At 42.2% G+C, this 255,560-nt stretch overlaps 4 protein-coding genes and 1 long non-coding RNA gene across 12 annotated transcripts; 4 read left to right on the top strand and 1 right to left on the bottom strand.

Moving 5' to 3' along the window:
- The first annotated feature begins 79,419 nt into the window (after positions 1–79,419).
- LOC119863204 (G-protein coupled receptor 183-like) lies at positions 79,420–86,803 on the top strand. 2 transcript variants are annotated; one of them, XM_038421115.2, is made up of 2 exons: positions 79,420–79,881; positions 83,190–86,803. In XM_038421115.2, the coding sequence occupies exon 2, from the start codon at positions 83,204–83,206 to the stop codon at positions 84,260–84,262; it is 1,059 nt and encodes a 352-aa protein (XP_038277043.1). In that variant the 5' UTR covers positions 79,420–79,881; positions 83,190–83,203; the 3' UTR covers positions 84,263–86,803. The 2 variants fall into 2 exon arrangements, with proteins under 2 accessions (XP_038277043.1, XP_043360657.1); XM_043504722.1 differs by having other exon boundaries at positions 79,469–79,881; positions 83,193–86,803.
- A 17,494-nt stretch (positions 86,804–104,297) lies between these two features.
- UBAC2 (UBA domain containing 2) lies at positions 104,298–244,940 on the bottom strand. Of its 4 annotated transcripts, none has more exons than XM_038371330.2 (9): positions 244,679–244,940; positions 218,566–218,693; positions 216,155–216,274; positions 215,424–215,530; positions 151,065–151,188; positions 148,087–148,134; positions 134,096–134,341; positions 117,505–117,627; positions 104,298–105,023 (listed from the first exon to the last, which is right to left on the bottom strand). In XM_038371330.2, exons 1-9 carry the CDS (start codon positions 244,938–244,940, stop codon positions 104,916–104,918), a joined length of 1,266 nt encoding a protein of 421 aa, XP_038227258.2. In that variant the 3' UTR covers positions 104,298–104,915. The 4 variants fall into 4 exon arrangements, with proteins under 4 accessions (XP_038227258.2, XP_043360655.1, XP_043360656.1 ...); XM_043504720.1 differs by lacking the exon at positions 244,679–244,940 and adding an exon at positions 236,541–236,568; XM_043504721.1 differs by lacking the exon at positions 244,679–244,940 and adding an exon at positions 225,227–225,245.
- Positions 170,176–185,079, top strand: LOC119842768 (G-protein coupled receptor 183-like). Its single transcript, XM_038371314.2, has 2 exons — positions 170,176–170,416; positions 181,729–185,079. The coding sequence occupies exon 2, from the start codon at positions 181,733–181,735 to the stop codon at positions 182,885–182,887; it is 1,155 nt and encodes a 384-aa protein (XP_038227242.1). The 5' UTR covers positions 170,176–170,416; positions 181,729–181,732; the 3' UTR covers positions 182,888–185,079.
- GPR18 (G protein-coupled receptor 18) lies at positions 208,653–214,070 on the top strand. The gene is made up of 2 exons (XM_038371359.2): positions 208,653–208,873; positions 212,679–214,070. Exon 2 carries the CDS (start codon positions 212,735–212,737, stop codon positions 213,695–213,697), a length of 963 nt encoding a protein of 320 aa, XP_038227287.1. The 5' UTR covers positions 208,653–208,873; positions 212,679–212,734; the 3' UTR covers positions 213,698–214,070.
- A 56-nt stretch (positions 244,941–244,996) lies between the features above and the next one.
- LOC122457987 lies at positions 244,997–255,134 on the top strand. Of its 4 annotated transcripts, none has more exons than XR_006277793.1 (3): positions 244,997–246,320; positions 247,447–247,556; positions 254,649–255,134. It is a non-coding gene; the product is annotated as an uncharacterized LOC122457987 (long non-coding RNA). The 4 variants fall into 4 exon arrangements; XR_006277796.1 differs by lacking the exon at positions 254,649–255,134 and adding an exon at positions 251,922–252,518; XR_006277795.1 differs by lacking the exon at positions 254,649–255,134 and adding an exon at positions 248,640–249,038.
- The last annotated feature ends 426 nt before the right edge of the window (positions 255,135–255,560 follow it).

The raw sequence follows: 255,560 nt of genomic DNA, 5'->3' as shown, positions 1-255,560 counted from the left end.
TTTATTTATTAGAGCATAAGCTTTCGTGAGCTACAGCTCACTTCATCGGATGCATTTGGTGGAAAAAACAGAGGAGAGATTTATATACACACACACAGAGAACATGAAACAATGGGTTTATCATACACACTGTAAGGAGAGTGATCACTTAAGATAAGCCATCACCAACAGCAGGGGGGGGAAGGAGGAAAACCTTTCATGGTGACAAGCAGGTAGGCTAATTCCAGCAGTTAACAAGAATATCAGAGGAACAGTGGGGGGTGGGGTGGGGTGGGAGGGAGAAATACCATGGGGAAATAGTTTTACTTTGTGTAATGACTCATCCATTCCCAGTCTCTATTCAAGCCTAAGTTAATTGTATCCAGTTTGCAAATTAATTCCAATTCAGCAGTCTCTCGTTGGAGTCTGTTTTTGAAGCTTTTTTGTTGAAGTATAGCCACTCTTAGGTCTGTGATCGAGTGACCAGAGAGATTGAAGTGTTCTCCAACTGGTTTTTGAATGTTATAATTCTTGACTTCCGATTTGTGTCCATTCATTCTTTTACGTAGAGACTGTCCAGTTTGGCCAATGTACATGGCAGAGGGGCATTGCTGGCACATGATGGCATATATCACATTGGTAGATGCGCAGGTGAACGAGCCTCTGATAGTGTGGCTGATGTGATTAGGCCCTATGATGGTATCCCCCGAATAGATATGTGGACAGAGTTGGCAACGGGCTTTGTTGCAAGGATAGGTTCCTGGGTTAGTGGTTCTGTTGTGTGGTGTGTGGTTGCTGGTGAGTATTTGCTTCAGATTGGGGGGCTGTCTGTAAGCAAGGACTGGTCTGTCTCCCAAGATCTGAGAGAGCGAGTATCCCCGATACTGTCACGGCTAACCTGGTGGCAGAACTTTGTGACTTTGTCCTGACCCATAACTATTTCACATTTGGTGACAATGTATACCTTCAAATCAGCGGCACTGTGATGGGTACCCGCATGGCCCCACAGTATGCCAACATTTTTATGGCTGACTTAGAACAACGCTTCCTCAGCTCTCGTTCCCCAATGCCCCTACTCTACTTGTGCTACATTGATGACATCTTCATCATCTGGACCCATGGAAAAGAAGCTCTTGAGGAATTCCACCATGATTTCAACAATTTCCATCCCACCATCAACCTCAGCCTGGACCAGTCCACACAAGAGATCCACTTCCTGGACACTACGGTGCTAATAAGCGATGGTCACATAACCACCACCCTATATCGGAAACCTACTGACCGCTATTCCTACCTACATGCCTCTAGCTTTCATCCAGATCATACCACTCGATCCATTGTCTACAGCCAAGCGCTACGATATAACCGCATTTGCTCCAACCCCTCAGACAGAGACAAACACCTACAAGATCTCTATCATGCATTCCTACAACTACAGTACCCACCTGCTGAAGTGAAGAAACAGATTGACAGAGCCAGAAGAGTACCCAGAAGTCACCTACTACAGGACAGGCCCAACAAAGAAAACAACAGAACGCCACTAGCCATCACCTTCAGCCCCCAACTAAAACCCCTCCAACGCATCATCAAGGATCTACAACCTATCCTGAAGGACAAGCCATCGCTCTCTCAGATCTTGGGAGACAGACCAGTCCTTGCTTACAGACAGCCCCCCAATCTGAAGCAAATACTCACCAGCAACCACACACCACACAACAGAACCACTAACCCAGGAACCTATCCTTGCAACAAAGCCCGTTGCCAACTCTGTCCACATATCTATTCAGGGGATACCATCATAGGGCCTAATCACATCAGCCACACTATCAGAGGCTCGTTCAGAGGCTCGTTCACCTGCGCATCTACCAATGTGATATATGCCATCATGTGCCAGCAATGCCCCTCTGCCATGTACATTGGCCAAACTGGACAGTCTCTACGTAAAAGAATGAATGGACACAAATCAGACGTCAAGAATTATAACCTTCAAAAACCAGTTGGAGAACACTTCAATCTCTCTGGTCACTCGATCACAGACCTAAGAGTGGCTATCCTTCAACAAAAAAGCTTCAAAAACAGACTCCAACGAGAGACTGCTGAATTGGAATTAATTTGCAAACTGGATACAATTAACTTAGGCTTGAATAGAGACTGGGAATGGATGAGTCATTACACAAAGTAAAACTATTTCCCCATGGTATTTCTCCCTCCCACTCCACCCCCCACTGTTCCTCTGATATTCTTGTTAACTGCTGGAATTAGCCTACCTTGCTTGTCACCATGAAAGGTTTTCCTCCTTCCCCCCCCCTGCTGTTGGTGATGGCTTATCTTAAGTGATCACTCTCCTTACAGTGTGTATGATAAACCCATTGTTTCATGTTCTCTGTGTGTGTGTGTATATAAATCTCTCCTCTGTTTTTTCCACCAAATGCATCCGATGAAGTGAGCTGTAGCTCACGAAAGCTTATGCTCTAATAAATTTGTTAGTCTCTAAGGTGCCACAAGTACTCCTTTTCTTTTTGCGAATACAGACTAACACGGCTGCTACTCTGAAACCTAAGAAATAATCTGTAACTGTGCCTCAGTGGGTCACAACTCAGGATGCCAAATTCATGACAAACTGCTAAGAAATAGGGCAGATAGCCACCAGTCCTGGGGTGTAATCTCTCTGCTCGGCTGGGACCAGTCTTCCCAGCATTCTTGTCACCTTCAGAGTAGATGGGGAGGAGAGAATCCCTGGGCTGATGTCAGACTCCAGTTTATTACATCCCCCCTTCTCGCCAAATCCATGTGCATGGAAATTACTGTCCAGGGCCATCCCTACCCATATGCAAAGTACATAGCTGCATAGGGCACCAGGAAGTTTGGGGCACCAAATTTCTTGGTGCCCTGCACAGCTGTGTGCTGCTCCAGCCCCTGCCCTACCCCTTCTCACCCATGCTGTGCCCCAGTCCTGCCCTCATTCCCCTGAGGAGTGCAGCAAGGCCAGGCCTGCATGAATCGGCAGTGGGAAATGCAGCAACCCGGCCCCAGCAGCACCGTTGGTGAGCGGTTCCCCCCTTCCCATGGAGGCCTGCCCCCCCCCCCCCCCCCCCACACACACACACAAGCTAGGGATGGCCCTGGTACTGTCTCAAACATCGAGAACGCACCTTTACTGCTCCTTTTCCTGGGGTGGAATGTGGCAGGACCACAAGACCTTTAGGAGGGAGTCTCAAAGGGCCTGGTACATCACATCATAATACTTCCCCCAACAGAAAGGATTGGGGGTGGGGATTTGTAGCAAAGCATGACTCACTGGTGCAGCATCTCCTGATAGTCATCTGGGAATTAGCCCTTTTTCAGCCTCAGAGTGCCCTCTGCTGGCCAGTGTCTCGCCTGCCTCCAGTCCTGTGTCCCTCCCAGACCCCGGTGCCTCTTTACCTCAGGGTTCTGCCCCCAGCAGTACCCCCTTTCTCTGGGGTTTCCCCTCCAAGGGAACCCCCAGCCCTCTATACCCACCTTGCCTCAGTGGCTACTGCCAGTCATCTAGGCCCCCCCCCCCATTCCCCTGGGGCAGACTGCAGTGTAATGGCCACTCGTCATTGGCAAGGGGGGTTTGGACCAGCTGCCTCTGCCTAACCCCAGGCTGCACCTCTGCAACCCCAGTACCTGCTTTGGCCTCTCTCAAGGCCTGCAGCCTGGGGGGTTACCAGGCTGGAGCTCCCTAGCTCCTCTTGCCTTTCCCAGCACTGCTCTGTTCCCTGTACCCTGAGCTCCCAGGCAGCCAGATCCTTCTCCCTCCAAGGCTGGAAAGAGACTTGACCCAGCTCCACCCTCAGCCCTTTTATCAGGGCCCTCTGTGGTCTGATTGGCAAAGTGGCCACAGCTGCAGCCACATCCAGTCAGCCTACCTTTTTCAGGAGCAGGGCAACTGCCCCACTACCCCCCCCCCCCAAAATCCCCACCCTTGGGACTCTTGACCTGGGATCTCTGAAGCTGCCCGCTTTATTGCCAATGCCTCCCAGCCTCTGGCCATCTCCCAGTTGTAGGCCTCTGCCTTCCGGCAGGCCTGCTCCACTGCCTCCAGCCTCGGCCGCACCCCCCAGACCCTCCACCCTCATGGTCTGGGTCTATTTTGTGGCCTGCTCCCTGACCACCTGGGTCCCAGCTTCTTGCTAGGCCCACTCTGTTTCAGCACCTTTGTCCAAGACCTGACCAGCAACGGTCAGAGTCCCGACCTCCTGCTGGGTCCCTACCGTCTCCGTTGCTGCCCCCGCCACCTCCCGTAGGTGGCCAAATGGTCAGGCAGCCATTATTCCTGCAGTCTCCATCCTGTCCAGTTTTGCCCCTTTCGGGCCCCCAGGCACCTCCATCTGCAGCCCCTCGTTTCCCTTGAGGGGGCAGTGCCTTCTAATGTGGCCTGGTTTCTGTCAGCCCCCCAGGTTCCCTACGTCTTTGCTGCCTTAGGCCTTTCCTGGTCTCTCTCGGGTCCAGCCCTTTCACCTGGGCAGACCCGGACCCTCCACCTTGGACCAGGGCATGCCCACTGCATGTGTCCGTGTCGCCCACAGGCCCAACATGTCTGCAGCTGCCTGGGTTCCCTCACCTGGCGGGCTGTCTTAGGGACTTCCTTCCTTCCCTTCTCTGGGAGAGTTGCCCTGCCCCCACCCCAGAAGGGAAAAATCCCTTTTTAAATGTCCATACTTCTTGCAGGCATAGCAAGCGTTCCGCTCCTCCACAGGCCTCCTGGCCCTCGCACTCGGCTTTTCCCGCCATTCTCTACAAGTCCTCCAAGACTCACTTCTAAGGAGCTTTACCAGGACCCACTGTTTTTCTGCCAGCCACCCCAGCTGTTCCTGCAGGGCCCACTGCACCTTACAGTGCCTCTGTTGGGTCTCCTCAACCTCATGCACCAATCTCTCAGTCAGCCCCTTTCCTCAGGAAACCTGACCCTGGAGCCCAGCCTGGAATGGCACAAGAACCCTCTGCAAAGAGCACTTCTGCGTAACCCAGATCCATCATCTCCTTTTTCCTCTGTTCGGCAATAGTCCTTGCCTTCCCCTTGTATCAGGGGTGACAGTCTATGCCCACATTCTCCACTACGTGTAGCAAAGCAAAACTCACCAGTGCAGTGCCTCCTGCTAGTCATCTGGGAATTAGCTCTCTTCCAGCCTCAGAGCACCCTCTGCTGGCTAGTGTCTCCCTGCCTCTGGCCCCATGTCCCTCCCAGACCCCAGTGCCCCTTTACCTCAGGGTTCTACCCCCAGCAGTACCCCCTTTCTCTGGGTTTTCCCTCCTAGGGGAACCTCAACCCTCTACACACACACACACACACACACACACCTTACCTCAGTAGTTACTGCCAGTCATCATCTAGCCCCCTGTTCCCTGGGGCAGACTGCAGTGTAATGGCCACTCATCATTAGCGGGGGGGGGGGGGGGGTTTGGACCAGCTGCCTCTGCCTAACCCCAGGCTGCACCTCTGCAACCCCAGTAGCTGCTTTGGTCTCTCTCAAGGCCTGCAGCCTGGGGGTTTACCAGGCTGGAGCTTCCCCAGCTTCTCTTGTCTTGTCTTTCCCCAGCACTGCTCTGTTCCCTGAGCTCCCAAGCAGCTAAATCCTTCTCCCTCCAAAGCTAAGAAGAGACTTCACTCAGCTCCACCTTCAGCCCTTTTATCAGGGCCTCCTGTGGCCTGATTGGCAAAGTGGCCACAGCTGCAGCCACACCCAATCAGCCTACTTTTTTCAGGAGCGGGGCTAGTGCCACACTACTGGATTCTGTTGAGGATTATATCCTCTCCTATCAAGTGTTTTGCCCTTCTTAGTTAGGGTCTTCTCTTCCAGGCCTCTCTGCCTGGTGAGCTATTCAGTCTCTATCCTGGTTAGTCAAGATCTCTCTTCTAGACCCCTCTTGCCTGGAGGCCTTTTCCAGTTTCTGTCCTGGTTTGACCAGGGTCTTCTCGCTCAGGCCTCTCTTGCCTGGAGAGCTTTTAACAATCTCTTCACCTCATCTCAGTCTCCTGGACTTTGAGGTCTCTGCATGCCCAAGTTTGTCCATCCCTGCATACAGAGCCTCTACTTCAGTCGCAAGTTCTTAAACTATAAGGAGTAAGCATTATTTTTCCTGCTCAGTGAACTGGAAATCTGTGGCCAGCTATCCTTTCTGTAACTTCAGTTCACTTTCTGCTGACTCCAGTGACTCTGTCAGCTTGTCAATCCCTAGGAGGGGGCCATAAAAATAAGCCTGCACTACCTCTTTCCCCATCCTGGGGTCCTGTTGCCTGCCTCAGCCCCCTTCTTGGGCCTCTCTCTATTGGAGAGGTCTTGTCTGCTAGCTTGTTCAATGGTAGTCCAGCTTGGGTTCCCACAGTAGCCTGGGGTTCTGTCTGGGTCCTTGCTGAGTTTTCCCTCTCTGGATCTTGGCCAATTCCTCTTGGGTCAACTCTTGTTCCACCCGGATAAGTTGGCTGATGATTTTCCGCAGTGAGATTCTTACATCGTTCAATTCCTGTTGGCATTTCCCAAGCTGGTCCCTCAAGCCTGGGGGAAAAATCATATTCTCCCTCTTGGTCCCCCTTTTCCATCCTTACTCTGGCATCCTTACATCCTTCCCAGTTGTCCTGGGCTGCTGTCCTAGTCCCTCCTGCATGAGGACTGAGAAACTCACTCAGTCTCTCCCCAGAACTATGGGCAAAAGCAGGCCCTTGACCATCCCAACATGCAGTCATGCTGCCTGGCCCTGCACATCTCCACTGTCCCTCCTTTGTCTATCCTAGGCTTGCCTGATCCTGTGGTCTCCCTCTTGTTGCCACTGATTTCTCTAAGTGGTCAATGTTGTTTTAAATGCCCTGTCACCCCACAAGTAAAACATAATAATGCTGCCATTGGTTTTACAATGGGGAGAGTATCTCTCAGGGCCCATGCAATACCTCTCGTGCCCTGTGTCACTCTTATCATGGTTTACATAAGGACAGGTCTTTCTAATATGTCCAAATTGCCCACAAGCATAGCATATCATCAACTGGGCCTCCTACCTCTTCGGCCCTGGAGGAGTTTGTGGCTTTTCCTGTAGTTTGCCCCAGCAACTCTGTCTTTTCCCCTGGTTCACCCAGGAGGCAAGCCCTACTTAAGTGTCCCATCTATTCACAATCATAACATCTCTTTGGCCGGGCCTCAGTCCTTCAGCCCACTGAAACTCTCTTATCTATTCATTACCTGTAATCATTGCTGCTGCCGCTTTCCTGCAGGATCTGTAACAGGCACTGCTGCTGTTCCTTTAGCCTGGCAAGCCACTGTTGCAGTTCCAGCCTCACCAGCAAGCTGCAACCCCTTGGCGGGCCTGTCCCACCCTTCCCTTTTGATGTCTATGATGGTCATGCTTAGAGTGCTGTAGTGGTTGCTGGGCTCCCTGCCAGGCCTGAGGTGGGTGTTTCTAGAGCTGTTGCTGCTGCAGCAGAAGAACCTCCTGCTGTTGTTGGGAAGTCAGCTGGGCCTCTTGTTGCCTTTCTGCTAGTACCCTCTAGGTTTCAGCATAGCTGGGCTGGGCTGGGCTGGGCTAGGCTAGCAGTCTTCTTAACTCCTCCATTGTCCTCCAACAAAGAAACTGTTGATCATGTTCCATGGCATTGTGGGCAATATGCTAAGGAAAAGAAAGTTTATTTTTGAAAAATTGAGTTGGCTTGGAATCAAAGATTTTTCCCTAAAAGGACTTGTGAGAATGTCAGGAAATGGAATGGTGCAAAAAGATCCTTGCTAATTTCCTCAAGGATACTAGACTAAGTGAAAGGATATTAAACAATAAATCATCATAATCTTGGCTAAAATGAACGAAGAAAGTGTTGGTCGTAACCTTGTATGATGAGGCTACCGTGTGAAAAAAACAAAGAAAAAAGAGGAAGCTGCAGAGAAGGGGTCTGCAATGACTCTCTAGAGAGAAAGGGAGGTGGTCAGGGACAAGGAGGAAGTTCAGGGGAAGAGCAAGCCCTGAGATCCGGTCCTATATTAAGGAGCCTGACAAGAGACTGAGAGGGGCTAAAATAGGCATGGGGAGCAAAGGAAGCTCCAGAGGTAAATGGAGAGAGAGAGAGAGAGAGAGAGAGAGAGGGGTTGGGTAGGAAGGAGTCCAGGGAAACAGCAACAGAGAGTGAGCTGAGCTAGATTGCTAGTCATAGGGCCCCTGGGCTGGAACCCGGAATTGTGAATAGGGCTGGGTTTCCCTACTAGCCACTGGGAAGTGGCACAGGAGCTAGAGGCAGAATGCAAGATCGTCTGAGGTGGCATCTGGACAGCTTCTCTGGTGGAACTTTGATACTCTGAATGAGGGGACTGTATAGTGACCTGGCTGGACAACTGAGTCACCAAGAGGGAGCACTTAGACTTGTGAAGAGAGAGAGGGACCACAGCATGAGCAACCAACAAGAGGGGGTACCATATGGGATGAAAGTTAATTCCCAAACCTCACCACAAGAAGGCACACTTGTAGTGAATGGAGCTCTTTACATTCAGATTCACCTATATGTTTCAGCTGCTTTGCCTTTCGAAGACAGATGTACAGCATCTGCTGACGGTCACATGGCAAACTAGTTGCCGAGTTGAAAGTAGAATCCAGGTTTCCTGACTTCTAACCAGACAAGGCTGCCTCTGCTTAATAATTATTCTCTCTTTGATTTCTCCCCTCTAAGATTTTTGCTAAGGATAACAGGGTTGTTTAGAAACAGAGTACAATTCAAGAGTCATTTGTGATGGTCACAAGTTAAACTAAGCCAATGGTAGGCTAGGTAGTTAAATACCCAGTCTAGCCGTGGATGTCTATTTAATACTTAATATTCAGAGCAACTAGGACAACTCATTTCTAGTTACTGTCTATTACTCTCTGGTAAAAGAATGGGTTCTTTTTGACATAATCTGGTCAAAGACCTGGAATCCTAAGGATATTACTGTGAGGAAAGATTTGATAAAGATTACTTAACAGGAAGCTGTAAAGGAGGAGAGAGGATTTTATTGACTTCCTGTTGAGTATAATGTGTCTTTCTGAATGGGTGTGCTTCCCACACAGTCCATCCAGAAAGATTCTTATTGAAAAAGCTCATCTATTTTCTGGGCTTTCCTTATATTTTGTAGCTTTAGGAAAAAAAAAAAAAGTAACCACTCTAAGGGAGAGCCATACGTACAAACAGGGCAACACAGAACCTCTTCTGTTCCCTTCCTCGAGCTCTTTCTCCTACTTCATAAAGCCAATCAGTCTGTTATCTTGGTGAAATGGCTGCTGTTAATAGATGTAAATAGCAGGATAACTTTGTGCCAAAACAGAAGGTCCTAAAGCCTGAGATGCTATGACACAGAGACTCATACATAAGTCTTATGAGCACCTACAGAAAAATATTCCGAGAAAAATGTACAGGAAAGATCATACTTGTATGATATTTTCACAGAAGCTTTTTTTTTTTAAATGTGAATTTAGTGCTTTTGAAAGGAACTCGCTTGACAGCCCTGGTGATTAAAGACTTCTTTTTCCATCAAATAAATGTTGTACCAACAACAGCCATGCAAGCCTCCACACGTTATCCCACTAATGAATCTCACTATTTCTTGGTATGAAAGAATATTTCAAACTCTATGCCCATTTAATCCTTGGCCTCTCCACTGACTGCCAACAGGTGTGCCTATTAATGGCTACTGTGGTGTGTTTCATGATTTAATTATGGCCAAATCCTACCACTTCCTTTACAACCACAAAAGGCCCTGACCCAAGAAGAACCTGTAAATTTCTGCTGTGAAAGAAGGGTCAGGATGTGGAGACCCAGTAAAAAGGTGTCATGTTTTCCATGAATGTTATGATGAACATCATAACTCACCTCCTCTGGTTCTGTGAAATTGAGGCAGAATTCATGGGTTATATTATATTTTTCAGTACAGCCACTCTCCCCTGGGAAGCCACACCATGGAAATCCCTAGTATTGTAACTCCAATAGATGACCATGGTCTTCAGAATCTGCAGGTTGCCTGGGTGGCTCTGTCTCCAGCTTGTTCTGTTAAGGGTCAAACCAGTCTTCCTGCATGGAACAATTAGTGAGGATCTGCACAGAGAATCCTCTTGATGATTTTTCCCTCAGAGTTGTGGGTTTCACAGCAGAGGTTATGATGTTGTCCAAAATCTGTTTGAGTTTTTATAGAACAAACAGAACAAGCCTCACAAGCTTTATCAAGAGAGACTTTAAAGTTATATAAAACAGCATGAAATAAAAATACAGAAAATGTTACTGTTTCAAAATGGAAGAAATCAGCAGAAGCTAATATAAAAGAATGACCTGAGATTTATTCATGAGAACACCTTGTAATAAGATGCATAAAACAAGAACATATAGTGGCCAAAAAAACCCTGAAGAATTCAACTAATTGAAAATGTTTTAAATATTTACCCTTTTGTTATTATAAAAACTCTTCTGATCGACTTTTACTATTCCTTTTTTGTAAGCCATTTCAATTACCTCCTGATTTATTGGTTTATACCTACCTTGGGAATCACTAGGCTTATCTCCAATCTCTCCATGGGGAAACTAATTTTAATTTAGTTAATATGGCAATAAAAGACATATAAAGAACTAAAAAACCTCAACAATATTAGAAGTTGTACCCCATTAGTAATGGGCAAGTCATAAGAATTTTTTTTTGTATGACCTATTGGTTTTATTTGCTGCTTACAAAAGATGTCAGCTGTCTAGCTGCAGTACAAACAGTACAGGTGCAGGTTCTAAGAATGAAGTTTATATAAGTATATTGAGAACAATAAAGAAAACAATGCAAAATAAAGCTCAGAGTCAAAGTACTTTTACAAACTATAACATTTCCTCATTTCTTCCATTTAGTTCATGGGCGGTGCTAACATTTTGCTGCATAATAGCTTGAAATCTTTGACTGTCCTGATGGTTTTAGAAGAGAATTCCTGCCAAACTTATGTATTCTATCAAGCAAATTCACCATTCCCTAAAAAAGGAGCACAGCCAAACCTTCTGTTCCATTAGCAGCTCGTTGAACAACTGACTTAACATACTGCAGAGCATCTGGCTACAGTATCTTGCAAGCTTGAGAGGTTTTTGAGATCTAGACAGAGCATTGGGTTTATCTTCATATTCAGTTCTTGTTTTTCCTTTATAGTTGAGAATACCCATCTACTACAGATGGGGATTACACAAATTTTATGCATTAGGTCATCTTCCGAATACCCCTTCATCTCAGCTGTTTCAGAAGGGCCCATAACAGGTTTATCCCCTTTGGTTATTATTTCAGGAGTCAAACATCTGTGTAAAAATCTACAGTTGTTTGGTTGTATTTTGAGTTGTCAGGTTAGATGGATTTTAGGGCTTCATCGGTTTGCATCTGCAGGAATCTGTACACTAACATATATACTTGATTTAGGGATATATCCAAAGCCTACTGAAATCAACAGCAAGACTCCTATTGACTTCACTAGGCTTTGGAACAGGCTCTTAATTAGGTGGTGGTAAGATTAGGTTAGGTATAAATTTCCCTGGAAATTCTTATCATACAAACATAGGGCCACATTGAGAGCTAGTGCAATTGGGTGCACCTTCTGGCATATGTTCATGTAGGTGGGGCCAAGGTATAAAACAGGAGTCAGAACTGATATGAGTGGGATAAGCCCATATAACAGGTAGCGTGTAAGTGGTGGGAATGGAAATGGAGTAATTAGAGGTAGTGCATGATAGCAGAAAAGTGTCTTAATAGTTGGCATAAAATAAAACCGCTCCCAGCTGATTTAACTTTGGCAGAGACTACTCCAACCATCTCTCTTATTCTCAGCAAATACTGCAGAGGTACCACATATTTATATATGACTATACCCTACACAGGATGGAAAGAGAATGATAATCCCTAAACTCCAACAGAAAGAAAATGAGGAGAGCAGAAGAATATAAGAGATTCAATTAATGTTAACTTGTAACCTTGCTCATCTCTTTGAAAAGTATACAGTACTACCAGCCCCAAGCATTCCAAAATCCATCCTGTTCCTCTAACTTTGAAACTTTGAAGGTTTAGATCAAATGGAACCCACATTTAAACCATCCTTGCTGTTGATTTTGATAACTAAAAGTAAACCAATCAAATTTTGCAAAATGCACACCACCCCAATTTTGATTATCTCTGTTCCTTCAGCAGGGACACATAGGTGTAACTTGCCCTTCATCTGGCATCCAAAAGACAATTACTTAAGTAACTGGAGTCAAATATGCAGATGTATCTAATTTGGGGGTTTTTCGTTTCTGGATGCCAAACTTTGGGAAGTCAATGGGAACTGCGGATCCTTGACATCTCGGAAAATCACACACACATTTTCGCAAGTTTGGCACCAAAAAACTGAGGACTTCAAAATTAGTGAATGCTTCTGAAAATGTTGGCTGTAGAAAAATAGTAAAAAGGAATTTCTTATCTGGTAATTCCATCAGAGGCAAAGACATTGTTGTCCCTACTTGGCTGAAAGTGGAGGAAACTGTACTCCCTCTTCTAATTATGATCATGTCTTCATATCTTAATTTGAACATAAAATGCATTTTGGTAGTCCACTGAAACTTCATAGAATCATAGAATCATAGAATATCAGGGTTGGAAGGGACCCCAGAAGGTCATCTAGTCCAACCCCCTGCTCAAAGCAGGACCAAGTCCCAGTTAAATCATCCCAGCCAGGGCTTTGTCGAGCCTGACCTTAAAAACCTCTAAGGAAGGAGATTCTACCACCTCCCTAGGTAACGCATTCCAGTGTTTCACCACCCTCTTAGTGAAAAAGTTTTTCCTAATATCCAATCTAAACCTCCCCCATTGCAACTTGAGACCATTACTCCTCGTTCTGTCATCTGCTACCATTGAGAACAGTCTAGAGCCATCCTCTTTGAAACCCCCTTTCAGGTAGTTGAAAGCAGCTATCAAATCCCCCCTCATTCTTCTCTTCTGCAGACTAAACAATCCCAGCTCCCTCAGCCTCTCCTCATAAGTCATGTGCTCTAGACCCCTAATCATTTTTGTTGCCCTTCGTTGTACTCTTTCCAATTTATCCACATCCTTCCTGTAGTGTGGGGCCCAAAACTGGACACAGTACTCCAGATGAGGCCTCACCAGTGTCGAATAGAGGGGAACGATCACGTCCCTCGATCTGCTCGCTATGCCCCTACTTATACATCCCAAAATGCCATTGGCCTTCTTGGCAACAAGGGCACACTGCTGACTCATATCCAGCTTCTCGTCCACTGTCACCCCTAGGTCCTTTTCCGCAGAACTGCTGCCGAGCCATTCGGTCCCTAGTCTGTAGCGGTGCATTGGATTCTTCCATCCTAAGTGCAGGACCCTGCACTTATCCTTATTGAACCTCATTAGATTTCTTTTGGCCCAATCCTCCAATTTGTCTAGGTCCTTCTGTATCCTATCCCTCCCCTCCAGCGTATCTACCACTCCTCCCAGTTTAGTATCATCCGCAAATTTGCTGAGAGTGCAATCCACACCATCCTCCAGATCATTTATGAAGATATTGAACAAAACGGGCCCCAGGACCGACCCCTGGGGCACTCCACTTGACACCGGCTGCCAACTAGACATGGAGCCATTGATCACTACCCGTTGAGCCCGACAATCTAGCCAGCTTTCTACCCACCTTATAGTGCATTCATCCAGCCCATACTTCCTTAACTTGCTGACAAGAATGCTGTGGGAGACCGTGTCAAAAGCTTTGCTAAAGTCAAGAAACAATACATCCACTGCTTTCCCTTCATCCACAGAACCAGTAATCTCATCATAAAAGGCGATTAGATTAGTCAGGCATGACCTTCCCTTGGTGAATCCATGCTGACTGTTCCTGATCACTTTCCTCTCCTCTAAGTGCTTCAGGATTGATTCTTTGAGGACCTGCTCCATGATTTTTCCAGGGACTGAGGTGAGGCTGATCGGCCTGTAGTTCCCAGGATCCTCCTTCTTCCCTTTTTTAAAGATGGGCACTACATTAGCCTTTTTCCAGTCATCCGGGACTTCCCCCGTTCGCCACGAGTTTTCAAAGATAATGGCCAAGGGCTCTGCAATCACAGCCGCCAATTCCTTCAGCACTCTCGGATGCAATTCGTCCGGCCCCATGGACTTGTGCACGTCCAGCTTTTCTAAATAGTCCCTAACCACCTCTATCTCTACAGAGGGCTGGCCATCTCTTCCCCATTTTGTGTTGCCCAACACAGCAGTCTGGGAGCTGACCTTGTTAGTGAAAACAGAGGCAAAAAAAGCATTGAGTACATTAGCTTTTTCCACATCCTCTGTCACTAGCTTGCCTCCCTCATTCAGTAAGGGGCCCACACTTTCCTTGGCTTTCTTCTTGTTGCCAACATACCTGAAGAAACCCTTCTTGTTACTCTTGACATCTCTTGCTAGCTGTCTGAAACTTAATTCTAGGTGTAGAATTCCACCAATGAAAGGGAGATGTATGTTTTGGATTAGACATATAACAGGTACTGTATGGGCACTGGACGAGCAACTTTACTGTTTACTGTCCTAACAATGTGCCTCAACTAAGTTGTGAAGCTTGCATCCTCCACTCTGTAGGAGCAGTCACTGTAGCTTTTTTATGCCATTTCAACTTCCCCTTTGACATCTGACTTTGTGCTTTGGGGGCTTTGAATCATCATCTCCATGACAGGAAGCCAGCACAGACCCTGGGGTGAATTTAGCCCTAAATATACAACAATGGCAGTGTAATCTCTTTATTACCTTTATTATCTTCTTGGATGTAATTTAGCATCAGGCTTCACCCAACACAGCAGCACCTACTTTGATTTATCTGTTTTATTTAGATAGTCATTTCTGTTTTCTTCTCTTCTACATTTGGCATGTCAGATGGTCAGATGTATTACAGAATTCCAGAAGTGCATGAAGTAATATAACATAGGAAATATCCCTCGGCTTTCGTCGACTCACATCCAAAACTAAATATAAGTAATGAGGTTAAATATTCATTTGAAGTCAGTCATAAACTTACAGAGATTCTGAATCATCCAACTGAACAAGGATTCATAAACCAATAACAATAAACCAATGGTGAATGCCATAAAACTACGCTAAGAAAAGTGACATTACCAGTTTGGTATATGTATTCTGCCTGACTCATCCAACTGGGCACAACTAATATTTACCTATTGAGTGAATGCAAAGTGCTTCTCTTCAAACGGACATGCTTCCCCTAAGTGGGTTTGAATACTATAGCAATGACAACAGTACACTTAAAAGCAAAAAAAGACATTTAGCCTTTTAGCTGCCACGTCTTTATTTTGTAATATTGCTTTCCACTGCTTGGGGATTCTTTTTTGAGCCTTTGAAACTTTATCCTGTGAGGGTGCCTTGCAACCTCAACTCCAAATGAAGTTCTCATAGACTACATGGGAAACTGGAGTTTCATGTGTGCAGAATGTATGAATTGTTGCTTTAATTTTCAATGTTAAAATTATCCTGCAAAATAAATGCAACATATTTTTGCACTCTGACAGTGTTAAATTCCAGTCCTCCATTAAGGTATAATATTGTATCAGAGACGGATGCCTGGCATCAGTTAGAGCAATATATAAGGAGAAGGAATACTTACCCTCTATCAAAACCAGCAGAGAGGATGTGGAGTTGCAATGTGGAGGCTGCAATAGCCTAACACTTGTCCCTTTGATTGTTGTGTCCTGAAATCAGAGTAATATAGGGTGGAATTTTCAAATACACTCAGTGTTGGCCTAACTCTGCTTCCATTGAATTCAATGTATGCCATGTCAATGGTAAATTGAATTAAATGGGAGAGTTAGGTCAAGCTGAACACTTTTGAGAATTCCACTCATAATGTTTGTAAAGAATTATTGCTTCAGTATATTAACTATCTCTGGGATCTGTCTGAAATTTTATACATTAAGAGACAACTGCCTGTACTGAAGTTAGGGCTTGAGCCATTAAAGGAACTGGGTATAGAAGATTTATGTTTGTAAAATCTAACAGATAAATGCTATTCTTCTTTTAAACATTTGAAATAGTATCTTAAAGCTCTTACCTGACAAAAATGGATAAGTTTGTAGGACTCTTATGTGTTGTGTGCTGAGGATTTTATTTGCTAGGTGGTGAATCTTAAACATCTGTTATTATCTGGGTCACACTCCAGAGCACCAAAAGCTCTAGAGGTTAATCAGGTCCTCAAGGAAAATGGTGAGTTTGCCATGTGCAGATACATGTGCTCAGAATGTCAGGAAATTATCTTCCAAGTTAGCCATGATAACAGTGCAGCCCAAAGCAGGAACAGCTCACCAACCTGTGCTGGATCCATACCTTGACACTGGTTGGAATTGACGGAAGTGGGGAACATGCAGAGCTGGAAGCACCTCAGTTGAATATGTTGGTGAACTAGGAACACTTCTGCACAGGTACTTGGAAGGACAGACAAGTTCTTTCACAACTCACTATGAAACAATTCTTAGGACGGCTCAGGTAAGTGATATTAAGAACTCCAAGATATGCCTCCAGAAATCCTAGTGCCAAACCTAGGTAACTGCAGCACCAGTGTGGACACCACTATGCAGTAATTAGTCATGTTTGGCTCTACAGACGGGCCTGGAAAGCCTGGGTGCCAGTGTCTGGGAACCCAGACTCAGGTACACTCTGCAGTGAAGACATACCCTATAGGACTAGAAGTGAGACTAGAGCTGCCAGCTATTACCAGGAGCCATCTACACCAGAGGAAGTAGGAGTTGACAATGAGACCAAAGCCACCAGTGAGAGAGCAATGTCAAGGGAAGTGGGTAGTAGGGAACTAGGCAGCTGAGGGGCTGAACAACGTGTTCATGGGGAGAAAACCAGAGGAATGTGGTAGGGAATTATGGGCAGGAATAATGTAGAAAAAGAGACCAGGAAACAGACAAGCATGTGGAAGGGACAGAGGAGAGAGAAACAGAACATATGGGCAAGGGAAGATGAAACGAAGAGCAAAAAGGAGATAGTGTGATTTTTTTTCCCAAAAGAGCAAAACACTTATTATAGTTAACAATAAATATAGCGGTATTTGCCTAATGTTTATGTGAAACAATAACAATTGTGTGACTGTGAATGGGAGTTTGGGAAGGAAGCAATTAAATGTGGATGTGGCCTTGTTACTGTGCCCCAGTGGGTCACAACTGAGAATATCAAATTCAGGACTAGCTGCTGAGAAATAGGGAAGACACACCCCAGAACTTGTGGTTATTCTTCCATAAGTTATACCAAACCAGCAACAAAAGTAAACTTCTGTCTCACTACATTGACTAACAAGAAGTCAGAAATGCAGCCTCTTTAGATATTCCAGTCCTAGATCCAACACACAGACACTAAACTCAATGATGAGTGGTTATTTAAAACCAATTTAATCAAACAAAGGGTTTTTCTGATCATAAAGGATCAGCCATATAACTCAGATCTTAGCCAATAATCACACTGTTGCCAATCTTTTAGTATCTAATATCTAAAGGTTTATTTATAAAAAGTAAGAAAGGGGTGAGAGTCAAAATTGGTTAAAGGGATCAAATACATACAATAATTGAAGAGTTCTTGGATCAGGTTTAAAGCAGTGATGGCATAAACTGCTGGCTTAAGTTAAGTCTCTGGTTGCTCCCAATGATTGGAAGGTCCTCAGTCCCTTGGTTAGAATGCTCCCAATAGTACAAATGCATAGTCCAGAGCACTGTTCCCTCTAAGCTGTGCGCACGTGCATGCAGACACAGATCCTAAACCCCGCGCACACAATGAAACACCGCTCGCACATTTATCTCGCGTCCTGACTGCACATCAGTCAGGATGCCCTTTGTCCTGATATCGCGGACCGCTCATCATCACCGCCAAAGTCCCAGGGCTGGCGTGGTGGCACTTCCTGGGGCAGCTCCCGGCGGCACACCCGCCTGCCCGCTGGCAGAAGCCTACAGTACGGGTGGCCGCTGGGCACAGAGACGGAGTGGATCTCAGTGTGCTGCACCGGCTCCCTCCTGCCCAATCAGAGCTGCAGGGGCGGGGCTTGCAGGCACCAGCAGCAGGCAGAGAGCTCTCAGCCCCTTCCCTCCAACCCAATCCGACCTGACCCTAGGAGACTGAGGAACCTGCTGGCTCTTAGGGTCTCTGTGCGCTGCCGGCACCTGCAAGCCTGCTCCGCAGCTCCGGCAGCTCTCATTGGCGCTTTTCCCGGACAATGGGAACCATGGAGCTCTCACTTGTGGCGGGCACAGCACATGGAGAATCTGGAGACACGTACCCCCACCCTCGTTGCTCTGACCCTAGGAGCTAGAGACCTCCCAGCAGGGCTGGTGAGTGCAGCCAGGGAAGGGGGCAGGGCGAGATGGAGTGAGTGTCAGGGAAGTCTGTGGTGGGATGTTGGGCTGTGAGGGTGTGGAGGGTGCTGGGCAGTGGGGGAGGTTTGTGTGTTTTGGGGTGCTGGGCAGTGGGGGAGATCTGTGTGGGTCAAGGCACTGGACAGTGGGGGTCTGTGTGGGGCATTGTGTAGTTGTGGTGGGGGGGCTGTGGGGAAGGGCACTGGGAGGGAGGGAGGAGAAATCTGTGTGTATTGGGAAACTAGCGAGTGGGGGGTTCTGTGTGGGGTGCTGGGCAGCTGTGGTGGAGCTGTGGGCAGGGGGCACTGGGCAGGGGTGGTGATGTGCACAGCACTGTGCATTTGTGGTGAAAATGTGGGGGGAGGGTTAGGGGGGCTCTGGGTATAGTGGGTTCAGGGGGTGTAGGGCAGGGGAGCTGTGTGGCTCTCTTCCTCCCCCGCCCTCCCCCGTGACTTCATTTAAATCTGAAAGGCTGGATGAGACTATAGAGATGGTTACACCAACGTCACATAGTGTAATGCTTGTTAAACTTCCTGAAATATTCAAATATGATGAGGACAACAGAGTGGTTTGTGTATATTGTTGAGATGCCAGAGCTGCGGGAAAGAATTTTCAATTCAGGAAGAATGTGGAACGATGTGTGGAAGTTGGATTTCTTAAAGCGTCATCTGTCAAGTAAGTCTCATATAGATGGTGTAACAAGACTTAGAAACAAAAACCCTTCCTCATGGAGCGGGTTGCTGAGCATGATTCTTGAAAGTCCAGCTGAAAAGTAGAGGAGGCAAATTAATCTTGAATGCAAGCGCTCAAACCCAGAAGAAATGAAGGTACTTGTTGACAGTGCGTTGTTGACTGAGTGCTTTCTCTGATATTAAAGACCAAATGGAAAAGTATGTGCGCAGACCAGTGAGCTGGAGAAGTAAAAATTACGCTCTTGAATTTCTTGAAATTATCAGCTGCATTGTCCAAAATGACCTCATGCATGAAATAGCATCGGCCATGTTTCATACTCTAGCTGTTGATGAAAGGACTGATATATCCATTAACAGTTACTTGATACTCTACTTTAAATATATATCCATAAATTCTGCAGACTATAAAACTTCGTTTGGTGGACTATTACGATTGCAAGAATGTGATGCTGTTTCAATAGTGTCAGCAATCAAAGAGTTTTATAAAAAAGACAAACTTGATCTAATGAAAATGGTGATGTCACTCTGATGGTGCCTCTGTGGGGCAAACTCAGTGGTGTGGCAGCTCAGCTGAAACGTGATATTCCAGACTTAGTCCAGCAACATTGCATTGCACACCGGGAAGACTTGGGGATTTCCGATGCATGGAAAGAGGTCAAGCTGATAAGAGACATTGAAACCTTAATGAGACCTGTCTACACAATGTTCTGCCAGTCATTCAGGAGAAAATGCAAATTTCAGGAAATAGTGGATGCTTCTGAATGTGAGTCAGTGGCTTTCAGGCCACTCAATGAAGTGCGCTAGTTATCTAGGCACTCTGCACTTCAAGCAATTATTCGCAACTATAATCCTCTTCTGGAATATTTTGAGCAAGACAAAGATACTGATCCAGTTTATAAATACTGCCACAAAAAGCTGAATACCATGGAATACCGAATAACATTAGAAGTTTTGAATGATGTTTTGTGAGAGCTGGCTTCAGTAGCCATGCTGCTCCAGAAATGGGGCCTTACGCCTCTTGAAGCATTTCACCTTGCCCGAGGTAAACTGAGCAAGATCAGAAGACAGTACCTTGGAGATTCAGTCTTATGGAGTGACAAATTTAAGGCTCTCTTAGATATGAGCTCTCAAGAAAATAATGAAATTGATACCAGTTCAATAATAACTTTCATAAACATCTTGTGTGCACGTTTGGCAGGCAGGTTTCCAGAGGATGAAGTCCAAAAGTGGTCCGCTTTTGATTGTACAGCAATATTTAAGTGTGACTTCAATTTTGGAATTCATCAGGTCAAATCCCTATGTTCAAAATACAAAGACTTTCTTGCTGAAGAGATTGTTATAGTCAGTCATACAATGACTTCAAGTTTGCAGTAGCTGAAAGAATCAAAAGTCGATTGGTTTTAAGTTTCCTGGATATGGTGACATTTGCTCACCAGAACAAACAGTTTCAGGATCTTGCAAAGTTGATGGATATTGGAGGAACATTCCTAGCATCAAGTGCAGACTGTGAGCGTGGCTTTAGCTTAATGAACACTCTAAAAAACAAAGTACGGAATCGTTTACAAGTAGATCATTTGGTCATGCTGATGTGTATTAAGAGTTACCAGCTGGATGGAGGACTGATAGATCTGGACAGAGTTTATATTGAATGGGCAAATGAAAAAGATTGCAGGGAAAAACAGTAAGGTTAGTTTAGCAGCCTTTGACATTTCAACCAATAAGGAAATTAAAATGCATTTGTAATTACATATCTTATTCTTGGCTGATAATCATTTATTGATTTTTTTAGAAAAACTTTAAATTTAAAACACAAACTCTTGTTTTTCTTTTTTTACTTATGATGTCTCTATCTGAAAAACCATATAAATTGACACTAATTGCAAATTTAAAATTTTTAAATGTATAAGCATTTTACTCGCTTGGGCACTTGCCTCATGGTGCACAAATTTGAACTCTTCTTCAAAAATTTGCACAGAAGAAATTTTTTGCACACACGGCCTGTCAAAAATTAGAGGGAACATTGGTCCAGAGATTAGAGCAGGAAAGAGGCAAAATGGAGATGCTTCCAGGTCCTTTTATAGCTTCTACCATGTGGAGGGAAACTCATTGTTCCAAAGAAAGCTCTTAGCCCAGTTGTGGAAAAGTACAGGTACAACATGGAGTTTAGGGTCACATGATCTAGTCACATGCCCTTGCATGCTTCGATAAGTCATAGCAGAGGCCATTACCCATATTCTAGCTAGAATGTCCACAAAAAGGTCCATCAGGTAGGGATGCATCTCTTCTATGATCCACTGTGAGTTAAGTGTTCTTTGATGGGCCAATGAACTTGAATAGTCCCTTCACAATGTGCTGGCCAGACGAGAAGTAAGCTGCTTTCTGGGTGTAACCACAGGAGTGAACTCGGTTGAAATAAAGATATACAGTCAATATTCATAATTTTAGATATAAAATGATACATGCATACAAATAGAATAATCACATTAAGCAATGATAACTTTTCCATTGACACCTTACATGGCACAGTTTGTATAAGATTTGTTGTGATTATATAACAGTTGTAGCAACAATGATCTATATGGTCATATTTTAATCATATAACATCACAGGCCTACACTAAGGAAAAGGTTGAAAAACTTTGCACTAGGTTCTTTGTTCACCAAAACAAGTGAGGAAACCAAGTAGAATAACAGAAAACTGTACCAATAATGAGGATCTCTCTGTCTTTAATGATAGTATTAAAATCTACAAGTTAGATCTCTAAGCAACAAAACAAATCGTTAAATTAAAGAGGTACTGTACTCGTAAAATGGATGTACTCTATGGCTTTTACAGTTGATGGTTATGTCTGTTCCAACAATGCTATTAAAAATTGTTTAGATCAGATTAGTGTGTCCTCTTGCAAACCACTAAACCTCTTTGCTGGATATGAACATTGACTCCACCAAAGTACTGTATTAGCACCAGTTAGACAATTGGAGGCAGAAATACACCTGAAGCAGATTTTTGGATTTTTGTGTGTAAGACCTGGTCTGAGACATTGTTCCGGCCATTACTTTACAGGCTTGAGAAATCTTGTGCCAATTTGTCCCAAACATTAATGTGGTAGGATTGATTTCATTCTTAATCCAAACAGCCCATAGAATTTGAATGTCATGATTTTATATAAAATAGTAATTAGAAAACTAAAGCAATTATTATTCATTTTAAGTAAAGAAATTCTTTGCAAACCAAAGTGATCTTGGAAACCTTTGCAGGCTTTTAATATATAGGACTAAATTGTGTGCTGATTTACACCAGGTGTAACCCCACAAAGTCAGATTGTGCAGGTTATAAACAAACAGAATTTGACCGTTTGGAGAGGATTTGTTGGGGGGAGGGTAATTGGGTGAGAGGGAATGAGTGTGGGGTATTTAAATAAGACAGGGAAGGGAGGCACGCACCACAAAATGCTGCAAACCCGATGGAAAACCTTTGGGAAAGTTGTGGTGAGGGGATATTGAAACATGATAATGGCTTTTATAATGGAGATAACTCTGATTTTGAAAAACAAAGTAAATCTGGGGCTTCTGCTTACATATGACACATGATGATGGGTAGAAGAAGCAGAAAATAGAGGCTGTAGTTTAAAAGTATTTCACATGATCCTTTAATTTGTTTGTATACTACTAGCCAGGCAAACCTCAAGACATGTAAAAGGATAATCTTGTGGTTTAAAAACTCTCTCATATAAGGTTTAGATCTGAAAAAGTTACCCTGAACAGACCAGAAAGAGAAAACTGTATTTGCCAGTTTTACTGTCACATGAAAAGAAATGTCATGCAGTACAATGAGATAAGGAAAGAACAAACTGAAGGCTATCTGTTCCATAATTTTTGCAAGTTAGCAATATTTCTCAGGCTAGACTGCCTATTCCGGGTGTAACTTTGTAATGTGCAAATCATTCTTGTATTTTTGCTCCATTTTTGTCTGGTATTTAAAAAACTGTGAAGTATAATTACTGTTGATGAAAGGTGATGGACTGACAATTCTGAATACTAAAAGCAGATTGTAGCCACAGCAGCGTGAGAGGCTAGCCACCCCAAGTACCTGCCTGGGATCTTGGATGGGTAGATACTCAGAGTGGCTAACCCATCCCACCACTTGTGCTGTCATTGCTAACTTTATTTTTAGCACACTAGCAAGATGAGAGCTAGCTCAATCTGTCTCCTTAAGCTGGGAGATTCCCAGTTCCAGATGTAGATATGCACATATGCAAGAGGAGCTGAAAGAGGAGCTTGGGTTGATTTCCATGGTCATTCAACTTGGTCTCTCATCTGCATTGTCAATTAAAGCTACCATTTTGCTCCTTATGGACACAACTCAAAGAAATAGGCCATGTCTACACTATGGGGATTATAAGGGCATAGTTACAGCATCATAACTATGCTGGCATAACCCCATAGCATAGATACAGAACACAGTGGTAGAAGGGATTTTTCTGTTGGTGTAGAAACACCACCTCCGTAAGTGGCAGCAGCTAGTTTGATGGAAACTACGTCTACACTTAGAGTTAGGTCAGCATAGCTACAGCAGTGGATTTTTCACACCCTGACTGATGTAGCTATGTTGACCTAAACTTTACCCATTGTTTCATGTTCTCTGTGTGTGTGTATATAAATCTCTCCTCTGTTTTTTCCACCAAATGCATCCGATGAAGTGAGCTGTAGCTCACGAAAGCTTATGCTCTAATAAATTTGTTAGTCTCTAAGGTGCCACAAGTACTCCTTTTAAATTTTAACTGTAGACCAAGCCCTAGACTCCAAACTCATTTCTCAGAGAGTGCCACCCTGCCAGTAAATAATAGTGACTTTCAGGCCTCTTTGTTGGTTGGGGGTGTGAAAAATCCATATTCCTGTCCGACATAGATGTGTCTACGCTGGGGGTTAGGTTGGCTTAGCTATGTTGATGGAATAATGTTCTCGCAGACTTAACTTGTGTTGTTTGAGTAGATGATATGCCTACACCGAAGGGAAAACCCCTTCTGTCAGTGTAGGTGGCATCTACACCATGGGGTTATGCTAGAATAGCTACAGCATCACCTCCATAGTGTAGACCTAACCTCAAGTCTGGTCTATGCTTAAAACATAGGTCGACATAGCTATAGTGCTCAGCAGTGTGTGTGATATTCCCGAGTACCCGTATCTATGTTGACCTAACCTCTGGTGTGGAATGCTTCTGTTGACCTAGCTGGTCACTTGAGATAAAAAAAAACCCTTTCAGCACTGCAGGCAATAACTATGCTATCAGCTTACAGCAACATAATGACAGCACTGTAGCTAAACCACTATAGCACCTGTAGTGTAGACATAGCCTCAGACACCAACAGTCTGGGCCATGTTTAAACCAGTTACTTAATAAATAAAAGTAATACAGGATAGCTCTTTACACATATTAACAAAACTTCACAACTCCGCATAGGCCAGCAGGCATTAGTGTCTTTGTTTACACTTGCCTAAGGCCACACAGCAAGCAGTGAGAAAGCCAGGATTTGGGCTCAGTTCCTTAGAATGTGCTGCTTCTCAGATCTGAAAGGGATTTGTTAGTGAGGTAGGGCATCTGAACCAGCTAGCATGCCACTTACGTCATTTGTTAATGTAAAAATTATAGTTAATTAAAAAAAAAAACGGGGTTGGACCTTGAAACTTATAGAGTTAATTTAGGGCCTGTTCTTGGAAATCCCTCCTACTGAAGTCAGAAGAGCTATTTGTATGACTCACGTGAATAAGGACTTCAGGAATGAGTCCTTATTTTAAAAGAAGCCAGAAGGTCCATAGACACTTGAAAACTCAGTGGTAAAATATCAAAAGCATCATTACAAGTGTTTGTTTTGCGGTCTTGATGCTTTATTTTGGTGCAAACTTATTCCCGTTTTAAACGGCTCTGAAAAATAATATTCAGGTGTCAGATTCATTATCCTGATCTCATGCCAGCGTAAATCAGTAGTAACTCTGCAGAAGTCAATGGGCCTGCGCATTGGCTTCATTAAGGTATTGGCATAAGGCAGCCAAAGCATCCATAGGGGAATCCCTGGGTGGTATAGGACTAGCAGCTCCTGTGTTACCCGTCCTAGCTGTCCCTAGTGGACACAGGCAAAGTATCCTTGAGCTCCAGCTACCCTACGTGTAGGAGTTATCCTTGGGAACACTGGTAGCTCATAAACTTGTACAACTCCTAGCGCAACAAAGTTGCTCATGAGGACTGGATCAGCAGCTGGGGGGTTTGGAGTCGAAGGGGAAAGAGGGCAGCTTTCTCTCCTCCCACCCTCCCCTGAGCTGAGATAGATTCTAAATCACTGGTCCTGAGTTGATATTGTGTGAGATTAGAATCAGGGTCTTAATACTGCTGCAGAGAAAGAAGTTCAGCATTTAATCCCAGAACAGATGTTTCCAGAAAGGACAATTTTCTCACCATTAGAAATTCTAGATGAAAATTCTAGATTAAAAACAAAATCTTGTTTGGTTTGATAACTAAGAAACATTAGACTCAACAAAGATTTTAAAGTTTTTAAATAGTTCTTTTTCATCTAGCCAAGAACATGGAATGAACATGAGCAAGTTATGAAGACCCAATTTATGCTGGTAGAAAAACCAAGTGAGAACATATCCAAGCACCTATTCTGGGTTCCTTATTGTGAAGAATAATCTTTAAAAATCTGATGTGTACTATGTTTTCAATTTATAAATTAAATGTATTTAAAATTTATGGACTTTGACTGCATGAGCAACTACTTCCCTAGACTTTAAGGCCAAATGTTTCCTTGTTTTTTTTCCCTCTGGGTAAAGTCAACCACATTGCTAATAAACATGGAAAGATTTCAGAGTAGCAGCCGTGTTAGTCTGTATTCGCAAAAAGAAAAGGAGTACTTGTGGCACCTTAGAGACTAACAAATTTATTAGAGCATAAGCTTTCGTGAGCTACAGCTCACTTCATCGGATGCATTTGGTGGAAAAAACAGAGGAGAGATTTATATACACACACACAGAGAACATGTTTCATGTTCTCTGTGTGTGTGTATATAAATCTCTCCTCTGTTTTTTCCACCAAATGCATCCGATGAAGTGAGCTGTAGCTCACGAAAGCTTATGCTCTAATAAATTTGTTAGTCTCTAAGGTGCCACAAGTACTCCTTTTCTTTTTGCAAACATGGAAAGAGCGTTCCAGATAAAGTCACTATTTTTATGTAAACTACCCTCCAGACTCATTATAAAAAAGTTTAAAACCAAAAGTGTGCAAGTATTTTGTAATTGTTAAACTTATATAACCTGTCCAATGAAAAAAAATCAACCTATTCTAACATGTATACCCTCGACATCAATGAGCAACATACAGTAAGAGTTAAACTATAAAGGAAATGAGCACATAAAACTATGTGTTTCAGTTAAGTTGAGCTTCTAACATGAATCAAAGAAGCAAGAGAACACAGGGTTTCACTCTGCCATTAACTCTCCCCCCGTATATATATTCAGATACCTAGAGGAAAGATCTAATCTATTTCAGGGTGTTTCTGTTCACCACTGCAGCTTCTTGGTGGCAGCACAGGAGCTTTTGGGGAAATCAGTGGTATTAAAAGTTACAGTGAGGTCCAGCAGTATGGATGTTTTAGTACACAAAATTGAGTACACAAATTTAGAGATTGTTTTGAAAAATGTGGTCCTTATGGCAGTAGTATTTACCCTAGGAGCAGGCATGAAATCTAGGGGTTTTATTTCAGATATTTGTATTCACATTGTTTCATAGACTTTTAATGCTTCAAGTGGTCAGTTATGGAACTGAAATAATACAAGATCTAGTCTTACCACAATATTTAAATTCCTGGAGTAAAAATTCTATAGGAAGTCCATATCTAGGGTTATTTTAACTTTGTAATTTGCCCATCAAACCATCAGTAAGCCTTTGAAAAATGCAGACACAAACGCAAGAATATTCAGCTTTATTTGGGTCTACTCAAATACAGGTAATTTGGGGGGGTCACTTGTGGTTCTATGTAACTTAGATACTCAATCAATTACATGGAATGCTTACAAACACTGTGAAAGACAATAGGAAGACAAACACATATGTTATAATTACTGGGATTGATCTTTATGTGAAGCATTTGTTAGTTTAATCTCTAGATGGTGCCAAATATGTATTTATATCTTCTCAGGTGATAGAATTTCTCTTCACATGGATCCGAGCTTCACCTTTGTCAGAAAAACCTCTTTCCTCAGTTTTTGCCCCTGTGGCCTCACAAATTCACCTCCAATTTCCCTTGGCCAAGGTTCACTGGGTGAGTCTTTTTGACCTCTTCAAAATCACTCCATGTTGGGCCATAGGAATTGCTCAGAATTAGGCATTAAATCAGATTTCCTGTGGTTCTTACGTGATACTAAGCAGCACTAACCACTGAACAAAGCATGAAAAACTGCAGCAATCCTGTATTTGCAAGGGATAGGCTGTGAACTAACAGCTCTTTTCCATCTCTAACTTCTACGAGTCAATGACCACATGGGCCACAAGGCTGGTTCTCACTCTCTGAAGCTTGTGGCACCTTAGAGACTAACAAATTTATTAGAGCATAAGCTTTCGTGAGCTACAGCTCACTTCATCGGATGCATTTGCATGCATCCGATGAAGTGAGCTGTAGCTCACGAAAGCTTATGCTCTAATAAATTTGTTAGTCTCTAAGGTGCCACAAGTACTCCTTTTCTTTTTTCTCTGAAGCTGTATCTTTTAGGTATATATTAAACGTTCCTCTTAAAAAAAAAAAAAGCAAGCTCCCTAAATGAAACAAGTAGGTAAAGTCATGCTGCATATGGTACTAGTAAAAATGTCATGGTAAGAGTTGACTCCAGCCAAGCAGCCTTTGTATTACTTCTCTGGAGCTTCAAATATAGCCTCATGTAATTACTTGCTCTACTTTTTAACATTTTATAAGAAAAGTGCATCTTAAAAAGTTATATTTCCAGAGAAAACATAAACCAGCCAGATCTGGAGTAGACAAAGGGCCTGATTCTGTTCCCATTGAAGTCAATGGCAAAACTTCCATTGACATAAATGAGAGCAAACCCATGAAATAAAAGCGAATTTATCAGTGTTCTTTTTTAATTTGGTGACCAAAGAATCAGGTTTTACTAATAAAGTTTCTCTATGTTTTTCTCCTACCCACAACCCCCAGACAACTCACTTTTTTCTTTTGTGATCCCAAACCACCCTATGTTTTCTTCTGTAACCCAATATGCCAGATCCTTGGATGTCTCTATCCCAGAATCTTTAGCACTGTTTCAGTCAAAAAAATTAAAATATAAATACATTTAAAATTGTCAATTTTTAAAAGAGCATTTTGACATGGATTGCCAAAGGAGGAATTTACATTCATACATTCTTATTGAAAATGTCATGAACTGCACATTCCCTAGTACAATAGATTCAATAACTCTAATTACTGAAGTGCTTTTCATTTGGAAAAGTATCTCTGCAAGCCAAAGGGGTGGAATGCTTTTCTTTTTCTTTCTTTCTTTCTTTCTTTCTTTCTTTGTGTAATAAATGGAAGTTTATATTTTTATAGAGATGTTGGTGATCCCTAAAAATAGTCTTCTGACCTGCACTGAGGTCATCATTCCAAAGGTTGAGAACAATGGCTCACACTGAATTGTTTGTTTCTCTTAGCATGGGTCATGCAAGGCAGGAACTTCTCCTGCCAGCTGCCTCAACTCATTAGTGACATGTTCCCAGCACATGGCTCTTTCTAGATGATGATGGTATTTCTAGCATTTTTATTACATACATTTGCTTTGGCCAGTTTGTAATTTCAAAGTTTTTTTGAAACTGTTTTGCATTACACCTAGACTAAAGGCTTCCAGGTTTCACTTTAAAGTCTTGAAAGGTAGAAAACATACTAATATTTGCTCTCACCTGCCCTTTCTTTAATCTTGCCACACTGCTTGTCAATGTCACAGCCAGGAGTGAAACAAAGCTGAAAAGTGGGAAGCATGCAGAGCCTGGCTCTATATGAACACTTGCTGTAAAATACTCCCCCAAATCATGCCTTGTTATACTTCAGCTAGTGTGTGAAAGAGACCTGATGTATCCATTTTGTGCCAGAAGAAATCTTATGTCAGTAACAATTCATCCTCTCAAACTATTTCTATGTGAAATACATTTTCCACACATTGTTCTGTCCTCTTGTTTATTTTCAGGTGTTTACAGTCTCTAATAAATACCTACCTTTACCTTACTGGAGTAGGTCCCCTAGTTGGGCTTGGTTTTTCATTTCTAGTTCTTCTAGCCTGCTTTTCATCTACTTAGTCACATGTCTTTAGAAGGAGATTAAAAACAGATCTTTTTGAATTGACATACAGTGGAATAAAGCTGCATTAAGTTGTTTATTCCTATCAAACGCAATGTTTATTATCAAAGTTTGCTTATTGCGTCTCTGCAGGAAACTTACTTTTAAGTATGGAAGGGGGGATAAAATGTGGTCTGCTGCTCACAACAGGTGGCTGGAGTTCAAGACTTCTGGGTTCTATTCACACTTCTGACACTGAATCTGCGTGACCTTAATCAAGTCACTTACAGCCAGATTCTGCCACCATTATTCACTTTAGGTAGCACCCACTCCATGAGCAGTCCCATTGAAACCAACAGGACTAAAGCCCCAATTCAGCAAAGCATTTAAGCACATATTTAAATGCTTGGATGAATACAGATGGACTTCTGAATTGGGACCTAATTGCTGAATAAAATATTGAGAAGGGAAGATTCTAGGTTTTAATTTCTCCATGCATTAAATTTCCTATCTGTCAAATGGACATAATTAGTACTTCATGATGATTGCAAAATGTCTTGAGCGCCTAGAATGAATGGTACTATTTATTGTAACTGTAAACTTTTATTTTTAAGATTACATGAATTCTGAAAATGGATGAGTATTCATGTAACACGCTGACATACTGAAAGCATCTGGCTTGTCAATAGGACTATATTTTTTTCAACTTACAGCCTACGCTACTGCTTTCATCTTTGCAACACTGAAAACCTCTAATAATACTTAATAGAAAGTGCATCAACAGCTTTTTGTTTACCCCAGAAGTAGCAAATAAAACCTTCCCACAATAACAACCAAGATAATATCTGGGCAAATACTACAAAAAAGTAAAGTATGAATAAAAACCATTAATTCATTTCAGAGATATTCACAACACATTTTTTGGTTTCCCAAACCAGTTGTGCAAGTGATTGTTTGTTTGATAGAATGTGTCCAGAAAGCAAAAGGCTCAAGAATACATGTGCAAATACTTTTGAAAATTAATGCTGGAAGCAGTTGCAGAGTCCAGGGGATGCTGTGTTGTTTCGTAGTTAGAGTTTGGATCCAAGACATAGGATAAAAGCCAGCTGTGATTTTTTAAGTGTCTGTTCTGATAATGTTTATCAGCTTAAGCTTAAGTAGAAACAACTGTGCATATGTAAGAAATTGCAGAGTAATCATGTCTGTGAGGAAAACAAAAAGATCAAGTAATCATAAAGCTAAATTTGTTTTGAAAGAGCACAAAACTTACCTATTGACAGGTGGAGAAGTGATATGAAAATGAGAAACTAATCTATATGAATGAGAAAAGATAACAAAGTTATAAATAGCTCAGCATAAACTAAGGAAAGCTGAAGCAGTGTGTTGTCCGCTGCTGGAGGCGACTATGTGGTGACCATTCTGATAAGCATCTTACTTCTGAGTAACTGATCACTACTTGCTGAGAATTATGCCTTAAGAAAGATTTGTTAGACCAATCTGCTAAGCAGTGAATTTCAGTCCAACAGTTAGTGCCAAGGGAGCGAGGACTGCCGTACACTGGGCTCTTCTAATCCAGGTTGATGCACTCTCCCAGTGTGGGAACTGTATGACCTTGGCCAGACAGTTGAACTTATCCTACTCTGATTAAGTCAACTCAGCTGAGAAACTAGGTGAAAAACAAAGATGTCAATGACAACCGAACGCTGCATCTGAATTAAGCTTTTCTGGATAAACAAATATTTGCTAAATTAAAAAACTCACATTCTTTAAATGCTCTGATGTGATGCAAGCAGTGCAACTTCTTAATGGGCCACATAACAGGGAAAATGATTTATGCATCCCAAACCTAGGGTCTTGCTTGCCAGCACTGCAGATATTAGCATTTACTTATAGAACTCAGCCAAGTTTCTGTAGCAATTTTGTATGCAGAATTAGGAAAGGACCCTCATGAGAGACTTCTTACAGGCAGAGAACTCCTTACCTGCACGCTGATTTAGTCAGCTCACTGCTGGCTTCCCACTGTTCATATCATATGGACTAGTTCTTGCTCATTTGTCCCCAACCCTCCTTGTTCTTTGACTTTCTGGAGTGCTCCCTGGTTTCTCAGCAGTCCTGGTTATACCCTCAGCTCTCTCTGACACTGCCCAAACCAGTCCACCCTTTTCTGCTCCCATTGTTCTTCAAGCACCTACCAGCCTCCCAGATATTTCTTGCAGACGATCTTTAATTCTACACTTTCATAAAGAAGTTCTTGTGTGAGAAAGAGACCGCTCAATAGTACCAAGCAGAAAACCAGCTCCTGCACTATTACAGTTTAAGGGCAAGAGAGAAAGAGAATGAATATATAGAAAATGAGTATGTGGTTTAAGCGTGAAGATCAAATTTTGTTTACATTTCCACCGCAGTAAATGTGGAGTAAGTCCCCTGAAAACAAATTCTGATCTCAGTTCTATCACTGAAGTTAATGGAGTTACTCCAGATTTACACTGACAGCAGGATGACGCCCTCACCCTTTACGTGTTAGATTAATTTTGTTCTAGTACTTAGCAGAGCTGTGTGAAAGTCCGAGGTTTAAGTTCACAGGGGTTAGTCCACACTTTTTTCTCAGTTTCATTTTGAGTTCATTTGACCCAACCCTGATATTCAAAGTAGAAACTTACCTGAAACTATCACGGTCACTTAAATTTTTTTTTTATTTGTACACTACCCAAAAAATGTGAGGCATTTTACAGAATAAGGAAATCTCAGGTCCCTGCCCCAAAGAGATTACAACCTAAATTTTAGGCACAAATGAGAGTAATAAACAAACAAAGGTAAGGGGGGAAGTGATAAGGTAAAACAAAACTAACAACATGATCACACACTTACCCTCTTTAAGTAGGTGCATATCTTAATAATTGTATTGCTTTCATTTATTTTAACTCACTCCTTGTATAGTAAGGGGCAGGGTGCTTGAGTGAAGTGGCCAGATTTCCATAAGTGCTCAGTGCCCACTGTTGCCAATTAGAACTGATGAACACTGAGCAATTTTGTGCTGGTAACTCCATAGTGCTCAGCGTTTTTGAAAAGCTGATGAGGCTAGGTGCTGTGGCAGAAGAAGAGGAGTTTTTTGGCTTTCCTCCACAAACCACAAAATGGCCTAGCTTCATTCTTAAATTGGCCCAGGCTTGAGAAGTTCAGAGAATCTGGTTTGTGTTTTGAATCTGTAACAAAATCTCCACCCAGGGGAGTGGAATTAGGTTTTGTTTGTTTGTGCAGCTCTATTAATGACTGTTAATTGTTGAGCACCAATCATACTAGGCTCTGTAAAGAACAATGAGGAGATAAGGTCCCTGGTCTCAAATAATTTACAATATAAAGGCTCAGTTCTGCCTCCCTTAACCATACTGAGTAATAACTTACTCCCCATGTTTATTTAAACAGCCCAGTCACAGAGTAAGTATTTGTAAAGATTGGGGATATGCCCGTACTTGTTAAAAGTCCTGCACTTAAACATAGAAGAGATTTTATATTTTAGAGATTTTATTTATTTCCTGCTGTTATAGATTTTTTTTCTTTGTATTTCTGTATTTCTGCCTTAGTCCTGTAAAAAGGGTGGAACCAATAGCATAATTTCACTCACAATCATTTGTTTAAATGCTGAGCTCTGGTGGCATTAGGGAAGAGCTTTATTTTTACTTTTGCTGCCCAAAAGTTGAGAAACGATATATTATGCTGAAATGGTCACACAGTTTACTGAACAATTTGTTGTATTTATAGACACAAAACAGTGTAAGATAATGATAAAATACAGATGAGAAGTGAATGTTTTTTGTTATCTGCTACAGTAAAGAAAACATGTCATGGGGGACCAGTTGACCAAGAACTGGGTCTATAGTCTCCTGGCTCAGGATAGAAGTACAGTAATGGAAGTTACTGGTATTCCGTGGTAGGCGAAATCAGGCCCCTGGATGGTTTACACATGAATCAAACGTTACACTTCCAGTAGCTGGAGGTTAACAACATTCAGACATATGCAATCAAAAGAGTCCAAGGGTCAGATTCCTTTGAATACATGTTTATGGAAAATTAATTTTTTTCAAAAACATGTACAATAAGCGTGTCATCTACTGTTAGGAATTTTACATATTTAAATGTGAATTTAAAAGTAACATCTGGTGTTTAATTAATACTTGTTTGTTGTCTATATCAGTTGCAACCAATGGTGCTGGAACAATTTTTATAGTAGGGGTTCTGAGAGCCATTGAACCAAACTGTAAATCCTGTATATGATGGAAATCACTTCAAGCTAGGGGGTGTTGCAGCACCCCTAGTTCCTGTTCCTGTGATTGCCACAGATTTTTATAGCAGCACTGGATGTACCACAACAGCGAAGATTGTTAATACTACACTATAAAGCCTTTGTGGGTGGGTGGGGGTGGATGGTCTCAAGCCTGTGTAAATGAAAAAAACCCACTGGAAAGCAGCACTGTAAGTGCTGTGCTACATCAGTCCCGTTGCTGTCTGGTACCACTCTGGATGTACCACACACTCAGAGGCAAGCAGTGTAGGTGCTTCAAGCACTAGGCCTTGCAGGCTGTAGCCCTTGGTGGGCTCCCCTAAACACTCCTTGCACCGGAATAACAAGGATTGCTTTACTAGCCCTGTCAGAAAGAAACATTCCAATTACCCAAGGCAAGATGACTTTAAATGATGAACCGACAGTTCCTAACTCAGCCGTAGGGCCAGTTCAGGACAGGAGTATAAAGACAGAGGTCCTTAGGCCTAGCGCCAGTGATACGCATTTCAAGCCACCCCTCTCCCACAGGCAATTATACACTGCCCTGCAGATCCCCAGCCAGAGTCAAGTTCCCATGTCTTGGCACCTGTAGTCTCATTCAGCCCCCCATTTGCGGCTACTCCTGACAGTCCAGCAGCCATGGCTGCCAGTGGCTCCCTTGCAAGCAACAGGCTGCTTCCCATCTCTCAGCTCTTCAGTCCACACTCCTAAACTGCTCAGCCTTTTTTCCCTCCAGTCAACTCCCAGGCTGCTATCTCTGGCCTGTTGCTCCTGCTCACCAGCAGCCTACCATGCACAACCCCTGTTATGTGCTTCAAAGGTGAGGCAGTCCTGCCATCTGCTTCTCTTGCTTTCCTCAAGCAGGTCTTCTGGGAGGGTGCTCCCTGCCCACCCCTAACCCTGTCCCTTTAGGGCTCCTCATTGGGCCCCTGCCTCACAAACCTCCCTGGCTGCCCCTGACACACCGCGTGAGCTGGCTGCATGACATCCAGTGGTTCCACCTCTGAACCATGCCCAGGCAACATCTGTACATGCTTGTTCTGCATACCAGCCATTTCCTCACCCTCCTGTCCTGTGCTGACACCAAGTGGTGGGACCTGCTGCCACCTGAAGAGGGCAAGGACCACCAGTAGGTCAGCCAGCATTCCTCTCTGGTGTCACAGCCCACAGGGGATATTAGGTGGCAGCTCCTCCATGTAGCCGTGAGTACAGGCGTGTAGCTGGCACGGTTCATGAACTCCCCCGACACCTGTCCCTTTTGCAACAAGGAGACTCTGGCACACATCTACATAGGGTGTGTCAAGTTGCATCCACTCTTCCAGCTCCCCCAGAACTTCTCAATGAGCATCTGTCTGTGCTTTTCCCTATACTTCCTGATCCTAAAGCACCCCAGTCATGGCCCCACAAAGTCTGGGGACCTCCTCGTCAACCTCCTCCTGGCTTTGGCCAAGAGGGGCCAGCCATCATACCAAGAGGAGGAAGCTGGATCAGGGGTGGGGTGTTCTGCGACTATGGGGTCTATCCCCAGTCCCTGGTTCAGTCACATCTCAAGGCAGCATTCTTCTGGGCGTTATCCACCAACTCCTTTGATGAACAGTGGGCGCTGTCTAGGGTTCTCTGCTTGGTGCCCCCCTCTGGCTCCCTCATTTTTAACCTCGACTTCACTCCAGCCCCTATTTTTTCATGTGTTGTCCCAAGAACTTAATTGTAATCTGGGCTTTGTGTTTCTCCCCCCCAGCTGAAGGGGCAGGGCCTTTAGTTATGGGGGGGATAGACCACCTGTCCCAGTACTACAGATGGTACCAGCAGCCTCGAGCTCCCTCCTGAGTGGGGTCCCCTCTCACCTCTGGCAGTACTTCCCTTTCTTATGCTGGAGAGAGATTACAGAGCTCTCTGATGGCTAGGTTTTGTACTGGGGGGGTGTAACACAGTACCCGGTAAAAAGCCACCAGGATCATTTACACCTGGTTCAAGTCCTCAGCTAACATGGGATACTTCTTTTCCACAAAACTGGTTTGGTTCATTTAATTTTGGTCCGTTGGCTTCCCCTCCCCCTACATTTATAAAGTGCCGGTCTTGTGCTGCGCTACAGAATTATACAACTGGCCTGCAGAGGATCATTGACAGAACAAAGCAACCACTTCCTCTCCCCACTGTCAACATGAATCTGCAAAAAGGAATGTTGACAGCTGCTTGTCATAACAACCAAACAGAAACAAGTCGAGCAAAAGTAACGGTCATAAGAAACATGGATTTGTTTCAAAAAACTACTTAAGCATATGCTTAAGTTTGGGCATGTCAATAGTCCCATTGACTTTAATGCGACCACTCACATGCTCAGAGTTAAGCAGGTGAGTAAGCTTTTCACTGGATCAGGGCTTGAAGCTGTTAGTTATCATACAATCAGCACAAAGTTGTAAAAGTCGACGAAGGAACCAACTTTTCATTGTCTAGTGGGTACTCAGGTACAATATACACAAGAAGGCCAGGTGCCACAAGGATGGCACAGTATTGCCATCTCTTGAAAAGCACGTGATTTTGCCCCCTACTGCAAGAGCTCTCTTGATGATGCACCTGCACTCACATGATTTGGGAGGAGGTAGCTGCATGCTCCTCTCACTCACTTCCAGCAACCACCCGATTCCCCTTTGCCTGTTTACAGAAGCCATCTGCTCTCCTCCTCCTCTCTGTCCCATTGAGTAGCTGCTTCCTTGCCCCCAGCTCACCCTACTCATGGCTCCCTTGAGCTCCTTCTCCCCCTAGTCCTCTTGCTGCACTACAGCCCCAGCTGGTACTGGCTACATGGTCTCTTCCCTCCAGCTCCCAAGCACTCCTGCTTCTCTCTTCTCCCTTCCATCTCAATGACCCAGCCCAGGAAGATGCCTGAAACCTGGCCCATAAATTCCATCCTGTCTCTCCCACAGCTCTAAGACCTCCCTGCTTGCAACTTCCAGCCCTGACCCCTCCCTCCACTCCAAGCCATACCAGCTCCCGATTTTCAGTTTCTGCTCTCCAGAGCTCTCTGCCCTTACCACTCCCCACGAGGCCTGACAGGTCCCTACTACCCAGATCCTTCCCTCCCCACTCTGGGTTCCAGGAAGGTACTGGCTGCCCTGAGCCCTCCCCACCTCCTGCAGCCACTTGCTCCTCTAACCCCTCAGAGCATCTGTCAAGGTTCCTTCCTCACTCTGAACTCTAGGGTACAGATGTGGGGACCTGCATGAAAAACCCCCTAAGCTTATTTTTACCAGCTTAGGTTAAAACTTCCCCGAGGTACAAACTATTTTACCTTTTGCCTTTGGACTTTATTGCTGCTACCACCTAAGCGTCTAACAAACAGGGAAAGAGCCCGCTTGGAAATGTCTTTCCCTCCCCCAAATCCTCCCAAACCCTACACCCTCTTTTCTGGGGAAGGCTTGAGAAAAATCCTCACCAATTTGCATAGGTAAACACAGACCCAAACCCTTGGATCTTAAGAACAATGAAAAAGCAATCAGGTTCTTAAAAGAAGAATTTTAATTGAAGAAAAAGTAAAACAATCACCTCTGTAAAATCAGGATGGTAAATACCTTACAGGGTAATCAGATTCAAAACATAGAGAATCCCTCTAGGCAAAACCTTAAGTTACAAAAAGACACAAAACCAGGAATATACATTCCATTCAGCATAGCCTTTTTTTATCAGCCATTTAAACAAAACAGAATCTAACGCATATCTAGCTAGATTACTTACTAAGTTCTAAGACTCCATTCCTGTTCTGTCCCTGGCAAAAGCCTCACACAGACAGAAAGAGCTTTTGTTTCTCCCTCCCCTCCAGCTTTGACAGTATCTTGTCTCCTTATTGGTCATTGTGGTGCCAGCGAGGTTATCCTAGTTCTTAACCCTTTACAGGTGAAAGGGATTTTCCTCTGGCCAGGAGGGATTTAAAGATGTTTACCCTTCCCTCTATATTTATGACAGCATCTGTCCCACGCCATTTCCACCAGCTTCCCCCCTGCCCCACCCCCAAACTGCTCCTGCCATCCACTGGAGCCTTCTTGGAGGGGGCCTGTTGATACTGACATGCTCCCCTCCTCTCTGTATGCTTCTGGGAGTGAATAGCTGGCCTATGCCCATCTTTCTGTGGGGGGACACTTGTAGGGCTATAACCAGGATGGGGCAAGCAGTGCAGTGGGGGTTGATCAGACCAGCTTCACATGGCAGGGTGCCGGTGCTTGGTGGGGCCAGGCAGCCCCGCTTGGCAGGGCTTGGGGAGGGAGCACTACCATCACCCCCTGGTTCACCTCAGTGGGCCACCCAACCTGTCTGGCTTGGGGGAGGTAAAACCAAAAACTCCAGGGGGCACTTGTGCTCCTGCCCCACACATTGCCTCGAGTAGGAGGTGCAAATATGCTTGCTCACCCCAGGCAACCAAAATGCCTAGTTATGGCTCTGCATCAAGAGGAACCACTGACCCCCCAATCTGATATACAGTAGAACCTCAGAGTTACAAACACCAGAGTTACAAACTGACGAGTCAACCGCACCCCTCGTTTGGAACCAGAATTGTGCAGTCAGGCAGCACAGACACAAAACCAGAACCAAAAAGCAAATAGTGTACAGAACAGTACTGCGTTAAACAAACTACTAAAAAATGAAGGGAACAGTTAAAAATAAAGATTTGACAAGATAAGGAAACTGTTTCTGTGCTTCTTTCATTTAAATCAAGCTGGTTAAAAGAAGCATTTTTCTTCTGCATAGTGAAGTTTCAAAGCTGTATGAAGTCACTGTTCAGTTGTAAACTTTTGAAAGAACACCCATAGGTTTTGTTCAGTGTTACAAACAACCTCCATTCCTGAGGTGTTCGTAACTCTGAGGTTCTACTGTAGTAGCTTTGTTATTGGGGAAGGGCCCTTCCGCACTTGCTGGGCCAGCACAACCAGCCCCCACTCTGACCCAACTGAGCTCTAGACCGCAGCTTGCTAAAGACAAAACCAGGAAAGCCCAGTCTTAGCAGGGTGGGGATTCCCTCCAGGGGTAACCCATGGTGCTGAGGGAATCCCCTGACACTGACTTTCCTAGCTGACTGCCAAGGGCTTCTTGCAGGAGACCAGTGGGCTCAGGGACAGAAGCAGAGCCCACAGAAAATAGGGGGACACTAATTGTTTTTTTGGAGGGACAGGGGTACCAGTAGCCATTGACATTTGGGAGGAGTGAAGTTTTGTGCAGCTCCTTGTGTGATGTGTTCCTCAGCTTTAAGGGCTTGTGTACACAGGAAGTTCCTGGGGAAGGTAAAACAAAATAGCTAGGCTGTGAATTTAAAGTACAATAGCTATTGTGCACTAGCTCCCTGTTTGGATGCTCTTATTCTTCACTAAGCGTGCCCATGTGCGGTTTAGTATAATCCACTGCCAAAATGGATTAACCTAATCTACACAAGGGCATGGGCGGCGGCTATCAGAGGCTGGGGCAAGCTGTGCCTTCCCAAGCAGCCAGACGTGGCCCCTGCCCACACTCTGCCCCAGATCCCCTCCTGCTTCCCACTCTGGCCCTCTCTTCCCAGGTCTACTGTGCAGTGGCCCCGGCTCAGGCTGGTACTGGGGTTGTGCGTACCAGCCACCCACCTGCCTGGCACTCTCGGGCTGCAGCCATGCCACCCGCCTTCCCAGCACTCCAGGGCTGGAGCCACTCCAGGGCTGGGGTCGCTAGCCTGGGGCAGGGGCTGGCAGCTGCAGTGGGGGGCTCTGGGCTGCGGTGGCGGGATGGAAGGGCGGGGCCCCGGCCAGAAGCGGCGGAGCTAGTTAGTGCAGAATAAGAGTCCTCATGGAGAGCTAGTATGGAATAGCTATTCTGCATTAGCTATTCCAGGCTTTATCCCCATGTAGCCAAGCCCTAACTGTCACACATACACACTGGGATGGGCAGGGGGAGTACAAAAGTAAAAAAAAAACCAGACTAAAAACCACAATATAATATTTTTGTAAACAAAATTCTCATGATTTTGAAGGGATCTCACTAATGATTATTAATCTTTTGAGGTTGGCAATATTGGTGGCAAGAGGGAGGAAATATGGCTTTCCCCTTATAAGCTAATGTGCCTCTTACTATATGGTGAGACAGTGTAAATCAGGAATAACTCTGTTGCAATCCCTGGAGGTGATACTGTGTAATATTCAGTGATCACTTGGTGCATTGCTTAAGGAGCTTGCAAGATAGCTGGTTTATTCTGTGTACGGTTTCAACCAGCTGTGCGTAACAACACCACGAGCTTCATAGCACCCTGCCATGACTCTGGCTGGGAAACTTAGCCCTGAAAGGCACAATCCCCACTATCACATACTCCTATAAAACTAGTGTGACAGGAGAATGAGAACTCTACATTTTAAATGCCTGATGGCACTGACTGTTTTAATATTTGTCATGGTTACAGGCTACTTGCATTTCTGTCTCCTTTCTGATCTCCCTTGAGTGCACGTGCTAGGGGTAGGTATTTTCTATCTTGAGGTGGTTTTTCTATTCTCCCGCTCTCAGACCAGGATCTGGGTACAATATCCCCTCTATACCAACCACTTGGTATTGTGCAGAGCCAACTTGACACCACATTTCTTCCCTTCAGGAGCCTGTGACCAGAGCTATATAGTGATGAACAGCCTTCTAACAACAAGTATGTTTATTAGTAAAGGGAACAGAGCATTAGAGAAAATGATTTAAATACCAAACAGCCTACATGCATGTTTAGACTAATCTAATCTTATGTTTTACCATGTGCTAAGTTAGAGTTGGAGATGAGAAAGTGCTGCTAGATCCCTGGGTCCATCTCCCTTCATATGCAAGATATACATAGAGAGGCTGATATCAAACTGATAGTATTGGAAAAGAAAGCAGAAAGGGATTTAGTGGTTGGGGAGTCTTGTTCCCTGTTTTCTATTCCTGGCTCTGCAATTAACCGGCTGTTTGACTTTTGACAAGTCACTTAACTTCTTTGTGCCTCTCGATTAGTGTATAGAGCCTAGGCAATGGGGCTCTAGGTATGCTCTGGCTGTCCCAGGACAAGCTTATAGGTTATATCAGCAGGGTGGGCAGAGAAGAGGAGAAAATTAAATAAAGAGTTTCAGGTAGGCCTTATTCTGATTGCAAATATTCAGCTGCAAAGTCAAAGAAGGGGATATAATAAGCATCTCTTTCTAGCCCCTCCATATAGCAGCAAAAACTAGCTATCAAACCATTGAAATCTACAGTTGTCTCCATTCGAGTAAACACTATTTTTACTGACTTGCAGTTGGTATTTAAGTCAGATCTGTTGAGGATAATGAATCTATAGTTACAGTTAACTCAGTTGAATGGTTTCTTTTAAATCTAAAAAGATCATGACAATTGGGTCATCTCTAGTGAAACTGAGTAAATAAATGATTTTTTAAGGTCAGTTCAAGTAGTCAGATGACTAATGCACTGGAGAGATGGGAAATTTCTGGGGCTTTTGCGTTTACCTCAACCTGTGAAAGCATTACCCGTTGCTTCTTGTCTTTTTGTATGTCCGTTTTCTATGAGATAATATATGACTCATTCCAACACTGACTAATAAGGACATCTGGATACTCCAGAGTGAATACAACTTTTTTAAATGGTGGTAACAAGTTTGGACAGTAATAATACACACTTTTAATAAAGGTTTCTAAATATAATATGGGAGTTACTAGTCAAATATTAATTATTGAAATGTATTTGAGGTTGATCAACAATGTAAGTTACTATACCAAATGCAGAAGTGTTACATCACATTAAATATGATTGTAGTAAGGAATTGTTTTTATAGAGAAAATACGAGAAAGATAGAAACAGAACTAGATGTGAAGGGGTGGGTCTGTATGTCCAAGAGTATTTACAATGTCAGCAAGCTAAATTCTGATACTGGAGAGTCTGGTGGTGAAATTCTTTGAATAAAATACGTGTGAAAAATAAAGTGGAAACAACCATCTGATTGAATATTTCTTAGTCATGTATCACTATAGTAGCCAAGCAACCATGGACATCTGCTACAGAATATGAATGTTGGCAGACCGCAAGAACACAAAAATCCTGAACTAATTTCCATGGTGATCTAAACAACAGGACTTGGGGCTAATAGGAGAGTTTAACGGACCATGATATCTGTTGAATAACAAATACATAGAAAAATATCTCTTCAAAAAAGTTTCTGAATAGCAGCTGTGTTAGTCTGTATTCGCAAAAAGAAAAGGAGGACTTGTGGCACCTTAGAGACTAACAAATTTATTTGAGCATAAGCTTTTGTGAGCTACAGCTCACTTCATCAGATGCATCCTGTAGCTCACGAAAGCTTATGCTCAAATAAATTTGTTAGTCTCTAAGGTGCCACAAGTCCTCCTTTTCTTTTTTTGAAAAAAGTTTCTAAAACACTCAATAGGACCAATTCTTTGTTCTCTCTATTATTACTTGAAACCACTTAAATCCTACTTTTTATACTTAATAAAATCACTTTTGTTTATTAGTAAACCCAGAGTAAGTGATTAATATTGTGCATATCTCTCTATCAGTGTTATAGAGGGTGGAAAATTTATGAGTTTACCCCGTATAAGCTTTATACAGAGTAAAACGGATTTATTTGGGGTTTGGATCCCATTGGGGGGCTGAGTGTCTGGGTGTTGGAGTCAAGTAACCTGCTGAGCAGTTTTTAGTTAAAAGTCTGCAGCTTTGGGGGCGTGGCCCAGACCTGGGTCTGTGTTGCAGCAGGCTAGCGTGTCTGGCTCAACAAGGCAGGGTTCTGGAGTCCCAAGCTGGCAGGGAAAATGAGCTTAGAAGTAATCTCAGCATGTCAGGTGACAGTGCCAAGGGGGTCTCTGTGACTGAACCCATCACAGATATGATGCTGATGAATGCCATATAAATACTTAGGCAGGTTGATGTCAATATTCTTTACCCATGTGAGTAATGTCATTGAAGTCATTTGCAATTCTCACATAATAAGGAGTACTCATGTAAGTACAGACTTGCTAGAACAAGGTCAGTGTCAGTATTCTGCGCTGAGTTTTTTAGAGCGACAAGGTTGGTGGGCCAGGGGGGGTGATATATTTTATTGGACCAACTTCTGTTTCTATGCTTGAAAGCTTGCCTCTTTCACCAGCATAATTTGATCCAATAATAGATATTACCTTCCTCACCTTGTCTCCTTAATGTCCTTGGACTAAGGTGACCATATTTCCCAAAGGGAAAACGAGACACCCCCAGCTGCTTGCCTGAATGCTCCCTCTCCCCCATGAGGCTGTTGCCAGTCCCTTGAACCCTGCCGGCCCCCTGCATGCTGAAATGCTGCTTCCCCACCAAGTCCTGTTTCTGCCCCCCCCGGCCCCGCCCGGGGCTGGCATCTCCACTCACCTCCACCCCCCGCACATTCCTCCACACCGCACTCCACTTTTTTTTGACAAAAGTGGGCATTTGTCTTGTTTGCTGTCACCAACTGATCAAGTCAGCCAGAGCAAAGGGGACAAATGCCCACTTTTGAAAAAAAAAAAAAAAAGTTGGGACGGGCGTAAAAGAAAGGGACCATCCCAGCTAAAATGGGATGTGTGGTCACCCTACCTGGGACGAACACAACACTGAGTGTTTTAAACATTGAACCTGCTATCTTACAGGGACAAGTGAGTGGGCAGCATATTGCCAAATGGTTGCTGGCTCTACAGGCAGAAAACATTGAAGCAGAAGTGTTAAAGGAACCCACAGTCTGGGTAGCTGGATTACATCTGGCTGGCACCTCACACCAATGTGAAGCCTGCCCAGGTAAAACCCAACATCAGGTGTTTCAGGCGGCTAACCCCATTTAGGTAAAGGAGGGGACACTGGTATGGTTTTTGGATGGAAGTTGTAGGTATCAAGGGGATGGAAAACTGCAGGCTTAGCTGTTGTGGGAATCAGAGGAAATGAGACAGTCAGCACCATTGGTTTCTCACTAGAAGCAAGGTCAGCTCAGGAGGCAGAACTGGCAGCGTTGCTAACAGCTTTAAATGAAGTAGATCCCAAATTTGAGCCAGAATGTTGGGTGGTGGTAGATTCAGATTACGTATTTCGTGGTGCCACATTAATGCTGAGATCATAGAATCATAGACTCATAGAATATCAAAGTTGGAAGGGACCTCAGGAGGTCATCTAGTCCAACCCCCTGCTCAAAGCAGGACCAATCCCCAACTAAGATGGTTGGCAATTAATCATTTCAGGGCAACTGACGGCTCCACAATCAATGCTACCTGGTGGAAGCGAGTGGAGGAGCTCAGTCACTGCTTTACACGGATCAATGTGGTAAAGGTAAAGGCACACAAGAAAACAGGTCCTAAATGAAAGGGCCCCTATCTTGTCCTTGACCAATGAGGGCCCAGTACCTCTCTGGGTACAGAGAATGGAGAATGGGAGTGGGTTCACTGCACCCAAATAAAAAGGTACAAACAGGGGATTGGGAAAGGGGACGGGTAAATTTTGTTATGTGTGTATTACAGGTTAATTCGAAAAGGATGAAAATTCCCTGGTCCTGGATGGAACAATTACTAGTGCTAATCACAATTGTCACATTTACAAATTCTATTCAGATTCCACGATGTGAAGTGTCAAAAGGATGAAACACATGGACGGCTATACATGCAACCTGTGGTAATAAAGCTAATGAAGACTATGAGAATCTCCCCATAGAAAGATGTACCACTAATACTCCAACAGGAATTTGGCAGTGCCGGTTTATGGATTAGATGGGGGAATCCCAACCAGGTGGAGAATATCAAATTTATCAGGAAATATTGCATGGTACTCCCTGGGTGCTGCCATGATTAATGATAGTGGAAAACACAGTTACCCAGCTACGTGGTTTGTTACAGAGGGTCCAAAGAATATAACCCTCTGGTCTCCTGAAGCAAATGAACCCTCTTGGGAAAATAGGGCCCCACATTTAGGGTGTGATGTTACCATATGTAACCACAATGGTACTTCCATGGAAGATAATCCCTGAAGGTGTGATTGTTATATACATATTACATTAGGCGTAAAATCCCCTTTGGGACACTGGGTGTATGATGAGTTAACCATTTTACAGAATGTAACTCGACAGGTGATATGGATGCCAAGCTGGAAGAATGCAAATTTAAAGTGGCCACAGCCTGGAGCCGAGAATATTTCCTGACGTGCAAATGTATGGGAGCCATTGTGGGAGCAGGTGCAGCCAGCACTTTTTAACGTGTCCTTTCACTCTATTACATGGGTGGTATGCCCCAAGGAATGGTGGGTGGACCCCAAATTCATCCTAATTGTAGTAGGTACATAAAAGGATTGAAACAACAATTCAATGGGTGGGTAAGGGGACACACCTGGAATAGTCAGCGGAAAAGGGGATTGTGGGTAGCGGGGAACACTATGCTAGGTACATGGAATCTGGGGGACGAGTGGGTAACCAAACAATTAGTAAGCCAAAATGTGAAATTTCAACAACAACATTAATGAATTAATGGCACAGCAACTAACGGCAGTTGCCACAGGGTGGAGGACAGCAGTAGAGGTAAACTTGCAATTAACTCATTGGGCAGGGGACCTGGTGACATGGGTTGGGGATGGCTTCAGAAATCTAACTGGGGAGAAGCGTGCATAGGTATTCAAAATGCTCAGTTAATAATGTTAATGGATATTATGAGAGATGCTTGGTCAGAACAATGGCCTTCAGTATTAAATCAGGAGGGTAGCCCATATTTATCCCCAGTTGCAAAAACATACCAATCTATCTGGAAAATAACATCCCCGACCTGTGGGAACAGTTCTTGTGTAATTGTTACTATGATACCATGGGAAGGAAATGCAAATAAGGTGGTTCCCTTGAACCCTATGGGAGTAACTAGGGAAGGCGGAGCGCACTGGGAGCCACTAGCAAATAGGTGGGGAGGGGGTGGAATGGGGTAAATTGGATTGTCATCACATTAAGCAGTTGTATATCCAGAGGAGGAATATGGATGTGCCCTTCTCCTATGACTATGGAGGAGCAGGATCAATTGCCTATTGTAAAGGGGGGACATTTAGGGGTAATGCATATGGGGTACAGTGTATTCTGTTGGGAATATATGCAATCCTGCAATATAACTCTAGGAGGCAAAATCCTTCCAGTGTATGACCAAATTATGAACTTCTATACACTGCCACCTGGACTATGGTGCACCAATGGATCAGTGGACTTAATCATTGTAAACAATTGAACCAGCACCTACTACCCCATGCCATACCAAGTAGTTGAATTGGTTTGGACAATACCAAATTTCACTGTGGATATTCAATGGACACACAATATGGACAAAAGTACACAAAGATTACAAGACCAACTTGCTGCAAGCGCCAACAGTTGGACACACTTGTAATAAAACACGACAGGATGGCACTGACAAAATTTTAACCTTATCAAAGGAGGAAAAAAAATGTTTTTGGTGGTGGCCAGGATGTTGGACCATACTGAAGTGGTCAGGACTCTCGGTGTTGCTGTGTGTATTGTTAACTATATTTGTGTTACATTGCATATGGAAACGATCAAGGGGACACAACCCCCTAGAAAACAGCCACTAATTATAACCTATAAGTAATGTAGTAAGCCCTCCCCCCGAGTGTACTAGACAACCAACCATCTCGGGCCCACTATAATGGGAAGACGGGAACACTAATTGGAATAGGTGTAGTATGCCCGTACGAGAGAAGGTGCAGAGCATGGTACTACAGAAGGGGCAGTGGGACAGATGGAGCATCGACATCTTCCACCTTGATGCCTGGCCCTATCAGGAAGTGTGTCGCCATATGTCCTATGCTTTTCCAGGGATACCTGGGCAGGAGGATCCCAAAAGAAAAAAGAAAAAAAAAAGGGGGGGTGGAGTGTTAGGATATAGCTCAGGGGTCGGCAACCTATGGCACGTGTGCCAAAGATGGCATGTGAGCCAATTTTTAATGGCACTCCACTGCCTGTCAGGTCCCAGCCGCCGGCCCCACTCAGCCCGCTGCTGAACCCAAGCCAGGACCCCAGCAGGCAGCAGCGTGCCATTATAAATTCTGCCCGCCCCAACCTGCTCTTCTCCGCTGTCTCCCCTCCCCCCGGCAGGGTGAAGAAGCTTGGTCCTGCTGGCTGCTGCTGCAGGGCAGGCAAGCTCCCCCCGCCCCGCCTCTTCCCCTAGCGCTGGGTTCCTGCCCCTCCTCCTCTCCCTGCCGCCGATCAGCTGATGGCCCTTGCGTGGGAGTGGGAGAAGCGGAGCCGCAGCACACTTGCTGCTCCAGGGAGGACGCGGAGAAGAGGTGGGGACGGGGCCTTGGGGAAGGGAGTTGGAACCAGGGCATATCCCTCCAGCCCCCTGCTGTGAGCCGCTCTGGGCAGGGGGCTGGGAGCACCCCACGACCCCAGCCCACACCCAGCCCTCTGTCCTGACCCCTGCACCCCCCACACACCCCAGCCTCCTGCCCTGATCCCTGCACCCCCCTACACAACCCCAGCCCTGACTCCAGTACCCCCCCATATATCCAGCCCCCTCACACCCCATGTCCTGACTCTTCCCACCCCCACCCTGAGCACCAAACAAACAGGAGCTCCTGCACCCTCCTCCACCCCCCCACATTCTCACCTGCACCCCTCACACCAAATGGGAGCTGTCCAGGTGAGCACTCCACACCCAAACCTCTTGCCCCAACCCTGAGCCCCCTCCCTCATTCTAGCTCCTGGCCAGACCCCGCATCCCAACCCCCAGCCTGCTCCTTCACCCCCAGACCTGTGCACTCCCACCCTCAGCTCAGTGCAGAAAGAGAGGAAGAGAATGGGTTAGAACCAGGGAGAAGGTAGGTACCCACTGTATGAGGGCAGGGCCGGGATCCCAGACCGACAGCGGGCTGAGCAGGGCCAGCAGCCGGGACCCTGGCTGGTAGGAGCCGGCAGAATGAACCCCAGACCGGCAGAGGGTTGAGTGGCAGCAGGCTGAGCTGCTCAGCCCATTGCCAGTCTGGGGTCCCGGCCACCTGCCCCGCTCAGCCGCTGCCAGTCTGGGGTTCTGGATGCCGGCCCATTGCCAGCCAGGGTCCCGGCCACAGGCCCCGCTCAGCCCGCTGCTGGCCTAGGTGAACGGAACCCCAGTTAAAGTTAAAGCTTAAGCTTCTTAAACGTTTTGAAAATCTTGTTTACTTTACATACAACAATAGTTTAGTTATATAATATATAGACTTATAGAGAAAGACCTTCCAGAAAATGTTAAAATGTAGTACTGGCACGCAAAACCTTAAAGTGAATAAATGAAGACTCAGCACACCACTTCTGAAAGGTTGCAGACCCCTGATATAGATATTCAGGCCTGCCTGTAAAGGCCTATACTTTAAGAATGTAGGTATATGTTTATCATTTAGCTAGTAACAGAGGTCTACAAGAAAGAATCTGTGTAAGGTCCTTCTCTCACTGTGACAGTCGGAGGCCCTGTTCTTAGGCCAAGACCTTTGGCTAAGCAGCAGAGGCAGCCATAAGCTGGGAAGCGACCGGTCACATCCTCACATTCCAACCTAGTCAATATGGGGCTGTTAGGAAGGTGATCCGATCTATCACCTCCAGAGAAAGGGAAGAGCCTAGAAGATGTAAAAGGAAATTTAGTTTGATAGTTTTCTGTCTGGTAAGAACTCACTTATCAATAGACACAGCTGGGAAACCCTTATGTCTTTATAGATGTAGTTGTGAAATCCTCACTTCTGTATTGTTTTGTCATTATAGTTCCCACTTTGCTATTGTTTATTTGCACGGTCTCCGTCTAGTTCTGTGATTGTTTCTGTCTGCTGTATAATTAATTTTGCTGGGTGTAAACTAATTAAGGTGGTGGGATATAATTGGTTAGCTAATCATGTTACAAGATGTTAGGATTGGTTAGGTAAATTTCAGTAGAATGATTGATTAAGGTATAGCTAAGAATATTACTATATAAATTAGGGGCAAACAGAAAGTAAATTGGGATTCGAAAATAAGGAAAAAGGAACTTGGAATTATGCTTGCTGGAAGTTCATCCCAATAAACATCGAATTGTTTGCACCTTTGGACTTCAGGTATTGTTGCTCTCTGTTCATGCGAGAAGGACCAGGGAAGTGGGAGAGTGAAGGAATAACCTCTCTAACACTGACTCTGCAACTGCTCTGTGCTGATAGTTCCCACTGAAGTTAATGGATGTTCAGCTTGCATAGCCACTGCAGAGTCAGGCTTGCAGCTTTTCATTGTTGCTGAATGGGATATGGGTTCCTTGTTTTATTATATTGTGGGGTTTTGATTTTTGAGTGCAGCTCCACTTCTCTGAACATAGGCTCATGCAACCAAGAAAAGCTGAATTTTGCATTCTGCTTTAGAACCATCTCTCTCAACTGTCACATGCTCGGAAAATGTCAATGCAGGGGCTCTTACAATTTTCTTCTATAGTTTTGATAGGGCGTCCAGAAGTTTCTTTGCTTGGGATTACAGTAATATGAGAGGTTTCAGAGTAGCAGCCGTGTTAGTCTGTATGCGCAAAAAGAAAAGGAGTACTTGTGGCATCTTAGAGACTAACAAATTTATTTGAGCATAAGCTTTCGTGAGCTACAGCTCACTTATGCTCAAATAAATTTGTTAGTCTCTAAGGTGCCACAAGTACTTCTTTTCTTTTTAGTAATATGAGAGTTCCGTTTTGGTGCAGTCCTGTTTATTGACAAAGAAAGTACAAAGTCTAGCTTCCTTAAACACAAGAGGAACCAGAACAACAAGAGAGAGTTACTTTGCTTACAGCCCCAAGCCCCTTTAGCCAGCACCAGATTCAGAAGCCCCTTCACCAGGTTTCTCTCACGTCACACACCATGCTTGTCCGCATTGCATCTGTATCTATCTCAGTCTGTCTTGCTTCTGTCCACACTTTCAGTCACTTCTTTACAGTCAGCTCAGTAAAAGGTCTGGTTTAGCCCACCCCACAATAACAAGGTTTAACCCAACCCACAACAATAATAATATGGGGCTAAGATTTGCCCATCCTATATGAGTGCACTAGAAGTGACGACAGGCTTAGGAAACTACTTTCCCCCATGGAACCTAGGCGGAAACAGCCATAATTTGGCTGCTAAAGCTCTGGAGTATCAGGAGGGAGACCAAAAAACACTCCAGGCCCCAGAACATAAGAGAGGGGGAGTAAAGACACATCTTAACATAATATTTAGCCAAATTACCATAACATCCCTGAATATTTAAGATAGTTAAAATCCCACTGAAGCCATCTTTTTGAATGAGCCCTAAAAGGCATAGTTTGTTATAATGTTTGCTAATACAGTACAATACAGTAATTTAAAGCATCACTTTTTAATGGTTTGTATTCAGTAAATCATATCCCAGTCCTTGGCCTTGTGTATACAAGAAAGTTGCACCAGTTTAAACTGATTTTAGGCACAAGCTTTCTATGAAGGTGCTCTGAAATCATTTAACTCTTACTTAAGCTGGTTTATCTTGTGTTGGTAAAATATGGAATTAAAGTACATCGAGTATAAGCCAGGGTCAAACCAGTTGCACTGGTTTAACTAGATTAAGTTGAAATGAATTTACTTAAATTGATGCAATGTGTTTCATGTTGATAAGACCCTAGTGTTAGCTACCAGAAGATAGAGAAGATGGCTATAGTACATAAACATTTACGGGGGAGGGGGGGAGTAATAATGATGACCTTAAGGAACCAGTTGATTTTTAAAATGATGTTAAAAAAATCTATCTAATTTATAGATATAGGTAATTCATTCAAAGCTCAGAGAAAGTGCAGTTAGGTCAGTGCAGGAAGGGGGTTGGTAAGTCAGAAGTGTATATGTCTGTATGCTCCATGTGCTTGAAATAGCTGGTGGGGAGCGGGAGGGTTGTTGACTGCAATGGAACAAGGAACTAGACTCCAGCAACAACTTAGAGGAGGAGAGAGAGATTATGTGGAACAAAACTGGAAGGAGAGTGAGATGAGGTGGCAGCTGGGAAACAGAGAGGAAGGGGTGGATGGGATGGGAAGTGAAATTCAAGTGGGAAGGTGGGGAGAGTTGGATGGGGAACAGGCAACCTGGAGAAAGGGTCAAATGTGATTGCTGTTTGGCAGTGGGGAAAGTGGAGAATTCAGAGGGAGCTGCAAAACATGGGAAGTTGTGGGGAAAGTTCAGTGGCGAATGATGCTAGGGTAAAAGGAGGAAGGTGCAGACCACTGGGACCTAAAGCAAGAGATAGGAGGAAACACCAGAACAAAGGTTCTGCCAGAAGTAAAAGGACAGGACTGGCTCAGAGAGGAGTGGAGGATGTGGAAGAACATGAAGAAGAGACAACAACTAATTAGGGCATCTGTTAAAAAGGCTTTGGTACCATCAGGAATGCTAAACATTTTGATCTCAGTCGCTCACTGCAGTAGTGAATAGGAATAAGGAGAGGTAAGAATGTAACTTTTCCTAGACACAAAGGAATACCAACCTATTTAGAGTTTATTGGAAAAAATATTAAACAAAATAAAACCAATATTCCCAGAAAAGTCAGACTGCAGAACTGCCACGTAGTTTCTTTGCAGTCTTGAAGTAATTTTTTGTTGTATGAACTGCAAAGCAAAAATGAAAAGTGAGAGATTTCTGAGCTGTAGTTTCTTAGCCATTTAGCACAGAAAAATATTTTAATGCCGGTTTTTCCATGCAAAATCCTTTTGGTACCTAGAGAACTTTGTGTCTAACTGGATTTTCAGTTTCCTTCAGTTCACTTTTAAAATGGTGGATTCTGTTTCATTTCCAACATATGCTTAGTGCTCGTCTAGACTAGGGAAATTTGTCCCCATGTAGATATAGCAGTATAAATCCCTATTGTAGATCCACTGCTCCTGGACAAAATGGGGTTTGCTCCAGGTAAGTCATGTTTGTGAATGCCCCATTTTACTCTGGTGAGCATTATAGGTGACACTAATAGAACCACCTATTGTTAAGGTTGCACAACACTGTCCATTAGAAGAACCTGTTTTCAGTTGTGTCTAACTTTGCCAGACTTTGACTGCATGTGCTGAAATTTTCTGTGCTGGGTGTGTGCCTGAGGGTGAATGTTTTTGAAAAGTTTCACTAAAATTATTTAGCCATTTCTGAGACCAAGATTAGGGGGGGAAATGCAATGTTTTATCCAGGTTAAAAAATTGTCCATTTTTTGAGAAAATATTGCACTTCCATGCTTTGATGCGGGGACTTGACGTTTGGCAGGGGTACCCCTGCTATGAGCGCAAACATGGCCAATAAGGCTCACAAAAATTGCTTGGTACAGTTTGTTGAAGTTTGGCAGTTTAACTCCCCAAAGATTCCACCTGTAAAGTCAAGCTCCATCCCAGAGTTTCAGAGGTTGAGCAAGACTTTCAGCATGATTGCAAGGGCAGGAGGGGGCAGCTGTGGTTTGATGCCAGGCACAGGAACTGAGAGCAAGGACAGTGTCTCTCTTGTGCTTCTCCTGCTGCTGCTCAGGCAGCATGGAGGCAATGGAGAAAACAGCCTGGTTGAAATGCAGACACATGAGAAATGAGGATGGGTCAGAAATGATTTGGGGAATGGGGATGGGCGGCGGTGCAGGAACCAGTGGGAGGGTAGCAGCCAGTAAGCAAAGGTCAGGGGATGAAAGAGCCAGTGGAGGGACGGGGCTGGACAAGAATAGCGGGAAGGGGAGGGGGCAGGAGCCAGGGGATGGGAATTTGGATAGGAGAAGAGAAGAAGAGAGGGAGCCTGGTGCCGGGAAATGGATGGTTGGAGAAGAACTGAGCAGGGAAGGAGGTAGTAGGTAGACTAGGGACACACAAAAGCAAAGTAGGGACCGAAGCATAGGGAGAGGGGTCAGGAGCTGGGATGGGTCAGATAGATAGGAGAAGAATAGAACAGATAGGGGCCACAGGGGCAAAAAGGTCTATAACCACTGGAGCACATTCCCCAAATCTGAGTGCGTGGCATAGCAACCTGGTACATAGCATCACAGCATCACTACTCAGGTTTGGCCCGGCTGCCCCTCTGTCATGGAGAGCAGTGCCCTGAACAGCTGAAAGGTGAGCAGCCAGTCGTGTTGAATTCACACCAAGGCCAGTCCCAGCGCAGAGAGTTACTGTATGACTGTTTATTGTTATTCGTAAGAAGGTAGGGGCCCAGACATGTATGTTTGCCCGTGAAGGGTTAATCCAGCCCTGCTGAGCACTCACATTGCAACTGAAATCAATTGGAGTTATGCATATAAAGTGCTATAAAAATGCTAAGTACTCTGGAATATCCTACTATAGGGGTCTCAAACTGGGCAATCAAAATTAGTGGACACATTTGCAGTGTTTATCTTCATCTTTCTGTGCTTCTGTTCCTCAGATGTAAAATGGGTATAATCCCACCTAATCTCACAGGGATGACCTTAATACTGGCATTTTGAATTCTTGCCTTTGCATCCTGGTATTGCTTTTAAAGTAGTTTTTTGGATGTAATATATACACATATGGGGCACACAGCACTGGTGGGAAAAAAATCCTCTAGTATAGGCAAGGCCTCAATCCTCCACCGTTGATAAACATTTAACTGTCTTTGTAAAGTGGGTTCAACTATTTTTTAAACCACAGGAATCAGATAATGAGAAACTTTCATCTTATTTCTACAGAATCAAAACCGAGTGTCTAAGTATTATTGCAGTGCAGGAATGACTAACTTTCATGCTCACAGGAAGAAGTTATTTCATAACATGAATGTCTTTGGTATTTCTACAACTGGGGTACCCAAACTTTACTGAACTAAGGGCTGTCACTAATTTGCATAACATGGAGCCAACTGCAGCCACTTTTATCTAATACAAAGGCAAGGAGATCACAAGTCCCAGTATGCAATATGGCCTATCTGCTAATGCTCAGGTAGAACACAGATCTGTATTCTGCCCACACAGCTGTACTAAAGGTGAGAGAGGCTAAGGGCCACATTGTAAAACTGTTTGAGTTGCACTGCAGCAACCTTTAGTTTTCAAGAGACAAGGTGGGTGAAGTAATTTCTTTTATTGGACCAACTTCTGTTGATGAAAGAGACTTTCCTTCAAGCTTACACAGAGCTCTTCCTGAGATCTGGGAAACATACTCAATTTTCAAGATCTTGTGCAGGAACATTTTGGAATGTAAATAAAATCAGCTACATCACTACCTTGCAGCATTGCCAGCTCTTGCAATGTCTTCGTGATTGTCTGGCTAGGTCGAAAGAATGACAGGAGACATTAGATATGGGTTTAATCAGGCCGCAACTTTATTATTAGACAGATGTCTGGGACTAACCCGGCGGATAAAATGCGTACAGTGCAGGTGCAAAATTTATGTCCCTCCAGCAGATTCACAGCCGGGACCTTACCAATTCCAGCCAATTGTGTGTGTGTTGGGGGGGGGGGGTGGAGGCTTCCACAGCTCCTCACCATTTATCTAGGTCCCTCCAGCAATTCCCTTGCCATGACTTTATCAATTACAGCCAATTCCAGGGGGGCTTTCACCAGCTCCCCCCACCCCTTTTCATCCAGGTCTTTCCAGCAATTTTCTTGCAGGAGGAGTTAAGGTAGATTATAATGATGAGGAGGTTGGCTCCCTGCTGTACCAATCATAGGAGTCCACAACTGCCCCCGGCTTGCTCAGTTACCAAGCACCTCTCCTTAATTCCTTTTCCAAGCCATTTTTCCGTTCTTTTGTGCCTTAATATAGAGTACCTGCACTGAACATCCGCCACAAGGAGGTGTTAGCCATTAGCTTGGAAGCCTCCTCCGCATACCCAGCTGGGTTCCCAGACATCTCTAAATGGCCTTTTGCCTAGCAGCCCTACTGGGGAGAAAGAACCCATTGTCTCATGTGTGGTCATTGAGGGGCACCAGCAGCTGCATTGTCCTTGACCCGGGACTGGAACAACCTCCCTCCAAGGAGGGCTGCATAGGCGACTCACTCTCAAGTTCCTTGAACTGGCAAGACTCCTTAAAAGAAAATGAAATAAACAACTTGTAAGCTGGAGCTGAAAATCTCCATTCCGCCTACCACATCACATTCCAAGGTTCCAGAGAGCCCAAGGCATGTGCTCAGGTTCACTGCTAGCCCCCTGTTGCAAGCTCACAAAATCTGTCCAACTGGAAATGAGACAAGGCGTCTGCTATGCCATTATCCATGCCTGGCATGTGCTTGGAAGAAAAACAGATGTTGAAGGTTAAACATTGTAGAACATTCTTACCAACTTCAGAACCCTGTGCAATCTGGAAGTTTGGCGATTGATAACCTGAACCACTGCCATGTTGTCGCACCAGAAGTGCACCCTTATATTAGCCAGTTCTGATCCCCAGATGACCACCGCAACTAAAATGGGGGAAAATTCCAAGGAGGTCATGTCACTCACAACTCCTTTTTGTGTCCAGGTGGTGGGCCATTTTGTGCACACCATTTGCCTTGATAAAACACCACAAAACCTGCACTCCCTGCCGCATATGAGTGTATTTTTAATGTCCTTTGTAATAACCATCACCACTTCCACAATGATACTCCATTAAATTGACTCAGAAAACTTTTCCACCCCCTCACGTGTGCCTTCAGATGTCTAGTGACTGGTATGTAATGGTGTGGCCTGGCTATGCCAGTCATTGCCGCTGCCCACTGGGCACAAAATGGGGCAAAACCCTGCAAGCAAAGTTCAGGGTGTCCCAGGCAAACAAAAAAAAAATTATCCAAATAATGCACTCCTTGGTTTAGACTGCACCACTGCCCAGTGCAACATTGTACTGAATTTCTGAAAAGCTGCCCAGGATACTGAACAGCCCATGGGCGTAACCTTGTTGAAATAGAATTGCCGGCAGGCGTCGTCTCGCAAACATGCCTGTATCTACAGGAGTTGCGAAAACAACCACCATCATTAAATGCCCAGCAAATACTATTACGTGCCTGGGGCCCCTCCCAAGCTTGTTGCAGTATGAACAAACCCCTGGTGCCCTTGGTGTCATGCACTGCAACCACAGCGTGTGATGCCACCTTATCCCAGTTTGTGTTGCTGCCCTTAATAAAACTGCTAATTATAATTAAACCAGGACATGCCCCCAAACATATTGTGTGGCCACCTAATTATATCCATATACTTAACCAAGGCAGACCTCCTCTGTGGGGAGGCCTGTACTATAACACCACATAGATGAGGAAGGCAGGCTCCCAATTTTCTCATGTTCTAGGCACCCTTTGTCTCTTGGGCAGTTTGCTCTTTTGCTTGCCTTGCCCATGTTTACTGTCTGTCAACACCTTCCTGTGCACTCGGGATAATATATCCACGTATTCGCCTCTCAGGATTTTATATTTAGTTGTACTGAGTAGGTGAACTCCCATTGGGTTAGCCACCCCAGCATAACCGTACTAGGACTGCACGGAGGGAGTTCCGCTGAGTTTTGCTCCCCCATCAGCCCCCCGGGAGTCTCTACTCTGTCCCATGAGGTTACATGCCCTGATGGCCAATGAGTCCCCATGCACCCAGGGGCTTCATTTCCAATACAGACTTAGCTACCCTTGCCACGGGCCTGTCCCTGTCCTGCTGCCCAAACTGCTCTGTGACCCTGTGCAGACCCTGTACACCTAGCTCCCTGAAGCTGCTGCAGTAAATGCAAATTAGCTTGCAGCAGCTGTGTAATACCATGTGTGTCCCCACGGAAGGTGCCACCCCTAGGTGGGTCTGCCCAGGCTTCTGGACCTCCCACTCCTGGGCCCTGAGTATTTACTACCCCAATAAGCTGACTCCTGTCCCACTCAGGTGAAGTCACTGAGTGACTGGTTGAGCACAGTCCCTGCACCTGGCAGTGGCCCCTGCAACTGTCACCCCTTGCCAGGCTGGAAGGCCGGATACCACTTGTGCCACCTATGCCCCCAATCTCTGTGTGGTTCAGATCACACTCCTGGGATCAGCATTACCACCATCCCCTGTGTTCGGTGGAAGAGAACATCCTGGTTCTAGGTGACCTTGTGCCCTTTGGAAGTGCTGTAATGCTGTGGAGAAAACCTCAGAAACAACTTCACTGACCATTTGCTGTGCAGTTCTGCTGACTACCAGTTAATGCAAACAGCCTGCCCCCCTGCATGCGTGGATGCTTCCCCTCGGTTGTTTGCCTCCCTCAGTCCATGGGGCTGCCCTGCGTTATGCTTTGGCTTATTAAACCCACCGCCCTGGGCAGTAGCAGCCTCTGGACTTGTGAGCCCCCCTTTGCCCCGTGGCAATACTGTCTGCCTTGGGTTCTCTTCCAGCCCTTGGGCTGCATTGGGACTGCCCTGCGCTGCAGCTGCTGTCTCTGCTTGTCCCCTTTCCAGGTAAGGTACAGGCACTTGAGCAGCAACCTGAGCCCGAAAGAACTGCAGCCTCATGCATCCACTTGCAGCATGGCTGGTACAGGAAACAGTTATCAGAGTAGCAGCCGTGTTAGTCTGTATCCGCAAAAAGAAAAGGAGGACTTGTGGCACCTTAGAGACTAACGCATGTATTTGAGCATAAACTGTTGTGAGCTACAGCTCACTTCATCCCTTGCCTCATCTCCCCTCCCCCAGCACGATGGTTGGATCAGACGCTGACTAACATCGCTTGCAAATTCATCCTCCCCGATCGCAGCTTCCAGCCTGCCTGTGGGTGGAAGTACCTGGGGCGGGGGTGGGGGGCTGGTAGTTCCCCTTCTTTCCACTGTCCCCTTTCTGTGTAATTTGCCTCTGCCTGTCCTTCCCTGCCTCTGGGTAACAGCGCCCTGTTTTCCCGAGCTCACCCTTCTCCCTGCCCCTGGGGGAGCCATGCTGCTTTACAATCCTGGCGGCTGCTTTTCTGGAGCCAGGCTGCTTCACATATCGGCTTCCACATGCTCCTGCAGCAAGCCGGGCAAGGGAGGGGTCAGGGCCAGGCCCAGACTGACCTTTTTAAACCCCTCATTCCTAGGTGGTGGGTCACCCTACTGACTGCTCTTCCAGTAGTTTTACATCTCCCCTCCCCCTGTAAACCAGAAAGCATGGCCTTCTTCTCCCGGCCAGCCAGACAAACCCCTCCCTGCTTAAAGTGCAGGGTGGTGAATCTTATGATTTTGATCAGAATTTTCAGAGTTTTGCTGCAAACACAAAGAAAGGATGGATAGAAACAACTTTAAAAACTTTATTTTAGATGTTTTATTCCTAGATGGTCTAAGGCTGCAATGTTTGGATTTGGATCCAGATTAGGTTTCAATGGTGCCAAAATCCCAGGAGCTGATTGAGTGGGATTTTTGTCAGCAAATGGCAATGAGAGCTGCTGTTCTTGGGAAATTTGCGCTATCTTGAGCCAAAATCTCTCAGATACTGTCCTCCCAATATTTCTGCAATGTCCCAACTAGATCTGAAAAACAGCTGCCTTCAAGTTTTGGTTTTGTCACAGATCCAAATTTCAAATCTGATAAACCTTTGTCCTTTCCCTTTGAAATTTAAATTATTTGGATTTGAGATTCTGATTCTGGCCAGTCTCCAGCTTTACTGCAAAAGTTTTTTGTTAGAAGTAAAAAGGTGAAAGAGGAAGAGAAAGAAGAGACGAGGCTAAGGGTTTAGCTACACTTGCAAGTTAGAGCATATTAAGTCAGCCCCGGGCACCCTAACTCCTGAGGTGTCTACACTGGCAAGGCACATAGAGCGCCTGGACTTGGCGGCTGGAGCGCTCCTGGTACTCCACCTCCACAAGAAGCATAACACTTGCTGCGCCCCGTCTGGAGTGCCGCAGTGCCAGTGTGGACACCCTGGTCTTTTAGTGTGCTCTGATCGGCCTCCAGAAGTGTCCCACAACCTGTTCTAGCCATTCTGGTCATCACTTTGAACTCTACTGCCCTGCCCTCAGGTGACCAACTGTCAGACCTGCCCTTTACATTCTCTGGGAATTTTGAAAATCCCCTTCCTGTTTGCTCAGCAAGGCATGGAGTGCTCTCAGCGAATCTTTCCAGGTGACCATGCCTCCACCCGCCAGGCAATCCCCAGTATGGAGCAATGGCGAGGTGCTGGACCTTATCAGTGTTTGGGGGGAGGAAGCTGTCCAATCCCAGCTGCGCTCCAGCCATAGGAATTACGATACCTATGGGCAGATATCAAGGGCCATGATGGAAAGGGGCCATGACCTGGACACACTGCAGTGAAGGGTTAAAGCGTGGAAGCAAACCACTGCTCCAGTGCTGCCCCCACAACCTGCCGTTTCTACAAAGAGCTAGATGCGATACTTGGGGGTGACCCCACCTCCACTCCAAGTACCACCATGGACACTTCAGAGGCCGTAGCAGCAGAGAGTTCAACAAGGCAGGAGAAGGAAAGCGGGAGCAAGGTGCTGAGGAGGAGGGGGACAGCCCGGCATCCCTAGATGCATGCAGCCAGGAGCTGTTTTCAAGCCAGGAGGAAGGTAGCCAGTCGCAGCAGATGATGCTTGGGGAAGAACAAACAGCAGAGGAGGTGCCCAGTAAGTGGCTTTTATTTTGGGAAGGTAGTTGTTTGGTGTGGGCTCTTGGGGCAAGGAGAGTTGCAGAAAGAAGGGTTAGGGCTGCATGCATGCCTAGATGCAGAATAGGGCGTTGATGTGCTCTCTCACATCGTGGTAATGGGCCTGAAGGCTGAGTATGATAACAGGACATATGCAAATCTGTGATTGTCCTGTTCCTCACCCTGCTCCCTTCTTCTTCCCACACAGCACAGATGTGTCATGCCCTTTCTATTTTCCAAGCAGTTGTGTTTCTTTTCAATAAATTAATTTTTTGGCTTTGAAAACATACTTTATTGCACTAAGTAAAAGATGCTGTAGCCCAGGAAAGCAACAAGCACTGCAAATCAGTGCATCACACGTAGCAAACACAAATGCCTACTAGCATTGGAATCACTGCACTTCACTCCCATGCAGGGCACCAAACATTATGGCTTTCAGCATTGAATTGCTCCCTCAAGGCATCCTAATCCATGCAGTGCTGCGCTGGGCCCCTCTAGTAGCCCTGGTCTCTGGCTGTTCAAATTCAGCCTCCAGGTGTTGAACCTCCGTGGTCCATGCCTGAGTGAAGCTTTCACCCTTCCCTTCACATGATATGGAGGGTACAGCACACGGTGATAACCGTGGGGATGTTGTCATCGGCCAGATCCAGCTTCCCATACAGACAGCATACATTTGGCTCTTTAAATGGCCAAAAGCACACTCAACAGTCATTCTGCATCGACTCAGCCTGTTGTTGAACCGCTCCTTGCTGCTGTCAAGGCTCCCTGTGTAGAGTTTCATGAGCCACGGCATTAAAGGGTAAGTGGGGTCTCCAAGGATCACAATGGGCATTTTGACTTCCCCTTTGGTGATCTTCTGGTCTGGGAAGGAAGTTCCAGCTTGTAGCTTCCTGAACAGGCCAGTGTTCCGAAAGATGCGCGTGTCATGCACCTTTCTGGACCAGCCTCCATTAATGTCCATGAAATGCCAAAAGTGATTCAAAAGCACCTGGAGAACCATAGAGAAATACCCCTTCCGATCTATATACTTGGAGGCTCGGTGGTCTGGTGCCAGAATTGGAATATGCGTCCCATCTATCACCCCTCTGCAGTTAGCGAAACCCATTTCTGCAAAGCCAGCCACAATGTCACGCATGTTGCCCAGAGTCACGATTCTTCTGAGTAGGATGCGATTAATGGCCCTGCAAACTTACATCAACACGATTCCAATGGTCCAGACTGGTTAGTGACCAATCGGTAGCTGTCTGGAGTTGCCAGTTTCCAGATTGCAATAGCCACCACCACTTCTCCTCTGGCAGGGCAGTTCTCAATCTCATGTCCTTGTGCCACAGGTCTGGGGGCAAGCTCAGCACACAGTCCCATGAAAGCGGCTTTTCTCATCCAAAAGTTCTGCAGCCACTGCTCCTCATCCCAGACTTGCATGACGATGTGATCCCACCACTCAGTGCTTGTTTCCCGAGCCCAAAAGCGGTGTTCCACTGTGGTGAGCACGTCGGTGAATGCCACAAGCAATCTTGTGTCATATGAGTTACGCGAGTTGACATTATCATTGGACTCGTCACTGTCACTTTGGAGCTTAAGGAGTAACTCGACTGCAATTTGTGACGTGCTGGAGAGACCCATCAGCATATTCCTCACAAGTTCAGTCTCCAATCCTGCAGGCCGAAAGGGAAGACAGAGTGCGCAGTACAAAAAACGTTGAAAGATGGCGCCAAATGTGGACGGAAGCACAGGGATTGCTGGGATGCCAAGCGATGCATCACGGGGCACTGGGACAGGACCCAGAATGCCCCACATCCCCATCCCACAAGCCACAGCATCAGAATGGGAAGAGGTGCTCTGTGGGATAGCTGCCCATAATGCACCGCTCCCAATGCCACTGCAAGTGCTGCAAATGTGGCCATGCCACTGCGCTTACAGCTGACAGTGTGAACACATGGGAGTGATTTCCCTGCTGCGGTCTCCGAGGTTTAGCTCACAGTATTCTACATCTGCAAGTGTAGCCATGCCCCAAAATGGAAAATATCTTGTACGTACTTCCAGTTGTCTCTTGTACACAGTATTACCATAGTATTTGACAAGTTAGCTAGAGATGAGTATGAGCCAATTCCCCCAGATCCAAAATACCCCTGAGTTTTGGGGAATCCTGTTTGAACTTCATGATTGTCCACTACAATGCTCTGAACTAATTCACTGTGGTCTGAATCAAAATCCTGGGTCAAAATACATCCAAATGTAGGGGAAGTCTTTATCTGTTTCTCAACATGATACCTTGGACCAACTCTGATATTAACAGTTACAGCCTGGAACCATTTCTACAATAAAGCTAATCTTATATTTACATATAGTCTTCAGTACACATGGATCTCAAAGCACTTTATATATTTTTCTAGCTGATTATACAAACTCTCTTCATCCACCAATAAAGCACAGCCACTGGCGATGAACAATAGCAATAGTTAATATTGCATTATGTTACGTTCACAGCATACACATAGAGAAAATAGAACAAAGTACTCTTCTGGAAGGTTGCAACATAGCATTACTTTATTTCTTAGAATCCTGGACTTAACCCACAACAACCACAACAGAGAGACAGACGTAGCTGGCGGCTGCCTAAAGTAGATGGGCACAACGCAATTCACCTTGCTCCAGCCTGCCCAAGCCCCAGACAGATACAGATCACATGGCTTTCCCAGAATTCCATAGTCTGCAAACAGGACTCTTACAAATTAAAGTTATATAGCTTTTACTTCTAACACAGTGTTCAATACACCACACACTAAATTGAAACAACAAAAAATGGAGGTAGCAGAATGTGTTATGCAAGTTCAGAGAAGGGCTAAAAAATCAGATCAGAGTAATTGGAACATGGATAAAACTAGTTGGAGGCAAAAGGTTCAGATCACTAACAGTCAGACCATTGCATAATACCCAAGTACATGGCCATCATCTTGTGCCATATCCCATCATCTCCACTGAAGTTCTTTTAATGATAAATTGGTATTGAATTGGTTGGAAACTGACTTACAGTGTCCTTCATAGGACTTCTCACAGTCTAATAAATGGTATCACTTTTCAGTGAGTGACCCACCACAAGCAGGAGGGTCAGATGTGCAAATAGCTGTTCCAAAAATCAGACAGTGTTAATGAACCTTTTTACACCAGCTCTGAATTTGGCCCTTTTGTAATATATCTCAAAGTTTATTGATGATGAGACATGCTCCTTACTTTATGAACTTTGGCAAGGCTGCCACAAATAGGTGGAGCTTACTTTCACTATTATAACAAAGTACCTGTTGATCGGCACATAGGACCATGTTTTGTTCAAAAGAAGAAGCCACTTCCTTTAACTTGCTTTATTTTTTTAATAAAGCAGAACACTTTTTTTTTTTTTAAGTCCTCTTTTACTTCAGTGCCTGGCAACATTGTATGAGTACGTGCTCGTGAACAGTTCCTTCTGCTCATCATTTAGTTCTTTATTCTACTTTCTAGGTTGAGTGTTCCCAAACATATGAGCCGTAGGGCCTTGCTTACCCTTGACAAAGATGCCTCCCATACCATCTGAAACATGGATAACTTGTTTTGCTCCTGCACCTGTTGAAAGGAAAGCATTTCATAAACACAGGCTAAAACCACAATTTCATCTCTGCTATCTTATCTTCATCTGATTTCTGATCTGAGGCACACCGCTCCATAAGAGAGGTACTACAGAGCATAATGTTCACAGTGGCGTTCAGCAAGCACAAAGGGGCATTTTCAGTAATCAATGATTGTGGGACTAAAGAATACCACTAGCAGCATAGATCAAAGATGCATAGATTCCAGCGCTAGAAGGGACCATTGTGATAATCTAGTCTTACCTCCAGCCATAGAACTTCCACAAAATAATGCCTAGAGCATAGCTATTAGAAAAATATCCAATATTGATTTAAAAATTGTCAGTGATGGAGAATCCATTACAACTCTTGGTAAACTGTTCCAATGGCCATTTGCATTCACTGTCAAAAATTTACCCTTATTTCTAATCTGAATTTATGTAGCTTCAACTTCTGACCATTGAATCATGTTACATCTTTGCACTAGATTGAAGAGCCCATTATTAAATATTTGTTCCCACGCAGAAATTTATAGACTGTAATCAAGTCACCCCTTATTCTTTTTTTCATTAAGCTAAATAGATTGAGCTCTTTGAATCTATCAATGTAAGGCATGTTTTCTAATCCTTTAATCATTCTCATAGCTCTTCTCTGAACCCTCTAAAATTTATCAACCTCCTTCTTCAATTGTGGATACCAGAACAGTATTCCAGCAGTGCCAAATACAAAGGTAAAATAACCTCTCTACTCCTACTCAAGATTCCCCTGTTTATGCATCCTAGGGTCTCTCATTGGCTCTTTTCACCACAGCACTTTGTTGGGAGATCATGTTCAGCTGATTATCCACTACAACCCACAAATCTTGTTCAGAGTCACTACTTTTCAGGGTAGAGTCCTCCATCCTGTAAGAATGGCCTACATTCTTTATGTAGATATTTATGTATTTATGTATTCTAGATGTATACATTTACATTTAGCCCTATTAAAAATCATATTGTTTGCTTGCGCCGTTTACCAAATGATCCAGATCACTCTGAGTCAGTGACCTGTGCTCTTCATTATTTACAAACTTTTGTATCAACTGAAAATTTGCCAGTGATGATTTTATGTTTTTTTCTAGCTCATTGATAAAAATGTTAAATAATGTAGGACCAAGAACCAATCCCTACAGGACCCCACTGGAAACACACCCACTCATTGATGGTTCCCCATTTACAGTTACATTTAGCCAGTTTTTAATCCATTTAATGTGTGCCATGTTAATTTTATATCATTCTATTTTTGTAATCAAAATGTTATGTGGCACCTTCTCAAACACTTTACAGAAGTCTAAATATATTACTTCAACACTATTACTTTTATCAACCAAACTTGTAGTCTCATAAAAAAAAAAGATATCTAGTTAGTTTTACATGATCTATTTTCAATATACTCATGTTGATTTGCATTAATTTCATTACCCTCCTCTACTTCTTTATTAATTGAGTTTTGTATCAGTCGCTCCACTATTTTACCCAGGATTGATGGCAGACTGAAAGGCCTATAATTACCCAGATCATCCGTTTACTCTTTTTTAAAATTAGCACAACAATAGTTTTTTTCCAGTCTTCTGGAACTGCCCCAGTGTACCAAGACTTATTGAAAATCAACATTAACGGTCCAGTAATCTCCTCAATCAGCTTTTTTAAAACTCTTGGATGCAAGTTATCTGGACCTGCTAATTTAAAAATGTCTAACTTTACGAGCTTTTGTTTAACATCCTGTTTAACATCAATATCATTACAATTTCAGGAGGTCTTCCTCGTCATAGGTTTGTAGCAATCTTTTATAAAAACATATTTTCTTATATTAATTGTGCACAGAATAACTGAATTATAACAGGAAGGTTTCATATGTCAAGAAAGTTCTTACTATGAATTACCCACTGCACAGTATCACAAAATGAAAGTTATATATTCTACAGAGAGCAAGAGAAATCATGCTGTCATTACTCAAAGTTCAATCTTGCAAAGTACTGAGTAACCTTTGTAAGCTGCTGAGACTCCTTGTCTCCCATTGACTTATGGAACCAAACCTTCTCTTTACTCCATCAATGTTAACTGCCTGAGTAAGGAAAGCACAATTTATGCTGTGAAATGTGAGTGAAATCCTGGCTGTGTCAAAGTCAATGGCAAAACCCACATTGACTTCAGTGGCGCCAGAATTTCAACCTTTTGAAAACACATTATGTGAATAAAACATTAAGGCTGCACAATTAATCACTTGATAATTAGTAAGTGCCAAAGTTATGGTTTCAAATGCACCCATAGTTCTGTTTCCTGGTGGGTGTGTACAGTATAAAATATACTTTAGTTATAATATCACAGATTTCTTCTGAAATATAATCTAATAGATAATTTATTGTACACCATTATTGTAATTGTTTATCATTCTATTCTTACAGTATTGTCATTGCCGTGTAAAGTATCTCTCACATATTACAGCACTGTACAAATAAAAACAATAATATATTTATTGATAGAATTTGTATATGATAAGTTTCCTTCTCACTAAGATAGGGGTTTTTCAGAATTTAGTCAGCAGTTAATCAACCACTAGCAGATTCTTTCTTAGATTCAATACCATGATGTGGCATTTAACTACAAAAACATCTTAGTTAGGAAGATGAAGTAGATGAAATATACACTGCAGCAAATTTTCGATATTACTCTGAGTGGTAACAGATAACCTGCATTGTATTAATTTGTGTCGAATACCATTAACTGTTCAGTTTTTATATAAATGACTCATGGATCCTGGCATAGACAGAGTAGTACTTGGTAGTAAAAGATGTTACATATAGGCATCTAAGTTTGTACATAAAATGACATATTGCATTTCAGAAACCCTATGTGGAGCATGTAATTAACAACTGTATCATGCTGTATGTGCACAAAGGAGCAGAATTAAAGTTGCATTTGTAATCTTCACTTTGACATTTCATGACTCGAGTATTTACCATGCAATCATAATGTTCTCTCCATGTAATTTTTTGTCTAGAATTTCCTACTTTGCAGGGAGGATTTTAAAGACAAAGGACAGAAATAAGACAAACATAAAGAGAAGGCATTTTACTCGTTTGAATTTCAAAGTTCTTCTGACCTACCAAGGATTCTAGAAGCGCAGCATTTTGCTAGCTATCACATGAATGCCCGGTTCGCATGCACCTTAGCATAGCCATGGGGGAGATTTCTTCTCCTGCAAACTTTCAGAGGTAGGCAACTGTGGAAAGTGCTCTCCTCAGCTGGAAAGGTTCCTAAGATGTCTCCCTTCAGCCTGCCTTATAAATGGTACAGAAATCCTCTCCCTTGCCCCTTAAAAGATATGCAGTTCCTAAAGATAGCATTATTGAAGTGCCCTCAGAGCTCACACTTCAGCTTCCACCCACCTTATACAGTGTGCAGCAGCCCCTCCAACCCCTCATTCTTTTAATTTTCACTACATTGATAAATTAGCCACAACTCTGGGCGCAATGAGACAATGATTAGTAAAGCAACAAGCTCTGCTCCAAATTATTTTTTTTTTTTTGTATTATGGCAGCACCTAGAGATACAGGCCCTGTTGTGCTAGGTCCTGTACAAAAAACCACAGACACAAATTACAGAAAGCTTGCCTCAGAAAGCTTACAATCTAAATAGGCAAGTCAGACTAAGTGTGGGAAGGACAAATAGACAGAGATGCAGTGATTTACCCAAGCTCAAACAGCAGTTCAGTAGAACACCCAGGAATACCTCCCAAATCTCCTGACTTCCAGTCTAATGTATTAGCCAGTAGACCATGCTGTCACTCATGCATGCAAATGTTCTGCTCCTATGCAGAATAGAATTGTCAAATCAAAGTCAATTTTCCCTTGGAACACAAAAGCATGTCCTATCTCTGAAGAATTACCACTCATCATAGTGATTTATTCTGTGTGAACAGGCCAGTGCGGTGCCCACTTAGTGCTGTGTGAAGTTTCCTCTTCATTTGCACGGCCTCTTTTAGCTGCTTCTTTCTCTTTTCTCTAACATATTTTGCTGTCTGTCATTCTGAACGTGCCGGTTGCTTTGGTCTGTTGATGACACACGCTTCCTAAAATAATAAAATTAATAATACCCAGCATGTATCTAGCACTTTTCATCAGTAGTTTTCAAAGCGCTTTGCAAAGGGGTCAGGATTATTATCCCCAGTTTACAGATGGGGAAACTGAAGCACTAATTAGCTTCACTATAATTAGGAGTAAGCACAATTGGACTAGAATAACTGAAGAAAGTAGCCTAGTGTCAAGGCTTACTTAGCAGATAAATCCCACTGAAACCCTATTTTGAAGACTTAAATGGGACTTAGGTAGTACACAAGTCTTGTGCTAACTATTTGCATGGGTATACATTTCACCGTAAGAATGGGAAGAGATGTTATGATCCCCTAATACTCGACAGTTGGTCGGTATTTCCATTACAAGTCCTCTTTCAGGAGTTTGCAATTTGCTCAAAATATTCTCCAGGGTGAAACTTGGCATGCAAAAATTCTCAGCCATTCATTTATGTTTATTACATTTTTCAAAAATATTTTGACTGGGTTTTAACACATTTTCATTGTTCAATCCCCAGACATGTACTCAAAAGGGGCAGATCCTCCAGGGAGCTTTGTGAGTTTATATCAGCTGAGAGTTTACTCAAAACTGTCTTCCTTTTTAACTTAAATATTGTAGTTGAATAGGCTGTAAAAAACTGTTATTAACTTTCCATAACCGTTGTTCTTCGAAATGTGTTGCTCATTTCCATTCCCATGTAGGTGTGGGCATGCCATATGTACTGCTGCCAGAAAGTTTTCCCTCAGTGTCATCTGACGGGTTGGCTCTGGTGCCCCCTGGAGTCGTGCCCTCATAGCACCGGTATATAGGGCCCTGCCGACCCGCCTCCCCCTCAGTTCCTTTTTGCTGGCTAACTCCAACGGGGAGAGGGTGTGATTGGAATGGACATGAGCTACAATCTCGAAGAACAACATTAATGGAAGGTTATTAACTGTTTTTTCTTCTTCAAGTGCTTGCTCATGTCCATGCAAATGTAGATGACTCTCACGCAGATCTAGGAGTAGAGTTCGGAGTTCATTAATGAGCAGACTGTAGCACTGCTTTGCCAAATCCAGCATCATCTCTGGCCTGCTGAGCGATGGCATAGTGCAATGCAAAAGTGTGGACTGACGACCATGTAGCCACCAAACAGATGCCCTGGATTGGGATCTGTGCCAGGAATGCAGCTGAAGATGCTTGTGGCCTTGTGGAATGTCCCGTTAGGGTTGGGGCAGGGACCTTTGTTAGGTCGTAGCATGTGCAGATACAAGAAGTGATCCACAATGAGATTCTCTGGGATGAGATTGGAAGACCTCTTATCCTGTCTGCCACAAAAAGTTGAGTAGTTTTCCAAGATGATTTAGTCCTTTCTACGTAGAAGTCAAGCACCCATTTGACATCTAGTGAGTGAAGTCTCTGTTCTTGGCTATAGGCATTGGTTTCAGATAGAAGACTGGCATAAAAATATCCTGGTTACAATGGAATTGTGAAACCACCTTCAGAAGGAAGGCTGGGTGAGGACGCAGCTGGACCTTGTCCTTGAATACCATCATGCAAGGAGGTTCTGAAGTAAGGGCCTTAATCTCCGAGACCCTTCTAGCCAAAGTAATGGCCACCAGAAAGGCCACCATCCAGACAAGTAGAGGAGAGAGCACATTGCCAAGGCTTTGAATGGGGGACCCTTGAGCCTGGATAATACTAGATTGAGATCCCAATGTGGGATTGGTTGTTGTACTTGGGGATACAGCCTGTCCCGGCCTGTGAGGAAACGACTACAGATTGAACACCGACAACCCTTGCTGCTCCCTAAAAGGACCCTTCAAACCATGGACTGTCCAGGCCATGAGATAAAGGGACTTATGACAGAGGAGGTTCAGGTGACTTAGGCAGCCGTGGTCCTGGGAGATCAGATCTGGAAATGGAGGTAAGCTGATTGGTGTTTCCACCGAGAGATCCAGGAGGGTGGTGAACCAATGCTGACCTGGTCAGGCCAGGGCTATCATGATCAGGCTCGTTCCTTCCATTCTGACCTTCAGCAGGACCTTGTGTGAAAGCGGAATGGGAGGGAATGCATAAAAGAGATGGTCCTTCCAAGAGAGAAGAGATGCATCTCTGAGCAACCCCGGGTTGTGATTCAGGAAGGAGCAGAACTGCAGATACTTCCTGTTGTGCCTCGTCATGAACAAGTCTATCTGGGGAGCTCCCCACCTCTAGAAAATGTCCTTCATGATGACTGGGCACATGGACCACTTGTGATTGGAGAAGAATCTGCTGAGACGATCCACTAATTCATTCTGTGCTCCCAGAAAATCGGAGGCTTCAAAGTAGATTGAGTGAGTTATGCAGAATTCCCACTGGCGAAGGGCTTCATGGCACAGGTGAGAGGAGCACACTCCACCCTGTTTATATAGAATATCGCTGCCATGTTGTCAGTAAGCGCCGACACACACTTGCCTTCTGGGGCGGGGCTGGAACTCTTGGCAGGCAAGGCACACTGCTCTGAGTTTCCTCACATTGATGTGTAGCGAGAGCTCTGCCTGGGATCAGAGGCCCTGGGTTTTGAGTACCCCTAGATGAGCCCCTCCAACCCAGAACAGATGTGTCGGTGACTAGAGATATTGATGGATGTGGTCTTGAGAATGGGACACTTGCACCTACTGTCCTCAGGTCCAACCACCAAAGGAGTGTGGTGATCATGAAGGGGGAAATGTGACAACCATGTCCAAGCGATCCCAGTCCGGCTGATACACTGATGCTAGCCAAGTCTGGAGAGGTCTGAGTCATAATCTTGGATGCTGCACCACGTAAGTGCACAAGGACATGTGCCCCAGGAATTTTAGGTGGTTTCCAGCCGTGGTAGTGGGGTGGTTTCTGAGACTCTCTATGAACATGCCTAGGGTCTGGAACTGAGTCTCCAGAAAGAAGGCTCGGGCCTGGACCAAGTTGAGGACCTCCTCTATAAATTCAATTCTTTGAACTGGTGAGAGTATCGATTTCTACATGTTTATCAACAGGCCTAGCTTCTTGAAGGTTGACAGTATTAAACTTACATATTCCTCCACTTGGGTCTTGGTCTGACCATAGGCACCAACTCCATGGGTGCTCTGGGGCTGGAGCACCCATGGGGAAAAAATAGTGGGTGCTGAGCAGTGTTCCTCATGTGCAGAATTAATTTTATGTGCACCAATATGGAGGTGGTGTGTGACACATCATCTTTATATTGGTGCACATAACAAAATTAATGTGGTGGGGGTAGGGCCGAAGGGTTCGGAGTGTGGGAGGGGGCTCAGCACTGGGGAGAGGGTTGGGGTGCAGGGGTGTGAGGGCTCTGGCTGGGGGTGTGGACTCTGGGGTGGGGCCGGGGATGAGGGATTAAGGGGTGGGCCAGAGTGTTGGGGTTCCACACCTGCGCTGGGGGAGGTAGGAGCACCTCTTCCCGCCGTGGGAGATCTGGGGCTGCAGGATAGGCACCCCTCCCCCAGTCCCAGCAGGTCTGGGCTTGGGGAGGGCTGCCCCGACCACACCTGGGGCCGGGCCGGGTTGCTCCAGGGTTGAGCCAGGACACGCTGCCCCGACTGCCAATCTGGCCACGGCTGGGCCTGGTCCTGCTGCTCTGGCTGCGCTGCCCTGGCCACGGCAGGTCTGGGCCACAGGCTGTGCTGGGGCCAGGGGAGGAACGCCCTTCCTGCATCAGGTTGGGCGCTGGTCCCGGGCAGGTTCCCTGAGAGCCTGCGCAGCGCTAAATAGGCTGCTTCATGGCTGCCAAGCTTACAGGGAACTTAGGTGCTGAGCACCCACCAGCAGCCCCCCACATCAGCATCTCCCCCTCCCCCCAGTATCTCCTGCCCATCAGTGGGCCCAGACGATCAGTGACTCCCCCTCCCTCCCAGCGCCTCCCACCCGTCTCAATCAGCTGTTTCGTTGCATGCAGGAGGCTGGGGAGGGAGGGGCAGGAGCAAGAATGCGGTGTGCTCGGGGGAGGGGGCACAATGGGGCGGGAAGAGGCGGGACAGGTATGGTGGGGGTGCGGCATTGAGGGAAGGGATGGAGTGGGGGTGGGGCTTGGGGCAGAGCCATGGGACGATTACCTCCCAGCACAATGAAAAGTCAGCGCCTGTGAGTCTTGATCAGCCAGTTGTTGAGATAAGGATAAACCTGAACCTTTTGCTTCCTAAAGATGGCTGCGACAACTGCAGGCCAAATGGGAGCTGGATAAACTGGTAGTGTACCTGGTTCACAATGAATTGGAGGAATTTCCAGTGACCTTGGAAAACTAAGATATGAAAGTAAGCGTCCTTCAAGTTGAGGGTAGCATACCAGTCCCCTGGATCCAGGGAAAGGATAATGGAGGTCAAGTAGACCATGTAGAAAATCAGATTCTTCATGAATCTGTTGAGGTTTTGCAGGTCCAGGATGGATCCGAGACCACCATGGGCCTTCAGAATTAGGAAATAGTGGGAGTAGAATCCTCTGCCCTCTTAGTTCCAGAGGAACTTTCTCTACCACTCCCTTTTGCAGGAATGTTTGCACCTCCTGGATTAAAAGTTGCTTGTGAGAAGGGTCCCTGAAGAGGGATGGGGAGAGAGGGTGGGAAAGAGGAGAACAACTGAACGGCAGTGTGTATCCCAGTCCTATCTTGCGTGTGATATGGGCCCACACCCAATAGAAGTGTGATAACTGGTCCACAAAAATTGGGGAAGGTGGATCCAGACACTGTCCTGGTATGCTGTCCTCGAGCATACCCTCAAAAGTTTCGTTTAGACCCCAATGATTGTCTGGCGGGGTCAGACCCATGGGTCTATGAGAACTGGGGAAGATCCTCCTTATAACTCCTGCCCTGCCTCTTACTGTAGTCTTGCTTTGACTGAGGCTGGTAGAAATGGGGCAATGGTTGGGGCTTAAAGTGCTTCCTTATAGGAGCCGGTGCGTGCAACCCTAGGGATTTTAGGGTAGTTCTAGAGTCATGTAAGCTATGGAGCTTTGAATCTGTTTGCTCTGAAAAGAGTGATGTGCCCTTGAAAGGGAGGTCCTGGGCAGTTTGCTGGACCTCATAGGGGAGGCCCGAGGCCTGCAGCCATGAGCTTCTTTTCATGACCACAGCGGAAGTCATGGTTTGAACCTCAGAATCCGCTATGTCCAAGGCTGCTTGAAGGGATGCTTTTGTCACCGCTCTTCCTTCCTCTACTAGAGCAGAGAATTTGGCTCTGGACTCCTGTGGTAACAACTCTTTGAACTTGGACATCACGCCCCAAAAGTTGAAGCAGTAGTAGCTCAGGAGCACCTGTTGGTTGGCAATCTGGAGTTGGAGCCCTCGTAGTAGAGTATACATTCCTGTCAAAGAGATCCAATTTTTTAGCATCTTTGGCCTTGGGGGAAGGTCCTTGCTGCCCTTATCTCTCCCGTTTGTTGGCCACTGACACCACTAGCAACCCCAATGGAGGACAGATATATAAAAATTTGAACCCTTTTGTAGAGACAAAGTACTTTTTCTCCATCCTCTTTGCTGTGGGTTGCAGCAAGGCTGGGGTCTTCCAGAGGGCCTCAATAAGTTCTAGAATGGCATCATTCGGGGCAATGCCACTCCTGACAGACTGAAAGAGGCCATGATGTCCATCAAGGCATGGGAGGATTCAGAGATATTCTCTGCCTGGACCCCCAGGCTTTGAGCAACTATTCTGAGGAGCTCCTGGTGAGCCCTGTAATCATCCTAAAAGGGCTCAATCGAGTCCCTGCTACCGTCTCATCAGGTGAGGAAGATGAAGATGCCTGCATGGGTACAGGGCCTTGTTCTTCCTTGGTCCTGGAAGGATCCTGCGGTACCGGGTCCTGGGGTTCCTTGCTGGGCCTGGTACCGACTTGAGATTTTCGCACCAAGGATAGTGGTGAGGGGAGCTCTACGTGCCAAAACAATAGAGTATGATTTCCTCCAATGTGACCCCTCAGCTGGTTGAAATGCTTAGGGGTTCAAGAAGGGCCACATTGCACCAGCATTTGCCACTGTGCTGGCCAGGCCATTGGCGGGATCCCTTGGCTCATGTCAGCCATCAGATAATGGCAGTCGGATCAATGCTGGCTCCTGTGGGAAGTATAAGACTCCGCCTCAGAGTCTGACTGAGAGGAGTTGTTTATTGGAGACTATGGTGGACAGTACTGGCCGGTGCCGGAAAGCAGGGGGAGGCAACCAGCTCTCTGCCATCATTGCTGGTTTCCCTTTCGACGGCACCTGAAGCCTCGGTGCTGCAGGAGTTTTGCCTCTTGTGCCAGTTCATGCCTGGGGGATGGCGGTACCGGGTGTAATAGTAGCTCCCTTGCTGCCTTGATTGCCTTTGGCATAGATGGTAGTGCCAGGGCTGTATCCTGATGGCTCGGTCTCTTCCTAGGGCCAGAGTCAACGGTACTATGCTGGCAGCTGTTGAGTCTGAGTGGCCTGGCATGGCTTGCACTCAGCTGACTTCTCTGTGAGCAGCAGACCTTGGAATTGGTGAGCACCCCCGGTCCATCTTCTGCTGCTTCCTCCTCTGCACCGATGATTGGGAGCAGGCTGAGAGTCCCGTTGCGGTGTGGACCTCCTCTGCACCGGAAATGCCTGATGGCGCTGAGAGTCCCAGGACATGGGAGAAGAGTCCTTCCTCGGTGCCAGATTGGCAGAGCTGCACTGTCTGTCCCTCAGCGAAACCAGAGAGCTCCTCACCAAGGTGGAGGCGCTCAGTGGTGAGTCAGCATGGCTCGGCTCTGAGGGGGGATGGAGAGCTGCCTCCATAAGAAAGAATTTGAGTCTTTGATCCCTGTCCTTGGTATGGGGCTTGAACTCCTTACAGATCCTGCAGCGTGCTGGTCAATGGGACTCAAAGGCAGCTAGAATGGGGATCAGCAATGGGCCTGGGCTTGTGGCAAGCCGCACACAGTTTAAACTCCAAGGACCAAGGCGAACCCTGATGCTGGGTAAGGGGGAACCCCAGTAAGCAGGGTTCCAATCTACTAAACAAACTAAATTCTAATCTCCACCCCTATAGTTAACTATATAGAGGTAGAGAAAACTAAAGTCCACTGAGAGAAATACTTGCGTGAACACAAGGACAAGCTGAAGTTCCAGCAACTATCATGGACAGTAAAAAGGAACTGAGGGGGAGGTGGGTCTGCAGGGCCCTATATACCAGTGCCATGAGGGCATGACTCCACAGGGCACCAAAACCAACCCAACCGATACCAATGAGGGAAAACTTTCTAACTTGCGCATACTGGAATGGACATGAGCAAGCAGTCAAAGAACAATGTTGACATCCTTTGGTATTTTCAAAATAAATAATGGCTAAGATGTACAGATTTTAAAAGCCACAACAGGGCAAGCACAGTTATTTCCCAAAAAGTTATTCACGTCAAGAACGCTACACCATTTGCAGCTAAATGCCTGTCACACTGTGTAGTAAGTTAATACAGACTGCACACTTTTATTAGTACAAAGAATGGACCCTGTAGTGGTCTTGTGCTGTGAACGAATAGTCAGGAAAATTACTAACATACTTGAATCCCTTGAAAGAACCTCAAACCCAATTGCATCTGAAGGATATGCACATGTGTGCGCTTACACATACCTTGCTTCTTCCATTTTTTCAGATTAAACCAGAGCTACTGATCCCAATTCTCTCTTCACACAGGTGTTGCATTGGTGTAACACTAGAGTTTTCGACTGACTCACAGTCCTAATGGCATCTCACAGCAGTGTCAGGGGAATCAGGGAATTCTAGGGGCAATCACATTTAAGGGTGTGATTTCAAAACACAACTATCAGAAAATTCAGCATAAAGGCACAAGTTACACCTTTAACTCACTTCATTGATCTTCTAAGTACAGCACATGTCTCCAACCATAGAATCATAGAATCATAGAATCATAGAATATCAGGGTTGGAAGGGACCCCAGAAGGTCATCTAGTCCAACCCCCTGCTCAAAGCAGGACCAAGTCCCAGTTAAATCATCCTAGCCAGGGCTTTGTCAAGCCTGACCTTAAAAACCTCTAAGGAAGGAGATTCTACCACCTCCCTAGGTAACGCATTCCAGTGTTTCACCACCCTCTTAGTGAAAAAGTTTTTCCTAATATCCAATCTAAACCTCCCCCATTGCAACTTGAGACCATTACTCCTCGTTCTGTCATCTGCTACCATTGAGAACAGTCTAGAGCCATCCTCTTTGAAATCCCCTTTCAGGTAGTTGAAAGCAGCTATCAAATCCCCCCTCATTCTTCTCTTCTGCAGACTAAACAATCCCAGCTCCCTCAGCCTCTCCTCGTAAGTCATGTGCTCTAGACCCCTAATCATTTTTGTTGCCCTTCGCTGTACTCTTTCCAATTTATCCACATCCTTCTTGTAGTGTGGGGCCCAAAACTGGACACAGTACTCCAGATGAGGCCTCACCAGTGTCGAATAGAGGGGAACGATCACGTCCCTCGATCTGCTCGCTATGCCCCTACTTATACATCCCAAAATGCCATTGGCCTTCTTGGCAACAAGGGCACACTGCTTACTCATATCCAGCTTCTCGTCCACTGTCACCCCTAGGTCCTTTTCCGCAGAACTGCTGCCGAGCCATTCGGTCCCTAGTCTGTAGCGGTGCATTGGATTCTTCCATCCTAAGTGCAGGACCCTGCACTTATCCTTATTGAACCTCATTAGATTTCTTTTGGCCCAATCTTCCAATTTGTCTAGGTCCTTCTGTATCCTATCCCTCCCCTCCAGCGTATCTACCACTCCTCCCAGTTTAGTATCATCCGCAAATTTGCTGAGAGTGCAATCCACACCATCCTCCAGATCATTTATGAAGATATTGAACAAAACGGGCCCCAGGACCGACCCCTGGGGCACTCCACTTGACACCGGCTGCCAACTAGACATGGAGCCATTGATCACTACCCGTTGAGCCCGACAATCTAGCCAGCTTTCTACCCACCTTATAGTGCATTCATCCAGCCCATACTTCCTTAACTTGCTGACAAGAATGCTGTGGGAGACCGTGTCAAAAGCTTTGCTAAAGTCAAGAAACAATACATCCACTGCTTTCCCTTCATCCACAGAACCAGTAATCTCATCATAAAAGGCGATTAGATTAGTCAGGCATGACCTTCCCTTGGTGAATCCATGCTGACTGTTCCTGATCACTTTCCTCTCCTCTAAGTGCTTCAGGATTGATTCTTTGAGGACCTGCTCCATGATTTTTCCAGGGACTGAGGTGAGGCTGACCGGCCTGTAGTTCCCAGGATCCTCCTTCTTCCCTTTTTTAAAGATGGGCACTACATTAGCCTTTTTCCAGTCATCCGGGACTTCCCCCGTTCGCCACGAGTTTTCAAAGATAATGGCCAAGGGCTCTGCAATCACAGCCGCCAATTCCCTCAGCACTCTCGGATGCAATTCGTCCGGCCCCATGGACTTGTGCACGTCCAGCTTTTCTAAATAGTCCCTAACCACCTCTATCTCTACAGAGGGCTGGCCATCTCTTCCCCATTTTGTGATGCCCAGCACAGCAGTCTGGGAGCTGACCTTGTTAGTGAAAACAGAGGCAAAAAAAGCATTGAGTACATTAGCTTTTTCCACATCCTCTGTCACTAGCTTGCCTCCCTCATTCAGTAAGGGGCCCACACTTTCCTTGGCTTTCTTCTTGTTGCCAACATACCTGAAGAAACCCTTCTTGTTACTCTTGACATCTCTTGCTAGCTGCAGCTCCAGGTGCGATTTGGCCCTCCTGATATCTTTCCTACATGCCCGAGCAATATTTTTATACTCTTCCCTGGTCATATGTCCAACCTTCCACTTCTTGTAAGCTTCTTTTTTATGTTTAAGATCCGCTAGGATTTCACCATTAAGCCAAGCTGGTCGCCTGCCATATTTACTATTCTTTCGACTCATCGGGATGGTTTGTCCCTGTAACCTCAACAGGGATTCCTTGAAATACAGCCAGCTCTCCTGGACTCCCTTCCCTTTCATGTTAGTCCCCCAGGGGATCCTGGCCATCTGTTCCCTGAGGGAGTCAAAGTCTGCTTTCCTGAAGTCCAGGGTCCGTATCCTGCTGCTTACCTTTCTTCCCTGCGTCAGGATCCTGAACTCAACCAACTCATGGTCACTGCCTCCCAGATTCCCATCCACTTTTGCTTCCCCCACTAATTCTACCCGGTTTGTGAGCAGCAGGTCAAGAAAAGCGCTCCCCCTAGTTGGCTCCTCTAGCACTTGCACCAGGAAATTGTCCCCTACGCTTTCCAAAAACTTCCTGGATTGTCTATGCACCGCTGTATTGCTCTCCCAGCAGATATCAGGAAAATTAAAGTCACCCATGAGAATCAGGGCATGCGATCTAGTAGCTTCCGTGAGTTGCCGGAAGAAAGCCTCATCCACCTCATCCCCCTGGTCCGGTGGTCTATAGCAGACTCCCACCATGACATCACTCTTGTTGCACACACTTCTAAACTTAATCCAGAGACACTCAGGTTTTTCCACAGTTTCGTACCGGAGCTCTGAGCAGTCATACTGCTCCCTTACATACAGTGCTACTCCCCCACCTTTTCTGCCCTGCCTGTCCTTCCTGAACAGTTTATAACCATCCATGACTGTACTCCAGTCATGTGAGTTATCCCACCAAGTCTCTGTTATTCCAATCACGTCATAATTCCTTGACATCACCAGGACCTCCAGTTCTCCCTGCTTGTTTCCAAGGCTTTGTGCATTTGTATATAAGCACTTGAGATAACCTGTTGATCGCCCCTCATTCCCAGTATGAGGCAGGAGCCCTCCCCTCACAGACATTCCTGCCTGTGCTTCCTCCCGGTATCCCGCTTTCCCACTTACCTCAGGGCTTTGGTCTCCTTCCCCCGGTGAACCTAGTTTAAAGCCCTCCTCACTAGGTTAGCCAGCCTGCTGGCAAAGATGTTCTTCCCTCTCTTCGTAAGATGGAGCCCGTCTCTGCCCAGCACTCCTCCTTCATGGAACACCATCCCATGGTCAAAGAATCCAAAGCCTTCTCTCCGACACCACCTGCGTAGCCATTCGTTGACCTCCACGATTCGACGGTCCCTACCCAGGCCTTTTCCTTCCACGGGGAGGATGGACGAGAACACCACTTGTGCCTCCAACTCCTTTATCCTTCTTCCCAGAGCCACGTAGTCCGCAGTGATCTGCTCAAGGTCATTCTTGGCAGTATCATTGGTGCCCACGTGGAGAAGCAGGAAGGGGTAGCGATCCGAGGGCTTGATGAGTCTCGGCAGTCTCTCCGTCACATCACGAATCTTAGCCCCTGGCAAGCAGCAGACTTCTCGGTTTTCCCGGTCAGGGCGGCAGATAGATGACTCAGTCCCCCGGAGGAGAGAGTCCCCGACCACCACCACCCGCCTTCTCCTCTTGGGAGTGGTGGTCGTGGAACCCCCAACCTCAGGACATCGCATCTCATGCCTCCCAACCAGCGGAGTCTCCTTCTGCTTTCTCCCCCCAGACATATCATCTGGTCCACTCTCTGCATTGGTACCTGTGGAGAGAACATGAAAGCGGTTAGTTACCTGTGTCTGTGTTACTGGAACCCGGACATTCCGCTTACCTCTTCTGGAGGTCACATGTTGCCAAGCTTCTTCACTGGCCTCTTGGCTCCTCTGTGCAACCTGCTCTATATCTTTAGAGCTTTGTGCCCCTAGAAGGCTATCCTGAGTTTGGTCCAGAAAATCCTCAGTCTCTCGTATACAACGCAGGGTCGTTACCTGTTGCTCCAGACCTTCAATCTTCTCTTCCAATATGGAGACCAGCTTGCACTTTGTACAGACAAAGTCGCTTCTGTCCTGTGGAAGAAAGACAAACATGGCACATCCAGTGCAGGTCACAACAGCTGAACCCCCCCCTTCCATATCACCTACCTACTATGAGCTTCCTCAGAGACGTTGGCAAGATGTAAGCCTCACTGGGCTCACTCCAGGCGAACTCCCAGGCAAACTCCTGCTGTGAGCTGCTCTGCTGTCCCCGCTGCTCAGCTGGTTCGCGAGGCTCTGGCTATTTTTAAACAGCCAGGCTTCCCTGACGCAAACACACAGACACCCTAATGCCCGCCCCCTGCAGGCTAGCAGCCAATCAGACACTCACTCAGGCTCTCTCCCTGCCCTCCCAGCAAACACACGCTCGGATACTTCCTCAGCAAGCAAACACACACACTCGGATACTTACCAGTCCCAGGCAAACTCCTGCTGTGAGCTGCTCTGCTGTCCCCGCTGCTCCGCTGGTTGTCTTACCATTGTCTTACAAAACCATTGTCTTACACAGCACACATGCAAGCAAAACCCAAGCAGTGTTATAGATAATATGTAGTATTTTAGTCTTTTCTCACTTTGATGAGTTTAAAGCCTTTAACAACACTAGGGTGACCAGAAGTCCCAATTTATAGGGACAGTCCTGATCTTTGCGTCTTTTTCTTATATAGGCTCCTATTACCCCCCACCCCTTGTCCTGATTTTTCACATTTGCTGTCTGGTCACCCTAAACAATATATACTTGTGGTTTAGTGTTCTGGTATAAATCACTTCCTTAATTAGTGAGCAAGAATGAAATCTATTTCTTGTAATATATGAAAAAGGAGGTGGGGGGGGAAATGGTGAAATCTTGAAAGTATTCAGCTTGGGGAATTTGCTGGGGTTTTTCATTCCTTTCTCAAATTGCAAACAAAGAATGGTATAAATGTTATTGTGCTACAAAGAGAAGCCAGATGAAAGAGCACCACCTTGTCTCATAAGGCTCAGCCCTCTGTACAGCATGAAGCGGAAGAGGAGGACAAAGAAGAACCTACCTTTTGCTGGAGGAAGCAGGTATCTCACGGCTGACAATTGATACATGGATCTCATTCAGTCACCACCCATACGATGCTGACTAGATTAGGAAAGGCAGAGCAGTCTTCGTTTTTGGTCTTCTCTCTCTCTCTGTTTCTGCTCGCCGCAAGGCACAGAAGGGTTTTTACTGAAGCATTAGAAGGGGATTTTTTCAGGGACTATTAGAAGAATATTACATTTAATAAATGTACCACTAATATAGCACAGGAGAAAGAGCTGAGACAAGAACTTCTCAACAGCCACTGCCACCTCTTGGCCACCACCTCATCAGCCCCTGGTAAGCCAGCTCTTCGTGTCTTATTTTCTTACAGGTATTGTGCTTTCAGAGACTGACTTTGGCAGTGCAAGGAAAAAAATGACTAAGTGGTTGTTTAAATAGGACCTTGTCTGAAAAGCATCTCTAATTAACTAATTGTATTATAGCTTTTTTTGGGAACAGACAGAGATCTAGTTTTATTTTGACAGTACAGTGTCGATTTTTGGCAGAATGAACGTCTTTAAACAAGTTTTCTACTAGGCTGTACTGTAACCATTGTGATTAAGAGGTAAATTTACCTTCAAATGATTTATGTAACACTGCTGGAAAGTTTAATCTGCTCAATTTGGACAGGGTAGAATACATGGGATTTTGCTAGAGCATTTCTCCCAGTTTGATCTTTGCTTGGAGGGGTATGTGTGTGTGTGTGTGTGCATGCACGCTCTGTCTTTTCTGAGTGACTTTTTCTTCATATGGATTGAAAGAAGTTTGAGTACTATTCCACAATGCTAGTGAATTACTGTACAACACTGCTCCTCCCAAGTAACCAGGAAAGAGTCAACTCTGATCTGCCGTGTTTTCAAAATGTTTCAGGGAATTTTTAGTTGGCTTTGGAGGCCTGTACGGGGCTCCATCTCAGGATGGTCTGAACATTTGTCCACACCTCACAACCATCGAGTTCGATAGCCTTCAGCACGATTCACTAGCTTTGCTCTGGAGAGGCTGTTGCTTTGGCAGAGCAGTGTGGTTAACTTGCACCATGCCTACCTTTGCTATGCTTAGCCACTATTACATACACACCTACTCACTATTGATTGAATTGAGGCATCTACATGTGGAGTCAGGCTAGGAGCAGGGGGGCAGAGGAGGGATGCACTATGTGAGTAGCAGTGGCAGCAGCAGGCATCCTGGCTGCAGAGGTACTCCCCAGCAGCCCCATGCAGCACCATTAGCAAGTGGTAAGACCAGAAAACCAAACCACAAGTTTGACCTGATAAAAGGATCTAATTTAATCCCACCAAAGTCAGGAAATGGTCACATTCTGTGTATCGTGTACCACACTGAGCTCATGTTTTGCTGTACAGACCCTCTGTGACAAGACAGTTTCTAAAGACACGTGCTATTGTAAAACCATTGTGCTTTGGCACAATGAGGGAGGTGAAGGGTGGAATTCAAGTTTAAAGATGCATTTCTCTGACATGGACTTCTTGTTTGGCATTGGGCAAGTTTGTGTACCTCAGTTTCCCCATGTGGAAACTGGAAATAATACTTGCCTTCCCTGAAGGGGTGCTACGAGCATTAATATTATGTAACATGCCAGATAAGTACTGAGGAGATAACATTTAAATATATAAAAAGGCAGAAGAGAGAGAATAAAATGAAGGGTAAATACAAACAAAATAGTGGTGCCTAAGAGTTCCCTGTTGAAAAGGAGAAAGAAAAGGAAACAGAGCTAAAGAGAAGGAACCAAAGAAACAACCCTTCTCCCACCCACAGAGGCACTCAGAAAGATTATTTATTTTTCGTATTTATTTGTGTAGTACTTAGAGATCCAACTGAGATCCATTGTGCTAGGTACTGCACAGACAAGTAGTGAGAGACAGTCTCTGGCCCGAAGACACTGTGGTCATGACAACAGACGGGCCAAACCAATGCTGGGAGGAGATACAGACGTGTAGGGTGGTGAAGTGACCCACTTCCCTAAGATCTGGGAACAGGTCAGTGGAAGAGCCAAGAAAAGAACTCGGGTAGCAAGACTCCCCATCCTGTGTCCAATACACTTGATCATGCTGCCTCCTGTTGCAATAACAACAGTAAACAAAACAATATTAATGCCTCACATTTGCTCCCATAAAATTAAAGATGGGCGGAACTTACAAAACTGGGATATGGATTTACAACCTTCAGAGTTTGGGGTGCACAGATCTGGAGTTTTGAGCTAGCACGCTACTAAGATAAAAGAGGTGTGAAAAATCTGGGTTCAGATTCTGAACACTGCTGGCCCAAAATTCGGGGGGGCGGGAGGGAAGGGGTTAGCTGTAGGTTTTCAGTTCAATCCCCTCTCTGCCTACTGAGAACACAAGGCGAAAGCACATGCAATATAAGATATTTTGTTCAATGACTAGTTTGTGATGTAGATCTTTCTAGTGGGCTTGGGACCCAATCAATTGTTAAGGACCAAAAAAATACATATCCCTGCAGTATGGCAATTACAGTAATTATGTTTTAGCAGCAATACGCAAAGAATAATAGCAGTTTGGAGACATGACTTCCCATTACAGAGACCCACACAATAAAAGTTAGAAGGCAAGTTTCTCAGTGTGCTGGTTAAAAGGCAGGTAAGGACCCATCCTATTTCAGCAGTATCTATTGTGAGAGGAAACAACAGCAAAAAAGAGGGAGTGCAAGGTTCATTTTATAATGTGTGCAAGTAAACAGCCTTAATTTTGAGTGCAAATAAAGGAGACTGGGTGTAACCAACATTTGAATTTGTCTCCTAACCTTTATGTGTTGGAAAAATGATACCAACTAGTTTTATTTGACACCTAAAAGTATAGGTAGGAGCTACTGATTCCCAAGCCAACCTGGAGCCCTGGTGTATTAGAGCAGCAAATGGGGGACTTTACTAAAGACAGAACAGTGTTATTGTCTTGGGGTGCTTGGGTGAGTATGGACCACATTCAAACTGAGTGGAGAACTCAGGATTTGGCATATACACTTACCTGAGGAATAGTGTTGATATAATCTATAGGTATTACAGTTTGTAATTGTAAAAGGTTTTTAAACAACCACAAATAAATATAGAGATATGGTTCTTCAAATGGATACTTTTCTCCTTGCTCCCTTTTCTGGCACAGGCTGTCAAAACAAAAGACAGTTATATTTTATTGACCTTCCCCTTCTAAATTTCCCCTCCTCTTTCATGTAATTTTCTATTTGAAATTCCACATCTCCCTCTCTATAATGATACCATGTCTCATTCACCAAACATGTTTAACAGGCAGCAACAATTTCTGACACACTGTGACACAAAACCCCCTGCTATTGGTTTCCAAGCTAAAGGGTTCTGAAGAAAAAAATAAGTCACAGTCTTTGTTCAGAATGTTACACTAAGATCACTAGGAACTGAGTTTTCCAAATGACTAAACCTGCTCATCATGGCTCAGAACGTACTCAGTGTGTGGAAATTCGCTGTTCAAATGAGAACTCTCACTTCTTTTGTACGAGAGTCTACTAAAGTACAAAGCCTAAGTAGTTTTGTTATTTGTCAAAATAGATAGTGCACATTATTAGTAAGCTGCTAATGTCATGTCTTTTCTTCTGCCAAGGAGAAGTCCACAGAATGGCTACCACTGCTGCATCTCAGCTAACTGTCTTCACTTACAGCAATGAAAGCAGCTGCGATGTGTATAACCACCACTTTGCAGCGAAAGTGATTTTTTCATTCTTTTACACTGTCCTGCTGGTCTTTGGCTCTTGTGGAAATGTCCTTGCCCTTTATGTCACCTTTCACCGAGGGAAGAAAATCAACTCAACTGATCTCTACTTAATCAATCTTGCTGTGTCAGATGCCCTTTTCACACTTGCTCTGCCTGGAAGAATTGCTTATTACATCTTAGAGTTCAATTGGCCTTTTGGAGACTGGTTCTGCAGGGTGACGGCATTCATCTTTTACATGAACACCTATGTGGGCATCTACTTTATGACATGTGTGAGTGTCGACCGCTACATCGCTGTGGTCCACACTCGGCGGCTTGGCAGATTTAGGAAAGTGAGCAGAGTGAAGTATATCTGCATGCTGATATGGTTCATTGTGTTCCTGCAGACAATATCATTACTCTTCAGGCCCATGACCAAGAAGATAGGAGATAAGCTGACCTGCATGGAATATTTCAACTTTGAAGAAATTCCTAAATTGCCATTTATCCTTCTGGGCGCTTGCATGACTGGATTTTGCCTACCAGTGGGGATTATATTAGTTTGTTATGTGCAGATCAACCTAAAATTGTGCAGAGCAGCCAAAGAAAACCCTCTGACAGATAAGAATGGGCACCACAGAAAGGCTTTCACAATCATACTGGTTGTGCTGCTTGCAGTTGTGATCTGCTTTAGTCCTTACCATTTAAATATCGTTCAGTTCATGATCAGAAAGATACTATACCAGCCATCTTGTTCAGCACAGAAAGCCTTCAAGATGTCTCTTCAAATCACAGTGGCTTTTATGAACATGAACTGTTGCATTGATCCAATAATTTACTTCTTTGCATTTAGAGGGTATAAGAGAAGACTCCTAAGACTATTTAGAACCAGTGGCTCCATTCCATCCTCCTCCACTGGAAAGTCATATTCAGAAAGCAATAGCAACAGCCACAACCAAGGAGTTTGCTCATCCTCAGCTTAGCTATAACATTTTCAATTTGTCCATGTCTACTCAGAGCTCTTATCTTAAAATTACCCATTGTTGCACTGGAGAAATTCCATAGGTGGCAGCAAAGGTGGGAGCATAAGTATAGACAAGTTGCTGGTGTCTTTGCCACTGTATCATCTAACACTCACCAGAACAAGATGGCATGGTAGTAAAACCACCAGCACCTCTTCCACACTTATACTCCCACCATTCAATGGAGTTGACCCTGTGGCAGGAGAAGGGTAGAAATATTAAGAAAAGAGATGGGTATCGACAAAGTCTTAGACCAAGATATATATTTTTACAAACACACACACACAATATCAGAAGTCTGAGCAGTCACCATTTTATGATTTCTGAAACTTTGTTATAACAGCATGGTATTAGAAATTCATTACACTTTGAACATGCATTTCTTATAGAAGTTTATGGCCTGGAATTCAGTAGGTGTACAAACTGTACAAACAAATGGACAAAGTGAGATCCTCATCTTCTCAATAGTCATTAAAATAAACAATTAAAACATATTCATAGTCCTTTGGAAATGGCATGCACAAAACTGTGCTTTATACAGAGCACAGCTTCTTGAAAATGGTAAAAACTCTGTATGTTTGTTAAATCTGGAATGATGCTCTGAAATAGTAAATATTCAGGTATTAATCCAGTTCAATAAAAGTCATGAAGCAGCACTATGAAACAACTAATCACACTCAGTGTTCTACAGCTATTTGACATGAAGCCAGTCTTCAATTTTCCTGTCTTGTGATTGAAATTGTACTTATTAGCATCTATTGGACCCTGGGAGATGGTTGAAATCAGTAGCAGGAATGTCCCTCTTTCAAAAGTCTGACCTCATCTGTATAATCCCAGAGTATCTACAGTATATTTTAAAACTGAAACTGACTCAAAATTTCTCAGATTATCTTGTGGCTTGATATGTCTGTACTGTGGAAAAAGACAAAACAGAACCGCAACTGGCCACAATAATTCCTGTAACAAGTGAATGTAATCTAATAATTAGCAGTGGTGAACTGCTCAAGAAAGAAGTTTGGACATGAGGGGGGCTAAATGTTTTCATTCTATTTTCAAATTTAAGATTGTAAATTTATTTTGAATATTAGGGGCTAAGCATACGTTGGATTGTCAAGTGTGGAATATTTTAACACAATTTAAAGGTTTTCAGAAAAAAACAACAGATCCCTATTTCTATCCCATTCAAAATGGTCAAAAAATGGTCAAAATTGTCTCAAGTTATTCTAGACAAACCATATGTAATAGGAGGTAACATAGTGCAATATTCTGAAGAATGTAGATTTTATAAATTATTTGGAGTCACGGATTCATCAAAGATAGGAGCTCACCTTACAGAATAGCTTTCCATTCTGTTTAGTGTAAAACTGGCCAGCTAATTTTGTTGGAAGGTATTTTAAACTATAAATGTCTTTGCAAATGAGAGTCATGACAAAGAAATAGAGACAAAGAGTTTATGGGTTATATATGGTTCTAGACGTATATAATCATTAACAGAAGAAGAATAAAAATGTAAGTCTGGAAGGGACTTAGTGAGGCCAGCCCACACTGAGGTAGGACTAAGTATACCTAGACCATCCCTGATGGTAGTTTGTTTAACCTGTTCTTAAAAAACTCCAATGATGGAGATTCCACAACCTCCCTAGGTAACCTATTCCAATGCTTAACTATCCTTATAGTTGAAAGTTTTTCCTAATGTCTAACCTCAATCTCCCTCACGGCAGATTAAACAGATTACTTCTTGTCCAATCTTCAGTGAACATGGAGGACAATTGATCACTGTACTCTTTATGACAGCCTTTTAACATATCTGAAGACTGTTATCAGGTCTCCACTCAGTCTTTTTTCCAAGTCTAAACTAATCCAGTTAAAATGCCCATTACGAGGATAAGCCCCCTAGAAAGATTTTGGCCCAATCTCAGAATCTGAACAGAGGAGGATAGATAGTAGTTTATGCTTTGCACATTGTCCGTCTTTAACCTTTTTAAGGAGGAGGGTGATTGAGATCTTTGAAGTTCCTCCATAGAGTTAGTTTATGACCATTCTCCTGAAGAGGTGGAAGAGTAACATTACAATTTTTATCAAACAATCTTTTAAAAATGTATATGTCTAGCTGCTTTTCCAGACTTTACATTAGAAATGTCAGATTCGGTATAAGATCTGGTGACTAAATTACTTTGGAAATCCATTCAAATAGTTGGGTACAACAGAGAGCACAAACCAATGCAGCCATTTTCTCTCATACCACACTGTAAGAAGGCTGAGGGAATAAAGAGTCTTTTAAAAATTCTTGGAAAACCTCACACACACTTTCCTTTGTCAAACAAGACTTTTGCCCCATGATTCTTTGTGATGAGTAGGATAATATTTTTTTTCCCCAAAAGAAGCCTTGCCTTTCAGACTGGTTCTGTTCTTCATTGCATTTTCTTCTTCAAATAAAAACTTTGTCTTGTGAATTGCAAACTTGATTTTTGCATGTAATAAAGTTTCCAGGTGTTCTTAAAATGACCTCAGTTGTTGGAACAGTAGTTAAATCTAGTGTCCATGTACTGCTCTTGCACAAAACCCCTCCTTAAAATGCACTTCTTCCACCAAACCTACTAAATTTAATCCCCTTAAATTAGAAGCACTATTACACACTTATTTTTTTTTAATTGCGATCAGCACCTAAGAGGATCATTATCTAAATGACAAACCAAACCAAACCGAGGTGATGATTACCCTGTGCAAGGGGCACTCTCTATTCTCACTGAAGTCAATGGGAAGTAAAGCTAACAGCACCTTGCAAGACTGAGCCTCAGCTCATAAAATCAGTGAGGTAAGGACAGCACTTTCCTCTATGTTTTGTAGCTTGCTGATGGAGTCATTGGAGTTTTGTTACAACTGAATGTCCTGTTTTGGAGCAAACACTTGAGATTACAACACACCTGTGACATGTTGGATCACAGAAACCCCCTTGGGACTGCCACCTGATTTGCTGAAACTACCTCTGAGCCTGTTTTCCCTGGCACCTTGGGACTTCAGTACCCTGTCTTGTTAAGCCAGACACACTAGCCTGCTGCAAACACAGACCGAGGTCTGGATCACGTCCCCCAACAAGCTGCAGGTTTAACTGAAAACAGTTTAAGAAGTGCTCCTGTCTCCAGCACCCAGACACCCAGTTCCCAATGGGGTCCAAACCCCAAATAAATCAGTGTTACTCTGTGTAAAGCTCATACAGGGTAAACTCATAAATTGTTCACCCTCTATAACACTGATAGAGAGATATGCACAGCTGTTTGCTCCCCGAGGTATTAATACTTGCTCTGGGTTAATTAATAAGCAAAATTTCTCAGATTATCTAGTGGCTTGATATGTCTGTACTGTGGAAAAAGACAAAACAGAACTGCAACTGGCCACAATAATTCTTGTAACAAATGAATGTAATCTAATAATTAGCTGTGGTGAACTGCTAAAAAAGAAGTTTAGACATGAGGGGAGCTAAATGTTTTCATTCTACTTTCAAATTTAAGATTGTAAATTTATTTTGAATATTAGGGGCTAAGCATACATTGGACTGTCAAGTGTGGAATATTTTAACACAATTTAAAGGTTTTCAGAAAAAAACAGGCCCCTATTTCTGCCCCATTCAAAATGGTCAAAAGCAGTTTCATTGTCTCAAGTTATTCTTGAGACATACACCAAAGAGCATGCAGCACAACCTTAACCCAGGTCATTCAATTCTGCATGCCTCCTGCACACTTCCATTTACCAAACTATGCCCTTCCAGCACTAATAGTTGTAGATATTTTGTATCTTGGAATAGGGTAGTTTGGTAGAGGACATGATGAAAAGCTGTCATCACTAGAGGTGTGTATTAATTTCCTATGGTGTCTACAAATGCTTTGTGAGGGAATCGACAAAAAAAAGATTTTATTAAATATAAAAAAGTAGGATTTAAGTGGTTCCTAGTAATAACAGACAGAACAAAGTAAATTACCAAGCAAAATAAAACAAAAACACACAAGTCTAAGCCTAATACAGTAGGAAACTAAATGCAGGGTAAACCCTCAGAGATGTTCCAATAAGCTTCTCACACAGACTAGACTCCTTCCTCATCTGGGTCCAGCAATCACTCACACCCCTGTAGTTACTATCCTTTGTTCCAGTTTCTTTCAGGCATCTCTTTGGGGTGGAGAGGCTATCTTTTGAGCCAGGTGAAAACAAAATTGAAGGGTTTCCCTGGCCTTTTATATTCTCTCTCTTGTGGGCGGAAACCCCTTTTTTTCCTCTGCAGAATCACAGCTACAAGATGGAGTTTTGAGTCACATGGGCAAGTCACATGTCCATGCATGACTCAGTTCTTTACAGGCCGACGCCATTGTTTACATGTTCGTTTGAACTTCCCAGGAAAGCTCAGATGTGGATTGATATTTCCCAAAGTTCATTGTCAGTTAAGTGTTTCTTGATTGGGCACTTACTGTAATAGTCCTTTCTGAAGAAGCTGACCAAATGCTTCACTGAGGCTACTTAAAACTCAAAACACACTGAGATGCAAGTATATAGCCAATATTCATAACTTCAACTACAAAAATGATACACACATACAGATAGCATAATCATAACCAGCAAATGATAACCTTTCCATAGACACCTCACATGACAACCTTTGTACAATATTTGCTGCAAATATATAACAGTGGTTGCAACAATGATCTATACAGTCACAGTTTATGTCAATAACATCACAACACCTATTTATTATTTATTTCTGCCCCAAAGAGCTCAGATTCAAACAGACAAAAGGAAAGGGATAGGAATACTACATATACTACATGTCAAGTGTTCAAGGTATTAAATTGGCCACAATAAGTAACATAATGGTGTGATAACACAATGAATTGTCCCGTCATATTGTAAATATAAAGATTATCCCATAGTAATCACAATGTAATCCTAGGGCTTGATTCAAAGCTCACTAAAATCTATGGAAAGATTGGCTTTGGATCAGTTCCATAAATCATTACATTCAACAGCCAGTTCTGTTTAGATGGTATGAGCTTTGGGATGCATGCTGTGTCTTCCTTTTTCATTTGTAAAAATGTAACATAGCACTGCCAGCCTGGTCTGCTCTCAACAAATAACTAATAAATAACTAAAGTACAAAAACACTTTGCTGAGAAGCAGTCAAGGTGGCTACATGCATAACATACCTGACACAAACCCACAAACCCAAGAAATGTTACACCAACTGTACATATCCTCTACTCCACCCACAGACATACAATACTTCTTACCATTACCACAACGACCATACACCGAAGAGCATGCAGCACAACCTTAACCCAGTAATTCTGCATGCCTCCTGCACACTTCCGTTTACCAAACTACGCCCTTCCAGCAGTAATAGTTGTAGATCTTTTGTATCTTGGAATAGGGTAGTTTGGTAGAAGACATGATGAAAAGCTGTCATCACGAGAGGTGTGTATTAATTTCCTATGGTGTCTACAAATGCCTTGTAGGGGACTCGACAAAGGACCCTGGGGCCCTGGAGATTGGTTCTGAAGCTGTGCCACAGAAGTATAGCATCATAGAAATGTAGGGCTGGAAAAGACCTTGAGAAGCCATCAAGTCCAGCCTCCTGTGCTGAGGCAGGAGCAAGTAAACCTAGAACACCCCTGGCAGGTGTTTATCCAGCCTCTTCTTAAAAACCTCCCTTGAAATTCCATAACCTCCCTTAGAAGCCTATTCCAGAGCTTAACTACCCTTATACTTAGACAGGGTTCCTAAACCTAAATCTCTCTTGCTGCCAATTAAGACCATTACTTCTTGTCCTACCCTCAGAAGACATGAACAACAATCATTAACTGTTCTCTTTATAAGAGCCTTTTACATATTTGAAGACTATTACTGGGTTCCCACTCAGTCTTCTTTTCTCAAGACTAAACAAAATCAGGTTTTTTTAACCTTTTCTCATAGGCCAGGTTTTTTAAACCTTTGATCATTTTTGTTGCTCTCCTCTAGCTATTCTATTTTATCTGACTCAAGTTCTTTTATTGCTCTCATCATTGGGGTATCTGAACACCTTCAGAAAAGACAATCAATGTAGCTAACTTCTGTTATTTGTGGTTTGTCCTTTCTCCCATCCCCTAGCTAGGAGGAAAAGTGTGTGAGCTGATGGAAAAAAATACATTATCCATCAGCAGCTGCACTTCTTTGACAACTAAAATCTCTTTTGTCAGAAGTTGAACATAAAACTTCTTGTTGTAGAATAAAATTCGACAGAAGAATGCAGCTTTTATGATGTTATGCACTGTGTACTCATGGTGCATAAGTTTTTAGTGGTTGAATAACAGCAAAAAAAGGCATTTAATTTCCAATAATTTCTACTCAAAGACTATTGAGCGTACCAGATCTACTCAAGGTTCTTTTGTATGTCCATTTTTGTTCAGAGAGGCAAAGTTTTTTTTAGAATATATCAGTTGATAAAAAAGTGGGGGGGAAGGATCAACCTGACGTGGACAAATTTCAACAGCAGACCAAATTCAAACAGATCTTATTAAAAATTTGTGAAAAGAAATCAGACAAACAATACTTGGAAAATCAAAAGGGCATAAACCCTGACACTAGGTGAAATTTCACACTGAAGGGCTACCTCCATCTAAAGAAAAACAGGCATTTAAAATTATGACCCATATTAAGCCCATCTCAGAACACAACCCTAACTAAGGAGCCACAGTAAATTCCTCTATAATAATGAACTAATAAATATGTTAAATGCCTCCCTGAGTGAGGAGGGATCAATTTCCTATACCACACAATAGTTATTAATGTGATCAGAGCAGTTCAGTGTCAGTTAAGCAAAAGACTGGGAGGTTTACATTTTGATACTTGTATGGTAAACTTTTTGCATTCTAGTCATGTCCAGAAATTATAGATTTCACACAGGAAAGCAGAAAATATCTAATGAGGTATTTATCTGGTCTCCAGCTGAATGGCAACTAAGCTCCTCCCAATATTGAAATGCATAAATGAGAAATCACCATCTCTCTCTCTCTCTTTCCCCTCCACTTTTTAGAAGAGAGATATTGATTAGCGTATGGATTTTGTGAATGAATTGGTATGTTGTGTGCCTGTGTGTGTGTGTATACATAAAGAACTTAGTGGAGGAAAGCTAAGTTAAAGAAATGTGTTTTCTATTGAATTCTGATAGAGGTAGTTGCTCTTCCATATATTTTGTAGGAATGAGTCCCATGGTCCTTGATGTGAAAGTTCTGTGTTTTGCTCCCTTGCAGCTGATCTTTATGGAGAAAGAGAACAAAAACTCCTTGTAGTGAGTGGTGCTAAATCCTGCTGTGGACTTCAGGTAGTCCAGGAAGAGATTCAACCACCCCAAATAGCTGTATGGAACATGTTTTGGTGGATAAGAGGATCTCTTGTCTATAATAAAGCCCCAACATAAACGTGTATAAAACCTTTGCATTTCAATTGGTCTGCTTCAGTCCAAGTGTTTTTTTTTAATTAAAAATGATCCTGTTGCAAATTAATTTAAAACAACATAGTAAAGAGTATACACAATTTTAGGCACAATAAACTTTTTCTGTATTTCATTCATTTGCCTCATATGTCATAATTCACTCATAAAATGTGTAATCAGTTAACACATTAGCACAACAGTTATTCTGTGGAAATCTATTTCCTGCTATTCAGTTTGTATGCTAAGTATATTTACTAAGAATTGATTTAATCCTTATTCTTATCAGCCACTATATGTAACTAAATCTCTTCTGCTTTTGCTCTGAGCCTGACATTTTTCAGTGCAAACATACCTTAAATTACCAATGAGATTCTGAGATTAGATATAGGATACCTGCACAGGGACACATACAAAAAGCACTCATACTAAAGCAGCACAGAGATAACATCTGAAGAACAATGTTCGAAATTTGTAAACCACAGGGTTATATGTATAGTATACATATATAAATCCCCACACTTGCAAGGAAAAAAATTGAGCTGTTTTAAAACAAGATACATACCATACTTATAAAGTCTAAATACCTGTGCCCAGCCACCATACTCACTATCTGACTTTATAAGCTGCCAGTCTAACCTTCCACCAATCATTTTTACATTCCTATGCTGTGGTTTGATGGAGGTAGAGAGAAATTTCTTCTCTATAAACATCCTTTTGCAAAATCTGTACGAATGGAGCATTTTATTATCTTATTTCATAGAATCATAGAATTATAGAATATCAGGGTTGGAAGGGACCTCAGGAGATCATCTAGTCCAATCCCCTGCTCAAAGCAGGACCAATCCCCAACTAAATCATCCCAGACAGGGCTTTGTCAAGCCTGACCTGAAAAACTTCTAAGGAAGGAGATTCCACCACCTCCAGAGGTAACACATTCCAGTGTTTCACCACCCTCCTAGTGAAAATTTTTTTCCTAATATCCAACCCAAACCTCCCCCAATGCAACTTGAGACCATTAGTCCTCGTTCTGTCATCTGCTACCACTGAGAACAGTCTAGATCCATCCTCTTTGGAACCCCCTTTCAGGGAGTTGAAAGCAGCTATCAAATCTCCCCTCATTCTTCTCTTCCGCAGACTAAACAATCCCAGTTCCCTCAGCCTCTCCTCATAAGTCATGTGTTCCAGTCCCCTAATCATTTTTGTTGCCCTCCGCTGGACACTTTTCAATTTTTTCACATCCTTCTTGTAGTGTGGGGCCCAAAACTGGACACAGTACTCCAGATGAGGCCTCACCAATGTCGAATAGAGGGGAACAATCTCGTCCCTCGATCTGCTGGCAATGCCCCTACTTATACATCCCAAAATGCCATTGGCCTTCTTTGCAACAAGGGAACACTGTTGACTTATATCCAGCTTCTCGTCCACTGTAACTCCTAGGTCCTTTTCTGCAGAACTGCTGCCTAGCCATTGGGTCCCTAGTCTGTAGCAGTGCATGGGATTCTTCCGTCCTAAGTGCAGGACTCTGCACTTGTCCTTGTTGAACCTCATCAGATTTCTTTTGGCCCAATCCTCTAATTTGTCTAGGGCCCACTGTATTCTATCCCTACCCTCCAGCATATCTACCTCGCCTCCCAGTTTAGTGTCATCTGCAAACTTGCTAACGGTGCAATCCACTCCATACTCCAGATCATTAATGAAGATATTGAACAAAACCGGCCCCAGGACCGACCCTTGGGGCACTCCGCTTGATACTGGCTGCCTACTAGACATGGAGACATTAATTACTATCCGTTGAGCCTGACAATATAGTCAGTTTTCCATCCACCTTATCGTCCATTCATCCAGCCCATACTTTTTTAACTTACTGGCAAGAATACTGTGGGAGACCATGTCAAAAGCTTTGCTAAAGTCAAGGAATAACTGTCCACTGCTTTCCCCTCATCCACAGAGCCAGTTATCTAGTCATAGAAGGCAATTAGATTAGTCAGGCATGACTTGCCCTTGGTGAATCCATGCTGACTGTTCCTGATCACTTTCCTCTCCTCTAAGTGCTTCAGAATTGATTCCTTGAGGACCAGTTCCATGATTTTTCCAGGGACTGAGGTGAGGCTGACTGGCCTGTAGTTCCCAGGATCCTCCTTCTTCCCTTTTTTAAAGATGGGCACATTAGCCTTTTTCCAGTCGTCCAGGACCTCCCCAGATCACCATGGGTTTTCAAAGATAACGGCCAATGGCTCTGCAATCACATCCGCCAACTCCTTGAGCACTCTCGGATGCAGTGCATCCGGCCCCAGGGACTTGTGCTCGTCCAGCTTTTCTAAATAGTCCAGAACCACTTCTTTCTTCACAGAGGGCTGGTCACCTCCTCCCCATGCTGTGCTGCCCAGTGCAGCAGTCTGGAAGCTGACCTTGTTCATGAAGACAGAGGCAAAAAAAGCATTGAGTACATTAGCTTTTTCCACATCCTCTGTCACTAGGTTGCCTCCATCATTCAGTAAGGGGCCCACACTCTCCTTGACTTTCTTATTGTTACTAACATACCTGAAGAAATCCTTCTTGTTACTCTTAACATCTCTTGTTAGCTGCAACTCCAGGTGTGATTTGGCCTTCCTGATTTCACTCGTGCATGCCAGAGCAATATTTTTATATTCTTCCCTGGTCATTTGTCCAATCTTCCACTTCTTGTAAGCTTTGCAAGGGTTTGAAGCAATGTGTAAAGGCGAATGGGGAGTGGAATGCTGAAATAGCTAATTGAAACCTAATATAGATATCAGTTTACCTTTAAAACCTTGTTTCTTCTAAGTAGTGAACCTGAAACAGAGGTACTACTATTATTTGTATAAAGAAAAGGAGTACTTGTGGCACCTTAGAGACTAACAAATTTATTAGAGCATAAGCTTTCGTGAGTTACAGCTCACTTCATCAGATGCATGCTCTAATAAATTTGTTAGTCTCTAAGGTGCCACAAGCACTCCTTTTCTTTTTGCGAATACAGACTAACACGGCTACTACTCTGAAAACTATTATCTGTAGGTTTCAATGCCTCCAGAACTAAACCCTAAAACAGTATTGCCACCTAGTGGTCATGCTTGAATCTTTTAAGTAACAGCACAGTACAGTAGAATTCTTTAACTGGAGAATGCAGAGTACATTTTAACATTTTTAAAATTGCTAACTTACAGTTAATCATAGCAATCTGACAGAAAAATAGGTTCTTACCAAAACCATGATTGCTACTCAGTATGAATTCAAAATATCTTAAACATGATTTTCATGGAGCAGACTGCAAAATTTACTTGTAAAGATCCCCTGGTCTCACATCAAGAAAATATTCCAATTATATCAACTTTAATTCTTATCCAGACAAGAATATGAACAAAAAAAGTAAGAGTTTTACAAGGCATACCATCAACATGAAATCTAGTCAATGAAATAAAAAAAAAAGAGAGAAAAAGTAGATTCAGATATTAGACCTTTCACCTGCTAAATTTGTGATTTTACAACCGCTTTCCCTTTTTTGGGGTTATAAATATTCCCCTATTGAAAATCTTCCTACAAAATGTGATTTTTAAAGTTGAAGTATCCCTTTAATTTTAAAATTTACTAGTCTGTATTCAAAAAGTGTTAATTATTAATGATATTTGATGACTTTCATATTTAGATTAATTTACAATTTTAATTTATAAAGTCATATTGTAGTTGCAGTTGGACATTTCTGAATTAACTTGTTAGGATCTAACCTATTGTAATACTAAATTGTGTTTTAATAGAAAGAAGGAAAAAATTGTAGTTTTTCAAATTAGGTTAGAGCATAGGCTTTTTTGGGTGTGTGTATAGACATATATAATTATATATATTTTATATGCACACATTGTGCAAATTGATATTTCCTTTAGCAAATTTGTGCAGCGAGAGTCCAAGTGCATGACTCTTATGCACCAACAACTTCAAACACAAAATAAATCTAACTGTTTCCTGTTTTTTTCCCCTGCATTTGATGCAACCATGACAGCAAAGCCGGTAAGAAGCTGTCAACTGGTAAGCTGCTTGGAGGCAGATCCAGTTTGGGTTTCTCACTGGCCTTTTTAGATACCAATCCAGAACAGACTTTAAGGCAGGGAGATGTAGCATTTGTGCTGTTTTTGACCAAGACTCTCAGTATTCATAGGATGAAATTGAAAAAGATGAGGAGTGAAATGTAATGGAGGAATTCATGCTCTAAGAGGCATTTCAGCGTTACATGCTTTGATACAGTTAAAATTAAAGATGACTTAAGGAATTCATGCACAGTAGACTAGCAGATGAATAGATGAAGCAAAAGGAGTTTCTTAAAAGAGGAAAAAGAAGTTGGGAGCCTCCAAAATCTTTGTGGTCATGGAGGGAAATATAAAAGTGAGGGCTATCTAAGGAGAAATTACAATGACAAGAAGTAATTTGCAGTACCACAGGGCCTCCAAGAGGGTGTTATAGATGTTTAGGCAGACGGCTGAAGAAAGAGAGTATCTTTTTTGTCATCTGATCAAATTAATTTAGAGCTGGGATGTTTCACTAGTGACTGACAGAAAGGTAGTTGATTTTTATACAATATACCTGAGAGTTATCCGGTTTAGGTGAGGAAGCAAAGGTGACTAGTTAATGAAGATGGGTAGGGTTCAACTAGGCCGTTATGCAGTGATGTAGCATATTGACTCCTCTCCCATGCTGCAATTTTGTGCTTCAGAATCTCAGCAGTGTAATAATAATAATATATAATAGTTTTAATAGTAAATCTTTAGCTGTTATGATTGCAAAGAAAAACTTGAAAAAGTGAACCAAGTGTAACTAATGAAACAATATCTTCCTGAGTCTGGAAAAATAGTTCAGTGATGAGAACTGCACTGTGAGATGTGAGTTAATAACGCTGACATTTAAATCATTGTCAATAATCATTTGAATTATTTTATTGCTCATGAAAGGAAGTAAGGAAGGAGAGGATCATAGATCTGCACCAGAATATCTTATTGGCACCATGAGTAGGTGATATTTTGGAGATAATACCAACTTCCCTGCACTCAAAGCCCAAGTGACTTAGCAAGACTCACCAAGGGGGAGCCAAGCCCGCCCTGGAACCCAGTGGAGCAATGACAGTGTGCACAATCATATCTGAACATCTGTACAACATCTGAACCATTCCTCACTCTGGCAGCTTGCATGGGTGAAACTCAGAGAAGTACGACCACCTTTCAACCTTGGTCCCTTCCAATTTGAGTCTTGGAGGTGATGGTTCATGCTATTAAGCTATCAGCTGAGAGCACAGGTTGAGCAGGGAGGTCTGGGGATGAGATAACATTATCCTCTGGAAAAATAACTTCTGTACAACACACATTTATCCCACCATTTCAGATGTTTTGAATTAAAAATGTTTAATTTAGAGCAGGGGTTCTCAAATTTCATTGCACCAGGACTCCCTTCTGACAACAAAAATTACTACACGATGCCATAAGGGGGGACCAAAGACTGAGCCCACCCAAGCCCCGCTGCCCAGAGTGCGGGCCAAAGCCAAAGGGCTTCATCCCCAGGCAGGGTGCCTATAACCTGAAGCCTAAGCTGGAACCCCAGGTGGTGGGGCTCAGGCTTCAGCTTTGGCCCTGGATCGCAGCCAGTCTAAAGCCAGCCCTGGAGACCTCTGGAGACAGGTTCATGACCCTCTTTGGGGTCCTGACCCACAGTTGGAGAACCGCTGATTTAGAGACCACATTTCTTGTGAGATGACAATAAAATGCTGCCATCCGAAAATACATCTACACACAATGTATGTTCCTTGTCCCCAAGTAATGAGCCCCTATACTACTATTCTGGACAGTGAATGGGGGCAACTGAAGGAAATATTTCCAGTTTTTCTGAGGTGCATATGCAAGTGGAAAGGTGGCAGCTTCTCAACCTACACTCCTAACAAATCCTCAAAAACAGCAAGGGACAAAAGAGCAGGTCTTCTGTGTCCTTTGTATAGGAAATTTGATCCCAAACAAAGGTAGTACTGTAGTTCCCTCTGATGGCATATGGACTGAGAAGTCTCCCATATTTCTGCAGGAAGAACATTGGCTTGCTGGGCATGGGGGAGTGGCCTTGGGCCATCTATGTAACAGGCCTCTCTCCATTCAGTCTGGGAGAGAGTGCCATAAAAGTACCCACGCGGGTAGGGGTAACAACACTGTAGAAAACCTAAGATTTGTTTTTTACTTTCTTTTTGCTACTGAACCCTGTGATGGGTCTAGTCTTTGTTTTATTGTGGAACAGTGTAAGTTGTGATTTCAGTGCTCACTGTCTTTTTACCATCCCATATACAAAGGAATGGAATGAAACTGAATTATTCCTCTGTAAAACAAGAGAGGGCTCCTCTTGAACACTGAACTAGCCACAGTGTTACATCTCACCAATTTTCAATAGATGTGACAAACAAGATTTAGCTTTGAACTTCTGTAATTTAACAGCTCATATCTGAATAAGGGGCTGTACTTTGAGAGTCTTTAGCTGTTTGATTTTGCAACCACAATCAAAGCAGTTTTCAAAATGAGAATTATTTGGCTGCAACTCTTTAGACCAGGGATCTCAAACTCCTGGCCCGCGGGCCATGAACCTCCCCAATGTGGCCCATGGGGCTCCCTCAGTTTTGGGGACTGATCTCTCCCTTGGCCCCACCTGCTGCCCTAGGGTGGGCAGACAGCAAATGTGAAAAATCGGGACGGGGGTGGAGGTAATAGGAGCCTATATAAGAAAAAGACCCAAAAATCAGGACTGTCCCTGTAAAATCGGGACATCTATTCACCCTATGTCACCCCCGGGCACTCCTCCCCCCGCCCAGGGGCCCCAGCAGCGCAGGGGAGTAGAGTGCCTGCTTGCTCCAGTGGCTGCTGGCCCCTCCCTGAGGCCCTGGGGTAGGATGGAACTGTGCCTCCACACGCTGCCCCCGCGGCCAATGGGAAGCTACAGGAATGGTGCCTGGGGGCAGCAGCACGCAGAGGCCCTCCGGCCTGTCCCGCCTTGGAGTCCCAGGTAAGCGCCGCACTCCCAACCCCCTCCCAGAGCCTATACCCCCTCCCACCCCTAAACTCCTTCCCAGAGCCTGCACCTCCTCCCCACACCCCCCAAACTTCCTCCCAGAGCCTGCATCCCTCTCCCTTCCCACACACCCTAGCCCCCAAACTCCCTCCCAAAGCCTGCACCCCAATCCCCTTCCCCAGATCTCCTCCCACACCCAAACTCCCTCCCAGAGCCTCAGAGAGGTGGGGGGCGGAGTTTTGGGAGAGGCGGAGTTGGGGGGGGCGGGTTCTGGTTGGTATGAGTGACATTATTGGCCCGCTGGGAGGATTTGAGGACTGGCACTGGCCCTAAGGTAAATTCAATTTGAGACCCCTGCCTTAAACCAACAGTAGAAATCCATTTTCTAAAGCTAAAATACATTTTAAAATTTAATCCTTACAAAAAGTAAACTTGAAGTGCTAATGTATACAATAAACACTAATATACTACTACCAGATAATTGAGGATGTATAAAATAAAGAGCTTGAGGGGAAATTGTTTTCTCATTGTGGAAAAATTTTGAGATTTAAAAGCTTTTTGTCCCAATTGGAATGAGAAAAAGTCAAAATCTTAAAAATGTTCAGAAACTAGAACAAATAAATTTGGGGCCAACAAATGTTTCATTTCTACCAATTTGAAATGTAATGTTTCAATTTTGACCTTTTCATATTTTTTAAATTTTTTTTAATACAAATCACTTAAATTTCAAAACAAAATGTGATCTTGAACAAAAAATTGAACTTTTCATTTGGAAAATTTTGAAACGGGGCATTCTGACACTTTTGAAACTTTCCTTTACAAACGAATTTTTAAACGGGAAATGTGTTAAACTGACCCTTCCCTGCAAAAAGTTTTGGTTTTGACAAATCAACTTTGATGGAAAAATGTTTTGTTGAAAAATTCTTGATCAGCTTTAATAAAATATTAGTCCAAGTGTAAGCGGGGGAATGGTCCCGCTATTGTGGGGAACTTTCATGGCTTATACACTACCCCAGTGAAGTGGGCTAGCGAAAGGATCTGAGTCCTTGGCTCCCATTTCCTTTACCCAAAGTCCTGCCTGACCTCAAGAGCTCCCCTTCCACTCTCCTGTGTGGCACAGTCCTCGTAACCCCAACAAGGCTGGGCCCAGGATTCCTGGGGCGCTCGACTCCCAACCTTGTTTTGGTCACTTAAGACAGGGAAGAGGGTGTCCCCTTTCTGGGGTGCTCTCTCCACACTGGATGCTTCCCTGATCATTACATACAGTTCAAAGCAAATACAATTTATTACACAGCAATCAATTAAAAAAAAAAAAAGGAAAAAATGGGAAAGGTTAAAGGAAAACACAGAACCCCGCTCTGTGGCAGGGGAACATCAAAGCTAGCGTCTCTGGAATGTACGGGAAGTTCAGTCTGTTCCTCACAAGTCCCAGGCCACTTCTGAGGCCCTGGCTGTGCTGCCGGGATGCTGTGGGTCAGACACTTGCTCTGGTGGTGCCCACACACCCTCAGGCACTAGGTGGCAGGGGCCCTTCTTCCCAGAGTCGCCCCCCCTCCGTCAGTGTTTCGATCTCCCTCCAAGTCTGGCCTGCAAGGCGTCTTGGCTGGGGGTGTCTCCCTGCGTTGGCCTGCTGCCCAGGGTCCCCCTCACTCTCCCCAGCTACTCACCGCACCCAGCTCCAGACTGCTCCAGCCCTAGCTCCACTCTGCCTCAGCACAGCTGCTGCTGCTGCTCTGCCTTCAGCAACCTGGGCTGCTTCTCTGGCCCCTCTAGCTGTGGTTGCTACAGCTCTGCTCCCAGGACAGGACTGCTCTGTGACACTGCTTCCAGCACTGACCTGCTTCCTGGGATGCTTTTCTGGCCCCTCTTGCTGGCACAGCTTTGCTCCCCAGCTCAGCTTTGGCCCCTGCTCTCTTGTTAGCTCGGCCCCACTCTGTCTGACCCAGGCAATTTCAGCTCACACAGAGGACAGGACCCCCCCTGGCCTCCTGACTCCCTCATTAGCCTGTCCACCCTGTCAATCAGGCTGACCTGGAGCATCGGCCTCTCCTCATTGTTCCTGAGGACTATCAGTCTCAGGGTCCTGATTTCCCATTGATCTCTTCCCCTTTCTTTTGGTACTGGGAGCTAACCAACCAAACCCCCACCCCCGCCCCGAGTTTTAGTGTCCCCTTACACAACGGCCATCTCTCCCTGAAATTATATGGTAAAATCAAGCTAATCAATGCCAGGTTTTTCTCCCTAGTGAATTGACAATTGATTTCTATTCATTTATCAGGGTAGGTACAAATACAAAAAAAATTGTGCATATTCATAGACAAACTAGATTGCAAAGTGCCAAGCGAGGTTCCTACTGCTGTAAAGTTTGGGCACCTCTGATATACAGTTAAACACAGGTACAATAAATGCAAACATACAGTAAAAGAGAGAGGATTCCTGGAATGCATCTTTTTAATTTTCTTTTAACAAACCCATATTATAGCCACAGTGAAACTTTTCAGAGTTATATACAGCATCATAACCACATATGTAAGATGGCTGAGTATTTTGCCAAGTGTCTCGGACTCCTAGGATGTGTTTTGCTTGGCTTTGTACAAAAATATCTGCACATAATCTTTTGCTTAAATAATTAGTTCCTTAAGGCATCAATAGGCACTACATACCACAGCTACGTATATAAGAAGCTAAATGTTACTGTAAATTTAATCATTTGAGAGGTAGTAATCTCTGTCCCCTATGCTGTGAGAAGAGGACATTTCTGACAAGTACAATGTCTTCGGGAGAGAGCTCCACCATATTGCACCTTAAAACAAAGGAAAGACCCTGGGAACCTGCCGTACCCACTGTAGAGTTCTGCTGTCATCCCATGGAAAGCTCTGTGTATTTCCCAAATACCATAAAACAGGTAAAGATCTCTCTCTGATAAATTATTCTGATCAACAGAAGCTTCATCATTAAAGAATGTTCTTAGCCTTCGTGAAATCTGTAATAGCGACCACTACTTGAGACTCTTAGGCTATACGTCTATACTGCAGCTGGGAGAAAGCCTTCCAGCACAGGTGGACTTGTGCTAGCAGGACTCGAGTTGGTGCACTAACAGCAGCAGCATGGACATTGCGGCTTGGGCGGCACTCAGGTTCCTTGCCCACCCAACACACTAGGTCTGAGCTCGGGTAGCTAGAGCCACGTCCACCCTGGTATTTTTAGCATGCTTGCTCAAGTGAATCTAGTGCAAGTCTGTCTAGCTAGGCTGGGAGGCTCCCAGCTGCAGTGTAGACATACCCTCCGGATGAGACTATGGTTTTAATAAAGACAATGACAATTTTGCCACAGACTTCAACAGGGCCTGGATTTCGTCTTTGCAGCCTTTTCCTATAGAAAATCGATTTGTTTTCTGCTAAAGGGAAAGGGCAGACACTTTCTTTTGCCTCTTCAAAAAATGTCTGGAGTGCACTCAACATGGAAACTCAGACATTTAAAATTAGACTAGACAAAACGCTTGTAAATATGCTCTAAGGAACTATTTTGCACATACATGGAGACAGTCTACAGCAGGTGACCCAAGAGACCTTTTCCAGCTCTAATTTCTACAAGTCCCACTTTGTTGAATGAATCACCTTGAAAATTTCTTCAGTAGAGTCTGGGATCGAAAAGAAAAAAAAGTTTTTGTATGAAGACTATAGAAGACTGCAAGCATTTTAAGACAGGGACCATGGGTGAAATCCTGGCCCCTTTGAAGTCAAATGGGAGTTTTGCCGTTGACTTCAGCAAGGCTAGGATTTCACCCAATATGTTTGTACATTCACAGAGTGCCTACCACAATGGACCTAGGTCTGAATTGGGACACCAGGATACCTGCAATATAAAACAAAAATAAAATATTTAGACATACAGAATATTAATCTGCAAATACTCTAGTAATGTCCTGAACTGCACTCTAATTACATACTTGCAAATATTGAGTGTAAAATCTGTATAGAATCTGGATGCAGCTCTATTGGCCCTTGTTTCTATAGTAAGACAGTATCTGGAAGGGTATCTGTTGTATTTAATTTTTTACTTTTAAACTGGGTAAGATATAAACAAATAATTCTGTCCATGGGTAACTGATTCTATCTGCAATTATTTATCACCGTTTATGGCCACCTATTATACAATTATTCTGATAGTGATGGGGAGACTTTACACGTGTTTTAAAATAAAAAAAGTATGACCTCTTAGACATATACTCCAAAAGTTTTAAGTGAGCTGCAAATCAGCATACTATTTTTGAACAGATTCTTTTTAAGGTTCCGGGGCTTCTCTTTATGATCCAGGCAGTTTTCAGACTTAGCAGACTCCAGACATCTCCTTAACCCATGCAGGAAAAATGCCAGTCATTTTTATGTGAACAAAATAATCTTTCACTTAAAAATGCAGAAAGAGTATACAAAAAGACTGTAGCTGCATGCAAATACCTCACGTTACAACGTTCACAAGATAAAATAATGGTCTCTCATTTCAAATCTCTTAATCAGTCCAATGGAAATTAAGACATGAGCACAGTAATCTGTATTATTATAAGTACATTATGTACCTAAATGTGAACAAAATCTAATGTTATTTTCTGTTCATGTTGCAGAATACTGTAAAGTTGCCATTTTCAGAAATCTCAATTATCCCCTCATTTTGATTTCTAAAATATAGTTCTCTCTCCTCTCTCTCTACCCCCTCTGTTCTCTTCTTCCCTTCCAACTTTTTACTCCTCCCACTTCATTCTCCACGACATCTTCAGTCCTGTTCTCAATCATATATGTATAATACATATAACATGCACATATATAAAATACATGTTACACATGTATATATTATACATTTAAGTGCCAAACTCAACTTAACTTTAATTATGGAGCTAGAACTGGCACCTCCATAATAACTGGCTTGATTTGCAGAAGTGCTGAGTACCCAGTAACTCCCAAGCTGGGGAGGCACAGCTCAACTGAAAAAGAGGTGAAATATGTATATTTATAATTTTAAACTCTAAAACCCATTCCTTGTGCCCCTGCCATTAGGCTCCTGTTGGCTTGAGTCAATCCTTCCAAAGGCTAGGCTTTCAGTCAGTGACTGACAGTAAGTGCAGCCTCCAACAGTACAGCAAGGGTGGTCTGCATCTATAACAGTGGAAAACTAAGACCAGACAGAACCAGAAGAATAGTCTTTTCCTTTGTCTGGTTTGTATTTTTTTTTAAAGAAATTTATAGGCTGCTCAAAAAAACAAAACAAACACACAGCATCACTAAACTAAACACATCCATCATGTTACCATGGAAATCTGCCCAAATCAAATTAATGATGTCAGGCCTGATTTTATTGTAATCAGCTAATTCCCTTTTACCGCTTCCATTCAAATATTTTCATGCTGTCTGATCTGTATAGTCATCTACACAATTTGTATAGTTTAAATTTATACCGGTCACTTAATGTAACCTGCAATACGCACATAACTATTCTGGTATTCTACATGAATTATGGTACTGAATGACAACTTTTATTTAAAAAGTATTGAGAGAGAAAATATTACAAATATTAATAAAACTTCTTGATGAATGACATGTTAGTTCCATAATTCTTTATGGAAATAACATTACCCACCACATCTGAACATTTTCTCATTACTGTGATCAAAAATCAAAATACTGTAAAATATTAAATAATAGTTACAGTTTTAGAGCAAAGAAATTGAAAAAAAGAATAGAATTGTAATTTTTCCTGATATGTAAATTTAGCTGTTTGCAGCAGTTTGAGTTGCTTCTGTATTTCCTAGTTATTAATAATGATAATATCTCTAATACTGATTTAAAAGAGAAATACACCAATTTTTTTTAAATAAATTTTGATGATATCATGTAACATATAGAGATAAAAGTTACTTTTAAAGAATAACCAGAACAATAACCACCACTTTATTTGGGGGGTTTAGGAACAGTCAGTGTCATCCGTTAACACTACTTTGAAACGTTGCGTATAGTAGACATTTTTTCTTCTTGGCTTTTGCTCTTTATGAGTCTATCCAGCAGGTAGCTTTGATCCTCTTTCTGATGGTAGATAAACATATCAACTAAAGTTTTTCATCAGAAGCAATAATCAGTGCTGCAGTAGGAAGTTGGTAGCTACATTAAGGTCATTATTTGAAGCTCTCAGAGCTTCCAAAGCATCTACCCTGGAAAATCCCATTTCCATAAGTCGAGCAACCTGTAAGAGAAATAGAAAAAAACACCTTTAATCACAGTTTTATTCATTTTTCCTTTTAAAGTTATCATATAGCAACAAAACTGTATGGGGTTTATTACTGAACAGTCTGTGCAATGACAGGTCTTTTTTTTAAAATATCAAACATTTACCTGATATGGCGTGGTTGGATGAGCCAGAAAACATTACTGCAGTTGATAAAATACAGTTTGCAATAAAACTTCCAGTGGTCAGTAGGTACTTGAGTAGCATCTTTCACATGCTACAATATAATTTTGATGGCTAACTTTTTGCATGCCAGCTTTCTTTTATACATGCTGACTCAAACAGCAGTGCATTTAAATCCAATTTTGTTTTATGTGATAACACAGTGTGACAGATTCAATACCTACATGGATAAATCATAACAATTTCAAGCTGGAGTAATTGTAAAATCTACATTTTTATTGGGTTTAGTTATAAGTGAAAATCTGACTGATTTCTTTTGAAATAGTTTTATTTTTATTCTAATCACAGCTGACAGTAAATTAAAATTTTTGGCAAAACTCACCAAATGGTCATGGCAGCAGAAGCACTCACTATTATGCCCTTACTGGGGGATAAGGCCTGAAACCAGACAGCATAGCCCCAGAAGTGGGAAGCCACGAGCAGGCTGGGAGATACTTTGATTCCTCCTCCACTGGCAGGTCCCTATGGATCCTGCATTGAAGATTAAAACTGCCCTTCCCCAAAAGGAAACATTGAGAGATGGGTAGGTACAAGTGCAACTGCCTGTTCCCTCTAGGGCACAGCAGTAAATATGCATTTTCCTGCATCACAAGACTAATAGTTTTCCAAGGGACATTGTGGTCCCTAGTCTGACCTCATGTATAACACAGGCCACAGAACTTCCCCAAAATAATTTCTTTTTAACTAGAGCATATCTTAACAAAAAAAATCCAATATTGATTTTAAAATGCCAGTGATAAAGAATCCATCATGACTCTTGGTAAGTTTTTCCAATAGTTAATTACTCTCATTTTAAATATTTATGTCTTATTTCTAATCTGAATTTGTCTTTCTTCAACTTCCAGCCATTGGAGTTTGTTATACAGTTCTGTTGGACTGAAGAGGTCTTTATCAAATATTTGTATTTAGTCACTTAACTTTCTCTTTGCTAAACTAAATAGATGGAGCTCCTAGAATCACCAACTAATCTTTTAACCATTCTTACGGCTCTTCTCTGAATTCCTCCAATTTATCAACCTCCTTCTTGAATTATGGGCACAAGAACTGCACACTGTATTTCAACAGCAGTCACCACAGTGCCAAATACAGAGGTAAAATAACCTCTTTCCTCCTACTTGAGATTCCTCTGCTTATGCATTCAACAATCACATTAAGCCCTTCTGGCCACAACGTTGCACTGGGAGCTCATGTTCAGCTGCTTATCCACCATGACTCCCCAATTTTTTCAAAGTTACTGCTTTCCAGAATAAAGACCCACCATCATGGTAGTTTGGCTTACATTCTTTGTTCCTAGATGTGTATTTTTTACATTTAGCCATATTAAAAGGCAAATTATTTGCTTGTGCCCAGTTTACCAAGTTATCCAGACCTGTCCTCTTCATTATTTATCACTTCCCCAACCTTTATGCTGTCTGAAAACTTTGTCAGTGGTGATTTTATGTTTTCTTCCAGGTCATTGATAAAAACGTTAAATGGTGTAAATAGAGTGAATCTAGCATTTGTATCTGGAAATGTAGACTATGCAAGAAAGCTGCGTTTTGTTTTTTTGGCAGTACTTTCAGTATTGTAACATTTATCCTGGATTTCAAAAATATTCTTCTCTGATTTAATCTATGCATATATTACTAAAGGTTTTGAAAACTCATAAATTGTCAGGTTGTCAAATAGGTCACTGATAATTTTTGTGTGGGTGTCCCTTTTAAATGCAACATTTATGTCACATCTTTACGGGAAGAATGAATTACGCTACTTTTGACATCTTTGCAACAATAGTCTCACATCAAACTAGATTTCATAACCAGCAGCATCTAAAAGTCCTTGTGTGGGGAAAGGTGACCAGATAGCAAGTGTGAAAAATCAGGATACGTTTTTTCCTCCCAGGTGAGGGAGACAGCTGCCTATATAAGAAAAAACCTGTAATATCGATCAGGACGGGATAATATCAGGACATCTGGACAGGGCCAGCCCACAACATTTTGGCACCTGAAGCGGGGAGCTCAAATGATACCCCCATGCCCCCTCTCTTGGGCCAACACTTTAAAAGGTCCCAATTCTGACTTCTTCCTGTTCTACTCCTCTCATGGTACTGCTCTGCTACCTACCCCAATAAAGGAGAACTAGCAATTTAAAATGCCTTGTTCAAAAATGTTAAGTAACACTTAACTTTCAAAAGCCTGAACAGCAAATGTAACTTTTCTTGTCTGCATAGTAAACACTGGCATTTTTATCTATTTGAATAATCAAAGTGGTGCTTTCCGTGCCTTCTTAGTTGCAAAGATTTGAACTGCTTCCTGAAGGTCATGCTCTACTGAGATGGTTGCAAGGCTGACCAGCCTCCCCTGTGTCATTGTGGAGCGTAGATGTGTTTTTATTAACTTCAGCTTGGAGAAGCTGCATTCTCCACTGGCAACTGTTACAGGAAGTGTTAGAAGTATGCGCAGAGCAACAAAAGCATTTGGAAAGAGGGTGGTCATCTTATTTGTGCACATATATTCAAGAACAGCCTTTGGAGTTGATCCCGTCTAAATGTATCTTGAAAGGGCTTTCAGTTCATCACCTAAATCACTTGCATCAATATTGCGCATGTCATCATGTGTCAACACTGTCGCTAGTCCCTGCATTGCTGGTGTAGGCCTTTTTCAGGTATAATGAGGAGTTCTGGAATATCATACAACATCCCAAATATACTGCTGTGTTCCTTGAGCTGCATGAAATGTTTTTCAACTGAATGTATTGCACTATCTAGCACCTGGTTAAAGAATTCAACTTTGAATTGTTGTTTGGGGTCTCTTATGGAATTATCCCATGCCTCGTAATCAAAATGTCTTCTTCTTCGGTGACTCTTGTATTCTTGAATGGGTGGGAAAATAGCTTCAGTGTGAAGTTCCTCTGCCAACCTCTGTGCACTCTTCAGAACGTTTTGAAATCCCTCATCTGACTGGTAAGACTGTAGGTATGACTTTGCTTTGTACAGTTGTTCCATTGCCACAGATATATCAAGGTCAACACCATGGAGTCTCTTGCTTACAACATTTATTTCGAACAGTATGTCATGCCACAACACTAAGCCACACAGAAATTTGAAGTTATGTATGTTTCTGGTGATTCCATTTCCCTCTGCCATTGTTCTCCCACGAACAGTTCCTGTCATAGTATTATCCTTCATAATGGCAACTATGGTATCATCTATCTTCCCAATTTGGTGTTTGATAGGCTTTATTGCCTCCACTCGACTTTCCCATTGTGTGGCCCTCAGCGATTTCAGTGTCTGAGAGGATGTTCCCAGATGTTGCTTCAAAATTTGCCATTGATGAGTTGATGCAGAGAAAAATACACAGATGCTTTGAATTACATTAAAAAATTCAGTAGCCTCACTAGAAGCTGATGCTGCATCACTGACAATCAGGTTCAATGAATGAGAACTGTATGGGACAAAAAAAAGCTTGAGGGTTTAACTCTCGGATCAGTGTCTGCTCTCCTCTGTTCTTTCCTCTCATGTTGGCACCATTATTGTAGCCCTGACCTCTTATGTCAGCTATCGCAATTTCCATATCTTCCAGCTTTTTAAGAAGCACATTTGTCATACCAGCTCCTGTAGTCAATAAATTCTAGAAAATGCTCTCTGACAGTTACCACTGCAGGGACATTTTCACTAGGTTCTGTTATTGTTACAAAACGCACCATTAAAATCATTTGTTCCGTATGGCTGATGTCAGGAGTGCAGTCCAGAATAACAGAGTAATATCTTGCTGACTTCAGATCTACCACAATCTTCTGTTTAACTTTTGTTGCTAGTAACTGTATGATCTCATTTTGAACTGTTTTTCTAAGGTAGTGGTGTGTGTTCATTTCTTGGGTGGTGACTCTTCTTAGATGCTCCTGGAGTATAGCATCAAACACAGCCATCAGCTCCACAATTTTAAGGAAGTTTCCATTGTTTGGCACATACAGCTGATCTGAAGTGCCGCACAGTGCTAGGTTTTGGGTAGCAAGCATTCTCACAATGGCAATGAGCCTTTTCAGAACATTTTGCCAGTAAAGAGAGTGATGCAATAGTCTCTTGATTCTGATCATCTATGGTGGCCTTTAACCTTAGTCTCCTCTCAAGCTCTTTCCACCTATGGAATGCTCTCTGGTGATTTGCTGCCTTCTCATGGCATGCCAGATTTCTAGCCAGATTTTTCTAGTCCTTTGTTCCTATAAAACCCAATATGGCTGGAATATTAGACTGGAAAAGTTTGCCACAAAAACAGTATGCAGCATTCTGAGTTTTTGAGTACATAAGCCATGGCCTCTCACTTTGTCACCATTGGGGATTTCATGCCAGTAATGTATTGGATGGAAACTTCTATTTTCATTGTCTTTGGGTAACATGAAGTTTTTCACTGCTGTAGCCATGCAGTACAAGGCAGTCCTTCAGGCTACTGCTCAAGTGGGTCCACAGTCCTGGATCATCTAGACTTACAGAACTAAACTCAGCAGCAGCAGCTGTTTCTTGCACCTCCACCACACTCTTCTGGGATCTACACTTTTCTTCAGGAATGTGCATGGTTACATCCATTTGAGATGGAGATATGGATGCTGCAGTAGCTGCCAGGTCACCTGCACTCTAACTGGAAGATCAGGCATCTCCTCACCACTCACATCCTCACTGGGGCCGGAAGGCTCACCGTGAACATTTGTGTCTATGTATCTCAGGAGAGCTCCTTCCTGCTTAGATAGAAAAGCTTCCTTTGCTTTCTTTCTTTGTCTGAATGCTGCCCCAGAGGGTCATTTTTTTCTTTCACTCATGACTGCCGTTCTGTGCCAGCTATAGTGGCTCTCAACACTCAATTGAAGGGGACAAATAAGCAGGCTGGTAGCAGGGCCTGAGTGAGGGAAAATATCAGCGTCTTAAGGGCCTAAAAAAAAGGAGTACTTGTGGCACCTTAGAGATTAACAAATTTATTTGAGCATAAGCTTTCGTGAGCTACAGCTCACTTCATCGGATGAAGTGAGCTGTAGCTCACGAAAGCTTATGCTCAAATAAATTTGTTAGTCTCTAAGGTGCCACAAGTACTCCTTTTCTTTTTGCGAATACAGACTAACACTGCTGCTACTCTGAAACCTGTCATTAAGGGCCTAACTGGCTCCTACTACTTCAGTTGACTGCCTGTTCTCCTCAAGAGGGTTCAGGGAAGAGCAGGAACAGGAAACTCCAAGAGAAGCTAGTGTTAATCAGTCCAGGCTCCTGGGGATGCTAGAGAGGTACATAAAAGGCTCCTCCTCCTCTCTCTCTCTCCCCGCAGCTCCTGCTGCTTTCTGTTATTCCCTCTCACCTTTTCTCCTGCCTGCCTATTACATCTCTTGTGCCCTCCTTCCTCCAGTACAGCACTTCACCATCTCTATGCATCTAGAGCAGAGAGAATACATTTGCACCAACAGCAGACACAATTTTCTACACTCTGGGTCCTAGTAGTGCCCCCCACACAGTCTGACACCTGAGGAGGCAGCAGCCACCTCATTTCACCTCATGGTAAGGCCAGCCCTGCATCTGGTCACCCTAGATGGGGTTTACCAGGTCTTCGTGATCCCCTGCTGGAGGACCCATTGCTCTACTACATCCCGCCCCAGGAAAAAGCTCTCTGATAGGAAAAGGGAAATGATTATTAGATCTCTGGGCATAGGCACCAACTTTTACTTTTCCCAGGAAGTGCTCCATCCCCGCTCTGCCCTGAGGCCCTGCCCCTTGCTCCTATCTTGCTCCTTCCCCCAGTGCCTTGCCTTCTCTCTGTCTCTTCCCACCCCACTCTCCTGAGTCCCCACCCTCACTCTGGCTCCCACCCCCAAGGCCCTGCCCTTGCTCCACTGATGTCCATTCCAATTAGGTGTTCGTGCATTGTGTGCACAGATGTTGGAAACTTTTTCCCTTGTCAGGAGGGCAGGGGAACCCCCTAGAGAGGCGCCCTTATGGCGGTGTGTATATTGTACCCTGCTGGCCCAACCCTCCTTCGGTTCCTTCTTGTCGTTGACTCCAACAGAGGGGGAGGGGTGTGGGTATTGTAGTGGACGTGAACAACACATCTCAAAGAACAACAGTTACGAGAGGTAAGTAACCATCTTTTCTTCGAGTGCTTAGTCATGTCCATTGCAATTAGGTGACTTCCAGGCTTACCATCAGAGGTGGGTAGGAGTCATGGAATGATTGATTGGAGGACAGCCCTGCCAACCGCTGCATCATCTCTGGCCTGCTGGTTGATAGCATAAGGGGCTGTGAATGTATGCACTGAAGACCAGGTAGCTGCCTTGCAGATCTCATGGATGGGGCCTGCACCAGAAAGGCAGTCGAAGATGCTTGCGCTCTGGTCAAATGGGCCATGATTGCTGGGGCTGGGACCTTGGTCAACTAATAGCACATGCGAATGCAATCTGTGATGCAGGGCGATATGCGTTGCACAGAAATTGGAAGGCCCATCATTCTACTGGCTATGGCCACGAACAATTGGGTTGATCTGCGGAAAGACCTCATGCACTCTATGTAGAACGCGAAGGCTCTTCGAACATCCAGCATGTGTAAGCTGTGGTCCTATGGGCTCGTATGGGGCTTTGGAAAGAATACTGGCAGACATATATTGTGTCCCATGTGGAACTGGGAGACCAGTTTGGGGAGGAACTTAGGGTGTGGTCTAAGCTGTACCTTGTCCTTATGAAACACCATGTAAGGGAGTTCAGAGGTGAGAGTTCTCAGCTCAGAGACCCTCCTTGCTGATGTAATGGCCACCAGGAACGCTACCTTCCATGAAAGGTAAAGGAGGTAACAAGTGGCCAGTGGCTCGAATGGTGGGTTCATGAGTTTGGAGAGGACCAGGTTCAGATTCCAGGTTGGGACTGGAAGACGAGAATATGGGTACACCCTCCAGTCCCTTAAGGAAGTGCACCACCATGGGATTTGAGAACATCGAATGCCCAGATTCCCCTGGATGGAAAGCTGAGATAGCTGCCAGGTGCACTCTGATGGACAAAAGAGACAGGCCTTGTTGCTTGAGGTGTAGCAGGTAGTCCAGAACAATCGGGATAGAAACCTGGAGCGGTGGAAGATGTTTGGGTTCACACCAGCAGGAGAACTTTTTCCACTTTTCCAGATAAATTGCCCTGGTAGAAGGTTTCCTATTACCAAGGAGAATCTGTTTCACTGGCTGAGAGCACTGGCTCTCCATGGGATTTAGCCATGGAGTTTCCAAGCCATGAGGAGCAGAGACTGTAGGTTCGGGTGGAGAAGGCACCCGTGATCCTGTGTGATCAGATCTGGATAGAGGGGCAGGGCTATCGGGGCGTCTTCAGACAGCTCTAGGAGAGTCATGCACCAATGCTGCCACAGCCAAGACGGGGCAATCATGATTACCATCGCCCTCTCCCTTTGAATTTTGAGCAGGACCCGGTGGACCAGCGGGATTGTAGGGAAGGCATACTTCAGCCCCTCGTCCCACAGTATTAAGAACACATCGGAAATCGAACCCAGGCTTGTGGTTTTGAAATGAGCAGAACTGAGGGCACTGTCTATTGTCTTCGGTGGCAAAGAGATCTACTTGGGGATAACACCATCTTTGGAAAACTGACTGTATGAGGTCTGATCTGATCGACCACTCGTGAACCTCAGAGGACCTGCTGAGGAGATCTGCCAGCTCTTTCTGTACCCCGGGGTGGTAGGATGCTTCCAGCTGAATGGACCGGGATATACAGAAGTCCCAGAGGAAAAGGGTCTTGTGGCAGAGGGATGAGGAGCGAGCTCCGCCCTTTTAGTTTACATAGAACTTGGCAGTGGTGTTGTCTGTCAGGACTCTCATGCTTGCAAAGTAGTGTGAAAGGTTTGACAGGCCAGACGAACCGCTCCAAGCTCCTTTAGGTTGATACAGACGGGTATCTCGTCTTGTGACCACAGACCCTGTGTTCTCAGATCCCCTAAGTGTGCATCCCAGCCCAGATCTGACGTGTCCGATATTAGCGTCAGAGAAGGATGGGGCGCAGCGAAGGGGACTCCTGCACAGACTACTGGTCAGTCCAGCCACCAACACAGGGACTCTCGGACCTGCCAGGGTATTGTTATTATCAGGTCCAGGGGGAGGTCTCAGGACGGGCAGTAACATGCTGCGAGCCATGCCCATATGGGCCTGAGCCTCAGTCTGGCATGCTTGACCATGGATGTACAGGCTGCCATATGTGCTATTAGCTAATTCCTGACTGTCGTGGTGGGGTATTGTAACCTTGTCCTGACAATTTGCTCTATGGCTTGAAATCTGGTCTCTGGAAGGCTTGCTTTCGCCTGTACTGAGAGTCTAGGACTGCCCCTCTGAACACTATCCTTTGGGTAGGTATGCTGAGGAGGAGCCCCAGGCTGTGAAAGGTGTCCCTGACAATTGTCACTTGGGACTGTACCTGGTCCATGGATCGTCCTGTCAGGAGCCAATTGTCGACGTACAGGTACACTCAAATTTGCCTTTTTTGCAGAAGGCCACCACTACCGCCATGCACTTACTCACGAAAGCTTATGCTCAAATAAATTTGTTAGTCTCTAAGATGCCACAAGTACTCCTTTTCTTAATGTGGAAATAGGCATCCTTCATGTTGAGGTCAGTGTACCAATCTCCTGGATTCAATGACGGGATGATAGTGCTTAGGGAGACCATGTGGAACCGGAGCTCGACCATAAATTTGTTGAGTCTGCGAAGCTCAAGAATGGGTCAGAGACTCCCCCTTTGCCTTAGGAATTAGGAAGTAACGGGAGTAAAATCCCTTTCCCCTTAGCTCCTGGGGAACCTTCTCCACCACCCCATCTCGAGGAGCGAATGGACCTCCTGCATAAGTAAGTTGCTTGTGAGAGAGGTCCCTGAAGAGGGACGGGGAAGGAGGGGGGAAAGGAGGAGAACTGGAGGGAGTATCCTACCTGTACCGTGCGTAGGACTGAGCGGTCCAATGTTATACAGGACCATGCACAGTAGAAGTGGGATAGCCGGTTTAAAAACCAGGGGGATGGATCCTGGAACTGGGTTGGTAGGCTGTCCTCGAGTGTGCCTTCAAAACCCTTGCTTGTTCCCTGGCTGGGGTTTATTCTGGTCTTGGTTAGGCATGTTATTTGGCGGCCTATGCCTATTATTTCTGCCCTGTCTGTGATATGGGTTGTGCCTGGGGTGAGGTTGTTACTGCCTCTGCTGCAGAGGCTGGGGCCTGAAGGGACCTTCCTCTTGGTTGCTGGTGTATGCATCCCTAGAGATTTCAGCATGGCCCTAGAATTCTTAAGGCTGTGTAGTCTGGAGTCAGTTTGCTCCGAAAAGAGGCCCAAGCCCTCCAAGAATAGGTCTTGCAGGGTGTTTTGGATCTTGGGGGGGAGGCCAGACACCGGTAGCCATGCTGAACACCGCATGACCACTCCTGAGGCTATGGTACTGACCGTAAAGTCAGAGTAGGGGTAGGAGTAGTGTGGCAGAACAAGAACTCGTAGCCCTTGGATGGGACGAAGTATTTTCTTTCCACCCCCGTGGCTGTCGGTGTGATGGAGTCCAGGGTTTGCCAGATTGTACTGTAGTTGCTCTGTATGGTCTTTATCAGAGGGAGTGCAACTCTGGGGGGACCTTCAGGAGCCAGGATGTCCACCATCGGATCCTTCTGCTTGACAGTTTCCTCCACCTGGAGGCCCATGTTGAGGGCAATCCTGTGGAGAAGCTCTTGATGGGCCCTATGGTTGATCAGTGGCAGTCCTGAAACTGATGTACCCGCCACCGCTTCGTCTGGGGAAGAGGAGGACGTGAGCTGCTGTTGGTTGCCCTCGTCCTGACCTTCCTGTAAATCCCCATGGTCCTGGGCTGCGTCAGGGCCTGACGAGGCTGCCACCTCCTGAGACATTGTCTGTCTTGGTAACAGCGCGAGCACTGGACCTGTCACCATCAGCTGCTCTTGGGAATCTGAGGGTGGTCTAGAGAGTGTTGCCTCTCTCATCTGCAAGGTGTGCCTATAAGGTGACCTAGAGCGGCTTTGTGTAGAGTGCCCAGACATAGACGCTCTAGAAAGAGTGCCCTGTTGTTGATGGTAGGCCCATGGGGTCCAAAAGGCCATCGTCCTGGAGGTGGCCACTGTGGCTGCCACGCTGTGTGGGACTCTTTGCTGCTCACGGTCCGGTGCCTGCTGTAATTAGAGCGACCGGAGTTGGCTTCAGAGCCGGAGGATGCTGACGGAGAGGACAAAGGCAGTGCCGAACCTTGAGCGGCCATAGGGTGCCATGAAGTGCGGGTCGGGGACTAGAGCCAAGATAATCAGGACCGCGAACAGTACAAGGTGTCCCAGGACCGGGGTCTCTCATGTGGTGCTGGGGAGGTAGTTGGCACTGTGCTCTGGTGCTGGGCGACTGTTGGCATCATGGAACGGTGCCTAGTCGCTGACGAGGGTGCTGTGGGTACGTCTGCCTCCAGTGCCGTAACATTGCGTTGGGTCGTGGGTGCCAGGGAGTGGTGTTGCACCGAGCTTGAACGGGAACGGTGCCGTGAGCAGTGCTGTATCGGTGACCTTAAGTGGCACACCGTTGCTGGTTTCCCTCTGGACGGCACCTGCCTGTGCGGTGCTGGAGGCTTCTCCCTGCATGGGAGGGGATTTGGCGCTGACAGCTCGATGAGGTTCTTCGCTGCCTCAAATGTATCAGGCATGGAGGGGTGTTCCAGGACTTCCTCCAGACACTCATTGGCACTGAAGTCGCTGGGCACCGGATTCAACAGGGCTTGTGGTGCCAGAGTCGATGGTGCCCGTTCCTGGCGGGGGCCTGCATCCTGTTTTTGAATGCCAGGAGCCTCTCTAAGCATCTTGGTTGCTCTTTGAGGGGAGCGCCCTCTTTCCCCCTTCTTATGACACTTAGCCGGTGCTGGAGAGGTTGAGCGGTTGGTTGGCCTGCCTTGGTGCCGGTGATTTACAGTACCTGGGCAGTGCCAGATCACGCACCAATGCCAGGACATTTCTGACCGAGGAACCCGGGCCTGGTACCAGGCGGTCTGGGCCCACTGGTTGCAGCGCGGCCTCCATGAGCAGCTGCTTAAGACGAAAGTCTCTTAGTGTGCAGCTTGAAGGCCTTGCAGATTTTGCAGTGCTCAGCCTGATGCGTCTCTCCCAGACACCAGAGACAGGAGTTATGGGGGTCACTGTTGGCATAGATGTGTGGCAAGTGGCGCAAGCTTTGAAATCCTGGACTTGTGGTATTCCCCGCCGCCCAAGGCAGGTGCTGGAACTAACTCCCAGACACCTAAAACTACAAACTGTATCTAACTAACTCGATAACTATCTAAGAACAACTCTAATTAGAAAAATCAAATTAGCTAAGGGATAACTCGCAAGTGAGAGAGAGAACATTCCAGCACCGTCAGGTACAGTAAGAAGGAACTGAAGGGAGTTGGACCAGCAGGGTACTACATACACCGCTATAAGGGCACCACTCTAGGGGACTCCCACCGTCCCGATGGGAGCAGCTAAGGGAAAAAGTTTCCAAAGTCCATGCATGTGACACACGCACACCTAATTGGAATGGACGTGAATAAGCACTTCAAGAACATAGCAATTCCTGTCTTAGTTTAATGAAACAGAACTGTATTTACTGAGTTTTATACTGCATGTGTGTAGCCATTCACAGCTGGCATAAAATTTTTATTTGTGTTATGTGACTTGATGTGTATACATGATGGAGTGTGGAAATTTTAGAGGGCAAGCTCAATGAAGGAGAATCGAAACTTACCTAATAACAGCTCTGCCCATATTCAACATGAATAATGCAAACTAATTGCCATTCTCCATTTGTTTACCATATTTGAATAAAGAAAAGGAGTACCTGTGGCACCTTAGAGACTAACAAATTTATTTGAGCATAAGCTTTCGTGAGCTACAGCTCACTTCATCGGATGCATTGTTGGTCTCTAAGGTGCCACAAGTACTCCTTTTCTTTTTGCGAATACAGACTAACATGGCTGCATATTTGAATAGTAAAACTAGCTGGTTGTTTTTTAATAAAAAGCTATATACAAAGCCAGAAATTCTAAAATAAATTTGCAGCTCTAATCCCATAAATGCAATTGCATTAGTTCAATTTGTCTTTATGTTGTAACTGTCATTTAGTATTCTCGTTTGAGCTACCAACATATTAACTGTATAGAGGGTTACCACAGGTATAATGTTACAGATTATGATAAATAGTACATGTAGCCGACCCCTCATCCGTTTAAATTATGTTTTAAAATACAAAAATATTTACCTGTTCCTCAGAAACCTCAGCAGGTGGAGCTGCCTCTTGCTCAGACTGGCGATTATCTTGATAATTTGCATGATGTCTACGACGTAAAGGAGGAAAGAGTCGATTCCAGTTAATCACCCTGCCCTGAAACCAGATATTTATTATTTTTAGTCCTTTAACCCAAAAAGGATAGCAAAAACTGACAGTTTTGTATCAAATGTATTGAATAAAATGTTTATTTCAAACAATAACTTCTATAATATCATAGTCTTTAATAATTACAGTACTGAAAAGAGTATATTTTCTTGCTTTACTAATTAATCAAAATGTTTCTGCTACATTAAGGAAACATATACGTATAAATAGGAGCTATCTGTTGTATTTATTTCCTGTTTAAGCCTCATGTTAGTGTTCCATATGTGTTGAAGGAGCTGCAGCCCACTACCATGAAGGAGAGCAACTCTGAATTCTTGTTCCCAAGTAAACAGGTTTGACTGCTTCTGTTGCAACAGACATAAAACCTGATCTTTCACTTGCTCTGTGTAGCTGACAGGAGTTCCATGCACTGACTGCAGGATCAAGCCCATAACGTCAAGATGTGTGAGCACTTTGTCTTAACAGCAGCTCTGCTCACCGATTAAAAGGTTGGAATCGATAACTCTGAAGTCTAGTTCTCCCTGGGCAGAAGGATAGTGGCTGAAACATAGATCATCACTGACGGGAAAGGCAAAAAATGCAGGAGATTAAGAAGGAGACAATGAGTGGATTTCTCAGGGCACCAACAAAATCACAGAGATAAGCTCAGGATAAAGCCTACTGAGAATGTCTATGATACATTTGCCATGTAAAAGTTTTCTACAGCCATCACTGTACTACCTAAGTGCCTGTATGAATCTAACACAGTTGAAATGACTTTGAAAACATTCTCCTCCTTGCCTAGATTTACTCTATTAAATATCATGTTTCACATTTTGGCATTGTTCCAAAGTAAATGCATTTTGTACAAAGTGTGTTACAAAAACAGAAATTTAATTTAAAATGTAAATGTAACCAAACCACAGAAAAAGAATCGTAAGGTGCTTACTTTTTACAGTATAACGAATACATACAGTAACGTCAAGTGTTATTTACATAATTGCCCAGAGGTAACAGTGATGTATCAGCAAAGTTTTTTTTTGAAAGATTATGGGTAATATTAGAACCACTGCCCATGAAAAAAAATCTGTTCCTTTACAATCTCTCTGTTTTGTGTGTTTTTTCCTGATGCTTGTGTGTCTATAAGGCAGCTTGTTCACCCTCACTCCCCGTGTCTCCCTCTCTCACTATTGTGGAAAGGATTCCTTCTTCCTTTCATTTTGTATGGAATCTGGGCTTCCTTCCTGCAGCTGCTCTATTTTGGGCCTAGAACTCTTTCTCAGAAGACCTTCCTCTTAAAAAAAAGAGTTATTTTTTTTCTCAGCTCTGCTTTTCCCTTTAAACTTCGTTGGGCTAGGGCAATTAACTTAAAATCTAACCAGAATGTTGCATTAATGCAGTTTTATTTGTATTTATTTCCTTTAAATGATCAAGGGACAAAAAGACATTGGTGTATTTAACAATTATTCCAAGAAATATTGATGTATTGAAGAAGGTTGTCTGTGTTATGACATTTTTCTTCTATGCACTGGAAATCATAAGGCCTGAGACAGTCAAAAAATGTGCTAATTTGTAAATGTACTGGTCTATCTGACGATTGAAATAAGTGTAGCTGCCTTTCCAGCTGTACATATAGCATTGTTAATAATTTATTTATTCTATTTGGTCTACGAAATCTTCACAAGTACATGTTATTTGTCAACTGACACTGCAAAGGGACACCCTCTCTCTCAGAAATGAGCCTTCTATTTGGCACCCGCAACACACAAAAACAAAGTGTTTTCAATCTTTAAAAAAGCAGTTTCTATACTAACTATTTAGACCATCACTTTAGCAACAGACATCTTACTAAACTACGGATGCAGATAATGTAGTAAGTATAGATTCAAGCAGATACCACAGTGACACATTTCCTAGAAATACCTACATCAGATCAGACAGACAGATCAGATAAGTAATTTTTCACAGCTTTAAATTGCCTTTACATCATTTCACTGGCCTTTGGATCTAGGTGCCATTACCCAATATTCTTTATTTATTAATTATAGGGAATATCATAAATGCAGCAATAATACGATCAGGCAAATCTGGAAAGTGTTTAAGGTTTAGCACTATATAAAAAGCTGAGAATTTAACTAAATCCAGCCCCAGAGCAGGTAGGATGGAGAAATCATCATGAAGTCAAGTAATTCCATATATGCCAGTTTTTAAAAATAGACAAAAAGGGGAGGAAAAAAAAAGATACTGCCAAGCCTTGCCTTACAGGAAATCATTTTCAGATCCTCCCCCCACATTCACACACAGTTTTATGGCAAATGTTAAATTGCAGTGTATTTTATGCCCCCTTAACATATTTAATATGCAAATGTCCAGGTACACTTCAGAGAAATAGCCGCACTATGGTCGACTGACCTGACTGAATGGAGCGTTTCATCTTTTAAAGGGTCATCTATTATTAGCACACAATTTCTATGCAAAAGGAGCATATTTCATTCTAAATTTGCAATTGGCCTCTCCGCCACTTTCACTGACGGTGACATCTGTACCAAGCTGTCTGGTGATACCCAAGCAGAGCTTGTGAATTGGCTGTTTATTATGTGAACTAAATTCAAATGTAATGATAAATAAGGGAGAACGTAAGAGGTTTCAGACCAGGCAATTCTAACCGTGCCACACCGCTCACACCCAGAGTCAATCCCAACAACTTTTTGAGATGTCCCAGGTATCTTGGACAATGGTGATCTCAAGACTGTCCCTAGGAAGATGTATGTGAAATCTCCCCCTGCCTTTCCCTATTCATGGTTCTCGAAAGTGGCTGCTGCTCCTGTTTTCTACAGGGGAGATGGGACTACCAGCTTGTGCCTCTTTTCTTAGCTCTGGTTTTAGTACTCTACTTTATCAATGAATGGAAGTCATGAAAGAATTACTGGAAGGAAGGAAACTTTCTCTTTGACCTCCCTACTTGTGCAACCTATTCCTCCGAGAGTCATGGGATGGTGTTTTTTTTCCAATCTGGGTCTCAAAGCAGCAGAAAGTTTGTCACAGTGAGTAGGCAGGAAGTCGCCATCAGCTTTCAAACATTGGTCCCTAGAATTGGATGCTATGAAGAGAGGAGCTATAGAAGGTCTATTCCCCATGTCAGGAGCCACCTCCTCTCTCTTACGGTTGACCTGCATTATTTAGAAACTGTTTTAAAGTAAGGGCTTGCTTTTTAGGCCACAGCAGAGAAGACAATTAAGTTGTATTACCATTAAAAATCAATGTTAGGGCAGAAATGATCAAGTTGCTGAGAATGCCTTCCCCGCCACAGTCTCATAGCTGGGAGAGGTTTTGTCTAGGCCAGGAGGGGAAAGTAAAGGCTTGGACACTTTAAGGAATGCACACACCCTGCTCATGGCACTCAGCCTCCTCACAGGTTTGAGGAGGGGAGCTCCTTGGTTGATTGGTTGGATAGAGAGATGCAGCAAAAGTCTAACGGCTCCACAAACAAGGGGAGGTCTTATGAACCCTTCCTCATGCCCAGGGCACCATTCCTCACTGGGAATGAAAGCTCCTCCTCCTGCCCACTGGGATTAGAATAGGGGAGGGTTTGGGGGCCTTGCTATGAGCATCGTGCTAGTTGCCCTTTGGGGGCTGGGAAGGAATTTTTTTCCCACTGCCAGATTGACCTGGGCAGTGTGGGTTGGTTTTTTCCTTTCTCTCAGCACCCCAGGGACCCAATGGGTATATCAGGTTGTGAAATGTATTTTATCACAACTTGGCAGGTGCCCAGTGCAGGTATTCTTTCAATCGGGGGTCCTGTTCCCTGATAAACCGGAATTGAAAGCAGATTAGGAAAAGGCATCTCCTAGAGAAGGTGTGGAATGGGTTTGGGGCTCCAAATGGCTGGAACGGCAAGGAGACAACCCTCTCGATTGTCACAGCAGAGTGATGAGCTACAGCTCACTTCATCGAATGCAGTGAGCTGTAGCTCACGAAAGCTTATGCTCTAATAAATTTGTTAGTCTCTAAGGTGCCACAAGTCCTCCTTTTCTTTTTGCGAATACAGACTAACACGGCTGCTACTCTGAAAGCAGAGTGATGGGGTCCCAGCAACAGCTCTGGGAGCATATTAATGGGATGAGGGGCTCACAGCATCCCTCCGCAAAGTGGTACAGGTTATAAATGAAGGATGGTCTGCACAGGACAAGTCATTGCTGGATAGTTCCCAGATATGTTACTTAATTAAGTTGTGAACTAGTTAAACCACTTTCCTGGTATCTCATCTTTCTGCGGTATACAAGACAATGCATGTTGCATATAAAAGACGTACACTCCTTTTTGTATAGACTCAGGTAGAGTCATTTATAGTAATGAACCTAGTTACTCAGATCATACACACAACAAAAGCATAAAAGTGCATTTTACTCAGTGTTTGCAAAATAAAAAAAGTTATATTTTGGGCAGCTACTAATTGTCAACTAAAGTAACTAACTAGCAAGTAAACATCTGTCAATTCTATTCACTTAGATAGAGAAAGAAAATGTGTTTTAGAAGTTTTCTTGAAAGCTCTGTAAGCACTCAGATATTTTGATAATGCTACTGCATGTGTCTGAATTAATGCCAACTTGCCATCTGTTTGCACAAACAGGAAACACCTCCTAATATCTGACCTCTACACCTTTTCTAAAAAACGTAACCACACAGTGAGAGATGGAAAAAAGGAAACAGCTTTTGCATTTCATTTTTTAAACAACATACAATCTGCCCCGTACTCATAATCTACACAATAGGAGATATTTTGTGCAGGGCCAGATATTCTGACTGTCCCACCGGTTTTATGTAAGTTTTTTTAAAAAAAATTAAGGCATCTAATGTGCTAAAAGTAATGTCTCAAATATTTCCTTTCTAATAAAACTTCATACAAATTTTGAATTTTACTACTACCTCATTCAAGGAGAGGGTAATAATCTAGAGTGGGGGAAAAAAGAGACTATAGGCTTTGCTATAGAGAGTGAAAGTTTTAATATTTCTTGTTTTAAGACAGGTGTAAAAATAGTGGCATTAACTCTAGCTAAGAATTTTATACTGCCACCCACCATGGTATCTGAGTACCTTCCATGAATATCAATAGCAAAAAGTTTCTGGTGAACTTCATGGAGTCTCTGGCACTTCTCCCATTTCAGGGTCAAAACTTTGCTTGGGGTAGGATCTTGGTTTTGATTTTTTTGTATCCTAAGCCTGTAGAGGTTTATAGAGTACAAGGAAGTGTCAGTGTTGTGATTGTCATTCTTATGTTATAAATACTTTTTGAAACAGGAAAGTTTTGCAGTGATTCCTAAAAATGGTCAGACTGAATTTGCCTGATCTCCTCTGGAAGTTCATTACATAGCCATATCCCTTTGAATAAGAATGCTTTGTCTCTAGTGCTCACATGCTTCATCCTGGGTTTTGTGATTGGTGTTGCATCAGACGAATGCAACTATCACATAGATTCATAGGTTGACATTCGGTCTTTGATGTAGCTAGGGTTTGATCCATTGATTACTTTGAAAATTAGGACCAAGGCCTTTAAATTGGCTGGGAGCCAATGAAGGGATTTGAATACAGACCTGATATGCTCACAGTGGCCTAAGCCATGGAGAAGGTAGGCAGCCACATTCTGCAGTACCTTTGGAGTCTGTCCGTCATTTTCACACTCAAATGGTGAGTTACAGAAATCCAGATCAGAGGTGACAAATGCATGGACCACTGTGGCCAGGTCCTTGTCCAGGAAGAAGGGATGACTTTTCCTAGCAAGTTGGAGGCGAAAGAAGGCATTTTGGGGAACTGCTGCTTCCCAGTCATCCAAGCTCAGTGTACAATCAAACAGGACTTTGAGGCACTGCACCACTTTGACAAATGGGGGAGACAATATCTTGGCTATTGCTTAAAAGCATTTCTCTTTACAACCAGCATCATTTGGGTTTTGCCAAGGTCAGTTGGAGCCAGCTCTTCTGTGTCAAAGAGCTGATTTCCTGTATGCATTCTGACATTGTAGCAGTGGCAATGGTTGCATCAGTTGAGAATGAGACATAGTTGAGTGCCATTGGCATGCTGTTGGCAGCTGAGACCACAGCATTTCATTCTCTGCCCCAGTGGCCTCATGTATATTGAAGAGAAGAGGTGATAGTATGGATCCTTGGCGGACCCTGCAGGTAAGGGCCTTTAAAGAGGAGGAGGAGGAGGAATTGCCTACCACCACTCTCTGAATTCTGCTGGAGACAAATGATTGGACTAACTGTAGTGCTGAGCCATCTACTTCTGCTACGTAAGCTAGATGCATCAGCAGCATCTTGTGGACTAGTATTTCAAAGGCTGCAGATAGATGCAGCAGTATGTACAGGGAGATTTTACCTGTGTCTACGGTCATAAGGAGGTCATCTTTTAAAGCTGTTAGATGTGTCTCTGGTCTGTGCCCAGGTCTGAATCCTGAAATGTGAGGCAGTCAGGATGTTGACTGATGTTACAGGTTGTTGAAGGTTGGTGATTAAATACTTAACTCACCTCTACTCCCTTCCTGTACACAAAACCTGTTCTTTTAATAGAAATAAAGACCAAGAAGAATGGAAAAAAGTAGATTCTACAATTGTGCTTTGAGGAGTACATTTTGTAAGACACTACCAATGAAAATGTAAAAACAAAGTACAAAATACATTGCAATAAATGTGTACAACTGCTGTGTGCATTCACAGGGCCTGTAAATGATTCAGTGAATGGGTGCATCAGCCTTTCAGCTTTGGAAACCTGGATTCAAATTCTGTCTTAAGCTACAGAGGGAAATAAACTTTGCAGTCTCATCCTGGTTGCTCAGTTGGTTATCTCAAAAAGCCACCGAAAAATCTGACATGAATTGCAGTCTCTTCTCAAGAGAGGAACACAAGCAGAATAGCCAGGGGGTTGCAGGCCAGATTTAAGAGAGCTGTCTGGGGAAGCGTGCATAACACTTGCCTACACTGTGCTGCTTAAGCCAGTGCTATTACTGAATTTTATATATCAAATCTGACACATTTTCCAGAAAAATATAAACTAAATAAATTACAGGAAATAGAAAAATACAGATAATATCCATATTCTGTATAAAAAGCTTATTAACTGCAAACATAATTGTAGGGGTAACAGTTTTAGAAAGATAGTTACAGCATGATTTGATGCTGAATTTCTTGCTTCCTCTAACTATATTTCTATAAAAAGGAAAAGGCAAACTTAACTATTCTATCCAATCTAAATTCCAGATATTAACTTATTAAGCACTGGGAACCTATACATATCTACTAAAACAAATGAGCAGCAAACACTGTACAAGGCAGAAAATACTCATTCCTAAATAAATCCGATGATGGAAAGGTTTAAACACTTAGCAAAAGAATGATCATAAAAACCTAGCCATAAATTAAATCCAATTATCACCCATCAACATTGTGAGGCAAAGCCCTGCAGTTTGTTGAAAGTAAGAACTGATTGGTATGGCAGATGAGGAGCTGCTATATAATAATTTTATGAATATTGTATGTGATCTAGTTATTGAGATAGACTGTATAGCTGTATTAGGGTTAGTATAATGTTTATTATATGCCTATATTGCTTTAATTCAATGGGGGCTGTCACCTGGAATGGAAGACAGTGGCTCCCAGATAGGAACATCCCACAACACACTTGAAAGGCAAAGGGGAAAACTGTTAGATTTGCATCCGATGAAGTGAGCTGTAGCTCACGAAAGCTTATGCTCTAATAAATTTGTTAGTCTCTAAGGTGCCACAAGTACTCCTTTTCTTTTTGCGAATACAGACTAACACGGCTGCTACTCTGAAACCTGTTAGATTTGAGGATTCTACGTTCTATCTCCAGCAAAGTTGCAAGACTTGTTTAGCCAATGCTGGAAGCTAACAGATCAAAGGGTTATAAACAGCTAAAAAGCTATTTGGGTCCTGCAAGAGCATATCAAAGACTGAGCAAAATTTGAAGACACTCTCCCCAAAGCAGTGAGAGAAAACTGGTTTGGGAGTTAAGGGATCAGATTGTGCCATCCAGACCACAGAGGTTTTGGGGTGTCTAGTGGAATTTTACCCCTACCAGGAACCCCATGTGGTAAATGGATAGCCACCTGGTAAGCTAGACATATGTAGAGAAACCAGAAGAGGTAGAGGTGCAGTAATCCTGGTAATTGTGACAACTGGCTACTAATTTAGAATATTTTCTATGTACTATAGTAGCACCCACTAGTGCTTCTATACTTATTGGTTTGTCAGTTTCCATGAATAAGGTTTAGAATAAAGAGTGAAGTCAGGAAAAGAAAGTGCAGCAGGCTCATTACCTGCATCAGTACCCAGAAAATTTAATATTAATTAAATTATTAAATTTTTAAATCTATGGAAACGTGTCAGTAAATTGCAATCAGAAAAGTGGGGGCACACTTCTGTAAAAATCACCATCTACAGACTTGGACACATTTGAACAAACAGGTAAGAATACCTGAGTAAAACTGAGTTATCTATTGTTGGGAACATTTTTATTTAAAATGGTGCATTTTAGAAGCAAGCACAAAAGAAGCCAACCTCAGTAGCATTCAAAGAGTTTTTATACTAGGCAAGCTTTGAGTAGCAAGCCCCTTTTTGGAAAAAACTTTTGCTAAAAAGAGAGGTCAGAGAATAAATTTTTATCCAGCTGGATAAGTAAGGAGGCAGCACCACTGGCCACACAAATTGATATTAACTACAGTTATTAGAATTCTTTACAGTTTGCTCCTAAAGCCCTATATGTTACAGTACTCCATGCAATGATAGCATATGAAAAGGGTTAAAAGAATGAGTGCATGCCCCCGACCCAGGGTAGTTGTGAGCTACAGTATTTAAGATTTTATTTCACACTCAGGTATTATTTGCACAAAATAGAATAAAGTCCTTCACGTGCTCTAGATTCCCCTGGAGGTAGCTGGTGCATGCATTTGACTATCATCTTTTCAGATATTGTTGCTGTAGGAAAGGCAGGCCTAAGTAGTGAGTTTTGCATTTATCTCTGAAAGTAGACAGAAATGCAGTCACTCTTCCCCTCTGGGAGATAGTTCAATAGTCTTGGCCCTGTAGCTGAGAAAGACTTGTCTCCTGCGCTCATGAACTTCATTCTTGAGGATGACAGATTTGCAGTTCCCGCTGCTACTGAGGGAAAGATACCAAAAAGGCCAAGAGGCTGGGTGAGTGAAGAGCACATCGGGAAGTGATCAAATCAATGAAATGAGGCGTGGAGTGTTACTGTGCAGGGAGAGAATGAGAAAGTTTAAATTTAATACAGGAGGCAAAGTGAGAATCAGTAGAAGAATTTGAAGAGGAAATCACATGCAAGCAAGACAATCTTTGCATCAGGCTTTTGGAATGACTGAATTAAAGCAAGATGGGTATCAGAGAGGATGAGATTACAATAACCAAGAAGGATTATAGATGAGATGTGAAGAAGTTATTAGCTGCTGGGATCAGACTTCAGAAAATTTGTAGAGAAGAAAGCACAAGATCTGTTAACATATGAATGTGCTAGAAGGAGAGACAGAAGACATGCTAAGGCATGCAGGTCTGAATGGTAGGAAGGATGGCGGTCTTGTCCACAGTAATGTGAAAAAGTGAAGACAGAAAAGGGTTAAGGAGGGGAAATAATAAACCTGGTTTCGACCAAGTTGCGCTTGAACCTCAACATGCTGCACTGTGTGCTGAAAAACCAGTCTCCAGCTGCTCCCTGCAAGTTTTGGGCCTCCACTTTGCAGTTTTCTACCTCTTTGGTACATTTTATGTGCCTATTTCTGTGTTCAGAAACAGTGTCACCAGTGGCTGGTTGCAAGCCAGAAGCTCCTCATCCAGCTATTTGTAGCTCAGCCACCTGTCTGCCTGCAAGTTTTTCAGTGGGAAATGAAAGTCGCATCCAGTCTCTGTTCAGAGGCTGATGTACAGATACGGTAGCTTCCCCCCTCTTCCAACCAATGCTTTCACTTGAGCCTGGTACCCAGCAAGAGGAACCTCAAGGGGCTGGAAAATGGAAGATATGAGGGTGGAGGAGACCTGGCAAAGGGAGGGAAAACAAAGCAAGAAGATGGAGTAGCCATAGGAAGGGCCCTTAAAATCCCAGAACCCTACCTTGAAGGAGGAGAGAGGCTGAAGAGTTAGAGAAGTAGAAGCAGCCACCCCTTCAATCCTAGAGCTCCAGAAGGCATCAGCCAATGGACCTAAAAGAACTTCCCCTGCTTGCTGGTTCTGCAGAGTGACTTTGTGGCAGGAGGAGGACACTCAGGGAAAGGAGGTAAAGGAAAAGAGAATGTGAGCCAGAGAGTAGCTGGGGAGAAGAAAGCTCCAAAGAAGAAAGACTGGGGATGGGGACAAAGAGACACTCAGATAAGGGAAAAGAACACATGGGATTGGGGGGAGAGCTGTGATGGGGAGTACAAGGCCCAGACTGTCCAGGAGAGGACTGTCCCAACAAGCCCCACTCTGATACACCTGTAGCATGTGTCAATAAAAGAACTTGTAGGCTAGTAAATTTTATTTATTTTCAAGAGAGTGTGACTATATACAACATAAAATTTATATTAATCTTTCAGAATTTTGGAGAGGATGGAAGCTAAAGAATTCTTCATCTATGGAGCAAGTTCACCAACAGCCAGCATTATGGGCGTGAAAAAACAAACAGAAAATGCTGTGGAATTGTATAGAAAAGAAATAGCTAGCAATTGACATAACTTAAACATAAGTTGTTTAAGCACAGTAGCCATAGTAACCAGCAACCAAGACAAGACCAATCATTTAACTACCATAACAACTACAATTTTTAAACAAATGCAGCTCAAGTCTCCAAACTATTATATGCAGATACCAGTATCAATCTATCAGTAACAATTTATACCACAATTCAAAAGGAGGTACATCAGGTAGCAATCTGGATGATCCGAGCTCAAACCCTACTGTGGATTCATTCTACTCCTCCAAATGTTTGAGTGTCCAAGAGTACAGAAGTTCTATGAGTTATTCCACTGCACTCCATGTTACCCTGGGTTTGGGGCATAACAGCTAGAGAGAATGGGAAAGGAAATGGAAATTTTTCAAAGAATAAATGCCAGTGAACCTAACTGTTTCCATAGAAAGTGCTCCAAGAAAATCCTGCTTTAACAAACCATTGAACAACACAGAAGGAAAGAATAAGGAGTTACGAAAATCTTTTACACTTCTAATTTTTGGGGTAGTAGAGAGTAATCAAACGTATTTGCCAGCAGCTGAATACTTTTTTTTTCCAGTCTCTTCCACTGTGATGTTCTCTTTTTTTCAGTTCTTCCACTCTATTTTTCAATTTCTCTCTCTCTTCTCTTATTTTTTCTTCAGAATTATTTTATTTTAGCCCCTTTGGGACTTACTCTTCAGGCTACTGCATTATCCTGTTGTTTGCTAATTTTGCTTTGGTCAAGCCTCTCTTTCCCTTTTCCCTTCAGTTTATTGTTCTTTGAGGTATTCAAACTTAAAGAAGAAAGGTGAATTAAAACTCCCCCTTAAATGTCCTCCTAAATTTTGGGATTTAAAGTTGAACCTCTTCTCCCACCTAAATTGCAGTCTTATTGTGTTGGATTGTCTCAACTTGCTCATTAAAATAGTTTCTGTATTCCTTCTATAGAGCTGAAATATAGATTTGCTATGAAAAGTGATTATAAAAATGGTACCTTCTTAGGGATAGATCATAGCTTGTCCTGTTTGCTGGGGTAAGGGAAAGAGCATAAGGCAACTCCTTACTCCCTTGAGCTGGTGCACCATATCTTCCTGCATGCAGAGGAAAATCGGCTACTTCTATGTTCCCCACCTTCGACAAATAGGTGGGAATGGGCAGGTAGGGTCAAGAAGTGCATGGAACCTTGACTCCACTTCCCCAATGCACCTGGTGATGTAGCTATACTGGTATGTAAGGGTGTATATGCTGCAACAGGTCACACCTGTCACAGTTTACTCACTCCTGATGCAATAGGGTAACAGGAGGGGGATTGAGAGTCCCGAAGTTAATCTTCCTCTTGGGCTGGTTTGGGGGAAGCATAACAATGTGCTTGCTCTAGACTACCTCACAAATTGGCATTCTCACAACGTGTATTCAGAGCCATATTTGCTGACTTTAATTTTTTTTTAATGTATTTGCTACCTTTTACTGCTGTCAAACTTACAGAGCCAATACAGCTCTGGAAGAGTGAACCAGATTCTCTTATAGTTTGTACATCACCAGTAAATTATTATCTCGATTCTAACTGTAAGGCCACCTGTGCAACCCCACTGTCTTCAGATTACACACCCAGTTACACCTGTGCAACCTCACAGTCTTCAGATTACACACTCAGTTACACCTGTGCAACCCCAGTCTTCAGATTACACACTCAGTTACACCTGTGCAATTTTACTGTCTTCAGATTACACATTCAGTTACACCTGTGCAACCTCACTGAAGGCAATGGGTTTGCATAACAGTAACAACATAATCTGAGGACAATGTTAGATCTCAATCTTCTATTTATTTAGGAAGTTTTAACAAATTTATAAATCACTGCTATGTAAATATCAGAAACAACAATCATTACAGCAATTAGCTTTTTTTCCAAAGAGACATTATACAGGAATATAGCCATCAGATCTTTCTATTAAATGTTACTATATTACACAGTAAGAATCATTACAACATCCAAGATATGTTGTTTCTAGCTATTTTATTAAATTGAGTGAAATTGCTATATATATATATTTAGCAGATCAGGCATATCTATCAAATGTTAACTGTCAAAAATATTGGACAGATGTGCTTTTTTTGTTGCAGATGAATGTAGTTTGGTTCAACATAAATTTTAAAACTTTCAGGTATTCAATCATGAATTGGACCATTTTTCATTTTTGCTTCAACACATACTGGAATGTCTGAGCCCTGCTTTTGGTGATTTGACAGGCATCCAGTAAATTCTATGAGTCAAGAAAAATTGGTTACTAGCTTTACATACCAGACCTTTCTAAAGTTTTGATAGGATTACTCCATCGCCTTCCCTTCGTTGACTTTGCTGGGCATTCACTAATATAGCAATAAGGGACTCAAGGACTGGGGTGAAAGTAAGTTAGAGGATTTACCGGTACGCCAGAGTCCTGAGCAGGGGGAGTGGCCTCAACCAGAAGAAGCGGAGCCTTAAATCCCTGGGCCCTTTAAATCTTGATTTAAAGGGCCAGGGTTCCAGCTGAGGTAGTGGCGGCTGGGAGCCCGGGACCCTTTAAATCACCCCCGAGCTACCAGCTGCAGAGACGGCTGGGAACCCTGGGGCTCGGGGGGCAATTTAAAGGGCCCAGGGCTCCAGCTGCCTCTACCACAGCAGAGCCCCGGGCCCTTTAAATCACTGAGGAGCCCTGGGGGCTCCCGGCTGCCATCGCTACCCCAGAGCTCTGGGCTCTGGCAGAGCTTTAAAGGGCCTGGAGCTCTGCTGTGATTGCGAATGCCAGAGCCCCGAGCCCTTTAAATCCCCGCCTGAGCCTTGCCATCCGAGCCCTGGGGTAGCGGCGGCCGGGCTCAGTTGGGGATTTAAAGGGCCCCGGGCCTCCAGCTGCTGCTACTGCCCCGGCCCTTTAAATCCACTCCAGAGCCCCACCTCCACTACGCCAGGGCTTGAGCAGGACTTAGGCGGGGATTTAAAGGGCCCGGGGGGGGGGTAGCGGCAGCTGGAGCTCTGGGGCCCTTTAAATCCCCACCTGAGCCCTGCTGCCTGAGCCCTGGGGTAGCGGCAAAGGGGATTTAAAGGGCCAGGGCAGTAGTGGGGGCTGGAGCTCCGGGACCCTTTAAATCCCCGCCAGAGCCCTGCCACCGCTACCCCAGGACTTTGGCAGCAGGGCTCAAGTGGAGATTTAAAGGGCCGGGGCAGCAGCAGCAGCTAAAGCTCCAGGGCCCTTTAAATCCCCGCCACAGCTATCCCTAGGGCTTTAAATTACCCTCTGGGAAAGCAGGTCCCAGTATGACGCACCGCCTCTTACTGGTACGCTGTACTGGCTTACTTTCACCTCTGCTCAAGGATAGGGTATCGGTGAACATGTCATGTGCATTATGAAGTGGTAAGCTAAAGGCTAACTGCCTTCTTATTTGACTGAAGTGCACCAATAACCTGGTAATGTGAACAGTGGTTGTAGTGGAAGTGTAGGGCAAAGAAAAATTAAGATATGCTATTAAAATATGGTTCATTTTTGTTTTTTTAAAAACTTTTTCAAGAAGTACAATAGAAAACAGTTCTTAGGAGAAGGACAGGACAAAACAATAAAGACACAGTTTTTCATCTACTATTTTGAATGTATTTACTATTTCTTTTTAATTTTTTAAAATCCTTTTTAAGTTTCTCTTGATTATTTGGGTCCTTTCTGCCTCCTTTTATTTCCCAGAAGTTTAGCTACCCCTGTTTGTGGCCAAACAGCCACTTTCAGTTTAGTTTCTATTACAACGACTTTGGAGCATTGAACAGTTCCTAGTTTAGTTTTTACAATAAACATTAGGTTAAAAGCGATTGCTAGAAGGGCAGAGAAAACTGTTTGCAACTGTTGGGGTTGTACAACAAGACGATTTAATAAAATTAAAGTGAAGCTAATTATGAAGAACAGAATTATGTTACCAGGAAGGTAAATGAGGGACTTGACACTAGAGCTGTTCTAAATTGCCTTAGGTAAAATTCACATAGTGTTAACACACAGTACAGGACAATCCCGCATTACATTTCTGCAAAGGGAAAGATTAGCTTATCCAGGAGTCCTTTTCAACCCAAGCTGTGATTTTATCTAGCATTTTATTTAGTATATTCCCTTAGCTTAGTTGTTATTTTCCTTTTTAAATACTAAGATCTCTCTCATATAAACTATCTTCCCTTGAAAATGATACCCAGAAATGCCAGGATGTCCAAACCCCTCATGTTTTCCCCACATCTTCGGACAGATGTCATCCTATTGACTCTTTTAGGCTAAATTAAATTCAGTAGTAGATAGAAGAGAAGTCTATCAGTGTTTTCAACCCTAATGCAAACCACACTTTTAAAGCAACTAGTTTTAACCTTTTACATTAGTACATCTTGTTCATTCAGGTCAGATCTTTCCCCTCCTTTCCTTTCCATACTAGCACCACCCAGCACATAACATAGCAGCTGAATGTACTAAAATTCAGAGGGATAAAATGAAATTCAGATCTCACACAGACGATTATTCATTCTCATGTAGCTTGTAGTTAAGTTACAGAAACCAGAGGTTCATGTGGATCCTATATGTTCACCTGGCTTTATTACTAGACTGCCAATATGTACCCCTTAGGAGAAATGCAAATCGAGGCATCAGCTGCTTTATTTTACTGTTTTACATGGACAAGTAGGTGAGCATCTGCCCTTGTCCATGCCATCAAAACTGAGAAAAATAAAGAGACTAACAATCTAATTAATAGGCAAATAAAATGTAAGCACTAAAAGCAGCAACAGGAAAGCACTGTGGTTGACGCCTATAGGAAAATTAGAGATTGAGAATTTTTTGTGCTTTTATAAAGAAACAAGCCTTGTGCAATATGGGTGATATAATCCCTCCTATTTACCCATGCAAAACACCTAACTACAGAGCAGATTTTCAAACTCTCTGAAGAGGATGGTAACTTTTCTGACTGCCAGCATGGTCTAGAACATCAGGACATGCTGAGTTTTAATTGTGGCTCTGTCACACACCCTTGTCAGCCAGGCCTACTGGTCCAAGTAGTAGCGGTCAGAGGCCAGGAAGAGCACCAAAGGTCAGAGCTGTAGTCAGGAACCAGGAATCAGAGCCAAGGGTCACAGCCAGGGCCAGGAGTCTGAGAGTGAGCCGAGAGGCTGGTCCATTGCTATGGCTGGCAGGGAAGTCCACTTTTTGCATGGACATTTCCTGGAACTCCTTCTGGTTCTTAAATACGGTGCCTGGACCAATCCGGAGCCATGAAAGAAGCTGTCAGTACAGCCTCCTGAGGTACTACTTCCTGTAGTCTTTATCTCTGCAGGATCATCTATGTGACAATTTACAGAGGTCCAACATAGCTGCTGCATAGCAGCATAGAGGTAATGGCTATCAAGCAACCTGCAGTCCTGGGTTCTAGTCCCCGCATAACCTCACAACTGTGGGCTTTGATAAATCACTTCACATCTCAGGCTCATTTTGCTACTGGTAAAACAGTGCAATGCCACCTACCTACCCCTAAGTTGTTTTGTGAAAATTATTTCACATCTTGTAATGAATTTTAATAATATAAAACCTACATAAATGTTCACTAACATTACAGAAGTCTATGAAATAGTAATTACATAATTCCAATTTTTTAAAAAACAAGACTATACTTGTTCCTAAACTAGATCCACAAATTATGATTAATCAAAACCCCCTTCCCTCCATATTTCCATTACTCAGCATAATCATACACCTTACAAATAATTTATCTATACCTGCTGTTGTCTTTGCCGTCTCATCTGTGCAAACTGAGACATCATGATTTGACGATCCAGTAATTCCATTCTCTGCTGTCTCTGGATGTCCACTGTTGCTCCCATTCCCACTCGAATCTCGTTGGATGGTTCTGCAGATGAGAATACTGGTTCAAGAGTCCAAGAAAATATCTTTGCCAGCCAGCTGGGAACACAAATCACCTGATGAACTTTTAGCACACTACTGCTGTAGCACATCCCAGAAATCTGAAAGCAAAAGCAAAATGAATTTTTTTTTATAACACAAAGACTTAACTGGCTGACAGAGGTATGTTGTTTTTCCACTTTTTCAAGTCAAATTTCATTTGGTGTATTTAGCCAGAGTCTTTAGTGGAGAATCCATGTCTCAGAGAATACGGATATAGCACTGTGGGATTTCTTCACCCTACACTTCCACTACAACCACCAACTATTATTTTTAAAAGTCTGCAGATTGCATTACTTGTGACTCATGTGTATTTCTTATTTCTTTGTTTTAGGGGTAAAGACAAATACCAGCTCAGTGACTTGCTATAGGCGAAATTCAAATAGCTAAAGCTTTTGATCTCTGGTAAAGCAAATGATCCTGGCTGGCCCTAAAGTGGATGTGGGGAGATAGGACCTTTATAACACAGTATTGTGAAGATTTTGGGCACTTGCTTTAAAAAACACCCAACACTACCCTATGGCCTATGCTTCATGTTAAATCCCTGGAGCTGGGAATGTGAGCCCATCAGCATTCCTCCTTCCCCCTGCTGACCAATGAGTGCCAGAGTCTCCAAAAGGGGGAGGGAAAGAGGAACTACTTGGTGCCTCCCAGAGTCTCTCTCCCTCCCTTTCGCCGCTGGCTCCATCAAGTTCCCCAACCTGTTGAGACAATTAAGTGGCATTTCTGCTTAACTCCATGCCCCTCACCCCCACATAGAAAAGAACAGATATAGTCAAGTTTAAGCTTTAATAGTGGGAATTTCATAGGTCACATAACTAAATTGTTACCTTTTTCAGAGTACACAGACTGTTACTTTAAAATAATTAAATCTAGCAATTTTTCTAACAATTTTTTTTTAAAGTTCATCAAAACCCTATTAACTTTTTAAATGGCAGCACTAGAGAGGTTAATGAGTCTAACAAGAAACTTCCTCTTCCTATGAGATTCCTTCTGTAATACCCTGTTAATGGGCCAAGTCCCTATTCCACTTTCAACAAAGTGCACAGCCTACAGGGTCCACATTTACCTCCTCTCTGGAATTTTGCTTTATTGCTATCCCAAAACCAACATGAACTTCAGCCTATGTTTCATCTACAAGAATGGCTGTTTTTACGGTTTTCTCCAAGGCTACCTCTCTGTCCTAGCTCCTTACATCCCACTTGGGCACTAACTGGACCCACCCACAGCATAAGTCATCATAATTGCCACCTTGAATTCCATTACAGAGCTTTAGCCCCTGCAGCTAAGATGACTCAACAGAAGGGGCCACATTCCTTCAGAGAATCTTAGTGTCTGCATGACCCAAGAACCTCTGGATGCCAACTGGCAGAGGGCACTGGGGTGTAGAGGAGTACAGAGATTCCGAGGGTTCACCAAAAGAAAGTCATGTAAGGTCTCTAATGAAAGTCACTGGTCATCATAATCATTGTGAGATGTATGTATGGAGAATATATGAAGAATTATGTATATATATTAAAGTTTATGTTTTCTAGGTCACAGTTAAAAACAGGTCACTCAAAAGTAGTCTGTCTTGAGACAAATTCTTCTAGGCAGGTTATGGGAGACACTTATCTCCAGGGGGGACCACTGTGCAGTGTATCCTACAAAAGGAGTCTGTTAGCATTCTAAGATAAATGCTAATGAAGAGATGGTGGAGACTTCAGAAAAAATCTAACAGGAAGAAATAAACAGTTAATCTTGAGGTTAACATCAAAGGTCTGTTCTGGTATATTTGGAGGAGCAAAGAGACATCCTGGTATTCTTCATCTAGGAAGTAAATGCACAGTTTGCTTTATGAAAAAATGATCTCTACCCAAGCTTGGTGGAGAATACTGGAGAGAAGTTTGGGGGAGATAAACTTTCTGAGACTGGAGCATAACTTCTTAGTTAAATTTAGGCTTTAGAATATTCATTGTGGTATGTTGTTTTACATATAACCTTTTGTTCCCATCTCTCTCACTGCTTTTTATTTGAATCTCTATTTTTTCTTCAATATATTTCCTTTTGTTTTATATCTGAACTCAAGTGCTGTGCGTATGACTTGAGTGGTGGTCTAAGGTAAACCTTGTAAACTGTGGTACAGTGTTCAAGGACCACCCTTCCCCTGAGAAGAACACCTCCCTTTTCTCCATCTTTTGTCTCTTTTTCTAGTACTTTCTCAATGAAATTCTCATTCTCAATGGATGAAGAATAGACATTTAGTAATCAGAAAAATGCAACAAAGTTGATTCACATGTACTTTTTCCTTTACTTTCAGCAATAAATTCTACATTCCATACAGATGTTAGTAGTGTCCAAGCAAGTAAATATTGAATGAGTGTGTGGTGGTTATAATCTTTGCACATCCTTGTTGTGATGATCATGTTTACAGTTCTCTTCTGCCATCACTGGTCTCTTTCTGTCTATGTCACACAGCGCTATCACAGTTTATTGCTTGTGGCATAACAGATCAGAAAGGCATGTCACAAACACTGACATCTGTGATGTCACAAATGCTGAAATGACTGTAATGCTTCTCAGGGCACCAAGGGCAGGTTAAGGGCAGTGTGTCATCTTGTTACCATCTGCCTGCAGAGCGAGGGAGTCTTACCTGTACCTGCTAGCTCCTTAACAAAACCAGCCTGATCACCACTTACGCAGTCTAAGTGTATCTAGCTCCTGTTCACTGGATACCCATAGAAATCCCATATTCTGTGTTCCCCAAGGAATCATAGAACTGGACGGGACCACGCAAGGTCATCTAGTCCAGTCCTCTGCACTCAAGGTAGGACTAAGTATTATCTAGACCATCCCTGACAGGTGTTTGTCCAACCAGCTCTTAAAAATCCCAAATGATGGATATTCCACAACCTCACTAGGCAATTTATTCCAGTGCTTAAGCACTCTGACAGGAAGTTTTTCCTAATGTCCAGCCTAAACTGCCCTTGCAGCAATTTAAGCCCATTGCTTCTTGTCCTATCCTCAGAGGTTAAGAAGAACAATTTTTCTCCCTCCTCCTTGTAACAATCTTTTATGTACTTGAAAACTGTTATGTCCCCTCTCAGTCTTCTCTTCTCCAGATTAAACAAACCCAATTTTTTCAATCTTCCCTCACAGATCATGTTTTCTAGATCTTTAATCATTTTTGTTGCTCTTCTCTGGACTTTCTCCAATTTGTCCACATCTTTCCTGAAATGTGGCACCCAGAACTGGACACAATACTCCAGTTGAAGCTTAATCTGCACAGAGAAAAGCGGAAGAATTACTTCCCGTGTCTTGCTTACAATACTCCTGCTAATACATCCCAGAATGATGTTTGCTTTTTTTGCAACAGCATTACACTGTGGACTTATATCTAGGCTGAACTGAAATGAAGTTCCCTGTATTCAAAGAAAGGTTTTGATTGGCTTCCAAACCTAGATCAAGATTGGGCATGGGAATGGGAACTTTTTTATTTCCTCTCAACTATGTCCCACATCTCTACTAAAAATCTATTATAAGGGAACTAAACCTACACCACAAACTTGCCAATGTCAGTCAGAAACTAGTCTATGGCTATCAGCACCATAATATGAGTACCTGCTCAACATTTTTCTTTACTATCCAGAACAACTAGTAGAAACTACTGAGCACTCGTGTCCATTTTTTAAAAAGCATTGATTTTCAAAACAAGCTATAACTTAAATGAGCTCAGTAGGTAACAGCATAATGTTACTATCCGCAACAAGAACAAAAAACAAAGCAAGTGATGACAGTTAAAGGAAAATCTATATCAGGCGTGACAAATCCTGCAGTATGACTAATGGTGTTTTAACCACAAACAATCTCCATGCCAATTTCAGATACAATCATAGCTCTGAGTCACTAACAGCACACAACCAACGGGCAGCATGTAGATGTTAAATGTTTTTGTCCCAGAAGGGCTAAAATACACAGAAGAGGGTTAGAAATAACTATCCTGACAATATTTTATATAAATGTATATAATTTTTATAGTAAATGGTTATTACCATAATGTAAGATCTATACTAAACTATAGAACAAAAAGCACAGTGTGAGAGAGACGACTAGTAGGTAAGGGACCTAGTGGAAAAAGAGTGGTATATACCGCTTGTGTGTCCAAAATATATGTGTGTAACCTGTGACTAGCTTGGTCATTGGGTGTCATTTTCATGATGTTTAAACAGGTGGTTTTTATCCTGGCAGTTCCCATCTTCCTCCCTCCCCCCAGTTTGCAGATGTGGTACTGAGGCACAGAGAAGCTAAGTGACTTGCCCAAAGTCATACAGAAAGTCTACGCCTCAGGATAGTGCCCCCACAACTTCCTCCAGTGTCCAAAGTATACTTCCTGGCAACTATAAAATTTGAAGGAAGAATTCTCTGCAGCACAGTGAGCCTGCATAGTTGGTCTGCAGGACATTAAAATGTCTCAAAAAGATAAATGCATGGACAAATCCATTCAATTGTGAAAAACACTGTTTAAATGTACACAGTTTTAACTCATCCTACCACTTCCATATTTGTTAATTTTTTTCTTCAGTGTCACTTCAGATCCTTCATGATTTACTACTGCAGTTATAAAGCTATTAGCTGGATGTGTGCACACCTTTTAACACATCACTCATTTCATTCTAAAATATTTTCATGAAATCTTATCTTTTGAGGAAGAGATTATTTGCATATTTCCAACAAACTCTTCAAGCGTGGAATTATATACAGTGAATACATCTTGTGATGCAGCTTGGTTTAATGTCAGGCGCACATTTTAATGTCACATATTTCCAAAGAACTTCCTCTTCAGCTAATTTACACGCACAGCTTGGTTTGTATCATGTTAATAACAAGACTTGAAAAAGTATAGGTATAAAAATTTTGAGTTACTTTTCTTTTTTGTAAAACAAGATTTTATTTTTGTTACTGACTTTTTGAGAATCTCTAGTGGTTAAGGTCTACTAATTTACCAGTAAATTATGTTAATTACAGATCATTCAGTGATCAAACTGTATGTATCTGACCTTAAACAATAGATGTCTCATTGTTGAAAGGCTATTGCCCACATAGCAACAAGTATTCAGAAATTTAAAAACTTTTAAAAGCAAAATCACTGTGAAAGTACTTGTTGGCAGTGGCTAAAACAAAACAAAAAACAGTAGGAGCATAAAACATTTGGGATTTTGATCTGCCAAAGTAAAATTTATCTGGGTTGATATTTTTCTGGTAGCTTGAACATCATAACTTACAATGTTTTCCAACACAATTTTAGGACCCACTTCTACAGCATGCTGACAGAACACTCACCATTTTGCAAAATATTTGGCACATTGAAGATGTGGGGCCTTTGCTCTGAAAGGATCTTTTATTATTTATTATCTTTTACAATTTCTTAACTTTATGTCTTTCTGCTAGTCCTTAACATAAATTCTAAATCCACCCCCCCCCACATACACACAAAGTTAGCTACCTCCTAATGCCCCCGCCCTCCCAAAACATTAGGCCCTTAAGAAAAAGGAAGTAGATGTAGTATGGTTTTTTTTACATTTGGTAAAACAAACAGAAGCTCTAAGATGACACTCTACTTGACAGACACATTTCTGTATTATTTTACTAAGTGAAATGTTTATAATTTAATTAGCTTTATCTGAAATCCATTAAAAAAGCAAAACAAAGGGAAATAAGCAATGGATAGACCAGTGTGGGAAGTTCTGCTCATGGAGAGTTTTTCTGTTTAATGGACCCGCATTCACATAGATTCAAAGATTTTAAGGCCAGAAGGGAATATTTAATTATGTATTATGACTTCCTTTATAACACATACCAGAATTACAACAGTACCTTGTGTGTGACTAAAGCATATCTTTCAAAAAGGCATCCAGTCTCGATTTGAAGACGTCAAGAGATAAATAATCTACCACTTTGCTTGGTATTTTGTTCCAGTGATTAATCACACTCAGTGTTAAAAATGTGTGCTTTATTACTAATCTGAATTTGTCTAGATTTGACCTCCAGCCATTAGATTAAAGAGCCCTTTATCTTCATGGGGAAAAAATACCAGGTCCTACTTATACATCATAATCAAGTCACTTCTCGGTCTTCTTTTTGATAAACTAAACTAATTGAGCTTTTTAAATCTGTGATTATATGGCAGCCCTCAAATCATTTTTGTGTCTCTTGTGTTCAAAATTCTTATAAAAATGTGGACACCAGAACTAGTTACAGTATTCCAGTATCTGTCTCGTCAATGTTGTATACAGAGGTAAAAATCACCCTCTACTACTCACTACTCCTGCTTTTATAGATCCAAGTATTGCGTTAACCCTTTTTGCTACAGCATCATGTCATGTTTTTCCACTCTGACCCCCTAAATCCTTTTCAGAGTCACTGCTTTCCAGGATATAGTCCCCAATTCTCTAAGTATGACCTGCATTCCTTGTTCCTAGATGTATGACTTCGCATTTAGCTATATTAAGAGGCATTTTGTTTGAATGGGCTGAGATTACCAAGCAATCCAAACCACTCCATGTGACTGCCTGTCTCATCATTATTTGCCACTCTGCCAATCTTTGTGTCATCCGCTAAATTTATCAGCAGTGATTTTATATTTATTGATGAAAACGTTGAATAGCATCAAGCCTAATACCAATCCGTGGATCCCCATAAAGAAACCCTCAGATTTGATGATTCCCCATTGACAACTACTTTCTGATATCTATCAGTTAGCCAGTCCTTAATTCACTTAACATGTGCTTTATTAATATTGTATAATGATAACATTTTAAGCTAAATGTTGTGTGGTACTAAGTCAAAGGCCTGACAAAAGTGAAAGTATATTACATCTATGCAAGTTGCCTTTATCAAATTTGTAATCTCAAAGAAAGAAATCAGGTTTGTTTGACATGACCAGTTTTCTATGAAATCAAGCTGACTAGCATTAATTATATTCCTATCCTTTAATTTTTATCAAATGAATTGTGTATCATCTTTTCCATTATTTTTCCTGGAATTCATGTCAAGATAATTGACCTATAGTTACACCTTAATCATCCTTTTGCCCTTTTTGAATATCAGCACAACATTAGCACTTTTCCAGGTATTCAAAGATTTATTAAAAATTAACATCAGCAGGCCAGAGGTCCCCTCAGCCAACTCTTTCAGTACCTTGGGTTCAAGTTATCTTGGGCCTGCTGATTTAAAAATGTATATCCCTTGCAAATGTTGTTTAACATCCTCCCTAGTCTAATGGAATGGAAAGTATTTCTTCATCCTCATGTGGTATGAGTATATCATCCTGCTACATCCCAAACACAGAACAGAAATATTGACTGAATGCACTTGCCTTTTCTGCATTATCATTAACAATTTTACATTCTCCATCTAATAACTGGCCTGTATCACAGCTAGGATTTATTTTGTTCCTAATACATGTCCCTTCCTTTCACCCCACCCTTATTGCAGCCACTAACTTCTCAGATACGTGAGCTTGTTCTCTTCTGGAGACCAGCCCATTAATATAACTCCTTTAGTGTCTGGTGGGGTCACTATTGAAAGACCTAATGCAATCCCTGAGCTGAATGTACTGCCTCCACAGCACAGTTATCCATTCGTAACCTGAATTTGAGACCAAAAGTGGTAGTTTAATTTGGATTTCCTCTATGGCAGCACAGCACACTATCCACATACCACTTGGCCAAGCCTTCCTTACATAAAATCTTGTTGTCTATTCAACACAGGTGTTCCTAAATTCACATTTCTGTGGGCTCCTCATTTTTGTTTTGATGTAATTACAACAGCTATTTGATGACTAGAAGGTGTTTCCTTGGGACGTGAGACTGTATGTGTTGTCATCTGCCTTGTTTTTCTTTTATCCTTTAGTCTTCCAATGCCGACTTCCAACTCTAACACTCTCACTCTCTTTGTTGACTTTCCTCTCTCAAGTAGATAGACATCTTTCATATATAAAATGTTAATAAAGTATAAAACAGAAAAAACAACAAGATGCTGGTACTGTAACAAAGCATGTGTGTCTTTTTTAAGGTTGTGATGCCTTTCCTTCCCTGACTCCCTAACCTGACTCCCTCAACTTTTTCCATGACTTATTATTCTATACATTTCTCCCCGATGTACTTCCCATTTGGTTATTCCACTTCCCCCAACAGTCCCCTCATTTATTTTTTCATTTCCCTGACCTTTGAGTTGCTTCCTCCTCTCACACCCAATTATTTCATACATTGTTTTCACCCATCCCTTCCACTCCTCTGTTTGTGTTCAAAATGCTAAGTGACAAGTTCACTGCTCTAAATCTCTCGCAGGCAATACCTTCAGAGGCTGAAGATCACATAAATCACTCTTTAAATCACATAAATCACTGCTTAAAAATAGACATTCCCATTTAGAAAAATACATAAGCATGTACATAACTTTAAACAAGTGAGAGTAGATCTTCTGACTTCAGTAGAACTACTCTCATGCTTAAAGTAACATATACAGTACTGCCAACCTCAGGCATTCAAAAATCATGAGACTGGCTAAAAATAGTAAATTTGGGGTTCTTTTCTGATTTCTGAAGTTTTCAGATACACATTGCTTCACATTTCCAAGCTTTTGGCCACAAGTGTAAGGGCTAAAAACTTACTTAAAAAACCCCCCAACAACTGGGGCTTTAAGAACTACATAAAATATCATAGACTTGCGATAAAATTGCAAGAGTTGGCAACATTGCCTATGTGCTTAACTACTCTCCTGAATAAAAGCCAGAATAATATACACAAACAAAAAAAAGGGCTAGTGCACATTGTTGCATACTGGCCTACTTTAAACTTTAACAGAATGAAAGAATTGTGTGAAAATGAATCTAAATGTCAGAGCCCTAAATATGAATCTCCCATATATATACCTTTTCGTGCCCGTACTATACATAAATGAAATCTGCTGCCTCAGTTTTCAGTGCATTATCCACAGCGATATACAATACCATTTAACTTTGGAAAATAGTGTCAATATTGTGCCTTCTGTTACATCAGTGTAACTCTAAAGTACTGAAGACAAATGTTTGACAAATAGTTTCTAGAACATACCCTCATCCTGAGCTGCACCATTAAAGCCAATTCTGACTCCAAATCAAATTTTGTTTAATGTATACTTTACTGTACATTTCGATAACCTAGGCCTATTGTTATTCAGCTGATGCTTCTGTAAATGACCTAAGCCTAAAAGGTTTTATAGAATACCTACCTAAAGGCAAGTAGAATTATCTTAAGCACAAGTCCTAGAGCGCTCCAGGAAAATTCATAGCTAGATGTGTTCTGATTTTGCACCAAGATACACATATATAACTAACTTTGGAATATTTTGATTTCAGGATGGGGAAGGATTTGGGGCAAGACTTACTTGTGGGGGTAGATTCATTATTTTAAACACACATTAAATAGCACAAACAGCCTAAGGTATCATTTTGTACTATAACCAGGCCTCCATTTCAATTCTGCAAGAGTATAACAATGAGAAATTTAAACTGACCACCAATCAGAAATGTACTTCTTTAGATAGAAGCTGATTTTTGCATGTTTAATGCACCATGTAAGTAGACAGGCCATTTTAAGAAACTGTGCTTGTTTATGAAAAAAAACCAAGAAACCTTTTTGTTTCCAGGCTTAACTAGGTTGGGCAATGAGATTGGATAAACCTGTTGAGAAGACTGTTGGTTGAAAGTAAACGTAACAAAGACAAAAGTCCATGTTACAACGTTAAAAGTTAGTGTATGGTGTATCACCTGTATAGCTTGCAGCTGCCTGTTTTGATTATATAAATTGCTACCAGAAATATGTCTATCCATATAAAGCAGTTTGAACTTACACAAACCTGGAGGCTCAAAAGGGGCTTTCTTCAGTTCTGTGGAAAACATTATTACTCCCACAACATCTAAAGCTTTGTCTACACTGCCACTTTACAGCACTGAAACTTTCTCGCTCAGGGGTGTGAAAAAACACCCCCCTGAGCAATGCAGGTTTCAGTGCTGTAAAGTGGCAGTATAAAGTGGCTGCCTTCATGGAGGGTGTTTTTTTAAAAGCGCTGGGAGAACTCTGCGACTACACAGCTACGTGCTGCAACTACACAGCCACATTAAAGTGCTGCCACAGCAGCACTTTAACGTTGGTAGTGAAGATATACCCTAAGTATTTCTTTTTTGGATGCATCAAACGTTTCCCACCCCTGACAAAGCCCATTACAAGAAACTAAGTTAAAAAGAGGTCTCTAAGTTCTTGAAAGATTAGCATTATATATTAATTTTTAGGTCAACACTGAATAAGTGTTTACAATATTTTTTTTCTATATCATACTGTTTGCAGAGGATCTTCCATGAAACTTGTTAGTGACATTCTTTGCACAGCATTCTGGCCACTCAATAGCTGAAATGACCAGGCACATACTGGTATACAAAAGATGTGAGCAGGATTCTGTATTTTAATAGTAATTACAAGCAATGGTACTGAGAAATACTTATTTTGATCTTGTAGAGTAAAAAAGTAGCCTCTAATGTGTATTCTACACTGAAACAAATTCAACAATCCAGAAAGATGTACCTGAAGCCAAGCTAGAAACAGGATTTTTTCCCCTTTGATTCTGATGATAAAATGTATACCCAACTCACAAGGAGATACTACATCAAATCTGTGATTCCATTATTAATGATGTTGGGAGCAATCCAACTTCATACTACAAACTTTCCAAAATTTTCCAATAACCTATACATGCCATATCAATAGATATATTTGTAGATATGTGTATTTTTGTCACTACTGGGTCCCCTTCAAACTATTCAGTAGTCACTGAGAAGGGACACAGGAGGAGGAACAACTCAAAGTTGTATTACTTCCAGTCTGGTTTTTTTGCGCAGAAACCTAAGAGTTTTGCAGGCAATGGTGGTGCAGAGAGGAATATCCTCCCCCTGCTCCATCTCAAGTATGAAGAGCTCCAATCAAATAATAACCAGATAGAGCAAGAAGAGGAAGAAACAGAGTTGCATAGGTAGCACTACTCTCATTTCCACATGGAAAGAGGGAAATCTGTGTGTGAAGTGCACCTGTGCTTGTAGTTCTTTGGGGGCTGACCTGACCCAGAGTGAGCAGTTTCCCTTAGAAGGGACCCAGCTCATCCGTTTTGCTTGGTAACTTGCACATGTATATCATTAGTCATCATTTATTTGAATGGACTCATTTAGCTTTGTACTTGATCTTTAACTTGTAAAAGAGAACTTAATTGGCCTAAACAAAATATATGAGAACTTGACGACTATTCAGAAATGAAGCAGAGTACATTTTGATGCTTGATAAGAGCAGAATTTCAACAAGAGCCAGATTTCAAAATCACACTATGTTCAGACATTTGGGTGCCTAATTTGTCTTTTTAATTAACACAATGGGCACTCAAGTGCAGTAACTGTGTGCAAATGATCAGTTACACATCTAACTGGCTGCAATTAATACATACTCAAATACATGACATTTTGCATGTGCAAGTCTGCATGCACAGTCCTGAAATCTGGCCCAAATTAGCTAGTTAATTATACAAAATCAAGAGTAGTACAATTGTGACAAAAACATAAAGATATAGTTTGCCAAATCAAAATATTAAATACCTTGCAGAAATATACACACAGATGTTATAAAAGGTTTTTGCAGTGTTAAATGGTGAAATATGAACCACTGTAAATGCAGACTTTACATTTAACGTAATAAAATTTTACTCTCAACTGTTTTCTGAGCTGCAAAATTACCACTTTCTCTCTCTCTCTCTCTCTCTTTTTTTTTTTTTTTTTTGAGAAAAAAGGAAGCAACTGCCTATATTTTTTTAGAGGAGTGATGGTTATGTTATGCAAGAGACATCTGGAATACAAAAGATGTATTTGTTTTCTGAATTACAACACTGATCTTATGATCAGTCCTTCGCCGACGACACAGGCAAAGCATGTCTCCATCAGTATTAGGGACTGAAAAATATCAATTTGTACTAATGACTTGTTTCATAGCTATAAACCAGGTATTGACTTAAAATGATGTGAAAAGTTAAATGATATTTTGAAGCATTTATTCTAACAGTGAAAGTTCAGTTCAGTCCTATCAACTCGCTACCAATGAAAATCAGACTTGATCAACTTACATTTTTTAAAAGCATTTTGTTTCTGAAAAAGAATTGAAGCCAAACCCACAAGTACATTTTATTACAGATGTCTCAGGTTAGAGAAACTGTATAATTTTTGAAAATGGATATTCTGGTAAGTGTTACAGCACGTATTCTAAAAAACCCCAAAACCTATCAGGCAGTTCCTTCAAGATATGTATGACAGGGTGCAAACACATTGCCCTACTGTCCAGTACATAAGGTGTCAAATTCAGCTTCCCTTTCCTCCCCCTGAACACCTGTGCAAAAGGAAGGGCTATAAAAAGAGCCTCTGGAGTAACAGGAAGAAACAGCTTAAGTCACAGCTCCTTTCTCAGGCACTCAGGGTGGAACTGGTCTCCAGAATGCAGAAGCTTTGGTTTATTAGTTGCTCTTTTTGCTTATGTTATCTTGTTTTTAGTTACATTTATAAAAATATTGAACTGCTGCCTGTAGCTGTATTTTGTTTCTGCTCAGTCATCCTACCAACTCACAGTATAATTTAGGCTTTGGAAATGGTTACATGATTACTGGACTGTCGAAATGATACCTGTCTCACCTTATATATTTAAGCCTGTGCTTACCTATCTCCTAAAAGTTCTAGTTGATAGGACCTACCTGTGAGCATAAGTCATTGCCAACCAAGGGCGTAACTCAGGATGTTCATGCTGAGAACCTGAGCATGCTATTCATGTTCAAAATTAGATGGTCTAATGCTAAGATGCTCTGAGTGAGGTGCCAACTTTCACTGAGTCATACGAGCCATTTCACAGAGCCAGCATTTTGACACCAGAAAGCTGTGTCATGCCTAACAAAATTTTGAGGACAGACAAAGTTTAAAAGAAGAATCTCAGTGTCTCACTTCTGGGAGCACAGGATGATCATAAAAACATTTTAAGAAGCACCTTGATTGCAATGTAAACTGTATCATCATTTAAAAGTGTTGCAATGTTAACAACTAAGGTGAAGAGGATAGCAGAGGGGCAGACTTCACACCTCACTGAGCTAGGGTGAGGAAAGTTATTTCACACCTTTCTTACTGCTACTATATGGTGACAAAGGTTGTTTTATACACATTCTACAAGGGTGGCAAAGCATGAAATTACATCATCACAATGAAAAGGCTAGAGAACTGAATGTTAAAATGAAAGCCTACAGTCTGTTAAAAACAGATAATACAATACTTGGGTGAATAAAGTATATAAACAATACTTTATTAGAATTAACATTTCTACTGTATTGTGAATATTAATCATGATGTGTCTAATGCTACACACACTGCACTAAAATGATACTCTGAGAAAATGATGCCAACCTGCAAATTTTAGCCAAGATAATCTGGTTACTCTTTATGAAGAAGACACTTCTATTGTCAATCTGCCTTTAGAATCAGTCTAGCTAGTGTCCTGGTACTTCTGAATTTAATACTATAATTTTAATTTCCATTATTGTTCATAATTTGCTTCTACTCAGAAACTGGATAATTTGCATGAATATGTTTAGTACAAATAAAAAACCTCCACACTTTTACAATAAGATACAAGGTTATTTTTAGAGCATCAGTAGGTTGGAACATTAATTTATCAAAGTGCTCTAAAACATCACACACCATTTTTGAAATAGTAATACTTACCAGTCCACTTACGGCTACAATCCAGATGTAGGAATCAGAGGTTACGAGCTGGAAGATACAAGAGTAATGATTTTAATATGGGTATTAATATTTACACAGATGTTGTTGTCTGATTTACTATCCCTTAGTATTATGGTAGGACTTGTGTCTATCTCCTCAAAAAGAAAAGGAGTACTTGTGGCACCTTAGAGACTAACAAATTTATTTGAGCATAAGCTTTTGTGAGCAGGATGCATCTGATGAAGTGAGCTGTAGCTCACGAAAGCTTATGCTCAAATAAATTTGTTAGTCTCTAAGGTGCCACAAGTACTCCTTTTCTTTTTGTGGATACAGACTAACATGGCTGCTACTCTCAAACCTATCTCCTCAAAGTAAACAGTCAGACTCATCCATTTTTGCATAAATTCAGTTCCATAATAGCAGTGGCACGCTCCAGAACTAAAAGAGATGGAAAAAGCAGGAGGGATCTGTCAGCTGTTCTTTTCCCACAATACTATGCATTTTATTTTCATTTAGCATCATTAAGTTCAACATAATGCTTTGCAGGAAGTCCATTTATAAGCTACGGAGAAAAACAAGTTTGAAAGACATATTTAAACAAAGGAAGTGACTCAGCAGCTCAGAGGGACTGGGAAAGGAGTCCCAAATAGAGGAGACTGCATAAGTTAAAGGAGCAACTCTTAATTGTGTAGTCATGGAGTTGGCCCAGAGTGGAGGTCAAGTTTTAAGAAATGAAGTTACTCTACCCCAGTGGGAAGTTTGTGGATATGAAAATATAATATTAGGTTCAAGTGAGTCCATAAGAGAATTGCATAGGACAAGAGAGGGGATCCATTATTTGAATTAAGGTATAGGTATTTAGTCACCTGGAGAAGGTCAGCCTCAGTGCAAGGAAAGGGCTGAAAACCAGACTGAAATTGGTAAAGGAGGTTCTCTCTTCTGCCTTCATCAAAACCATATGAAAAAGGCATCTCCTCACTGAGTCTTTTCCCATCTTAATCACTGGCTTTTGCTTTCTTACCTGAGCTTCCTAACAAATAGGTCACTGCTGCTGCCAACCGCTCTGACTTCATTCTAACTTTCCCTGTTGCATTCACAACTACTATTGCCACACAAAGAGTGTAGAGCACTCATTTGCCCTTTCTTCATTTGTGAACTATGATCTCATCTCAAGTCACTCTTTTTGCGGACAGATTCTGGAGAAAGTGGCCTCATTCTGGATACCTCTCACAGAACAGACAGATAAGGTTTCAGAGGGATCAAGGCAGAATGAGGTGCTTGAGCAGAATGCAGAAAAACCCTCCAAGTGCTCAAGGACATACAGGACGGAGGAAGGGTTGTTAGAGAAGTGGACATGAGTCAGTATTCTGAAACTGGCCTATTCATCCCAAAACACATTTAACTGTGTTTTACACATTTACTGGTACTTTCCATTGGTAGTTTGAGATATTTTTGAGTCTTTGAGAATGTGTATAAATAGGCATAGTTTCTTATAAATGTGCAAGTCTCCTGTTACATAAATCACCCATTCATTTTTAGAACTTTTTGTGGCTACTATGTTCATCTACCGAATACCTAATATTTTCTCATTAATTTTCCTCTTCATGCTTTTGATATTATGATCCACATAAGTTTAATGTCAGATTCTTATTGACAAGTTACCAATTTTATTTGTCAGATGGTAATGCTGTGTATGAAAATAAAATATAGCTATCAAAATCGTTAATCAACCAGATTCTTGCTGTCGTCAAACACTCGCAGAATCTCACTGCGAAGTTACATTAAAGTTTTATATATATATATATTCTTTCCTGCTTTACATGGCAGGAAACAAGGAAATAAGAAAAATCAGTTAATGTCACATCAATACAGTGGTTGAGCTATCAGTATTTTTGTTAAAGTAAAAAAGATTAATCAAAATAAGAGATTTCATAACTTGGACTTTACACCTTTTTGTGGGGAACGACAGAAATAGAAGTTTATGAAATAGCAGTAATCTTGCATACTGGCTCATCTCATCCTACTACAGTAGGACACTGGCATTAAGAAATGCCTACTGTACATATTTGTCCTCCTTGTTTTAGGTGGTTTTGTAAGGCCTGAGGGCCCAGATTATTTGAGGTATTTAGGCATTGATATGTTCAGTTTTGCAATGCCTAACTGATTTAGGAGACAATCTCATTGTCTGGCCATGCTGGAAGAAACACAGGAGCCAATGGATGTAGTTCAATTAGGCAGCAAATTTATTTATGTAATATATCTGGGAATAGCCAGCAATAAATTGTAGTGTGTAAGTCATCATTATTTCTTTAATCATTTCCATGTGTTTGAGAGGGCTGCTGTCAGACCTCCTTTTCAACCTGGGCCCGGCTGTCCTCCCCTTGTATGAGGATTAAGAGGGCAGGAAAAAGAGGGGGACTGGCCACTCTGATTCTATGGTTAGGAGGGTAGGTGTTGCCAACTCAATCCCAGTCAGAGAAGTCTTCTCTGGAACTCCCTGGAGTAAAAAGCCCTCTCTGGTCACCTGGAAGGGCAGTGCCCACCTCCCCACCTGGTAGAGCCACTTCCTGATCTCTCCAGGTAAACTGTTCCCTTCCTCCATCTCTGCCACTAGTTGCAGAGGGGAGCCCTTCAAAAGACAACCACCTCTTTTCTTCTAGCCAACTGAACAAAGGACACACCACATACAGTTGCAGTGGACACATTTTCAAAAGTTATTTAGGCATTTAGGAACCTAAATCCCATTGACTGTCAAAGGGATTTTGGCTCCTAAGAGCCTAAAACCCTTTTTAAAATGAGATTTAAGTTCCTAAATTAGTTAGGCTTTGCAATGCTGAGAGCAGCAATACCTAAATACCTTTAAAATGTGGGCCTAAGATGAAATGTATAGGTGGAAATATTACAGAATTAGCTAGAGGGCATGCAAAATTATAAACTGCTAATTAAATGAAAGGTGAATAAGGAAGTACATACTGTACCTGTAAACCCAGTATATAGACCAACGTCTTGTTTGTGATGGGAAATTGGCCTAATATTTGTGTCACTTGCATCCTTGGAATGGAGCAAAAAAATGGTACAAACAGAGCAAATACAGGACCCAAGCTGCGAAAGAAAAAAAAATATATATATATAACATAGACAGTAATTAGAAATGATTTCAAAAGGTCTCAATTAACAAATTAATTCCAAATAACTTAATACATATCTTAATTTCTTAAATACAAAAATGTCAATTGCATAATGTATGTTATTTTCCCCAACATTTAGTTGAGCTTTTCATACTGACATTCTTTTTTTTCCCCCCCATTATTTGTCAAACTAGCAACAAGGACATTTTATTTGGAAAAATACACACTTTGCCGTAAAGATATTATATACATTTTGAGGACTGATCCCGCTCATATAGCCATTATTCCTGTAGCACCCAAAGTGTAATGCATGCTTTACAGACAAAGATACAGACAAGGTCCTGCCCTAAAAAAAGACAGTCAAAATAGATAAATGATAAGTGACGGAGTGACGGAGGCATCAGCAAATAATTGAACATCTTCCACAGCATGGGAGAGGCAGAAGGCACACGCCTTCCCATGTGTAGGGTGGGGAGGGGGAAAGATACACAAAATTTTCACTCCGTTCACCCACAAGGGGCACGGGCAGAACTTTTATATAGATCACTAACAGGAAGGAAAGTAACAAAACCTTACTCCAGGACAAAGATGCTTTTTTGCTCCAAACAGAGGACTGGCAAGTAAAGAGTTATATGGCACAAGAGAGAGAGGAGAGCAGTGCATTTTCCAGGGCTGCCCTGTTATCGATAACTCAAAGTGCCTACAGAGTCTGTAAACCCTAAAAGGCAAATCGCAGGGAAATACTCCTGACTATCCAGCTTTGCTGCTTCATGTTTTCAAGCACTCTGTGGAGCGTAGGGGCTCTTAAAGATAACCTGATCCCCACTTCCCAAAACTTAGTAAACATTTCAAATACAGAAAGAAAATCTACACAAATTACCCGACTAAAACTTCATTATGCTGAAGTTAAGGTTGAAAATACAGATCTGTAACTTAAGAGTAAAAAGAAACTTTAAAAAAATGTAGTTAAATAACCAGCAGCAACTAGAAACTCAGGATTTGTAGAGTTAAGGTGCATCTTGTAGGAAACAAGCTTTGGAACTGTAGAATTTAGATACACAGATAATAGCAGTTCTTTACAAATCATTCTATTGTCTATACTTTTAAAATTAATTAATAAAATAATAAATACAACTGTGTTAAATAAGTAGACAGGAATACCCACAGGCTTGCTGAATTATAATCAAAACTCCTATTTCCACAGACCCTCCCAAAGAGAACTCTCATGGAACACAATAGGAATTATATAAGCAGAGCAACAGCATGGTCAGGACCCAAATAATTTGCTGACATGCTCACTCCACTTTCATTTCACTGATTGGGTTAATAATGGTGGAAATGTATTTATGAGTTAAATTACTATGAACAACCAACACAGAAGATTCAATATATATGGTCGAAATACAATTTTCATGCTGCTCAAAGAATTGTGGCTATGAATATTTCCTTTGATTTATGCTCTACCCGCTAAAGACCTCCCTTTCATCCTCTCCGGAGGTTTCAGTTCTTTAGTTTCGTTATGGGGGATAAAAGAATAAGGCAATTTTTAACATCTTCTATTTTATGCATATGACAAAAATACATTACATAAAATTCTAACTAAAGGAGAGATGCTGAGCAAAATACAGTGATCAGTTTTAAACATTTTCCCTGACATATAAAGAAAAGATATCCTTATAAACATAATATACAACATCCTAACAGAAATCTGAATTGTTTAAGTTGTAAGAATTCAAAAGCAGGGCTAAAGGTATAATATGTATAAAGACTCATTCTACATGACTGCTTGCATAACTTCCATTGGATCCAATGTACCCTGCAGCATATCAGGTATAAGAAAGAAGAAGAGTCCTTCCCTTTCTCTCTCTCAAGACTACTCCCTGCCAATAGTGCATGAAAATTGTTTTGTCTTATCACTGTCAGAGAAAAGAGTAGTTTGGATACCTAATTTAGGACTATAGGCTCAAGAATGGAAGCAACAGTTCCCTTCTCCAAAATGTCTTCAGTCAAAAATATCATATGGAAATAAATTGTGTAGCTTCACCCACACTGAGAATAAGCATATCCTGTACCCTTGAAAAATTACTTCTCTGCTTCACCCTAAGAATAACAAAATACCTTTGTAAGGCAGTAATTAAAATGAACAATCCAAATGGACATATCCTGCAAATCAGAATCTACGCATCCTCAAACCTTTATTAACATGAGTGATAAGATTTTTAACGATACTTCATAAATCAGTGTCTACTTTAAGCTTCTGAAAAGAACTTCTGCAGAAACATTATGTATATAAAGATGTGGGAAAGACATTTTCCAGTTCTGGATAGAAGGTCTAGAAACTTCATTTATTTATTAGCTTTCAATTCAACTATGTAAAGTTTTATTTTTAAAATATACAGATTTTTATTATTCTTTGTTGTATTTTAACACTGTTTCTGGAGTATCAGCCTTAATTAACTCTGCTACCTTGCACTTCTGCAGTAAAATTTATTTTCTTTATATCCTTATAATAAACTATATCAAATCACACAATACATAATAGAAACTAGAATGTGTTATACAAACTTACTTTAAAAATTACAGTACAGTCTTGATTTAAGTTTCAATAGTATCTACAAAATAAGACAACCTGGAAGAAAATCAGTTTACTCATTTTAAAGTTATGAATGCATAAAGTTGGCAGTCTGCAAACTTGAGGCTGTTCAACAATTCTAAGATGCTGTAATTTAGAATAATCAGAACGACGTAAGACTGGTCATACTGGGGCTAATGGTCCATCTAGCTTAGTATCCTTTCTTCTGACAGTGGCCAATGCCAGGTGCTTCAAAGGTAATGAACAGAACAGGGCAATTAACCAAGCAATCTATCCCTTTGTCATCTAGTACCAGCATCTGGCATTCAGAAGCTTAGGGACACCCAGAGCCATGGGGTTACATCCCTGATCATCCTAATAGTCATTGATGGACCTATGATCATATCTATTTCTTTTTTGAACCCAGTTATAGTTTGGGCCTTCATAGCGTCTTTTGACAATGAGTTCCACAAGGTTGACTGTGTATGGTATAAAGAAGTACTTCCTTAGGTTTGTTTCAAACCTGATGCCTATTAATTTCATTGGGTGACCCCTGGTTTCATGGAGGGGTAAATAACACTCCCTTATTCATTTTCTCCACACCATTCATGATTTTATAGGCCTTTATCATATTCTCCCTTAGTCGTCTCTTTTCCAAACTGAATAGTCAGAGACTTTTTAATCTCTCCTCAGATTAAATCTGTTCCATATCCTTAATCATTTTTTGTTACCCTTCTCTTTTCTATCTCTAATATAGCTTTTTTGAAATGGGGCAACCAGAACAGCACACAATACTCAAGGTGTGGGCATACCATGGATTTATATAGTGGAATTATTTTCTGTGTTATCTATTCTTTCCTCATCATTCCTAACATTCTGTTAGCTTCTTTGACTGTCACTCCAGATTGAGCTGAGTTTTCAGAGAATTATCCATAACTCCAAGATTTCTTTCTTGAGTGTTAACACCTAAATTAGACTCCATAGTTTTGTATGTATTGTTAGGATTATGTTTTCCAATATGCATTATTTTTTCATTTATCATCTGCCATTTTGTTGCTCACTCATGCAGTTTTGTGAGATCCCTTTGTAATTCTTCTGAGTCTGCTTTGGCCTTAACTATCTTGAATTAAGTGACAGAGTAAGGCCAGATGGCTATAGAAAAGTAGTCTTATTGGGATCCGGGAAGTGGGCGGGTGAAGCCCGTCCACCGCTAAAGGATCCCCCCCAGCCTAAAAGGGGGATCCACAGGACCTAGATACCCAAAAAATTCCAGGGGACAACTAATGAAATAACAGGGACAGGAGTGCGGTCAAAGGGTCAAACAAAGGGAACCGGACGGGGACACCAAGCAGAGAACCCCGGACAGCACCCACTGCTCCTCAAAGGCGTCAAGGGAGTCAGAGGACGCCGCCCAGAGGAACTCTGCCCGGATACGTGAACGGACCGAGGATAGGAAATAGGCCTCACAGTCACAGGAGACTCCATCGGCCAACCTCCTCACTCTAGTTTTATAGATGGCCATTTTAGCTAGGGCCAGGAGGAGGTTGACCAGGAGATCCCATGACTTTGTGGGGCCAGGGATAGGGAGTGCATAAATGAGAAGGTGAGGGGAGAAGTGTAACCAAAAAAGTAATAAAATATTGGTGAGGAGCCGGAATAGGGGCTGCAGCCTGACACACTTCAAGTATATATGTGCCAGGGTATCCCTCACGCCGCAAAAGGGGCAGGTGTCTGGGATTGAAATGAACCGTGCCAAGTTCACGCCCGTGCTCACGGCTCCGTGAAGGAGCCGCCAACTGACATCCCCGGCGGGCCTTGGGACTAAGGTGGAATATAGGCTGGCCCACCGGGGCTCCTCACCCTCCAAAGGTGGCAGGAGGTCCCGCCATTTTGGATCGGGGTGGGACACGAGGGTGAGGGCGTGAAGGGTGCGGAGCACAAGTGTGTAGAGATGTTTTCTTGGCGCGGTTTGAAAGCAGACTGGCTGCATCTCGTCCAGCCGGCTTCTAGTGAAGGGGTGAAGGGGTCAGTTGGGTCCACGGGGCAGGGGTCCAATTAAAAGGTCCGATGGGCCTGGGGTAGCGGGTGGGCGGGACGTGCCCTCGTGCAGGACCCGGTCGAGATGAACCCGAGCAGCGGGCGGCAAAGCGGCCTCCACCTCCTGAAGTATGCGCCGGGGAGTACAAGGTCTGGAAAGCCCCATGCACTGAGTGAGCGTCAGGGGATCCAGCCAGTCTCCCCGGTCATAGTCCAGGAGGTCTCCGACTCTTGTGACCTCTGCCAGGACCAACCTCGGGTGAACCGAGTGGGACTCTGCCACCTGCACACAGAGCTGGGGGTTGTGTAGCAGGGGCTCCGCGAGGAGATCTGCCCCCTTGGTGGCCACCATGGACTCGGTCGTTGTAAAGAGTTTCCAGGTTCGGAGGAGGTCCTGGTAGAAGACCGGCAGACCGGAGAGGTCTCGCGGAAGACCTCTCGGATGGAGATAAAGGAGCTGCCGGTCGTATCGGAGCCCTCGGAAGCGGCGCAGGAAGGCGTGCGCCAGTATGCTCCACGCCGGACTACCTGCACCATAAAGGAGCCTCTGCAGGGTCTGGAAGCGGAAGACATCGACGTGAGTGAGCAGACATTTTAGACCCTGTCCTCCCTCCTCCAGAGGTAGATAGAGAACCCCTGCAGGGACCCAGTGCAGTCCTGACCAAAAGAACTCCAGAATCGATGTCCGGAGGTTGGCCAGGAAACCCGGGGCCGGGACCAGAGTGTTGAGCCGGTACCAGAGCATGGACAGGACTAGTTGATTAAGCACCAGCGCTCTCCCTCAAAGGGAGAAGCACCGGAGTAGTCCTGTCCATTTCCAGAGCCGCTCTATCACCCCACCCTCTAAATTCTGCCAGTTCTCTGGCGGAGAGGGATGCATGGCAGAAAGGTAAACGCCCAGATAGAGCGGCGGACCCGTGCTCCACCGGATGGCCTGAAGTGCGGGTAGGAGGGAGCTCGCCTGCTGCCAGTCCCCTACCACCAAGCCAGAGCTCTTGACCCAGTTGACCCGCGCAGGGGAGGCTGCCGAATAGATGGCCTGGCAAGCCTCCACCCGCGCCAAGTCGCCCGGGTCCTGGACCACGAGGAGCACATCATCAGCGTACGCCGACAGGACCAGCCGCAGCTCCGGCTCCCGCAGCACCAACCCTGTCAACCTCCTTCTGAGGAGACAGAGGAAGGGCCCGATTGCCAGAGCGTACAGCTGGCCTGAGAGGGGGCACCCCGCCATACTCCTTGTCCGAAGCTGACCGGTTTGGTCAGGGTCCAGTTGAGCCTGACCAAACACTCTGCGGAGGCGTACAGCACCCGGAGAAAATTCACAAACCTGGGTCCGAAGCCAAACGCTTGCAGAGTGCTCAGGAGATACCTGTGATCTTCCATATCGAACGCCTTCTCCTGATCTAAGGACAGGAGGGCGAACGACAGACCATCCCTACACCCAAGTTCCAATAGGTCCCGGACCAGATATAGATTGTCGAACATGCTGTGGCCTGGGACGGTGTAGGTCTGGTCTGGGTGGACCACGTCCGCCAGCACGGACCCTAGCCGCAGCGAGATGGCTTTTGCCACGCCTTTGTAGTCCGTGCTGAGGAGCGAGACGGGACGCCAATTTCATAAATCGCGGAGGTCCCCCTTCTTCGGCAATAAGGCCAGCATGGCTCGCCTGCACAAAAGAGGAAGGACCCCGCTCTGCAAAGACTCGGCCCAGACGGTGACTAGGTCTGGGCCCAGGACGTCCCAGAACACGCGGTAGAACTCCACGGTCAGCCCGTCCATGCCCGGAGATTTATTGGTGGGCATGCGACGGAAGGCTTCCGAGAACTTGGCCATAGTGAGAGGCAGCTCTAGCCAGTCTCGGTTGCCCGCGCTGACTGTCAAGAGCTCCTCCCACAGCACTCTGCAAGCGTTAGGATTGGTCGGATCCGGGGAGAAAAGGCTTGCATAGAAGGCTCTCGCCCTCCTGCACATCTCCACCGGATCCGTGAGGGGGGTGCCATCTTCTGCCAGTAGGCAGATGACATGTTTTTTAGCCCCTCTCTTTTTCTCCAGGGTGTAGAAGAAGCGGGAGCCGCGATCCATCTCCCGAAGGAAACAGATGCGGGATCGAACAAAGGCACCCCGGGCCCGATGGTCCTTGAGGGTCCGGAGCTCCTCCCGCTTCTCCCGGCACGCTCCGCAGAGGGGTGGATCCTCAGGGCTGGCGGCCAGACGCCTCTCCAGCTCTAAGACCTCCCGTTCCAACTGCTCTATCGCCGTATCCCTCTGTCAGCTCGCGCCCCAGGTGTAGTCACGTTAGAAGAGCTTGGTGCACACCTTCCCTAGGTCCCACCACTGCCGCGCCGAGGGAAAGGCACGCCGCTGCCCTCGCCAGGCCAGCCAGAATTCCCGGAAGGACGCCACAAAGCCCGCATCCTCCAGCAAGCTATTGTTAAAATGCCAATAGGCCAGCCCCGGCCTCTCCGCGCAGAGGGAGGCTGTCATGGTGGCTATATTATGGTCAGAAAATGTGGCCGGCCGGATGCTGGAGGAGTGGGCTCGTGAAAGATGAAAGTGTGATAAATAAATGCGGTCCAACCGGGAGTGGCGCGACCGATGGGCCTCCACCCGGACAAAGGTGAACGTGGAAGTGTCATCCGGGTGGTGGTCGCGCCAGACGTCCACCAGGGAGTGGTGTTCAACTATCTCCTGGAGGACGGCGATGGCGGCCGGGCTGTGCTCGGTCCCTCTCCTCGAGGATGATGTTAAAGTCCCCTCCCAGGACCAGGCACTCATGAGGATCCAAGGTGCCGAGGAAGGCGGATGCCTGCTGATAGAATTGCAGCTGCTCCAGGCTCACTGCTGGGGCATAGATGTTGACGAGGTTGACTACCAGCCCCTCCATGCGGACCCAGAGGTGCAGCAGGTGGCCCGGCACAGCCTCGGCGACCCCCTCACCTCGAGCCTTAGGTTGGGGGAGAACAGGGTCGCCACTCCACCCGTATGAACTGTGAGGTGGCTAAAGTAGACCCTGTCCCCCCAATCCAGCTGCCAGCTGTCTTCGGCGGTCGGATCCGTATGGGTCTCCTGCAGGAAAACCACAGAGTACCTCCCCTCCCGAAGGAAGGAGAGCACCTGGGACCTGCGGAGACCCATCCTACAGCTGTGGGTGTTCAATGTTGCGATGGTAAAGGGTGCCATGAGGAGGGCTGGGGGGGATCCTCGCCGGCAGGGATGCTCGTGGCTCCCGGCGGGCCGCGCAGCAGTCCGTGACCCACCCCGTAGGTGAGTAAGGAGTCACGGAAGAGGCGGACCTGCTGGTAGGCCGCGGCGCCCTGCCTCCTGGTCCTTTTACCCTCCCCCATGAGGGCCCTTGCGGCCCGGAGGATTTGATTAAAGTCCCCTCATCGCTGGAGGGCAAGCTGGACTTTGTTGCGGGAGCCACGGACGTCTTCTAGAAACTCCCGCAACTCCTCTCGCAGCGCATGGGGGGCTGGGGTTACGGTCTCCTGATTAGTCCCCGACGGGGCCCTTGGTACAGCGCCGTGGCCCCACCGAGACAGGCAGACAGGGTGCAGACCCCCGACGGGGCTCTTCATGGGTTGACCTGAATGCTGGGGCGATAGGGGGCGGCGGAGGGAAGATAGCAGCCCGATAGGTCGGGACGGGGAAACACAAAGGCCGCTCCCTGGGGGTCATCTGTTGGCAAGGGGAAGGAGACAGCCCCAGGGGCAGCAATAACATCTCGGGATGTGGACGGGATAGGGACAGGGGCAGGAGCAAGGTTAGAGGTGAGATTCTGGGAGGGTAGAGGGCTCTCAGTGATGTCAGGCGCAGGCTCTATGGTGGATTTGGCAGCCACAGCATCAGGGGGTGGACTCTCTCCTGTAAGGCCCTCTCCCGGGAAGGAGGTCGAATGCTCCTCACCAACGACGGGTGCCCCTGGTGGCTCAGGTCCCGGCCGCGTGGCACTGGCCGTCGCCTCAACAAGTTTGGAGGCCCTCAGTGGGGTGCCATTTGCAGCCGGGTTGATGGAGGAGTCCAGGGGCCCCTCGGAGGTGGGAGCGGAAGCAATGGTTAGGGGGAGGGAGCATGGGGAAAGGGGGACTGGAGTGAAGTTGCCTATATCGAGGCCCGCTGGCATAGGGTCGTCCTCCCCCTGGGTGACCGGGGTCAGACCCAGGGCCTCGATCTCCTCGTATATTGATGGGAGATCAGTTTCTGCCACCCCAGGATTCTCCCCGCTGCCACCTGACACGACTGTTGCCTCGGGGCACCCTGAGGTTTCAGATGGAGCCTCGGGGGCCTCAGGGGACACCTGAAGCCAATCAGGGGCTGGCTGAAACTAGTTAAAAGCCTCCCAGCCAGTCAGGTGGGTGGGCATGTCAGAAGCTGTGGGAAGAAGTTGTGCTGTTGGAGAGGCTGAGTAGTACACACCATATCAGGCACAAGGAAGTAGGCCCTGAGGTAAGGGTGAAGTGGAGCTTGAGGAAGTGAGGGCTGCTGTGGGGGAAGTAGCCCAGGGAATTGTACATGTCATGTTTCTAAAAGGTCAGCTACCATAGCTGATACTATTAGGTTCCTGGGCTGGAGCCTGGAGTAGAGGGTAGGCACGGGCTCCCCATGCCCCCACCTTTGCCCCATGTTTAATCACTGAGACTGGGAGACAACAGAAACTGTGCAAGGAAGGATAACTTGTCCTCACCTCCCTCGCTGGCTTATGATGAAAATGGCTCAGTAGACTGTTACCCTTGTCTCTAGAGAGAAAAGGGTTATGTGGAGGGTCACAGTGAGCCTCTGAGGCTAGTGAAATCCACCAGGAAACGCGGGACCCACGGAGGTAAGGACAGAGCTTTGTCACAATTATTTTGTGTCATCTGCAGACTTTGACACCTAACTGTTTACCCCTTTTTCCAGATCATTTATGAATATTGTGAACAGTACTGGTCCCAGTACAAATCTTTATGGGACACTATTTACCACTCTACATTCTGAAAACTGACCATTTATTCCTACCATTTGATTCCAGTCTTTCAACCTGCTACTGGTCAATGAGAGGACCTTCCGTCTTGTCCCATGATTACTTACTTTGCTTAAGAGTTTTTGGTGAGCGACCTTGTCAAAAGACTTCGAAAGTCCAAGTACACCATGTCCATTAGATCACCCTTGTCCACTTATTTGTTAACCCCCTCAAAGAATTCTAATAGATTGGTACAGCATGAGTTCCCTTACAAAAGCTGTGTTGACTCTTCCACAACAAATTGTGTTCATCTGTGTGTCTAATAATTCTGTTCTTTACTATAGTTTCAACCAATTTGCCTAGTACTGAAATTAGGCTTACCGGCCTGTAATTGCCAGGATCAACTCTAGAGCTTTTTTTAAACATCATCATCTCATTTGTTATCCTCCAGTCATCTGGTACAGAGACTGATTTAAGTGATAGGTTACATTCCACAGTCAGAAGTTCTGCAATTTCATATTTGAGTTCCTTCAGAACTCTTGGGTGAATACCATCTGCTCCTGGTGATGTATTACTATTCAATTTATCAGTTTGTTCCAAAACCTCCTCTTCTGACACCTCAATCTGGGACAGTTCCTTAGATTTGTCACCTAAATAGAATGACTCAGGTGTGGGAATCTCCCTCACATCCTCTGCAGTGAAGATTGATGCAAAGAATTCATGTAGCTTCTTTGCAATAGCCTCATCTTCCTTGAGTGCTCCTTTAGAAACTTAATTGTTCAGGGGTCCCACTGATTGTTTGGCAAGCTCCCTGTTTCTGATCTACTTAAAAAAAATTGCTGTTAGTTTTTGAGTCTTTTGCTCATTGCTCTTCAAATTCTTTTCTGGCTTGCCTAATTATATTTTACAGTTGACTTGCCAGAGTTAATGCTCTTTTCTATTTTTCTTAGTAGGATCTGACTTCCAATTTTTAAAGCATGCCTTTGTGCCTCTAACCACCTATTTTACTCTGTTAGGTATGGTGGCATTTTTTTGGTCTCCTATGTTTTTTTAATTTGGGGTACACATTTAATTTAAGCCACTAATATAGTGTTTTTAAAGTTTCCATGCAGCTTGCAGGCACTTCATTCTTGCGACTGTTCCTTTTAATTTCCATTTAACTAGCCTCATTCTCTGCAGTTCCCCTTTCTGAAATTAACTGCTGCTATGGTGGGCTTCTTTGGTATTTTCCCCCCAACAAGGATGTTAAATTTAATCATAATATGGTAACTATTACAAAGCAGTTCAGCTACATTCACCTCTTGGACAGATCCTGTGTTCTATTTAGGATTAAATAAAGAATTGCCTCTCCCCTTGTGGGTTCCAGGATTAATGGTGTCTAGAAACTTTATCTCTGCATCCTGTTTTGAGGGGACATGTACCCAGTCAATATGTGGATAGCTGAAATCCCTTTTATTTATTAATTATTATTATTATTATTATTGAGTTTTTTATTTTTAAAGCCTCTCTAATCTCCCTGAGCATTTTGCAGTCACCGTCACCATCCTGGTCAGGTGGTCGGTAGTATATCCTTACTGCTATATTCTTATTATGAGAGCATGGAATTACTATCCATAGAGATTCTATGGTACACATTGATTTATTTAAGATTTTTATTATATTTGACTCTGTTTTCTTTCACATATTATGCCATTCCCACACAAGCATAACTTACTTTCTCATTCCTATACATTTTGTACCCCACTGATTGTCATCATTACACCAAGCTTCTGTGATGCCTATTATATCAATATCCTCATTTAATACTAGTCTCTGAAATTCACCCATTTTAGTATTTAGACTTCTAGCATTTGTAAGCAAGCATTATAAAATGTGTCACTTTTTAATTGACTGCTTTCATGTGGTGTAATTGAATGGGAATCTTTTTCATTTGACTATTTTTCTTCAGTTCCTATATGTACTTTATCAACTTCTATCCTCTCTTCTTTACTAGGATATAGAAAATCCCCGTTAAGAGGTCCTCCCCTATAGGAGTGTCTGGCCAAACCCAGTGCTCCTCTGTACCTGTCAGCTTTTTAAAAAAAAACAAAAAACAAAAAAAACAAAAAACAACAAAACAAAACAAAAAAACAAAACACCACATACCTTTCAATTTGCCAACTTTTTCTTTAAATTTCACATCTTATTATCTAAGGAATCCATAATCACAACAAGGTAATGGAGTATACATGCATACATCCATCATATAATTGCATGCAAAAGTAGTATTATCAGAACAGTGATCATATATAACATCCAAATGTTCCCTGACCTGTGAAATTATAATTCCCTGTATTTTGAGCAAATAACTTCTCAGTTTGCCAAAACTGTAGTGTACTTTTCAGGTTTTATTCCTTCTGTACTAAATAATGACTCAAACCACACACACGCTTTACAATTAAGACTGCACTTAAGAAGGGAATTTACAGAAAGGAATTTCCCATGACCAATACTGCATTTTAACGCAGATAACAAAACATTACATGTTTCCTTAAATGTTAATATCCACTGCAAATTGCAACAAAGAAACAGAATGTCATCTCAAGATCAGGCCAGTGACACATCTAATCCAATATCCTGTGTCTGACCATGGCCAGATTCCAGATAACTGAGAGGATGATGCAAGAAACGTGAAAGCAGACAATCAATTATTGGTAACAGCAATCAATCAGTTAGCAAATAGTTTATACCCTGAAAGATTTGGGGTGATGCCCCTTAAAAATCATAATTAACTTAACTGCAGATGAGATGCTCTCCTTGTCCGTATGTCTCTTTATTTTTTTAATATTACTAAAATGTTGGTCTGAATATCTTGAGGCACTGAGTTCCACAGGCTAATTATCCATTGTGTAAAAATATTTCCTCATCAGTTTTAAACTTGCTTCTTTCCAATCTCATTTGCCATGCTCATGTTTTTATACTAGAGCTTCTGATTTACTTTCTTAACACCATCATTATGTTCTGTACTTTTATCATGCTCAGTTTTATTCATTTCTAACTCCACTCTGTAACACTAGTTTTATGTCAGATTAATTCCATTGAAATTCAGTGGAGTTACCTCAACCTAATCCAGTGCAACAGAGAGTAGAATCAACCCTCCCGCACTCGACTGTTCAATTCCTTTTAACAGACACAATAGCTAATATCAATCCATTAGAAGATCTACAGCAAACTCGGTTGGTTTTTTTAAAACTTTTGCCCCAACAGCAAAAGTAGTTTCACACAATACCATAACTGACTAGTCATTTTATCTCAATATTTCTTCACTCTAGCCGCAATTGGTGTTTAGCAAACAACTATTGCATTGTCTGTTTTTTCGCTTAAGTAATACATATTTACATTAAATAGAGAGGATGATCTTCACAGCAATGTGAGATTGAAAAGGCTTATTCACTCATCTAATTAACAACGATGGATTGGTTCCGACATTTTTGACTGCCTTGGCCAGTTCCATTTCAAATGTTCAAAACACAGTTGTTACAGAATTTCACTGGGAGACTACTCCCTATTGTTATAACTTCTGATATTTACTCAGAAACTTTATTTTATTTAGTTTCAATACATACCTCCTATTTATACCCATTTGGACTTTACATGGGTTCTGAATAATTTCAGTTTCTCATAGGAGCAAAATCCTGACATTGTGAACAGCTCAGTACAGATATAGACCAATACAGAAATAGTTTAAACTCACTCTGAATCAGGGGTATCAAACTCATTTTGTGCAAAGGGACATGTTCTGCACTTTTAATTATGTTATATGGCTGGGGCATACATTTAGGACTATACACTCCCATTGATCTACAACTGTTCTTCCAAAGATGTCAATGGGAGTTGAGCACATGAATCAAAGGTTGAATATGGTATTTATATCTGACTAAGGCCTAGATCCTGAAATTGGTAACACACAAGTAGATGCCTGTGTCCACTTCAATTCTTACAGGCACAACAATCTACCCACACCTTGTAAATTACAGGACTGAATCTAAAACTCTGAATTAATGTAATTGTTCAATAAGTCAATTATCCCAGTCAATATCACTCAGTGGGAAAACATGCTCTCCTTTAGGACCACTGCTGTTTTTGGCCTTTCCTTCTCCTCCTTCACCATCTTCATTTTCTTTCACTCCTCTCTGTCTTTGCGTCTCTTCTTTCTTCCCTCTACATTTCCTTTCCTGCAGTAATTCCTAAACCCCTCCCAAGAGGATTCACTCTCAGCCCTTTCCCCATTCTATCCACAAAATGATCAGCTACAAAATAATTTATGCTGACCTTTCAGGTGTAAACATTAGGATTTAGAGTCAATACCACAATCAGATAAATTGGGAGTTTAGGGGAAGGGTGGGAGAGTGGTTGTGACAATTTCTCAGAGCCAAAATTTCAGACTATCTACAAACTGAGTTTATATTCTATTCAGATTTGGAACATTACCTTTGCAGCCACGAGGGTTAGAAACTTACATTTTAAAAAAAGTGAAAGCTTAGAATATGAATATGAACAGAATAAACTTCGAACATGCCACACGGATAACATATCCAGCCCACAGACCTACAATGCTGTACATTTACATGGTCATTACAATGCTGTACATTTACACGGTCATCACTTAGACAAGTACATTCAATTTTGGTACCCTCATTGCAAAACAAACATAGCAAAGGTTTAGAGAAAAGCAATATGTTATACATGTTATGTTGTTTGTGTTATATATGTAAAAAATGGAAAGGAGGGTTTTCATAGCCTAAAAGTTTAAAGTGACTCTACCTATTTTGTATGGAACACAGGGAAACAAACTGAGGATATTCTGTAATGCAGAGGTGTATAAACTATGGGCTGATATAGAAAAGATCAGTCAGGCACTCCTACTTATCCTTTTCTTCAAGAGAAAAAGACAATACTCAAAATTTAAAAAAAAATTTAAAACAGTTGAAAATTACATACTTTTAAAATTAGCAAACGTCAGTGCAAAGTTTGGGAAAAGAGAGATCTTGTTTTACAACCAATAAAGTAAAGATTAGGGAGCTGATCCTGCAGAGGTAATCTGCAAAAATCTCTACTATAATTAACGGAAGTTTTGTGGGAGTAAAGTTTGCAGAAATAACCCTTAAGTGATTTCACTTGGAATAACCCATTATACTACTGCTATTACTAACTAATACATGTTTTTTTTAGTACATACCGTCTACAGAGTGCCATGCAGAAACATAAGGTAAAACAACATTCATGCCAATTAAATTTATTTGGGCTTGAGAGCAAGAGCCCTGACAAAACTGCATTTAATGCAAAATGCAACACTACGCCTCCAAAGTAACACAAGTTACCAAGAGCAAATCACCTCAATGCTCCACTGTCTGCTGGCTACCCACAGAGCACCAGGTTAAGCTTAAGGGGTCAGTCCTTACTCTGAAAATGCTAAATAGAATCCAGAAAACCTAAAGACTAGCTCACCCACTGGGATCCTCAGGCTAATGGAACTGTTCCTAGAAGAGTGAAGCTCACCTATACACAAGAGAGGAATCACTTGAGAGCTGGCCCCAGACTATATAACTTCCTCAAAGGAGAGGACCTGATCTTGGCAGGAAGGATTGCCTTAAAGTTATGGCCCTCGACTAGGACTCAGGAGACCTAGGTTCTATTCATGTCTCTGCCACAAACTCCCTTGGGCAAATCACTTCATAGCTCTGTGCCTCAGTTCTTTCTGCAAAAGGGTGATAATGATACTTGCCTACCTTGCAGAGGCACTGTGAGGATAAATACACTAATACCTGTGAGGTGCTCAAATATTAAAATGATGAGGCCTTTATAAGTCAGTAGATAGACAGAAGTAGCAAAACCGCTCAAAATACAAAGTATATTTCTTAGATCTTGCACTCCCTAAGAACACATAAGCACATTAGCTTACATGCAACCCTCCTACATACAAAACCCCCCCAAACAAACAAGTAACCTACAATGATGATTTGGGAATTCTGTCTGTACAGCTTATGAAATCCCTCTGAGCATTCTGTATGCGTCTTTATCAGACTGCAAACTGGGAGCTGGATGCCTTCACCATTGTCTCTATACCTCCATGTTGGACAGAAATGCCAAAGGGTAGTGGTACAGGGCTATCAATACAGAAGGTCATTAAATTGGGGCCATCTTCTGAATGCTCTAGAGTGGTGAGGAAGCTGAGACAGGGAACGTTGTAGGGTTTATTTTTGTATAGATCTGTGTTTTTCTCGTGCTATTAAAGAGCAATGGTGGTCTGTGTGCTATGTATTACAACCATCACCTGCCCCTTTCAAGACTTAACCTGTGGATTCAGAACATCCACATAGCTAGAGTTCTGGGAGAGGATGTCTGAGCTCAGGGAGAGCCTCATGGTCAGCACTAGCGACAGGAGCTAGGCAATTGGACTGCAAGGTTTCAGTTTTCAGGAGGATCTGCACCCTAAGAGTGTGCCTAGAGTCCCCAAGACAGGGGGAGTGACCAGACTTGGTTCAGACTCCAGAGGCTTAAAGCACACTGGATCCAGCGGTTGAATTCTCTCACAGCAGCTTAGTGAGTAGCCACAAAAGGGTGCTTGACCAGGTCTATGATACTTATACGTACAAATGAAGATGAAACCCTATTTGACAGAAATTCACTTTCTTAAAAAGAAAAGGAGTACTTGTGGCACCTTAGAATGTCCTAACTCTGGAACTGGCAGTGAGATACTGCAGTGACAGGAGTGGCATAATAACAGAAACCAAATAGTGAAGAACTTCAGCAGTGTCCCTCCACTCCAACAATTACCATACTGTCCCATCATGCTAGCTGGGGACCCTGGATAAGCTTTCTGTGCGACCCAAGAAAGTGCATTCTAGTAATCCAATTTATCAAAGATATGCATGACGGTATCAGATCAGGTGTGAGAAAGGGGAGGGGACATTTTGGTGACATTTTCAATGGCAAAAGCAACCTTGAAAAGGACGACAGTTAATATTCCAATTCTTTTGACATTATTATTTATCCTGCACTGGCACCCACTGTGCTAAGAAGCTGTACAAACACAGGACAAAAAGACAGTCAGCCCTTGCTCAAGTATCACACCCAGACTTCATATTTATACATTTCTGGTGGCATACTAAGTATTTTTACTGCTGGGCACAGATAGAGTGTCAGTACTGCTCTGTCTAGTCACATGTAATTTGTGTAATTTAAACATTAGTTTCTCTCTCAATTCCTCATAGAAATGAATTCTATTCTATGGTAAAGCATGTAAAGATGCAGCTTAACTCCTCCATCCCCGCCCTTCCCCCACCCCCATAAATTAAAAAAAAAGATGCATTACTCCAAAGCTCTTATGAATCTGGTGCTGGAACAGAAATACACCACAAGGGCCTTATCTGATGAGGTGCTGAAAGGCCAACCAACTACTCAGCTCCATGGATCTGAGGGTGCTCAGCATCACTGAGGAGGCATTCAGTATCTTAAAGGATCAGAGCTTTTAATCTACTTCCTAACTATGCCTACTCATTCAGATTTTGAAAACAGGTCACTAAACCAGACCACTAAACACAGCCCAGTTTTTGCAGAACTGATCAGTAGGAGTTTCTGGGGGAAATCCCAGGTAATTCTAGATCACAGTCGTAAAAGCAAGTGACAGGATTTTCCATCTGTCATTAATCTCAATAACCTTGTTAGCAAGTAGACGATTTAACTATTTGAAAAAAAAAATTGTTTACCCAGAAACAAAGATGACAATAGCTTATCTTAAAAGTCTGAAACACCTTTCCTTTCATGCCTCCTAATGCGTTCCAATAAAGCCAATTTTTTGGGATCAGTTTTAATTTTTTACAATTATTTAATTATTTGTGGCACTTTTGACATGTGTATCTTATACCTGTGTTATTTATTATTTGTATTACCGTAGTGATCAAAGTACAATAAGCGCTCTGCAAACTTAACGAGAAGGCACAGTCCCTAGGACGACTAGAATGTTTACTCTACTACAGTGGTTTTCAAACTGCAGGTCGTGACCCAGTACTGGGTCACAGAATGTAAGGCACTGGGTCGCGGCGGCTCTGGTCAGCACCGCCGACCGGGCCATCAAACGTCCCATCGACGGTGCTGCCCGGCTAAGGCAGGCTAGTCCCTACCTGTTCCGACGCCACGCTGCGCCCCGGAAGCGGCCAGCAGCAAGTCCAGCTCCTAGACAGGGGAGCCACAGGGCTCCACATGCTGCCCCTACCCAAAGCACTGGCTCCTGGTCAGTGAGAGCTGGGGCGGGAGGGGGGAGTTCCTGCAGGCGAGAGCCATATGGAGTCACTTGCATGCCTCCACCTAGGAGCCAGACCTGCTGCTGGCCGCTTCCGGGGTGCAGCACGGTCCACAATGCCAAGACAGGCAGGAAGCCTGCCTTAGCACCCCCACTGCACCACTGACTGGGAGCCATCCGAGATAAGCCCATGCCCCAAGCCTGTGCCCCAATCTTCTGCCCCAGCCCTGATCCCCCCAAAACCCAGAGCCCCTTCCTGCACCACAAACCCCTCATTCCCAGCCCCACCCCAGTGCCTGCACCCCCAGCCAGAGCGCTGACCCCCTTCTGCACCCCAACCCCCTGCCCCAGCCCAGAGCCCCCTCCCACATCCTGAACCCCTCATTCCCAGCCCCACCCCACAGCCCTCAACCCCACGCCCTAATGCTCTGCCCCAGTCCTGAGCTCCTCCCACACCCCAAACCCCTCATTCCCATCTCCTTTGGGTCGCGGGCATCAACAACTTTCTTCAACTGGGTCACCAGAAAAAAAGTTTGAAAACCACTGCTCTACTACATGCAGTGTTGTAGCCGTGTCGGTCCCAAGATATTAGAGAGACAAGGTGGGTGAGTAATATCTTTTACTGGACCAACTTCTGTTGATGAGAGAGACAAGTTTTCAAGATACATCTGAAGAAGAGCTCTGTGTAGCTCAAAAGCTTGTGTTTTTCACCAACAGAAGTTGGCCCAATAAAGGCTATTTCCTCACCCACCTTGTCTACTCTACTATAGACAGTTTCAAAGAATATCTTTCTAAAATCTGTTATGATATCGAAGCACTGATACTATGAACATGCACCACTGAGAGTACTATTTTTATATAGTACCTATCACCATGTCATTTAATTGAATAATCTGCAAAACATTTTTAAATAAGCACTGATTCTTAAGTACAGAACTCTTTGCCACACACAAATTTAAGATGCATTCATTCTTTTGAAAGTAACATGAAAAGTTTTTCTTTCTGGAATTTTTAGTTGGTTAAAGATTCAACTAAGCGAAAATCTTGGTAAAGTCCCTTCTATGGAAGTTAGTGATACATAACTTCTAGGGGCTTTTTGTTTCTAGTTACTCTTTTTTTAATAGATTAATTTAAAAAGAAGCAGAAAGACACCTCAAATAGACAGGTTTTTTCACTTCTCTTAAAAACTCAGGTAGCGAATCAACATCAGAGTACAGAAATACTTCAAGCACAAGGGGGAAAAAAATCACCACTCCATAAAAGGACAGTCTCACGTAATCACTCTTAAAAACAATAAGCAAAGAGGAAATGTTCATAGTTAAACTACACTGCCATATAATTGCTGTACAGAGGATCTAAAAAGCCACTGTTATGTAAGTATTGAAAAATTATTTGCTTTTTTAATTGAAAAACAACAAACAGTTCCAGGAAGTTAATGTATTCTTGTGTTGTACTGAATTTTTTCATGTGGCTGGATGGATATATTCTTTCTGTGTGGGAGAGAGAAATGTCAACAGGAGAAATTCTATGCCACTAAGACAGTGTTTTCAGGCAAGTTACAATAGAGAGTCTATCTGTTATTTTTTTAATCCACCTGCCAATTCATCTTTGGGTCCAATGATAAACAGGTTGAATTAAAATGTTTTATTTATAATATAGCCTTTTGAAAAACAAAATGCAAAAGTTGACTGCAGCATTAGGATTGACAGTTTTTGCGAAATAATGTAATTTAAATCATACCAGTGTAGAGACTAATGTGGAAGAAAATATTTTTCAGTAATTATTTCAATGTGTCAAACAAAGACTTCATATTTCTAAGTCAAACTCTCTCTCTCTCTCTCTCTCTCTCTGCATAAGTCATTCAATGAACCTGTAAGATACTTTAATAATTTGAGAGTTTCTGAAAGCACACTTGTACTGCGGCAGCAGATAGCATGGAAATATTTGTGATACTACAAGCTATGAAACAGTTTTTAGGCTATTCTCAGACCAACTGCTTCTCAATCACAACTCTACTCATACATAAAAACAATATAGTAATGATCATTTGCCAGGGTGCATGTAAGAATTTCTCCTTCATCTTTTGACATATATTGTCTTTCAAAGCTTTTTCTGTATAATTACTCCTTTTTCCAAAATGCAATTGCTTAAACTTTTTGCCCCAAAATATCTTCATATGCTGAAGTTAATGCAATGTTACGGGCTATTGCATTTTTTTAAAATATCCCCTACTTAAACAGACTGGTAACTTTTTATACTGCAGTGGAACATAAAAAAAGAAAGCTTTTCAAATTAAGCAACTCTTAATTCTCATTTAACTTTTCAAGCAAAATAAAGACAACCCACAAATCTTTGAGCAGAAGGAGAGCAAAAAGATTTAAAAAGGTGAGCTTTGGAAGCTATATGGATTATTAACCCAACAGTTCATATTGCTAGCACTTGAATCGGCTCCCTTTGAATAGAAAGACTGTAAGCTTCTCAATAATTGTTCTTTAACAGCCAGTCACTACAGTTATGTAGCTTTTAATAAATAAAACAGATTAAACAGAGACTGCACCAGGACAGGTTACACATCAATAATTTATTAATTATAAGGGAAGTTTCAGAGTAGCAGCCGTGTTAGTCTGTATTCGCAAAAAGAAAAGGAGTACTTGTGGCACCTTAGAGACTAACAAATTTATTTGAGCATAAGCTTTCATGAGCTACAGCTCACTTCATTGGATGCATTCAGTGGAAAATACAGTAGGGAGATTTATATACACAGAGAACATGAAACAATGGGTGTTACCATATACACTGTAAGGAGAGTGATCACTTAAGATGAGCTATTACCAGCAGGAGAGTGGGGGGGGAGGGAGGGGAGTAGAAAACCTTTTACAGTGTAAATCAAGGTGGGCCATTTCCAGCAGTTGTGCTTTCAGTGCTAAAGCACAAGTTGCCATTTGAAATGTTACTTGATTTTAGGAGTGTTATTTTAAATGGTTCAGAGTTTTTCCACTGCTACATTGTTTGGTTCTTTCCTTATTCAGTTTAAAAATTTTAAGCAAGTAAGTGAAAGGAGTTTAGTTATCTCAACATCAGCTTGGTCTATGCACTAAATCATCCTAACAACTATAGATGTTACACCAGAGGACTCTCACATTTTTCATAACTCACAAAGACCACATGCAGAGAGAGAAATTCATTAAGTGGACACCTCCTCTCCCATTCAGCCAGATCACACATACTATCCTTCCCTTATTCACAATCACAGAGCATCACTATGAAAACTACAGCATTTGTTTACATGCAAAAGTAATATTACAGAAGTATTTAATATATTTTTAAAGCTGTTTTAATCCATTATAATCACTGAAAACAAGGAGTGCCAGCACCATGTAACCAGCTAGCTCTTTGTGGATCCACCAGTTTGGGAACCTCTGTTACACTACGCAACAGATAAGTTCCTTTCCTATACCTTTAATGCTCACTGTCCCCACTACTACAGGCGTCTTTTCTGCAACAGCAAAAAGTAGGATGTGTGTATGAGAAACCACTTGGGCTTGTGCTCTCTCTCCCTTACGTACACGGCTCTCTTCCCTCTCCTGACAATGCAGGACGTTTCAGACTTATTTAAATCTTTTATGCACTAGTGGTTTAAAAGTTACCTTGGGAAACTGAAATTAAATTTGTTTCCTTTCCAGCGTGTTTTTTGTCCATCACTCATTTATCGCTCTAGAGTGGCAAATGAATGCTGGGCAGACAAATCTTACATATTTATTTCAGAGAACAAAAAAAATAAGCTAAGATTTGGATTTTATTTCTAAATATAAAAGTGGAATGGTACATGATCAATAACTAGGCAGTAGACATTAGACGTCCTACTGCACCTTCATTAGCTTGTTGAACAAGCAGTACTTCTGTTCTTCCCCTTTTGTTTACACAAATTTTATTGAAGTTTCTATTACTTTAGAATGCAAAAGACTACCATCATAAAACATTAACCAATGTACAGTTAAAATAATCTCCCCAGAAAATAAATATGATAAATTTCCTACAGAAACATGATCTCAGCCATTTTGCACATCCTGAGAGTACTATTAGGCATTTAACAATATAATAAATTAAAAATTTAAATATGGAAAAACAGTAATAGAAGATACTACAGTACATATTTCCAAGACAGTAGAGTTATCTTTATTCTGGTAACCCTAACTTTTGCATTTTCTTACTTTTTATTTTAATTGCACAACATTAGTGTTCTGTTAACATAGTGTTTTGCATTTATTTCCTAGATGCATTTTAAGAGAAACAACTCACAAATAATCTGCATGAATGTGCACTCCCTGGAAGCAAAACACATATCTTGTAACTAGCGTACTGGTGTTCCTTGTGTGTGTACTTTTTCAATGGCACTATTAATTAACACTTACTTCAAGGTGCATATAACTCAATCAATGCTCTGGTGTATTGCTTACAAGATCTGTGTTGGAGCCTCTGTTGAAAGGATGGGTACAAAGACCAAAACTCCCTCACAAAACGCAGAGTAGAAGGCCCAAAAGGTGGCTCTGGACCTGTTTACCGTGCCCAGGCAGCAATTTAGGCATCCACTCCTCAGTCACAGAGTTCAGATTTCACTGGATCTAGACATACACTGTATTCTGGGCACAGCTCAACAGCCCTGAGAAATTTGAAATCAATACGATATATTAAAAAACACTACATAAGAAGGCTGGGATGTTAGAAAGAGGCAGAATGATCTAGGGCAAGCCTTCCTGCAGCCCCTCAATCTGTTTTGAAACCTTGCACATTTTCCAAGCTGCTAATGCATACCAATCTCTTTCCTAAAACGTTCTCTTGCACTCATTTAGCATGCAATTTTCTAACATTGATAACTTTGTTAAAACTAATATTTTGATTAGCAAAAATGGCTGATCAAAAAAAGATGTCCGAAGCTAAAATGGGGTGTGAGTGAGAGTCCCTCAGCCTAGATCGGGGAAGGAAGGAAGAAAAGAAATCCATCATGTTGACAAAGGTTAAATAAATATATTCAAACCTTTCATATTATTTCTTCTCTGTCTTCAATATAGTGCTAAGACTGCCCCCAGATCCCAAAACTTTTCTCTCAGCTTTTCTTGAAACTTAAGTCACCCTTGCAAGAAGCAGGCAAATTAGGAAATTTCATAAGGATAAGAGCAATACATTAATTAAAACAAAAAACAAACAAAAATCCCACATCACTAGAGTGTCTAATTTTGCTCCATACTGAAAAAAGGTCTCCCGACAAATCTCAAACCAAATCATTGGAGTCAAGCCAGCAGAGAATTTGGTGGCTGGACTCTCTCATTTCCTCGCATCCTCCTTCTATTCTCTTTTCAACCAATTATAAAATAAATTATTATTATTCCTTGCCTTTTTGTTAAAGAAATATCACGTGAGCCATATTAGAATAAATAAATCAGTCTTATATAGAGAGTAAATAACTGTCTTTCCACTCTTATAATGTTTGTTTTCCTCCAAACAATAAAAATTATAAAGACAAAACAATGCATAGATCACTTCAATTTATGGCTAATGTTTTATATGTGGTTGTAGGCATTTATACATGCCATACCCTGGTGAGAAGATAGATAATAGATTATTTTCATTCATCCATATTATAGCAAAAGGAGAGAACAAAAAGAAAACATCACGAAAGCTTTTGCTCAAATAAATTTGTTAGTGCTACTACTCTAGAACAAAAAGAAAAATTCAGTCAGTTAGGCCAGTATGGGGGAGAAATAGTTGCATCTCTTGTACAGAGTACAAATGTATACAATCTAAGGCCCCAATCCTGCAAATACTTATGCATATATTTAATGTTATGCACATGAACAGTTCCACTGAATTTAATGGGATTACATGCATGTGTATAGTTAATCATTTGCATAAGTGCTTGCAGGATCAGGGATTTTGAATTAAAAACTTCTCAACGCAGAAGTCATGGCTTTTTTTTTTTTAATATAGAAATAGCACAATGGGGACCTTATCCTGACCAGGACCTCTGGGTGCTACAACAAATATAGAACAAAATATTATATTATCATTTAGTAACAACTCTCTAATTCAATGAAAGAGTGCTAATGTTGTCCTAATATTTGAAAAGGGCAAACAGGATGACCTGGGTCATAGGCTGGTGAGTTTGACATCAATCCTGGGCAAAATAATGGAAAAGCTGATATGAGATTCAATTAATAATGAATTGAAGGATATTAATATAATTAATGCCAGTCAACATGGTTTTATGGAAAACAGTGCTTGTCAAATAAACTGGATTTCAATCTGGGATGAATGAAGGTAACTGCACAGATATCATTTACTTAAGCCATGTCTACATTACAGGTGCTACAGCAGCATAGCTATGGCGCTGTAGTGTAGATGCTTCCTACAGTGAAAGGAGGGATTTTTCCGTCGCTGTACGTAATTCTTGCACTCTACCACTGACCTGACCCTGGTTATGCTGAGGGTTAGATCTGCTCACACCCCAGAGTGATATAGCTTTGTCAATCTAAATTTTAAGTGCAGACCAGGCCGTATACTTTTGGAAGGCATCTTAGTACAGCATGACATTCTAATTAAAACATTCACACTGTACAACATCAATAAAGTGCTAGTTAAATAGATTAAAAACTGGCTAACTGACATCTCAAAACGCAGCTTTTTCATATAATCAAATGGCGGATTTTCTAATGAATTTCTACAGGGATCAGTTCTAGGTCTGATGCTAGTGAACATTTTTACCAATGATCTGGAAATAAATGCAAAATCACTGCTGATGAAATTTACAGATGACACTCATACAGAGAGATGTGGATAATTTGGTAAACTGGACCCAATCAAACAAAATGCATTTTAATACAGACAAACGTAAGGTCATACATCTAGGAACAAGGAATGCAGGCCACGCCTACAGAATGGGGGGCTGTATCCTGGAAAGCAGTGATTCTGAAAAGGATTTAGGGCTAATAGTGGACAAGCAACTCAACATGATCTCCCAGTGTGATGTTGTGGCAAAAAGGGTTAATGCAATCCTTGGATGGATAAACAAGGGAATAAGTAGGGAGGTGATTTTTACCTTTCTATACAGCAATCGTGAGACCAGCATCGGTATACTGTGTCCAAGTCTGATGTCCATATTTTAAAAACGATATTGAAAAATTGGAGGTGGTGCAGAAAAGAGCCAAAAACGATTTGAGGGCTGCCTTACAGTCACAGACTTAAAAAGCTCAATCTGTTTAGTTTATCAAAGAGAAGATTGAAAGTGACTTGATTATGGTGCATAAATATTTTCATGGGGAGAAAATAAGGTACTAAAGGGCTCTTTAATCTAGGGGAGACCAATGGCTGGAAGTTAAATCCAGACAAATTTAAATTAGAAATAAGGCACATATTTTTAAAGAGCAAGGGAGATTAATCACTGGAACAAAATGCTAAACAAAGTTGTGGATTCTCCATCTCCTGAAATCTTCAAACCAAGAGTGGATGCTTTTTGGAAGATATGATTTAGTCAAACACAAGTTATTGTGATCAATACAGAGGTAACTGGTGTAATTCTATGGCCTGTGTTATACATTATTAAATGTTCCTTTCTGGCCTTAAAAAATCTATTAATCTATAACCCAATACAATCAAATTATTTGCAGCCCACAATGCACCCGCGTATACCCATTCTCATGCATTGTCTCATTCAGACAAAACTAAAAATCAAAACAACCATATCACTATAACTTTCTTCACTACACTAGAAAAAGAATACGACTTCTAGTAGCATGAAATATCCATTTTGTATTCTAGGAATTGTGACAGTGTGTTCTAAAGTGCTAACTTAATAGTTATGTTTTTCAAACCTCTACATTAAATTAACTTGACGAGAAAAGCATGATAAAAATTGAGAATTGACAATTCATGCAGGTGTAACACTAACAAACAATTAAAGTTCTATTCACATTTGTCAGCCTAATACGAAGAGGAAGGAAGCAAACCATTGATATGCCAAGGGCATCAAAGCATTTGCTGAAATTCTATGATACAGTTTTCTTGATACATCTTTCTAATAAAGTACAACGCAGTTTGTAAAACCACAGTTCATCTCTATTATTTGCTTAAAAAATTAACCAGACTGAAGGACTATTTCAACATAGGTGACATGAGGGGGTCATTTGATTTAACAATATAATTAAGTAAAATCATTCCAGTAGCAGTTCTTGGAGGTTGCTTAAAGACATATCTTGATTCATGACTGACAAAGTCACTGGGGTAAATCACCAATTCAGTGCACAATGCTGAATTGAACCAATGGCTCAGTGGGAGCACAATGCAATCATACCAAGGTGTGGGAGTAGGGTGACCAGATGTCCCAATTTTATAGGGACAGTCCCGATATTTGGGACTGATATATATTTCTTATATAGGCACCATACTCTGTCCCAATTTTTCATACTTGCTATCTGGGCAGCCTATGTGGGAGTCAAGTCACTGCTTAATTAGGCTGAGGCTTGAATACTGAAGAAGTGATCTTCTCCACTTTTGGTCAGGCAAGAACACGTAGAACACTACTGCCCTTTTCTACCACCTAGTGGATTGTGATAGAGGTTTGGGAGAAGGAGTCATGTACTCTAGACACATAATGAGCTATGCAATAATGATTACTGCCAAGAAACAAACAGAGGGCAGCCTGGATATCAAGGAACAGGGAAAGACCACTCTTGGACTAATTAATAATACTCTAGACACCTTCCTTTAGCAAGTAAGTTTCCCCTTAATGGTTGCCAGTCCAGTGTTAGCAAGAAAAGGCAAGACCAATCCCGCCAAGATTCTCTCTCTGTACATCTATGTTTTTATACCACCTACATCAGCCTGATATCTGAGCAATAACAGACTACTAACAGCTTCAGTTCAGCATAAGAATGCAAGTAATATTACACTGTAACATAGCAGCAGAAGTCACATATTTATATTTCAATTTTTATTTTAATAAAGGCTACAGATACAATTTATGAAAGTCTACTCTTGCTTAGAAAAAACAGTATTTTTCACTAGGAAAAAACTACTATGTTTTTTCTATATTGCAGTTATATAGCATAGTATGTACTCTGTATATTAGAAATATTTATAGATTTATTCTAGGCCAGACTGTTCATTTTTTATTATTACATCAAGAGTACAAATCCCACAATTCCTCAAGAATAAAAAGTAGGACACAATTATTCCCTGAATATGTTTTAGTTTGTTGCCATACTGCAATGAGCTTGATTATCATAAGTTAAGGATTTTATATATTCTTTTGCAGTGGGTAACATCTAGTCACTTGAGGGAGAGCTGGGTGGAAGAGTGGTACCACAGTGGGATGATGAAGGTGTCACCAGAAAAGATCAAATACAAGAGATGGAAATAAAAAACATCAGTTTCCTGTATTTAAATGCTTTTAGAAGCACCCAGGAGATTAGATAGATAGATTTCATCAAGAGAGGAGAGAAGAAGTAGGAAAGGAAATCAGAGCAATCCTCACGAAGATAAATGCATTATTAAATGACCACTCACACCATGCCAAAATGCTCTGAATGATCCATAACCAATTCAAATAAAATTAAAGTCAGAAATATACTTATACAGCAATTCTTAGCAAGTGTTTTTTCATAACCATACAACTAATGTCTGTAAGTTTGCTTTCATGAACACTAAATAATGGACATTACTTTACACCAGGTTTTCCTATTCAAAGTACTGAAGCTTACTTACACAAATTCAAATTAGGCTCTCCACTGAAAGCATGAAGAAGCTGTTACTTCAAGTTTAATCACCTGAAAAAACTCAGCAATCCCCAGGCTCAAACAGGGCAAACTAAACCACAGAAAAGTTGTAGCCAAGTGTCTTAACCAAGATATAAAAATCCATTTCAGATTTTAATTCCAATTTAGAATTAAGTATTCTGATCTCTGATATCCGGCACATATTTTATGATGAATCTTCAAGAAAAAGCTGCCGCTGCTTACCAGTAATATTTATCAGTACCAGCTGTCTGACCATTCTTTCTCTCTCAGTCTTCTGTAATAGTACAACTACAGAGATGATATATTACCTGGAAGAGTCTCTCTCAAAGATGATCTAGCTTAATATAACTACCCTGACATTAGGCACTATATGTAGATGTTTATAGCTTAATTTAAGACCTGAAATATGTGATCCACACATCTACAGATTTATTGTTTATGGAGAACTGTATAAACTGCTGATAATCAAGCCAGGACTCGGTGATCAGACTAATACTGTGATCCAGTATGTACTATAAGTAAACTGAATTCTGACCAACTTGAAATAAATAGGACATTCTGATCAAAGAGTCAGAGTGAAGAATATCCATCTTTTAATTCTTCTGCATCTTAATGGAAGGAAACTGTACATTGTAAAACTAATAATCTGGAACATTTTAGAAATGTGTTCTGATATTTTCTATATAATGTATTTATTCAGGCACAGAAGTTTAAAATTGTTTTTAAATGTTGTCTACTGAATAATACCTCAAAGGGGACACACAATACCTCCAAAGCACTTGCAACCCCTCCCAGCTTGGTATCGTCCACAAACTTTGTAAGTGTACTCTTTTGCCATTATCTACATCACTAATGAAAATATTGAACAGTACTGGACCCAGGACCAATCCCTGTGGGACCCCACTCGATATGCCCTTCCAGCTTGATGGTGAATCACTGATAACTACTCTCTGGGAACGGTTTCTCAGTTTTGAACATTCAGCCCCACGAGGTCACACTGGCTTCTCAACAAAAGAGCTGTCTCAGCTATTGGAAATCAGCCAGGATAGAGCTTGTGAAAGTTCTAACACCGCCAGCAACACTACCCCACATAAATCAATTATATCCTGTCGCCAAGGCATTCGTAGGCCCCAACAGCCAGCCTTGAGTGGCTACAAAGAAAGTTTTCAGAGTAGCAGCCGTGTTAGTCTGTATTCGCAAAAAGAAAGGCAGTACTTGTGGCACCTTAGAGACTAACAAATTTATTAGAGCATAAGCTTTCGTGAGCTACAGCTCACTTCATCGGATGCATCCGATGAAGTGAGCTGTAGCTCACGAAAGCTTATGCTCTAATAAATTTGTTAGTCTCTAAGGTGCCACAAGTACTGCTTTTCTTTTTACAAAGAAAGTGCGAAGGAGACTATGTAGTCTTAAAGACTAACTTTCAAACCCTTCTAATATTATTATTAATTACACTGAGCACTGAAAAAAGTGTGCTATGCACTTCATGGAAATGGAGACAGGCACCATTCTTGAAGCACTTTTAAACTAAATTCAAGCATGACACATGGGGGTTACAGACTGACAAAAAGGGGGAAAGGAGAGGAAAGAAATGAGTTATAATAATCAGATCACCCATGAGTAATGAGTAAGGCATGTTCACATAAAGGTGGCTTCATTAAATTAAAGTTGTTTTGTTTTTTAAATCTCACTAGCAGCCTCAAAAATGTAAACCAATCTTCTAGGGTTTACACAATGAAATCTGCTTTAAAAAAAACTGAGCTAAAATGTTATGCATAATTTCACTAAGCAACAAATAAAGAGAAACATAGCAAAAGAACACACATATTTTAAGGGTAGTGGTACCAAGGAGGGAGAGGAATTATTTTGTGTGGTTCACTTAGGTGTAGTTCGGTGGAACAAGAAAACCTTAAGAAAATTTAGTCAGTATGGCAAGAGAAAATTCTTGTGGAACAGTCTCTCAGAGAGAAATGGTGGAAGCCCCATCACTTAGGGCATTTACAATTAGACTAAACAAAGCACTAGAAAAACATCATAGTGCACATTCTGCAATCACAAGGAGATGAACTGAATGATGTTATAGGTCTTTTCCATCTCTAATTTCTATGATTCTATTACATTAGCTTTTATATTTATAGGCCCCGAAAACCAAGAGTTGCAGACTTGGAGTCCCAAAGGCCTGCTAGATCAATCATCTCCTCTCATATTTTTAATAATATATTTAAAGCTATTCTGAATTTGCTGTATTGGCATTTAGTCAACAAGTATGATATATTATACCGAGATTACATGTCTGTTCCAAGAACCACTGAAGAAGGTTTGGAAGGTTTCAGTTCAATTCTTATAGGCAATACTAATGTTGTAAAAGCCTGGTCTCTATAAATTAAGTTCTCATTGCATGTTAATATAAGTCACAAATTTCATATCACTGCCAGAACTCTTAGCAAATTAAAAAAACAAAGAACAAATAAAAACTCCCCAGAATTCACAGAAACAACTTTTTAAAGGTTTCTGTAGTTATCTGACCTTTGGTAACTTCACATGGTTATGTGTCATTTTACTTTTAAACAAAACAGAGGGCTTTTTTTCCCCCCAGGCTTCTTTAAAAGTTCTCTCTCTAACCTCAAACATTTATTTTCTAGAAAATGATATTCTTCTAACCCAGGAATTCCCCAATTCACCCAAGTTTTGCTTTCTGCATGGTTTTGTTTTCTTTTATCAAAGCAAGAGAGCTGAACTTTTTTTAAACCACCTTAAAAAAAATGATTTCATCATAAGCAAGTTTCATTTCAGGTTTTACAATGTTGGCCTGCTGCAAGATCAGTTGGCTGCTGCTAGGGGGAAGAAGTTGGTTTATATTTATTACAAAATGTTCCCTTTTGTTTTGTTTTTTGTAGAGCTATGGCATTTCCTACGGAAACACCAGCTGTGAAAACGGTCACTGTCACGACAGCTTTTACAACTCCTCAGACAAACAACTCTACCTGCGACCTGTATGAACATCAAAATACAGCAAGGATCTTACTGCCTGTGTTTTACAGCTTTATTTTAATTCTTGGTGTGCTTGGAAATGGACTTGCCCTCGTTGTCATTTTTAAAAACAGAAAAAAAATCAACTCTACTACCCTCTATTCCATAAATCTTGTCCTCTCAGACATTCTTTTTACTACTGCCTTGCCTACACGAATAGCATACTATGCACTAGGATTTCATTGGCCATTTGGAGAAACACTTTGCAGACTAACTGCTCTCATATTTTATATCAACACATATGCAGGTGTAAACTTTATGACTTGCTTGAGTATTGACAGGTTTTTTGCCGTAGTCCACCCTTTTCGATACAACAAAATCAGAAGAATTAAACATGCCAAGTATATTTGTATATTTGTCTGGTTTCTTGTATTTAGCCAAACACTTCCATTGCTCATACAGTCTATGTCAAATGAGGAGAGAGGAAGGACTACATGTATGGAATATCCAAACTTTGAAAAAATTCAACATCTACCATGGATACTTCTTGCTGCCTGTTTAATAGGGTACATTATTCCTCTTGAAATTATACTATTTTGTTATTCTCAAATTAGTTGCAAACTTTTTCAAACTGCTAAGGAAAACCCATTAACTGAAAAATCAGGGATAAACAAAAAGGCCATCAATACAATCATTTTTGTAATTGTTGTGTTTGTCATCTGTTTTACTCCTTATCACATTGCAATTATCCAACACATGATCAAGAAGCTTCAATATAATCCTTTGTGCAGTGAACAGCAAACCTTCCAGAAGTCCCTCCATTACACTGTGTTTCTGATGAATTTTAACTGCTGCATGGATCCTTTCATCTATTTCTTTGCATGTAAAGGATACAAGAGGAGGATAATGAAAATACTGAAACGTCAAGTTAGTGTATCAATTTCAAGTGCCGTCAGGTCAGCTCATGAAGAAAGCTCACGTGAGATGAGAGAAACACACATGACTATACTTTCAAAACCTTCAAATGGAAAGTTACAAACTGGAAATAAACATTCCAATAATGCAAGTTTATTGGGCTTACAGTAAATACTGTTTATGCTTTCTGCGCAGCAAATTAAATAAAATTGTTTCACAGTATTTTGGAAATCAAAGGTGATGTTGGGCTAAAAAATAAATGGTCATGTGAAAGCAAGAAAACTCAAAATTAGCATTTTCCAAGCTGAATCACTTTGACCTGGCTTCATGAGTTTTCCACCATTGAGTATGTCCTGCAACTTTCCATTCCTGGATTTTAGGAAAGTTTGATTCACACTATATACTAGTACTCTGAGAAAGGAATAAATTAAAAAAAGCTAATAGCTCAGAGTGACTAAAATCCAACACATCTGAAAAGGGATAAACATCTGACTGATTTCCAATTTAAGCACTCATGACTAATATGGTATTTTATGTGCACTGGACTGACAGGGCAAGGGTAAAGACATGAAACAAAGGAAATAACTTTTGAAGGAAAATAAAACTTATATTTTTCATGGATAATTATAAATGTGTAATTTAGAACCTTTTGGAGGCAGGGTTGGATTACAGTATTCAGAACATGAACATCTTATCTAAATTTATCATGGATAACTTTGTGAGAATACAAGTGAAAAAGAGTTAAGACACTGTTAGTTTGTAAAATTTTGCATGTGTAAGTAAATCTAAAGAATAAAGAGAGTATTGTTTCCCACAACTATCCAAGGGTCTTCAAGGTTCCTGCTAAAGTCACAGGTTGCAATAACAATAAGATAAAAGATTCTAGAAATGGGAAGAAAGTTTATAGTTGAAATGTGTTAAATTTGTTCATTTTAATGGGAGGAGTGACCACCTCTTCTTGGACACTGTTTATGTGGAGGGTTACTATATGAGAACAGCAGAAGATGGAGCTAGCTTCACCATCATGGTTGCTGCTGCCCACACAATCTTCTGGGATGCACCACAACACCATGTGGCCTTCATCATTCTGAACCTGAAACATGCCTTGACAAAACCAAGCCATAGTGGGAACAGATGACATCACTATCAGAGGTGCTAGAACAATTTTTCTAGTGGGGGTGCTGAAAGCCATTGAACCAAACTGTAAACCCTGTATATAATGGAAACCACTTCAAGCCTGGGGGTGCTGCAGCACCCCCAGCACCCCTAGTTCCAGCACCTATAACCACTATCCTATACGCTAATCTCTGCCCTCACCTTCCCCACCCCAGAATTAGCTGACTCCTGAACAACACCTAGGATGCCAGTCTTTGGTTCCTGCCATCATACCCTTCCTCATGTGTCATGTTCTTTCCCACCTTATTTCTACTTTTTTTCTATTTCTTGTCTTCAGTCTAACAAGACTCTGCCTTAGCTGGGCAACACAACTTTGCAACATTGTTGTGAGCCTGTGAACAAGAAAGGCAAGCTAAAAACAATGCCTTGAACAGCCCAACGCTGGTAAAAGATTGCCAGATCTCAGAGTGGCAATAAGACCATGTGCTGTGTCTATGTTTCCCCAGCAGTGAGGTTGCAATTGAAAGTCATCACCAGATAAAGAAGCTACATTTTCTATTTTTGCTATTCTTTATCTCCCCCTACATCAGAGTTCACCATGTTTTCCCTTAAAGGAACCATACTTGAACAGCACAGCAGCAGCAGCAGCAGCAGCTCAGGATCAACTAAAGTAACTTTTTTCTCATTTCCCCACAAAAAAGTGCAGTTAATACCATCTTTAATGCTATCTAAAGACTATCAACCGGAGATTTCCAACCATAAAAGACACTATACAGCTGAAGGGAATTGGAACAAGGAAAACTGTTACAATGAAAGACTTACTTCATTGTTTAAGTTGTAAATGCTTCCACTGTTTTTTCTTCTTTTCCTGTCTTTTTATTAAAAAGTTAAAAAGATGTTTAATGGTAGCTGTTAAAATGGCAGTAAGTCAGCAATAACTTATCACAAAATCACACTTAACTGCTTAATGTTGTAACAGAAAACATGGGTTTTATTAACATCTTATTCCTGTTGGGCATGTGACACCCCCTTACCACTACAGATTCCGTACTATTAATGTCTATCTTTCTACTTATGGCATGCATTTGGTCTAGTTTTAGATTGGAAGACCCTCAGAGCAAGACACTTCTGTGTATTTGCCTGTGAAATGTAATGAACACAAACAGTACGTCACCATATAAGCAATCACTTATGTATCTCTCTATTTTTTTTAACAAATAAAATCAAATCACAAATTAGTATTAAAATATTAACTCCCTCTTTTCTCTATGTTCGCACATCTATCATTCTGTTATTTTTAAATCTAAATATATATATTAAAACTAAACAACTAACTTCATGTCAAAATGCTAGTTTTCCTTGAGTAAGTAAGGACTGCAGCACTGGTCCAATTACATAATAGGTTATTTAAGAAAAGTCTTACATAATGTGCCCCTTAACTCTTTTTTCCTTATTTTAATACATTTTCTCAAATATTTAATAAGACACCATCTTTCCATAAAATAAAGATCTAAAGCTGAATTACATGGTCTATTAAAATACCTACTTTAAACTTAATTTCCTAGTGGCATTTTACCATGAGTAACAACTGTTTGTTTTAATGATTTCTCTCATAGTAATTTAATGCATTATGTAAAGAAGGTTATAATTAGTTCCAATTTAGACTAGATTCAGATGAGAAACAATACCCAATTTGTAGACCCTAAAGTCAAATTGAAATATAATGTATTTGGAGAAAAATTTTTCAGTGTTCTCTGTCTATTTAGGTTTTTCTCTAGCACCCACCCTCACATTTGAACATGCCCCCAAACAAACTAGAAATAAGGAAGAGTTCAAGAGGTGGATGAGAATTCTTCCTCCTCCCCCCAAAGAGGTTACAAGAATATTTTTTAGTGTGTGTATGCAAGAGCTTCTCCTCTTCCTCTTTTCATACGTGCTGCTGATGTTGTGGAAAGACAAAGCTAAAGGAGTGAATTTCATAATCATTTTAAAGGCAGTAAGGTCTGTGATCATCCTTACCTCCTCAGGTCTTAGTCTTGGGCGAGATGCCAAGAAAGCTCTGTTTTCCCACTCTCACAAGAACAATTGTTGGTAGTTTCTTCTTTTCTGTAGGGCATAACTCTGGAAGGAAGTTGTGTCTCCTTAGCAAGAGGAATCACTCTTTTAAGTGGTTTAGTTAAACGCCTGGAGGGCCTTAAAATCACATTTGTCATCTTTAAACGTACCTAATGTCCTATGGGAAGTCAATGGTGATGTGTTCTTAGCAGCTATTGCTGCTGAGGTGGGCTGTGCTGTGTTTTGGATCAGGTAGAGCTTTAACTATAGTGTACTAATTCCTAAATACAGTGAGCTGTAGTAATCTAGTCTAGAAGCTACAAAGGCATGGATCACTTGCCAGGTCAGTAACAGAAAGCAAGGGGTGTAAGCCTTATTACCAGCCACAGATGGCAAACTTAACTCTGTGCATGTCCAGAAAGAATGAGGAGCCTAAAAGAATTCCCAGAGAACAAAGCTATTTGGTAATCTGAGGGCAGACTCCTTCAAAAACATAAGAGGCTACAGTTTTCCAGCTCTTCAAAAGGCGTCCCTCGTTCCATCAAAATCATCTCTGTCTTGATTTGGTTTAGCTTCAGCCAGCCTTTCATCCACTTGCTAATCTTGGCCAGGCGCGAGAATAGTTATGTAACATTGCTATCAGCAATGCAAGTAAAACAGAGCCTGGTGTCATGTGCATATTGCTGACTGTTGAGACAATGTCTCATGACTTCTCCTAGCAGCTTCACTATAGACAAAGAACAAGATAAGTGATCAAATAGAGTCTGCCGAGTGGTCTGCTGGAGACAAGACTTTGCCCATCACATTCACAATGTGGCCTGAAAGGAAGGATATCACCCAGTGCAGGAGTAATCCTATTAACCTTTGCTATGTCAAAGCAGAACAATATACTGTGGTCAATTTATCAAATGCTGCAGAAAGAACTAATATTATGAGACGTATACATCCTCCACTGTAAGTTCCATTGCATGTTGCTATCTGAAAACTTGACTATGCCAATAAACTCAAATCCTGATACTCCCCTCATGTTGGTGAGAATCAGGAGTAATTCTAGTTTCATACCAGTATAAATGAGAAAAGAATGAAGCCATGTGTATGTATTGGCATAATTTTATATGATTCACTTCATTAATGTAATAAATGTTATCTTTAATTACTCTTAACTCTTAAGTATATAATCAAGTTACTAATGATCAGAATTGTAATTCTATAAACGTTATTGACTTATTTTTTGTTACAGGTAAAAACATTACTGTAATTCATTTAAACAGGATTTGAGTTGCTAAATTCTATTTTCATTTGGACTTTCTTCTAAGGTCTTTATGGAAAAAAACAGGTGCTAATCAATGTTCAGTTTTAAATGAATTATCTAGGTTTAGGGGAGTCTATATTGGATAACTTATGTGATTTATTAGAGTTGCTAAGGTTACAACAGCAATGAGATGTGGTCTCTGTTTCGAAATTGTTTCTCAGAACAGCACAGAGACCAAGATGTCACTTGGCAGTAGTAGTAGACAAGAACAGGAAGCAAGTGCACCTCCACAGTTTTAAACATATTTGCTTGAAAAATATTGTATTGCTTATTTTCACATAATCACCCCTACAAGCTCTAAACTGATTTGGAAGTGCTGGGTATGAGTTACTGTCTGTTTCTCCATCTACTGGTCCATTGCTGGTGGCTGAACCTTCACTCACTTTGCAGTAACAGAGGCCAGACAGAGGGCATTTTAAAGGGAAATAATATTGAGGAGTAGCAGCAGGCCATATTACAAACTGAGGAGGAGGGCTACAAAATATTACTGCACAGGCGGAACAGACAGAACCCTTGCCACTCGTCTACTGTAATCTTTTTTTGTTTAGCATTCTACTATTGAAGAATATGGGAGAGGGAGCAGGATTGAGGCAGGTAGCATACTCTTTTGCAGACAGTTTCTAAGGATTTAGAGAGGTGAAAAAAGAGGAAAAAAGTGACGTTGCCAGCATACTGCAGAGTGTGGGGAACAGAAGAGTGAACCCCCAAAGTCTCAGGAGGTATCAGAGGGCAGCAGACGGCCCTCTGAAGTTGTCTGGAAAAGAAATGGTTGCAAGAAAACAGTAAAAAAGTAAACAGTTTCCAATGCTTGTTTGGAACAAAGAAGAGGATAGCACCCAACATACAAACAAAAGGAGGACTTGTGGCATCTTAAAGACTAATAAATTTATTTGAGCATAAGCTTTCGTGAGCTACAGCTCACTTCATCGGATGCATCCAGTAATGCATGATTTTGACACCCCAAATAAAAGGTGAAACAAGCAATTTTAGTAGTATTTCACTTTGTGGTTTTGTGCATCTAACTCTGGATGATAACCAAAACTCCAAATGTCACACAGCTCCACTAACTACAAACCTATTAGAGTTACAAAAATAGTGTATCAGAGTAGCAGCCGTGTTAGTCTGTATTCGCAAAAAGAAAAGGAGTACTTGTGGCACCTTAGAGAATGCTCTAATAAATTTGTTAGTCTCTAAGGTGCCAAAAATAGTGTATGTAACTGAAATGATGATTGGGACCATCTGCTGTGACTACTTGGGTTAATGTGTGCAACAATTAGTTCAGCCTAATCTTTTGAAAGAATTGGAGTCATAAAGGGATCTATTGTCCTGTTTAATAACTTACTTTTTGCTTCTGCTGTAAATCTCTCTGCTTATCCACTATGATAATCAAGTGGTTTACATTTTAACAGCAGGGAGGTACATTCCCCACTCCTACATCTTCCCCCACCTCCCCAAAAAATGAGCATGAGGGGAGAGAACAAACTTGACTAACTAAAACATTTTTAGATGTCAGTGTTTACCTGGAATAATACACCAATACACAATATTTTGTCTTCAGCTGATGAACTTGTACTCTAATTTTTGCAGAAAAATTGTGGGAAAGATAATCATTAGCTTGATTTTTTTCTTCAAATTAGCGTTCCTTTTTTAAAAGTTCACGTATGTAAAGTTTTCCCTTAAGGCTGTATATCATCTTTCCATAACACTTTTATTTCCTCACAAACTGGAGGTCATGCATCAGTACAACGGAACATGACCGCTAGGAATATGAGACTTGCCATGTCAGATCATGACATCTAGTCTGCTATCCTGCTTTAAATAGTGGTAAGTACTAAATGATTCAAAGGAAGATGAGAGATGCCTCATAATATAGGAATTTTCCCCTTAGGAGTATTTTCTTCCTAATTTCAAATAGTTCTTGATTCATTTATATCCTAAGGCATAACCATTGATATAGCTATTGTAGGTAGAAAAATTTATAACCCTTTATAACCGTCCAAATACATGGAACCCTTTTAGGGGCTCATATGTACTATATATAAAAAAAAAGGTTAAGACATTAGACCAAATTTAGCAAAGCGGGTGCAAAAAGGCATAAAATTCACCTCCATAAAGAACTAAAGCCCACTGGCTCCAGACATTCATCCTTCTGCAGATTTCTTCTTTCCCACCTATCCCAATCTCTCCCTGCTCTGAATGATTGTCCTTATTTTGTAGATCTCTAATAACAAGGTGCTTGGTACTTTCTACTCTACTAAATAAAAAGCAAAATTACTCCTTGGAGAATTCTGCACCAAAAAATTAAAAAGTCTGCATATTTTATTTGTCAAAATAACACAATATAATCACACCAGTTTCAATTATTTTGGTAAGTTATTTCAAAATACCTGTCAGCAACTATGTCTGTAACAATACAGACAAAAAAAAGACGCAGGAAAAGTTTTTTTGACAAACAGATTCCTTACTAAGCATATTAACACAGAACTTTGAGTAATAATTCATTTAAACTACAATACAGAAATGTATTTCTTGCACCTCTCAGAAGCAATGCAAAGGCTTGGGGTAGTCAGGGGTAACGGAGGAGATGAGGGAAATGGAAGTAATTGCTGGGAAGGAGCCTGGGAGCAAACTTGGAGGGTTGTTGGGTGTGGGTGGGAGAAATATGGAACAAGTTTTTTTTTTTGGGGGGGGGGGAGGGATTGTTAGGGTGTTCAGGATAGTGGCTAATCCCTAGCTACTCCCATTCAGTCAGGCACATCAGCACACATCCCCAGGTAGCCCGGCACCCCCATTCTCCCCATGTGGCCCTGCACTCCCAATCCCATTCACTGCCTCGTTCAATGTTGTCACCCCATTAGCTCCTGAGCCTCTTCCCCAGTCTGTCCCCCTCCCACTAGCCCTTCTGAACCCCAGTCTGTGAGAACCCAAAACAGCTCCATGTGCCCCACTCTGTCCCCCACATATCCTGTGCCCCCTCACCTGGCTGCACAGGCAAAGTGCTGTGAGGAAGGCAGCCTCTGCCCCCTCCCTCTCCGTGGCTGGCTGCTCCAGCCCAGGAGCCAGCTGCCTTCTCTTCTGGCGCCACATCAGCCCATGGTGGGCAAAAGGCATAATTGCGGCGTGACCCATCTTGAGGCTTCCCTTCGCCTTCCTGTCAGAATCAATTATTTGGGGGGGGGGGAATCTGCGGGGGCATTAATTCTCTGCTTGTGCAGTGGTGCAGAATTCCCCCAGGAACAGCAAATGTAGTATGGAAACTGAAGTGGCGAGGGCTATAAATTATTAATCTAGGAGAGTCCTCTCTGAATTTTAGATATGACTGTTAGTCTAGAATATGACAGCTCAGCAAACCCCTTGTGATTAAAGCTGGGTGAAATTTTTCAGACAACTCTTTTTGTTGAAAAAATCAGATTTGTGTTGACCAAAACATTTGTGAATTTGTGTTAAATTCACTAAAATGTTTCCATTAAAAAAAATCCAAGAACATTTGAAAAACTTTTAGTTCTGACATTTTCAAAATTAAATGCTTCCATTTTTCAATCTGAAATTGTACTTCAATTTTTATTTTTTAAAAATTGGTTTAAAAAATAAAACATGAAACATTTTATTTAACATAGACCTACTTTTTTTCCAGTTTGCCCAGCAAACCAAAAAATTAATTGTTGTCACAGCTCTGCTTTTGATGTTCATGCATTCTGCTTTTTCCCTCTTTCATTCAATTCTCAGTTATGCAAGAAGTGCTCCACCACTCTGCCCTGCTACATTCATTCTATCCCCCCTACACAACTATACAGCATGTGCTCCTCCACATCCATATCACAATACAATGCTATGCTTCTGATTATTGCAAAAATGGAATTTAAACTTCACAAACCCTCTTCAAAGCCCTCAGTGAACGCCATGGGGTCCCAACACATAGACTGGAAAACATTTGTTTATCCTTTTCTTAATGCACCGTAACATCTTGTGTGGTTACTTTGACACCACTTTCTACACAGCAGACATTTTGGTTGACAATGACTCACCCAGAGAGGTTAAAGTTATATTAGGGTATGACAGGTTAAAATTATGGCTGTCAAGCGATTAAAAAATTAATCAAGATTAATCATGTAATTAAAATAATTAATTGTGATTAATCATGCAATTAATCGCACTGTTAAACCACAATAGAATACCATTTAAATATCTGTGTATGTTTTCTACATTTTCAAATATATTGATTTCAATTACAACACAGAATACAAAGTGTACTGTGCTCACATTATATTTATTTTTATTTCAAGTATTTGCACTGTAAAAAAAAGTACTGTAGTGCAATCGCTTTATGATGAAAGTTGAACTTACAAAACGTAGAATTATGTAAAAAAACCCTACATTCAAAAATAGAACAATGTAAAATTTTAGAGCCTGCTAGTCCACTCAGTCCTACTTCTTGTTCAGCCAATCTCTCAGACAAACAAATTTGTTTACATTTTGCAGGAGATACTGCTGACTGTTTCTTGTTTACAATGTCACCTGAAAGTGAAAACAGGCATTCTCATGGCACTGTTCTAGCTGGCGTCGCAAGATATTTATGGGCCAGATGCTCTAAAGATTCATATGTCCCTTCATACTTCAACTACCATTCCAGGGGACATGCGTCATACTGATGACGGGTTCTGCTTGATAACAATCCAAAGCAGTGTGGACTGACACATGTTTATTTTCATTATCTGAGTCAGATGCCACCAGAAGAAGGCTGATTTTCATTTTTGGTGGTTCGGGTTCTGTGGTTTCCACACAGGAATGTTGCTCTTTTAAGACTTCTGAAAGCATGCTCCACATGTTGTCCCTCTCAGATTTTGGAAGGCACTTCAGATTGTTAAAACTTGGATCAAGTGCTGTAGCTATCTTTAAAAATCTCACATTGGTACCTTGCGTTTTGTCAAATCTGCAGTGAAAGTGTTCTTAAAATGAACATGAGCTGGGTCATCATCTGAGACTGCTATAACATGAAATATATGGCAGAATGCGAGTAAAACAGAACAGGGGACATACAATTCTCCCCCAAGGAGTTCAGTCACAAATTTAATTAACAAATGATTTTTTTAAATGAGCGTCATCAGCATGGAAGCATGTCCTCTGGAATGGTGGCCAAAGCATAAAGGGGCACACGAACGTTTAACATATCTGGCACATAAATACCTTGCAATGCCGGCTGCAAATCCCTGTTCTTACATTCTGGTGACATTGTAAATAATTGACATTGTATCTCCTGTATATGTAAACTAACTTGTTTGTCTTAGCGATTGGCTGAACAAGAAGTAGGACTGAGTGGACTTGTAGGCTCTGAAGTTTTACATTGTTTTGTCTTTGAGTGCAGTTATGTAACAAAAAAAATCAATATTGTAAATTGCACTTTCACGACAAAGAGATTGCACTACAGTACTTGTATGAGGTGAATTAAAAAATAAAATTTCTTTTGTTTACAAATATTTGCACTGTAAAAATGATAATCAAAAATAATATACACTTTGATTTCAATTACACAAAATACAATATATGAAAATGTAAAAAAAATCCAAAATATTTAATAAATTTCAATTGGTGTTTTATTGTTTAACAGTGCGATTAATCCTGATTAATTTTTTTGAGTTAATCGCACGAGTTAACTGCGATTAATCAACAGCCCTAGTTCACATAATTTTTTCAGTATATATCACTTAGCATTTGCTAACAATAAATTTAATCCATCATTCTGCCCATTTACTTAACTTTCTTAAATTCCTCACAATCTTCTCTAGTCTTTCAACAACTAAATAATTTTGTCAACATGAAATTCTGCTACCTTACCGTTCACCCCTTTTCCAGATCACTAATAAATATACTGAACAGCAAACATCTTATTACAGTTCATTGGTGCAATCACCTGTTAACCTTTTGCCAAACTGAATAATAGACTATTTATTCCTACTCTGCATTAAATAAGACACTAGGACAAAGCGAAGCAACAGGAAGACATCTTCTTGGTAAACTGTGTCACTAAACAGATATGCTATTGTGTTTTGTACAATCTGGCACTTTATCATGATGTATCATCACTTTATCATCCTACATACAACTTGGTACTTTTTACCCATATAAAACTCACTGATCTGCAATTTGCAGGATCATCACAGAGCATTTTTGCAACATAATGTATTTATCTATCCTCAAGTCCTCCAATACAATAAATGATATTTTATGCATTATTTTTGATAGCTAAGTCACTTCATTCTTAAAATATATTCGTAACTCTTGGATGAATACAATCCAGTCCTCATTACTTACTACACTATAACCAATTTCATTTTATGGTAATACGGAATATCACCTTGAAAACTCTGAACTACTGTTCATAAAGATAATTTACAAATTTAATGCTGCAAATTCTTGTTCCTATTAAAGTTGTTTTTGTACAGTGTGGGTTTGGTTTTACACTTACTGTTATATTTGCAATGGAAAATTAACAGCTTTTTTGTTGCGCCATCAGTTTTTTTCAAATAAAATATCTTCTCTTTTTTTTATCTGCGACAGTAACTTTTTTTAAAAAACCAGCAACTAACAGCTCTGCAGTCCCGGAGACTGTTGCAACAAAATCATTTGGCTCCTCTGCAACCTCAAACAAGAAAAATAAGGATGTTGCAGAGCAGCTCGGTGATTTCTTTGCAACTGTCTTCATCATAAAAGTCTGTCCCAGAGCTATTCTTTATTGTCAAATATCAAAACAGAAGATGTTTGAACAAAGTGATGACTTCTCAAAAAGTGTGTGTTCATTTTTATTACAGATATAACTATGAGCATAAAAACAAATCACGCAAAAATAATGAACAAAATAAACATTAAAAAGCCTTGTTACTTACACATACACTGAGACTTCAAATTCACTTCCTCATCAGTAGTTTAAAGACTTGAAGGACAGGTTTCAAATTTCCTAATAGTCTAGTGGACCTACTATCTTGCTAGCTACTTCTCATATACTTAATGACTTTGTTCTTTGTCACCTGTCTTTAGCTATTTGCCCATTAAAGACCCAGTACTCCTACCTGAAGCTCCAATGAACTCACTGATATTAAGCAGTTAAACAAAAGTTACTTCTTGAACCAACTTTTGTCTATTACATAGGTAAGTCAAGAGGAGTCTCTCTTCTTCTGTGCTTCAGAGTTAGCTATTCCAATAACTTATTTATGAAGTCATCCAATCCCCTGCTTCGCATTCTGTAAAGCAGCCACATTTATTTTACAAGAATATGGTTAACACAGGAGCTGAATGGGAAGACTATTGTTTCTCCTGCTCTGAGGAGTTCTTCCCCAAGAACAGGTACCTAGCAGTACTGTGTAATTTGGAAGAGGGAAGGAGTAGTGGTAAGGAATTCAGTCAAGAGACATTTAGAAAGCTCAGTCTGTGAGGACCATGAGATGAGAGAAATGATGTACCTGCTTCATGCAAGGATATCAGATTCTAAACAAAGAAGGTAAACAGATCAGTGAACACCAAAGAGAAACTTGTCAGCATGATGCAATTCTTGACTTCAGGATGGGGCACTTATTTTAATTGAGCTATTTTTACTCAAACATAAGAGGAGAGAGGGCACCATCAACATTAAGCCAAGTTAAAAAAAAAAAGACAAAACTATCTTCTTTTCAGAAAAGTTTATCCCAAGCCTTTGAAAGTGAACTGCAGGATTTCCTTCTGCATTCCAAGGGGATTTCCACCTCCCAATCTTCCTCTGCTCTGGCTATGCATGAAGAACAAACAAGGTTATTACATTTCCCCACAGAGGAAGGGAAGGAAAAATCCCTGTCTCCAGGCTTACTACCAGCAAGAAAAGCTAGTCTCCTTACAACTAACCCCCAGCTGGACTGATAATATGGCCTTCTAGAAATCCACTACAACAGCAAGTGAAAAAGAGAAGCCTTCCTTACCATTCCGCAAAGTGAAAAGGCTCTCTTGCCACGTGTGTTTTCTCCTCTTTCAAGGAGCCAATTTATTACAAAGCTTTTGGCAAAAGGAAAAAAAAGTCATAAGAAGAGTTGCCACTGTACTGTGTCCAATTTTGTTTGCATCACCTTGAGAGAGATACAGTAGAGATTGGATAACTGGTTACGAGTACAGTGGACCTTCCATATGAGTGTACAAAAAGTAGGATTATTAAGCTTGACAAGGAAGAGTTGACTTGACTGACGTACAGTGAAAAAATGACTGCGACAGAATACACCCCTGCATTCACAACTATTGTAATAATGTTTGTACAAGGTATACTTTGTGAGATATTTAAAAACACATAAGTTGCTGAACAATAATATAATAGCAAAATGCACACAGCAACATTATATATGAAGTTATAAACAAACTGAGATCATGACTAAAAGTATGTTTTCCAGGTAAGTTTGGGGAGTGGCCAAACCAGTTCCTGAAAGACAAAGGGCAAATGGATGTCTCAACCAGCTGTAAACAACGCTGATGGATCATTACTGCTAAGTTTCAGAGTAGCAGCCATGTAAGTCTGTATTCGCAAGAAGAAAAGGAGTACTTGTGGCACCTTAGAGACTAACAAATTTATTTGAGCATAAGCTTTCGTGAGCTACAGCTCACTTCATCGGATGCATTCCGATGAAGTGAGCTGTAGCTCACGAAAGCTTATGCTCAAATAAATTTGTTAGTCTCTAAGGTGCCACAAGTACTCCTTTTCTTATTACCTGCTAAGTGGCCATTCTTTGGCAAGAAAGGGGATAGGAGACAAAAAAAAGCTACATTTTAGCAAAGAAACATCAGGGAGTTTCCTTCCACACAGCCTGCCTGTCACCTTGCTCCCAGCTGAAAATGCTTCTCAAAGCGGGGACAGGACTACAAAAAGGGGCAGTCACACACACACCTCCTCCTTCTGCCCACTGCATTCTCTGCACCTGAAAAAGACAAAGGGAGCAGCTGCTGGACTCTAGAGAAGGGGTCCTGACCTAAAGAGTTTGGTCAGTAAGACTGCTGAGAGCATGTGGTGAGAAAACTTTGCTTGGAATCTAATATAGTTTGCTAAATTAGCTACCAGTTGCATTTAATCTTTATTTTTCTTGTAACCATTTCTTATTTACATTCACTTAAAATCTCTCTCATTGTAGTTAATAAAACTTGTTTTATTATTTTATCTAATCTAGGGGCTCTCCCTCGGGCCTTGGCTGCTGCCTCGAGAGAGGATGGGGGGGAAGGGGAGTCCTCTCTCCCCGCCGCAGCCCCAGAGCAGCCTGCACCCCCAGCTGGAGGCCTCACCCCCACATCCCCCTGCACCAGCCCGGAGCCCCCTTCCATATCCTGAACCCCTCATCCCCAGCCCCATCCCAGAGCTTGCACCCCCAGCCACAGCCCTCACCCCCCCACGCCGCGCCCCCTCCCACACGCTGAACCACTCAGCTTCACCCCCACCACACATCACCGCCATATTGGGGCACATAAAATTAATTCCACACGTGAATGTAAAAAATTAGAGGTAACATTGGACTTAACATATTTGTACTGTGCAGGAGAGGGCTTAGTTGTACAAATACATACATTTCTGGGTGAAGATCTGGGACTATTGGGGTCACCCTGTAGCATAATTAAGGCTGGTAAGAGCCAAGGTGTGGCTGGCTGGCTGCAGCACACACAAACATCTTTGGGAGTGATTTATATGCTGGAGGCTATTTGTGAGCAATCCAGTTGGAGGCTACAGCAGCAAGGCATTGTAAAGGGCAGGAGTGACACAGCTACCCATTAGTCTGGATTGTGCCCCAGTATGTCACAATGATCACTTTCTTTTTAGTTTTATCACATAATATGAGAACAAAGACTATGAAATTAAAGATTAAAAACTAAATTCAGACTATATTCAGAAATATAGATAATATTTCTATATATCATAGTTAATTTGTGACTTTTTTATGCCAAAGGAGAGAAAAAAACAGCATGGCTAGCTTTTAAATTGAAATGAATGATGTTAGAACCTTTAACAGTATTTGTAATTCTGTAATAATATTGGCAATCAAACCTCACATTTCATGACATAACCTAATTCCCAGTGAGAAACAGAAATTCTCTTCACTCTCTGCGATGTGCAGCACTGCACAACTGTTTAAACTGGCTAGGTGCATAATGGGGATTTTTCACTTCCCTGCATTGTGTTATGGCAAATTAAACAGACTATTCCACTGGTCTGTTATACTGTATAGTGGTCAGTAGGTGGCAGTATTTATGTTATCATCATCAAAATCGGGACATCTGGTCACCCTATGTTTGGTGGACCATTGAGAACCACTGGTTTAGAACCACTGTTGTAGTGCATAGTGATGTGGGTCACCAAAATGCTGGAACTTCCAAGAGCAACAGTGCAACACAGAAGACAGAGAGGGTACATCTCTATGTCCATGGCAGTACAGAGAGTGTAAGAAAGGGGTGAAGCACTCTTATATTCCATTTAATTCTGGACATACCTAGTGACATGTGAGCATGGGAAGGTCACTGTCACAGCCATACTAGCATCCGAGTAACCCTACAGACTATTTGAAACTTTCATACTTTCTCTGTTAAAAACTGTGCATGGACTAGCCTACCCAAGCTAGCTTGAATCCAGCTAGCGCAGGTAACAATAGCAGTGAGGACAGTGCAGGCTTCAAAGCAGGCTAGCGAACCGAGTACATACCCAGGGACTTTACCGGGCTGGTACTACCTGAGGCCTGCATGCCACTGACTTCACTGCTATTGTTACCCTCTCTAGCTAGCTGGATTCAGGATAGCTCAGGTGGGCTAGCCTGTGCAGATCTTTTGCTGTGAAGACATACCCTTAGATTTTTAGAACCAAGAGAGGCAATTATGTTTACCTACTCAAGCCTCCAACATAGCACAGCAAAGAAAAAAGTGGTGGTGAGTATTGACAGGACAAGACTGAGCTCCCACTGAGGTGTTAGGTTTAACCACTGGCAGGTCCTAACTAGGCCATTCAGGAATCTGTTGATGAGTGAATAAAAATGGAGCGTCCATCTACTGGAAGAAGGAAGGCACTAATCACTGTGAAATGGACTCCAAGGAGCTAAAGGAAAGACCCAAGTTCTTCAATGACAGGAGATAATCTAAGATGACTGAGTTATCTGCAGATTCTGAGGAAACAAGAGACATACTTGTTGAAAGTCTCTGAGTAAGGATAAAAGGGGTAAAATAACAAGGGTGATGTCATGGTAGGGGTCTACTATAGACCACCAAACCAGGAAGAAGAGGTGGATGAGGCTTTTTTTAAACAACTAACAAAATCATCCAAAGCACAGGACTTGGTGGTGATGGGGGACTTCAACTACCCAGACATCTACTGGGAAAATAACAAAGTAGGAAACAGATTATCCAACGAGTTCTTGGAATGTATTAGAGACAATTTTTTATTTCAGAAGGTGGAGAAAGCTACTAGGCGAGAGGCTGTTCTAGATTTGATTTTTACAAATAGGGAGGAACTGGTTGAGAATTTGAAAGTGTAAGGCAACTTGGGTGAAAGTGATCATGAAATGGTAGAGTTCATGATTCTAAGGAATGGTAGGAGGGAGAACAGCACAATAAAGACAATGGATTTCAAGAGGGCAGACTTTAGCAAACTCAGGAAGTTGGTAGGTAAAAATCACATGGGAAGCGAGTCTAAGGGAAAAAACAATTGAAGACAGTTGGCAGTTTTTCAAAGAGACACTATTAAGGGCACATTTCATCTAGAAAAAGGGACATGACAGAGCTGTCCCCTTTCACCCCTCTTTTTTAATTTCGTTCTTGAACCACTGACAATGTACATATGCCAGCACTCAGCCATTGAAAGTGGGGCCATAAACAGGAAAGAATACAAAATCCGTTTATATGCTGGCAACATTTTTGTACCATTGACGAATTCATCCTCCTCAATCCCATCATTACTGAATGTAGCTGATATTTTTGGAAAGATCTCTTGCAATGCATATATCCAAAAGTTTCGGCATTTTCCATCTCAAATATGCAAGAAAATAACTTATCTAAGTGTTAAAATTTGTCCTAATCTTCCCAAAAGTGTTTCTATAAATATGGACTATACATTAAAATTTCCAAGGATGTAAAAAGGTGGCGTCTCCTCTCTCTATCCTTTCTGGGGAGAATAAAAATAGCAAAAAAGAGTATCTGCCCAAGATTGACTTAAACCATTAGCCTTTTATGTTTCAACGTCTTTCCCTTGCTCCTTGCTCAAATCAATAGGCTTATCATGAAATTTATATGGGATAAAACACAGGCTTGCTTGTTACACAAGACCCTTAACAAATCCAGGGGAACTGGAGATATGAGGTTGCCAGATTTGTATCTATATTGTGTAGCATTCCAAATGTGTCCTATTGTAAGGTCACTCCCTCACTCCCCCCCAGTAACTCTGTATACACACAGGTCTGGGTTGAGATTGAAAAAAGCTTAGCTATGCCATTTGGTTCCCTCTCTTCTTTTATGTATCTCAAGAGGCTACCCACATCCTTAAGGAAAAATCCAATCTTTGCATCTACATGGGGCATCCTGCAATGCATTAAGATGATTACTGCATCATGGAAAGATACAACAAGGATACAACATCTTAAGACCACCCCATCTGACAAGGGCTCAAAGAGGTTGGACCCTTTGGGAAGAAAAATATTCTCCTCTGTGAGCCTGCAATTCTGTATCGCTAACTATCAGACTTTGTTAGTGAAATATGATTTTAACAATTACTCTAGATTGGCAGACTTAAGACAAACCTCCCCTTGAAAGACGGTCCCCAATTTCAATCCTTCATTCAGGAAGGCAGACTAGCAGCAGAAATATCCCTGCAAGCTGAGGTGGATGCAGTGGACACAGCAGCTAGAGAGCTAGCCACTGTTATGGTTTGGAGGTGTGATTCTTGGCTTCACTCTTTGAGGTTCCCCAGGGAAGTGTAGAACACTACAGAGGATTTATGATTTGACTCAAACTTGTTCAGTGATAATACAGATGAGTCTCTGCACTCATTGAAGGATTCTAGATCGTGGTCTCCAAAGTGTGGGGTGTGTCCTCATTGGGGGGCACAGAGGAATGTTCAGTGGGGCAGGGAGGGAGTGCCACTCAGCCCTGCTCTGCCCTCACTCCGCTCCAGCCCCAGCCCTGTCCCCAGCTGAGGCCCTGGCCTCCGGCCTCGGCCCCCAACCACAATCCGGCTGTGGGAGAAATAATGCCATTAGTTGATAATAAAATGTGGCAATAATCGTATAATACATTGACTCAATTCAGGAATACTGGTCCTGATCTGATTGATTTTTTTAAAAAAAAAATCAGAAGCTCTCTTTGCATCTAGAGATAAGGCTAAGGAGCAGTGGTTCTCAACCTATTTACCATTGTGGGCCACATATGTGGTCTGCAATGTGTTACGTGGGCCGCAGATTGAGAACCATTGCACCAGACACACAGTGGTCCGTCCAGCCCTGGGCTGCCAGCCTGCCCCTTCCCCTCAGGGGCAGACCTGCACCACATGCCACACCGACCCCCTGCTCCCTGCCAGACCGGAGCGACAAATTTTGGACCACAGCTGTGTGCTCAATGGAGCCACGGGTTGAGAACCACTGCTATGGAGGGAACATCTGATATCTGAGCTTGCTGGATCAAGTGAGCAAATTTTCTCAGATTATCAACAGCCAATCTTCCTTTAATAAAACCAACCTGACGTGTGTATAATTGATGTGATGACGGCATTCAGTCGTGTCGCTAAAATTTTTACAGTTATTTTGCAATCTGTTTTATATAGAGATAAAGGGTGGCAACCACCTTTGTTATTCTTTAATATGAAGGTAATTAAAGTAGTTATGTCACAAGACATGGTTCCTTTTTGGAATGTTTAAGTGAAGACTTTTGAAAGAATAGAAGATAGCAGATTACAAAATGTTTTGTAGAAATCTGCCAGAAAGGCATCCATCTCAGGAGCTTTGCTGGAATTTGTATATTTATAGCCTGTTTGATTTCTTGTGTTGTGATAGCTTTATCCATAAACTACACTTGTTTTGAACATAGGGTATGAAAAGGTAGGTTTTCAATGAAATGATCAAATTGGTTGACTGCTTTATATAAAGCTTGATATAATTAATCAATTTAAACAATTCTGTCGTTTCAAGGACAACACTCCCATCTTCTTGTAATAAGGAAGAAATATTGTTGGCAGATAGTTCCATCTTAAGTGTTCTGACAAGTAGTTTACCTGCTTTATCTCCCCATTCTTAATACCTTTGTTTGATCCTGTTGAGTCCAATTCAACCTGGTTGGGTAAGTATTCATTATAGTTATATTTGGCGTTGATTAGAGAATGTAGGAGATTTTCATTATTGGGCTCAGTCTTGTGTGTTCTCTGCAAGTCATCTAGTTCCTTGACCAGAGAGTCTAGATGAAGTGAGCTGTAGCTCAAGAAAGCTTATGCTCAAATAAATGTGTTAGTTTCTAAGGTGCCACAAGTACTCCTTTTCTTTTTGCGAATACAGACTAACACGGCTGCTACTCTGAAACTAGTAACATGAGTTCCTGTTTTCTTTTGGGAGGCATGTTTTATGCACTTACCCCTTATGGTAGCTATCAGAGCTTCCCAAAAGATGGTATCTGAGGTAAATAAGTGCTTATTTTCTTGTATAAAGTTAGAGATGACTGAATCAAGTGTGCAACAAAACTTTGCATCTTTCAGTAGCAGAGTGCTCAGCTTCCACCGAGAACAGTAGTTCTCAAATTGTGGGTCAGGACCCCAAAGTGGGTCATGACCCTGTTTTAATGGGGTCGCCAGGGCTGTCGTTAGACTTGCTGGAGCCTGAGGCCGAAGGCAAAGCCTGAGCCCCACTGCCCAGGGCCAAAGGCAAAGCCCAAGAGCTTCAGCCTTGGGTGGCAGGTCTCAGGTTCTAGGCCCTCCACCTGGGGCTGAAGCCCTTGGGCTTCAGCTTTGGCTCCCCCGCTGGGGCGGTGGGGCTCAGTGTTTGCCATTGCCCCTTCCCATCCGATGTGCGCAGGGCAGAAGGGCGTGGGTGGGCTCAGGCTTCAGTCCTCCCTCCTAGGGTTGTCTAGTAATTTTTATTGTCAGAAAGGGGTCGCAGCACACTGAAGTTTGAGAACCCCTGACCTAGAAGATTTTAATGAGGTGTAACCAGCATCTATGGTAAGTATAACTGGAACATTATCTGAAATTAATTTATTATCAATAGCTACGTCTAGACATCCTGCAATCAGTTCTGAAGAGACAAGAAAAAATCAATTCTGGAATAAGAAAAATGTAATGTAGAGAAATATGTACAGTGATCCTCCTTGGGGTGTCCCCATCTCAACATATTTTTTAAATAAAATTCATTCATTAATAAATGAGGGTTGGCCTACTGTGCTTTGAAAGCTGGGTCTCATGTAACTGGATTTGTCCAATGTCTATCTAGTGTAGTACTCCAACCACCTCCCAGTATTACAGGAATGCCTTTTTAATTGGAAAGAATGTCTGCAATGTCTTTACAAAATTCAGAATTACCTCCACTTGGACTGTAAATGCTTCTTAGAATTAACATTTTTGAGGTGAAACAGCCTTCAAGAACGTATCTTCCTTTGTGATCAGACCAAACTGTATATACTGAAAGTCATATTTTTATGAGTTAAAATGGATGTGCCTCTGCTCTTAGAATTCAATGATGAATGATACTCAACACCTAACATATCATCTTGATTCTATCGGCATATATTTCTGCTACATGAGTTTCCTGAAATAAAGCTAGATGGCACCTTTTTCTTTTTTTTTTAATCTGAGGTGTCTCAGGATTTTAATTCTTTTGAAAGGTTGATTAAATCCTATTACATTCCAGGAGCGCACACTAAGAAAATTCATGGCAAAGTTTTAAATGATATATTAAGACATAAAACCTAATTCTAAAGGGATGCATTTTCCCATTGATATTGTAAAATTACATCTCTAGGGTACCACCTGTATTTATACATATTAGATACTGGTTAGTTTTAAATGAATGTATGCCTTCAATTAAGCCTCTAAGGATGTCAGGTATACAAAAAGACCTAAGTTAAATATCATGTGTCTTCCAAAGTTTATTTGCAATAGAAAACAAAAAATTAGACTTAAAATATATTTGCAGGTAGAGATGTTTAGACTATTATTAGATGATATAGGATGGGGGGGAGCGGATGCAACTGAAGGCATCGGGGATCAGAATGTGCACACACTGGCTTGTTTTAAGTCAAATATTACCCTGTAAATGTCACTGGGTATTCTAGAACATGGATAAGATATTCCTGCCCACAGAAATTTTTATGTATTCATAAAGACTCATTACATGTAAATTTACAATTGATTTGGTAAATCAAATATAAAATAGCGTAAAATCTAAATATGAAAAATACCATTAAAATTTTTTAATAGTATGTCAAATGCCCTGTACATAATTGAATAACTAGTGCTATTTAAGGTTTAGGGTTATAGTCCACTTTATGTATCAGGAGTATTGACTTTTCCAAGGGACTTGTGGTTACCATAATACAATCCATCAGAGACAGAACTAGCAAAGATATTCTGTGTAGCAATGCAAGTTGTGATGATTAGTGCAGATAATACTTCAGTCATTAGATGGTGCTATATACCCCAGAAAAATGTTAAACTGTTACTCAATGCATTGTAGAGCTATATAGTTGTTATTGCTCAATTCCAAAGGAGATCAACAGAAAAGTTCAGCCTAACTGATTATCTACTAGGAGCTGGAAGATTATATAAGCAAATGTTACCATATCTATAAGTAGGGTGATCAGATAGCAACTGTGAAAAAACGGGACGGGGGTGGGGTAATAGGCACCTATATAAGAAAAAGTCTCCAAAACAGGATTGTCCCTCTAAAAATGGGACTTCTGGTCACCCTATCTATAAGGATACATAGGAAAACAAACTGATTTTTAAACTTGAGGCATGTTTTTTATGATAATAAAATCATTCCGCTATTTTTTGCCAATCCTGGTCTCAGTCTTTCAGGTGTCTTCCAAGCTACAGATGCATTTTTACAAACTCTTGTGGAGCCTAATAAATCCATAGTGAGGATGGATGGGTACTTGATGCTTTTTTCCAGCTCTCTCCACCCCCAAAGCAGAATGCAGGTGGAAAGTAGAAACACGTACAGCAGACATTCTCAGAAATCTGCCAACGGCAGAACGGCAGAATTCAAACTCACAGTCGGTTCAAAGGCTGCAAGATATTGCCCTTAGCTACTCAGTTACTCTGTCATGTGTATCTCTTGCTTGCCACAGATAAGAAGTCCTGTAAAGCACCTATAAAGTATGCACAAATCACTCTCTGGTTCATCGCCCAAACTTGAGCCACCCTGGAGAGACAACTTTCATCCCAAATAACTTTTGAAATATTGCTTCCCCCAAAGGGGCAGTGGATGCTGGACAACAGCAGACTTGAACCCCAACTGTATGATATCAGTTTGGGGTGGATCAGAGCAACAGTTTGAGCCCCACCTGTATGCAAAAAAACTATAAGACCTGTAAAAGGTTGATATCATGTGATTTTTGTAAGAGGCACTATATCTTACAAAGCCCTTGCTCAAACCACCCCAAATTTAACCACTAACCCCACACCTATCCCAAGCCCTAATGAGGCACAGCAGATTTCAAGATGATCTGAACATGCATGTGGGTTATAGTGCATTTAGAAAAATCAACTGTTAAACAGTAAACTAATCTCAGCCTCAACTACAGTGGTGTTTACCACCCCACTGTCATATAAACTTAAAACAGATTTCAGGTTAAGTTTTCAACAAGTAAAGGCTGTGGTTAGTGCCCAATGAAGACATGTGAACTCAACACAACAACAAGGTTGGTAATAGTTAACAGATTAGGATATTGGAGACAGGCGTTTCCTGCACAGTTGAAGAACTGGCCTGAATAAGAAGTTTGAGTCCCCACTTTCTTTCTGAGGGACACATTAATGGTGGTAAACTGAGAGAGAAGGAAAACATGCAAGATATAGCTTGTTTCCCACTAAGCTGAAGCTGTAGATAATTCCTCTCTTCAGATGCAGAACTCTCTGTATCCCCTGTGAAGCTCACACAGTGCAACAAACAGGCCAGGTGACTAACCCATTATGAAACTACTCCCCTTTTACTATGCTAGGAATACAGCAGTGTGACAGGGAGAGAAAGAAACTAACCATGAGTTGCTTCCTTCCAGTGAGAATGACCGCATAAAGACAACCCCCAACAAGACCATATTCTTCCCTCACAGTAATTTCACAATCATGATGGCAAGGGAAACAAGACTGAGTGGGGACCTGATAACAGTCTTCAAATATGTAAAGGGCTTTTATAAAGAAGACTAAGATCAATTGTTCTCCATGTCCACTGAAGGTAAAACAGAAAAGAATAGGATTAATCTCAGCAAGGGATATTGAGGTTAAATATTAGGGAAAACTTTCTAACTCTAAGGATAAATACTGGAATAGGCTTCCAAGGGAGGTTATGGAATCCCCATCATTGGATGTTTTTAAGAACAGGTTGAACAAACATCTGTCACGGAAGGTTTAGGCATACCTAGTCCAGCCTCAAAGCAGAGGCTGGACTTGATGCCTTGTATTTCTATGATTCCATGAAATACATAATAGTGGGCATTTATTTTAATAGGAGCTGGAAGTAGGGGTAGGCAGCCAAAGGATGCGCTTCTTCTCTTCTTGTTGAGAAGAAAGTGGACCAAAAGAAGGAACCAAAACCAAGCAATTCCCACAACAGAAGCAGAACCTCTGGGGGGGGTAAAACATAACCACCAACCCTCTCACTCTTAGTACATCACCACATTTAGGGTATGTCTTCACTGCAGAGTTAACCTGGAAGATTGGCAACCTGATCTTAGTACCCACACTAGCCTAGCCCAGGTCTGAACAGCCACACCACAAAGCCATACCAAAGTAACTGTGTCTTCACTGGTGCTGCACTCACCTACGGCTCACTAGGGTTTCTGGGGGCATATCCCATGGTGCCTGGTGCTGCAGTCCACTGAGCCACTCTGATTTTTTCCCAGAGAACTGTGGGAGAATGAGTCTGTCCTTCTTAGTACATGTGGGGAATTAAGGGAAGGCATTGGAGGACTATCAGCACTTGAGTCGTTTTGCCTGCATCCTCACTACAAAGTGGGCTGGTTACCAGCCCAAATGATAGCAGCATCTAGATTTTAGTTCCTATCCCAGGATGGGTCAGGAAGCTGAGTTGAAAGCACCACTAAATTCAGGGTAGAGGCTTGTGTATGTCAACAGGAGCCAGGTTAGAGAAAACACCCAGACATAACTAAGGTAGGCAACCTGAGCCAAGATGTCAGTCACTACCCTGCAACAAAGTCACCATCCCAAGAGATGCCAATTAAAGTCCATCCCTTTAACCTTCTCTTGACACTGTAGCACAGAGGAAGAAGATAACCTGAAACAAGGTCTCTACACCCTTCACTGGTAGTCCAATGATGCAACTACATGGCATCTTCAACTTCATCTCCTGTTCAACAGGAGAGAGAACAAGGCCAGCCATTTTCCTCTAACATGAACAGCAACCTGAGGGAGCTCACTATACAGCATCCCTCCCATCCCGAACCAAACACACAGCTGTTTTCCATCCAGAGCCAGAATTAATTCTGTACTTGTTTTGCTAACAAGTGCATTCATTTTCCATTTGTTTATATGGTATACTGTATGTTACTTCTCAAATAATAAAGTATTCTTGTTGGGGGGAAGGAGGAGCTCGGCACCCTGGATACTCTCTTCCATGAGTTCTGCATAGGATCCATAGCAGCATAATGAATGCTGGAGAACAAGAGAAAGCATTTCAGGGAAAAAAGAAAAGGAGTACTTGTGGCACCTTAGAGACTAACAAATTTATTAGAGCATAAGCTTTCGTGAGCTACAGCTCACTTCATCGGATGCATCCGATTTGTTAGTCTCTAAGGTGCCACAAGTACTCCTTTTCTTTTTGCGAATACAGACTAACACGGCTGCTACTCTGAAACATTTCAGGGAACTTTCACTCAGTCTGAAGATATCACACAGGTGATTCACTCCACTGTAAGTGAACTTCAGTGTTCTAACATTGTTGAACTACAACACCAACCGTCACCTTGCAACCCTTAAAACACACTAGTTTCTTAAGATGTTTAACATTTTATGATTAAGCAGTGTCTTAAAAGATACAATTTTACAAGCAATCACCACAAAATCATTTTTGAACAAAAGCTGCAGCATCCTGAGAAGCTGGGATGTGTTAGGTGTCTGGGGGGTTTGACTGGCTAGAGTTTAATGCTTGTTTCATTTGGAATGACTTTGAAATTATTACATGCGTAGCTCAAGATTAGTTCCTCTAAACTAGTTCTATACTAAACGGTTAAAGATATCTCACTCTCCTACTATACAACCATGCACACTGACATGAGTGATGTAAATACCTATCCACTAAATTCAGACTGAGGCCAACAACCCATTTTCATAGAGAAGTGACAGGATTCTAGGTCTCTAATAGAATGCAGTGGTGCAAATTAGGACTTGATTACACTTCACTAAGGCCCAAATCCTGCAGGTCTGTCTTGATCCTTACTTCTGAGAAACTCCTACTGACATTATTGAGAGATTTGCTAGAATAAAGACTCAGAACTACAGAATTTTTCACTATATGATGAGTGTCACTGTAATACATACAATAATTGCCAAATATCTAAAAATATACAAAAAATTTCCAAACAGATTGTATCTGGCCCTGATAAAGCAATATAATTAACATGGGACATACTAAAGGGCTCATAAAATTAAATTTTTTATTTGATTAAAAAAAACAGATGTCATTTCTCTGGTCAAAGGAAATACTGAAAATACTGATGTTTCCCTTCATGTGCCTTTTACTAAAAAAATTGATCCCCAGGTGTAAGAACAGTTTATAGTGTTTTTCTGGCAAGCTCTCAAATGATGGATATTTAGTATTATTTTAGAAAGCTATAAAGATATTAAAGCACCATTACTTTACCAACAAGAAAATATAGATATAGATACACAATGCATACAAGTGATTCAAGCTTTCTATTTCAAATGTAATGAGTTTCTTTCATTTTCAGGCTGACTACCAGTTCAAGGCAATGCAAGTACAATGGGGATTTCCACACAAGAGGAGATTATGGTCTGTGCAAAATATTTAAAAATCTATTTATCAGAAACTTCCTTTTAACCAAAACTTGGTTATTTCCCTCATACAAATAATATATTCAATAAACATCAATTATCCAAATATTTTTGATATTCCCAAAACACTTCAGCCAAAGGGAGTTAGTTGTATTATGTATGCTCTGCAAAGAAACTAATTTTAAAGACAGAAATATTATAAAAGCATACCTGCTGAAAAATGTTAGAATGCTGTCAGTCGACAAACCTGGCAAGTTAAAGGACATGATCCATCTACATAAATATTAACAAAGATCTTTAAAATACATATAAACCAATAAGAGAACCCAGAGCTGGCTTCATTACGTCATCATTTCCTGACTATGCAGGAGGGTTTCTATTTTAGTAAGTTGAAGTTGTACGGACAGAAGCAAGCCTAAATCTTCTACACATCTGAGGGTACAAAACAAGCATCACTGAAGTAACTTTATAGTGCATAAAGGTAAGTAATGTTTGATCAATTATTTTCATGTTGAGCATAAAAGTAACTTAGATGTCAATATTTCTTCCTTCTTTAAAAATATGAATTGTTCTACAACTAATAAAAGGAAGCTTAATTCCACTCCTAATAAGGACTTTAAATAACAGCTGCATTATCTGACTGAAAATTCAAGCAAACAGATTTTGTTTTTTAACAACACACGCAGTCATATACATAAGAGGTTTGCTCAGTATTTTAATAATTAATTGAACCCTTCCATAAGTAACAGGTAAAAATCAATGTTGATGCTAAGTAGTTTAGATAGTAAAATGATTTGCATATATTGAATGGGCGAACATGATGAACCTTGATGATTACCATAAATACATCCAAACTACAGAAGATTTATGTGGACATTTGATGGAGGCAGAGAGATGGTAACCAAAAAACAAATGTATGCGTCAACAACCCCAAAAAACAGAGCAATCGTCCCAAAAGTAGTTTAGCTCTTATATACAAGTATACTAGCTCTCAGTCAAAATCAGGAAGAACCAGTTCTGCCTTTGTCCTGAAAGTCCCAAAAACAGCACTCAGGTGAGCTTATCTTTACTAGTTGCTCAGACACCACCCACAATTTAAAATATATATATATATATATATATATATATATATATATATATATATATATAAATGAATGACAATACTTGTATGGATCAGCAACAGGAAAGTCTATTCACAATACCCTAAAAACCTCCACTAATCATTAAATCATATCATTTGGAAACCAGTGACCTCCTTTAAGACCTTTTGATAAACCCACTTATTCAATTTAAACAGGTAAATAATCCCATCACTAAATATAGTACCGGGGGCAAAATTCTCAGCCCAGATTGCACACAATGAAGATCTACATATACTGCTCTCTCGTTGGTATTAATGGATATCCATGCATGCAGCAAAGGCTTGATTTCAGTCATAGTTGCATTTATTTACACATCAAACCTCCTCCCCGCCCCCCCGTCCCTAATATATGTAGGTATTTCTTACCTGTGTAGCATCTACATACCAGACTCCTGATACGCATTTTAAACCAAATAAGGTTGGGAATTAGGTTTTCAACAACAATTTAAAAAACCCTCGTTGTTACAGTATGTTCCCTCATTTACATGTCTCAGAATGGCACATCTAATAAACTGACTAAACCCTACAAGTAAACTACAGGCCATAAGCAACATGGAGTATGGATGAGCAGATTTATGCATATACTACTATTGTACACTGCAATCATTTTATTTATAAAATTGGTGTAGGAGCTCAGAAATATATCACAGGCACTTAATCAATATAGAGAGAAATCTAAAACCCATAAAGAGAAAGAAGGAATTAAAAGTTGGAGGATACACACTGCCTAAAACAAAAACAAAAATGTAACTGTTGCTGGGAGTGGTTTTGGGAGTCAGTTCCCAAACATGTTGGTATATTTCCCATAATACGGATTGATATTTATACTTATGATATTTTATTAACAAAATTTTTGTTATTTTTTTTGGTAACTTCTTAGGAAAAGAATGTCTTTATGAAAACATTATCAAAATTGAATTGATTGATTGGTAGATAAGATTTCATCACTATGCTGCACATTAACAGAATCCCACTTTTAGGATGTGTACCATCCTTCTTCTGATGTGCCTCAATATCTTTTAAAAATATTACTTTTAATTTGACCCATTCTCTGGGCTGATCACTTCAGAGGCATTTCTGAAATTCCCTCCAAATCTCCTTCCTTGTCACTACAATACACTACATAATTTTTCCATTCCGAATGTAATAGTCCATTTTACTTTATTGCCGTTACACTAACATTTTCACTTTAATGACTAAATCATCCTCAAATAATCAGCAACATTTTGTATGAATGAGAAAACTTCATTGAGACCAAGAGTATAGGATTTATTTGTGTGTATAATGAAATAAACTACAGTTCCATTATAGAGAACAACAAGAAAAAGTGAGAGATATAAAACCACACATTTCAAGGCAGAAGTTAACCCTAACTGACAGGGATTAGCAAGAAATTTCCCATATAGACAGGTCATGCCATTATTGTTCAATATAGGGGTAGTCTCCTCAAAAGCATATGTAACTGGCCATTTTCAGCCAGAATATTGGACTAAACAAACCATGGGTCTAATCTGGAAGCTCTGTATTAGTAAGTAAAGTAGATGGCAAACATTACAGTGAAAAGATAAATATTAAAAAAAAAACAGAGAGTAACAGTGAACGAAGTTATTCTTTAAATTCTTTTGTCACTTACAAGCCTAAAATGTCCACTTACACCTCATGGAAATTGCATTCCTCTGCTGCTTGGGAAAACCATGAGCAGTATTAGTCAGGAACTGAGAACTATTCAATTATTGGGGGTAAGGATCTCTCTCTCTCTCTCTCTCTCTCTCTCTCACTCAGACTCACACTCACACACCCACATACAGAGGAAGGGTACTGGGGGAGGAATAAAGTAGCAGTGATCCCAGCCCCCACCCCACCCCAAGTGCCAGGAGGCTGGGTCAAGGGTCCAGTAATAGAGAGAACCCTGCCATACACAAAGAAGCCAGGAGGCTGCAGGAACCCTATAACACATTCTTCTTTCCTTTCAGGAACTACAAAGCTGGGGCGGGGTACAGTAGCACAGGCACACTGGCAACCGCCAAGAGGCTAAGGAAGTCACATAGTAGACCACTGCACCAAAATAGAGTGGAGAAAGAAAGAAAGCTTCTTATTCTCTTTCAGCAGCTGAGGTAGCAGCATGAAACTTCAGTTTTCAAACACTTATGACAAAGAGGCTGATACAAAAAATGTTGACCCTTTGCCCAGCAGCTTCTCACAAGGACACTGCCAAGAAATTTGCATGGTTCATTCTCCATTGCGAATTTTTGTATTAAAATAAAAGTTATAAATGTAGTCCTCTCACTAGTATGTATCTGGCAAAATTTTTTCAAACCCTGGATATGGATACTATACTTAGAATCTAAGTAGGTATTAAGCTATCTTTTTCTTTTTTTTCCATGCCTTTCATATGTTCTATTAGGAACTATGAAGTTTGTAGCTAAAATTCACAACTGATATTTTTCCTTGTGTATAGGAACTACACTAAATTTCATATTTATTTGTTCTTTTTATTACTCAGTTTCAGTAATTAATTTTTAAAACAAATATACTTTAGAGGAGTATTTTCTTTAGAAAAGGCTACTTACAAAATTTAAGGACAAGTAGAAGAGTTCTGTTTAATTTGCAACTGTTTAAAACAGCAAACTTCAGATACTGTAAGCTCATTAGGGCAGGGACTGTCTTTTTGTTCTGAGTTTGTATAGCGCTTAGCACAGTGGGATCCTGGTCTCTGGCTAGGACTGCTAGATGCTACAGTAACACAAACACAAAAAGTCAAACATAACATTCAGCAATCCCCGACTTCAGATTTTCTCATTATATTTAGGAAATCCTTTTACAAGACATTTTTAATTAGTTAATTTTTTTAAAAAAAATCTATAATTATATTTTAATTATTGTATTAAATAACACATCACTCCCTACAAGTTTGATACTATATATAATCTCTTTGGGGCAAACATTATGTTGATAAAGTAAGCCTAGCATGTTTTGGGAGTTACAATAATATATTTTTATTTCTTGCCTGCAATTATTTTTAAATGAGTTTTAAAAAATAATTGTGGTCAAGAAATAAGAACAACCTGTTTTGCTTCTCTACAAATTTCCAACTCTAATTTTGATTGTAATTTAATTACTCATTATTTACTTCATTTGTTCTTAGGGATCATGTTTTAAGAGGAAAAAAATCTGAATAAATACCATCAGAATCAAAACATTATGCCAGGAAACTGGCACCCAGAAGAGTACAGGATTGCATCACTTGTCTTTTGTAATTTTATATTCATAATTGGATTGCTAGTAAACATCACTGCACTATGGGTCTTCAGCTGCACCACCAAGAAAAGAACAACTATAACAGTTTATATGATGAATGTTGCATTACTTGACTTAATTTTTATATTGTCCGTACCTTTTCGGATAACCTACTATGCAAAAAAAACTTGGCCATTTGGAGATATATTCTGTCGGATTCTTGGTGCTTTCACTGTGTTTTATCCAAGCATTGCTCTGTGGCTGCTTGCTTTTATAAGTGTTGATAGATATATGGCCATTGTTCAGCCCAAACACGTCAAAGAACTTAGGAATACAAGGAAAGCTCTGCTAGCTTGCATTGGTATCTGGATAATGACCCTTGCATCAACTTCCCCTCTGCTATTTTTATATTCGGATCCAGATAAAGCCTCAAATTTTACTACCTGCATGAAGACGCTCGATATCATCCATCTAAAGGAAGTCAATATGTTAAATTTTTCTCGTTTGATTTTTTTTTTCTTGATTCCCCTGTTTATCATGATTGGATGCTATCTAGTCATTATTTACCATTTTGTCCACGGCAGGACTTCCAAACTGAAACCCAAAGCTAAAGAAAGATCTATAAAAATTATAATTACTCTGATTGTGCAAGTGCTTGTCTGCTTTGTGCCCTTCCACATTTGTTTTGCCTTCCTGATGCTGCAAGACAAAGACCAGAGTTACAATCCGTGGGCAGCCTTCACCACCTTTCTCATGAATCTCAGTACATGCTTAGATGTTATTCTGTACTACATTGTTTCAAAACAATTTCAGGCCAGAGTCATCAGTGTCATCCTTTATCGCAACTATCTTCGAAGCGTGCGCAGGAAGAGTTTTCGATCTGGGAGTTTAAGGTCACTAAGTAACATAAACAGTGAAATGATATAAAAAAATCAGAAGATGCTTATAATGTGGCCAAGTGACTTTCACTGAAGTCTGACATTTCAACTTGATTGTATTCAAGAATGCTCTGGAGTTTGCAATATTGGAACACATTAGATCTGTGGTAGCACAATTGTGGGACAAGTGGAATACCAATGAGTTAAAATATGAATGTTTCATCAATGTGTTTTACATTTTTCACAGTAAATCCAGGAGAACTAAGATATTTATGATCTACCGTCTGGGGAAAGCAGGCAAATAAATATATTGTCCATGATGTACTGCCTCTCAATCAAATGTAAATATTTCCAGGTGTAAAAAGTCAATGTCCTTGCTAGTATATATACAATTTAAATAAAGCACAAGCAGCTCTGCAGAATTTCAGTGTGACCACTAGTTAACGTATCTGCTTATACATGATGCATTAAGATTTTATATTTACATGCCAGATAGTATATAAAATCCAAGTATTCATAAGTTCAGCTTTTTCCAGGAGAACAAAAACATGAACTGAAGAAAAAAGTTTCTTTAATTGATATTTACATTTGGTTTACATAAAATCTCTTATTTAGACATTTGTTTAGCATTTTGACACCCTAAAACTAATGAAATTCTGTAATCATAAATAAAAAGTACACTCAATAGCAGAAGAGATAAATTATTCAAATTGTTAATTATTTCCTGTAAGTGTAATATACAACATCACTAATGTCTGGAATACCCTAAAGCTTAAACAGATAGTATATACTTTGTTCCCGAATATTGGATTTCATTTATACAGACATACAAATAGTGTACGTCCCACCTCTAATCTTTCCGAATACTGACACATTACAAGACCCCTATAAAGCTAACTTTAGAAAGTCTAAAAAAAACCACATTTTTTTAAGTGAGCTAACTACAGTATAACTTTCCACATGCTTATAAGAATGTCTAATGTTTTTTCATCAGATATACTAAGGATCAGAAACTGAAAGCCCTTACATTTGACATTAGAAAACAGCGACTATAAAATTTTTTCTTAATACCAAAGAGCATGCAGCATATGGAAATCCATAACTATGTGAGGTTGACCACACTAAACCGTAAACCTAAATGCAAATACTCAGTTAGCCATCTAGTTTTCTGTTCTTTTTATTATACAAATCTCAAAAGCAGCTTATTTGAAACTGAGCTCCTAAAGAATCTTAAGCTTTAAACACTTCACTCTTCAAATATGAAATGCAATACACATATACATAATGTCCTATAAAACTCAAGAGTTTTGAAATGTGAACTAATGAAGTACCTTCCAGTATGAAATGCATACAGTTTTGCATATTTTAAAAAGTGAGTTACAGTAACATTAGTTTTGTGCTTTCAGCAGCATAGTTAACACTTAAAAGAGTGAAATAAAAACAAATATTCAAGAACACTCTACTGGGTAAAGCTTAAAAGATGCCAGCACTGCAAGGTAATTCCTTTTAGTTACTCCAAGACAGAGAAAAAGACAATGTTGTGGAACTGAAAGTCATCACAAAGTGGAAGTGTAATACTAAAAATATTTCAACTCTACTGCAGGTCATATTTGGAAAATAGTGTTATACAAATGAATATTAATGCCAAGAACATTTACAAAAAGGATGTACTGCACTTGAAGGGTTACATTAGTAGGTTATTTACTCAAATCTGTGCTAAGTAATCCCTTGAAATAGTATCTAAAACAAAGCCAAGCCCATTAAGAACTACTTACAATCCAGAAGGCAAACTGCTGATGGTGATGCCAAATGCATATTGCACAGCTTCTACAAGGAGAAGATCAAACAAAGCTGACAGCATCCAGGAGCCCAATAAAAAGGACTGAAAAGGAAAAAACAACACAGACAAATCCCAAACATTAATTAATTAATTTAACTGGAGCTAGTTAATTCTATAAGATTGAACATATGGATGACATAAAACTCTGAGGCAGATGCTCTAATTTTTAAAGTTGAAAAAGTCTATTTTAATAGTTCAATTAAGCTAAGTTTATTTCCTTGCACATTACAGTACAATTTTACAACACGGGTTTACCAGACCAGTCTCTCATATCTTCAAGAAGTGGATTGTTCAATAAAATTCACTTTCACGGACCACATAAAACTTGCTGTACCCTACCAATATTTTTTTCTTAGATTGAGCCATTAGTTATAACATGAAAAAAAGCTAAAAATGTTCTTTGGTTATTCAATTGTGATTTACAGGGGAAAAACACCAATTAAAAATACATTAATTGATTAATGGAAATAAAATCTCAATTAAGAATAAACCTTAACATAATATTTAAAATCCAACATGCCGGTCAAAAAAATTGGTTAGCTTACATAATATGAAACAAAATATCTCTCCACAAAGACCATAACAAGATAAATATCTGACAATAATGTGAGACCAGAGGATTTAGCAATCATTGTGGGTATTGAAAATGATAGAAGTGGCACTTACTGAAAATTTTCGGCTGCCATATCTTCTTTCGAATATCCTAAAGTTATAAATGAGCAAGCTACTGCAGAATGCATCTTTCAGATCAAGACATACTGTTCTCCCAAATACAAGTCTCCAAATCTAGAATATAAAAACACCAATATATTTAATTCTCTCCCATCCTTCAGAGGATTTGTGTTTAGGTTTAACATAATACAAAAGAGGATGAAACATTTAGCGACAATAGTCAGAGTAAATACAGTGGTCCACATATTTCTTTAATCATTTTTCTAAAGTGATTAGTAGATATTAGAAAGTTTGTTTAAAAAAAAACAAAACATTTCCAAGTAAGATTTTCTTTTTTAAACTGTCTTACTATTCAAATCAAATCAACTCATCTTCGATAGTTCACATTTACGAATACTAATATACCATGCTTTCCACAGATACTTGCATATAGCCGTGCTGATAACAGAAAAAGATGGTTCCTTTCAACAGGGAACTGCTACCATTAACTATTTTTCAGCAGCATAAAGAAAATCAAGTGATTTTAGGACTCCCTTTAGGATGAACTGCAAAGCAAAAGTTAAACAAAATACGGGTTTGCCCTTACTGTTCCTTTATAATGTAAAAAACTTTTTCTCCAATATTTTATTCTGCTTGATTCTTATATTTGAACTATCAGAAACATCAGGTCCTCATTTCCCTCTTTTTACGTAGGACCTTAATGAGATATTTGGAAGACCTGAATAGTGATATTACATGAAGCTGTAATCTAAGCTGCTGGGATGAAGCTCTCCCTCCCCACAACTGAATACACAGAGGTCATGTCTATACTTCAGGGACTATAGCAGCATATCTATGGCACAGCATAGATGTAACCAACAGCCATGGAAGGGGGGTTTCCATTGCTGTAGAAACTTTACTTCCCCAAGTTTTTTCATCAACCTAGTTGTGTTTAAACTGAGGGTTATGTTGGTATAGCTACGGCTATGTGGATTTTTCTCACCCTTGACTGCTATAGCTATGTCAACCTAAATTTTAAATGCAGACCAGGCTGAAAAGGGCAATGACATAAGGAATCTTATCAGCTTCTCCTTCTGCCCAGAGTGGGATTAGGAGTAGCGGGGGATAACTAAATCATAATCTCATGTGATACTACCGTTCACGTCTCTCAAAGCTCTTTGGAAAACCTCCAGAAAAAAAACAGGACAGTGACAACCTAGTATTTTTAACTTAAAAAACAAGCTGAAAAGACTGGAACTAAACAAAAACAAACAAAAGTCCTTTAGGTCAGTCTTTATGCAGCATGAAGAACCAGTCAAGGGCACATTTTTCGGGGCTTTTCAGTTGACCTTTTAGAGTCTGAAGATGAACACATTTGGGGAAGATAGTAAGAGTCACTTGTTAGCTCTTTTCTGTTGAGCAATGGTATGCAGCCTCCAAAAATGAAGAGCAATTTACAGTAATGTTATTTAAATACAGAATATCATATTGAAGATTAATATTGATACTAGAAGGCTCTTTAATTAAGTAGACAAAGGCATTACAAGTTTCAATGCCTGGAAGCTGAAGGCAGCCAAGTTCAATGTAGAAATAAGTTGCAACACAACAAAATTATTCCTATTCACATCAAAGGATCATATACTATTAAATGTGTTTGGCCATGTCTACACTAGCAAGCTTACAGTGGCATAGATGTACCAATGCAGCTGTGCTGCTGTAAGATCTCTTGTGTAGCCAGTCTATGCTGACAGGAGAGAGCTCTCCCATCAACATAAAAAAACCCTCTCAACGAGCGGCACTGACTATGTTGGCAGGAGAAGCTCTCCTGGCAACATAGTGCTGTGCACACTACCCCTTATGCTAGCAAAAATTATGTTGCTCAGGGGGGTGGGGGTGTTTTTTCATCCCCTGAGCGACACAAGTTTTGCCGACATAAGTGGTAGTGTAGACATGGCCGTAATTTATGCTCAAGTTATACAAGGCTCACATTCTCCTCTGCTGAAAGACAGATGATGAAATAATATCAGCGTCCCAGAAGAAGAAAATGAGAGGTACTCTGACGGTTTGTTTTAGCAGAAGTGAAAAAAATCTCTCATGGGTGGTGATATGGCCTAAATGGGAGTAGTGACGGTAACAGATTGGTGATTTAAGGACTTGCCCACATAGGAAGTTAGCATAGCAGCTAACTAACTAGCCAGGTGGACACATTTATTCTGCACTAAAGTGCCTTTGTGCAGTTTGGCTAAACAATTGTGTTTTAAATTTACACCCTATCTTTTTATGAACTAACATGTTTTCCCAGAGTCCAAGACAATGGGGGGAAGAGGGGAAGAATACTACAGGAGAAATACACTGGGGAATCAAGGTGGACAGAGTTAATATTTAGAAATCCCTTCCCCCTTCTACATAAATGAATTAAAATTTACCTGAAAATCCTCTTTTACAGCTTGTAGGTTATATGTGAAGAACTTCTGATAATGTTGGAAGAGCAGAGTCAATAGAACCGACAGGGCACTTGGAACTAATAAAAGACTCTTTGACAGAGGTGCTTTATCTTAAAAAAACAAAACAAAACAACAAAAACCTCAGAGTGAGAGACCTCAGATTTAAAAAGCAACTTAATAAAACAAGTGAAAGGAGGATGAAATAGCACTGGAATCAGCATGAAAGTTCATAAGATGTCACAATCTACAATGACAAATGTTGATGGGAAAAGGTAAGAAAGATTGTATTAGTCCAAACAAAAAGGCCTGCATTAAAGGACTGTATTAAAATCATGCTTAGTAAACAAGGAAAACGCGGAATGGGAAATAAATGAACCAAAACTGGTTTGTCAGAAACTAGGCCTAAATGGTGGCCAACATAATGAGGGGAAGGGCTATTCCACGCATCATTCCTTTATGGGGTCATTAAAGAAGAGACTTTGGGAGAAAATTTGGCTACTGGAGTGAGCTTCACCATCCTGGTTACCCCCCTCTTAATCCTTCTTAATCCTGGTCCTGAAGTATGTTCTGACTGAACCCAGGCCAGAAAGAAGGACCACAATGATACCGCCCTTTCTACGAGCTCCAGCTCTATCCCAAACACCATGTGGGATGTGCAAGTTTCTCTCTCTTTCCCATACTCCATGTATCCTTTTCCTTCCCCACCTAATTTATTTTCTTTCCTATCTCTCTCCTTTTGTCTTCTGATTAATAAGAATCTATCTTAGCTGCCCAACACTGTATCTTCTGAAAGCCTATGGTCAGAAGAGGCAGCTAAAAGCAATGCCCTAAATAGCTTGATGCTGGAGTGAGTTTGTCAAGTTTCTGAGCAGCTGAAAAGATCATGTCTTGTGCCTGTGTTTTTCCAGCAGTGAGGTTGCAAGTGAGAGTCACCACCAGCCACAGAAGCTGCATTTTCTCTCTGCTGTTCTTTTCTCTCCCCTTTTGCATGTGTCTTGATTTGTCTTCTAGGAAATGGGATCAGACTTTAACACCATCACCGCCAATGAAGGCTCCAGCCCAGCTCTGCTAATCTTTTTCTTAATCTTTTTCTTTTCCCCAAAAGGATGTCTTTATTAGCATCTTTACCATCCCAAATTACCATCCCAAGAGACTGTCAAACCATCTTTCTGCTAATCTTTTTCTTTTCCCCAAAAGGATGTCTTTATTAGCATCTTTACCATCCCATATTACCATCCCAAGAAACTGTCAAACCATTTTTTTTTCCCTTCTAAATATTCTTGACAGCTAAAGGGAAAGGGAACAAGGGACATTGTTAAAATGAAAGCCTTATTTAATACTTTACATGTCCAATGCTTTAACTGTTTTTCCTTCTTTTCTGTATCTTTAATAAAGTGTTAATTTCTAATGCTCTGTTTGCAATGGTACTAAGCAAGTTGAGGTTTCTGTATACCAAACTTTGTTTAACACTGTTTAACACTGGATAATGACCAGATCTTTTTAACACCTTTGACTCTTTGGGCCTATATATTCCAATTAAATTAATACTACAATGGTTACTTGCACTTGTACTTTTACTAATCTCTCCACAAATTAGTAATTTGAAGATTATTAAACCATATGCCAAGTGCGTCAAATACATAGAATGGGATTGTTGTAATCTACCTAACAAGCAATATGAAACATCTTCCTATCTCACCACGTACAATCCACAAGAAGTAGGACAGACTTTTTGTTGTAGTTTGAAGCAGATAGTGTTTTATTTTTACACTGTACCATGGTTTAAACAAATTATGTAAAATATTTCATTCTAATAAAAAATCCCATTATAAATGCTTTAAAAGGGGGAATTGATACTATAATTACTCAAAACCATCATAACACAGAGTTAAGGTTGCCCAGTAGTGCCTCATGCCCTTCCAGAACGGAGAGTGGCTGACCTGTTGAAAATTAGCAGAAGACTTAAAGTACCCCCACAACACAAACTTAATTCTGGCTACCATAAACTGGCAATAGCCACTGGGTTAAATAAGGGTGATGCAAAGGTTAAGCTACCAAGAGAAATCGTGGAAGCAACTGTATTAAATTAAAAAAACAGAAGGTTGGAGGCAGTACAGATGAGAGTTCTTCAAAACATGGCAGGTGTAAAATGGAATGATTTTTAAGACAAATGAAGAAGTTAAATGAACAGTAGAATGTGAAATCAGAGTACAGGACTGGCTATAAATCTAAAAGATTATGATGGTGCAGAGACTGCTGAAAACAGGTGATAGGATGCCAAAGAAAATAATGCAAACATAACCAAGATCAGTCTGACCAACTACACTGTAAGACATTGTACACAGGGACACAATCAGGCTGGGTTTAATGAAGGAACAAGCCATGGACAGGAGTGAATGGCAACGCTGTACTACTCCGTGTCTGCAAAGATGATCTGGGATGAAAGAGAGTGAGTGAGAGAGCGCAGAGATACACAAGAGTAAAGGAACGATAAGATATAGCAAGTCTGAGGTGGTTTGTGTGAGTGGGCACAGTGTTTGAGTGTAGGCAGCTCCCGTTTGTTAGGCCTGACCTAAACTCAAGTTTTGCTCAGACAAAGAGGTGTTGTTCAACTTTATCCTGCAGTACTCACATGTTCCGTTCTCTGGGTGTTCTGTAGCATCTGCGATAGTACATTGCTAATATGTGGTTAGGACAGAATTAAGGATGCATTGTGGCGTGTACTATAACTTTTCATTTTTTGGTTTTCAGAGGTTTAATCTTAGCCCTCTCCACATTCTGGAAGGACACGAGGTACCACCAGGCAACCTTAACTCCGTGTTAATGAAGGTTTGTGGCATTTAATTTCCTTGGTTTAAAAAAAAAAGAAGTTTCTCAGCACCTTCCCAAATACTACAGCCCAGCTCTCCCTCTCCCTTGCCTTTGGCTCCTCGGCAAGGATTACCCCACCCACAGAATGCACTGGCTGCATGGCCATCTCTTCCATGCCTTTGCATCATCTCCTTGTCTCCCATTTCTCTGCATGTCCAGCACACACTAGTTCTTCCTCCTCAACCATCCTCCCCAGGAAAAGGCAGGCAACAGCACAGGGCGTGCAGTTTGAAGAGCTGTGGGGAGGATGCAACAGCAGCACAAGGACTAGCATGAAGTCACTAGGGACATTTTTGGTGGGCAGGAGACAGACATAGAGACGCGTGGATGTGGGGACTTTTGGGGGACGGAGGCGAACCTCACCAACTCCTACTGCACAACTCAGATCCCCTCCTATTCACCCCAGATTCCACTGTTCTGACCCCTCCCATACTACCTTCAACTGCTCAGACTCCCCCAGCACTACCTTGGCTCCTCTAACATTCGCTTCATCATACCATTGACCTGACCCCCCCACTTAGAACCCTCCACACACGCCCCAGCTCCACACTCCCACTTGACCCTACCCGCCCCTGGTAAATTTAGAGGGGTCATGGGGCTGTGAGGAGTGCATGCTCCAGCTGGAAGCAGGAAGGAACAGGAGAGTGGAGCATCGTCTCTACTCCAAATCAGGGCCTAGGATCCGGGAACAGGGCTGTACCCATTCATTCGAGGCACAGGAGGCGCACAGAGATGTGAAGTGAACATTCAGTGAGCTATTCTCAGCCAAATGAGAAGACATGAGGGAGACGGGGACAGCCTGAAACAATAACTCTCAGACACCTGAATTGCTCCCATTTGTTTCAGTGGGAAAGGTCATTCCCCTTCCATTGGGCTTTTAGTATCGTGTCTCACACGTGAAGGGCAGATAGAAAGTTCTCAGACCACCTCTACAGAAGGGCAGCACCAAATCGCAGCTCACACACAGGGGTTGGTTCAAACCACAGATCGTGGTTCAAACTTGTGGGATCTCTGCCCTTCCCAGGGCTGGGGGGTCACTGCTGCCCTATTCCCCTCCACCTTCACCCTTTACATGAGGCACATCCTCCTCCGATCCCCAACCACTGCCCTGAGAGATGGGACTGTGAATGGGAGGAATCTCCCACCCACTGCCAGGCCCAGCCAGAACAAGGGGAACGAGGCAGAGAAGGTGTGGGGGAGAAAGACTTCAAATGGAAGGAATGACAAGGCCCCTCTTAAATTACTAAAGGGGGGCGGGGGGAGAATATACCAATAGACCCCGAAAAATGTCTAGTAGGCACCAAGATGGATCCACTGTGAGAATGCCCCAACTACAACACCTGCTGCACACTAGAAAGGTGCATATCTGGAAAGAGAGTATGGTGATGAGTGGGGAGGAAGATAGTACAGACCAGTGGTTCTCGACCAGGTGACCACAGCCCCCTGGGGGTCTGCAAGCCCTTTAAAGGCGGCTGCGGGGTCCTGCGGCTGAAGCTCGGATCCCCGGCGCCCCTCCTTTCTCCCCCACCATGGGGCTGAAGCTGGGAGGTGCAGGGCTGAAGCCCCGACCCCTGGTGCCCCCCATGGGCTGAATCCCATGAGACCGGGTGCTCTCTGTGGGGCAGAAGCCCTGAGCCCATGGACACAGTTAGGGACATGGAGGGCATTCTCCCACCTCCCATCCAAACTGCAGCGCAAGTGCAAGGCAGTCCAGGGGGCAGCTCCACACCTCTCTCCGCATCTCCTCTCCCTGCCCCCGGTCAGGTCGGAGGCGGGAAGCTGGAGCCAGACAGTGCGGGGCAGTTGCTGCTCTGGCTGGTGCATGGTTCTGTGCATGGTCCTAAGCACAGCATTCCCTCCTCTCTGCTGGTGCCCCAGGTTGAAGCTGCTCCTCAGCTCCCAGCCCCCTTTGCTCCCACAGAGGCAGCCAGTAAGAGCTCCCCAGGTGGGGACACCCAGTTCTGTGGCTGGCAGACCCCTCCGGGAACAGAGAAAGCAGGGGAGTCCTCCCAGCACACAGCCCCTAATGCCCCTCTCCCTGCAGCCTGAGCTATCCCCTGCCTGCATACAGCTTCTAGCTACCCACCTCCCTGCACCCTGAGCTACCCCTCTGCCCACACTCAGCCCCTAGCTACCTCCTCCCTGCACCCTAAGCTGTTTTCAAACTTTTTGAGCTAAGCTCCCCTCCTTTGAGTTATAATTTTTAGTTGCATGCCTTCCCCACAACTGAGACAGTCTGGGTGCCCTTCTGAGTTGAGTCACAGGGAGGAGGTGGCACTCCCTCTCTGTACCCCGCCTTGTGGAGGTGGCTCAAGCCCCGCTGGCCCCAGCCCCCAAAAACAGAAGTCAAACTACACCTCTGCCTAAGGCCCGTGCCCCAAGGGCCCCCCCGCCGGGCCCTGGAGTTTTTATAGTATGTCATGGGGAGCCTTGGAGAGAAAAAGATTGAGAACCACTGATACCTGTGCAGAGGAAGGAGATCATCTGTAACACGCATGGAGAAAAAAATGTACATTAAGCACATAAATCCAGAATAGTTCTAAAATGAACCTCAAGAAATGGAAGAACCCCAAATTATATGCAATCTGTTCCACTGTACAGCATATATGTGACCACTATCAACAGCATGATTCTTCCTACATCCTTTAGTCATGAACTTCATAGCTGTGAGTGTCAGCCAATTGATGATATTAAAGTGTTGTTGCATGTTACTTATGTTGGCTGGAACTGAAACCTGATCCAGCTCCTCCTCCACTTGGCATCAAAGATTTAAGAGACAGCTTATATATAAATTATTCTATCAATATTAACTCTATTTTATTACAAATATGACTTCTTAACTTATTAAAACTGATCTTTCATACTTTTTTCATTATGGGGTTTTCACTAAAGTATCTTGTAGTGGCCACTGTCAGAAAAAGGACAGCATTCCTCTTTTCCTGCCATGCATTTTAATTTGGGAAGAGAGAAGGAAAAGAGAAAACATCAAGCAAAAGAACGTGGTGAAACAGTTTCTATGTCACAGGGAGACACAAACAATATCTTATTCTTAAAAATACATTGTAATGTGAAACAGTAAGCTATGCACCCCATAAAGTCACTGAAATTCAAAGCAAGGATCAAACATGTACAACAACAATTAGTCAAAATGGAGGACATTCCTTAACCATTACCCAAAAACACCCACCTATCATTTTGATACCAGTGAGCTAATCTTTAACAATGAATACTTAGATTACTTTATCAGTTTAAAAACATTAGAAAGTTCTCAAAACCCTGTAACAATTTACTGTTAAAGTTGATGTTACAAAAAATCTAGGTAACAACTAATAGATAGCTGGCTGGACAGTAGTTAAAGATAGTCTCCCATTGTGATTTATATTTTCCTGTAATGGTTTGATATTTGTCTTTGAATTTCAATAATTTTGTGAGTTTAAAGCAAACTTTAACACTCTTTTCACAGTTCAATGTAATATGTAGTGCAAAAAGGAACTAAAAACTCTCAGGAGAGAAGTAGTTTCCATAATGGCAAACAATTTTTATAATGAAGTTAATGCACAGTATTTTACTATCAAATGATTACGCCCTTGAATGTGCCACAAAAGTAACTTTTGAATGCGTTTATTATCTGCATGAAGTGTAGATAAATATTTTTACTAATGCTCTGCATTTAGGTTTCACTTCAGACTTTTCAAACCTTACCATAGAGGAAACAAGCATTTAGCTATTTTTACAGATGTCACAAAGTGAAAAAACCACAGTAGCAACTAACCCATAAATATGACAGTCACCCACAGGGAAAGTCACATGAATAACAGTAACTTCAGCTCTCTGTAAAGTCCTCAAAATGTCATCATTGCCTGGTCGAAGTAAACTATTAAGAAAGACAAACACTTCTATATTAACCATTTTACAAGTTTACTGAAAATGTTAGAGAACCAGCTGGACAGTGGCAGTATATATTGCCCTGCCATTTAGCAATATGTAGGTTTATAACCAAATATCCTTTCCATAGGGCAGACCTGACTGGAACACCTTCAAGTGGCAGACCATGCCATGATAAGCACGCCTACCTTAGTTTGCCTCCTTCAGAGTCCCGAGAAATAGTGCAAGGGTCCTCCCAAGTAAAAAGATTGTCTTTGTAGGGTTCATTTATTACTAAGTCCCATGCACATATATGATAACAAAAGTCCCACAACCATAGTCCAGATTTCCACCAGCATATTCCAAACAATACATGCAACATACAGCCCTAGCATCCCTCACCACACCCCAACTCTCTAGTTTAGATCTCTCCTGTCCTTTCACCAGTACAGCTACCACAGCCCTTCCAACCTGAGAGCAACCCTGATCTTCCCAGCAGGAAACCTCATAGTCTCTCTGCTGGGAGATCATCCTTGCCAAGGGAGCATCCCTCACTCACCACTGTTCCTCTGGGTCCAGCTCTCCAGCCCTGGACTGACAGCAAGCAAGCGCCTCTGCTGCTCCCCTGTCTTCAGCCCTCTCTGATCCTTGGCTCCAGCTCTCTAGCTTACAGAGCTAGCCTGCATCTCCATCTGCTACTGCTTCTGCCTTCAGCCCTCTCCAGCCCTCTGGCATGGGGATGCCAGCCAGCAAATGGCCTTCAGCCTTCTCCCAAGTCCCAAACATATACTCTTCAAGTCAATTCCTCCCTCTTATCAGGGAAGGCCTGCAGAGAGTTTTCTGCATTCGGCAGCTTATCCCACAGACCTGCTCTAGTCTTCTGACTGACTCCCAGCAGGACACTCTCTCACTGGGCCTCACCCCGACCTTTTATAGCCCTTCAGTACTGCCCTGCCCTCTTAATTGGCCAAATGCGAGTACCTGTCCTGGCACAGGGTAGCTGGACCTACTTCATTTACTGGGGCGAGCCAACCTGTGACAGTCCTTAACAATGACTTCTTATAGGAAATTGGTGAAGCAACAGTCTCAGACCTGGTCTACACTACGAAGTTAAGTCAATGTAAGTCGCCTGGTATTGACCTATTTGTACATGTCTACACTTAAATTTGTCTCAGCCAACGTAAGTGCCATGTTACAGCAATGTAGTAAAACCACCATCCCGAACGGTGTAAAGCTATGACTGACCTACTTAGCTTGACACAGTGTGAGTGTAGACATAGCATGACCTGTGTGGACTCTAGCAGTCTTCCAGCAGCTACCCCACAACGTCCCATTCCCCATGACCGACTTCTATGGACACAATTTTAAACTCTATTGCCCTGGAGTCATAGAGGCCAGAAGCCACCCCCACACTTTGAAAGCCTCCTGCGTGTTTTTGCAACACCTACCTCAGCAAGCACACCTAGCAGCTCATTTATGTAGTGTGCACCTACTCAACCAACTATACTGCCTCCATGCACACAGAGAGGAAGCACATGTTCTGCCTGGAGTAGATCAGAAATACTGCACTTCCTGGGCCTGTGAGGAGAAGAGGCTGTGCAGGCATAACCATGGGCCAGTCATAGAAATGTAAACATCTATGAGTAGATTGCGTGCATCTCCTATGCAAAGGAATACGACAGGGATCAGCAGCAGTAAGCGTGCAAGCAAAAGAACTTTGTGAGGAATAACACAAGGCCAGGGAGCACCACAAAGATATGGTGCTGCACCACAGACCTGCCACTTTTACAACCAATTGCTTGCCATACTTGGTGGAGACCCCAACAATACCATACAGATTCTCGATACCTCAGAGAAGCAGCAGTAGACCCCTGCCCAAACAGCAAGGAAGAGGAGGAAGGGGGCAAGGAGGATGTGGCAGGAAACCCCAGTCATGCCATGAGCCAGTGCCTGTTCAAGACTCCAGCAAAGTCTAAACAGACCCATCATGTGAGGGCAATGAACCTGATAAAGGGGAAGGAAACTCCCATGTGACTTAAATCCATGGGACAACTGTCTGTTTTTATCAGCAGCTTCTGGCATGGCATCTTTGACTTGTGATGCCACATGATATGTTGTGGGGAGTAGTGAGCAGCGAACATGAAGTTGTCCAAATACTGCAACTGGTGGAGAGTTTGGGACTTTTGATCCTGTACGTCAAACCAGGATCTGCAGCATTTGGAATTGCTGCCTGAGAAGAACCTTCATGTTCTCCTGTATTTTCTACTACTTGTCCTGCTAGCACTGCCTTTCTCCTGTCGTCTGTTGTTCTCCAAGCTGTTGGTCATATTGGCCCTTGTAGCCCTTGGTTCGTAGTCTGTTGCGGTACTGGCTTGCAGACCATGTCATTCCTAGTCCTCTTCTTTCTCTTCATCAGGGTCAGGTGTTCTGGGGGCAAACATGGAATATCCCCATTGCCCCTACCACTCCATATCAGGGGACAGCAAGGAAAACAACAGCTTCACATATACAGAGCTGCGAGAACCACGACTGAGAAAACAAATGCAGTCTGTTGTGGCTACACATATGCCAAAACAGACATAAACCCTTACTTTCTAATTTTAAAATTTTCACTCTAGTTAAATTATGCTAAAAATTTGTATAACATTGCATGTGGGGGTTTTCGCACATGGATTTTCTACACAGTTTTTCTCTACTCCAAGTGCTATTTTGGGGATAATCATATTATCTTTATTAGTTCACAACAAATATTGCAGAATGCATAGTGATTGTCAAGGCAAACAGCTAAATGCACACCAAGCCCCACAAAATTCATACCTTCATGAAAACACTCAGCCATATTTAAAAATATACAGTAAGCACCACACAATTCACAGATTTCAGAGTAGCAGCCATGTTAGTCTGTATTCGCAAAAAGAAAAGGAGTACTTGTGGAACCTTAGAGACTAACAAATTTATTTGAGCATAAGCTTTCGTGAGCTACAGCTCACTTCATCGGATGCAACAATTCACAGAAACACCCAAAGCTCCAGGCCCAACAGAACAGATACCAGTAGGCAAAGACTCACAAATACATATTAAGAACAGGAGTACTTGTGGCACCTTAGAGACTAACAAATTTATTAGATTTAGTCTCTAAGGCGCCACAAGTACTCTTGTTCTTTTTGCGGATACAGACTAACATGGCTGCTACTCTGAAACAAATACATATTGTAGATTACACAAGACAAACAAATCCATCAAAGCAGCTGAGAACATTACTGTGGCTGACTGCTAAAATGCTCTTTCAAAGCCTGTCTCAACCACATAGCTCCATGTTGGGCTCTTGTAACAGCACTTGTGTCTGGCTGTTCAAAGTCACACAGCCGCTCAACCTCGGCCCTCCAGCCTGGTGGCAGCTTTTCCCCCTTTGCCTCAGATATTATGTAAGACACACCAGGCAGCTATAATCCACTGGCCTGTTCTTCTCAGTGAAATCCAGTCTAGTCAGTAAGCACTGCCAGTTCCCTTCAGTCTACCAAAAGCACATTCAACTGTCATTCTGCACCTGCTGAGCCAGTAGCTGAATCTTTCTTTGGGGCTGTCGAGGTAGCCAGTATCCAGCTTCACGAGCCAGGGGAACAAGTGATATGCTTGATGCCTCAGAATCATTATTGGCACTTCAGTATTGCCAATGATAATCTGCTGGTCAGTAAAGAATGTCTCTGCTTGCAGCTTTCCGAACAGTCCTGTGCTCTTAAAGATGCAAATGGCATGCGTTTTCCCTGATCAGCCCACATTGTTATCGGTTAAGCATACCCAGTGATCCACCAATGCTTGCATAACCATAGAAGAGTAGCCCCTCTGTGGCAAGGTGGGCTAATGCCAAAATAAGGACGCGTGCGCCATCTATTGCCCCACCGCAGTTCAGGAACCCCACTGCTGCAAATCCATCCACTATGTCCTGCACACTGCTGAGACTCACAGTCCTGCATAGCGGGAGACGATTAGCAGCCCTACACGCTTGCATGACAGCAGCCTCCAATGTAGATTTTCCAACTCCAGAATTAGAGTGGTAGCAAAGTGGCACTGCATGCTTCCAGACTGCTATTGCCACTTGCCTCTCCACAGTCAGTGCAACTCTCATTCCGATGTCCCTGCACTGGATGGCTGGGGAAAACTTGTCACACAGATTCAGGAATATGGCCTTTCGCATCTGAAAGTTCTGAAACCACTACTTGTCATCCCAAACCTGTATTACAATGTGATCCCATTAGCCAGTGCTCATTTCTCAAGCCTAGAAGCTGTGCTCCACCATCAGCAACTGCTCCTTGAAAACACTAGCACTCTTTAATTGTTCTTTGCTATGTTTCTCAGCAAACTATCTTCAAAAAAACGCTCATGAACCTAGTTGTTACAGTACTTCTTGCAGGTCTGCAAATACTGTAGGATCATACGTCTTGTATTTGGAGCGTTCTTGAGAGTAGCACAGAGCTACATGAGCACCATACTTGTCAGAGACCAAAAAGCCCCACATGGGTTTGAGAGATTTTAAAAAAAAAAAGCATGAAAATTACGGAATATGGATTCCATTATGTGACAGAGGAATTTGCATACTGAGAACTTGACCCTTAGCTCCTAGGGATCCCTGGGCAAGTCATTAATAACCCACACAACAATGCAAAAATGTCCCAAAAGGTTTTGCAATGGATGGTGGCATGTGGCGCACTGTCATACGTATCCATGGTCCACTGCACTTTGCACACAAACATTCCTGGTGATTACACACAGCTCCAATGCAAGCAGCCAAGTATGCACGCATCTGAGTGGTAGTATACAAACTGCCGCAGCTGTACATCAATGTAACTTCCATCAACCAAAGTTTGTAGTGTAGATTTGGCCTATGACTCAATTCTGCTGCTCCTATGGCATGCCACCACTCTCTCAGCCAGTAAGTCCACCAATTAGCACTAATGTCAATTACTAAGAAAATCCATGTACATTTTCTTCCAACCCACCAGTAAAAGTTAAACAAAAAAGAAATGTGAAGCAATTAAGGGTAAAAATAAAACAAAAACATGCCCCCCGCTCCCCAAGAATCTGGTTTAGACAGTGGCTCTGAAACACTGCACAGCATTCCATCTAAATAAACAAGTACATCTGGGAGTCAAGGTCTTCCAAATATAGGAAGTAAGGTATGGCACTAAGGCTAGTGTTTGAAGTAGAATGTGTGGAATGCTTTTTGCCATGTGAAAGTCCAGGATGCAAGCAGAGGTGGTGAGTTATATGGCCTCATGGTGCCTGGGCTCCAGGAATATTCAGGGCCCAGGGGCCCGGCTCCACCAATGTTTGGAGCCAGATCTCTCCCCCGGCCCTGCCTGGAGCATCCCCCAGCCCCCACCTGCTGCCCCTCCCTCTTCCCCCCCCCCGGGTCCCAGAGCATCCCTGCCTGATTGAAAGCAGGCAGCTGCCCTGCCACTCTGCGCTGCTTTCCCTCGCCTGCGTTGCTGACCGCTGCTGCCTAAGGCTAGGCTACAGCACAAGAGCAGCACTGGCGGCAGGCTGAGGCAGCAGGCTGCTGCTACACCTGAGGAGGGGGAGGAGGCGCACACATGATTGGCAGCCCTCCCCTCTCCCGGCACTCACCAGGCGCTTCTGGTCAGGAGATGTCTGGACCTCACTCACCAGTGCAGCTGCTGGGGCTTCAATGAGTGTCTGACCCTGTGATCTGCCCCCATCCTGCCCAGCCCACAGTCATCACTCTTGCCCCACGCTGTCAAGGGGCAGCCCCATCCCCCGTGAGGCTACAGTGAGGGGCAGCAGCAGAGGCCACAGGTGAGGGCAGCACCCCCCGCCCCCACTGGCACCTAACCATAGGGGAGGCGAGGGGGCTTCCAAGACCTAAGAGGGGCCCTAGGAGCATGTGCAGTGACAGAGGTGAGTGTGCTGCCAGGGTTAGGGAAGGGGGCCCCTCCCCCAGAGCTTGCTGATGCCAGTGGGGAGAGGGTGGGGGGAGTCCCCCGCTCTGGCCCTAGTCCCAGGGCAACCTGTCTAAACCCCAAGCTCCTCATCCCCAGCCCCGCCCCGCCCCAGAGCCCGCAACTCCAGCCAGAACCTGCATACCCTGCACCCCAACCCTCAGCCCCAGCCCAGAGCCTCCTCCTGCACTTTGAACTCCTCTTCCCCAGCCCCACCCCAGAGCCCTCACCTGGGTGGAAAAAACACACAACTTAAATTTGGCAGTCAGTTTGGGGTATGATCGTGTTTAGCACAATACTTCATTATTTTACACCCTTTAAAGTATATAATTGGTTGTATACGGGTAGAACAAAATATAATACATTGAAGCAGGCGAGTGCTGCTTCTGACTTTCCACATTTAATTGGCCCTTGTAATCTTGTGGTGCTGGCACATTTTAGCTTCATTTTATCCCAGAAACAAATTTTTGATTTGTAGGACCAGTAATAATCAACAATGGATACATTCTTAATAAAGTTACCCAGAGAAAAAGAAGAAAAGGATAATTCATCAAGTGATGGCCTGAGTTCGACACCCAGCTTTCAAACTGAAGTTATACAAAAGAAAGATGCGGCAAATCTCCAAGATAAGAGGAGTTTTCAGCAATCTGGGCTATCAAGATTTACATGGCTGGAGTACAATAGCAAATTAGACAGAGCTTTTTGCTCAGTCTGCAAAAACTGTTCTGAAAAGAAGATCTTAATATTTTCTACGAAAGCTGAACCACCGTTTATTTCATCCAGATTTCAAGATTGCAGACACGCACTGCATGGTTTTACATCACATGAAAATCCAGCTGTCACAAGGAAGCAGTAATGAAGTATTCTGCTCTGCAATCACAGGTAAATGTTTCTGTATTAATGTCGGCCAGTTACAGAAAAGAATCACAATCAGCTAGAAATGCACTTCACAAAATTTTGAACAGTGTTCAGTACCTAGCTCAACAAGGAATAGCATTAGGTGGACAGAATGAGAGTGATTCAAATTTGATGCAGCTCTTGTTACTAGGCAGTACAGATTCAGACTAACAGACAGTGGCTTAGTTGCACAAAATACAAGTGGCTGTCATATAAGGTTAACAACGAAATAATATAAATGATGGCAATGATGGCGTTAAAACAAATTGTGCAAAAGATAAAGTCTTCAAAGTTTTATGCGATTTGTAATGGATGAGATTACCAATTTGTCAAAAAAAGAACAAGCAAGTTTTTCTTTAAGGTTCTTTTCTAGTGAAGACTGGGAGATTTATGAGTTTATTGGGTTTTACCAAACTGATGCAATGGATACTGCTTCTCTTTCAAAATTGTGGAAGATACACTTCTCAGATGTGATTTGCCCTTTTCCGATTGCCTGGGGCAGTGTTACGACGGAGCCAGTAATGTGTCTGGCAAATCTACTGGGGTCCAAGCCAGAGTGAAGGATCGAGAGCCAAGAGTGGAATTTGTACACTATACTGCAAATTCCTTTAACCTTGCCACGCAGGATGTCCTGCATAATCTTCAAGAATGTCGTGATATGTTTTTGATGGTGAAAGATCTCATCAATGCCTTCAGGGAGTCACCAAAGTATATGGCAGCTTTCAGAGCATAGGGGAGCCTTCTTTATGACCATTGTGCCCAACAAGATGGACACTAAGGATCAGTAGCATTAAATCACTGCTCCACAACTACGAGGCCATGATGAACTGCCTAGATGAATTTAGTTACTCTTCTTATGAATTTGGCTCAAAAAGTAGTGGATTCTCAAAGCAACTTCAATCTTTTTCAACATACTTTACACTAACAGTTCTTGTGAAAGCCATGGATCCTCTAGAAGAAGTTAATGCAAAAATTCAAAGCCCAAACATATCATTGGCCTGCGTTATGAAGGAAGTTGGCCTGTTGCAAGAGGTGTTGAGTGGGATGGGCACCGACTAATCATACAATCACTTCTGGGAAACAACAGTAGAGAAGGCAAGAAATCTTTATTTAGATGATCCTACACTCCTGAGAAAATGCAAGCCACCGAGATGGCTCAACCATGGAAACACCTACAAGAGACAAACACCTACAAGATCTCTATCAAACATTCTTACAACTACAATACCCACTTGCTGAAGTGAAGAAACAGATTGACAGAGCCAGAGGAGTACCCAGAAGTTACCTACTACAGGACAGGGCCAACAAAGATAATAACAGAACGCCACTAGCCATCACCTTCAGCCCCCAACTAAAACCTCTCCAGCGCGTCATCAAAGATCTACAACCTATCCTTAAGGATGACCCATCACTCTCACAGATCTTGGGAGACAGGCCAGTTCTTGCTTACAGACAGCCCTCCCCCCACCCTGAAGCAAATACTCACCAACTACATACCACACCACAGAAACACTAACCTAGAAACCAATTCCTGTAACAAACCCCGTTGCCTACTCTGTCCCCATATCTACTCTAGCTATACCATCAGAGGACACAACCACATGAGCCAAATCATCGGGGGGCTCATTCACCTACACATCTACTAACGTGATATATGCCATCATGTGCCAGCAATGCCCCTCTGCCATATACATTGGCCAAACTGGACAGTCTCTATGTAAAAGAATAAATGGACACAAATCAGACGTCAAGAATTATAACATTAAAAACCAGTTGAGAACACTTCAATCTCTCAGGTCACTCGATTACAGACCTAAAAGTCGCAATTCTTCAACAAAAAAACTTCAAAAACAGACTCCAGCGAAGGACTGCAGAACTGGAATTCTCATCAACTGCTGGAAATAGCCCACCTTGATTATCAATGCAAAAGGTATTTTTTTCTCTCATGCTGGTAATATCTCACCTTACCTGATCACTTTCATTACAGTGTGCTTGTAACACCCATTGTTTCATGTTCTCTGTGTATATAAAATCTCCCCACTGTATTTTCCACTGCATGCATCCGATGAAGTAAGCTGTAGCTCACGAAAGCTTATGCTCAAATACATTTTTGTTAGTTACTAAGGTGCCACAAGTACTCCTTTTCTTTTTACAAGAATACAGGTGCTGCTGGTGTCACCACTTTACAGCATATTTTGATGACTGATTCACTGGAGTGTTGGCAAACGCAAACAGTGAGAAGTGACACAGTTGCAACAGTTTTTTTCAGCCAAAGTTTGTGAATTAACTATAAATGTGGGGAGCAGCATAGTGACGTAATGGATAACATGTGCACTCTCACGTCACACATCTAGGTTACATCCTGCTCTTGTGTTCCCCAGGTCAGAAGGGCTTGGAAGTGGAGCTGTCTGAAATTTGGGAATTTTGGTTCACAGGGAATTTCCGTTTTTAATAATATGCTTTTATTCCAATTTTGGAACAAAAGCAAATTTACCAAAAATGTCCTGGAAAACCAGATATCCCCAAACTTTTTATTTAAGAAACACTGAAATATTCTGTTCCTGAAATGAAATGAAATGAAATGAGAAACTGACATTCTTGACCATTTCAGGGCTGCTAATCACTGACAGAAATGTCAATTTCACAGCTGGCAGGCTCCCTTAACCCTACCAGCTCCCACCTGGAAGTGTGGACCCTGGAACACCGACAGGTTTCCAACAGAAACCTGCCTATATTTTTGTGAAAGTTTTGTTAAACTTGTAACAGCTCTGGCAAAATATTTTACTATAACTCTGGATACAATTTTGTCATAGTAAAATTAGGCAAAATTCACAGAACAGTCATAGAAAAAATGTACAAAATCAGGGTATGGTCAGGGCGACCAAAAAATGTGTAACAATTTAACAATAAAGTATTACAGTGTAACAAAGAGGCATTGACACTGACCCACAGGCTGGGTGGCCCGCTGAGATGAGTCCTAGGGTGGAGGTGGCACACCCTTCCCGAGCTCTGCCTACTGCGGCTGAAGCCCGAATGGGGATGAAGCCAAACTGAAGAACTCGCGGACATCTCTTAAAGATATGGAATCCGTGACCTCCATGAGAAAATTGTATCCATAACTGTAAAGAACGGGCATTTTCCAGCTATACTATATTTCATTGTTAAATTTCTGACCAGCTCTACTTGGGAGTGCTGCAGAGGCAACAGATTTGGTTCCTGAAGAGGTGATCATTTTTATCCGTCTTAAAAAGATACTGCTAAGCTTAGAAGCAAGTTCCCTCCCATTTGTTCCTTGTTTAGAAAGATGTAGACTACAACCAAGGCTACCAAGTGGCAGGATTAAATTGGTAAGGAGCTGAAGGAGGCACAGCATTTTGTTTTTAAAAGAAATATTTTCAATGGAAAACGGAACAGAGCTAAATTCAGCCAACACATAGAAACTCATCTAGGCATCCCCCTCTGTCTCCAACCACAGAACATATCATTTTCTTACTATTCACATACACTGCAGGAAACATGGGGTCTAACATGTTCCACACTAGCTTCCTGGTACTACTGAACAAAATATGAAGTAATATTAAAACAAGCAATAATCTGGTGTTTTAGGTTTAGGGGGATTTTATTACTTGCATAACTGCCTGTCAGTATGCATACTACACTACAGCTTTGTATGCGTTGTGCAAGTAGCAAAGCACAACAATCTATTCTTGCTGTGGGGATTTTTAGCAGCCTGGTAGCATACATGTCAGAGCACTACAGGGGTCACTCAGGGGTAAGTGCAAGTGATGTTCCAGTAGGAACCCTTAGGAAAAGGTTCAAAGGATGGCAACATCTGGCAAACACCAGAAATATCTGAGACTTTTAGCAACAGATCCTATTAGGATCTTAGGAACCCCTTTAGCAAACGATCCCAAATTTGACCCACTAACCTTACCCAAGGACCCAGTGGTGTACAACCATTTTCAAGACAATCACAACACTCACATGGATTTCTTGAAAAAATGGCTCTTACACAGAAAGCTTGGCTCCACCCTAACTATAGTGTGACAAGAGCTGCCCCATTTTATAGTAACAAAATAAGTTCAGGTTGACCTAAAATCACCATTTCCTTACCTTACACTACTCCTGGTCTAGATATTTGAAAATGCAACCTTTCAGTACCTGGCAGTCAAGGTAGATTAATTATACAACTGAACACTTCTTAGGGATGGAATCAATTGATCTCTTTTAGGAAATGTACTCAAGCTCTTCAGTTTACCCACCAGAAATGTCTGAGACTTTTGTAATGTTCTCAGCAACTCCCAAATTTTAACTGCTTTTCCTTCCATATCACCAAGAAAATCTATAGAATCTACATCCCAAACTTACTTGGAAACAGCATGTGCGCAGCTTACAGTTCAGCAGCAACTGCCCATTCAAATTCACACTCATCATTATCTCCTCTTCTTCATGACTGAATAAATATTTGGAGTGTTCATTAGTAGTTTAACTTTTAAAAGAGCATTTACTTTGTTATATTTTATTTGAATTTTATTATTTTTAAATTACATTTTGTTAGGCACCCAGAGGCTTTGGGATGTGAAATTCAATACAAGTAAGAACTAATTACGAGTGCCATTCCCATAAACATTTACAATGATGGGAATAAATACAAAGATCAAGCATCCTCTTTAAAGCACAGACAATCAACAATCCACAGGGCAAGTCTTCAATTTAGATTTAAAACAATGGACTTTGACAGACATATGAATGTAATCTTCATTTGTTTTAAATGGATATTAATTTCTCCATTCCACCACATTTGATGGTTTTCTGTAACAACTCTTTTTCTTTCATTAAAAGTTTGATATTCTGATTACATTATTCTATATGACCAGGGCTTATGTTAGGAAAAAAATTACTTTTTTTAGCATGCTACTTTCTAAAAATCTAATTCTCTTCATGCTCTCCCTATGATTTACAGCACAATTTTGTCTGACATTTAGTTACCAAACATTGCTGCTAGAGAAGGCAGAGGCTGCAGCATGTGAACTTGGAGGGACAAGGGTGGGAGGGATGGGGGAAAAAAAGAGGCAATATTAAGATAAAGGTCAAAAGTAAGCCTGAATAAGGCATGGATTAAGATAAAGGTCAAAAGTAAGCTTGAATAAGGCATGGATTAAAAACTTTAATCTGTACATTATGTAAAAATAAGAGGGTCGAGGATTCTTGGGCTGTATTTTCACTTTAGAGCTTTACATAAGCTACTTCATCCATGTTGTATGTTTTCTACAGATACCATGGATGGAATTACAGCCTTATAAATGCAGTCTCCTGTTATTTATTCTGTTTTACTCTAAATTAGTTAAGGAAAAAGAAAGGATTTAAAATACAAGGAACATACACATTAATGTTTTACTCTAAAAGGAATCACTCAGTTATCTAATGTTATAGATGGAGAGATCTGTTTAAAGAAATCAATTCATAAGCGCTAATTACCGCTAGCAAGAGTCATTGATTATCTTCCTGTCGCTGTCGCAGAAATGAATAAAAAAATTGTAGCACAGAGCAACCACTTAGATTTACAGGGGAACATATTTGAAACATATTTCTAATAATTATTAAATCATTACATTATACATTATTTATACAGATTCTAACATGATTTAAAAGAACATGTGAATGAGCCAAGACTATATTTGAGTGTGTCATTTGAGTGTGACACTGGCCCCTTTCAGACAGGTCAGCTGACTCCCCCACTTGCCCCTGTTGGACGATAAGAGAAGGCACCTGGGCAAATCATGCCTGACAGTCAGTCAGGAAAGGGTCAGAGGGAGTAGACAAGGGGCTCTCACTACCTGCTCCCTGGAAATAGGGAGACAGGTTAGAAACCAGAGGCCTGATTAGTGGGAACAGGAGCAGAAGAAGCAGGAAGTCCCCAGGGGTGGGGGGCCTGTTGGAAGAAAAGGAGCTCCAGGGAGTGAGCACTGGGAGGCAATGTTTCTCGGTTAACACATTATGGGGGAATCCTGCAATAGGCCCCAAAACAGAAGGAATTGAGAGAAGCAAAAGGGAAAATCCCCTAAGAACTACAGCTCCAAGGGGGCTGAGGAACTGTGTTTGTGAGGTTTCAGAGCGGTAGCCGTGTTAGTCTGTATCAGCAGAAAGAACAAGGAGTACTTGTGGCACTTTAGAGACTAACAAATTTATTTAAGCATAAGCTTTTATGGGCTAAAGCCCACTTCATCAGATGCATGCAGTGGAAAATACAGTAGGAAGATATCTATATCTATATCGATATAGATATATAGATATAGATATTTTACAGAGAACATGAAAAAAAGGGGGTTGTCATACCAACTCTTAACAAGACCATTCGATTAAGGTGGGCTATTATCAGCAGGAGAAAAAAAACTTTTGTAGTGATAGTCAGGATGACCTGTTTCAAACAGTTGACAAGAAGGTGTGAGTAACATTAGGGGGAAAATTAGCATGGGAAATAGTTTTTAGTTACTGTAATGACTTATCCACTCCCAGTCTTTATTCAAGCCTAATTCAATGGTGTCGAGTTTGCAGATTAATTCCAGTTCTGCTGTTTCTCGTTGGAGTCTGGTTTTGAAGTTTTTTTGTTGAATAATGGTGACTTTTAGGTCTGTAATTGAGTGTCCAGGGAGGTTGAAGGGTTCTCTGACTGTTTTTTAAATGTTATAATTCTTGATGTCCAATTTGTGTCCATTTATTCTTTTGTGTAGAGACTGTCCGGTTTGGCCAATGTACATGGCAGAGGGGCACTGCTGACACATGTGAGGGGTTTTACCTACGTTTGAGAAATACAGTGCCTGGAAAAGACTTTGGGTGTAGCAGTGGGTCCTTTGTGGGGAATGGCCAGAACCTTACAATGTGGTTCTTAGAACATTTTCACCGTTCCAGGCCAATGGGGGCTGTGGGAAGCAGCATGGGCAGAGGGATGTGCTGGCTGCCACTTTCCACAGCCCCCCTTGGCCTGGAACAGCAAACTGTGGCCAATGGGAGCTGCGACTGGCCGAACCTGCGGTCGCTGCAGGTAAACAAACTGTCCCGGTCCGCCAATGGATTTCCCTGACAGGCCGTGTGCCAAAGGTTGCCAATCCCTGATCTAGACCAACCTGAACAGCCATGTTACCAAACTGTTAGAACCCTAGTCTTTTTATGCCATGCGTACACTTGGAATTAAAAAAAAAAAAATTCTCACCATTGATAACTCTAAACTAGAGAAGGCTCCAGCAGCTCCTGGCATTTTTACCGTGTCTATGCCACAAGCTGTTAGAGCCTTTACTGCACTAGAGATGTCACTGATGTGAATTTTTTTCTCTAAAAATCCCAATTGTATGCATGGCCATAAAAAGACAAAGGTGGTAACATAATTTGATAAAATAGTACTACATGGTTTAGTCTCGTCTACACAGGCAACTCCAAATCATTAGGGAACTACCACATTCCTAAACTGACAGAATTTGTAGTGTGGATTTGCCTTTAATATGTGAATGGTGTCATAGGCATAACACTCCATTTTTGGTTCAGAATGTCTTTTCATTATAACCACTTGTTTTCATTCACTTGCTACTTTCCCAGAAAGTTAGTTCTGAGTCTAACATATTCTCAGTCCAAGATTATCTTAGCTTTTGAAAGTCAGAAGGAATTTTATTCATCAGGTTTAAAGATATTCACCCATATGAGTGTTTTCACTAGCAGATGCACTTCTCATGTGCTCTTTAAAAATGTTTTTACTTCATCAGATAACTAACAGCTGTGCATTAAAAACTTCAGCATTGCAGTATTGGTTAAAGATAACTATTTTTTGCTTTAGTTGATTTCAAACAGAAATTTAACCTTATATTGTTGTGACAAATGCAAGAACATCACCATCAGCAATCACAAGCATTGAATAGTTTTTTGTAAAGCCTTGTCTACTGTAGAAAGCTATACTGGAAAAGATTTCTAGAGGAGACAGCTTACAACAACAAAAGATTTGTTTTGCTATGCCTTCAAATTACATAAAATAAATGACAAAAACCTTTTTTTGACAGTATAAACTGCATCTATACAAGGGCTTTTGCTACCATAGATATGTCAGTTAGAAGTGTGATTTCTTTCAAACTCTAACCAACTATGGCAGCAAAACTTTTAAGTGTAGACCAGCCCTAAATCAATAGCCTAACATGTGCACCATCTAAGAAAAACATATGTACATACTACTGCTCTTAATTTAACTCAGATTAGGAAGTACAGATTAGGAAGTATATACACACATACCTTCTTTGTATGCATACGTGTATGTGCATACACACACACGTGCACACACACAGAGTACATCTGAAGGCTCTCCTTGTCTGCCTCCATGTCTGCCCTCCATTTGTGATTCGCAACTTCAATTTTTTCAGTAAGTAAAGCAGTAAGAGAATCATCAGGGGGGAAAAATTCCCCCACACCCTGCAGTGCCAGTTTACTGAGCCTAGATATTCTGGATTTCGAATCAACTGCAATAGTTATCTGCTCACACTAAGGGCTTGGCTTCATTAAAAAATATGAGTATCATTTAACAGGGTTGTAAAGAATCCAGTTAGATGACACAGTCCTGACCATAATTTGCTCTGGTCTACACTGAGTGTAATGTCATAATCCACATTGTGTCAGCTAATTGAACTCTTTACTGTCATTTTAAACACAGTTAATTTTTTGTAATGTACATCTTCTCTGAGCTTGTTTAAAATAACACATCAACTTGATGTGGTGTTGTAGCAGTTTTGGTGCCAGAATATTAAGAGAGACAAGGTGGGTGAGGTCTTTTCTTGGACCAGCTTCTGTTGGTGAAAGAGACAAGCTTTCGAGAAAAGCTCTGTGTAAGTTCGTAAGCTTGTCTCTCTCACCAACAGAAGCTGGTCCAATAAGAGATATTACCTCATCGACCCTGTCTCTCTAACATCAACTTGACATCTAGACACTTCAAAAAAGTTAGTTGTTACAAAGACTACATTTATGCCTAAATTACCCTGCTAATTACACTAGTTTTTATAACATTTTCCTATTTTCAAAAATATTTTTCTATTCCTTATTACATGAAAGACCCACACAAACAACATGGGAATTTGCCTTGTCAGGGCAATGGACTCTTTATTGGTGGACTCCTGAACCCATGTACAGTCAGTTGCAAGGTCGGAGATAGCTGATATTCCACAGGAGGAAACTGTGGAACCAATTGTACAAAGTGCAGTCAAATGCATAGTGAAACTGAGAGACCTTCCCCCTCTAATTTCACAGAATCATAGAACTGGAAAGGACCTTGAGAGGTCATCTAGTCCAGTCCCCTGCACTCAAGGCTGGACTAAGTATTATCTAGACCAGAAGTGGCCAACTATGGCCTGCAGGACTGGACTGCCCAGCCCCTGAGCTCCCGGCTGAGGAGGCTAGCCCCCGGCCCCCCCTCACAGCGATGCCGCCGCACCGCCAGCGCTCTGGCCCACCGCTCCTGCCGGGCAGCGCAGGAGGCATGGCTGGCTCCGGCTGCTCTAAGCAGGATGAAAAGGGGGCGGGGAGCGGGGGGCGTTGGATAAGGGGCAAAGGGCCCCAGGGGAAAGTCGGGACAGGGAGCAGTTAGACAGGTGTGGGAGTCCCCGGGGCGGGGGGGCTGTCAGGGGTGTGGACAGGGGTCGGGGCAGTTAGGGGACAGGGAGGGTTGGATAGGGGGCAGTTAGGGGCAGAGGGTCCCGGGAGCGGGTAGTCAGGGGACAAGGAGCGGGGGGGGGTTCAATGGGTCAAGGGTTCTGGGGGGGCAGTCAGGGGACAGGGAAGGTTGGATAGGCTTGGGCGTCCCGGAAGGGGATGAACAGAGAGCGGGGGGGGGGGAATGGATGGGGGGTGAGGTCCCGGGGGCGGTCAGGGGACAAGGAGCAGGGGGGTTGGACGGGATGGGGGTTCTGAGGGGAGCAGTCAGGGGGCGGGAAGTGGGAGGGGATAGATGGGGGGGCAGGCTGGTTGGGGAGGCACAGCCATCCATACCCAGCCCTCTGCACAGTTTTGCAAACCCGATGTAGCCCTCAGGCCAAAAAGTTTGCGCACCTCTGATCTAGACCATCCCTGACAGTATTAGTCCAACCTGCTCTTAAAAATCCCCAGCGATGGATATTCCACAACCTCCCAAGGCAATTTATTCCAGTGCTTAACTTCTGAGGACAGAACAAGAAGCAATGGGCTTAAATTGCAGCAAGGGCGGTTTATGTTGGACATGAGGAAAAACTTCCTAACTGTCAGGGTGGTTAAAAAGAGCAATTTTTCTCCCTCTTCCTTGTATCCACCTTTTATGTACTTGAAAACTGTTATGTGCCCTCTCATTCTTCTCTTCTCCAGACCAAACAAACCCAGTTTTTTCAACCTTCCCTCACGGGTCATGTTCTCTAGACCTTTAATCATTTTTATTGCTCTTCTCTGGACTTTCTTCAATTTGTACACGTCTTTCCTGAAATGTGGCGCTCAGAACTGGACACAATACTCCAGCTGAGGTCTAATCAGCATGGAGTAGAGCAGAGGAATTACTTCTTGTGCCTTGTTTACAATACTCCTGCTAATACATCCCAGAATGATGTTTGCTTTTTTTGCAACAGTGTTACACTGCTGACTCATATTTAGCTTGTGATCCACTATGACCCCCAGATCCCTTTCCACAGTACTCCTTCTGGAAATATTATTTCCCATTTTGTATGTGTGGCAACTGACTGTTCCTTCCTAAGTGGAGTACTTTGCATTTTTCCTTATCAAATTTCATCTTATTTACTTCAGACCATTTCTCCAGTTTGTCCAGATCATTTTGAATTTTAAATCCTATCCTCCAAAGCACTTGCAACCCCTCCCAGCTTGGTATCGTCTGCAAACTTTACAAGTATACTCTCTATGACATTATCTAAATCATGATGAAGATATTGAACAGAACCAGACCCAGAACCAATCCCTGCGGGACCCCACTCATTAGGCCCTTCCATCATGACTCTGAACCGATAACTACTCTCTGGGAACACTTTTCCAACCAGTTATGCACCCATCTTATAGATGAAGTGAGCTGTAGCTCACGAAAGCTTACGCTAAAATAAATTTGTTAGTCTCTAAGGTGCCACAAGTACTCCTTTTCTTTTTGCGAATACAGACGAACACGGCTGCTACTCTGAAACCTTATAGTAGCTCCATCTAGTTTGTTTATGAGAAGGTCATGCGAAACAGTATCAAAAGCCTTACTAAAATAAAGATATACCACATCTACTGCTGCCCCACTATCCACAATGCTTGTTACCCTATCAAAGAAAGCTATCAGGTTGGTTTGACATGATTTGTTCTTAACAATCAGTATGGATTTGTCATTTATCACCTTATCTTCTAGGTTTCAGAGTAGCAGCCGTGTTAGTCTGTATTCGCAAAAAGAAAAGGAGTACTTGTGGCACCTTAGAGACTAACAAATTTATTAGAGCATAAGCTTTCGTGAGCTACTGCTCGTAGCTCACGAAAGCTTATGCTCTAATAAATTTGTTAGTCTCTAAGGTGCCACAAGTACTCCTTTTCTTATCTTCTAGGTGTTTGCAAATTGATTACTTAATTATTTGTTCCATTATCTTTTCGGGTACTAACGTTAAGCTGACTGGTCTGGAATTCTCCGGGGTTGTCGTTATTTCCCTTTTTATAGATGGGCACTACATATGCCCTTTTCCAGTCTTCTGGAATCTCTCCCATCTTCCATGACTTTTCAAAGATAATTGCTAATGAATCAGATATCTCTTCAGTCAGCTCCTTGTCAACTCTGAACAACAGTAAATTACTTTATTTGCAGAAAAAGTGTGGGGTTTTTTTGTTGTTTGTTGTTGTTGTTGTTGTTTGGCTTTTTTAAGTTGAGAGTCCCTTTACATGAAGCTGAAATGTGGCTGCAAAAGTAGTTTATAACCAGCTTGTCTGGCCTATATAGATCCAGGCTAAGCCGCGGGACACCCAGTGTTTTAAGGTCACGTCAATACTAGATGGAAGCTGGTCTTCCTGTCACAGGCGTTACTGTGATACAGATGGTTGGTAACACAATTAACTTCAGAAGGGGACGGGACGGGACGACGGAGAACTAGATTAGGACAATTAAACCAAACTGTGCTCCGCTTTCAAAGCGGCACCTCTGCGGGGAGGAGAGAGGAGGCTGTTCCCACCGCGGCCGGTGCTGCCAGGGGAACCACGGGTGATCGCGCACACAGAGTGAAACCCGGCTCCAGTGACCGCGGCAGGGACAAGACGCAGAGCGGAGCGGAAAGGCCCCCAAGCAGAGGCGCCTCCCCGAGACGCCCCAGAAGCTCCCGCCTGCCCGGGGCCGGGGGGGGGGGTGTCCTGGGGGCCGGGGCTCGCGGCGCCTCCTCCCCCATAACGCGGACACCGCCGCGCCCCCGACACAGCAACCCCCGAGAGGCGGCGCCGCCGCCGCCCCAAGCGCCCCGGCCCCGCCCCTCGGGCCAGGGGCTCCCGATACTTACACAGCCCGTTGGAGCCGGTGCTGGGGAACATGGTCCCCGGGGCTGGAGGGGGCGGCGACCAGCCCAGCCCAGCCCGCCGGGGAGTCTCCCGAGAAGCCCCAGGAGGTCGGAGCCAGCCCGGGGAGGCTCGGCGGGGCCCGGGGAGGAGCTGTAAGGCGGCCGGGAGGAGCCAAACCGGGCCGCCCGTGAATCCCCGGCGCCCTCTTCCGGTCCCGCCGCCTCCCTGCAGGCCGCCCGAGGCGGAGCGGGCGGGAGCCGCCATCGCGCCCTCCCCCGGCTGCCCGCCCGGCTGCGCTGGGGTTACGCGCCTCAATCGCCCCTGCCCCGGGGCTACTTCCCCCCCTTACTAACCGTGGGGTCTGCGACCTTCCCCTGCGCTGTGCGGACCCAACGCCCAGCCACGCCCCGAGGGGGGCTAGTTCCCCGCTGCGGCCCCTGCCGTAGGCACCCTTGCTTGGGGGAGGGGGGGGCTGCTTGTAGAGGCTCCGGCAAGCCGGCTGTGACTGAACATCATATGTTAGACAACAGATGTGTACACGGACTAAGGCCCCATCCTGCAAAGGCTACACAGGTGCTTAATTTACTGCACTCTGACTAGCCCTACTGTAGTCAAATTAAGTTCTCACAGGATCAGAGCCTGAAGATGGAAAGATATTTACATACTGAATAGGCCTCTTTTAAACTTAAAAAGACAGTGGTGGGTAAGAGCCTACTTTGTGGTACTTCAAAAGAGGAAGTAAATTGTTCATGGTGCCGCCCTGCTAACTTCATCCTTGGGCTTTTCATCAATGAAAACATGAAGGATGCAATAATAGCCTTTGCAATTTACCACATAATATGAAATTTGATTTTTAAAAATCAGTTTCCCATTCAAATGCCTATAATAAATAGAAAATACTTAATAAAACTACTTGCTTTATCACTTCAATAACTAAACAGTGCATAGCTTTTGTCTGTAATTGCAACCATGCGCATGCACGTTTGAATGCTGGACTTTATGCGGTATGCCCAGATGTCTTCCCTATTTTAGTTTGCTGACAGCAAAGTAGAATTGTACAAAAGTCCTGTTCCCTGTCATCAAACACACTGAGTTATGTTCATGCTTCCTATTGTAATCAACATACATGTCAAATATTTCACCTATCAGCCTTGATAGCCTTTTCATAGTATTGTAAGTAAGTGAGAAAAAGTGTTTCATAGTTAGCTTTGAAAAATGGGAGGACAAAGATGATAGTACAGACATAAGTAGAATTTTTTTGTTGTTGTTGATAGAGGCTGACACACCAAGCCAAATCTGTTACTTCCTTAATGGACACAAATAAACTGATGAAGTTGTTTGCTAAATACAAATGCAAAATGCTGTTGTCCTTATTTGTTTTGTTGCTGAATGTACTGGAACTAAGAAGAAGTATATCTAAGAAATTGTTTGATTTCAGCAGAATTGTATTTTTACAGCTTAGTATCTTTGGTACAGGGGATTCTTTATGATCCCCAAAGCAGACTAAATACAGCCCTAAACTGAATTAATTGCTGTTTCAACTATTTTTTTCAGTTCTTCTGATTTGCAATATAAAAATTGTAGCAACCTGCATGGCGCTTGGAAGGAGGAGCACAAGTTGCAGAACAAAAAAGTTTGGAGGAGGTACCAGGACTTCATTCTGTATGCACATGGCTGAAACATTAGCTGTGGTTGCAGCATCTCTGCAAATAGTTCTCTTAACATAGAGCCAGTTTCCTTTTACAAGCATGGAGCTTTTTCTTGTCATTACCCAGCAAATGGTACATGAAACAGGAGGGTTCATGAAGAATTACTTAACCTTTACATCTGCCTGAGAATTATGCAGATTAGTACTCACAGACCTGAAGAAATACGGAAAAAAATTGATTTTTAAAATTTTGAGATTATTTCACTGCACCCATAAAAGGACCAGATTATTAATATATAGGTTTGGGCTTTCCATTATAATGTTATTGGTTACAGTCTGCCATATTGTAATTTTCAGAGGCTGGAGAGTAAGTTAGGATATGTCTACACTGCAAATAAAAACCTGCAGTTCATTGCAGTGTAGACTTCCAGGCTTGAGCTGCAGCCTGAGCTCTGAGCCCTTCCCACCTCACATAGTCCTAAAACCTGGGCTCCAGCCTGAGCTGAGAAGTCTACACTGCAATTAAACATTCCTTTAGCCTGAGCCCTGCGAGCTTGAGTCAGCTAGCCTGGGTCAGCCATGGGTGTAGAGAGTAGATATATCCTTAGAGGTCTGAGAACAAGACTTATGCTGTGTTCAATGTACACAATATGTATCAGACTGATGGAAATGGTAGAAAGGGAGCAAGAAAGTGTGGGTTTGTGTGCTCAATAAAAACGGAAACCTGTGTGCTATATCAGCATACCACTATACAGCACTGAGAATGGATCTCATTCGGTACAGCACAAAATACCCGCTAATCAAAAACTTAAAAAGTTTCAAGATAATATATTTTCAAATACTACCAAATTTAGAAATTTAGACCATAATATTAGATACATTCCTTAAACTTTCCTACAAGATACTGAACTAGCTGTAAATAACTAAAGTTTGAAAGCAGTCATGGAAAGACTCTATAAAAATTTAAAGACTGTGCGTCTTATGCTGCCAAAATATTGTAAAATGGCCTTAATGAAAATGAGATTATAGCCTGAAATCTTCTGCAATACCTGTATGGAATGGGGTAGAGAACACTACATTGCTGCACTAAATAAAAACATCTGTTTTTATTTCTTTTATAAGGAGTTGCAATATGGAGAGACAAGAGAAACTCCAATTTGGGGTTTACGGTTCTGATAACAGAGACTTCAGGCTCAGTTTTAAAGGTTCCCCTAGACTGTTGCTCCTGCAAGGTAAGCATGTGGAGAGAAACCTTTCTTTTACCAGACAATTTTAATGTGTGGCAAGTGATTCTTAACATTCAGTTCAGGAGTTGGATGGAAACCAATACAATTACATCTCTGAAGGATTTAAGCATGTGTTTTGTTGAACAGGAATGGACATAAGCAAGTACTTAAGTGATTTGCTGTATGGGGCCTTATTTATTATAATCTACAAGCAAAGTGAAATAGAATTAGTAATGGTGCTGGCACATAACATACCAAACTCCTCCACAGTGGTCAATATTGCCATCTCAAAAGCTAGAGACTCCCCCAGGTGTCACAAGTTGCCTTTTGACCCATTTGCCATTATTTCAGGTTGTTGTGTAATTCTGTAAACATATTACTGAATCTTTAAAATATGTTATAGCACACTTGTACGAAAAACGTTGTATTTCTAAATGATTATGCCATCCTTTTTTTGGCTTTAGATCAGTAGATATAAGAAGCACATTTTGTTCAAGAGAAAACTACACACATATATGCTGTAAAATAACTCTGTGGAAGTTTCTTTACAGAAATACAGTGGATACTAAATTATTTCACCTGAAACTGGAAGAGGACTATCTTTTTAGGGCTATACTTATAGAGTTAAAGCAGCACAGTCCTCCTAGTGTAGCCAGAGTTATATTGGTATAAAGTATCAGAGGGGTAGTCGTGTTAGTCTGTATCCACAAAAACAATGAGGAGTCCAGTGGCACCTTAAAGACTAACAGATTTATTTGGGCATATGCTTTTGTGGGTAAAAAGCCCCACTTCTTCAGATGCATGGAGTGAAAATTACAGATGCAGGCATAAATATACTGACACATGACGAGAAGGGAGTTACCTTACAAGTGGAGAACCAGTGTTAATAAGGCCAATTCAATCAGGGTGGATGTGGTCCACTCCCAGTAATTGATGAGGACGTGTCAATACCAAGAGAGGGAAAATTACTTTTGTAGTGAGCCAGTCACTCCCAGTCCCTATTCAAGCCCAAATAAATGGGGTTAAATCTGCAAATGAATTTTAACTCCACAGTATCTCTTTGAAGTCTGTTTTGAAGTTTCTCCTCAGATTCTACACTACCTAGCTATCTTCGAGACACCACTGACTTCCTGAGGAAACTACAATGCATTGGTGATCTTCCTGAAAACACCATCCTGGCCACCATGGATGTAGAAGCTCTTTACATCCACGTGAGGATGGACTACAGAGCTGTCAGCAACAGTATCCTTGATGAGGCCACGGCACACCTGGTGGCTGAGCTTTGTGACTTTGTCCTCACCCACAACCATTTCAGATTTGGGGACAACTTATACCTTCAAGTCAGTGGCACTGCAATGGGTACCTGCATGGCCCCACAGTATGCCAACATTTTTATGGCTGACTTAGAACAAAGCTTACTCATCTCTCATCCCCTAGCGTCCCTCCTCTACTTGCGCTAAATTGATGACATCTTCATCATATGGACCCATGGGATTTCCTCCTGGATTTCAACAATTTCCACCCCACCATCAACCTCAGCCTGGACCAATCCACACAAGAGATCCACTTCCTGGACACTACAGTGCAAATAAGTGATGGTCACATAAACACCACCCTATACCGGAAACCTACTGAACGCTATACTTACCTACATGCCTCCAGCTTCCATCCAGGACACATCACATGATCCGTTGTCTACAGCCAAGCCCTAAGTTACAACTGAATTTGATCCAAAGTCACCTACTACAGGACAGGCCCAACAAGGAAAATAACAGAACACCACTGGCCATCACGTACAGCCCCCAACTAAAACCTCTCCAGCACATCATCAACAATCTACAACCTATCCTGGAAAATGATCCCTCACTCTCACAGACCTTGGGAGGCAGGCCAGTCCTCGCTTACAGACAGCCCTCCCACCCTGAAGCAAATACTCATCAGCAACTACATACCACACCACAGAAACACAAACCCAGAAACCAATCCCTGTAACAAACCCCGTTGTCTACTCTGTCCCCATATCTACTCTAGTGATACCATCAGAGGACACAACCACATGAGCCAAACCATCGGGGGGCTCATTTCACCTGCACATCTACTAACGTGATATATGCCATCATGTGCCTGCAGTGCCCCTCTGCCAATTTCATTGGCAACACTAGACACTGGACATACATAAAAGAATAAATGGACACAAATCAGACATCAGGAATGGTAACATACAAAAGCCAGTCGGAGAACACTTCAATCTCCCTGGACATTCAATAACAGATTTAAAAGTAGCCATCCTTCGACAGAAAAAATTCAAAAAGAGACTTCAAAGAGAAACTGCGGAGTTAAAATTCATTTGCAGATTTAACCCCATTTATTTGGGCTTGAATAGGGACTGGGAATGGCTGGCTCACTACAAAAGCAATTTTCCCTCTCTTGGTATTGACACCTCCTCATCAACTAGTGGGAGTGGACCACATCTACCCTGACTGAATTGGCCTTATTAACACTGGTTCTCCACTTGCAAGGTAACTCCCTTCTCGTCATGTGTCAGTATATTTATGCCTGCATCTGTAATTTTCACTCCATGCATCTGAAGAAGTGGGGTTTTTTACCCACAAAAGCTTATGCCCAAATAAATCTGTTAGTCTTCAAGGTGCCACCGTACTCCTCATTGGTATAAAGGTGGTTTGTACCAGCATAGCTATTTCCATATGGGAAACGGAGTAACTATACTGGTACGTTTCAGTAAAAAAAATAAAATAAAATAAATCCCCATGTATCCCTAACCAACGTAGTTATACAGGTAAAATTTTCAATTGTAGACCAAGCCACAGTAGTAATTTAGACTTTGCATGTAAATACCCTGGTGATGGGAGACAATTAAAAAGCATAGCTAGATATTCTCTCTCTTGAGTTTTGTGGTGTTGTATGATCACTATGATCACATATGAATTAAGCAGATATTCTACATTATTTAAATGTAAAGTATTGTCCACTTTGGAATTAAATTAGGTGGCTGAAATTATTGGACTTAACATTTCTCTTGGAATTGATCCCAGAACAGGAAAGCTAGTACTTATCTGCTAAGCCACTCAGAACAAGATTAAAGGGGTTTGTCAATGCCCATTTGTCAGTTCAAATTTCAGCATTTACATATTATATTTAACTAGTGTGAACAATTTGGTAGATTCAGAATAAACATTTAAATTACCGTATCCCCAAAAAATGTAATTAGAAAGTATATTGTTAACCCTTTTAACATGGCTAGCTGAACATTTTCTAGCTTGTTTTTCCCTTACATATGCAATGTTTTGAACCAAGTGTAAATACTAAGGCATCTAAGCTCTAAGGGCCAGCAGCTATCCCTGCTGTACATCACAGAGGATTAAAAAAAATAACACAAGGTGAAAATGCCCCCCAACAGTCTCTGTGTTAACACCATATGATTGGAGCTCTGCGTATGTGTGGGGGTGCGGGAACATTTGTGCAGGTGAATGCTGTGAGCAGCTGTCTCGAATCCCATGATTCCCTCCAAGAACAGCAGATTTCTGAGAAGAAATCCATGCCAGAGCTAATGCTCTAAAAAGCATTATCACCTCCTACTATGGTTTCAAACACTCATTCCCAGTTGGAAAAGGTGTGAGGGAGAAAGGATGTATTGTACAACTACAGGGTAGAAACCCATGGTAACTCAGCTTGCTGCCAGGAAGTTGTAGGAAATTAGGGAAAAACATGAAAGGCAGGCTCTCTACATGGATGTTCCCTGGTTCACTCTGTGGGAGTCAAGCAGAGGACAAAAATTCGGATCACTTGTCCACAATTGTGGACAATTGTGTTGCCCAGCAAGGAAATGTAGTTGTTTCCATGTCTGAGTTGTGGTATCATTCTCTCACAGAAATTGAATGGAAATATTATTGCTGCTCTGATTGTCTGAAGCAAAGGTTCTCAACTTGGTGTTCAACCTAAAATTCTAATGCAAAATCCTAACAGTGATCTCATGTGGTTTATGTCAGCTGTCTCAACAGATCAGCACATCTGACTGACACACATTCCAGGCATTTGGGGCATTATTTTGCCTTACCAGGGAGGAGATCAGTGTTTAGGTTTTGCATTAGAGTGCAAGTTTGATAAAGTTGGGGTAGATATTGCTTTTAAGTATCTATTGGAGATGAAAGAAAGCCTTATGGAGCATTGGCGGGTGTTTTTTGATAGTGTTGTGGGAAACATGAAAGGAGAAAAGTATGCACAAGTTTTCCACTTAAATTCTTGTGTTTGTGCTTGTAAAGTTCTGCATAGAGCTGGTGTGCCCTGCCACAACCTTTACTGTCACTAAACATGGCTTTTGTTTGTTAATTTCCTAATTTTTTTTTTATAAAGCGTTGGGGTAGCTCAGTGGATAACTCCTCGGAGTCAAGGAGAAAGGGAGCTGTGCCTCCCTGGGAATCAGAGAGAAACTACTACAGCCGATCCTGACTATGTCCACCCTTCTGAAATGCGTGAGAGTCTGTGGCCTGCCTCAGTAAATTCTCAGTGTGTCTATAACATTTTATCACCATTTAAAACAAAAGCACCAAGAACAATCCTCCAAGTTTAGCAGTGACAACATAACCTCTCAGATGGAGGGAACATCGCTCACTTCCTGAAACTCTGTAGTCTCTCATGTACTTCCAGAAATTGGATACAGCCAGGAGCAGCTAAAGCTTGCCTGCTTTACACCAGCAGCTCTGCCAATGCGCTCCCCCTTCCTCTGTGCCCCAAATCTCTCAATATAAAGTACATTTCTCAACATGCCAATGTGGGGCACCTGAAAGTGTGATGGCCAGCACCAGGGATTGAAACTACGATTTCCAAAGCTAAAAGTCGTTTTAGCTTGTGCTAAAGAGTCTGGGTCTCAAGCAGAGAGCTAGCACAGACTTATATTATCCTCTGTGTATTGGGCACACACACTGAACAGTGGCTTAAACAAGCAAAATGTGTGACAATGACTGAAATGAAAAGGAGTACTTGTGGCACCTTAGAGACTAACAAATTTATTAGAGCATAAGCTTTCGTGAGCTACAGCTCACTTCATCGGATGCATCGGAAATGCATCCGATGAAGTGAGCTGTAGCTCACGAAAGCTTATGCTCTAATAAATTTGTTAGTCTCTAAGGTGCCACAAGTACTCCTTTTCTTTTTGCGAATACAGACTAACACGGCTGCTACTCTGAAACATGACTGAAATGTGTATTTTGGTGTTTCACAGATTTCTCAGAGTTTTTTTTCAAAAAGTGATCTTCTCACCGTATGAATCATATTCAACTATACCATCTTCCCACACAGATCAGCAGCAGGATCTGAAGCCTTTCACCTTCAGATCCTTAGCTTAGATCCTTATTATTTTTGAGGTGCAGAAGTATTTGCTGGGTCCTTTGTAGACCAGCCACTGGAGGAGGACTTGACACATACGTGTAACTCACTGTTAAAAACTATTTACTAGTCAGTAGTAGAATATTGGTGACAGGAATGCTAAATACTATTCCTGGCTCTGGAAGAGGAGGGTGGTTTTATAGGCCTGGTCTACATTAGAAACTTAGGTCGACAGAATCCGCCTTACGTCAACCTAATAATATATGTGTACACACTACCAGGTCCATTCCGCCGACATAACTCAATTGTTACGTTGACTTAATTACTCCATCTTGTTACCCGCACAATCTACGGCACTCTGCCTGTACCCTACCAAGGGCTGAAGGCATGACCAGGTTAATTTAAGCACCCTCTTCTGAGGGCTTAGAGTGTAAGGCACCTACCCTTACCCACAAGGCTCGGGAAGAAATCTGGTCAATTTTAAGTATCGATTCCTGCCCACAGGGCTCAGGACTCTGCAAGACCTTTTCCCAGGGAAAAAGCCTTACACAGCTGTGCTCTAAACATCTATTTATGAGCAACACACACAGAATACATATGTCAAGCAAATCTATTATGCTCACCACTCACAATATACAGACACATTTCACCTGATAGCCAGTCAGGATCCACACATCGTGCTTGTACAGAGGAGTAAGAATTCTAGCAGCTTGATGTTGAATTGCAATCCGGAGATGGTTCCCAAAGAGTATTGTTTTTCACTTACCCACATTATATGGGTAAAACTAGCTACCTCCTTCAAATGCACTAAAACTATCAGATTATCCCATCCCCCTAAGTAACAAAAAATTTAAACAATTACACACTGGCACCTATGTATTCTCCTTCCTACCTAAGTATTTTACACTTTATCTTTCATGCCCAAATTGGAACTTATTTATGACCTTATTATTTGTGCAGATGGTCAACATAAATTTGCTGATCAAAGCTTATCTTATCTATTTTACCATTTGCTGGGTCCCTCTGTAACCTCCCTAAAACTTTCCAGGGCCTGGGTGTCTCTCCTTTACAACCCTGGGTGTTGTATCTCGTTAGGAGCATTCCTGAGGTCAGGGTGCCTTAGCAGCAACAGAGCATTTTTTTCTTAATTTCAATGGTGAAATCCCTGAGTTTCACCCAAGGCTGGTCACGGCTAGTTTAGTATGGGGATGAGTTAAGTTCCAGGCCTATAACCTCCACAAGAGGCATAATGCTTAATTCGATGTTGATGGGTCGACAGAGAAGCAGTATAGACGCGGCATTGGTTAAGCCAACTGAATTGGCCTCCAGGAGGTGTCCCACAATGCTCCACTATGACCGCTCTTTTGATCGTTTTCAACTCCGCTCTGCAGCAGTCAGGTGTACAGGAAACAGCCCCTCCCCTGTTAAAGCCCCAGGAACTTTTGAATTCCCATTTCTTGTTGATCAGCATGGAGAGCTCGCCAGCCCAGCTGATCATGGCGATTCAACACCCCAAACACACTCCAGCCTGGAGTACACAAGAGGAGCTTATTGGTCTGTGGGAAGAAGAGTCTGTTCAGGTGAAGCTCCAAGCCAGCTGGAGAAATGTTGACATATACAAGAAGATCTCTTGGGGCATGGGGGAAAAGGGCTATACCCAGGACACGCAGTAGTGCGGCGTGAGAATCAAAGAACTTCAGCAAGCATACCAGAAAGCAAGGGGGGATGCATGGTCATTCTGGTTCTGCACCACAGATATGCCACTTCTACAACGAGCTGCATGCACTTCTCAGCGGTGACCCCACCACGCAGCATGGCTACCTCACCGGAGTCGGAGTCCCGGACCACCTCAGGCAACAACAAGAAGGAGGTTTTGAAGGAGGAGGAGAATGGGAGACAGGCGAGTCAGGGAATCCATTCTCCCCAAGAGCTAGGAGCTATTTTTAACCTTGGAGCAGTCCAGCCAGTTGCAGGACAGCATCATGGCTGAGTCTGCTGCTGTGGAAGGCACTCAGGGGAGTATGAAATTCCAGTCAAATTCTAGGGGTTACATGCTCTTATATTTTATTGTTAATATGAAGAAAAAGTGAGGTGCAGTGATTATCTGATTCCCAGTGGCCACTCCAGCTATGCAGAGGGTGTCCCCTGGAAAAGACTGTTTATGTACACAGGGATGGCCCAGGAATCCTCCGTGGAGATCTCCAGGAAACTTTCATGTAGGTACTCTGCAATACTTTGCAGAAGGTTTCTGGGGAGGGTAGCCTTATTTCTTCCACCATGGAGGACCATTTCCCATGCCACTCCAGTATTAATTCTGCTGGCATCATTGCAGCACACAGCATAGCTGCATAAGGACCGGGTCTGTACCCAGACACAGGAGACTAATATCACATAGGGTCACCTAGGGGAAATAGTGGTAGTTTTCACTACAAGTGCTTGTACCACAAACAATAAAGCATGTGATCCCCCACCCATGGTGTTTTCCGGGTCCCTCAACCATGGTTTCTCTAACATGGTGGTAGTTTGAGTGGCAGATATCGGCATTGACCTAAGAATCTGCAAGTCCAGGGCAACTACTACCAGCAGTGTTAAGGGAAGTCAGGGATCCTTCATTCTCCTGCACTTGCAACACACACACCCTGGAGCCACCTTGGACAAAGACTGCAC

This window comes from Dermochelys coriacea, chromosome 1 (genome assembly GCF_009764565.3).
Source record: "Dermochelys coriacea isolate rDerCor1 chromosome 1, rDerCor1.pri.v4, whole genome shotgun sequence".
In the NCBI taxonomy this organism is placed as follows: Eukaryota; Metazoa; Chordata; order Testudines; family Dermochelyidae; genus Dermochelys; species Dermochelys coriacea.
This window is presented reverse-complemented; position numbering and strand designations above follow the sequence as displayed.

Coding starts and splice junctions, on each gene's coding strand:
- LOC119863204 (XM_038421115.2), top strand. CDS start 83,204: ATGGCTACCACTGCTGCATCTCAGCTAACTGTCTTCACTTACAGCAAT.
- LOC119842768 (XM_038371314.2), top strand. CDS start 181,733: ATGGCATTTCCTACGGAAACACCAGCTGTGAAAACGGTCACTGTCACG.
- GPR18 (XM_038371359.2), top strand. CDS start 212,735: ATGCCAGGAAACTGGCACCCAGAAGAGTACAGGATTGCATCACTTGTC.
- UBAC2 (XM_038371330.2), bottom strand. CDS start 244,940: ATGGCGGCTCCCGCCCGCTCCGCCTCGGGCGGCCTGCAGGGAGGCGGC. Junction 215,531..216,154: donor ATGGCAGCCGAAAATTTTCA/GTAAGTGCCACT, acceptor TTTCCTTTTCAG/TCCTTTTTATTGGGCTCCTG. Junction 151,189..215,423: donor AGCAGTTTGCCTTCTGGATT/GTAAGTAGTTCT, acceptor TTTCTTTCGCAG/CTTGGGTCCTGTATTTGCTC.